This window comes from Panthera pardus, unplaced genomic scaffold, assembly GCF_024362965.1.
Source record: "Panthera pardus isolate Hobbes unplaced genomic scaffold, ASM2436296v1 HiC_scaffold_3, whole genome shotgun sequence".
In the NCBI taxonomy this organism is placed as follows: Eukaryota; Metazoa; Chordata; class Mammalia; order Carnivora; family Felidae; genus Panthera; species Panthera pardus.
This window is the reverse complement of record NW_026526876.1, coordinates 34,117,929-34,345,080: the sequence shown is the minus strand read 5'-3', so window position 1 is coordinate 34,345,080 and position 227,152 is coordinate 34,117,929. Positions and strand designations below refer to the sequence as shown.

The window sequence follows — 227,152 nt, the reverse complement described above, 5'->3', positions numbered from 1 at the left end:
AGCTTTCCAGCCTCATCTCCCACCCTAAGCCCAGGAAATTAACTTGGCATTCTCAGACACTCCATGGCTTTCCATCTGACTGACCTTCCTGAATCTTCCACCTGGAAAATTACACTTCTCTTTCAAAATATCCCCGATGTAATCTCTTCCAGGTAGGCTTGTCTGGGCCCGTTCCTCCAGCCCCACCCTCTGCAGAGGTGGGCACTTCCTCCTCAGACCTCCTAAACATTAGGATACAGCAAAAGAGCAGCACCCATCAGCAGAAATGTCACTAGCAAGTTGAAGGGGACAGAGGAGGAGCCAGCCCACAAAGGGTAGCTGGGCTTCCTGACCCGGGGTTTGAGACACCAGCTGCACATGCCTCTCTCAGCTGGGGAAGAGTCTCTAAACCATGTTCACAGTGCTGTCCTTGCCCTGGCACAAAATCCAGATCACACGGCCTGGTCACATGTCTGCCCACGTATTTACTTATTTGCTCAATTCCCACAATTATAACCAATCTCCCAATCACCCAGGTGTCTCCTCAGCCTAGCTCTGTTGGCACCAGAGGTTCAACAAACCTGCTGTCCCACTCCCCAGCCCCTTCAGCCTGAAAAACTTCCTTTAACAAACCTTGCAGTGAAGGTCTCCTGGCAACAAATATGCTCAATATTCATTCGTTTCCTGCTCGTTTGCAGTATTTCTTAGATCTACATTTCTATGTTGACAGCGGTAGGGGAGGTGGTTTTCTTGTACTTTAAAGATGTCGTTCCACTGTTTTCTGGCCTCCACTGTTTCTTATGAGCAGTCAGCCACCCCTAACATTGTGGTTCCCCTGTCTTTTGCCTCTGGTTTTGGTTTTTGTTTATTTGTTTTGAAATCATTTACAGAAAAATTACAAAATACTAAAGACTTCTCTCCAATCCTTCACCCGGTTTCCTCTAATGTCCACATCTTATTACCAAGTCCTAATTATCAGACGCAGGAAATTAACATAGACACAATAGTATTAACGAATCGAGATACAGTATTTGGATTTTGCCAATCTTCCCACTAAGGTCCTTTTTCCAGTCCAGGATCCAACGTGACATCTTCTCAGCCTATTTCTTTCCTCACCTTGACACTTTTGTGTCAATTGTTAGGCCAGTTATTTTACAGTATGTTTCCCGGTTTGGGATGGTCTGATGTTTTCTCATGATTGTATTGAGGGATTCTAGACAGAATACCACAGTAATGATGTACTCGTGGACACGTCATATCAGGTGGTACCTGATGACAGTATGTCTTGTTACTTACAATGTTAACCTCGGTCATTGGTTAACCTCGGTCAATGTTAACCACAATGTTAACCTCGGTCACATGGTTCAGGTGGTGTGTGCCAGACTTCTTCACCATAAAGTTACTGCTTTCCTTTTTGTAATTAATAAATGTTTTATGGAAAGACACTTCAATTCTATACAAATATGTTTTTGTTCATACTTTCAATAATTTTAGCACCTGTTAATGGTTCTTGACTGCTATCGGTCCCATGGTGTTTGATTAAGAGTGATCTCTACTTCCTTTTTTTCCTTTCACTGCTAGCAGTTGGAGTTCCACAATAAGGAAGAGTTGCCCCTTTTCTCTTATTTTAAAATTTCAATTATTGGGACGCCTGGGTGCTTCAGTCAGTCAAACGACCGACTTCGGCTCAGGTCATGATCTCACAGTTTGTGAGTTCGAGCTCCGCATTGGGCTTTGTGCTGACAGCTCAGAGCCTAAAGCCTGCTTTGGATTCTGTGTCTCTGTCTCTTTCTGCCCCTCTCCCACTCATGCTCTCTCTCTCTCTCAAAAATAAAGATGTTAAAAACATTTTAATAAATAAAATAAAATTTCAGTTATTTACTTATATCAGTATGAATTCGTGGATATTTATTTTATTCCACAAGTCATAATGCAGGGCCATCATTATTTTGTTGCTCAAACTGTCTCAGGATGGTCTCCAGTTGCTTTTAAGTTTTCTCTTTATCTTTGCTTTTTTTACCAGCTTGACTATAAGGCGAATAGGTGTTGTTTTCTTGGTATTTATCCTGCTTTGGGCTGATGAGTCTTTTGAATATGTAAGTGGCTTATTTTTCACCAAATATAGGAACTTTCTTAAAAATATTTTTTTTATTTTGAGAGAGAGAGACACAGAGCGTGTGCATGGGGGAGAAGGGTGGAGGGAGAGGGAGAGAGAATCCTAAGCAGGCTCCACTCTGTCAGCGCAGAGCCCGATGCAGGGCTCAATCTCACCAACCATGAGGTCATGACCTGAGCCAAAATTGAGAGTCTGATGCTTAACCAACTGAGCCACCCAGGCACTCCAATCACCAAATATAGGAACTTTTAAGCTATTATTTCTTCAAATATTTTTTCTGCTCGTTCTCTCTCCTTACCTTCTGAAATTCCAATTACACATATTTTAGATGTCATCTAAATATTTATAATTATTTATATAATTATAAATATTTAGATATTATCCCACAGACTACTGAGGCACTATTCTTTTTTTTTTTAATCCCTTTTTTCTTTTTGTTTTTCAGATTAGACTATTGATCTCTCTTTAAGTCTCTCAATTCTATATTTTGCAGTCTCTAATATGCCGCTAAGCCTATCCAGGGAATTTTTCAGACATTGTGTTTTTAAGTTCGAATAATTTCCCTTCACTTCTCTTTCATAGTTTCAGTTTCTCTGCTGAGATTCACCATATCTTCAGTTATTATATCTATGTTTCCTTTTATGTCCTTAAGCATGTTTATAATCCTTTAAAAATGCCTGTCTGCTCATTCTGACTCCTCTCAGGGACTGTTCTACTTGATTGCTTTTTTTAAAAACTGTGGGTCCCAATTTCCTGCTTCTTCAAATATATAGTAATATTAGACTGCATACTACACATTGTAGATGATTCATTTTAGAGTTTATGTGATCTTCCCTCGAAGAGCGTTGAGTGTCGTCCTATTAGGCATTTAAATTACTGGCAAATAATCTTGACGCAGTCAAGCTTGGTTTTATTCGTTTACAAGACTAGTCTTTTATATATATTTTTAATTTTGAGTCGTTTTTATTTTTGACTATAGAACACGGTCCTTACTCCTAAAGCGTGTAGACCTCCTGTATCATCTAGGGACCCAAGTTGTTCAGTGAGGTCTCTGCACTCCGACTGAGCTGAAACTCCAACGTCTCTAGGCGATGTGCAACTTCTGTTCAGCTCCCAGCTGCCTTCTGCTAAGACTTCCAGAACCTCACCGTGTACATGTGCTGCTTCTCCCTCATCCAAAGACCCCGGAGGACACCCATGCAGACTTCTGGGGGCGCCTCTCCAGTCAGCCACTTCCACTCTAAGAACCTTCCCCACAGATGACAGCCCCCTCAGCAGCCTCCAGCTCTAAGCTGTGCTCTTGGGTGAGACCGCCATGCACTTCTTAGGTTCACTTCCTCGCAATGCCATCCAGACAGTCCCCCCAAGCAGAAAGTGGGGCAGCCGTAGGGCTCACCGCACGTGTTTCCCTTCCCTTGGTGGTTTTAGTTCGGCGTCCAAAGCAGCTCCTCAAACATTTTGTCTAAATGTATTGTTTAACATGGGAGAGAGAGCCCCATACCACTTTGTCAGAGTCAGAAGCAGAAGTTCTGCGATTATGAGTTTTTTCACGCTCACCTCTCCATCGCTGCTGAACAATGAGCTCCTGGAGAGCGGGAACTGTAGTTCGTTATCTTTACATCGCCCAGTAGGACCTCAGCATGTAAGAGAATCTCTTCTATTTTTTTTTCTTACTTTCTTAGCAACTAATTTTAACTACTAATTACTTTCTACTAATTTCTTAACTAATTTTCATAAAATATTGGGGCGCCTGGGGGGCTCAGTCGGTTAAGCGCCCGACTTCGGCTCAGGTCATGATCTTGTGGTCCATGAGTTCCAGCCCCGCGTTGAGCTCTGTGCTGACAGCTCAGAACCTGGAGCCTGTTTCGGATTCTGTGTCCCCCCCCCCCCCACCTTCTCTCTCCACCCCTCCCCTGCTCGTGCTCTGTCTCTTAAAAATAAACAAATGTTAAAAATTTTAATTAAATAAATAAATAATGAAATAAAATATTAATTGAGCAACAATGGTGGACACAGAGCGTCCATTCTGCGGTCTTCTTGAGAGTCTGTGGATGGAGGGGAGGGGTGTTGAAGGCATGACATGTAGATCTTCTCCAAGACTTTTGCCCCTTTAAGAGGCAAAAATCATGTTATCTGGCCCCTTGCCTGACCATAGCTGAGCTGACACCAAACTAGGGATCCTTTACCTGTGGTCTCACCAGTTATCTGCCCCACTGGGGAAGCCCCACCCCTGTTCAGATCTTCATTGGAGGAACCAGGTTTTGGCCATTTCCTAGACCTCTTGCCTTAAAAGTCATGCTTGCCTTAAAAGTCATACTAGTTACGTGATCTTGAAAAAGTCCAAATCTTCTCTATAGTCATTTCCTGTATCTGTAAAAAATAACCCATCTGGTCCCTGCCCTTTTCCTCACCACCAATCCCACTCTAACTCTAACCCCCGCCCTTCAACACACACACATCGTTATGAGGTTCTATGAGACCATGGATGTGAAAGCCCTTTGGACTCTGAAAAGCACAGAGGAATATGTAATTATTATTGTTACTATTTGTGGAAAGACTGTAGATCTCTCAATGCAAATCCATTCCTGTAGTTAAGGAGACAAAGTGTGGAGTCGCAAATTGGCTCAGAATCTTCTCCTCCTACACATTTGGCAGAGGTCCTTCTGTCCATTGAGAAAAGGCTGACCTAGCTGTTCCTTTGGCCTGAAGGAAAATGGACTTTTTAGAGTCCAAAATGACTAAAACTGGTATAGCTTGGAATGTCTAGACTCCGGGGAGCTCTCTGAGAAAGTACTCCTAGATTTTATCAGGATAGTTGGGGAGAGAGGAGCTCAGCCTTGGCATTTTACATTCATTCCCTAGCACATATCAAGTACCTGCTATGTTCCAGGTCCTTCTCGAGATACAGTAGCAAAGAACACCAGGGGCCCGCCCTCCTGGGGCTTGAGCCCAGTTGGGCCCAAGACAATCAACTTCTGTCTTGGGGTGCATCCTCTCATGAACCAGGACTATCTCTGCTGAGAAAAAAAAAAGTGAGAGCCGAGGACTTTGCATCCCAGCTCAGCATACAAGGTACCACCTGGCCAAGACTCAAGGATTCAGGCTCTATGCCCATAGAAGGCATAGCGTAACTGCTTACACTCCATCTGAAACCAATTCAGGCCCTTTCCCCAACCAACCCTGAAGCCAGGGTAACACCATGTTCTGATAACAGAGCTGCTGCTTGGCTTCTGGCACCCAATTCCTGTTTTGTGTCTTTCTAAATCCCCAGTCATTGAGTCTCTGCTCCAGTGAATACAAGCTTGCAGCTGGGCTCCAGACACATGTCTTAGCCCTTTCAGGCTCTCCTTACTCCCCCTCTTTTTTTTTTTTGTAATTTTTTTTTTTAATGTTTATTTTATTTTTGAGACAGAGAGAAACAGAGCATGAACAGGGAAGGGTCAGAGAGAGAGGAAGACACAGAATCGGAAGCAGGCTCCAGGCTCTGAGCTCTCAGCACAGAGCCCGACGCGGGGCTTGAACTCACGGACTGCGAGATCATGACCTGAGCCAAAGTCGGTCGCTCAACCGACTGAGCCACTCAGGCGCCCCTCCTTACTCCCCCTCTTGAGAGAGAGTAATGTCAGGATTGAACTCACCATAGTCCGGTGGCCAGGATTCAAAAACTAGCTCTGCCATTTGTTAGTAACCTGGGGCAAGTTACTTAACTTCACTCGGCCTCAGTTTCCTCATCTGCAAGATGGGAGTTAGATGGGAAAAAAATTAACGTAAGACAGCACAGTCACTGGCATGTAGTAAGTAGTCAATAAATGTGAGTTAGCTTTTCCACCTTAGGATCAACTCATCTCTGCTGGATTCCTAGTCAAAATCCCCAGATTCTGCCTAGAAGTCAAGACACCCATCTGCTTCTTCATTGCTCCTATCGCTAGACCCCTGGGCAATGTTGGCCCAGTTAAGGTGGGAGGACATTATAGGCTATGGGTGAGGCTGTTGCTGGTCAAACTGAGCATCCTCTGACAGCTCCTAGGTCAGATTCCCTGCCCCTGTACCGATCCATGGGTGATCTTTGGCACATATACAATAGTACATTGCATATATACCCTCCTCTTTTTGTATACCTCCTTCTTTACAAATATTGATCATCTTCCTTAATCCTCATAATAACCGCATAATAACTTTTAACAGAGGCAGAAAGTAAGGCTTGGAGGGATAAAGAGGCAATTAGTAGCAGTAGTAGTCAAGGCACCCGGGTGGAAGGTAGTAAAGCTAGAACGAAGAACAGGTTGATCTGGGGTGCCTGGGTGGCTCAGTCGGTGGAGCATCTGACTTTGGCTCAGGTCATGATCTCACAGTTTGTGAGTTTGAGCCCCGCACTGGGCTCTGTGCTGACAGCTCAGAGCCTGGAGCCTGCTTTGAATCCTGTATCTCTCTCTCTTTCTGCCCCTCTCCCACTCATGCTCTGTCCTCTCTCTCTCTCTTTCTCTCTCTCTCTCTCTCAAAAATAAATGAATATTACAAAAAAAAAAAAAACAAAAACCGGTTGACCTGATTCTACAACCCATTGTCTCCCTCACACTAAGTGTGGGTACAGGATGGCAGACACCCCCAAATGTTTCAGGTGGGCATTGCCATGTTAATGGGAGAAATTCCTATTGGAATACAACATTCTCGCGCTGCCCACTTCTGAGATAAAACTGGGAAGTCTACAAAGAAACAGTTACCCGTAGGGTCTCTGCAGTCCAGGTCAAGCCCAGGAAGTCTACGCAAGGGAATTATGGCCCATGGAGGCACCCAAGGCCTTTTTCCACCAGAAAAGCCTTCTCCCTACCCTCCCACCCCCTAGGACTGCTCTATTTCCAGGTCCTGACCACTTCCTGTCTTGACAATTATAAGAAGTTCTCAGCCATGCCCGGCTGACTTCTGAGATACGGCAGCCACACCGGAAAAACCTGGGCACTAGACCAAGGTCTGGGCCGAACAGAGGGCCCCTGGGATTCAGCTTTTCCCTGAAAGGATGACAAAGAGGGGGATGATGGTGAGCTGGGAGTGTGATCAGCAGTATGGCTCACTTCCCCATGGCTCTTGTTGTTTCCAACCCAGTAAGACCTGCGGTCCTAGGCCCTGACCTGGAAGCCACGAGGCCTGAGGAACTGAGGAAGGTGTGGAAGGGGAGAGTCATGCCTCCTTCACCCTCACCAGGACCCCTGGCAGGAGAACACCTCCACTTCTCTGGCCCTCCCTCCCCCCACTCTCCTCTCCACTCCTCTTGCTCCATTCTCCTCCCCTCAGGGGCTCACACTTGTGACCACCCCAAGGGCCTTATTCCCCATCCCTCGCTAGTTTCTCCCAACCACCTTTCATCTGTCCTCCTGATCCTGTTTCTTTGGTCCTTCCCTAGGAGCTTGCACCCTCACCCCCAACCCTTAAATGCTCAGCGGAACTTGTACGTGATCAAATCTTCAACTGAAACCATCCTACTTTAATGAATGCCCTGTTCTTTCTGGAGCTTTCCTTTGCCCAGATCACAAAATGTGATGTTTCCTCTTGCCTCAGAACTGTTACTGGGCAATCCACTGAATAAGGCAAGATGACAGAGTGGTAACAACTTCATAGCCAACATTTATTAAGGGTTTATTTTGTTGTTGTTTTTCAAAGCTTATTTATTTTTGAGACAGAGAGAGACAGAGCACGAGCAGGGGTGGAGCAGAGAGAGAGGGAGACATAGAATCCAAAGGAGGTTCCAGGCTCCAAGCTGTCAGCACAGAGCCCGACGTAGCGCTCGAACCCACGAATCGTGAGACCATGACCTGAGCCGAAGTCGGACGCTTAACCAGCTGAGCCACCCGGGCGCCCCAATTGAGGGCAATTTTATTATGTCACAGCCACTGTGCTAAATGCTTCATACATGTTACCTTGTAAAATCCTCACAGAACCCCTCAGCGAGATGAGTATTGTTTTTATCCCCATTTCTCAGATGAGGACAATAAAGTACAGAAAGGAACAGTCCACTCGCCCAAGCTCATTCATTGATAAACCATAGTCCTCAGCGTCAAACCCTGGCATTCCAACTCCCAAGCCCAAACATTCAATTAACAAGCTACACCCAGGACCCTTCAATGCCTACGCCCGCCAAAAGTGGTTGATAATGGACATTTGGGACACTCTGGCAGGGACCATGGGTGCCCTTTGAGGCAAGAGGACAGAACTTTCAAAGTCCCTCAAAAACTAATTGGAGTGTGGCAACACATGGAGGACAAGCACATGACAAACTCGCCGAAGATTCAAGAAACGAGCTACGCGGGCTCTAAGCCGTAAGTCCCAGCCCTATCTATCTGCAGCAATTTTTAATTGTATTTCTTATCGAGATAGAAAAAAAAAAAAGGCAAATAAATGCTGGAGTGATTGTGTATCAGGACTACTCCTAACAAGTCCAAACCTGCAGGAAAAAAGAAATTTAGTAACCTATCCACCCAAGCAGCAGATCTTATCACACCAGTGACTCACTGCCTCTCCGACTCTGCCCTGGAATACTCTCTTCCTGTCCCATCTCCCCCACCCAGCAACCCTCAAATTCAGCTCAACCAGACGCCTCAGATGCTACAAAGAAAGGGACAGGGTCACCGGGGAGGTGTCCCCTCCTCTCACTTTCTCAACTGGAGCCCAGAGTAGCATTCCCCGGTTCCTTTGAGGTCTGCTCCCTGGGAAGGGTCTCTGGTCACTTCCTTATTCCAAATCACCTTGGTATTTTGGAGTTTGTAGCCTTGGTTTGTTTGTTTGTTTGTTTGTTTGTTTGTTTGTTTGTTTTAACCTGCTGGCAGGTTTGTATATGCAAAGCTGTGGGGTGAAGGACTCAGGGGTGGGGAAGGGGGATCCAAGGAAGGCAAGGAGACTATAGCTAGAAACTCAACCCAGGCTTAGGCAGTAAACGGATGCGGGTCTGATTCCTGAAGTTTCTGCTCGCTCTCTAAGTGCTCTTGTGATACTTAGTCTCTATCAGCCTCAGTTTCCTCATTTGTAGAATGGGGATAATCATGCCTGCCCCAGGAAGAGTACTGGAAAGAAGAAATGGGGCACCTGGGTGGCTCAGTCGGTTAAGCGTCTGACTCTTGATTTTGGCTCAGGTCAGGAGCTCATGGTTTGCGAGATCGAGCCCTGCCTCAGGGTCTGTGCAGACAGCACAGAGCCTCCTTGGGATTCTCTCTCTCTCTCTTTCTCTCTCTCTCTCTCTGTCTGACAGCTCACAGCCTGGAGCCTGCTTCAGATTCTGTGTCTCTGTCTCTCTCTGCCCCTCCTCCACGTGCACTCTGTCTCTCTCTCTCTCTCTCTCTCTCAAAAATAATTAAACTTTTTTAAAAAAAATCTTAATTAAAAAAAAACAACAGTAAATGAACATTGCATGGAAAGCACAGAAGAGAATTAGCACAGGATAGGTATGCAGTAAAGGCAATTGTATTCTAATGAACATTATTTCTTCTCCATTTGTTTGCAAGGTATTTTTATTATTTTGGTATATTTATTACTTTTATCATTATTTTATTATTCCCAAAAGAATAGTAGCTCTTGAGTGCACTTGCCATGGTGAGCACTGGGTGATATATGGAATTGTTGAATCAGTATCTTGTACACCTGAAACCAATATAACACCATATGATAACTATACTGGAATTAATTTTTTTTTTTTTTAAAGAAGAATTGTTCTTCCATTTTCCTTCTTTTGCTGGAGTTGTTCCCTCTTCCTAGAATATTCTTCTCCCCTATAGAGCTAATAGTTACTGAATCCTTCAAACAGTGACAGACAGTGTTTTAAGTGTTTTACATGTATTCATTCACTAATCCATCTCCTAATAACCAAATGAGGTCAGTACTACTGTTATCTCCATTTTGTAGATTGGGAAATTGAGGCTCAGAGAGGTTGAGAAACTTGCTGGAGGTCACACCGCTCCTGAGCATAGACCCATTGTGACCCTGAGACTATACTCTCTTTTTTTTTTTTTAATGTTTATTCATTTTTGAGAGGGAGAGCATGCGCAGGGGAGGGGCAGAGAGAGAGGGAGACAGAGGATCCGAAGCAGGCTCTGCGCTGACAGCCACATGCCCGATGCGGGGCTCGAACTCACAAACCATGAGATCATGACCTGAGCTGAAGTCGGACATTCAACCGACTGAGTGACCCAAGTGCTTGGGATCTACTCCCTTGAGATTCTACTCTTAACCCACTGCTCTACCGCTTCTGTGGGTGTGGATCAACCCCCCCCCCCCCACCTCTACTCTTTCAATGTCAGCTCCTCCTCCTCCAACGAGCTTTCTGTGATCTCCTAACTGGAAATAAGCCTGCTTTTCCCTCTCAAGCTCCCCCCCCCCCCCACTTCTTTGCGAGTATCAGTCTTACAAGCCTTTGTCTTCTGCTTGATGTTTTCGTGTTTGTGCACAAAACATGTCTTAGCTTACCCATCAGTCTCGATATTCCTTGAGGGCAAGGACCAGATTCTATTCAATTTCCTAAACAACAAAGTCCTGGCACCATGCCAGCTTTTTCAGTACAAGAGACTAGACCCTGGCAAACTGTCACAAAGACGAAATTCTAAGGCAAACGAAAAGTTGCAGTACCAGCAGTAAAACGCATGAAGTCGGTGTGGAATTCTTCACATTCCAACTGGTAACCGCGCTGTCAACGCTGGATGTTTAGCCCTGGCTTCTCCATAGCATGTAGGGCACAGAGGAGCTGAGTTCAGACAGTGAGCCTGGGTTGGGATGGAATGGGAGAAGGGGTGGTAGGGCCCAGGGGGCTACCTTTAAATCTCCTTTGAAGCCTGAGGGTCAGGAGGCTGAGGGAGCCCTGAGACCAGCCCAGCCAGATGTGCAGTTCCCGGTCCTCAAAGGCTGGGACCAAAGTCTCACGTGCCACAGAGAAAACTGAGACGCAGACAACCCCAAGCCCCTATCTCCACACTGACTGTGGCCCTTAGTTGCCAGAGGCACCAGATAAGATTCATATAAACACAGAATGACTAAGTTCTTGTAGAAATTGCACATACTGTCTTGGGGATGACCAAAAATTTATGAGATGGGATTCATCTCCATTTGACAATGGACTCTGTCTAAGAAAAATGAAACTGGTAGGAGAGTAGGCATGAGAATACTGACCACCAAGAAGACTCACATCCACAGGGAACCCACTGTCTGGAAGCCCAGAGGAGGCCATCGAATGTGATAAGGGAAGAGAAGTGACGGTAGAAATTCAACGAGCTCCAGCTGGGAGGGGGGCAGTGGTGCACACCCACGTGGGTCCAGCTTGGTAGGAACATTTAGTCAGCTCAAAGGGGGGCCACAGAGGAAGTGGAATTGCCTCTTTAAACCTAAGTGTGACTCAGGGATGTCTGGGAGAGAGGCAGAAGTGAAGAGAGTCCTTCGAGAAGGGGGTGAGCTATCTTAGAGGTCATGGTAGTCTGGAAGGAACTCTGGCCACACCAGATGCAATGTCAGAACAATGAGGGAAAAGATAAACAGAATCCCACAAAGACTGTGAAACAATGGTTATTAACCTTTTCTGGTTCTCTGACCCCTTTGAAAATATGATGAAAAGTATAAATCTTCTTGGAAAAAGAGCATGAATATGCCCACAAGGGCCTTTTATGGTTAAATCTCTGTTCCTAGTACCAGCGGAATGGATGGTATTCAAAAGCAAATCACAAACAACTAAATAAGGAAAAAGGTGGGGAAGGAGCTCCAAAGAGGCCGATGGAGCTGAGGAAAGAGGTTCTGAGGGTTCTTATCCGTAAAGGTGGAAGGAGGGGCAGCTGAGGGCTGATTGTGAACATAAACTTGGGGCATGGGGCTGTGAGCAATAAGGCCAAGAAGGCATAAGTCCTAAATGAGGAAATTTTTTTAATGTTAGAATCAATAAGAATATGATGTGCATATGTTCAGAGCAAGAAGAACGGGAAGAGTACAGTCCTTTGTGCTGGCAGTTTTGACCTCAATTACATCTTTTCTGTCCAGAAGATTAATTTCCAGACTCTAAAGTGTGCAAGTAGGGCGCCTGGGTGGCTCAGTCGGTTAAGCGTCCGACTTCGGCTCAGGTCATGATCTCGCCGTTTGTGAGTTCAAGCCTTGTGTTGGGCTCTGTGCTGACAGCTCAGAGCCTGGAGCCTGCCTTCAGATTCTGTGTCTCCCTCTCTCTACCCCTCCCCCACTCATGTCTGTCTCTCTCAAAAATAAACATTAAAAAAAAATTAAGTGTGCAAGTACACTGCTAAGAGAGAACTGAGCCCCAGATAGAACAAGTTAGAAAGCAACTGGCCACGTTAAATGGATTCAAGGATTTGGGCCTGGAACAAGCACCTGCTGGTAGGCCCTCAGCTGAGGAAAGAAGAAATGCCAACTTCTGTCATGGGGAATGTTCTTACATCTTTTCTGGGTTACTTTGGAAGACAAAGCCAGGACCATTTGATAGAAATCTCAGAAGTGTAAATATCAGATTCTTACTAAGAAGAATATTAGAGTTTCTCTCAAATGGAATGGGTTACCTTGAGAGGTGGCGAGTCCCACATCACGGTAAGTATTCGAGTGAACAATGGGTAGTCATGTTACACAGCTCTGATGGAAGGGTTTGAACTAGAGGTCTCTTCCCAGCCTGGAAGTCTATAATTCTGTGGTTCTACAAGGTTAGGGGAGAAAAGAAAGTACTTTCCCAGTTTACCTTTAGATTGTTTTTATATGTCTTCTCTACCTCTGAATTGGTGCACATCACTCCAGAGTGTGGTCCCTGCTCACCCCTCTATCTCTCTTCCATTCTGCTCGCCTCTCGTCCCATTCTCCAGTTCTTTTTCTCCCTGTCCTTTCATTCTTCCCTATTTCTTTTTACCAAGTCCTAAAAGACAGAGACTGGTTCTAGTTGGTGGAGATCCAAGCTTGCCACACCTCTTGGGAAACCCTCCCTGACTACATCTCCTCTGAGCTCCCACTGCTCTGTGGGATCCCAAGCCTCTCCTTTGATACATAGACTTATACTGCCTGGTGTCCTTTCTTCTATTTCGTCTTTTAACGTAGTTTAACTATTCACATGCAGGTTGTTTGTCCTCCAAGAGAGCTTAAACTCAAAACTTTGTTTTGTTTTGTTAATCTCCCAAAGCACCTACTACGGTGCACTCCATAGTTCTTCTGAGTGAATGCTTTCTACCACTGAAAGTTCTAGAACCACAATGACTATGAAAAGAGAGCAAATGGACTAAAACTGAATAGCAAGAAGTTTGTCGAGTTCTAAATGGTCAGTATCAGAAAGCTGCAAGGGATTAACGATGAGCTCATCATCCTCCTCATTTTGCAACCTGTGGGACTGAAGACGAGCACGGAAGCGACTTAGGAGCCGACTGGACGTGTCCGGGATAGTGTCCTCCCTTTGACCCCTCATTGCAAAATTTTGTGGGGTTACTGAAGCAAGCTGGCTAATAGTTGTGAGTCTTTGCAAGTGAATAAACCCCCCATTTTCCTGAAGGCATAGTGATGGACTGAGTGACTTCTTAGGGTTCCTTCCAGCCCAGCCTGAGAATTCCTCTTCCTCCGCTTCTCGGGTCCAGCTGTGCGATCACACCTGGGCGCCCAGCGGAAACATGCCGCTGCAATTCTGCCATCTAGCGGTGTGAGGCGGGTATTGCACCACTGGCAGTCTCCACCAACACACCTTCCACCTGAATGAAAGCCCTGGTAACCAAGGACGTTTTACAGACCGCCACCCAGGCACGTGATGTCACTACGCGAAATGCTGCTCTCGGGTGATTACACTCCACTGGAAGTCTCCAGGGTCTCCTCTAGCTCTGATATCTTGGGTTCCAACTTGACAGCTGTGTTAAGGAGACTAAATTGTGGCCATCGATAATTAGCACAGACCTCTGGCAGCGGGGAAAGCTGGGGGTGCGGGGCGGGGGGGGGCAGCCTGACTTGGGTCTTGAAGGGTGGGAATCATTTGCGCAGAAAGAAGAGCACGCATCAGGAGGGAGGAATGAGATGGATCAAGAGGACGTGGAGGCGAGGAGGGAGACGAGGAGGAGGAGGAGGAGGAGGAGGGAGACGGGGAGGAGGAGGGAGACGAGGAGAAGGAGGGAGATGAGGAGGAGGAGGAGGAGGAGGAGGGAGACGAGGAGGAGGAGAAGGAGGGAGACAGGGAGGAGGAGGAGGGAGACGAGGAGGAGGAGGAGGAGGAGGGAGACGAGGAGGAGGAGGAGGAGGAGGGAGATGAGGAGGAGGAGGAGGAGGAGGAGGGAGACGAGGAGGAGGAGGAGGAGGAGGGAGACGGGGAGGAAGAGGAGGGAGACGGGGAGGAGGAGGAGGAGGGAGACGAGGAGGAGGAGGGAGACGAGGAGGAGGAGGGAGACGAGGAGGAGGAGGGAGACAAGGAGGAGGAGGAGGGAGATGAGGAGGAGGAGGGAGACTAGGAGGAGGAGGAGGAGGAGGGAGACAAGGAGGAGGAGGAGGAGGGAGACGAGGAGGAGGAGGAGGAGGAAGGGGGGAGGAGGAGGAAGCAGAATGGGGGAGCTAACTGAGGGGAAAGAGGTCAGCTGGCCACAGCAAGTGGTGTCCCTAGGAGCATAGGGCCAAATAAAGGAAGAAACTGACAGAAAAGTTTGGGAGTGACCAGTAGCTTTTAGGGAGGTTTTGGAAGTCCTAATTGAGGAAGCAACTTGATGAAAATGGCGTTCTGGGAATATTAATATTATACCATGCTACAGCCTTCGACTGCAGCAGGGAAATTAAGAGACTAAAGAATAGAGCTTGTCATTCTCTGTCATGTCTTAAAAATCTTAACAGGGATAAGGACTCTTATCTCGCAGGCTGCTGTGAGAAAAAGTGAAGTGCTTAGCACAGCGCCCAGCACATAGTAGGTGTTCGCTAAGTTGATAATGCTCTTTATCGTCATCTCTCTGAAATTTGCCTGTGGCCTCAGCAGACCCCATTCCGTAATCACCTTGGCCCTAGTGACTGCCTTCCCCATTTTGTCTCCAGGGGGCAGGACAGGCTCTGGGCTTAGGAGCCAGGACGCACACAATGACCTTTGGACGGGCAGTGGTGAAGGGGCAGAGCAGGGGAGAGTGTAAGCAGGAACCTTCCCTAAATCTCCTCCCTGTGTCCTGCTTTGGTTCATCCCCTCTGATGGTGGGAACTTTCAGTGAAGCTGCCCATCCTCTCTGAGCTGGAGCAGGAAGCTTCCTCTGCAGCATCTGTCCGCAGGGCTCGGGTGGTGAGGAAGCTACACCAGGGTCTGTGTTTACTGTCCCAGGCGCTGGGAGATGGGAAGTCTGGGCTGTGGGCACATCCAGTCGCCTTCATCCTTCCACAAAAGCAGCTGTTCCGTGTGCCATCACTGGCCGTCACCCCACGGGGACGATGGCATTGCTAGCCCCAGGCCGGAGCCCTCCTCCCATCTGCACAGGATCTGGGATGGCCCTTCCCCCAACCTTCATTCGACCTCCTTGAAGGGCCACCCTCTTAGGTCAACAGTCGGCCCCCCCTCAGGGTGGTGGAAGGGACCACAGTGGGCTCAGTCCTATTCCTATAGAGTATATGGTCTGCTACAGAACTGAATTATGTTCCCAAATTCGGTTCCCAAATTGAATTCCCCAAATTCATATGTTGAAGCCCCAGCTTGCTACTCTCAGTGTGAAGGTATTTGGAGGTGGGGCCTTTGATAACCATGTTTGGGCAAAGTCACGATTGTAGAGCCCTCATATGGGGTTAGCCTCTGCCTCTCTTCTTCTCTCCCTCTCCTGCTCTCCCCACTTTTTCTCCTCTCTAGGGATACGACAGGAAGACAGGAAGAGAGTCCTCACCAACCCAAGCAGACTGGCATCCTGATCTCGGACTTCCAGCCCCCAGAACTGTGAAACATAAATGCCTTTTGTTTAAGCCCCCCTGGTCTGTGGCAATTGGTCACAGCAGCCCGAGCAGACGAAGACATGGCCCGGGTCATGGTTTGAAATCCTGGAAGTCAGTCCAAAGAAAAACTTGGAAATAGGTCGCCTTTCACCCACACCTCTTCCCTGGTGGGGCAAGTGCTGACTGGCATGTCAGGCCGGAGGGAGGCTGGGGAGGGAAGGGGTGACTAAGAGGACAGGGGTTTCTTCTGTCTTCGCGTGAACAAGCCCACCACCACAGAGGTCGTGCTGGTGCCCGAGGAGGCTCACCAAGTAGGAAATGCTTCCGGAGCTCCTCCCCCGGTAGAAGCGGTAGCTGAGCCAGAACAGCCATGTTAGACCATGAAGAGAGGTCACACACAGCGGGGCCATAAGGTACAAGGAGCCTGGGTCCGGAGGGCTTTGTGCAGAATGGCTGCCATCCCAGCCGTGGACGGCCAGCCTCTGGACTTCGACGGGAGGGAAAGATGCACTTTTGTTTCTTTTAAGCCACTTTTGGTCTTCGTGACTCACAGCCAAACACAAGCATAACTGCTACTGTGTTCCAAAAATGTTGGCTGTTCTCTGTCACGTGATTACAACCATTTAATGTCTGTCTTCCTGTTAGACTGTAGGCTCCATGAGGGCAGGGACCATGGCTGGGCAGTGAATCCCCAAGGCCCAAGCCAGTGCCATCCACACAGCAGGCACCCAGTGTCTATTGAAGGAGTTGGTAAAATCCCTGCTCGAGACCTTCTTTCTCCCTGGGGCTGAGCACCAGCCTTGGGGCATCTTTAAGGTCTCACTTCAAGCCCATCTCCCAAGGAAAATCTTCCCTGTCACACCTCACTTCCTTCTGGTTCCTCTTCTTACAGGCCTCTTGGAACTTACACCATAAGTTACAAGGATGAAGCCATCCTGCTGCTGTTACGCCACTGGGCAGTCATTTCCTGGTTAGTCCCTGGATGCTTCTGTCATTGCTGAACTGGACCATACGCTACTCTTTGGCAGGGAAAACACTTTCAGTTTTGTAATCATTGGGAGCCTTAGCCCCAGTTCCTTAGAAATGCATATAGTGAACAATAAACACTTCATGAAGAAAAGAAGGGAGGAAATCTGATGAGGCCCCAACGTGGAGGAAGAATGTCAGATTTCAAGTTGGGGAGGGTGATTTTCAAAAAGGAGAAATAAATAAGGTCAAAAAAGAGCAGTCAGAATGGGAGGGAGTAAACAAGAGTGAAAGACTCCCGAGAGCCTAACGTGAAAAAAAATTTCAAAGGCAGGTTGGTGTTGAAAATGGGGAAAAGATAGGATTCTGGGAAAGTGGGCTCGACTACTATTAGCTGTGACCTTGGATAAGTCACTTCACTTCAATTGATCCATTTCTTTTATTTTTACAATTAGGTCTGGCTAATAGCCTTTTTGCCTGGGCCAGGATGGTCCTCATTCCGTTTCTCTTAGTCTATTCAGGCAGCTATAACAAAAATACCATAGGGGGCCTGGGTGGCTCAGTCGGTTAAGCGTCCCTTGGTTTTGGCTCAGGTCATGATCTCACGGTTTGTGAGATCGAGCCCTGCATCAGGGCTCTCTCTCTCTTTCTCTGCTCCTCTGCCCCCCACCCCATGCTAACTCTTTCTTTCTCTCTCGAAATAAATAAATAAACTTAAAATACCACAGGCTGGATGGCTTGAGAACATTTATTTCCCATAATTCTGGAGGCTGAGAAGTCCAAGATCAAGGTACCAGCAAATTTTGTGTCATAGTGGCTGTCTTTTTGCTATGACATGGCAGAAGGGGCCAGGGAGCTCTCTGGGACCTTTTTTCTTAAAAAAAATTTTTTTTAATGTTTTATTTATTTTTGAGAGAGAGAGAGAGTGTGTGTGGGGCACAGAGAGAGGGAGACACAGAATCCGAAGCAGGCTCTAGGCTCTGAGCTGTCAGCACAGAGCCCGACACGGGGCTCGAACTCACGAACCGTGAGACCATGACCTGAGCCGAAGTCAGATGCTTAACTGACAGAGCCACCCAGGTGCCCCATGGGGCCTTTTTTCTAAGGGTACTACTCCCATCATGAGGGCTCCACCTCAAGACCTAATCACCTCTCAAGGCCCAACCTCCTAATACCTTGGGGGTTAGGGTTTAACATGTGAGTTCTGGGGGGGATACAGGCATTCAGTCTATAGCATTATTGGTTTCATGTTTCCCTCCACATGGGGAAGACTTTCAGTCTATCAGGCAAGGGCTGGGCATGAGAGGGAGAGAGACTTCAAGCATCAGGAGGAGTTTTAGGCTACAGAGTCCTGATTTTTTGAGTATGGATGGTTCCTTGTGGCCACATCCCTCCCTTGGCAATATGGCTACTAGTCACCTGCAGGGGCTAAGGAGGCAGAACATTATCTATCCTTCCCACACCAGCCACATCCCCATCCTGCATTCTGTTCCCTACCCGGGCCTTCTCATGTGTGACTCTTCCCAGGACCGTCGCTTCCACACTCCTGTTTCTCTGCCTTGTTCCTCACTCTATACAGAATTTAATACAAACTATCACTTTAAGAGGATAATTACAGTCAGATAATCTAGTTAGACCTCTCTTCTGCCATTCTTAGCTCTGTAACTTTGGGCAAGTTACTTAACTTCTCCAAGCCTTAGATGTCTTTCCTGCAAGATCGGGTTCCTCATTTGTGAAGCCTCCGGGCCTCAGGTTTTTCACTTAGAAAATAACAACAGTTCCAGCACGAGGGAACTGTAACCAGAGCTGTGTCCACATAAAGTGCGTGTCGCTGTGCGGGATATGCGGTGAGTTCTCAGTAAATGTTAACACCAGTTTTTCTGGGATATTGGTGCGGGCTGTTCAGCTGACTTCTGGAAATGGTTGTGAGAGGGAGTGGGTAGGGATGGGGGTGAGGATCGAGGGCCTGAAGGCCTAAATATTGTGAAATAGGTCCAGGGAAGGGCTTTCCGGCTTTCCGGCCAGTTCTCCCAACCTGGCAAGGAGCCCTCCTGGATCTGTGCCCACATTTAGTGCTGGCTAAATGTGCTGGACGTCAGAGCAGGAAGGAACTGAAAACACCATGTCACCTGACCCCCTCGTCCCACAGGTGAGGAAACTGAGGCTCAAAGGCGTGAAATGACTTATCTGGGGTCACGTGCTCATTAGTGGTAGACCTAGCATTGAGCCTGTTTCCTGATTTCTTTCCAGTGCAGCATGCCCCCCACTCAGTACTCCAGTGTAGACACACACAGAGCTTCCAAGGGCTGTGGGATATAGGCCAGGGTTTTTGGAAGGGCGCTCAATGCCCTGTGTCCAGGGTAAGGGAGGAAGCTTAAAGTGATAGGGGAGGCTCTGGTCAGTGCCTGGCATCATGGGATTCGCCCCAGCTTGTGGAGTTTATTTATAACCGACTTATCCAGGAACTATTTATAGAGCATCTCATAACAATAGCTACCTTTTATTGAGCACTTATCCTCAGGCAGGCACTATACTCTGTGTTTCATGTGCATTGTCTTATTTAGTCCTGCATAACATCCCTGTGTGGGGCGCTATTATTATCTTCACATGACAGCTGAGGAATCGAGGCATGGAGAGCTTCCGTGACTCGCCCTCGGAGCCAGCTAGTAAGAGGCAGTGCTGAAGAGTCTCTGCCAGTCTACTCCTGTGCTCTGTACTTTATTTAATGCATTGATGGTTGAGATCCTCTACATTGATTTCTGGGACTCACGTGCGGGTTGCATTTCTGTTTGAAAACTGCTGGTCTAGCAGGCATCCTACTCTACTGGCCCTCTTCCTAGCTATCAATCCACCAACAGGCGCTCACCCAGCATTTCCGGTACCTCAATTTTCCCCTTCTGTACAATGGGCTCTCTTAGGAGGGACCACCCGAGTTCATTTATGCTGGTTTAGCTCCGGAGTGCTGGGTAAACTCTAGGCTGTTGGGAGTTGGCAAAGCCTGGAGGACGCAGAGAGCCACATGGCTCTGACCACAGGGCCTCAGCTTGGGCTCTTGTCTTACAGGCCCTCCCTCTGGGCTCGCCCCGCTGTAACCTGAAAGAGAATCTGCTGAAGGATGACTGTGCGTTGGAGTCCATCGAGTTCCCCGTCAGTGAGGCCCGCATCTTAGAGGCCAGGCCCCTCAGCGACAAGGGCTCTGGAGACAGCTCCCAGATTACTCAAGTCAGCCCCCAGAGGATTGCGCTCCGGCTCCGGCCAGGTAGGGATGGGGCTCTTTCTGGGGAGAGATCCCGGACAGATGGGCACAGGGTACAAGGTGGAGGCCTGAACCTTGGGGATGTAGCTCACAATGGAAATGGGGTGGGAAGAGAAGGATGTTGGGGGTGGTATGGGCAGGAGAACAGAAGAAAATGAAAGGTATTGGGACTTCAAATCAGAAAGATCTGAGTTTGAATCTTGACTGCCCCATATATTAGCTATCTGACCTTGCGCAAGTTACTTAACTCTTCTAAGATAGTAGGAACTGGAAAAAATGTTTATTTCTTCTTTTCCCAATGCTTGTTTTACCTAACTTATAGCTTTGTGTTGAGGCTCCGATGAGATACAAAATGAGAAAGTAATCTGTAATTGTAAGCCCCCTTTCCAGGTAAGATTAGGGCAAAGGCATGGCAGCAGATAAAATAGGGGCAGGAGACTTTCGGGGGACAAGGATTAGGCTGAGACAGGCTTTTTGAAGCATTGATTTAGACTCTCCAATTACATCAAGAAGAATTTTACCAAATACCCTCTTCATGCAAGGCATGTGTTAGGTGCTAGGGGGTTCAGAGGAGGGTGGGACATAGTTCGTGCCTTTTACAGAGTTGAAAGTGTTGTGACTGCCAAAACCTCTGTGACCCTTGGGACCTAGAGGGTTAGACAGATGGGCATTTAGAAAGGGTGGAGAATTTTAGGTGGAAAAAAAAAAAGAGGTTAAAATAAGAGGATTGGGGTGCCTGGGTGGCTCAGTTGGTTAAGGATCCCACTCTTGATTTTGGCACAGCTCATGATCTCACGGTTGTGGGATCAAGCCCCGTGTTTGGCTCAGCGTGAAACATGGAGCCTGCTTGGGTCTCTCTCTCTCTCGCTCACTCTCTCTCTCTTTCTCTCTCCCTCTGCCCCTCCCCTGCTCATTCTCTAAATAAATAAATAAATTAATTAATTAATTAATTAATTAATTAAATAAGAGGATCAAGAATTGTAAGAGGAATAGAATTAGGGGGAGAAGAGAAAGGACCAGGGCTTTCCAGTCTGGTTTGATCAAGAAGTTACTCAATCCCAACTGTGTCCAAATCCACTTATTAAGTCTTAGAGCGGGAAAAGGAGAAAAACAAACATCCTCTTGCCTTCCAGATGATTCGAAGATTTTCTCCGTCCAAGTCCGGCAGGTGGAGGATTACCCTGTGGACATCTACTACTTGATGGACCTGTCTTACTCCATGAAGGATGATCTGTGGAGCATCCAGAACCTGGGCACCAAGCTGGCCTCCCAGACGCGCAAGATCACCAGTAACTTGCGGATTGGCTTTGGGGCTTTTGTGGACAAGCCTGTGTCACCGTACATGTATATCTCCCCACCAGAGGCCCTCAAAAACCCCTGCTATGAGTAAGTCCCTCTCCGAGAAGCCAGGGCAGCATCACTTGCCATTGTCTCAGGCAGGTGCAAGTCCTGTTGCCTGTTTCTAGCTCTGGGGTAGATTCGTTGGCTGCCGTCTGGCCAAATCCTGTCTGTTTTCTACCTTGGTCTTCCTGTCTGGCAAGTGAGCTGGCCTGTTGATCCGGAGCATTGTGGCAGTAGAATCCAAGGCTGTTTGGAGTGTAGTAACTGCCAAAATCTTTGTGACTCTTGGGAAGAGGATTAGACAGATGGGCATTTAGAAAGGGTGGAGAATTGGGGCACCTGGGTGGCTCAGTCGGTTGAGTGTCCGACTTTGGCTCAGGTCATGATCTCACAGTTTGTGGGTCTGAGTCCTGTGTCGGGCTCTGTGCTGATAGCTCAGGGCCTGGAGCCTGCTACGGATTCTGTGTCTCCCTCTCTCTCTGCCCCTCCCCGGCTCGCACTCTGTCTCTCTCTCTCTCTCTCTCAAAAATAAAACATTAAAAAAAATTCAAAAAAAAAAAAAAAAAGAAAAGAAAGGGTGGAGAATTTCCAGAAAGAAAACTCATCAGCTTCTTGGTCTTGTTACAAAGAAGTAGGAGACAAGAGAAAACGAGAGGGAAAGGAGATAAAAAAGTAGAGAGACATTTATGGATGAATAAATAGAGGAATTATAATTTCGGAAGGATTGATTCCATTGTCTCCTCATCATCAAGGTTATGCGTACTACAGAGTTAATATGCAAGGGGGATTAAGTCCTGGAGGAATATAAAAAGAGTGGAAATGATATTTACTGACCTCTCTAATAGTCTGAAAATTGATATGTGTGTTTCTGTTGACACTTTGGCTTATAACTGAATGGCTTATTTAATTGGTAAAGACCCTGAACATCCATGGAGTGTAATCATTTCAAAGGATGGTTACTGAGCCAGACAATGGATGAATTTACCTTTTTGTTTTCAGAGTTATACGAGGTACCCTTTTGACTTTCTGTCTGGGTTGTTAAGTTCCCCAGTAAAGATGTCAGCCATCAGTTAAACTGTTGGTTGGTTTAGTCTGCTGCAGATCTATCAATTTGTTGGTGGTTCACGGATATGAAGTTGTTGATGAGCTTTTGCTTTATTGTTGTGTCAGTGTTACCTTGGAGAGGTGTTAAGTCCAAGGTGATGGTAACAACTGGAGCCTCACTCTGATATAAGCGCTTTCCATGAGTCAACTCATGGAAGCCTCACAATAACTCTTAGGAGATATGACCTATCATTTTGACCCTCTCATTTTGACCTATCATATGACAGTCTCATGGCTAGTAAGTGGAGGAGCTGGGACTTGAACCCAGGCAGACTGGTTCCATAGCTCACTATCTTATCTTGGAGGCCAGCTGGAGGCAAAGCCACCATGATGACTTGGGTCATTAGAGGGGTTTGGAGTCTGAACAGTCTGGGTAGTGGCGGTTGTATGGAATCGGCCTGGGCCTTGTGCTACCCATGCTTGTCTCCCCCTTTCTCCCTCTTACTCCTCATGCAGCCTTTTCCAGTTAGGGTTTCTGCTTCAATTATCTCCCTCCCTCCACCAGTATGAAGAACACCTGCTTGCCTATGTTTGGCTACAAACATGTGCTGACACTAACTGACCAGGTGACCCGCTTCAATGAGGAAGTGAAGAAGCAGAGTGTGTCGCGGAACCGAGATGCCCCAGAGGGTGGCTTTGATGCCATCATGCAGGCTACAGTCTGTGATGTGAGTTTGGACGGCAGGGAGTGGCGGGTGTGGTTGGCGTAGATTAAAATGGGGAAGAAGGTGGTCCAACTGTGGGGGTTTCTGTGCGAAATAAGAGAGAGGAACAAAGAGTTTTGTATAGTATGAGCAGCACATTTCTCCTGTTATGCAGCCTTTGTTTGTATCGTTCCCTGGCCAGAGCAGACGTTTTTCTGAACCTCAGTGATCCCAGATGTTTTCTGGGAAGAGCATCTTCCCACCTTTTCTAGAAGGGTGTCAGAGTCAAGGCTGGATGAACCTTAGCAAAGCGGGCAGGTGTTCAGTTGGGATTTCTCTAGCCCAGCCCGGGCTCGTACTTGCCGGTGGCTTTCTAGATGGGCCATGTGATTATCACTGGAAAAGTTATATTTGGAGTTGAAGTAGGTGTCTTTCAGCTGCCTGAACTAATCAGCTGAGACTCTTTTCCTAAGAGACAGAAACCTTCAACTTGGAAAAGCTCTGGCTTGTGTTCTGAGGACTGGGACTGAGGCCCCTCTTCGAGACGACTTGTTCAGCCCTTCACGCGTGGAAGTCCTTGGATCTTTGTTTTCTACCAATGATGTGGCTTAAGTTGCTTTCTCTCTTTTGCTTTTTTTTTTTTTTTAACAGGAGAAGATTGGCTGGAGGAATGATGCCTCCCACTTGCTGGTGTTTACCACTGATGCCAAGACCCATATTGCGCTGGATGGAAGGCTGGCAGGCATTGTCCAGCCCAATGATGGGCAGTGCCACGTTGGCAGTGACAACCATTACTCTGCCTCCACTACCATGGTGAGATTCTTGGTACCACCTATGGTCCCAATTCACTCTGGCCAAGGCTGCCCTAACCCAGGCAGAGTCTTTGTGTGAATGTGGAAATGGCGGCACTTCCCCTGGGCAGGGTGCAAGGCTTGTTTCAGCCTGTCCTCCCGCTGCCCCCCATACCAACTGGACACCCTCACCCCCGGTACGGCCTGCACAGCCATTATAAGTGGTCCTGGCTGTGGCATTGTCGCCACCACCTCCCCTGCCTCCAGCAGCAGAAGCAACAGCAGCAGCAGCAGCATGGCATCCAGAATGGACCCAAAGGACTTTTGCAGGTCCAGCTGGGAAGCGGGCCTTCCTGTCTACTGTGCACAGATTAGCCTCTTCTTGGAATACCGCGCTCACTTGTGATTATTGGAAGAAGACAGAGGAAAAAGAGACAAAGATCATCTAAGTTACTTGGAAACCATGATTCAAAGTGCGTATTTTTGACTAATAGGAAGAATGTTTTATCAAAAGAAATAATAAATATGATATAAATGACAGATAACAGTTATGAGGCATTTCCTGTTCTAGTTTTATGTCTTTGGGTAGGTAATTCTTAGTTTTAAATACTTTGAGTATTTCCAAATTTGTAATTTCTCACCTTATTCTTAAGTTCTTCAATTATCTGGTAGTATCTGCTATAGTCATGATCAAGTCCACGGCAAGATCCAGGCCCGTATTTATCATACCAGCCCTTGATTTTTCTCTCTAGTTCGGCATTTGCCTCCTCCAGAGCTCGCACGTTTCCCAGGTAGGATGCCAAGCGGTCGTTAAGATTCTGCATGGTCACCTTCTCATTCCCGGACAGAAGTCCCCCTTCACTTCCAGCAAAGCCAGCACAAGCAGCGTTTCCAAGGACGCCACCAGCATGGTTCCCCCCAGGAACATTGCCCAGGCCCCCTCCCAAGGCACAGGAAAATCCACTTCCAGCCACAGAGCTGCCACATGCATTGCTGCCTGCAAAGCCTAAGCCTCCACTGGATGGTCTGACAGACCCAGCTCCAGACCATAAGCAAATATGCCTAGACCCACTAGAAAATCGGAGAGACATGATAGGATGAGAAACGTTCACCCTGTCTGGAAGAAGATAGGAGTAATTTCAAAGGAGGACAGAATATCATGTGCTGATGGTGTCTTTGGGCTTTTATACACAATTGTTGGGGTGTTTCTATTTGAGTTATGCATGCCAGAAGAGAAATGGCATCATTCAGATTAGCATGAAATTATGTATAATTAGGTAATTTTTTTTTTTTTTGTAAATTGATGTCTAACATCCCTGGCTGTTGCTTTGGGGTATTTTTTATCTTAAATATAACAGGGTTAGTTCTATATTAAGTTCATTATTTTAACTTCTAATTTTGGGTGAGTAATCCTTTACTTTCATCTAGGCCCTAGGAATATACCGTCATTATCTGGCACCAGATATCATAAAGTTTTAAAAGTTAAGTAAGATTGTGATAGGGTACCATCAGCTACAGTAGGGTCTTAATTACCAGGCAGATATATAAAGAGGTATTCAAAGGTATATAAAGAGGTATATATTAAGTAAAGGAACATATATTTCATCCCCCCATAGCAAAAAAAAAAAATTGTTATTAAAAATAATATGATCCTTGTAACTTCTCTGGTCTTACCATGATTATAGCACCTATTTATTACCTTGAACAATAACATAAATATTGACTGATTCCTTTATTTAATGCATAAATAGCTACTATATCTGGTGTTCAAAGCTGAATATAGAAATGAAGACATAATGGGAAGTAAATGCAGAGGTGTATGGGCACAGTCTTTAAGAAATGTATGGTCAGGATCAGGCAGAAGCTGGATTGTGTTTAACCTTCTGCGTCAAAGAGTTTGGAATGACTGGGGGTGTGTGGGGGGAGTGTGAGCAGGTCCAGCTGAGAGGGCAGGAGAGATGAGCAAGAAGTGACCTGAGAAGCCTCCTCTTGAGGCAGTGGACAGGAAGCTGGGGGTGAAGAAGGTGGAGAGGATAGGAAAAGGAGGGGTAGAAGGGATTTGGTTGGGCTGGACTGGTTCCAGGTTCTGTGGTGAAGACAGGTATAGAATTGTTTTGCCCCAGGACAGTTCTGTCTTCTGGAACTGTGTTGGCATAAGCGGTCTGAAGCCTGGTCATCTGGCACAGTGGCTGCCATTGGCATGGCATTTAAATGTATTTTCTGGGCAAAGTTGTGGGATTTGTTTAGAGCCGCAAAAGGCCTTAGATATTACCTAATTCAGCCCCTTTGTCAGATGAGGCCACTGAGACCCACAAATGTTAAACAATTTGTTCAGAGTCACCAGGCACATGCCAGGTGAAGGCTTGGTGCATGTTCTAGATAGCCTTGAGATTCTGGCACCATGAGCGTATTTTATTTTACTTATTTATTTTAATTTGCTTAATGTTCATTTTTGAGAGAGAGAGGAGGGGAGAGAGTGCATGTGCACGAGCCGGGGAGGGGCAGAGGGGGGGGGCGGACAGAGGATCCAAAGCGGGCTCTGCACTGACAGCAGCAAGGCCTGATGCTGGGCTTGAACTCATGAACTGCAAGATCATGACCTGAGCCGAAGCTGGATGCCTAACCAATTGAGCCACCCAGGTGCCCCTTATTGATTGATTTATTTTTAAAATATTTATTTGTTTATTTAGTGAGAGAGAGAGAGAGAGAGAACACATGCATACATGAGAAGTGAAGGGGCAGAGAGAGAGAGGGAGAGAGAGAATCCCAAGCAGGCTCCCCAGTGTCAGTGCAGAGCCGGGCATGGGGCTCTATCTCACTAACTGTGAGATCATGTGACCTGAGCTGAACTCAAGAGTCAAATGCGTAGCTGACTGAGGTACCCAGGTGCCCCATCATAAGTGTATTTTAGATACAAATAGTTTCTCTAAATTATCTATGCCCACGCAAATACCTATTTTACATATTGCCATCGATAGTCTTATCATGTTGTATTGTCAAATTATTCTTTTGAGTTATTGAATTATTGGAATTAAAATATTAAAGAATTAGAATATCAAAACATGAAGAATTGAAAATCTCTTCAGTGCCTAATTATTAACTGTAAATAATAATTAGACAAATTATTGGTGTAATGTGTATGTATCCTGCATATGTAAAAAAAATTCCAAAGGACTTTTTGTGACAAAAGAAGGAAAGAAGCTATTTTTTAAAAAAAGCTTAAGTTGAAGGGTGCCTGGGTGGCTCAGTCAGTTAAGCGTCTGACTTCGGCTCAGGTCGTAATCTCACGGTTTGCGTGTTGGAGCCCCGCATCCGGCTCAGAGCCTGGAATCTGCTTCAGATTCTGTGTCTCCCTCTCTCTCTGTCCCTCTCCCGCTCATGCTCTGTTTATCTCTCTCTCTTTCTCTCTCTCAAAAATAAACGTTAGAAAAAAACCTTTTTTAAGCTTAAGTGGAAATAACTCGTTTCCTTGGCGATCCCAAATTGTTCACCGCAATTGTCCCTGCCCTTCTATTTCCACCAGGGGGCAGCGCTCACCTGCAAATGGATGTAGTTCGGAGCAGAAGCCCCACTTCAGCCTGGGTCTCACATGCCTGCAGCTGGAAACTATTAGACCCCTGGTATGAAGCAACCTCAACGTTTATCTTCTCAAAGTTCCAGAGAACGATGAGTATAAAGACAAGATTTCCTTACATTTATATGGTGCTTTACAGCTTCCAGAGGGATTTCTTGTACATGATCTCATTTGATCCTTATAATGAATCTGGGAATTAAGAAAAGTGGTCTCCTTCCTCTGGTTTAAAGATGAGGAAACTGAGGACAGAGACTGTTCAAGGATACACAGCATGAAACATGGTGAGTCAGGTCAGAATGGGTCTTGTGATTCAGTGTGGTGGTCCTTTCATTAAATAGTTGTCCTAAAGTCAGACGAAAAAGTAACTCAGACGATGCCCAGATCTCTCTTTAAATGGAAAACATAAGCTGATTTCTTACAAAATTGTTTCAAGAATTTCTAGTTAATAGTAAAATGAAACTTCTGACTGTAGTCATGCTGCCTACCGGATGTCATTCATTCAGTTATGTTGTTGTTCATTCAAGAAGGATTTAATGAGCACCTACAATGTACAGGGCACTATATCGGTAGCAGGGCATCCAGAAGGAAGACAATAAGTGCCTCCCAAGCTTTATTGTGAAGAATGCTGCTGTGAACATGGCACACACAAATATCTCTTCAAGACCTTAATAGCAATTCTTTTGACTTTAGACCCAGAAGTGAAATTGCTGGATCATACGGTACTTTTGTTTTTAATGTTTTGAGGAGTCATCATTCTGGTTTCTGCAGCCCCTGTCCCATTTTTCATTTCCATCAGGAGGGCACAAAGGTTCCAGTTTCTCCACAACCTTGCCAACACTTGCTATTTTCTATTTTATTTTTTAAGTAGGCTCCAAGCCCAGTGCGGGGCTTTAATATGTTGCTGAGATCAAGAGTCAGATGCTTAACTGACTGAGCCACCCAGGTGCCCCCCTCCCTTTTCTTGATGGTAGCTTTCCTAATGGGTATGAAATGGTATCTCATGGTAGTTTTGATTTGCATTTTTCTAATGATTAGTGATGTTGGGCATCTTTTTATGTGTTTACTGGGCATACCCCATTTGCTTTTGTCTTTACAACTGCTTTCAATCTACAGAGATGCATTTTGGTGCCCTTTGGTTTTCTAAAGATTTATTTGTTTATGTATTTAAGTAATCTCTACACCCAACGTGGGACTTGGACTCATGACCCTGAGATCAAGAGGTGCATGCTCTACCAACTGAGCCAGCCAGGCGCCCCTGGTGCCATTTTGTTTTCTAGTCTTCCCCTCAAATTTCTTACTTTAGGAAACCTTACAGAGGCTCTATAGATCAAAACTTTAATGAGAGTTCCTCTTCCAAAAAGGTCATTAGCTTTGTCCTGGCTCTGCTAGCCTGTGAACCTGTATATTCATGCTTTTCAAGCATTTCTCCTGAGATAACATATTCTGAGTAGGAAAGGTTAATCAGAAACCTGGTATGTGATTTTTTCTTGGCTAAGATCCTGAAGGACAAAGCTATTTTCAGAACACTATTCAATTCTTCCCCCAGGTAATGCCCAATATTTGTACTAATTCACAATTATTCCCTTTCTAACTGCTGCTAGGCTGCAAAGATCTCTTATGCAGCATTGGGATTGTGAGATGATGTTTGTGTTTTTATTTAGAGACACTGAAAATCAATGTGACAACTCAAAGAGTTCTTCCTCCTTTGGCATGGCTTTCTGTGGGACAACCTGGTTCAAAAAGTATCTGTAAGAAATATCCTTGATACCTGGTTTCCAGGCTGGACTTATTTTTGTTGTGATAACTCGTTTCTCTTTGTCATTCAAAGACACAGCATGGGTCATTTGCATCATGATCAGGATGACCACGGCTGCAGCTTTTCGGGATGGTCAGCTATCTCAAACCTTTGGGACAATCATCTGGTCCTTCCTACTTACCTTCACAAACCTCTTGCTCTGTTTTATTGGACCTCAGGTTCACAGGACTAGATTAGTCCTAATCCTTTGTGACACACTCTTACCACTGTTCCTACTGTCTGGATTTTTGTTTTGCAGCCCTACGGCAGCAACCTGACCTTGATCTCTACCCCGTGGCAGACCACATTAATGATGGCCTACTCTAGTAACAATTTATTGTGATGCTCATGCCCATTTTTGGAGAAACTATTTAGCCAATAAGCATATTTCTCTGAGGATGAACAGAATGCTGTTTTGTTTTTTGCTTAATAAAATCCTCATTTATTTGGACTTATCTAATACATACTAGAAGCATGCATTATAAACACGTTTATATACTCTTTATATAAACAAAGGATAAAAGCAGATATATTGAAGAAACAGGATTAAAAATTTACAGCAGTTACCAAATTTCAGTAGTGTCTTTTTCAGTTGTTTTGGTAATATTTTGAAAATATTTTTCAAAATGTACAACATAGCAATTTGACCACTCAGTACTTATGCTGTGCTCACCACAAGTGTAGTAGCTCCCATCTGTCACCATGCCAGCCGTTACAATACCACTGACTATATTCCCTATGCTATATCTTTCATCCCTCTGATTTATTCATTCCACAACTGGAAGCCTGTATCTCCTATTCCCCTTCATTCAGTTTACACATCTCACCACTACCCTCCCCTCTGGCAACGATCGGTTTGTTCTCTGTATTTGTGGGTCTGTTTCTATTTTTGTTTGTTCATTTGTTTTGCTTTTTGGATTCCACATGTAAGTGAAATCATATGGTATTTCTGTCTAGCTTATTTCACTTAGCATAATATCCTCTAGGTCCATCAGTGCTGTTGCAAATAGCAAGATATCTCATCCTTTTTTATGGCTGAGTAATATTCCATTATATATAATGGAATGTGATATATATTTATTTATATATTTATATGTAAATATTTATATATAAAGTTCTATTCAAATTTACTTATAAATGTATTTATAATTTATTTATAAATATTTATTTTATATTTATTTAAATATATGTGATATATATCACATATACATATATATACACACATATATATGTACATACATATATGTATATACATATATATATGTGATATATATCACATCTTCTTTATCCATTTTTCTATCGATGGACACTTAGATTGCTTCTGTATCTGGGCTATTGTCAATGATGCTGCAATAAACATAATAAATGTAGGGGTGCCTGTATCTTTTCCAATTAGTGCTTTCATTTTCTTTGGGTAAATACCCAGTAGTGGAATTACTGGATCATATAATATTCCTATTTTTTAGTTTTTGTTACTGTTTTCCCCAGTGACTGCACCAATTTCATTCCGTGAACAGTGCACAAAGGTTCTTTTTTGCAACATCCTTGCCAACACTTGCTATTTCCTTTCTTCTTCATTTTAGCCATCCTGACAGGTATAAGGTGATATCTCACTACGGTTTTGACTTGTAGTTCCCTGACAATTAGTGATGTTGAGCATCTTTTCATGTGTCGGTTGGCCATTTGTATAATCTTCCTTGGAGAAATGTTTGTTCGTATCTTCTCCCACTTTTAACTGGATTGTGTGTGTTTTGAATTGTGTAAGTTCTTTATATATTTTGGACATTCACCCCTTATTAGATATATCATTTGAAAATATCTTCTCCCACTCAGTAGGCTGCTTTTTCATTTTGTTGATGGTTTGCTATGCAAAATAGAATACTGTTTTTTCAATGTCTATTCCATGGTGGTCGTTTTTTAAGGGCTTTAGAGGCATTAACCCATTTTATCCCCACAATCTCATATGAAGTAGTTATTGTCCCTATTATAGGGACAATTGTATTGGACAGATAAGAAAACTGAAATTCAGAAGGGTTGAAGTAACTTGTCCAAAACTTAACGTGATTGGTAAATGCCACTGACAGGATATGAAATCCAGGAACCATTGACTTTGGAATGCATGCTTAAACCCACAAATGACCTCTTTCCCTAATTCTCACTCTCCAGATGCCATGTAGATGGGATACTGGGTGGACCTTATTTAGTTAACCTTACACAAGCTATTTCCCCTATAAACCTGACCATAACTAAGTTACTTCTCCATGCCCTAGCAAAACCGAGCCATCATAGACATCAAGGTCATGGTGCAAAGCTTTAAGAGGCATGATGCAAACCTTCTGGAAAAGAAGCCAGCTTTTACTGTTTAGTATGATTCCACATGAATGCCAGAGTTGGCTCTGCTAGTCTTACTGGACACTGCCCTGCTTAAATAGCAGGACACTGTCACAACTTTAGAATTTGTAAGAATGTGTACAGGATTTTTTTAATAGCTGCATCATAAATCCATGTAAGAGTAGTGATCTGTACAGTTAGCAATAATTTTTTTTAACTATAAATATCAATGTCCTTGCTAAAATCAAACTTGTAAAGACTGTCTTTATTAAACTAGTCTGAGTTCCGTTGAGAAAGTTCTATTTTAATTTTTTTCCAGTTTTATTGATATAATTGACACACAGTACTGTTTAAGGTGTACATAATGACTTAACTATACAGTGAAATGAATACCACAGTTCACATCCACAAAGAAAGTGGTTCTTTACCAGAGATAAAGTAGTTACTTCATCAGAGAAAATGTAATATAAATAATTGTTTAAGAAGGTACTGGAAGACTAAACAGGTAAGAAGACAGGGACTACCATGATTTAGACCTTTCAGGAATGAAGGGTTACCCAACCAGATGAAGAACTCTGATCAGCTGAGATCTCTGCTTGGGGTGGGGGTTAGGCAGGTAGTGGTGGTAGGACTGGGTAGAAGAGACAAAGGTTAATAACAAACACAACTATCTCATAGTATCATGTTTATATTTGTGTCACTGAATAGAACACTTATTTCTTCAGAATTAGGAGAATGGCCATCTCAGATTATTAACAATACTCTAAGTCCTAGGCTCTGGGTTAACTGTTAGATATTTATTTTTTAAATTTAAGTTTATTTATTTGAGAGGCAGAGTGAGCAGGGGAAGGGCAGAAAGAATCCCAAGCAGCCTGTGGGTGGAGCCTGATGCAGGGCTCGAACTCAAGAACCCTGAGTTCATGACCTGAGCCAAAACCAAGAGTAGGACACTTAACCAACTGAGCCACCCAGGTGCCACGACTTTGTTAGATATTTTAAAAGGCAGTGTTTCTGAACAGCATTCAGTATAGACACAGTGGCAGCTCAGGGTCCTTACCCATCAATATCTCAGTTTTAGGGCTTTACAGTGTAGCATGTTGGGACTTCAACAGAAACTTAGGAGACAGGCTCCCAAGAAGGGACGCTGTACCCAGATAAAAAAGTAATGCCAACTTAAGTGGGGAGCTTCTGAAGTATGATAATATTTGGTGGTAGGTAGGTCATGGAGCCTTGACTATAGGGAAGTCCATCCATTTTGAAACAGGGCTTGTCATCAGTTTGAGTACAGAGGATAGGATTTATCCAGCAGGAGACCCAAGTAAATGACCTGGGGACCAGGGCTCTGGTCTTGGGGAAAACAAGCTCAAATCAGTAAGGATACAGAGACAGGCTGCTATTTGGTAGACCTGGGTATCTAGGAACCCATCAGGGAACACAAGGTAGTCTTAGGGACAAAGAATAAATATAGCCCTTAGTAAATTCATCTACTCCATATACTAGCAGAGTACTGTCAGCTGGGTTCTTAATGGCTGAAGAATATGACTGGGTTGACCCTACACCAGGTCTTTAGTACTTATCACGAGATGTGTTTGGTGAAGGCAGGGACCTAAAGTTGTTCCTTTGGTAAAATTGGCATTATCATGTCTTCTCCTGTTCATCTGACAGACACCAAATAATTTTGTTAGGGTGATATATTACTGGCCTGGTGAGTGGTAGATGATATCTCTTAAGGTGTATATATAGCAACTGGGCAGAAATGAATGGGAAGAAAATGAGGGAAGGTAAATGTGCGAAGCCAAGTAATCAGAAAATGTGAAATTTCCAATAACTTTATCCATGGAGACTTACTGGAGATATTTTAGAATTTTCAGGACTGAAATAATTCAAAGCCAGAGCACTGGGAGTTTCCCACCTATGGTATATCTTTAAGAAAGGGTAAGATTGGGTATCAGATTTCTGACTTAGTGAGATTATGGACATTGATCTAACACCCACAAGATTAAAAAATTTACTCAGGGAAATCATAATGATAATAATTCTGTCTTTAGAATTTCTGGACAAATGAACCTTCAAATGCTATAGTTCACTAATCTTTAAGGTTAAAAAAAAAATCACTTAATTTAAATAAGGACAATTCTGACCAAATTGGATAGCTTGCATCAGTAAGAAAGTTTATTGAAATTCATTAGTGAATGAGAATAGAAAGTTGTTTTTTTTTTTTTTTTTCCATTAAAGAACACTTTCTGGTAAAGTGAAAAGAAATACAGAAACCACAAAACACCTTTTAGACACCTTATTTTCAAGGAGTGAACCTATTTCCATAGACCATTAAGACTGAAGTGTTTTCTTGGCGCTTTTGTTTTTCATGCACCTGTACATAATGGTCTGTGTGAAGGGAGACTCTTTCCTCTTGATGCGGCTTAATAGTAGTGTTTCTTGGTTTCTGATTCAACCATTGATGAAAGGACTCTACCATCAGGTGCCACCTCTTCAATAATTGTCTTGATTACTCTGGTTTTGTTAGTATCTGTACATGAATCACAGGGGAAAAAAACAATTTAGACTAAATAATTTGTGGGGCTTCTTACTAATTAATCAAAATTTCTAAAAGAATAGTACACTTAATTAAAAAAAGAAAGAAAATCCTATTTTTTTGTTTGTTTTTTAGATCCGAATAGTATTTAAGCTACAGCATCTTGCACCAGGTTATTTTTCGTTCAAGATGGATGTCAAGAGTATAGTTTGCTAAAAAAAAAAAAAAAAAAAATCCAAGCGGAAATCTCTAAGATTTTAATTTTTTAGAAAGCTTTAAAAAGCAACAAAATCATCACGGAAATTTAAAACTAATTCTGATTACCCCAGCTAGTTTCTGCTGACCTTGGTCCCTTGGAAGAGGGTTCCCCGACGGACCCAGAAGACGAGGACTTGTGACCGCCGGAGCTGCCTCCACCGTAGCCGCCGCCGCTGGAACTGCCGCCGTGGCCACCGCCGCCGCCGGAGCTGCCGCCGCCGTAACCACCCCCGTGACTGCCGCCGGAGCTACCCCCGTGGCCGCTACCGCCGTGGCCGCCACCGCTGGAACTTCCGCCGCCGTAGCCGCCGCCGTAGCCGCCACCGCCGCCGGAACTTCCGCCGTAGCCACCGCCGGAACTTCCGCCGCCGCGCCCGCCGCCGTAGCCGCCGCCGCCGCCGGAACTACCGGGAGTGAGGGTTATGTTCGGTTAACTCTAACTTTGAAAAATGGTGGGTCGCCTTCTAGGTTATCGTTACTTTAAAAATAAGCAAAACGTGTTTCGAGAGGGGAAAAAAAAATACCTGTCGAATATGGATTCTCAGACCCACTAACGAACAGTTTTATATGCACACAACTTTCAGAATCAAATCCATGGGAAACTCAGGCTGTGGTTGCATACGCCTTTCTCTGTACTCTGCCTTCCCCCTTCTCCCTTTCGCCCATCCTCCAGCACTTTGGGTTTTGGAAAAGCCCGGCGATTTAGAACACTGAATAAGACCAACTGGGATAATTCTAAGATTTTTATAATTTACCTTCCTTCTCCTTCTAGTAGGCTGCGGTAGGTTTGAATTTCATTCTCCAGTCGGATCTTAATATCCAGGAGTTGTTGGTACTCAGCATTCTGGCACTCGGTTTCAGCTCGAATCTGTTGCAGTTGTTCCTCCAGAGAGGAGATCTGGGCCTGAATCTGGGAGAGCTGCATACAGTAGCGACCTTCTGTTTCTGCCAAGGAGGCTTCCAGGGATTGTTTCTGGAAAGAGAGAATGTACGGTGGCTTAGCGACTTCTTTGTTTAATAGAGTACAGTGAAGATTATTTAATAATTATTTAATGATAATTAATATTTAATCTTTAATAATAAGACATCAAATAGAAGAATAAAGGAAATGAATAGAATTTGTGTTTTATGTTTAATGGCAACATTTTAACTTCACGTTTAGAGCAGGGCCTCTAAGACTTTTCTCCCATTAACAAAGAGCTCCAATTTTATTTCTACTTTCGTACTCTTTCTTTTTTTCTTGTGGTGCATATTCTTATGTGAGTGTGAAACTTTGTGTGTTAAAGTTGAAGTTATTTCAAGAGAGAATTACAAACATACCAGGGCTAGTTGGGACTGTAGTTCGATTTCCAGACCTTGAACCGTGCGTCTCAATTCAGTAATCTCCGATTTGTGGCTGGACATTTGTTCGATGTTACTATTGATTTCCGTAGTGAGTTCTTTGCTCTAGAGTATTAACAACAGGGGAAAAGATGAGAAAATTCTGAAATGATAACCAAACGTCCGTTGGCCCCACTATGAAGGAAGACGAATTAACCTTTTCGTTGAACCAGGCTTCAGCGTCTTTGCGGTTTTGTTCAGCAAGTTGTTCATACTGGTTTCTCATGTTATTCAGAAGTTCAGTCAGATCGACACCTGGGGCAGCATTCATTTCTACATTTACATCACCAGTGGACACATTTTGAAGGTCTTTCATTTCCTGTTAGAGGAACAGAAAAATTTAATGATTGTATCATGACCACATGACCCCCCCCCCCCCCTTTTATTTTTGGCTGCGGGACGTATAACTTTTTGTATCACCTCTTCATGATTCTTCTTCAGGTAGGCCAGCTCTTCAGTCAGGCTCTCGATCTGCATCTCCAAGTCAGCCTTGGTCAGGGTCAGTTCATCCAGCACCCTGCGCAGGCCATTGATATCAGCCTCCACGCTCTGGCGCAGGGTGACCTCGTTCTCATACCTGAAACAAGCATGGTACAAATACTGGATGTAATTTACATATGGGAGATGTTCCTGGGCTGAGACTGTTTTAGAAGCGAATACAGAGTTGGCTTCATATGGCAACATTTATTGTGTACTAATTCATATGGGGATAGAGGGATATTAGTGGGTTAATGCAAAGAAGCTTAGCAGTTTACTTTAAAATGCATTTTCTTCTTTTAATATTGCCAAGAAGGTAATATTGAAATTGAAAAATTTTCGGACAGCTCCAATACTGTTTAACGTTGAATGAATTCAAGAAAATGTAAATGCTATTGTAGGTGTCCAAAGTCACTGTTAAAAACAACTCCTGTATTTGTTGTGACTGTGTTGTACCATGTTTACTTAGCTTACTTTAATCTGAAGTCATCAGCTGCCAGCCTGGCATTGTCGATCTGAAGCAGGATATTGGCATTATCGGTTGTCAGATTGAGGATCTGGAGGGAGAGGCAAAGAAATCAGATACAGATACGCCACTATAAAACCAGGTGGCATAGATAGATGAGCTGCATTTTTATGTTCTCTTACAAAATCCTGGGGGGATTTTTTTTATCTTAAATATAAAATATTGCAGGGCTACTCATATACTTAAATTTGAGTCATTTGTTCTCTTAAAGTTTCTATACATATCTACTTCTGTATCATCTTTTTCTGAAAACTAACTGCAGTTATATAGCTGTGTTCTTGCACAGCTCCCCTCTCCCCCGTCCCATTTTATACTGTGTGATTTCCATGTATTTCAGTGAACTTTTGACTGACTCATACCTTTTGGTTTAACTTGTTTTAAATATACATTCTAAATGAATACACTCTGGGCTGACACACAGTAGGTACAATTCACAAATCTCCCAGAGGCAAACAATATCCCATTTTCATACTGGAGAATTCATGTTACTTATAATATTGGTAATGGATTTTTTTTATTATCAATCTGAATACTGTCTTGTTCTGATTGATTTAATAATTCTTTCAGTTCCGATATTTGTAAATGACCTAGTATTTTAACTATGAACTCATACACTCATTAAAACATAAAAAAATTCTCAGTAATCCGTCATCTGATAAGGTATACAACACACATTGAAGATTTCAATGACCATATCCTCACAAATATTTACCTTTGAGGAGACTGGATTATTTTTGGAAGCGAGAAAGTAACCTAGGCAAACACAGTGAATAGCTACATTGTAGTTAATGTAAGAGTCACATATCTGAGTTACATGGATAAAAAATAGGCTTAAAGTTGGATTTTTAAGATGCACCTTACCTGATTTTTAAGATCATCGATGGTTTGGTAGTATTTGCTGTAGTCACGAGGTTCTCTCTGGCCTAAGCCGCCATGCTTTTCATACCACTCCTTGATTTTGCCTTCTAGCTCATAGTTTGATTCTTCCAGAGCCCGCACTTTGTCCAAGTAGGAAGCCAGGCGGTCATTCAGATTCTGCATGGTTACTTTTTCATTTCCAGAGAGAAGGCCACCATCTCCTCCAAATCCACCCCCAAAGCCTCCAAAGCTGCCTCCACTGAAGCCGCCACCACCAAAGCTGCCCCCTCCAAAGCTGCCTCCTCCATAGCCCCCACCAAAGCTGCTGCTTCCATAGCCTCCACCAAAGCCTCCTCCACCAAAGCCTCCTCCGCCAAAGCCTCCTCCTAATCCTCCATAGCCACCTGATGAGCCCCCAAAGCAGCCTCCACCAGAGCTCCCACGACTAAAAGAACCACCACTGAACCCCCCTGAGCTAAATCCTCCACCAATGGAGCCTTTGCTGCTTGAAATTCTGAAGGATGACCCTCCTCCTCCTCCTCCTCCCCCCCCACTGCGGGAGGAAGAGTACTGCTTGCTTGAGCTGTATCGAACAGACATGGTGATGCTGTTTAGCTCAGGGAGTGCTTGCTACCAAGGACAGTGACAAGCCTTTATACACCGAGAGGGTGTGTCCCACATGTGTTAGAGTTTGCTTACTTGCATGGTTTTCTTTTTGCCAATTTAGCATCTTTACTTATGATTGCATAAATTATCGTTGGTAATAACCAATTCCAATATGTATGGTTTTGAATTTGCCCTAAGAACAAACAGGAGTTTTGCTGTGTTGAAATTGAAAATGGGTGTAGTTCAGATGAGCTTATGTTTCATTATGCTTTTTTACCTTTTGAAGAATATTGAGCAACTTAAATCCAGTTTTTTCTCAGTACTAATTTAGTTACACAGAATGTTTGCAAAGTTTGGAAAAAGAATTTTAGCTACAAAATTATTGTTGAAGATTTTTCAAATCCATGTTTTAAATAGTTTTAATTAATTGGAAAAAAAAAGTAACAAAGTCATGCTCTAATGGGGATCTTGTAGAAAATTGTAAGCAAACCAAAAAGAAAAGAAAAAAATATGCTAAACGGTTTAATTAGTGTTCAAAAGATGCCACATATGAAAAATTAAAGCCATAAAAAAACCAAATTGGTAAGTGTGTGTGTGTGTGTGTGTGTGTGTGTGTAGTGTTTGTAGGGAATCTTATTTGGAGAATGAAAGCATAGTGGTACTTTGCTTAGAGAGTTGGAAGTGAGTAATGACTTAGGAATCTGCCAATTTAATGGTGCTATTCTTTTTAACCTTATATATATTTTTAAGTTTATTTTGAGAGCGAGAAAGCTCATATGAATGTGTGAGCGGGGGAGGGGCTGAGAGAGAGAGAGAGAGAGAGAGAGAGAGAGAGAGAATCCCAAGCAGGCTCCATGCTGTCAGCACGGAGCCCAACACAGGGCTCAATACCACAAACTGCAAGATCACGACCTGAGCTGAAACCATGAGCTGGACGCTTAACTGAGCCACCCAGGCACCCTTTCTTTTTAACCTAAAAAAAAAAAAAAAAAATCATGAAGTGATTCTGCATTTTATTGATTTTTAAATTCATCATAGTGAAGGCTGATTTGAAGACCATAATGCAGAAATTCTTAGCACAATATATGACAAACTAACCTCCATTACTTTCTTTACTCTAAATTTGATTGATCCCCAAAGGGAGAGCTTAGTTATGTTGTAATTGTGATTAAAAATTTGCTTACAGGAATATAAATCCAGATTAGAGAATGTTACTTGCTCCAAAAATTATGATCTGGACTGTGAACATATGTTTCCAAGCTAGATTCTGTTTCTCAAAAAAAAATTTTTTTTTCCTTGGATACACTGTGTATAGAATTTGGTGTAACAGTTTGTCTAGTGAAGTATTTAATTGGGACTTTAATACATGGTATAAAATTATTTTTCATCTACCCATAGGCTATGACAATGCTGTTGTTCAAAAATATATTCATGTGTATTACACACACACACACACATATTTTATAATTAAACAGTGCCATTTGTGATCCTGTGATTTTATAATCTGTGAAACAAGCTGCTGAAATAGGGATGGTGGTTATCTCTAGAGTATGAAAGAGGAAGTTGAAGCTGAGAGAGGTTATGATTTCACCTAACGAAATGAAATAGGTGGTAGAACTGAGATTAGAAACTTAGTGTTTTGATGCCTGACTTTTGGCTCTTTCCTACGCTACCATTGTGTCTATGTACTCTCTACTGTGGTTGGTCTGATAGAATCGAATGCCTCTCTTTCTCACCATAAACTTCTTCTCCACGTGGGAAAAAAACAAAACAAAACAAAAAGTCCTTGGAAGCATGAAAATGTTGAGATGATAGGGTATTTGGCACATGCTCTTGTTTTACGAATTGCTTTTTCCTATTAGATGTACAGCTGCACAGCCTATGAAAACTGTAGAAATAGTTTGTTTCTTCAGGGAAGGGGAATGTGGCTGGGAGTGTTAGTGTAGAGCTGATTGTCAGGGGTTACGGTTATTACCCAGCACGTTGTGGTTCCGCCAACTTGTTAGCACATGTAAGTGGGGCAGTAGCTAAAAGAAATAATGAAACCCAACCATGGGAATTGATCCTTGAGGAAGATAGCAGGCGGTAGAGGAAGGCTGTAAAAATCAGGATAGAGAAAACAAAAAACCATTCCAGTAAGTTCAGAGCGGATGTTGAAGCCTTGATATTAATGAAAGCGATTTGGAAAGAAACCATTTTAATTAAAGAGAGATTCTGGTAGATTTTACCTGCCATTATTATGAATTTTGGATCTTGATCTTACCAGTTTTGCTTCAGTATTAGCTTTTACTATTTTTTTTCACCCTGGTGGAGAAATATAAAATTTAAATCTATTTTCAGTTATTTAACCGGTGCAAGTGGTATGAAGAAATCTGTTACAATCATATTAAAGAATATGTGAAAGGAAACCTGTGCGTAAAAGTACACGGGGACAAATACATGTATAGAGACTCTTCTAATACCAACTATAATATTTAAACCACCTTTAACTAAATCTATTCTCGAAGGCTGATTATTAACCTGTATATTGTAGAAATTGATTTGTTTTTATTTGCACTGTCATTTGTTGAAATCCGCCTTTGGCATGAGTGACGTTACAGAGGTGCCATGTAATAATTCTATAGCTAAATGGGATGAAAATTTACAGACTGTCATTTCTAATCTTGGCACCGTATACACTTGATTGCCATAATCCACTGTAACTGTAATTTCGTTGTTTTCTATTTTTATTGTGTCTCTGTGGGGTGTTGATAGGTATTTAGAAGATAGATGAGTGAGATTCAGCTCTTGCCCTTAACGATTTTACTAATCCTTACAATCTAATTGAGGAGACAAAACAAACATTATCAACCTAAGCACCATATGAATGGTAAATGAAGTGAAAAGGAGGTGGGGTGGGGAAAAGGAGTTAACATTTCTAAACATCTACTATGTTCTAGATGGTTTAGTCTCCTGTAATCCTCCCCAATTTCTCTCTGATTGGTATTACATACCTCATTTTATAGCTGGAAAAAAAAAAAAAGTGAAGCTTTAGAAAGCTTTAGGAATTGCCCAGAGTAGCATAGGTAGTTTATGCTAGAGCCTGGTTTTGAATCAGCTTCAAAGATGATCCTGTTTTCATGACAGGATCTGTCGTGAAAGACTGTCGCTGTAAGGCTGATGAGCAAGGAGTCTTGTTGGAATAGGGTCATCTGACAAAGTTTCATGTGCCAGTGGAATTTAAGCTGAGTCTTGCAAAGGATGGGTAGGATTCTTCCATGCATGCAGCAGTAGAGAGAGGACCTTTCTGGGAAGTGGGGACTATGAAAATGCCAAACAGGTGGAGACTCTTAATGGGCCAGTTTGGCTAGATCAGATCATCTATATTTATTAATTTCTCTTAACAGATTTTATTTGGTACCTGCAATATTCCCTGGGGATACATAGGTGACTAAGACAAATCTGCCACTTAGGGAATTTGCACTGTACTTGGAGAGACAAGCAAACATACCCACAAGTTGGAGATTCTAATATAGGGTACTCTGGGCTACACTTGAGGCATGACCAGGGTGTTGAGGTAGTGCAGGGAGGGGTTCTAACAGTCTGGTGTGTGTGTGTGTGTGTGTGTGTGTGTGTGTGTGTGTGCGCGCGCGCGTGTGTGTGTGCGTGTGATGTGCATGAGGGCACAATGAAAGAAAAATGAAGTTTTGAGAAGTTTGTTTTAAGATAGGAATTTGAAGTAGTACCAGGATATTCACGTAAAAATGTCTTAGCACTTAGACTCCTAGGACTACAGTTCAGGAGGGAGATTAGAGCAGCAGATACATTCAAGATAGGTAAGATCCCTAAGGGAAGGAATTGAGAAAGAAATGAGTGAAGGTCTAAGCCTGAACTTTGAGGGATGGCCACTTTAGGGGCTGGGAAGAAGAGCTAGAGACTAGAGAATAATACTGAGAAGGAGGGCACTTATGATTTGGGAAAGAGGAAGAAGGAACTTGGAAGCCAAGGGAGGAGGGAACCCAGATAAGTAGGCTGGTCACCAGAAAGAGAGACCAAGGAGAAAGGAGATTGAAGAGAAACTTGATTTGGCAGTTAGGAACCACTGGCGTCCTTCCACAAGAGAGGTTTAGTGGAATTGTAGTAGGGTAATCTACAATATATACCCAATATTAGATTTGGCCACTTTGCTTACTGTATTTTGTTTTCATGTAGTCCAGTGTATTAATTTCCTCTTTAATTGCTTCTGGATTTGCAGTCATGGTTAAGGCGGGTATACACTATTCTCATGAGTTTAGTTTGGCTGGGGCTCTTGAAACATGTTGATTCAGCTTTGTTATCAACTTGACTTGTCGCACTGTTGGGATTTTTGGACCTTTCCTATTCCTTGTTTTTCTTCAAGTAAAATTCTCTTTTGAAGTTTCTATTTGAAAATTCTATTTGCAAGTTTCTTTCTCTGATTAATTGAGATACAATGAGTAATTTAAGTAGTTACAGAAAGAGGACTCTGGTAGTGCAGATTATGTCTCAAGATGGCAGGATTGATGAGCTAAATGTTTAGAGTTTTCCATTGTTTATCACAGAAAGTTTGAAAGTTAGACATATTTTGCTTGACTGGTCTGTGACTGTGTGCAAACTGCTGAATGTGCCTTTATGATTACCACCCACAGAGTCAAAGCCAAATAGAAAATTGTACAACTGTGTAGTGGATTTGGTACCCTCCTCCCAGATGACTGAGTATTTAGGCAATAATTAGTAATTAGCGAAGATATTCATAAGGCCCATGACTTCTCATTGCAAAACATCTAAAATTCAGTGCTTTAAAATCTGCAGACACTCCCATATCATGCAATTTTTCTGAAACTTCTGGGATTGCACTGTGATAGAAGCCACAAAAATGTGGAAATTACATGAAGGCTTTTCAGTTAATATAGCAGATGGTTAAGTGAGTGGGCTCTGGAGCCAGACTGCCAGGGTTACAGCCCACACCCCACCACTCACTGTGTGTTGTCTTGGTTTCCTCATTTCTTAATTGAAAAAAAATGTTTATTTATTTTTGAAGGAGAGACGGAGTGTCAGCGGGGGTGGGGCAGAGAGAGAGGGAGACACAGAATTGGAAGCAGGTGTCAGAAGCAGTCTCCAGGCTCTGGGCTGTCAGCACAGAGCCAACACAGGGCTCTAACTCACAAACTGTGAGGTCATGACCCGAGCCAAAGTCGGACGCTTAACTGACTGAGCCACCAAGATGCCCCACGGTTTCCTCATTTCTCAAAAAGGAATGATAATTTTGCTTACTCTGCAGTGTTGCAGCGGTAGTTGAATGAGTTAGTTAAATATTAAGCATTTAGAACAGTGCCTGACATACATGGAACAAGTGCTTAAGACATGTTTATTGGTGTTACTATTACTGTGATCAGTATCTCAGAGCCTAAGCCACTGTCTAACCCACAGTTGGCCGGAAAAATATGAGTGAAAGGATAAGGTTAGAGGATGGAAAATGGCTGGTGAGGAGGAGAAAATGGCAGGGGAGGAGGGTAGGCAAAGGAAAGATGTGCTTTACTGATAACTTTGTGATAAAGTTTGCCATCTGTTTTTCTCTAAATGATGTGTGGTTTTTTTTTTGAAGTTTATTTATTTTGAGAGAGAGAGAGAGAGTGTGTGTGTGCATGTGGTGGAGGGGCAGGGAAAGAGGTAGAGAGGATCCCAAGCAGGCTCTGCACTGTCAGCGGGGAGCCCGATGAGGGGCCCAAACTCACAAACCTGGGTGCTTAACTGACTAAGCCACCCAGGTGCCCCTGTGCTTTCATTTTTAATTTCATTCTTTTCTTTATCTCCTATATCCACCAAATCCCCAATTTTGTCACTTTTTTTTTTTTTTTTAAATCTTAGCTGATGTTTTTCTTTCTTTCTGTCTGGTCCCACTGCAACTGCCCTAATCCAGGCTTTCAGCACTTCTGTCACCAATGTTATATCACCAGCTTCTGAAGACATTTTCTTGGCTCAGTGCTATGTCACTTAAGATCTTTCCTGTTCACTGCTGCAGGATTAATGTTCTTGACAAAGTATTGTCATGACTTCATCAGTGTACTCAAGCACCTATTATGGATTTCTCTTGTGGATGGATTAAGTCTTCTCAACAGCTTTGCCTGACTCTGTCTGTTCATCTTCATGCTCCCTGCGGTGCATAAGGATGTTGGAGTGGAAGGAGAGCTGCATTCTCCTCATGAAGTAATTATGTGGCCTTGGGCAAGACACTCAGCCTCTCTGTGTCTCATTTTACTACCCTATAAAATATGGGTAATACTATAGGTTTCCCCTGCTGTTTGGAAGTAGAGTGTTCCTGTAAAGCAAAGAAGCAGTTATCATTAATTTATATGGAAAATTTTGAGCATCCCCAAGTCCTCAAAATAACTTCTTTTAGGCTTTTCTGATACCCTGGGACACATCTTGCTAACTGATGCACAGAATACATGGAGATAAAGCCCACACGCTCACAGACACAGTGGAAAGCTATGGCTGATAGACGCTGAGATGCTGAATGTAGTTCTCAGGGGAGGAGCTTGGTGGGGCCATTCTTGCTACCTCTATAATGGCTCACTGCAAGAAACGCTTGGTGCTGTTTTCGCTTTTTGCCTATTTTTCACAAAAGTGAAAATCTCTTTGGATTTTTTCCAGTTAATGAGAACAGGTACTAATGTAAGTCTTTTGTAAAAGCAAAATGGCATCAAGGTGAACTTCCAAAAAGCGGGGGATGCATGTACTCATAAATATTACAATATGTATAATCACAATCCAATGAAAAAATGTATTAGCATTTCCGTGAAAAATTCTTTAATGATCAGCAAGCCTTTTTTTTTTTTTTTTTTAATCCTGGCCAAGACATTATGCTTTATCCCTGAATTTAAGGCCTTTGTTGCTCTTGTTTTGAAATGTCCTTCTTTCACTTTGCTAGTTACTCAAATCATGCTACCTCAACTCGAAGCTCTGGCTTAAATGTCCTCTCCTTCATGAGGTTTCTCACCATTAATGTAAGTCACGTCTGTCTGTCTCTTTTAGTTCCTGTGTGGGTAATCTAGTGTTTTATAATACGCTGTGCTATCATTGTTCCCAGTGAGATGAGGCCTTTAAGTCCCTTTAGAGAAGGGAGGGTGCTGTATACCCAGTCTGTACCTGACAGATACTTACTGTTCTCTGAATGTTTTCGTATCACCTCAGTGCCTTTTCCTACTTTCTTTTCTTGCCTTTATTTTGTTCTCTAAAGTGTTTTTGGCAGTGGTGCAAGTTCAAAATTTAAATAAAGGCCAGTTGAAGACAACTAATTTCACTTTAAAGTAACTTATAATACTTTTAGATGTGAGAATGTTGCATAAGAATGATAAGAAATCTAATATTCTGCACAGGAGTTTTAAGGTATCTTAAAATATATAAAGATATATACCTTGGACTTTATATATATGCTTTATATATTTAAAAAAAAAACATTTTGGCCCTCACTTTTTCCGCTTCATGAAAGGTCCCCTTTTTGGTCTTGGATCTGTTGTGATGATCTTGATACTGGCAAACTCCCAAAATATATCTGTACTTCTAACACTTCAATCTGTTTATTAGGATAGTTGGCTATTTTAGTTGGTTTTCTAGTTAGAAAGCACATGAGTTTGGTGTAACTTAAGGATTAAATGTTATGTGACTTGGCCTTTATGTTTCGTTAGCATGTCATAGGTTTCTTCCTTTCGATTGAGTTGACTTCATTCTATGAAAACAATTACCTGCATTAGGAGGTGTGAAACTATGAATCACCTGCATTAGGAGGAGAATTTACTGATGTAGAGCAGAAAACAGAACGATAATATCCCTTTGAGTTTTCATAAAAAGTAGTAAAAGTGAAAGTACCAGCCAACCAGCCAAGCTCTACAAACTACACTCTTAAGATATTAAAACAACATTGTCAAAAATAGTGGCTGTTTTTTGCCCTTATTCCTAAATCCAAGAAAATTCCTTTAGGTCCAATTGTGGTTGTTAATCAAAATCGATCTCTCAAAGATGTGTGGTAATGGGAGAAAGTAATTTATGAAATCTTGTTAATTTTTACTTAGGGAATCTGGGCAGATCTAAAAAGAGTAGACAAAATTTTGATTTCCAAATGGTACATATAGAGGTTAAAGAATATAATAAAAGCGGCAATCCCCCACTCTAGTAATTTTAAATGAATATATATAATGTGCTTAAATTAAGAAAAAAATCTTACGAGTTAATCTCTTAATTTTATTGCTTAGAGATTTTTAAAATACTTTAAAGAATCAGCTTGTCAGTTTTATAACAAGTTGACAATAGCTCGGTGTCCAGATCACCTGTGTGTGTGTGTGTGTGTGTGTGTGTGTGTGTGTGTGTGGTGGGAATGGTAAGGAATAGATTGAAACAATTATTAAAATGAAACACATAATTGCAATGGAGAAAATTTACTGTAACCATTCTGTGGCCTCCCTCTACAAGGTTGATGTGAGATAATGCCCAAAGAACACTAATTTCTTGGATTAAATTTATTAAATAAATATGAAAGTAACCTTTGCAAAGTCAGTCCTCAGATAATTAGAGCTTATTGAGACTTATTCTGTGTTCCAGGGCCCGTGCCAAACACTTGACCTGAATTTTTGTCTCATCAAATCCTGACAGCAATTGTACAAGGTAGCTTTTATTTTAACTGAAAAATTAAGTAGCTTGCTCAAAATTGTTCAATAGAAGGACTCAGCTGGGATTTGGGTACAGATCTAGCTTGAGAACTTTTAACACGGTGAGTGAGCTAAAAGTCTCTGGAAGTGATCCAGAATTGTATTTTGCAGTCACGTGACTTAGAAAATGAACAAGAACATGAGGGGTTCTGTTTTCTTCCTCAGATCAGGTAAGCCTTTTTAAAAATCATTTCATTTGTGATGAAAAACAGACTGGGACATGAATTCTCCTGGAGGGGTCAGACTTGTAGGTTTTATCTGTACCCAGGCTAGACTGTGTCCTGACTTTCTGAGGGTCCTTCCTGCTTGGGTTTCTGGAGGTCCCTAAGTCTTGGGCGTGATGGTCCTCAGCTCCAGATCAGTCGTTAAAATAACAAATCGGAGCAATTAGCCACCATGCATAATTGCCACACTAATCCTTTTATTATGCTGGCTTTTCTAGACAGAGCTAAACCCTTTATGGAGATTAACTGCTTTTTGTAAGGTTTTTATTCTGAATCTTGAACAAATGGTGTATTATCTGAATTAATTTGATAGTAAACTGTGACTTGGAAGGGTTCTGTTGCTTTGGGATTTTCCAACTTTCATAACCCAAAAGCTACCAGAATTTTTGGTGTCTTACTAATATTTCCTGTGTTGATCATTTTGGTTAAAATGTGGAGTGAAGGTTAGACTTGTCTAGTCCGTAAGCTTAGATATAAATGAGTTCTCTAGTCCTAAAATTTAGATATAAAAAAGATACAACGTAAGATGTTGTGTTTTCTTTCCTTTTTTTTTTTTTTTTTTTTTTTTTTTTGACATTTGGAATATAAATGCTGCAATCTAAAAGTGATCTGGGGCTCCTGGGTGGCTCAGTGGGTTAGGGAACTGACTCTTGATATAAAAAAGATACAACGTAAGATGTTGTGTTTTCTTTCCTTTTTTTTTTTTTTTTTTTGACATTTGGAATATAAATGCTGCAATCTAAAAGTGATCTGGGGCTCCTGGGTGGCTCAGTGGGTTAGGGAACTGACTCTTGATTTCTCATGGGTTGTGAGATCAGCCCTGCCTTGGGCCCCCTGCTGAGAGCACAGAGTCTGCTTGGGATTCTGTCCCTCTCTCTTTGTCCCTCCCCCCACTTGCAGGTATGCACTCTCACCCAAATAAATAAATAAATAAATAAATAAGATCTAGTACAATGGGATAACTGTTGTAACAGTCACACTGACAGCCATCAAGTTGCTCTAAGCATAAGAATATTATGAATAGCAAGAACTTTCATCATTAACATTTATTTAACATTTACTCTGTGCCAGACGCTGTTAAGGGCTTTATGCACATTTTTCATGGAACAACCCTGTATGGCAGATACTATTCTTAAACCCTTTTTAAAGAAATGGAGGAGGAAACTGAAGCTTACAATGCTTGTGTGTCGGGCATAGGGTGGTACAGCTAATACACTGGTGTCTGAGCCAGAATTGAAACCAGCTCTGTCTTCTCTAGCTCCACCACCTTTGACACTCTTAACCACCACCTTTCACTGTCAGATGTTTAATTAAATGCTGCTTTGTGGTTTCAAAGACTGTCCCAGAAATGTAGATGACAGTGGTGAGTAGGGAACCATTTTGTTATAGCTAGTCTGTTTTAGGATAGGCTTACATTTCCTACTAACAAATGAGCTAAATGGAATTTTAAAAGGAAGCAGATTTGAAGAATATTCCTTTTTGTTTAGATGATTCAATATGTTCTTTTCACAGATGTTCTGCAAACACTTTGCAATATGGATATGTTTTGAGGGTAATGGATTTGAGTGGGTAGGAGTGGGTCAGTCACAATGGTAAATTATTTTATGACAAGTGCTATTTGGCCTGATATTTTAGGCTTGAGTACATACATGCTATCTTACTTAAAACTTAAAAATGTTTATTTGTTTTGAGAGACAGACAGAGAGAGAGAGAGAGAGAGAGAGAGAGAGAGAAAACAGGGGAGGGACAGAGAGAGAGGAAGAGAGAGAATTCCAAGCAGGCTCCATGCTGTCAGTGCGGAGCCTGATGAGGGGCTTGAACCCACAAACCATGAGATCATGACCTGAGCTGAAATCAAGAGTCAGATGCCCAACCGACTGAACCACCCAGGCCACCCCATACACACTGTCAGTTTAAGAACTGAGTGTTTAATCCATAAAGACTCTTAAGTACTGAGAACAAACTGAAGGTTGATGGGGGGTGGGAGAGAGGGGAAAATGGTTGATGGGCATTGAAGAGGGCACCTGTTGGGATGAGCACTGGGTGTTGTATGGAAACCAATTTGACAATAAATTATATTTAATATACATATAAAAAAGAACTGAGTGTTTAATAGAGGGCTAGGGTTTTAGTGGATTAATTAATCTCTTACCCAGACTTGCCATTCATTAGTTTATGGTACTTTTCAGTTTCATTCACTGGTCGAATCTCAGCCCAGGAGTTGTTCCTAGTCAACATCCTGGCTCTCCACTTGAGTCCTGATTTGTTGAACTTGAAATTCCAGATTGCTCATCATTTCTTGAATTTGTGAAAGTTGACCGTAGTAGTTGGTTACTTTCAGTTTCTGTCAAACTGAATCCAAAGGATTGTTCCTGAAGGGATAGAAAATAAGAGTGAAAGATGATTTATTAAAAATTGCAGTGGAGAAAAACAGAACATAGTTTGTAATTTTAAAGAAACCGTTCTTGGCACTGTGTCTTCCTCTCCCTGTTCCTTTATTGTTTAACCTTAAACAGAGTCGCTTTTAGTTTTTACAATGAACAGATGAGTCCTTAGAGACATAAAATAGTTTGAGAAATCTGTGACCAGTCTTGTAACTGTCATATGTGGATAACAATTTGGACTCTGAGAACAACACGTTGCAACATTCTTCATAGAGCTGGTTGGGCCTGAAGCTTTAATTCCAGCGTGTGGAGAGTTTGATGTGGCTCAGCCGGCTTATTCCTGTTGGTACTTGTCAGCAGAAGCCAATGCGTGCCCATTCAGTTCTTTGCTCTGAAGCCTTAGAGTGGAATAAAAGTACAAATACTTTGTACCAGCTAGGTATTCCATGATTTTTTTGGTGGCGATAGACTTACCTTTTCATAAACCAGGCCTCAGCCTTTCTTGGCTTTGTTCTGTGAACACCTTTTACTGCCTCCTCACCTGGCCCTGTAGGGCAGTCAGGTCCACTCCTGGGACATACACTTCAACACGAGGTACCTTAACACGTCTCCCTTCATTTACTGATCCAAAATCAAATAATTTGAAATGTCACAGGTTACTTGGTTTTTGCATCGGGGATATGATCATGCAAATAGATTAAAAAGATAAAACTGGAAATGTAGATTTTAGAAATCATTGTTAAGGTTTAAAAAAATTTCCATGAGATTACAAAATTACCAGTGTTACCAGATTTAGTAAATAAAAATACAGAATGCCCAAGTAAATGTAAATTTCAGATAAACAATGAATACTTTTTTAGAGTAAGTATGTCCCATTGCAGTATTTGGGATGTATTTATAATAAAATATTATTCACTGTTTATTTGATGGAGATTTAATTAATTTAATGGAGTGTCCATTTATTTTGTTTGGCAACCCGATTACACAAATATTCAGGACCAATGTAAGATAATATTTTTCTAAGATAATAATATTTTTATATTTTACAAAGTATCTTAATATAAGTGATTCATTTGATCTTTACTGTCACCCTGAGAGGAAAGTTTTGCTGGGAGGTGGAGAGAGGGGAGTTGTTATTTTATTTAAAAAAATTTTTTTTAATGTTTATTTATTATTGAGAGACAGAGAGAGACAGAGCATGAGCATGGGAGGGGCAGAGAGAGGGGGAGACACAGAATCTGAAGCAGGCTCCAGACTCTGAGCTGTTTGCACAGAGCCCGATGCGGGGCTCAAACTCGCAAACTGTGAGATCATGACCAGAGCCGAGATCATGATGCTTAACCAACTGAGCCACCTAGGCGCCCCTGTTGTTATTTTTTAACTAGCAAAAAATTGAGACTCAGAGAGTAACAACTCATCAAAGTCATGATGAACAAACAAAGCACAAACCTGAATCCAAGACTTTTAACTCTTAGGCCAGTGGTCTTCCTTAAAATTTTGAGACATTTACAGAATATTGAAAAAACACTGAGAATTAAGATCAGAAAGTTACAAATAATAATGTAAGAAATTCCATATTCCTACCACCTAGCATTGCTGACTCTTATTTTTCTTATTTGCTTCCAGTTGAGTGTGCTTTCTAGCACAATGCTTTATGATGCTGATCTTAGAAAGCATCATATTTAGTGAGGACCCCTCTCGTGACCCAGGCCCCTGTTGGCCTTCCTGAAATCAGAGGGCTAGGCAGAGGGAACAAGGTGTGAAGAATCTTATAGACACCTTGACTTTACAGTCTGTGTTATTTTACCTGTGTTTTATGAAATGGAATCTTCTAATGACACCCACCACTACCATATCTTCAAGTGCTGACATATTGAAGCTTTTGATTAACATTTCATGCAATTCCTAATTCTTCATGAGTCTCTCTCTGACCCCCCACCCTTGCCTCCTCCATGATTCTTTTGGAGGTGAGTCAGCTCCTCCATCAGGTTTCCATTTTCAACGCTATATCAGTCTTGTTTGGGGACAACCCATCCAAAACTTCTCAGGCTGATGCTATCCACCTCGACTCTCTGGTAATGGGAAACTCCATTGTGGTATGTGGACAAAGCACAATTAGAAGAACAAATACAACTTAGTAATGGAATTCTCCTCATCTAGTGGTACTAGAACATTCCACATAGTGGAGGGTAAAGAGCACAACTCTGGAGTAAAGACCAGCGTTCCCATTGCACGTTCACCACTTTTAGCTGTCACCTTGGGCAAATATTTTCTCTACACCTTAGTTTCCTCATTGTTAAAATAGGAATAGTGTGAGGATTAAGTGAACTGATGTGTGCAAAAGTGCTTAGCACAGGGCCTAGCGCATCCTCGGTGTTCAGGAAATGGTAGGTCCGGTGTTCCTGAAGTCTTAAAAGATTGAAAATCTACCTTCTGCTCTTTGACCAAGAAGGGAACCAAATTCTCACTTTCAAATGCAGTACTGGAGACCTTCTGCACTTTTGTAAAAATGAGTCTCTGACCCATGATTTGAGAGTCCTATGCCATCTGTTAGATTTCCAAGAGCTGGGAGTTTTCAGATAGGTAGCCTATTACTGTTATTTATTGTAATCTAAGTGTTTTAAAAGAGGTCATTATATTGGGCTATGTAATAATGTGAAAGAATTATATTGTAAATTTTGTGGTAATTGCTTGTTAAATGTAATTAATGTGAATGGGCAAAAATATTTTCTTAACAATCAGTCCTTTATGTGTTTTTTGGCTTAACTTGAGCTTGATGTCATCCATGGTAAGCCTGGAACTGTTGATCTGAAGCAGAGTGTTGACTTTTTCCAAAATAATATTGGGTTGACCTTTGAGAGAGGAAAAGGAACCATATCATTCAACAAAATATATAGAGTGTTAGGTCAAGATTATATGCATCATAGGTTTCAATAATTATAAGTGTATGCCATCATAACTATATTTGTCTAAAGTATATAAACAGTAAGTTCAAACCTTTCTAGAATTGTTATAGAACTTTTCAGCTAAATATATTTTCTTTTACAACTTCTGAAATAAAGAAAAATAAGTCAAATGCTCTTTCAAATGAGTGTCATCAGGAAATTTTATATTAATTTTTATGCACATTAGATATTTTTATTTATTTAATTTTTTAAATGTTTATTTTTGAGACAGAGATAGACAGAGTACAAGTAGGGGAGGGGCAGATAGAGAGGGAGACTGAATCTGAGCTGTCAGCACAGAGCCTGATGTTGGGCTCGAACTGGTGAACCGTGGGATCGTGACCTGAGCTGAAGGCTGACGCTTAACTGACTGAGCCACCCAGGTGCCCCCAGATATTTTTATGTTTAAATTAAATGCATTAATTTATGTGATATAATGTATGTTATCCAGGAAAGAAAAGTTATTTATACGTAAGACAACTTATCTGAGTTTTAAGGTCCTCAATGGTGGTGTAGTATTTGCTATAGTCTTGAGGTTGACCATCAATGTTCTTTTTTCCAAAATTCTCATACTATGTTTTTATTTTTAATTCAAGGTCAGCATTGGTGTTTTCCAGGTGATGCACCTTGTCAAGGTAGGAGATCATGCCCGTGGTTTAAATTCCACATGTTTTCCCTTGTGTTACTTGAAAGAAGGCCACCATCATCAGAGCTACCAGCATTTTACATGGCTCCCATTGGGTCCGGCACTCATGCTACTCTACCCTGTTCCAGCACCCAGCCTCCCAACCCCAACACCAGAAAGTACACCAGAAGGCCCCCTAACTGTGAACCCCCTACAATGCCATAGCTTCCCCTGAGGCCTTAACAGACCCATAGTCACTGTGGCTATGCTGTCAGAGCCCAGAGGAATAAGCCATTGTGTGCAAATGTAACAGAAGTCTGAGGTCAAAGTATAGCCTCAGTCAGTGCATTGTGGAGACCATCGTAGAGCTTTATGTTATGTAACACTATCACATTACATCATCTTTTATGAGCAGTTTTTAAAAAATATATAGTTTTTTGGGCGGTCAGCTTAATCTCTCTACCCCTTAGTTAAAGGTTTTTTTAATGTTTATTTACTTATTTTTGAGAGACAGAGACAGGGTGTGAGTGGGGGAGGGGCAGAGAGAGAGGGAGACCCAGAATCTGAAGCAGGCTCCAGGCTCTGAGCTGTCAGCACAGAGCCCGACACAGGGCTTGAACTCCTGAACCGTGAGATCATGACCTGAGCTGAAGTTGGACGCTTGCTAACCAACAGCCACCCAGGCGCCCCTCTACTCCTTAATTTAGAGATTGATGGGCCATATAGGTGCAAGTGGTGCCTCCCAGGGAGTTGGCTACATATGACAGGAAACTATGTGAGGGTGGGAAAAACAGATCATTTCATGACCCTGCGTTTTGAACCATGATGAATGGTCATTTTTTATTGAAACTCTGCAGGCATGCATCTCGCAGAAAAATCTTTGTTTCCCTCTGACCCTATATTTTCTATCATTCCCATGCTCTTGAGCCTAGCTCAGGTGTCTCTCTTTTTGGTGTAGCTTTGCAATCCAACTACCAGTCTCTTTCCAGGGAGTCTGTGTGGAGTAGTGTATATGCTTTGGAGTCAGACAGATGGGTGTTAGAGTTCTGGTTCACTGTTTTCCAGCCTGGATAAAAGTTACTTATCTTCTTTGAGTCTCAGTTTCCTCATCTGTACACCTTCCAGAAGATGTTGGGAAAGCAAATGAGAAACAAGTATTAGTGCCTGGTACACAGTAGTCACTCAATAAATGCTCGTTCTCTCCCTTACCCTCTTCTTCCCCCTGCTCCCTCACTTTAGTCCAGAGTGGTCTTTAAAACTCATAACCGTACTTCTGTCACACATTCACTTAAGCCATACTTACTGAATGCTCAAGTATGTGCCAGGGATGCTCATGGGACAGTTATGGGCCTTAGGTTTTTGACAGATACCATGCATGCCTCTGGATCTGAGTTCCTCCTAAGTCCAGCTTCTGAGCATGCATTGATTTTGGATATCCACACACATCTCGGACTGCTCATGGGGTTGTTGGTGTTCGTCATTGGTGTCTATACTCTCTTCCTTCTTCACCCTTCTCTGGGTTGAAATCTCTCTGCCCTTCATCGGAAGCCATGGGCTTTCTCGTCTTTTAACTCCCTTTTCCAAGGAAGAGATACGATAGTGTTCATTTACAAAAAGAGAAATAGAGCGCCCTATTTACCGTGCTGTTCCAGGTGCTCTAGCATATGCATTCTGAACTTGTTCTTCAATTGTGAAGGGAGAGATTGTTTCCCGTGATAGGAATTGCAGTTCTTGGTAAGGAGAAGAGAGGTTATTTTGGGCAGAAATCTGTTGAAAGCAGTTTCACACTTAAAAGGGCAGCCTTGAAGCAAACATGTGATTTAATCTGTCAGAATGTATGTGTGTGGAGTGGGGGGGGAGGGGTAGCCTGAAGAGAAGGCACAAACTTTCTTAGTTCTTACTCTATGCACAGAACTCTCCCTGCTTCCATGCCCATTTCTCAGAGTTCTGCTCCCATAGTCTGCTCTGAATTTCTGGAAGTCACCTCTCCTTCAGACTTTCTTGCTGGCACTTCTTTCCATATCTTCTTGTCCGTCCTCAGCATCCCAAATGTCTGCACGTGGCAGCCCTGTGCCACCCCACTCCCTTGTGCCATGATCTCCACCTCATTGCACTCTATCCCCAGAGTGCATGGGGATTGTTCGGCCTTCTCTGTGTCAGCGTCTCAGACCCTGAGGGCCCATGATTTTGTTACACTTACGTGCACTAAATGGAGGGGGTGGAAATGCACAGAAAGACAGAAGAATCTCAGCCTTCATCAGGGTGTCCAGAGTGGAACTGATTATTGGGAAGTTAGATTGAAGACAATTGCCTTTTTTTTTTTTTTTTTTTTTTTTTTTTTTTAGGATAATTGTCTCTTTAATGTTAGTATATATATTTCCGTAGCGGAGAGGGAGAGTTAACACTTGAACATATCAGGAAAACTGTCAACTGAAACACTACTGTAGCTACTTGAGAACTAATAAAATGGGAAAAGTGAACCTAGAAATTGTCTGTGTATATGTGGTAGTGATAATCGAATTTAGCAAACATGTACCGAGTGCCGACCCTACAAAGCCATTTGCCCCTCCAGATCCACTTGCCATCTTTCTCCTCCTGCTCTCCGGCTCCAGAAGGATTGCTGCCCCCTGGCATTCATTAGTTGGCATAGTGGGGACCCAATCAGTAAATGGGGGGAAGAGAGGGAGGAGAATGAGTTTGAGGTATTTATTTCCCTGGCCTCTACTGGTTGGGTGTGGCCTTTCATAAAAAGCCACAACTCCTTTCAAGGGGACCCTCTTTATAGGACTTTCTCTTTCTGAGTCACTTTCCTTTGTCTCTTTGGGTATGGGAGTAACCATAGCTACTGGTTTCTGTACGCTGTGTCCACACTTCTGCAAGTAGTCCTTGTATTAGCTTCTCCTCAGTTTTTCCCAATTTGCGTGTTCCAGCTCTTTCCTGCTCAGATTCTACTGATTGGTAAGGCTTATATAAAGTCCTTACCCTCCAGGAGATTAATGGGAAAGTGAATAATTGCAATACCATGAAATACATGCTTATCAAAGTATAGGCTCTTTGAAGGTAGAGACCATACATTATTCATGTTTCTTTCTTGACACTTAGCATAATGCTAGGTGGAGAGCAGAGCTTACTGGTATGGAGTGGGAGATGTATGCACACAGTGTGGGGAGTGGGGGATGGAGTTAGTATCTGTGCAGGAGGATCCAGGTGGGGCTCACAGTGTAGGCAGGCATGGCGATCAGAAACAGACTGGTCACATTAAGCGGGGGAATTCAATGCAAGAGTGTCAAGGGCTTCTAGAATCAAAGTAAACCGGGGTGCCTGGGTGGCTCAGTCAGTTAAGCCTCTGACTCTTGATTTCAGCTCAGGTTCTAATCTCACAGTTTGTGAGTTCAAGCCCTGCGTTAGGCTCTCTGCTGACGTGGAGCAGAGCCTGCTTGGGATTCTCTCTCTGCCCCTCCCCTGCTCACTGTTTCTCTCTCTCTCTCTCTTTCTCTCTTTCTCTCACAAGACAAATAAAAAAAAAATTACTGTAGAATCAAAGGAAAGCAGGGAACAGAGCTTGGAAGATAGGAACCGGGGTGCTTTGGAGGGCTAGTTTACGGAGGCCCCCACAAAAGTCACATTCAGTATGAGTGGGGCATCCTCACAGACAGCTCTTGGCTTTTAGTTTCTTTAAGGTCTGTTGATCCAGGTTTCACAGGACTGAAAACATTCCTGGATACACATTACGTTTGTTCTGTGGAAGCACTCTGGCTTCTTTCTTCCAGTCTTCCTCTTAGAAACCCTGCTTGATGCCCCAAGCAAGGTAGGAAGAAAGAGAAGTTCTCGGATAATAGAAGATGTTTTGGGACTGCAGAAACCGGCTCACCCCTGTCTTCCTCGCCTCCTCGCTAGATGAAAGGCAGGATAATGGGGGCAGTAGGTGGGAACAATACTTCGGTGAGTTACAAGGGTTAGCAGGAGTGAAGTAACAATGGAAGGTGAGTTCTTCTCCTGAAAAGCCAAGCCTGCCTCAGAGGTGGGGCTGCTTTTGCTGAATGTGAGAGAGGGTGTTTCCCCCATCTCTGGGGAGGACCAGAAGAACAAGTCCCTACCAAAGTTCCCATCACTGAATTTGGATCTCGGTTTTGCTGCCCACTTCCTCCTGGCAGCCGTCCCCCTCCAGCTGCTGTGTGTCCGCGCTCCCTAGCATGGTAGAGCCACACCCCAGCTTCCTTCGCCCTCCCTTGACGTGCTCCGTTCCCCTGTTTTGGCCTCCTTTGCTTCGAGGCTTTCAACCCTGCTGTGGGAATAGGTACCGGTCGGATAACCATCTGGTTAGTCTCATTCATCTAAGGTGTGACTTACTGACAAAGGTGGGTAGGAGTGGAGAGGCGTTCACCAAAACTATTTACATTAAAAAAATGTACCTTTTACCTAAGTGGAATTTCAGGCTTTGTAGTGACAAAAATTCTGCAGAAAGGACTTTTTTGTATTCTTTCAGTTAGTACAACTGACCGTTAGACCAGCTGAAGCAGAAAAGAAGGTAAAGAGGTTTTGTTTTGGTTTGTTTTGTTTTTTGCCTCTAGGCCTTTCCCTTCACCTTCTGTGGGGAAGGGTCAGGCACTTTGGCTCTGACTTCCCCATTTTTGTGCAAGTTATTCACTGAATATATACTATATACCAGAAGTATGGGGTTCTGAAATGCAAAGGTAAGTAAGATGTGGTCCTTGCTCTCAAAGAAACCATATCTTGGGAGGCAGAGGGCAGGGGATAAGACACAAATAATTACAAAATAGGATGATTTTAATAATACAGATTTATGTACAGCATATGAAGCACCAAGAAAGAGAAGCCAGTCCCCTGAGGATAGAGGGAGATGCCACTTGTAAAAAAATGAGTGGGGGGAGAATTTCAAGGTGGAGGGACGAGTGGGTACACAGGAGGTGTAAATATGCATGACCTATTTGAAGAACTGAAACGTTTGGTTTGGCTGGGGCATAAAGTTTGTATGAGTGATTTCCAAGAGATAAGATTGGAAATCAGTTGGGGAAGGGCCTTTAATACCATGCTAAGGAATTTGGACTTGGTCCCATAGTCAGGGGGTGGACCAACAAAGGTTGCTATGCAGGGGACGAACATGATCCTAATTTTAAGAACGATAACATTGTTGCCCGTGTACTAGATGGATCACAGGGAAACCGGAGGCAGGGAGAGGAGATAGGAGGATTTGCAAGAGTCTGGGGGGAGGGGAAGAGACATTGAGAGCTTCAAGAAAGTAGCAGTGGGGTGGAAAGAATGGGAAGATAGAAGATAGAAATGGTTGCATTTGATTATTGCTTAGTTTTGGGGTGAGGAAGGAGAAGGAGGGAGTGTCAAATGGCAGAAGGTTTCCAGTTTTGGACTTTGAGACGTGCCATTAGCTGATGTGGGAATGCAAAGGAGGAGCAGGTCTTGTGGGAAAGATAATGAGCTCAGGATGGGGAAGATTAGGGGTGAAGCGCCTGTCATCATCCAGGTACAGATACTTCAAGGGCAGTTGCAGTGTGGGTCTGGGATTCAGAAACTGTGGCTAGGTTTGGAAGTTATTGGCAAAAGAGCAGTCATGAAACTGGATGAGATTTCATAGAATCCGTAGAGATGAGGACCAAGGATAAAGCTTTGAGAAACTGTAATATTTTTTTTTAATTTTTTTTTTCAACGTTTTTTATTTATTTTTGGGACAGAGAGAGACAGAGCATGAACGGGGGAGGGGCAGAGAGAGAGGGAGACACAGAATCGGAAACAGGCTCCAGGCTCCGAGCCATCAGCCCAGAGCCTGACGCGGGGCTCGAACTCACGGACCGCGAGATCGTGACCTGGCTGAAGTCGGACGCTTAACCGACTGCGCCACCCAGGCGCCCCGAGAAACTGTAATATTTAAGGAGAAACAGAAGAGGTTGAAAGGTAACACTCAAAAAGGAGAGAACTAGAACACAGAAGTTTCAAGAAAGCCAAGGGAGAGGAGAATTTCAAGAAGGTGGAGTGGTCAACAACATAGAGGATTTCAGTAGTTCAGAGATGTCAAGTAGGATTAGGACTGCAAAGTCACTTTTCAATTTGGCTGTTTGGGATTCTGAAAAGACCATATAAGTACTGGGAAGTGAGTTCTCTCAAAGTTCCTAACTAAAATACATACATATTCTCAGTCTTTATAGTTTGTTTGTTTGTTTATTTTTGAGACAGAGAGAGATAGAGCATGAACAGGGGAGGGTCAGAGAGGGGGAGACACAGAATCCGAAACAGGCTCCAGGCTCTGAGCTGTCAGCACAGAGCCCGACGCGGGGCTCGAACTCACGGACCGCGGGATCATGACCTGAGCCGAAGTCAGCCGCTTAACCGACTGAGCCACCCAGGCGCCCCTATAGTTTGTTGATTATATAACATGACCATGTGCTGAAATTAAAGGAAAATGTTAATTTCCTTTAAAACAGAAATTAATAGAAGAATTGAGGAGAGTGCACAAAGCCAGGTAGCATCCATATTGGGGTGATAGTTGAAGCCATGAGAACAACTGAGTTTTTTTAAGGGAGAGAAGAGCAGAAGGTTAAGGCTGAATGGTGAGGAAACCCCAGGAAATCACAGCATGGATTGAAGCACAAATGATTCACCTGGTGGAGTTTCTAGAACCTCCCAAAGGTTTTTCCACGTCTTGAGTTTGAAAATCTCCAGGGAAAATGAGGGCTAGAACAATGTCCATGATATTGCCACAAGATCCTTAGAGATCTGAAAGCAAGGATTTCCTGGACAATTCAGGGCCCAGAGCCAGACTGCCCATCATTAGGGAAGAAAAGGTAGAGATGGAACAAAGCCATCTGTGTCTTGTATTGCTGCAGCATCCCGAGTGGGCATAGAAGACAAAAGAATGGTGAGGGAGGAAGCGAGGGTGGACTGAAGATTATTGGGTGTGGAATGCACTTGAAAACAGGAGCAAGTAGAATTTTGTAGCTCTTTAGGGCTTCTTGGAAAGCAAGAAAAGGAGAACGCTCAGGGAACCAAGAAGTGAAGTAACACTTAGGTATCTGGAAGGAACGAGTAGTCAGAAATAATAGTGATCCAGGGCACCTGGGTGGCTCAGTTGGTTAAGCGTCTGATTTGACTCTTGATTTCAGCTCAGGTCATGATCTCATGGTTCATGAGGGCAAGCCTCGTGTCAGGCTCTTTGATGTCAGTGCGGAGCCTGCTTGGGATCCTCTCTCTGTCCCTCTCTCTCTCTGCCCCTCCCTGTGTGCTCTCTCTCACGTGTGCTCTCTCTCTCTCTCTCTCTCAAAATAAATAAACTTTTTTAAAAAAGGAAATAATAGCGATCCTGTTGAATCACTGTATTGTACACCTGAAACTCATAGAACATTGTATGTTAACTCTACTGGAATTAAAATAAAACACTTAATGAAAGAAAGGAAGAAAGAATAGTGATCCAAGAAGGGGGTGCCTGGGTGGCTCAGTCGGTTGTGTCCAACTTTAGCTCAGTTCATGATCTCACGGTTTGTGAGTTTGAGCCCCACGTTGGGCTCTGTGCTGACAGGTCAGAGCCTGAAGCCTGCTTCGGATTCTGTGTCTCCCTCGCTCTCTGTCCTTTCCCCTTTCCCTGCTCACGCTCTGTCTCTCTCTCTCAAAAATAAACATTAAAAAAATTTGAAAAAGAAATAGTGATCCAAGACACAGGGCAGCCTCATTGGTATAGGAAATGACCTGTTGGATGATTAATTTAAACCTCATCACCAAGAACTTTTAAAGAACAGATCTGTGGTATCATTAAAAACATGACTGAAAAAATTCTATGTTTTAGAAGAGTCACTGTGGCCAATGTGCACAGAGCCTGGAAGGTATCATTCTCCTTTGTACTTTTAAAATGATAAGGCTTCATTCTTATGTACAGTGAACCAAGGGGTTGCCCTTTGATACTTGAAAGAGGTAGTCACAGCTGTAAATATGGATGTGACAGTGAAGTATCCCCATGAACTTGGGAGAAAAGGAAATATAGTTGCCTTCCTAACTGAACTAATAAAACCAAAATATATATTTCCCAGGGCCAACAACTGGGTAAGGAGTGTGGTCAGCAGGAAATATAAAAGGGGGATTCAAAGAAGGTTCTTTTGGCCTCATCTTAGGGAGAGCAGTGCTGAATTTGGGCACACAGTCAATACAGCCACTATAGGGGAGTTGCCTAATGAGTAGCAGAGATATCTTACCTGGCCTCAGTGAGATCCAGAGGAAATGTCCCTCAAGTCTTCTAGTAACTTCTTGAGTTCTGAGCTTACGCAGCAATTTCCTAATTCCTGTTTCACCCTGTCAAGTATACCTATAGCAGGAAAGTGAGTGTTCTGAAAGAGGCCTTGAACACCTGGAAAGACATGTTGCTTATTGTTGCCTAATTGTCTGGCATTCTAATCTGTACATTAGTATTGTGCGAATTCAGTTGTTGTAAGTCTTCATGAAATTCCACGTTACCTCTGACTATACTGGTGAAGTCCAGTTTCTGGACATGAAAGGCTGAAAGGAACAGATTCTGGACGACGGTAAGCTTTCCGTAGTTCTAATTTATATTTTTAAGGAAGCTCTTTGATAATCAGTCTTGCGGGTGGCCTCTGTCTGCCTCATTATGTATTCCTGAACCCTCCACTAGTGGTTTTAGGAATAATAGCAGGAAACATTACTTTCAACAGTTGGTAAAATAACATGGAGCTTGTATCCACTCAAGAATTTATGATGAAAAATAGAAAAAGGCTTAGGAAATGTGTAGATTAGAGATGATAGACACAAAATATTCTTGCTGCCGCTCTTCTGTCCTATAGCCATGGCAGACATTACTAATCGAAAACAACACTCCTTCCTGCTGAACCTGCACTGGCTTTGGAACTCTTATTAATGACCTTAATCCAAGAAGCCACAATCAGTCACCTAGATTGGATCCATGTGAGCTAAAACTCTCTGCCCTTTCTAGTTTAGATGAGCTCTTCAGCATTCTGGTCATCAAATTCCAGAATTCACCTGGAAAGGATCTAAGAGGTGGCTTAGTTTTTGAGTTTGACGTCATGGGGGAAAGCTAATATGTTGTCTGACCAGAAGTCTCTAGATACTCTGATGGAAATAATACCAGACTAGATAGATGGACAGGAATTATCAGAATGGAATTATCTAGACCACTGTCACATTCACCATCAAGGTGTCAACCAGGACAGAATTTGTGAGGGACCTTAGATGTTTTTCCCCAGAGTTCAAGTCCTCACTTTGCCTCTTACTGGGTGTGTGATGAGTTACTTAACATCTCTGGGCCTTAGCGTCCTCATCTGAGAAGTAACATACAATTTGCAAGTTTGAGACTGCCAATGTAGATGACATGTGCAAAGTGTCTTGCAAATGGAAGGTACTCAAAAATATTAGTTTCCTTCTTGCTTCTCTTGTTAATGATACTCAACACCAAGCAGAACTCCCTTAATCAAAGATCTCCCATCTGTACTCAAATGTTTCTAGTGAAGTGTAGCTCATTATCTCACCGGGCATTCCATTTCTGAGCTGCCCTAACTACTAAAAACTCTCTCATTATGTTGAGCTGAAGTCTGCCACAGAGAATATAGCTTGCCCTCTGCCAACATAGAGCTTACCTTTGGAGTCTCTTGGATATTTGAAGAGTGTTACTCTACCCTCCTAAATCTTTTATTTTCTAAGCTGAGTCGTCACCGTTCATTCAATTGCTCCTTGAAGGACATGGTTTTCATTTCCATTATCATCTAGGTTGCCATTACTTGAATCACTTCTAAATCTGTAGGACTGTTCAAACTTCTTCTGGTTTTTTTGGTGTCTAGTGTTAGTTAAAGGATTATTTTTTTAAGGAATGCATGCTAACTGTGTTTTATTCCATTGCATCAGTCTCCAGCATAATAGTGCTTCCAGAGATAGAATCCAGCACAGAATTTCTTGTTTTCCTATTAAATATAGAAATTATTTAAATTTAGTAATTAGTCATTAGTAATATAACACCCTCACCTCCCCCTGTCCCCCACCTGGGTTTCAAGATGGCTCAGGTATTGAGCATATTTGTACATATTTGTACAACATATTTGTAATGGAAACTTGTTTCACTTACATTTTGGGTTCACCCTCTTGGTGTGGGGCCAAGGTTTGTCACTTTAGACATTTCTGATTATGGTGTTGATTAGCTAGTTGGCTCCTAAGCTATAATTATCTTCCTCCTTCAGTTAAAATCACAATTCAGTATTACAACATGAGCTATTGCAAAACCTAATAATACGCATTGGATTTTTATTTCACTCGAAGCAGAATTTCCCTGACAATTCATATTTTTTCTTCTGGGTTGTTCAATTGTTAGGTGTTGCTGTTATAGCACTCCTGACTGGGACATTCTTCCTAACAAAAATTGATCAGTGGGCACTTTGCAGTATTGTTGACTTTGTTTTCCTATGGCCTCACTTCTGTAATATAGTGATTAAAATACACTGTATTATTATTCCCAGCTTAAATAATTTTGAGTGACTCATAAACTAGAGCCATACTTGTGTGACAGCATAATTGATGCCAAAATGAAAAATTCAGTCAACATATGTTTTATTTTAAACTGTGCCAAATGATGGGCTTGACTAATAGTTTTCATTGGATTTCAGCCAGTCTTTTCCCCTGAATTTTTCAATCATCTTGACAATGTATAAACTGAATGTGATGTTTCATTTTATTTTATTTTATTTTCTCTTATTTTATTTTCCTTTTTAAAGTTTATTTATTTTGAGAGAGAGCACGAGTGGGGGAGGGCAGTGAGAGAGGGAGAAAGAGAGAATCCTAAGCAGGCTCCATGCTGTCAGTGCAGAGCCTGATGTGGGGCTCAAACTCACAAACCATGAGATCATAACCTGAGCCGAAACCAAGAGTTGGACACTTAACCAACTGAGCCACCCAGGCGCCCCCTGAATGCGATGTTTCTAAACATCACTTCAACCAACATGTATTTGGTATACCTACATTCTGTGAGATGCTATATTAAGTGCTGGGAATGTATTTCTGGATGGCCAATAATACACGGCCCTGCCTTTGAACAGGAATCAGACACGCAAACTCATCTTCTATAAACAAAGCTCAGACCACCACGGTCAAAGAATATAGGGTTCTCAGAAGAAGGTCACTTAATCTTCTGGGAAAGCATTCCAAGAAAGCATTCCATGTTCTTTGGTTCTGTTCTGCCTACCCACTTCCATTTAACACCATACATTGAGATTTTATTTTTTTTCTCTTTTTTTAAAAAAAAATTTTTTTTTAACGTTTATTTATTTTTGAGACAGAGAGAGACAGAGCGTGAACAGGGGAGGGGCAGAGAGAGAGGGAGACACAGAATCTGAAACAGGCTCCAGGCTCTGAGCTGTCAGCACAGAGCCTGACGCGGGGCTCGAACTCACAGACCGTGAGATCATGACCTGAGCCGAAGTCGGACGCTTAACCGACTGAGCCACCCAGGCGCCCCAACATTGAGATTTTATATGTCCATCAAGTCTCTGCCCAAATGCTTTTTGTGCCGTAAGAGTGGCCCTGGTCCTCGTGCTCCAGCCCAATGTATTCTCTTCCTCCGCCAAACTTCTGTAGCACCTCATCTGCATTTTCTTTCTGGTCTAGGCAGGTGTCTTTATACCTCAAGGTAATGTTATTTGCATATATGTCTATGTTTGCTCACAGCTACTTCTGTAATGCCCAGTAAATATTTGATTGAGGGGAAAAAAATCTACTTTAGATAAAGCACCTTGATTAATGAAGGAGGAACACATTCTGTTTTGGTCTAGACTGCCGGGAGTATTAAGGTTTTAGTGTCAGTTTTTTCATGGAAAGCTAATCTATCTTCCATTAGTTGCTTTAAGTTAACTCAGTTTTGTATCCGTAGTGAATTGATTGCCTGTTTATAAAGCACACTCTACTGATGAATAAGAAGTCTGAGGCTACTTCTGTAAGTGAATTTTAATGGACACAGTTTTGTTTTGTTTTGTTTCAACTTATAAAGACTTCATAGAAACCGAGGTACTCTATTTTGTGAAAACAACTCCTGGGACTCTTTAGATATATGGGAAAAAGTCCTCAGGTTAATTTCCTTAAAAAAAAAAAAGCATTATTAATTAAAGGACTGCTTTATTGAAACTGAAGATCACTTTCTACTGAGTCATCAGATACTGTCTGTTGAGCAATATGATTGATATAAATAGGCCTTGTGAAATTACCAAGTGAGAATTTGTGCATTTTAGATAAAAAAGTTACGTTCCCACAAAGTGTCAAGTATCTTAAAGGTTCTCTGGAAATATTAATTTAATTCAACAAAATTCTCAATAAAATGCAAACAACATCTTAATGGTGTTTTAGTCCCTGATATCATAATTATTTAAGTAAGATTTAAGGAGTAAGTGAAATTCATTTATTTCCATGTGACTTACACATTTAAAAAAAAATAAAGCAACCAAAATGAATAGATTTAAGTTAAATCTATTCAAAGCATCCTATTATGTATGTATGTATGTATAATTAATACACAGTGTTCTCTTAGTTTCAGGTATACAATATAATGATTCAACAATTCTGTACATTTCTCAGTGCTCATCAAGATAATCCTCTTTATCTATTTCACCCATTATCCTATCCATCTCATCCCTCTGGGAACCACTAGATTATTCTCTGTATTTGAGTCTATTTTTTTGTTTGTCTCTTTTTTCTTTGTTTGCTTGTTTGTTTCTTAAATTCCAAATATGGGTGAAATCATACAGTATTTGTTTTTCTCTGGCAGACCTATTTCATTTAGCATTTATGCCCTCTACCCTCTAGGTCCATCCTAGAGGGGATGTTGCAGATTGCAAGATTCTTTTTTATGGCTGACTAATATTCCATCACACACACACACACACACACGCACACACACACACACACACACCACATCTTTGTGCATTCATCTGTTGATGGACACTGGATTGCTTCTGTATCCTGGCTATTGTAAATAATCCTGCAGAGCATCCTTTTAATGCCTCCTATGTGATGGACTCTGCTTAGCTGCTGTACATTGATAAATTTGGGTTTGTTTAGTCCGCCTTTCCAAAGATAAGTGCTGGAGAATTTTAGAGTTAATAAATAGAGTAAAATATGTTGAATGTTTCAATAAAGTAATAGAAGAAATATATCAACCCTTTTCAGTATTCATGCAACAAATGTTTATTGAGTACCTCTTATGTGGTAGCCCTATGCTAAGCCCTGGGGATATGACAATAATGTTGTTTCAGCTTTAATTGAGTAGTTTGGCACTGTACACAATTCCATGCACACAGATTCAGCAAATACTGATTTTTCTCCTATGCAGTGGGCTGTTTTATGTAGTGGGCTGGACACCAGGGCTATAGTGGAAGGCAAAACAATAGAGACCTTAGAGACTTTACAGTGGGAGAAGCAGGCATTAATTCAGTAGTTGTCGAAATTAATACATAAGAAGACTACAGTATACTATGAGAGTATGTAATGGGAGAACCTGATGTGATTGGTGGGGGGAGGGGGAGGGGAGAGACTAATCAAGATTTTTCAGGGGTGACCTCTGAATTCAAACCTGACAGGTGAGTAGGAGTTAGCCAGGCTGAAATGGAGAGGAAGCACATTCTAGGCAAAGAGGGAGAGCCTGTGGGAAGGAGCAGGGTGTAGAAAAGCTAAACTAGGCCAGTAAGGGAGGTGAAGTATAAAGGAAAGGCAGGGGGAGGCACACAATTTGAGAGAAGAGAAAGGGGGCCAGGCCAGACCTTGCTGGATTTTGGTCTTTATTCCAAGGACTATAGGAAGCCTAAGGGGTGTTAAGCAACTGGGTGATAGGGTGAGGTTTGTGTTTTCAAAACAGTCCCTCCCTAGCTGTGGCGGGGTGAACAGTGGAAGGAGGTGGAAGCAAGTGGAAGCTGTATGGTTTTTAGGCGAGGGGGCGATGGGCAGTGGCCTGGACGGGGTGGTGGTGGTGGTGGGGATGCAGGAAAGAAACTAGATCATAGATATTTAGGAGTAAAATGTCTGATACAGCTAGGATGTGCTCAGAATATTTGTTTAATGAATAAATAAACCGGTGGACTCAGGAGACACGGAGCTCAACCTAGTTAAGAAGTTACAACAGAAGGGGTTTTACACCAACACTGATGGGATAACTTCTCTTGGCTTGTTTAGGCAAAGTACATTTTGATGCAAATGTATAAATTCATTAAAATGACCCTTATTTAGTGATTCTTTTGTCTCAACCAAACATAAATGACCCACACGTATTCTGAACAGAGAAGTGACGATATAAAACGTTTGGACATATGTTTATATAGCAAGTGTTTTATGGTGCATATCATGTGTTTTTGGAACTTAGTTTTATGTGACTAGGTTTCCCGGATGCCAGACCTTTGTAAAATGCAGCCAAACAACCTCCATCTGGACAAATCGGGAAAGAATTGTGTAATCTGTCCCTTGAGCTTTGTGTCTGGGGAATTACAGTATTATATTGTCCTTTATCTCATCAGCGATGATTTCCTCTGTCATGCATCTTTTCACTGTGTACCCCGGAGGTGACAGATGATGATGATAATGATGACTAAAATGTTCATCGGGCTCCCCTCCCTGCTGAGACCTTCCTTCCCCTAGAGCAGTTCTCATCTTCCCACTGGTTAGCACTCAGTTCTTGCTCCTTCCAGCCCTACAAGCTGTCAAAACACCTTCCTGAGTCCCATAGGGGAAGGCGGTCTACCACTGAAGACTCCTCTGGGGAACTGAACCAGCTTCTCCCACCTTCCTCCCCGCCCTCCTCGGATGACTTTTCCTCACCCCCAGCCTCTGACCAGTGAGACCGGGGAAACTAGACTTCATTGTTCTGCTTTATCTGTAGCACTACTGATAATGAATCCTCTGTTAGTCTGGATCTAATTCTGTAGTCTTGGTTCCAGGATTATCTCTTGATTGGATGCTGATTGTATATGTTTGTTTGTTTTTTAAAAAACCATGATGAAAATTTACCTTATTATTTATCAGCCTACTCAGTTACTTATTAGATAAGATAGGGAAGTTTAACAGTAAACTTACCCTGTCCTTCCAGAATCAGCACATGAAGTTGTATAAAATGGGTGCCCAGTGAAAACATCTTGAAGTACCTTGGAGGTACTTTTATATAACGAAAATGTAATGTAAAATGTAATTAAATATTTAAAAGTATCCTAATTTAAAAAATATGCTGTGGTGCCTGGCTGGCTCAGTCAGTGGACTGTGCAAATCTTGATCTCGAGGTTGTGACTTAGAGCTTCATGTTGGGTGTAAAGATTACTTAAAAATACAGTCTTAAAAAATGCCCTGAAAATACCTTTTGAACAGTATGAGTTGCCCCTCTTAAAAACTTCAAAAACTCCTAAAAATGAATGAAGACGTAACATATCTTCCAAAAGGAATTGATGAAGCCTCCTCACACTTTTGTTAAATAATCAAATTTACTGTGTCTGGAGAAAGGACACTTGCCAATGAAAAATGACAACAACTTGTCTTATTCTATTTGCACCAATGCAACAAAGGAGAATAATGTATGAAACTATCATGTATTTATCTTCATGTATTTACATCCATAAAAGCTGTTTCTTTTTTTAAAATTAATTAATTAATTAATTATGTGCATACACATAAGTGGGGGAGGGGCAGAGAGTGAGGGAGGGAGAGAATCCCAAGCAGTCTCTGCCCTTTTAGGTGGAGACTGACGTGGTGCTTGATCTCGTGAACTGTGAGATCATGGCTTGAGCTGAAATCAAGAATCGATGTTTAGCTGACTAGGCCACCCAGGTGCCCCCAGAGCTGGTTATTTTCAGTAGAATATGTATAGACTTACATATAGTTGGTGCTGAATAAATACTGGATGAATGAATGTATACACAAATAAATGAATATGTGGTGTCTCACATACATAAATGTACCAGTTGATCATTGTTTAAAAAATGAAAAATTATACTTCAACCGGTTAAAAAAAAAGTTGTATTTGCAGCTCTGTTCATTTGAAATATGAAACTGCAGCTCTAATGACTTTTTTTAAAAAAAATCCCATGGTATTGACAAATAAATGAAATATTCCAAAATGGATATATTTTTCTCAGCAGAAACTTCTTGTATATATATAACTTTGGGACGCGCGTTCCAAGCTGACAACTAAAATGTATATAATCTGACTAGCCAGGTTCAGCCAGGGAAGCAGCATAGGATGAAGAGTCAGTTCGGACATTAATATTTTTCAGTTTGATTTTGAGTTTATGATACTAATGTTAAATGTTATTTAAATCTTAGATCTAGTCCCAAAACTTAAACATTCACTAGCCTATAAAAAGTCACTTTCTCAGCTATGTGAATAAATTTTCAGTTGATGTTTGAGTATGTTTTTAAAAGCTTGAGTAGTTCAGATTGTCTCTCTAGTTGTCTAAACTCTGAATAATTACTAGCTTTCTTCTTTATGCCTTAAGACAACTTGCCTCCTTACTGGTGGACTTTCTGGAAATTAATGCCATTTGTTATTTAAATAAGAATGTTTTCATTTATTAAGTTGATAGTTTGCCTTTTTTTTTCTTTTCTTTATCTCTTTTTTATGTTTTATTTATTTACTAAAAAAATGTTTTTAAGTTTATTTATTTTGAGAGGGAGAGAGAGAGAGCACAAGTGGGGGAGGGTCAGAGAGAAGTAGAGACAGAACCCCAAGCAGGCTCTGCAACCTCACTGCAGAGCCTGATGCAGGACTTGAACTCACGAACTGTGAGACCATGACCTGAGCTGAGATCAAGAGTTGGGTGCTTAACCAACTGCACCACCCGTGTGCCCCTCTCTCTTTTTTGAAAAGTAAACTTTCTAGTATCAAACATCCCTCAAGTGGCTTGAAAAGCAGTGTTAGTTTTTTAAAAGTTCAGTTCATGAGATTCCAGTAGGTGGCACTCTTACAAAGCCTAAAAGAATTGACTACTTTGGCAACCCAGGGTTGTTTTCTAGATGGTTCCCTTCTACTGTGACCTACTTGCAAACCTATTTGTTCTGGATAACTAAAAGTTATTGTTTTCCCTAATTATCAGAGTTATACATGCTCTTTGTTAAGCATTTTAAGAAATGTACATAAGAAAAAATATAATTGTCTTCTGAGTCCTTGGTAATTTCTAGAAGATAACCACTGTAACAATATGCATATATACATACAATATACTAATATATACATTAGTATATACAATACTTTCCAGATCTTTCTGTAGCCTATACATACAACAAAAGGATATAAAAAGTAAACATTTTAATTGGCGAAGTTTTAGATTTTAAAATGATCATGAACAATATGCTTTCTTTTGTTGTCTGATCTTGTACTTGGGTTTTGTCTTGTAAGCTATTTTCCCTTTATTTTCCTTAAAGACAGACCTCTCACTTCTGCAGTTCATTAATTGCTGAGTCCAAAAGGACCTTTTACATCTGTGTTGAATTAGGGCTTGTGGTCTTGTGAATGAGGGCTGGAATCTTGTGATAAGGATGCTGTGCTAATTGCACTTCTTAGCAGTGAGAATGGGGCAGAGTGAACTTAAATAATAAACCTAATGCACCCTTTGCCAACTGAAGACTGTAGAATATTCTGAAATATTACCAGAATAGGACTGCTATTTTGGACTTGATGACTATTCCATGAGATCCTAGCCATTGGCGCTTATGCGGGCAATTTTGTGATATCACTGATTTTTTTTTTCAGTAGCTTCCCCCCCCCCAATATAACTTTAAGTCCAGCTGACTTCCCCCAGAGTGAATAATCCAAGAGACCCAGCCAGAATTGAAATGCTTTTTGTGGCCTAGCCTTGGAAATCACACACGATCTTCATTGTTGGAGGGGACTGTACACAGGAACAGGAGTACCAGGAGGTGGGAATCATTGGGGCCATCTTGGAGGCTACTGCAAGAAGCAATCAATGCATTGAAGATTACTTTATTCTTTTAATGAGGTGTAATTGACACACAGTATTTACTCATTTCAAATACACAACATAATGATTCAATATTTGTGTATATTGTGAAATGACCACCACAGTAAGTCTATAGATAGCTATTTTAAAGCCACAGGATTAGTTAAGATCACCCAGGGAATGAGTGTAGAGAGAGAGGACAGAAAGATGTGGCCAGCATTCAGAGGTCACAAAGAAGAATCTGAGAAAAAAATGGCAAGTGAGGTATTGTCCATGGGAGCCCAGAGGAGAAAATGCTTTGAAAGGAAAGGAGTGCCGAAAAACTAAGATGGTAACTAGGAACAGCCCACTGGGTTTATCCTTGTGCAAAACTCCTTTCTCCTTTGAGTCTCACACAGTGCAGATGTAGTTATAAGGAAAACATGTTATTTGAAAGAGTAGTACTATTTGCAGCCACTGTTGTGTACCAGAAAAGGGATATCATCTATTACTTGGAGGCTGTGGACCTTGTTCAGGAAAAGACTTTGATCATTTCTTTGGGTCTAAAAGGTAAAGTTCTCCCAGGATGTGTTGTGGTGGGTGAGGGCTAGGCCGAGAGTGGAATTGCTATGCATAATATGGAGATAAATGGAGCACTGGAAACCACTAGCAAATATTAAAAGGAGTGTGACTTCAGAAAGCTGCATGCTGAAGCAGGTCAGCTATAATGGCATAATAACCTTCCGTGGGTTTTTGCACTCAGGGCTAGAATTCCTCCAGGCTTGCGTGACTCCTGCCTCTCCCTTCTCCCCATGACACTCCTTGTTCATCAGTTCCCCTGGTTGCTGTGCCCCATATGGGTTCCATACACTAAATAATAATAGAGTGCATGTATTGAGTACTTGTTAGGTGCCAGGGACTGCTTCTAGTGTTTTATGTATGTTACCTCATTTCATCTCCACAAAACCCACCCACTTCAATGATGGATGGGGAAACTAAGGCACACAGGGATTAGGTTACTTACTATGAAATGGCAGAGCCGGGATTTGAACCCAGTCTGGCTTCAGAGCCCAGGCTCTTAATCATTAAGTCCTGCTCTTATTTCCCTTTTAGGGTTTCGAATTTGGCAACCCAGATTGAACCCCCATCTACTCAGGCTTAAACTTTGGCCACCTGCTGCCACAACCCAGAACATGACACCTGTTATTGACTCATGGGTCTGATCCACCCCAATGAAAACCCCACCCTCGGCCTCAATGGCGCCAGATAGGAGAAGGGACGTCAAAGCAATGTTTGTTTACACCCTCGTGTTCTTTCACATGTGTTTCCTCTGTTTCCTTTTCCCCTTCTCTGCCTGGTTGATTTCTGTATGAAGCAATTAGTTGCCCCCTGACAAACTGTTCACTTCTTCGTCCATGTGTCCTTTGAACTTCTATCTGCCTTATCTCTCTGTATCACCATTTCTGGTAGAGGTGTATCTCTGCCCTCGATTGTGAGCTCATCCAGGCAAAGATCTTACCATATTCACCTTTGAGTCTCCAGTCTTGTACACTGTAAGGGTTCCATAAGTGTTTCTTGACTGAATGAAAGAAGGTCCTAGAAAAAGAATAGGACAACTGTTCTCCCCCATCATGGGTAATGTAATTTTGCTGTAACCTTGATTGGCTGATGTAAAAAGGACAGAACTTCTACACTTGATCTTAGCCAAAAGGCCGAGAAGCGATAAAAAGACAGAACTTCTAAAAGAATTGTTTTTTAAAAGTGCATTTATTTTGAGAGAAAGAGAACACGCATGTGGGTGCATGTGAATGGGGCAGGGGCAGAAAGTGAGAATCCCAGGCTGGCGCTGCACCAAGAATCTGTATGTATGTATGTATGTATGTATTTAGAGTGAGGGCACAAGTAGGGGAGGGGCCGAGAGAGGCAGAGGGAGAATCCCAAGCAGGCTCTGTACTGTCAGCACAGAGCCCGATATGGGGCTCGAACCCACCAACTGTGAGCTCATGATCTGAGCTGAGGTCAGATGCTTAACTGACTGAGCCACCCAGGCACCTCTCTAAAAGAATCTTCTTAACTTAATCTCCAACCTTGCCATCTTCATCTCAGTGTTTATCTACTTTACTGTTAGTATTTTACAAACCTCTCTCTATGCTCTTGACATTATTGTTGGAATAGAGAAGGTACACATTTCACATTATTACCATTCATCTTTTATTTATTAAAACCATACTACTTGATCAGAATCCTGTGATTAAAACATGTTCCTGGTCACCAGAAGAAAGTTTATGAAAAGACTACTGCAGGTCCAGAAAGATGTAAGGCAATTTTGGTTTGTTATAAAGACCAACGTGGCCATAGTGATTTGTAATTGAAGAGCAAAAAGGACTCATAGTGAATAGGGAATCCAAGGAAAATGGAACAGACAAAAGTAGAATTGAACTAATATAATATCTTACTCTGAAAGGGATAATTTCTGCTTGTAAATTTACTGTTCCTAAGGAATCAATCTTGGGGAAGATCTTATGAAATTTTATATTAGTTCTTCCTGAACTTGAGATGAGACCACTTCACCATTCACCACTTCCTGCACAATTGTCTTGATTTTCCGGGATTTGGTTGGATCTAAAGATAAAAATAGAATGAAGGGGGAGAAAGTTAGTGTTTCACATATTCATCCAAAATTGATTGTTGTTTGACTTAAGCTTTAAGTGAGATAGTGGCAGATACAATCCATTAAATTTAAACTTGTGAAAGTGACTTTTGCATTCTAAAACAATGCATGTTATTCAGTGAAAATGAAATGTATTCTGTATTGTCTTATGCACAAATGAAAATACTTTTCTTTTTAAACATTTAAAAAGTGGTTATGATGCTCATAATACCTCTTTGTAGAGTAGATTTTTCCCTTCCTGGGCTTGCCAAAAGTTTTATATAGTACAGACTGTGTATTTTTCTGCAGGAATGCATAAATATTTTTCCTTGGCTCAGAAATGCAAATATACTTTAAATTATTAATATTATTAATTATTAATAATAATTAATGTTAATATTAATTAATAATAATTATTAATATTATTAACTGCAATATTTAATGAGATCTTATAGTTTTAGTCATTAATAAGTGTGATTCTGACTTACTCTAAGTGATTCTTAGGGAATCTGCATACCTTTAGAGGAATCGATCGACTGTGTTTGAGATTTGGAGTCTGTCACATATAAACTTTCATCAAAACCGTCGCTGTAAAGAAAACAAGGGAGATGGTATCACATGATGCTTTCTGGGAGGAGGAGAAATAAAGAGTTTGCTGTTTAAGCTAAAAATGTGCATAAAACTAGTTTTCTAAATTTCTTGCAGTGATTGAATGTTGCACCCTGAGAGGAATCACTTAGTGCGTGGACCTTTATTTTCAAACCGTGCCTAAAATGGGCTCTCAAAGTGAAGCAAACTGGCTGCTCTCAGAAGTCAGATTTCCTGATTTACAGCCCCGGGCTCTTCCCACTATTCCAGGCTGCTGCTCCCTTTTGGAAAGTTCGCTGCAGTTGGTTGTGAGGTGACTCAGGTGGCTGTTATTTGATGTGTCATTCTTAGCATTGGGGCATTGATACCAGGTCTCTAATGGGTGACTTTTCTAGTGTTCCTTTGCAGTATGCCTCTTGTCTGTGGTGCCATTATTCATCCCAGCATTTTATAAAATTCAAGATAGCGGGTGACAGCACTTTGCAAAGTGTAGGACATTTACCAAATCCAAGGCATGTCATTAGGAGATGTGGTAAATTTCCATCAACCAGAGAACCCTGCCTTCTGTTGCCCAGAGCGCAGCAGGTGGCCGCTGTTGGTCAGCCACTAAACTCATTTCCAACCCATTTCAACCTGTCTATTCACCCTTGGGCCTCGCCGTCCAGCAGGCGGCGGTAGGTCTCGATCTCCAGCTCCAGGCGGGCCTTGGCGTTCAGCAGCCGCTGGTGGTCGGCGTTCTGGCGCTCGGCGTCGGCGCGCACCTGGAGCAGCTGCTCCTCCAGGCTGCCGATGAGCTGCTGCACCTGCGACAGCTGGCCACAGTAGTCGCCCTCCACTTCCGCCAGCGAGTCCTCCAGGGATTTCTTCTGCACGGTGGGAGGGAAATGGCACAGACAGAACGGTGGAGGGGACTGAAATGAGGAAGGCGGCCCGCCGGTGGCCTTCCTAGTGTGGATGGCACGTTTTCTTTGGAAGTCATGAAAAGATACTGCGCGGGCGCGCCCTACCGTGGCCAGCTGGGACTGGAGCTCGATCTCCAGGTTTTGAACTGCGCGCCTCAGGTCGGTGACCTCGCTCTTGCTGGACTGAAGCTGCTCCGTGTTGATGCTGATCTCCTTCCTTAGCTCCCCGCTCTGCCGAGGCAAACAGGGGTGAAGGGACGCGAGCGGGCGCTGTTCCCGCGCCTCTTTCCTGCAAGTGGGTCAAAGCCTTTTGTTTCTGTTCGTGGTACCTTTTCAACGAACCAGGCCTCCGCGTCCTTACGATTCTGCTCAGCGATGGCCTCGTACTGCGCCCTCATGTCGTTGAGGAGCCTGGTGAGGTCCAGCCCCGGAGCAGCGTCCATTTCCACGCTGACCTGCCCCGGGCCGCCTGCCAGGAAGGTTTGGAGCTCCTGGGCACAGAGAGTGAGAAAAAGAGGGGCACAGAGGCCCGTTGTGACTTTCGTGGGTCTCTTCCAACACAAAAGACACTAAACGTTTTATTTCATAACCGTGTTGCTGTACTGACATAATACAAAAATTAAACTTTTTTTAACCTAAAAATTCGTATTTTTCTTCTATTTTAAAAGAATTTAAGACATTTTCTTGGGTCCCTAAACTTACCATAGGCCCTAGGGGCTGTGCCTACCATAGAAAATGGATGAGTTGGCCCTGCCTCTTGGGGTTCCCGGGCCTTTACCAAGAAGAAGGGAGGGCCTGGTGGGAAAGGTATAGTGGGGTTCCAACCACAGCTGCCAGACGGGGGGCTGCAGAGAGTACAAGGGTTGCGCACTGTACCGCAGTCATTGATTTCCAGTAGAAAGTTATTTAGAAACCCATTGCCAGGGTCATGATTAATGTCTGTTTTGTACACCAGCTTTTGATATAGTGGCACACCAGAGTCCCATGGGAGTTTTACACTGGGCATAACCTGTTTCTCTAACATATAAAATATTATGTATTGTTTGTAGACTTTTGTTTTTGAACTTGAAAAGTACTATATATTTTTTTTAAAAATCACTAAATCAGGACAGTTAACATTCTGATTGTTCTTACCTAGTGATGCAAATGACAACATCAGAAAACACCTCTAATCCGTTAAACCTTCACTGAAACCACCACCAATCCCACCACCATACATAACACACATCCAGAAATTCAAAGCAAAGGGCCAATTTAACAGGGACATGATATAGCATCCATATTGGGTCTAACTGTAGGTTTGTAAATTTGAAATTGTAATTTGTGAATTCGGGAGAAAAAAAGCAGCTGAGAAAGCTGCCTTTTCAGCTGACCTCTTCATGATTCTTCTTCAGGTAGGCCAGCTCCTCCTTGAGGTTCTCGATCTGCATCTCCAGGTCGGCCCTGGCCAGGGTCAGCTCGTCCAGCACCCTGCGCAGGCCGTTGGTGTCGGCCTCCACACTCACCCGCAGGGCCAGCTCGTTCTCATACCTGAAAACCAAGTGCAAAACAGTTCCTGGAGTCCACACACCCATTTGACTAAGGCCCCTGCCATCATTTCAGGGCTGTCTTGTGCCCCTTGTGATTATTTAAAAGTGGCAGCATCGTGACGTATGACGTATGATGCTCTTTTTCCTTTTTAAGATTTTCCCTTCCTTTTTTTCATGGTAATTTACTGCTCAGTTGGAGAGAAGTGAAAAAATTATGAGGTGAGACTTTTCTGCCAGCAATGACCCTCAGTAGCACTGTGTCCCAGGGAACAGTTTCCCCTTTGGCTGGCCACCCCGGCTATAGACAGTAGTGGCCCCTCTCCAGGTGGGGTTTCTGATGGCATCCTAAAAGCAGTTGAAAATAAAATAATAGTCTTTTTGCTTAACTTTTATTCATGATTTAATTTAAAACACTGCTACTTCCTTACTAGCTTTTACCAAGACTTCAGAGGTTCAGGATCATCAGCACTGCCACATCCTGTGTGGGGATTTTATGGAGCAGGATGAGCATTAGTGTTTCTTCCTCAGGTCTGGGAGGGTGGAGTACGTGAAAGGAGGAGGGAATATCAAAATAGGTGTGTGGTTAATATTTTAGTGGTATGTGTCATCCGGAAAAAGACAATTTCACTTAACTTCTGGGCAAAAACATTATGAATTCATTTTGATGCATGGGAGATCGAGGTTTGGGACATCGGTGGTAATATCATATCCGTGTTATGAGCCAACAGCAAATTACCAGCATGGTGATCATAGCCCTAGGCTAAAGCACCTTATAATTAAGGATGTGTGAGGTGAATTGTGTCCGAATCTGATTACTTCCTAGAATGCCCAATGTGCATTTACCAAAACAACAAATGCGCAGAGCACGTGAACTGCAGAGGGGTAGAATGTTTGCCATCAATGAAGGCAGGAAAATAGGGACTAAGAAGAAATAATGAGACCTGTCAATTCTCATCAGTCTTTCATTTGTTCTACTCACTTCATTCTGAAGTCTTCGGCAGCCAGTCTCGCGTTGTCAATCTGCAGGATGAGCTGGGCATTTCCAATGGTGGCGGAAATGATCTGGCCAAAGAGGGGGAGACACACAAAATGAGGACGGAAAATACTAGTATTATGCAGGTATATTTTTGACAGAAAATTTTTAGGTGATGTTAACCTGCGATTTCATTACGAGTTTAAGGCAATTTAACTTTTTAAAAGAAAACATTTATAACATTTTATTTAAAAATCAAGAAACATGTTTTTGCAGAAAAGGTAGCAGAAGTACAATCACTTTATAATAAATGATAAAATGAAACTAAATATCCTGAGTTGAGAAATTGCTCCTAATACAGTCAAATTGAAAAACCTTAAGTTTTACATGTCTTATCACTGTAAAATATTGTAATAGTAAAAAAGAAACATCAAAAGGAATTCCCAAAGCCCCTTCGAAAACCATATTGTTACCTTATTCCTGAGGTCTTCGATCAATGGATAATATTTACTGTAATCACTCTGCGACCCGGGGTCTCCAGTCCCAGATCCTCGTGTTTCATACCATTCTCGAATTTTGTTTTCTAGCTCAGTATTAGCCTCTTCTAGAGCTCGAACCTTATCCAGGTAGGAGGCCAATCTGTCATTAAGATTTTGCATGGTTTCCTTTTCTGATCCAGAAAGAAGGCCTCCATCATTGCCAGAGAGAATGCCTCCAGGGCCACCTCCGGGGCTTCCTCCAAATCCAATTCCCAGGCCTCCAAAGCCACCTCCCAGGCCTCCAAAGCCACTTCCTAGGCTTCCAAAGCCACTTCCTAGGCTTCCAAAGCCACCTCCCAGGGCTCCAGAACCACCACCCAGGGCTCCCCCATAAGCACTGCCCAGTCCTCCTGCAAAGGAAATTCCAGAGCCACCACCAAAGCCAGAACTAGAACCAAACATGGAAGCAGAAGAAAAGCCTCCCCCATAGCTGTCTCCAAAGCCAAAGGTGCTCCCCCCATAGCCACTTCCAACGATGGAAGCGGACGTGCCCCTGGCTCTGCCCGATGTCCCACTCTGGGAAGATGGCCGCCGGGAGAGCCCAGAGGTGCGCACTGAGAGGGACATGGTGCTGCTGGAGAGATCCGCAGCCCGGAGAAGGGGGCTACAACCTGAGAGAAAGCAGTGTCAGCAAGGCAGAAAGGTTGGCCTTTTATAGGTCATGAAATGGGTGTTACAGTTGAAAAGTTCACTCTCCTCATTCAAAATATCGTGCTTCCCCCTTTTTTGACCAGCTCAACAAATGCATGATTTATGCATACTGAAAACTTATCGGTATAGAACTAATTGAATAATTGTGCCCATTATATATTTGTTATACAAAAAAGAAATCTGGGTGGAGTAGAGATAGGTTGTCAGAAGGAATTTTCCTCTTCCAACATATTCTATTGCTTGTATTCTCAGCACTGCCCGGTGTCTTAGGCACAGTGGGAAGGCAATGAGGGATTGTCAAATGGATAAACTAATCGTACATCGTCCTCAGCCTTGAGCTTCTTAAAGTTCTTCACTCATATTTCTGACTTGTTTCCTTTGGAAAACTAAATGTAAACCATGCAGTCATGATCTAGTCTATCTCCTAGTGGAATATAGATTCAGAAGCAGTTGTGAAACGCACTGGTGAGAGGTGGGGGAATAAATGCATTTTCCAGATTCATACAGGAATTTGAATTCTCAAGGATTTTTTTCTTAATTTTTTTAATGTTTAATTTCTGAGAGAGAGAGAGCAAGGAGCAGAGAGAGGGAGAGAGAGAGGGAGATGCAGAATCTGAAGCAGGCTCCAGGCTCTCAGCTGTCAGCACAGAGCCCCATGTGGGACTTGAACTCATGAACAGTGAGATCATGACCCGAGCTGAAGCTGGACACTTAACCAACTGAGCCAGGTGCCCTTGACTTCTCAAGGATTTTAAATCATCAGATTAGAATTAGGATGTCGCATGGTTTCTTTTTTTCTGATTCATAAAGGGGACCTTTTGAACATTGAAAAATACTATGTTTTGAGTAGAATATTAGAATATTCTCAACAGCTTTCCCTTTACATAAGAATTACCTTGTTAGTAAACTCTATGAAATCAGGAGCCTGATTTCACTGTCTGATTGTTCACTGCTCTACCCCCAGCATTGCTAATGTATCAAAATACAACTGATTTTTTGTGTATTAAAATTATATCAGTGCTCGCACCCTCAATCCCTGCCCCCTGCCCCGCCAAATATCCAGAAAATATGGACTCTAACTTCCTGGGAAGTGAGGCTCTTTTTTTTTTTTTTTTTTTTTTTTTTACATTTATTTATTTTTGAGAGACAGAGTGAGACAAAGTGAGAGCGGGGGAGGGGCAGAGAGAGAGGGAGACACAGTATCGGAAGCAGGCTTCAGGCTCTGAGCTGTCAGCACAGAGCCCGACGCGGGGCTCGAACCCACAGACCGTGAGATCGAAGCCGGACCTGAGCCGAAGTCGGACGCTCAACAGCCTGAGCCACCCAGGCACCCCGAAGTGAGGCTCTTTAAGTCTATGAATAGTCTTTTTTTTTTTTTAATTTTTAATGTTTATTTTTGAGAGAGAGAGACAGAGCATGAGCAGGGGAGGGGCAGGCAGAGAGAGAGGGAGACACAGAATCCGAAGCAGGCTCCAGACTCTGAGCTGCCAGCACAGAGCCCAATGTGGGGCTCGAACCCACAAAATGCGAGATCATGACCTGAGCAGAGGACGGCCGCTTAACCCACTGAGCTCTTGAGCTGGAGCCAGCAGTGCCCATTGGTGATACGGGGGCAAATGCAGAGGGTTTACCCCTGAAGCCCATGTCAGACCTCTATGGGGAATACTCACTGTCAATTCTGGCAAATGGAAGGACTGTGTGACCCTTCTTTTCGCTTTCCCAGGGACAGGAATGATGAACCCAGGGTGAAATCCAGTTACAACTTCCTTTTACCTTACGATGGAAGGGACACATGTGAAGAGATGTATTTCCCCTCCTCCTATACACATCACAAAGAGCAAGCCGGTGGGATTTCCAAATAAAGGGGTTTTAAGCAAGACATTTGCAGAAACTACATATTCTTACAATAAATATAGAAAAGATGCAGTGATCAAATGCAGACTCTGCTTGATGAGAGAGGCCATAATCCGTTGGTTTCATTTCTTGAGAAAATGGAAACGTGTTAAATGGAAATAACCAGGGGCCTCAGCCTCCTATGGAGATTGTTACCAAAGGTTCCTTTAATCTGTATTACAAGCACTTTGAATGAGATTGTCTTTGTTTGAATCGTTGATAGTGATAGTGGGCTTACTACCTTCTAGACAGTGGGCCAGGTAAACTTTTAACCTTTGTGGCAACCTCTTCAGTTGGATACTTTTGTCCCATTTTACAAGGGAGCAATCTGAGGGTCACGACGTCAAGTGACTTATTCAAGGCCACAGAGCCAGGAGGTGGCAAAGACAGGATTCAGGTTGCAGTGCGTTTTATAGACAACATAACCCTGCTTCTTATGGTGAAAACAGAAAAGACAGAGGGTCACTCAGAGCCGCCAGCCATGAGACTGGGTTTCTGCCCTGCACATCAACCAGGAGCTTTCACTCTTTTCTTTTCAAAAAAGCTTTCTCCTTGAATTTCATTTCTCATTGTACAGGCTGAGACCGAAAGAATGACACGAGACATGAAATCCTGCAAACGCGTGGGCAAATGTAGTTTTAGTTATTCTTTTGACATGTAACTGCATTGTCAGAGATCATATAAAGTACTAGTTCAACTTGCACTTCCTGCACAGGAGCTTGATGTTATGGTCATTAATTTTTGCTTATAAGCTGCTCCCCCCCCCAACCTGCCCCACCAAGGGTGAGTCCATTGTGATTGCCATAGAAATGAAAACAGGCTATTACTTGCTTACAGACTGGAGGGAATGTGCCAGATGCAGACTTGTAACTTAGTGATATCATCACGTGATATGGGAATATGATTAACTTGAATTCTTGAACTTGGAGCCGGTTTTGTCCTGACATGTATACTTTCCACCTCTAATGCCTATATGTAAATTTAAAATAATTGTGCTCAAGTATCTATACTTGCCTTTTCTGGGAAGCGAATCTTAGAAGTGAGTCTAGGGGAGAGAAAACAAATGTTTGAAGGGAAATTAAAAAATAAAAAGCACTAGCTAATACTTTAAGTTGGAGTTGTTATTTGAGACTGTCCCCAAGTCAGTAAGGGTGAGAGCACAGGGTGTCCACTGGTCATGTTTTGATTTTATGTCATTCGATGTCATTCTTTCTAGATGTTATAAGGCTCTTAGTAGGTGTAATCCCCCAAGTCCATCCTAGCTTCCCCTCTGGGGTTTCTCTCGCAGTGTGATGGGACCACTTCGGCACTGATGGTTTCGTATGAAGTCATGAAATTCCAATGCGTGATAAAGAGACCCATATTTAGGGACTACAGGTCTTCTCTGGATCTGTATGCCTGTCAGAAATAGGGTCATGCTGTTCCGTGTCCGAGCTGGTATAAGAAGTATAGATACGGAGATTAACACTTCACCTTCACACAGTAACTACTGGAAGAACCAGAGGTAGAGCCATCTGGTTCCACATGTATGTAGTGTTTCACTGCTTTCTTCGAAAGATTGTATGGAAGAAACTAGAGATTGACCCAAAGGCAAGGATTAGTTTTCATTTTTATGATAGGAAATTCAGTTAATAGTAATCCTAACTTTTGAACAAAGTATCATTATTGCCTAGGGCCGTGGGCAATAATTGTCATATTGATGATGGCTATGCCTAGTGAATTTCAATCCCCACCTCCTGTAGGGTTTTTACTAATCAGACTCAGTTTCAGTATTTGCATGTCAAAGTTACAGACTATTTTGGAATGTGTTTTGGTAGGAGAAAAAGAATTCACTGTTGTGTAATTAATTGCTTAGAAGGGTATCATGACTTCAGACAAACAGTCCTGAGGTTCAGTCTTGCTCCATGACTTGGTAACTGTAACTTTGGGAGACTGATTTCATATCTTCATATATAATCCTCATTCATAAAATGGGGATAATAGAATAAGGCCAACCCATATGAAATTGCTATTTTTTAAAGGTAAAAAATGATCACGTATTGGCAAGACCATATGATTCAACTTAATAACTTCTACTTCATGGTGTCAGTGTGAGGATTAAATGAGAAATGCATATAAAATGCCATGCACACCGCTTAGCTCATAGTAAGTGCTCAATAAATGGTAGATACTATTATCTGTAAGCAAATCACATTATTATTTTCAATATAATCACACTCAAAATCCTGTTTACTTACAAACTTATGTATCAAAATTTAAATCCAAGCTGTTCATTTACTACAATATGACGAGAGAGGGCAAAATGATTTTTCCTGTAAACATTTGCAAGGCAGTTACTGCTTCCTGAAATGCAAAATGGGTGAGAATACAGTATGTATCTTTTTGGGTCTGACTTCCCTCAGCATAGTGTTTTCAAGGTTCATCTCTTTGCACTGTGTATAAGTTGCCAAATAATATTCTGTTGTGGGACCTACTGCATTTTGTTTATCCATCGATCAGTTGATGGACATTTGAGTTGTTTCTACTTTGGGCTTATGGATAATGCTGCTACAAACATTTCTGTACAAAAGAACAAATTATTTGATTCCATTTATTTGAAATGTCCAGAGTAAGCAAATCCATAGAAATGGATTTGGTTGCCAGAACTGGGGGGAAGAGAAGTGGGGGGTGACTCCTACTGGGGTTTCTTTTCTTTTGTTTAATGTTTATTTTGAGAGATACACACAGAGAGAGGTAGAGAGAGAGGGAGAGAGAGAATCCAAAGCAGGCTCTGTGCTGAGGGGCTTGATCCCATGACCCTAAGATCATGACCTTAGCCAAAATGCAGAGTCTGACGCTTAATGAACTGTGCCACCAGGCACTTCTGGGGTTTCTTTTCTGAATGATGAAAATGTCCTAAAACTAGACAGTAATGATGGTTGCACAATCCTGTGAACATCCTGAAGACCACTGAATTGTGTGCTTTATGAGGATGAATTTTATGGTGTATGAATTTTATCTCATTAAGGCTATTATTTAAAAAAAATAGTGAGAAATATTTCATAACATACATTCACCCCATAAAGAAAGAGAACACCTGATGATTTATGCAGTTTTATCATAAGGAGAAGCATTCTGCCTTGAGAAGGTTTTCACTAATTTTGTGTTTAATCTACTCCCATTTCTTTTTTTTATTTATTTTTTTGTTTTTTATTTTAGAAACAGAAAGCATGAGTGGAGGAGATGGGCAGAGGGAGAGAGAAAGAGAAGGGAGAATTTTTTTTTTTAAGTTTTTATTTATTTTTGAGACAGAGACAGAGCATGAGCAGGGGAGGAGCAGAGAGAGAGGGAGACACAGAATCCGAAGCCGGCTCCAGGCTCCAAGCTATCATTACAGAGCCTGATGCGGGGCTTGAACTCATGGAGTGTGAGATCATGACCTGAGCCGAAGTCGGACGCCCAACCGACTGAGCCATCCAGGCGCCCCTAGAACAAGAGAATCTTAAGCAGGCTCTAGGTTCAGCACAGAGCCCAACCCAGGGCTTGAGGGCTTGATCCTAGGACCCTGGGATCGTGACATTAGCTGAAATCAAGAGTCTGATATTGACCTGTGCCCCTAATCTATTCCCATTTCAAGCCTGATGTGCTTCATTCTTATTCTGCTCAGCATTTGAAATCGGAGTCTGACTCTCAAATTATTCGAAGAGCTGAGTTGAGTTGTTTTTTTTTTTTTAAGTTTATGTATTTATTTTGTGTGTGTGTGAGAGAGTGAGAGAGAGAGAGAGAGAGAGAGAGAGAAGCAGTGGGGAGGGGCAGAGAGAGAGGGAGACAGAGGATCTGAAATGGGCTCTGTGCTGACAGCAGAGAGCCCCATTTGGGGCTCAAACTCATGAACCATGAGATGATGACCTGAGCTGAATTCGGACACTTAACTGACTTGTGCCACCCAGGTGCCCTGAGCTGAGGTGAATTTTAAAAGGCAATGAAGACAATGGAAAAGAAAGCAGATGTAACTCAAAGCTAGCAGGATTATACCAATATCAAAAATCCAATGAAATTAACCAAGAAATTGGCTCAATTAAGAATCCAGAGGCCCCCGAAAGGAGATTTTGTAATTCGGAAACAGGAAAGATTAGAGAGTGGTTTATTTGCAATTTGCAGGGACTCCTCTGCTCTGCAAAGTTTAGTATAATTCAAATGTGCTATAATTTTCAGGAACGTTAACAAATTGATATTAGGTGGTCTATAGCTTATACCCAATGTGTTTCATGGTAAAGATGGTGGTAATGAGGTTTTAAATGTCCTAGTGCTCACTGGGTTTTATTTTTGTAGGCACTTTGCAACTCCTCTGAATAAAACATCTATATTCAGTTATAGAGACTGATAAATGGGCTTTCCCCCGCTTCTGATCACTACAAATTTTTAATAGCGCTTTCTGATGGCCACTTTCTTGTAGGGAGCAAAAATTATGTCTACATGTCTTTAAAACCCTCAGCAGCATCTCCCGGCAACTGTTTACACATCTTCTTCCATCTCTTTGGTTTCACACGACACAACCTTGCCGTCCACCACTTCTTCCACAATCGTCTTAATCTTCCTTTTTCTCTTCACATCTGAATTTAGATTTAAGTATAAAATGTTAATTCAGGAACATGCCTCTGCTGACTTATAGTATTCAGTTCTAAACCATCATGGTTTTACATGTATTTTTTCCTAAAAAGAAAAGAAACCCATTCTTTTTCTTAAATAATCTTGTCAAATTTATAAATAAATGCTGAAAATGTCACTGTCTCCAAATTCACAAATTTTCTTCTCTCCCCACCCCAAAGAGAAAGATACAATATCGAATTAAGCCAAATGTACTTTTTCATCTTATTTTTTTTTCCCTTTCATGATCCCAGGATGTCTCAGAACGGTAATAGCTTGGGCCGAGAAAACTACCCTGTTGTGGGAGTATGACAAACTTCCCATGTTGGGGGTTTCTTTATATGACGTGCCTGATTTTTAGAATCCCTAGGGTAATATCTGCTGACTTGAAAACCGATCTCTCTTTACTTTTCACCAGTGGCATTTAATAAGTGGTAAGCTGCTGAGTGAGAATTCAGTCTTACAGGAAATGTGTGAAATTAGAACACTTACCTTTCTCCTCCAGGGTGCTCGGCAGATGCTCTATAGTTGTGTTTGTCTGTCTGTATTTTTTAAGAAAAGAAAAAGAGACAGGAAAAGGTGTTATCACCATTTTGAAAATGAAGCACTGTCCTGCCTTTTTTGTTTCAAAATAAAGTCTGCGTGATGTGTGTTTTAATGCTGTGTTTGCATTCCCCCCTTTACCATCTCTCTCTCTCTCTTTCTCTCTCTCTCTCTATCTATTTATCTATACAGATATCTCTATATCTCTATCTATCTATATATATACAGATATCTATCTATCTCTATCTCTCTCTATATATACAGATAGATAGATAGATAGCTCCAAAACTGACCTGTTTACCCTGTGCTAGAAGTTTTTGTAATAAAAATAACAAAATTACAGTGGAAGTTTAAATCTTGTGTTCTCTTACTGAGTTTCTTGGGTGTGGTAGTTGAAGACAGTTGCTATGGCAATACTGATGATTCTCAAACTGGTCTCAAACTCTGTTGTTCATTTCATGACCTCTCAATGAGGATTTTTAAAAGTTATTGTTGTGTTAAAATTTATTCAATTATGTATTAATCATAAAAATTAGCAAAGCATAATCTGTATCATCTACTGTAGAACCATCTTCTAAGTCGGTCCTACACATACTTAGTATTTGGAGGATGGGTGTACTTTTGGTATATTTTTGTTTTGTTGTTGGGGGCGCATGTGTAATTGCTTTTGTGCTAGGGATTGCATTGGTGCTGGGGAATGAGTGACAGTGTAATATGTAGACATTAAAATAGCACAGCATGTAGACACTGGCACATATCCCTTGATTCTAAGAGCCTTACGTGACATCTTCTCCTTCCAGAAGGCGGCGGTAAGTAGCAATTTCCTGCTCAAGCCGGGTCTTTATGTCAAGGAGGATATTGTACTCCTTGTTCTGGCGTTCTGTATCACTCCAAATCTGTGTCATTTGGACTTCTATGGAGTTCAGCAGTGCCTGGATGGTGGCCAATTGGCTACCATAACGAGCTCTGGTCTCCTCTAATGTACGCTCCAAAGATTCTTTCTATGAGCACAAGAAAAAGTGGATGTTTCTTAGTTGAAAACTTAAGAGGTGGCTCAATTTTAATTTAATTTGAGGAGAACTTCCACTGCTAGTCATTGTGGGCATGACTCTTATTTCTAGCTTTGTTTCCCCCTCTTTCCATCTAGGCGACCTCAGCCAGCTGCTAGGATCCCCAGTTCCTGGAGTCTTCTGTTCGTTTTTAGCCTTGCACTCACTGTTGTCTTACTGTGGTATGTTGTATTATTGTTCTCAACGTTTGCCTCCTCTCCCTGTGATTGTGGTGCCCCTCCAAGTGGAGGATTAGGTTTCCTCATCCCTGTTGACAGGAGGCTTGGTTGTGCGACTTTCTTTGGCTAATGCAATGCAGGTGAAGCTGACAAATGCCTTTTCTGAGAAGCTTTAGGAGCTATCACATGGTCTGGCCATTGCTTTTTTCTTTCTGCAACAACACTGGCATGCCCTGGCTAGGGTCTCCTCCTTTAGCCTTACCCCCACAGTGGAAATGCCATGGAGCAGAGCTGCAGCCAACCCATGATGGGGTAGTGTTGTTATTGTAAGACACCATGACAGGAGCTGACTGATTTGCTTAGCCTGAAATGTCTTTACCCCTATTGTTCAACTACACATTCATCTCACATTTTAAGATCTAGTTTAAAGGCCACTTTCTCTGTGATGTCTACTCAGGTAGACCTCCAGGTCTTCTTCCAGGTCTACTTGCCCCTCTGCATCCTTGCAGTACATTGCCCTTGTCCTTGATTTCTTTCTGTGTTTTAATTATAATCGGTGGTTTGGCCTGTTTCCCTGCCAGCCCTGCAAGGGTGAGGGGTTATTTCCTAGAGTTTTCTGCATCCCCAGAGTTCCTCACACAGGCACTTAGTAAGCATACACTACATTGAGAGTGTGAAGTTAGATGTGCTTTACCATACTGAGGTGGGACTGGAGTTCGATCTCTAGGTTCCGGTAGGTGTGTCTCAGCTCCTTTACTTGAGCCTCATTGTCTTTTATCTCTTGAGTGCTCCCTGTGACTTGTTGCTGCAGAAGTTGAGTCTAAAGTTCCAAAAATGAAAAAAAAAAAAAAAAGTGAGTAAGGAGAGAGAGAAAAGAAAGAACATGAGTTATCTTTTTTTTGAAGGAAAGCTTCTACATAGTTGCTTACTTACCCTTTGGAATTATGCTATTACCTGTGTCTCAAACTGTTCCTTGGCCTTCTGAAGGTTCTCCTGGACTATTGTTTCATACTTCTGCCTCAATTCATTCATGATGGTGCCAAGCTCCAGGCCTGGAGCAGCATCCACTTCTACACATACAGTATTGCCCAAATGTCTGCGTAGGCTGTCTACTTCCTACAAGAGTGAAAATCCTAATTATAGTCTGAGGCACGTTCTCAGATGAGGCTGGGCAGAAAGAGTAAGTCTTATGGGTTCTTTTATGGGGAATGAGTAAAAAAGAAAGAAAATAATTTAGGTAGGGCTTATTGTAGTGCGGGTACTGCTCTAAGTCATTGAACCCTGACAGCTCATACCCTTATTGTTGTCATCTTCTTACCAACTCCCCCCTCCTTATTATCGTTATTAGAGCCATTTCTATCATTCCCAACACTGCTTCTGAGCATGGCCTCACCTCCTGATGTTCTTTTTTGAGGAGATCCAGGTCTTTAGTCAGTTCTTTAACTTGAATCTCCAAGTCTGTTCTACTTAGGGATAGATCAGCCGAGACCTTATTCAGGCCTTGGATATCACTCTCCACTGTCAGGCGCATCTCCCTCTCAGCCTCATACCTGTGAATTAATTGGTATGCAGGGATAATTGAGTCCTCCAGAAGCCATTATAGAACAGATAGTCCTAATATAATGAGATATTTTTACGTGGTATGTGAGATCAATTTCAATACATTGTATCCTTTATACATATCAAAAATGTTCATGGGAACCCAGGAATCAGATAATTTGCTCCATAATATAATCTCTGTAATTTGGAGTGATTGGTAAAAAAAGCAATCCAAAATAACTCTTAAAAGTTCCTAAATTCTTGAATATATTTTTAAGGAAATAAAAAAAATATTTGCTTTAATTAATGTGTCAGCAAAAGATTCTCATTATTGATATTAAATAATGGTTAGATTTACTTAATGAATGCACATGATCAATTTATTATTTTTATTACTTTGTAAGCAGATGCATCCAAAGTGAGTTATCTTAAAAGTTCATGATTCTCTTCCAAAATCTTACCTACTCCATTTTTATTGAAGTAGCAAAACTTAAAAAAAATGATAATGCAGTGGAACACCCAGATATTGACTTGGTATAATTGGAATGAACAAACGTTTACTGCTTTAGTCTTCGGATTTGCTTTCCCATTTCCTCCTTTTGGATCCTTTGTAGCATTAAAATGCTACCCTTTTAAGCCACAAAGGAGTTTTTAGTACCAATGCATTGTACACATTCAGGATGAGAAAGCCCTAGTATAGGAGCCATTTATGAGGAATAGTTCTGATCACATGTAGTGTGATATGGCTGCAAGAGAGTGAACACGATCTGAGCTGCTTTAATCATAGTCCTACTTATTTGGTTGGTCAGACCCTATTGTAAAACACCAGCAGACTCAGAAGCATCAAAGGTCATCCCTGGAACTTGGGCTGTACATTTGCAGGCACTCCAAGAAGCATGGATGACTCACTTGGGGAATCACTGAGCATAGACAAATGTCTTGCTTCAGATAAGAGAAGGGCACCTATGCAGAAGGGGAGTTTTAAATTGCTTTGGTGTCACTCCAAAGGGCACAGTTAGGCTCAGTGGGTGAAAAGGTAGATGAAGGGTTACTAAAAAAGAATGTTCTAGCGACTAGAGCTAACCAGTGAAAAATATTAAGAATGTGGGAGAGGGAAGTCTAGCCCTGAGTGCTGGGCTGGACCAGATAACTTCTACCACCCTTCAAACTCCCAGATCCTGACATTACTTAAGGTAGCTCCTTTACCAACAAGAATGTGGAAAGCTGAATGTCATGAGGCACAGCTAAAAGGAATCCTTTTCCAGGAAGTTTTACCATGGTGCTAGAACCTACTTCAGCCTGAGGTCCTCAGCAGCTAGTTTGGCATTATCAATTTTCAGGACACAGTGAAAATTTTGCAGTTGTACACTTTTAATCTGGAAAATACATGAGAAAGAATGACATTTTCAACTGGAAAAAAGTTTCAAATGATTGAGTTTATCTTCAGATACAACCACTATTCTATCAAAGATGATGTTCCTTTCAACCATGAAAATAGGAAGGGCAATGATATGGGCATTTAACATAATCAAGTCATAAAATACAACTCTGGTCCCAGGGTTAGGTGAGCTTTCTTATGGTTTTACAAAAGGAAGAATTTCATTCAACTCGAACCATCAAACTTTATCAAGTGCCTTCCCCTTGATGTTGTTCCTGCTGAGAATATTCCTGTTAGCCTTTCTCACTTGGTGAACAACTTCTCCTCCATGTCTCACCTTCTACATCGTTGCCTCAAGGAAGTCTCAGAGATTTCTTCAAGGCAGAACTGGATGAATTGCCTGTGTTCTCACTGCCCTATAGGGCCCTCCTTGCTAGCATCTATCCCTCTGTGTGGATTAAGTCTTTGTGTCTGTTCCTCCAAATCACATTATGTGTCCATATTCCCCAATGCTCAGCATAGTGTCCAGCACTTAGTATCTACCAACTATTGGCTGAATGAATGGACACTTTGCTATGTGAGAGTTGTGTTGGGCACTGAAGCTGTCAGGATGGATAAGCCCTCGATCTTAAAAAAGGGGTTCCCGAATGGGTGCGTTCCCTAAGATATATATGGATCCAGGCTGCTTGTAGAAGATGTTACAATGGTCTGTGTCTTTCAGCAGATCCAGCTGCCTTTCTGTGTATACTGAGGCCACCAAGGAGGTGGCCTTTGCTATAAAGGAATATGAATGTTAAAATAGGAATGAAAGTGAAAGGGATTCTTTCCTCGATTAGATACGAATTTGAAAGCAGAGCAAGTGCTTGTGTCATAAGTGCCCTTCACTTTGGAGCAAAGTTCACTCCCTTTATCACACAGTTGATAAATAGAACTCCACCTTTCTCTGATAATGTGGGAGTAGGCTGTGATATAATTGCAACAAATTTGAGTTGGGGCAATAGAACATCTTATTGCTGTAGAAGCGGCTTCTGAACTGATGATGGGATTATTAAACAGGGCATTGAAAAATCTGGACCTCACGAATACCTACATCCCTTCCCCTTATTTCCACCCTGGGTCACTTCATCATTGAAATTTTTCATATGGTGTCTTAATACTAATATTACAAATTTACATAAATTAAAGGAGGAGCATCTCTACATTGACTGGGAATTCACAAGTTAATGGGAACTGGGTGAAAAAAAAGATTTATCATCACATAAAAATTTTAGCTCTTCTTAGAAAAACTTTTTACTATCCACTTAGCTGTGTCCTGGTAAACTGTGACAAAAATACAGATTACAAGACTGGAGGGTAACATTTCATATTTTCCATGTAACTATATTGTAAAAAGTTAACAAAGTATGATTTACAGTCATCCAGTTATGTAGTCAGCTATTCAACCACTAAGGGTAGATTATGGAATTCACCATTTTTATAGATATAGCATTTCAGCCTAATTTGCTTTCTGACATCTATTTGCACCCACCTAACATAGATGCCCCCTTGGTATACCGTGCAGCTCAGCAGTAGAGTGGAAAACAAAGGCATCATCCCTTACCTGGTTTTGCAGCTCTTTTATTTGTTGGTAATATGCACTGTCGTCCCTGATGCCGGGTGTGTTTGTTTCATACCACTGCTTGATCAGCAGTTCGAGTTTGGAGTTGGACTGCTCCAGGGAGTGTACTTTCTCCAGGTAGCTTGCTAGGCGGTCGTTTAGGTTCTGCATGGTCATCTTATCATTGCCAGCAAACACGTCTCCTCTGGTGAGATCACTCCCATAGCCCACCATGGGTCTGGAGGTCGAGATGCGGATGCCCTGGCCTCCAGCCCCCCCATAGACGCTGGGTGCCGCCCCAAAGTGCTGCATGCCTCCCTTCCCATACATGGAACCTCTCATGCTGAGTGCAGGACCTTGCAAGGAGGAACTCAGGTTTCTGTGGAAGCTTCTGCCGGTGAATTCCATTGGAGATGGTAGGAGGGAGCACCTGAAGCTTCAGGATGGCTGGAGCAGATTCTGCCTCTGGGTGGTGGATGAGCTGACCTTTTATACAGTTCGTAGGAAAGGAACACCTCCTCTGCTGACACCTCACCGCAGGACTCACACCGCTGTCCACCTTGCCTTGCTGTGTGTTTTCTTTTTCTCTTTGTACGGCAGTCTGTTCCATTTCATTCCAGAAACTACGCCTAGAGGCATTCCTTAGAGGCTTTTCTCAGAGGCGATTCCTTTTTTTTAAACAGAGACAACAAAAGGAAACCAGAAGATGTATTCTTTTAGCCCTTGCACCTGCCTTGGCAGATTTTTTTTTTAATCATAATACACACATAAAGAATATTTGCAAACCCTGTGAATAATTTAGATACCTAAAGAAACAGACATAGGTACATAATAGTAAGCTACACTGGTTTAAAAGAACAATGGTTTAAAAGAACAATGTTTTAAAATCTTTTTTAATTTATCATTTTCTTTTTGGTGAGAGCATTTAAGTTCTTCTTTTTCATAAATTCCAAGTATACAGTACAGTGTTATCAACTACGGTCACCATATTTTGCATTAGATCCTCAGACTTTATTCATCTAAAAGCTGAAAGTTTGTATTCTTTTACCTCTCCCTATTTTCCCAACCCCCCAGGACCTGGCAGCCCCTGTTTCTATGAGCTCGCCTTTTTTTTCTGTCCTTAAGATTCCACATATAATATTTGTCCTCTCTGTCTGGCTTATTTCACTTAACATAATGCCCCCAGGGTCCATCTATGTTGTTGCAGGGTTCCCTTCTTTTTCGTGACTGAATAATATTTCAGTGTGTGTGTGTGTGTGTGTGTGTGTGTGTGTGTGTGTGATCTTCTTTAGCCATTCATCTTTTTGTGAATCTTTTTAAGCTGTTTCTATATCTTGGCTGTTGTGAATAATGCTGCAATGAACATAGGAGATCAGATGCCTTTGAGATAGTGATTTTTATTTCCTTTGGATATATACCCAGAACTGGGATTGTTGGATCATATGGTAATTCTATATTTAATTTTTGAAGAACCTCCATATTAATTTCCATAGTGGCTGCACCACTTTACATTACCACCAACGGTGCACAGGGTTCCCTTTTCTCCACGTCCTCACCAGCGTTTTTGACGATGACAATTCTAACAGGTTGAGGTGATAGCTCATTGCGGCTTTGATTTGCATAAGAACAGTGGTTTATAGATATTGATAATCACTTTCAGAATCTCCATTTGATGCTTTTTTTGGCTTTTAGGTTTATCCCTATGTAGAGGTTATATTTTGTAAAATTATTAAAATGTTTTGTACAAACACAAAACCTCAAGTGTTTAAAACAGGAATGAAACGTTTATACATTTGGAGATGTAGCTTGGGGAAGTGAATTAAATGAATTTAGGTGAGTGGTGGATAGATGATTTTGAGTTTTTCCTTTTCCTAATTCTAATGTTCTAAGACTAGGTAAGTCGTTAAAAGTTTCCATCAATGCCTGGCTTTGGGTCTTGTTCCCTGAAAACAGAATAAAAAGCATAGTGCTTTGCACTTGACCTGGTACATGGAGGAGTCTCTCTCCCCTGTTACAAGGTCAGCTCAGCAGTCCCTATGAGACAGATTGCTTGCTCCATCCGTTCTGAAACTACATGTTCATTGCAGCTGCTCCCTCCTAGAATCTCTAATGGATTTGGGTGGCTCAAGTTTTCACGGAAGCCTGACCTTCTCACAGGTCCACAGACTGATAGCTTAAGTGGAGCCATTATATGTATAGACAGGTGTGTAGACAGGGGTGTAGACAGGGGTGTAGACAGGGTGTGTAGAGAGTTAAACCTACTTCATACTCTTTATGATATATATGATATATATGTGGATATCTCTTACTTATATTTTCATCCATTCATATATGCATCAGCCAATACTCACTGAGTGTTCACCACCAGTAACTGAACATGTACTAAGCAGACCTAGCTTTTTGTTACAAACCTTAAATTACTTTGTAACTAGCTGTCACAGCTAAAATCTTTAGTGAAAAACTTAAAAAAAATTTTTTTTAATGTTTACTTATTTTTGAGAGAGAGAGCGAGTGAGCGAGCATGAGTGGGGTAGGGGCAGAGAGAGAGGGAGACACGGAATCCAAAGCAAGCTCCAGGCTCTGAGCTGTCAGCACAGAGCCTCATGCGGGGCTTGAACTCACAGATCATGAGATCATGACCTGAGCTGAAGTTGGTGCTTAACCCACTGAGCCACCCAGGTGCCCCAAGAACTTTTTATGAACACATGAACTGTGTTCTTTTATGTGTATATATTCACAAAAGTAATGTGTAATGTGTCTTTTGTTGTTGCTTAACGGGGGAGAAGGAGATTGAGCAAAGTCACTGGAAAATTTTACTGTTTAAATTACACAAGTTTTGCAGTGTGTTAGTTTCAGCTAAGAGTTTAATACAATAACACATATGGTCAAGGCATGTAGAAGCGTTATTTAAATCAAGAGTTAGCTTTGTAAGAGTTGGGATATCAGTGCAGTTATTTAAACATGATAATTTTTGTTTTCTTCTTTGGCACAATTATTTCTTGCGGCTGCACCCAATTATGTTTAAGTGAAAGAGTTAAAATCTCATTAAAATCATTAACATCATTTTTTAATTTTTTGAGAAATGACTGTGTTATTCCACCAGTTTTGGCTAGTATTTGTAGGTTTTTTGAGATTTCAAATTTAAACTAAAATATGGTACTGTAGGGCTGTTATTATTTTAATTGAAGTATAATTAACATATGGTGTTATATTAGTTTCAGGTGTACATTATGATTCAACAAGTCTATAGTTATGGGTTCAGCCATCCAATCTAGAAAAATTCCTATTGTGAAGACTCCCACATGTTTGTGTCAGGGCAGGAGAATTTCTCAGCTCCTCTATCACATTGAGTTTTATGCTTTGGTAGATTATTATAACTTCTAATGTGATCACATGAAACCAGGCTGGTGTTTCATAGCAATTAATTTTTCTGAATTATATCTGAGGACTAGATATGGACCTTATAGACTCTTATTCATTAACAAGTCATTTAGAATTTAGAGCCACCGCTATTCCAAGCTGTTGGATGACAGCATCTATAAATAAATATTTATTAGATCCCAACTTATAGCTAATCAGTGGTGCATTTTGACCTCTGAGACAGACTCTGATGAGGATGTTAATGATTAATACTAAGTATGCCCAGTAATTTCGAGAGTTATTACAAGCACTGCAGTTTTCAGAGGATTTTCAACTTTCCCCCCCCAACATGGACAAGGTATTGCAGCCCCAATGCGAGACATATAGAATCTGGGGTGGGGGTTGGGCGGTGTGGGCGTTCTCTTGCCCAGATATCTTAGGATATATTGCTGTCATTGGTTGTGGAGGATGGCATATAGGAACTGTGGATGTTTGTAGGCAGTGTGGTTCTAGACACCATACAAAGTTAATTCAGAAAAAAATGATGGCCTCTGTGTTTAAAAACTGGTGTACTTGGGGCACCTGGGTGGCTCAGTCGGTTAAGCGTCCGACTTCAGCTCAGGTCACGATCTCGCGGTCCGTGAGTTCGAGCCCCGTGTCCGGCTCTGGGCTGATGGCTCAGAGCCTGGAGCCTGCTTCCGATTCTGTGTCTCCCTCTCTCTCTGCCCCTCCCCTGTTCATGCTCTGTCTCTCTCTGTCTCAAAAATAAATAAAAGTTAAAAAAAATAAATAAAAAATAAAAACTGGTGTACTTAATGAAATAGTTACAAGTGAAATGATATGGAAAGGAATAGAATATCTCCATATTAAAAAAAGAAATTATAATTGTTTCAGGCAAGCTATGCATGTAATATACAAAAGTAAATTCCAGGTTCGTTAAAGATGTAAAGTGAAAGGTAAAAGCTATAAAATGTTCAGATGAAAATATAGAATACGATCTCTAGGAATTAGGGTAAAGGAATATTTCTTAAACAAGACACAAAAAGTGCAAACTGTGATATTAACAATTTTTGTTCATTAAAGGATACCATAATTATAATGCAAAAAGCCCCAAACAGGGAGGGGATATTTATAATATATGTAAGTGACAGGGAATTAGTTTCCAGAATATGTTAAGAATACCTACAAATAAATAAGAAAGCAAAAACAACCGAGTGAGAAAGTCAGCAAAAACATGAATGGATGCACAGAAGAGGAAAGCCGATCGGCCCATTTCACACCTGCCAACTGGAATAAATTAGAAGGATGGACAAGGGGAATTCTTACCCACTAATAGTAGGTGTGTAAATAAGTACAATTACTTTGGAAAACAGTTATATATTATCTCAGAACCATGAGCATGCAAATACCTATCATCCAGTAACTCCATTCCTAGGTACGTATTCTAGAGAAACCCTTACACATATTTATCTGAAGTCAAGTACAAGAATATTCACAGAAGTATTGTTCATAATACTAACACACACACACACTCAAAACAACGCAAGTGTTCAACAGAATGAATAAATACGTTGACAGATATTCATACAATGGAATATGATGCAACAGTTCAAAATGGATAAACTAGGGGTGCCTGGGTGGCTCAGTGAGTTGAGTGTCCGACTCTTGATTTTGGTTCAGGTCATGATTCCAGGGTTGTGGAATTGAGCCCCACATTGAACTCTGTGTGGAGTCCACTTAAGATTCTCTCTCTCTCTCTCTCTCTCTCTCTCTCTCTCCCTTGGTCACGACTCTCTCCCTCTCTAAAGAAATGAAATGGATAAACTACATTCTTGACATGGATGAATCCAAAAGCATGTGTAGTGAGAGAAATGATACAAAATAATATATCCCAGTAAATTCAATTTATATAAATTACAAAAATAGACAAAACTAAATATTATATGATTAAGGGATATACATATAGATAGTTGGCAGATTGCACACAACAGTCACAGAATCCTCCTGAAGCTGTATACACACCCCTTTGCAAATCCTCTTAGAGTTTAAGGGGCATCTGGACCATCTCTATTTTTTTTGAGGCTCCTGATATATTGAACAAATGAAAACAATCCAGAATGAGGTAGTCAAAATTACCACGGTTAAAGTATTTTTATTGCCTACACAGTACCATTTTCAACACAAAGATATTGTAATATGTTTGTATCAATACAAGATTTATAAAAAACGCTTACTTATTTCATGCTTTGTAGGCTCTGTGATCTGGTGCTGGGACACTTTTGACTGACAAGGTGAATGTCTTCTTTCAATCCTGGAAGTGATCACTGAAACCATTTGAATTTAACCTCCAAAGTCTCTGAATGGGAAGCCATAGGCCGAATGGCCCTCTTCCTGCAATTGGCCCTGTGTCTGGATTATTTCACCAAAGTTTGATGTTATACCAAGGACGGCTGGTAGGTACTTCTTTTATATTAGCTTGACTAAGAGAGAGCCCAACCAAATTCCTCCCAAAACAGAATAATTTATCCCCAAGGCAATATAGTTTCTATTCTTAGAATGACAGGTAGGAGGGGTGCCTGTGTGGCTCAGTCAGTTGATTGTCTGATTCTTGATTCCAGCTCAAGTCATGATCCCAGGGTTGTGTGACTGAGCCCCACGTCAGGCTCTGCACTGAGTGTGGAGCCTGCTTAAGATTTTCTCTCTCTTCCTTTGCCCCTCTCCTCCCCATTCATGCTCTCTCTAAAAACTTTTTTAAAAATGACAGTTAACTTACTGACAATTTAAAAGTAACAGTTCCTGCTTCTAGCCATCAAAGGTTCATAAATGTCGAGGTCCATCTCAAAACACCTGCCTACCAATGCAAATGCAAAATTTCACTTTGAAAAATTCCTGGCACTTTTGTGGTCAAGCTCAATACATAGCTCTTTAAGATCTAACCCCTGCCTGCCTTTCCAGAGTCCCCTTCCTACCAGCCCTGTGCCACCAGCTCTACTCTTCAGGAACACAAGCCACTGGTACTCCTCCATGCCACACCTCTGTATGGATGTCATTTCTTCCAGGAAGAATCTTTGTACTCCCAAACTCTTTCCTTTCCAAGATGCCCAGCTATCTTGGTTTGCCTAAGACTGGGAGGTTTTCTGGGATGTCAGACTTTGAATGTTAAAATCAGGAAAGTTCCAGGCAAACTGGGACAGTTGGCCATCCTGTTCATTTCTTCCGTGCATGTCTCTCTGGGGTACACCTGTGCACACTCTGGTCCTGATTCCTTTGTTGAATGAATGGGTTTGGACGTGAGGAGTAGAAGGAGATAAGGATAACTCCCAGGGTTCTGACTTGGGTGACTGGGTAATGATAGTTTACTAAGGGAGGCCCTGGGACAGGGCTGGGAGAGGATCTGGGGAGGGGTTGTTGCAAAGGAGTATGTGATGTGTTCATTTGTAGACATGCCGAGTTTTAGTGTCTGTGCTATTAGATGCGCATGGAGAAGGCCTCTATGAAGGTGGCTGTAGAATATTCTGATCTGGCAGGAACTGAGCTGGAGGTGTATAATGAAGTAACAGGCGAGGTTTGCTCCACCTTGTTGGTTGGCACATTATCCCTCATATAAAAATTACCACCATAATTCTAGTCCACTTGGTCTTTTCAGAACCCCAGAGTCAAACCTCTGCACAGAGAGACCACAGGTGACAGGGAGGAGCCTCGCCTTGCATGGGCCTTGTCACTGCATTAAGGTTTTTTCCTTCTCTAGACTACTCTGCATTGCCACACAACTGAACATTTCATTCATTGCAATAAACTAAAAATGTAGTAGTTATGGTGCTTAAGTACAATTTGTGAAGGATCCAAAAAGTCTGGCCTAGACTTAGCAGCTAAATGGTAATAACCAATTAGCATTGGTTATGTGTCTGTGTGTGTGTGTGTGTGTGTGTGTGTATAACCAACATATATATATACATATATCGTTACTTTATTTTTTTATTCATTTATTTATTCATTCATTCAGTCATTCATTCAAGTTAGTTAACATACAGTGTAGTATTGGTTTCAGTAGTGGAACCCAGTGATTCATCTCTTACATATGACACCCAGTGCTCATCCTGAAACGTGCCCTCCTTAATACCCATCACCCATTTAACTCATCCCCACCCACCTCCCCTCCAGCAACCCCCAGTTTGTTCTCTGTATTTAAGAGTCTCTTATGGGTTGCCTCCCTCTCTGTTTTTATCTTATTTTTCCTTCCTTTCTCCTATGTTCATGTGTTGTGTTTCTTAAATTCCACATACGAGTTAAATCATGTGATATTTGTCTTTCTCTGACTTATTTCGCTTAGCATAATACATTCTAGTTCCATCCACATTGGTGCAAATGGCAAGATTTCATTCTTTTTGATTGCCGAGTAGACTATATTTTAAGGAAAGAAGTGATCCGTGGTTCAGTTTAATGGTGTCCTTTCATGTTATTTGAACAATCCAGACTTAGTATTTTTGAAAACAAGTAAGCAAGTGGCAGTTACTCACTGTGTGTTGTTTTTTGTGGTGCTTAATTTTCAATACAAAAAACCATAGCCTCTTGTATCTGGAGGAGACCTTGAAAATCATCTAGGCCATGTTTCTTCTCACTTGATGAACAGGACAGCTGGGGTGTTAATAGATTTATTGACTTGCTTATGGCAACAGTGCAAATATAGAAAGTTGGTCAACTTAATCCACATAATGTTTGCTCTCTATCTTGGTTTTCAGCAAGTTTGCCTGACCCAGGAAAGCTGTCTTGCAAACAGCACCCTGATAAAGAAATGAAACTCTCACTGATTAGATTACTGTTTAAAAGTCTAATATAAGTTATATGCCCCACACATAACGAGTTTCCACCCTGGAGCTAAAGACCTACTCTTCCTATATCTTCCTTCATTTGCTCCTACTAGCACAACGTTGAAATAGATGCTGTGAGATGTGGCAGTGATCACTGGCCCCAGGATGTTCCTCAAACAAGGCACGGTATATACAGATATAAGCAGATGAAGAGATGTATTATTAATTAGCCTTTCGGAACACAAACAGCATATGTGTTCACATTTCAGCTCCGTTGGGTGTGTCATTACTTTTTAATGTGTGCACATTTAAGTTAGAAAACCTGTACAAAGCAGATGAGTGATTAAAAGAGAAGTTCTCGATGCTGATATTGAAAATCTCTTGTAGGGAATAGGACAGAACTTGAGAAACAAAGGAGGGAGAGAGAGAGAGAAAGAGAGTGCATGAGAGCAAGAGAGGGAAACTGAGAGACAGTAAGCTTTTCAACATCTAATTTCAGAAGGAGGAGTTGTAAACAGATTTTAGGAAAATGCCTATAAAGATCAACATTTTGTGAACGAGGCAGTTGGCAAAGCCTGAATCAAAATTTTGACAGCTAGCTTTTAAAAAATGAAAAATAGGGGCACCTGGGTGGGTTAGTCTGTTAAGCGTCCAACTTCAGCTCAGGACATGATCTCATGGTTTGTGGGTTCAAACCCCACATCGGGCTCTGTGCTGACAGCTCAGAACCTGCAGCCTGCTTCTGATTCTGTGTCTCCCTGTCTCTCTGCCCCTCCCCGACTCTCTCTCTCTCTCTCTCTTTCTCTCTCAAAAATAAACATTAGAAAAAGAAAAAAAAGAAAAAAAGAAAAATAACCAGGTAAAATAAATCACATCATTTATTCTTTGTTGAATAAATGAATGGTGTGTCCAGTCTCCAGTTATGTTCATTGAGTGTAGTAAATACAACATTTGACTAGAAGTCAGGTTTTTAATTTCTAATTCAGATCCTTCCTCCTGCCCTGCCCCGCCCCCCACCACACAGACACAGACAGGGCCTTAACACTGTTAAAGTGGAAATACCAGACAGCGAAATTGGCTCTAGAAGCAACAATCAATTAGTTAGACACTGCTCTCAAGGAGTGCCTCTAGCAGAGGACATACTGACATGGATTTTAATTTTAACCTTTATTTTAATTTTTAATGTGGGTGGATAAGAAAGATGAGCAAGGGTGGGATATGAGAATAGAACACTGAGACCCAGACGGGCCCCGCAGATAAAGAACGGGTGAGTTCAGTCAGCCTTCAGGCTCTGGGGTCCAGGTTATGTATTATTTGTTGAGTTGGGATGCTAGCATATGATAAGGTAATAAATCCTTAGGTAATCCTGCTTGGGCATCAGAGGGTTAGGAGGAAAGAACCCCACTGTGAGGAGCCCCATTTAACCCAACTTAGAAAAGTGAAAGCAGAGAACCCCTATCGTTACAACAAGATTCACTAGTGCCAATAACCAGTGCAGAGAGCGGAGCCTTTGTGCAGTTTTGCGCTGTGTCCCTGCGCTGTGTTTCTAGCCATGTAACCAGAGGCTTTACACCTTTCTGGGGACGTCCTAGGTGTCAGCAGAGACTTGGTTTATTCATATTTTCTCCAAGAACGAGTTGCTACTCTTCAGCTCTCACCACGCTACTAACATTTTTGATGCCTCATGTTCCGCAAAGGCCTCCTGTTTTGGTGTTTTCTACTTTTTTTAAGCAATGGAAAACCAGGAAAAGCCTGGAGCAATTTCTCATGTGTTTGACACATATGTTGAGGGATACTTAATAATTGCTGCCCTGGGCAAAATATAGCAGGATTTTATGGCCAAGTCTCATGTTGATAGAGTGGACAGGCTGGTAGCTACACACACTTTTTCAAAATAAATGCATCTCTGTGAAATGAGCTGTCAGGAGGACCACAGGGCTTGGAAGCCTGGCGTAATTAAGGCGCAATATATTGGTTCTGAAGAACTGACATTAATGTTGACACATGAAGTTTCTGGGCAATTTGATCTATACCAATAATTCATTTTGTTCCCCGCTGCAGGACTCATTTTGTTCCTAAGTCATTTGAGGCTTTATTAAAGATTTACCTGGTGGCTTTTTAAAAGCACAGTATTTACTGTGCTGTGTGTGTTCAGTCACCAGTTATGTTTATTGAACGTAATAAGTATGACATTCGGCCAGAGGTCAGGTTTTTAACCTCGAATTCATCCCCGCTCCTACCCTGCCAGATTCATACTAACATAGGGCCGTATCATTGGCAAAATGGAGATACCAGACAGCAAAATTGGCCCTAGAAGCGATGATCAATTAGTCACAGATGAAAATGGAAACCAATTATTCTGGCCTGTCACGCTCTTATGGTAAAGCCACTGTTCTTGATCTGCTTTGTCACAATGATTACAATCATTTTGTCTCCTTCGTTTTGCATTTTAGTATTCCAGGAATTATCTCCCACATTCTTTTATTTTTATTTTTAATCTTTATTTATTTTTGACGAGAGAGAGACAGAGGGTGAGCGGGGATGGAACAGAGAGAGGGGGAGACACAGAATCGGAAGCAGGCTCCAGGCTCTGAGCTGTCAGCACAGAGCCCGATGCCGGGCTCAAACTCATGAACCGTGAGATTATGACGTGAGCCGAAGTCAGATGCTTGACCAACTAAGCCACCCAGGCACCCCTCCCACATTCTTAATGTGGGAACTTGAATGAAATCTTTTGGGAGAACTGTAAGAAATCTTTTAAGGACTTTGTCCTTTTTACAGTTCTGTCAAAGTGGATTCAGCAAGCACTTTGTATATTATTTCAAAGCTTTGGTATTTTACAATTGTGCTATGATTAATACATACGGGTGTTAATCCCAAAGGTAAAATTGCCATCATAAACTCTACTTTTTAGGATGAACCAGCTGTTTTGATGAGGAAAGAATAAAGTCATTAGGGGAAAAAAAATGGTTGCAAACCTGAAACTGAGAAATTCTAAATCCATCTTTCAAAGATCATCCTAAAACTTGTGCCTTCATCATAAAACAATTCATTGGTAATTGGTTTTGAGTTGGTCTTCCATTTTTTTCCTTGTAAGCCTATTTGCCCAGTGTTACTCTGATATGCTCCATATTGAAACTTGAAATGCAGTGTATGTGTGGACACACATACTGTATACAGTTCGTAAATGTGAACACACATGTGTTTGCAACGTTCCGCTATAAAGGAAATGTCAGATTTACATATTCCCTGAACTGGAAGAATAAAAGGTTGATGACAACTTTGTATTTTCTTAAGTATTGAGAAACATATACATTTATTTATTTATTAAAAGTTTATTTATTTATTTGAGAGAGCACAAGTTGCGGGGAGAGGTGCAGGGAGAGCAGGAGAGGGAGAGAATGCCAAGCAGGCTCTACACCATCAGCAGAACATGGGGCTCGAACTTATGAGCCATGAGATCATGACCTGAGCCAAAACCAAGAGTCAGACACTTAACTGACTGAGCCACCCAGGCGCCCTGAGAAAGTTATATGTTTGAAAAACAGACTCAGAAAAAGAATTAAAGAACATCTTTGTCTCGGTGTGGCTATTAAAAAGCAACTATTCAAAACCATCCAACATCACTTTTGCCTTTTTACTGCTCTGCGATCCAGAACCTGCTGCTGGTATTATAGATACCAAGGGTTGAAAGCACAGTGTTTGGAGATCTGGATTAGAATCCCATCTCTGCCGCTTACTTGCTGTGTGAACATGGGTAAGGTTCTTAACCTCTCTGAGCCTCACTTTCCTCATATGGAAAGTAAAGGATCGTTAATGGCGCCTAGCATGGCGCTGTTGTGGGGATTAAATGAGATGACGTTTTGGAGTGCCTGTCACAACACCTGCCACGTAGCAAAAGCACTCAGTGAGCTGTAGCTACTAGTAGCAACAGTGAGCCTAGTAGAGCTGTAGCGATTGTGAAGTTGGTGATGGAGATAAGGAAAGAGCCACCAACATTTACCACTCAGTACGCAGTAGGGCTAGTGGCATTGTCACTGATACTGATTGAGCCCGTGTGGCTAGTACCAGATAAGCTGAAGGACAACCTTCTGGATGAAAATGTAATTGAGAAAGCATGTAGTAAGTCTGAGATATATACATACAGTGAGTGACCCGTAAGTATTATAAGGGGGAGGAGCAACAAATGATTTACATAAAGCATCAACACATCAGATATTCATGTGCTGGGCACTGAGGATAGAAAGATGCAGAAGACAAGGTCCTGTCCTCAAGTCTGCTCCACTCTGGTGTGTGTGTGTGTGTGTGTGTGTGTGTGTGTGTGTGTGCACGTGCATGCGTGTGCATGTGCACAAATGCGTATGTTGGAGTGGAAGGAGCCAGAGCAGCAAACTTAGTGTGGTGAGAAGTTGAGGGATGAACTCAGCTATCAAGTTGTTCCCTCCTTGGATGGTGTCCAGGGCTAGTCTCATGTTCCCACCCCAGGGAGTTTATAATCAGATGGAGAGGATGGATAAGGGAAAGCTCCAGTGGCATTTCTCAAACAGTGCTATTCAACAGCAATGGTACATCTAAGTTAAAGTTTTCTAGGAGCTGCATTTAAAAAGGTAAAAAAGGGGCGCCTGGGTGGCTCAGTCAGTTAAGCGTCCGACTTCGGCTCAGGTCACGATCTCGTGGTCTGTGAGTTCGAGCCCCGCGTCGGGCTCTGTGCTGACTGCTCAGAGCCTGGAGCCTGTTTCAGATTCTGTGTCTCCCTCTCTCTCTGACCCTTCCCTGTTCATGCTCTGTCTTTCTCTGTCTCAAAAATAAATAAACGTTAAAAAAAAAATTAAAAAAATAAAAAGGTAAAAAAAAAAGATGGGATTAATTTTAATAAGATATTTTGTTCAAGCCAATATATCCAAAACACATAATCTATAAAATTATTAATGAGATACTTTGCCTTTTTTTTTTTTTTAACTGTCTTTGAAATGTGGTATTCACTTAAACTCACAGCACATCTCCATTTGGACAAGCACTCAGTAGGTCCATGAGGTTAATGGCTGCCTTACTGACAGTTCTAGACTTAGCTACTCAAAGTGTGGTCCTCAGTCTCATAGTATAGGTGTCCCCTACTCTTGGGGTCCCTTGCTCACCTGGGTCCCGTACTCACCTCCCTTCATTTTCACAAGATCCTTGGTGAATCACCAAAGCTTGAGATGCACTGCCTGGTGATTTGAAAAGCTGGTTATTTGAGATCACACACACCCTCACCTCTAATCATAACTGTGCTGTACATTTCCTTATCATAGTTTAGGTAAACCATCTTATCATAACCAGACCAAAGGTAGGGTTCATTTTAGCCCTTGTTGGAATTAGTGGCATCTCATTAGGTTTTTGTAAATCAGATGGTTGAGTTATTTTAGTGAAAAATGAAGGAAGGGTAGAGCCAAAGATGAGACAGGGACAACTTTTCATTCAACAATGACACTACCATTGTCATCATAGCTATTCTTTTTGGACATATGTTTTGAGAGGGAAAAAGAGGAGGAGAGAGAGTGAGAGGGTCTGGTTAGTTTCCTAACTCATGGGTTTTTCATTATGTCAGAGTCCTTCCCCCTGGGGTTGACTTCACTGGCACATGACCTTAGAAGGTCCTGGCCTTTGCTTTGATGCTCTGCAGTGTGGAAATTCTTAATAATTTTGAACAAGAGGTCCCAAATTTTCATTTTGCACTGGGCCCTGCAGATTTTGTACCTCGTTCTGTGCTCCTCTAAGTGTGTTCTTAACATTCACCTGCAACTGTAAGAGAGTAAATGGATTAGGTAGGGTTTGGGAGGAGCTAATGCTGTCTTTCACTTCCCCATTGCTACGATCTCTTTATAGCCTGAGAAATTAAAAAGAGATAATCCTGGCCTTGGGGGGAGTTGGGCTCAATGACGCATTAGACAATGGTGTTTTAAAACCAGTTTTCTGTGAAGGCTAAATGCTAGAATTGTATAACAAATACACCATTCACCACACGACAAAGGGGCAGTTCCTAAATCAACGTGTGTAAGCAGTCCCACCCTCCCCACCGTCTCCACCAGGTTTACTATAATCTACCCACACTGTTGGAACCATGTTCAGATACATCTGGGCAATGCCAGTGAGTCAGCTGGACCCATCCATGTTGAGGTTTTATATGGGAGAAAGTTAAATGTTCACTTGCTTCTATTTTGTCAGGATTTTAATAATGAAGTGTAATAAACAAAGTGTAAAAGCATATTGGTAGTTTTAGGGCTCAGACCTGAAATCAAGTGCTTGGAGACCTGCAAAAGCCCTTGAGTTTTAATACTAACCTGCTTGGTACAATTTGTAATGCCTTAAACTCAAAGTTTGGTCCCTGGATCCACAATGTTGGCCTCACCTGGGGCTGGTTAGACATGCAGATCTTGGGCCCCACCTCAGGCTGGCTGAATAATCTGCATTTTCAAAAGATCCTCAGGGGACTTATGTGCATTGGTAAGGTTAAGGAGTGCTGTAATCATGTACCCAACATCTGGTTATCTTGGTTGAGGGGTGGGGTAGCAAGAAAGAGACCTCCCAGAGAATTATGGGGAAGCAAGAGCTCTCAAAGAGTGGTCCCCAGGTGGCCGGCATCAGCATCACCTGGGCACTTGTTGCAAATACATATCCTCAGGCCCTTCCTGATCCTCTGAATCAAAGACCCTGGAGGTGGGAGCCCAGCGATCTGGGTCTTAAATCCTCCAGGTGATTCTGACACGCAAAGTTTGAGAACCACTGCTAGAAAGTAACGGTAGTGACGTAGAGAGACCTTTCAACTGATTGTACATTTTAGTTTTGAATGCTTTGTTTTTGTCAAGTGGAGTCCAGTGTAAAATCGGACAGTTTCGCAAGGCAACAGAGCAATTCTAACTTGGGAAGAAACCATCAGGCTCCGAGACTGATTTAATGGTTAGTTGAAATTTATTTTTATTTTCGAGGGAGATTTGAACAAGGAAAGTGGCTAGAAAGAAACTAAATCATTGAAAAAAATAAAGTGAACGAAATGACCTGGGATTAATGAGCCCAGGGGTGCGAAGAGCGAAAGGAAAAACAGTCGATCTCCATTTTATTTCTGTAAATAGTGAGAGGGCCTCATCATAAGGGCTCACCCAGAACAAGAAGAAGTTCTTTCTCTCTTGCCTCAGAGTGGCAGGCAGGGCCTTGTGTTCTTCATTCAGAACTTCTGGAGAATCTATTATGGTGGATCTGATGCTGTGACAGACCGTGGGGTCCAGAGATGACCAAGGACCTCCATGATGCCAAGGAGGCTGCAGTCTCATTGGGGAAGCTGATTAGTAGATCAGTAATTATAAATCACTGTAAGTTTCAAGAAGAGTTTGGGGGATGTCGGGTAGGGATTCCCAACTGAAACTGGATGAGAGAGAGTCATTGAAACTTCCCTGCAGGTGGTCTCATGCCAGTGCAGCGTTCAACCAGCCAGGCCACCAGGTGGAGGGACGTGGGGGATGGCCCATGCACCCTGCACGTGCAATAATGAATGACTTATGTCACATACCATAAATCTGAGTGTTCTACAAATGCTTCTTCAGTGCCCACCTGCTATGTGCGACATTGCTCTAGGCCATAGGGATGCTTCAGTGAGCAAAACAGACAAAAATTTCTGTTGCCGGAGCTTCATTCTAGCTAGAATTGTATCTAGAGAGATTGTATTATATCAATCAGTTGTGTTGATGCATTCAGTTGCATATTGTATCTAGAGGACTTCGGACAAAAATGATAAAAGCTAATGTTACGTAATTCTACCAGAAAGGTGGAGAAATGGGAACTGGGGTGTGGAGTGGTATCAGAATCCTGTCTTGTCATCTTCCACACCAGCAATTTAGGTTTTTAACGTCTTAAGTTGAATAATTAAGAAATAGCCGTAGAAGCATGTTCTTTAGCAATATGCAGGTTAATACCCGAAGAAATCGCTACAGGATCTTAAAGGGGAAGATTGAGGAGGACGAGGACCTGTTATTATTTAGCCTGAGTCTTGTAGAATATGTGATGTTCCAGGCATTGATTCATCCATTCACAAATGTTTATAGCCATATTAGAAGTGTGTGCCAGGCCCTGTTTGGGGGCATCTTGTAGAATTTGGAATCGGAGGCAGGGACTACCAGGAGAAGTCTGCAAGAGGATGACCTGTGCTTTGGGGGCCTGGGGTTGTTCTGGAGAGGGTGCACTTGTGTATGGAGTAGTTAGGACTGGCCTCACCATGAGTGGTACTTGAATGAAAATGGAAGTTTGGGGACGCCTGGGTGGCTCAGTCAGTTAAGTGTCTGACTTCGGCTCAGGTCATGATCTCACAGTCCATGAGTTTAAGCCCCTCATAGGGCTCTGTGCTGACAGCTGAGAGCCTGGAGCCTGCTTCAGATTCTGTGTCTCTTTCTCTCTCTGCTCCTCCTTCCCCACTCGCACTCTGTCTCTCTCTCTCAAAAATAAACATTAAAAAAAAAAAACTTAAAAAAAAAGAAAATGGGAGGTTTGGTGAGAGGGAAGAGCTGTGTAGAAGTCTGGGTCAGAGACCTCCCAATGTGGGTGGGGCAGTGGCCCCTTCACAACCTAAGCTGGTGCTGAGGTCTGGAAGGGAGACTGGCGGGAAAGGAGGGAGGCCAGAGGAAAATGGCTATGGTGTGCGGACCGCGTTGTCCTGCAAAGACTCTGGCTTTACCTCTCTGTAATAAGGGCAGCCACTGAACTTTGTTCGTGGAGTACTCCCCTGTGTCTTTAAAAAGAGACCTAGAGACCACACTTTGTAAATACTGATTTTAAATTAACAGAATAGACAATCTTTTTCTTTACAATCATTTGAGAAGGAAAGTAGTATCAGTTATAACACACACACACACACACACACACACACACACACACACACACCCCACACATCTGAATGCAAAGAAATGAAAGCTGAAGAACAAACTAGTGATGATAGTGATGATTCAGAGGGAGCCCCCTATCGCCTCCCTAAGGGGCTAGCAGCTTAGGACTCTGGTAACGCAGGCAGGGACTGGGTAACTGGAGTTGCCTTTCATTCATGCACCGACCCCACCCATCCATCCTTCCTTCCCCCATCTGATCATTAGAGATTCTGGGAGCCTAGTGTCATCCAGGTGCAAATGTGAGTAAACGTGTTCTCCCCTCGAGGATTCACAGTCCAGGCAAAGAGGCTAGATTAGGGCTTGCAGGTGAACGTGGGAGCACCTGGCGAAAGTGGCTCTTGGGCACAACATTGTACAGCAGACACCATCTGGCAGGGATGGTCTTCTCGTCACAGCAGATTGTTATTTGGTGCTGAAGGAGCTCTCATGTTCCTTAGAAAAATGCCTTTCTAGCCTGTTCACAGCCTTTGCCTTTATTCCATGATCACCAAACACTTTTCAGATACCTAATTTAGTTTGTGGGCACCTTGATCATGAGACAAGGCGCACTGGATAGTGGTAAAACACCGACACCACTTTTATTGGAAAAGAATAGGCGTTCTCTTGTTAATGGGGTTTATATGACTCCATTCCCTTAGCCCCTTATCAACCTTGAGTGAACTGATAAAATCAAATTTCTGAACCTTGAATTATGAGGACTGGATGTTTGCCAACAAACGTGTGTTGAATGGCTAAGTGTATAAAGTGCAGGGACTTTGGAACATTCCTCCAGAAATGTTCTGTCCGTCTTCCCCACCGTGAGTACAAATGTCCAAGTGTATGCCAATGGCCGCAGATGTGACACTGACAGCCACAGAAGGACACAGCACAATAATACCCAGCACTGTATCCCATGAAATGGGCTCTCTGAAGAAGGGGCCAAAATATCCCAAACATCAACACAGGGCTATGCAGAGATGTTAGGTGAGGTCTGGATACAGTGTCTAACGGAATAAATACAGAGTTGATAATTAATAAGTGAGCGAATGAGTGAATTGGTATGAGGAGTCCAATCTGTTTTAAAGAGGAAGACATTTCTTTGTGTTGTACTTTTCTTTAAAATCCTTCTTGTGTTCAGGGGCACCTGGGTGGCTTAGTCTGTTAGGCGTCTGACTTCGGCTCAGGTCATGATCTCACAGTTTGTGGGTTCGAGCCCCATGTCCGGCTCTGTGCTGACAGGTCAGAGCCTGGAGCCTGCTTCGGATTCTGTGACTCCCTCTCTCTCTGCCCCTACCCCACTCTTGCTCTGACTCTCTCTCAAAAATAAACAAACATTAAAAAAAAATCCTTCTTGTGTTTCTGGTGTCTACAACCAATTAAGTATTTTACTATGTTCCTTATTCAAATAAGGAATTTTGATTGCATGTTTCTGTAGGTAAATGAACATAGAAGAGAATCATTTCATGTTAGCTTTGTCATGGGAGAGAACATATCACCTGAAATGAAGAGACACACAGGATTTCATTCTCTGTTGCTGTGACCAAGTTTCTTTACTTTTCTGGAAATACTATCATTGAAGATAAAATGAATCATTTAGGCTCCAAAGTCTTTTTTTTTTTTAAATATTTTTAATGTTTATTTATTCTTGAGATAGAGACACAGAATGTGAGTGGGGGAGGGGCAGAGAGAGAGGGAGACGAAGAATCTGAAGCAGGCTCTGGGCTCTGAGCTGTCAGCACAGAGCCTGATGGGGAGCTCAAACCCACAAACCGTGAGATCACGACCTGAGCCAAACTCAGCCACCCAACCGACTGAGCCACTCATGCGCCCCTAGGCTCTGAGGTCTTTTTTTTTTTAATATGAAATTTATAGGCAAATTGGTTTCCATACAACACCCAGTTCTCATCCCAACAGGTGCCCTCCTCAATACCCATCACCCACCTTCCCCTCCCTCCCATCCCCCATCAACCCTCAGATTGTTCTCAGTTTTTAAAAATTTTTTTAATGTTTTTATTTATTTTTAAGACAGAGAGAGACAGAGCACGAGTGGGAGAGGGGCAGAGAGAGGGGGAGACACAGAATCCGAAACAGGCTCCAGGCTCTGAGCTGTCAGCACAGAGCCCGACGCAGGGCTCGAACTCACAGACCGTGAGATCATGACCTGAACTGAAGTCGGACGCTCAACCGACTGAGCCACCCAGGCGCCCCTGTTCTCAGTTTTTAAGAGTCTTTTATGGTTTGGCTCCCTCCCTCTCTAACCTTTTTTTTTTTTTTTTCCTTCCCCTCCGCCATGGTCTTCTGGTAAGTTTCTCAGGATCCACATAAGAGTGAACACATATGGTATCTTTCTCTGTATGACTTATTTCACTTAGCATAACATTCTCCAGTTCTATCCACATTGCTACAAAAGGCCAGATTTCATTCTTTCTCATTGCCACGTAGTATTCCATTGTATATATAAACCACAATTTCTTTATCCTTTCATCAGTTGATGGACATTTAGGCTCTTTCCATAATTTGGCTATTGTTGAAAGTGCTGCTGTGAACATTGGGGTACAAGTGCCCCTATGCATCAGCACTCCTGTATCCCTTGGGTAAATTCCTAGCAGTGCTATTGCTGGGTCACAGGGTAGATCTATTTTTAATTTTTTGAGGAACCTCCACACTGATTTCCAGAGTGGCTGCACCAGTTTACATTCCCACCAACAGTGCAAGAGGGTTCCCGTTTCTCCACATCCTCTCCAGCATCTATAGTCTCCTGATTTGTTCATTTTGGCCACTCTGACTGGCGTGAGGTGATATCTGAGTGTGGTTTTGATTTGTATTTCCCTGATGAAGAGCGACGTTGAGCATCTTTTCATGTGCCTGTTGGCCATCAGGATGTCTTCTTTAGAGAAGTGTCTATTCATGTTTTCTGCCCATTTCTTCACTGGATTATTTGCTTTTCGGGTGTGGAGTTTGGTGAGCTCTTTATAGATTTTGGATACTAGCTCTTTATCCGATATGTCATTCGCAAATATCTTTTCCCATTCCATTGGTTGCCTTTTAGTTTTGTTGATTGTTTCCTTTGCAGTGCAGGTTTTTATCTTCATGAGGTCCTCATAGTTCGTTTTTGCTTTTAATTCCCTTGCCTTTGGAGATGTATCAAATAAGAAATTTCTGCGGCTGAGGTCAGAGAGGTGTTTTCCTGCTTTCTCCTCTAGGGTTTTGATGGTTTCCTGTCTCACATTCTGGTCCTTTATCCATTTTGAATTTATTTTTGTGAGTGGTGTAAGAAAGTGGTCTAGTTTCATTCTTCTCCATGTTGCTGTCCAGTTCTCCCAACACCATTTGTTAAAGAGACTGTCTTTTTTCCGTTGGATATTCTTTCCTGCTTTGTCAAAGATTAGTTGGCCATACTTTTGTGGGTCTAGTTCTGGAGTCTCTATTCTATTCCATTGGTCTATGTGTCTGTTTTTGTGCCAATACCGTGCTGTCTTGATGATTACAGCTTTGTAGTAGAGGCTAAAGTCTTAGATTATGATGCTTCCCACTTTGGTCTTCTTCTTCAATATTAAAAAAAAAAAAAAAGAGAACTACAGGCCAATATCCCTAATGAATATGGATGCAAAAATTCTCAATAAGATACTAGCAAATCGAATTCAACAGCATATAAAAAGAATTATTCACAATGATCAAGTGGGATTCATTCCTGGGCTGCAGGGCTGGTTCAACATTTGCAAATCAATCAATGTGATACATCACATTAATAAAAGAAAAGAAAATAACCATATGATCCTGTCAATCGATGAAGAAAAAGCATTTGACAAAATTCAGCATCCTTTCTTAATAAAAACCCTCAAGAAAGTCAGGATAGAAAGAACATACTTAAACATCATAAAAGCCATTTATGAAAAGCCCATAACTAATATCATCCTCAATGGGGAAAAACTGAGAGCTTTCCCCCTGAGATCAGGAACACGACAGGGATGTCTACTCTCACTGCTGTTGTTTAACAGTGTTGGAAGTTCTAGAATCAGCAATCAGACAACAACAGGAAATCAAAGCCATCGAAATTGGCAAAGATGAAGTCAAGCCTTCACTTTTTGCAGATGACATGATATTATACATGGAAAACCCGATAGACTCCACCAAAAATCTACTAGAACTGATACATGAATTCAGCAATGTCGCAAGATACAAAATCAATGTACAGAAATCAGTTGCATTCTTATACACTAATAATGAAGCAGCAGAAAGACAAATAAAGAAACTGATCCCATTCACAGTTGCACCAAGAATCATAAAAAACCTAGGAATAAACCTAACCAAAGATGTAAAAGATCTGTATGCTGAAAACTATAGAAAGCTTATGAAGGAAATTGAAGAAGATATAAAGAAATGGAAAAACATTCTGTGCTCATGGATTGGAGGAATAAATATTGTTAAAATGTCAATACTACCCAAAGCTGTGTACACATTCAATGGAATCCCAATCAAAATTGCACCAGCATTCTTCTCGAAGCTAGAACAAGCAATCCTAAAATGTGTATGGAACCACAAAAGACCCCGAATAGCCAAAGTAATTTTGAAAAAGACCAAAGTGGGAGGCATCACAATCCAAGGTCTTAATTAAATTCCATGGTCTGACTTTAAAAGTATTTGTTTACCTCTTGCTCCCTCTGCTGGATGATAGGCTTTGTGCTTTGCTCTTATAATGACTTGTGTAGCTGTGGGATTTTCTTTTTTCTTTTGTACTTAAAAATTCCCAAGCTTATATGGAATTATAATTCAACTCGAGAGGTCCTTCAACTTAGTGGTTCCTGTCAGTGAGCGTCACATTGGAAATCTCCTGGGGGCTTGATATTATAGTCTAAGGATATCATTCAGGCTTTTACTGTGTTCAGTGTTTCTGTCCTGGAGGATGGCATTTGGCCACTGTGTTTTCGAATTCAAGAATTGTGTTTTTAACCTAGGGACCACTGCCTTAAATCATGGACATTTTAAGGAATGTATCAAAGTATTGGGCTAGGTCAGGGTATGGGCAACTCCTGTTTCTCCCGACTTGATCCTTCAAATAAGTCTACTTGGAACTTGCCTTCAAAGTCCTACCAAGTTTGGTGGCTCAGTCAGTTAAGCATCCAACTTCAGCTCAGGTCATGATCTCACTGTTCATGAGTTCGAGCCTCACAATGGGCTTGCTTCTGTCAGCGCAGAGCTGTTTCCCTCTCTCTCTCTGCGCCTCCCCTATTCTCTCTCTCAAAAATAAATAAATAAGGGGCCCCTGGTTGGCTTGGCTCAGTCAGTTAAGTGGCTGACTTCAGCTCAGGTCATGATCTCACGGCTCATGGGTTCGAGCCCCATGTCCCGCTCTGTGCTGACAGCTCAGAGCCCAGAGCCTGCTTTGGATTCTGTGTCTCCCTCTCTCTCTCTGCCCCTTCCCTGCTCACGTTCTGTCTCTCTCTCCTTCAAAAATAAATAAACATTAACAATTTTTGAACTAAAAATAAATAAAGAAAACATTAAAATATATATATGTATACGCACACACAAAGTTCTACCAAGTTCTTTTAAGAGTATTGTGTGACTGAGTTGCTGTCGTACTCCTTTCTTTTATTTTACTTCAGACTCTTCCCACAACTCTTATGGTTGTGGCTTTTGCAGCTTTTTGTGGCTCTTGCAGCTAACAGTGGGCCCTGAAAAATGGGCCTAGAGGAGTGATTATTATCTAGGTCACTGTGGTTTAGAAATCCAGATCCATATGGATTTTACTGCAAAATTCAGATGCATGAATGAGTCCATGTTCTAATTTGCTTGGTATTCAGACCTTGTAAATGTTCCCTCCCAGATTCTCCTTTTCAAATCAGAAGTCCCTGCCCTCGTAACCCTTGGTCTTTGGCATTGTCTGCATCTGTCCTGGCCCCAGTCCTCCACTGCGCCTGGGCTGCATGGCAGAATCACTACTGCAGTCCCACGGTCATGGTCAGTGGGGCTTTTACGTCCCCTGTTCTTGTAGAACCTCAGAGTGAGGCAATGGTGAGATCAGGATTTTAAAATCCTCTTCTTCCAGGGCAGCTGGGTGGCTCAGTCGGTTAAGCATCCGACTTAGGCTCAGGTCATGATCTCGCGGTTCGCAAGTTCCAACCCCGTGTCAGGCTCTGTGCTGACAGCTTGGACCCTGGAGCCTGTTTTGGATTCTGTGTCTCCCTCTCACTCTGCCCCTCCCTCGCTTGCACTCTGTCTCTCTCTTTCTCTCAAAAATAAATAAACACTAAAAAAAAATCCTCCTCTTCCCTGAAGCTCTTTTATTAGGACACTTGTGTTAAAAAGAGAGAACTAATTTTAAAAATACTTATCCATCATGTGGAGCAGAGTTGCCTAAGTGACAAGAAAGGTACTTTAAAATCCTAGCCTCTGTTTTCATTGGTTAGATGAATTCAGAGGCTTCCCTGGGGGAGAATCGTGAGGCCAGAAGGTCTACGTCCTGTATCCCCAGCCTCCAACCACTGTATCCGTAGGTGAGTAAGGGAAGCCTGCCCCCTAGCTTACACATTCAGACTCTCCTATGTATCTTTGTCAATTGTTGATGGAGTCGTTACATTCAACCTGAACCATGTGAAGTTGCTGGTTTTGTGAGTCAAACAAGTGGAATATTGGCAATTTCATATAGTTTGACCTATTTGGAACAAAACCCTCAGCCGGTACTTGATTTCAAGTAAGGGGTTAACTTCTTTGTTGTTAAAGGAGTTTGTATTCAATGGGCTGTTGTCGAAGGCTGTATTTTTATTTTTATATTTAGTGGAGAAGGAGACTTAAGGAAGAGAAGTGGAAATCTGGTGATTCCATTCTGATGGTTGTTTTTGCTACCACACATGTTATGCAAACTACTGAGATTTAAAGTTGCTACCATGCCTTGGGCATGAGTTGCGAATGTTTGGTATTCCTTTATTCCCTCATGGGGCTATGTGGAAATTGATTCTTGTCCAACCTGAGAGCCCTGATCAGAAAAAAGAATATCGAGTTCAGGCCTAAGTTGCCTCCCTGGTCAGCAGGGGGCACTCCTGCCCTTCATATCTAATAAAGGTTACCCTTTCCAAGACTCCAGGGGGAAACCCAAACTTATGAGTCACCATTATCTCCCTTCCCACTCTGTGCAAATAAGGCATTTTGCAAAGAACAACATAATTTATTGGTGAGCACAGTTGACCAGTCATCCTGGAAAACATTTGGGAAACTCTACAACTTTAAAAGTTAAAATATCCTTTTTTTTTTATTAAAATTTTTTTGCCCTGAGTATGAATTACCTGGGGGAAGAGCAGATACTTTTCAATCTTTCAAGTTATTACACCGGCCCTAAATTGTCCAGGTGTTCTTTAAATTAGCCGTGTTCATGTTTAGTACTTGGCAAGGGGTCAAGAGCCATCTCAACTGTCAGAAAGGTTCCCCCTTCACCTGGCAGAGATGATGTTATAGTTGGGCCTGTTTCTGCTGTAATTTCAACTCATTTCCTCCTAATGTCTGTAGACAAGGTTGGGAGATTTTTTTCTGCAAAGGCCAGATGGTCCATATCTTAAGCTTTATGGGCCAGAGAAACTCAGTTGTAACTATTCGGCTCCGCTGCCATAGCCCAAAGCCGCCACAGACAATGTGTAAACAAGTGGGTGTCTCTGTGTCCTAACGAAACTTTGTTTATAATTCGGCCAACCTGTAGACATCTAAAACACCAGTTAATATCTTCCACAGATCTGTTACTTTATGTTCTTTAGAAGTGTAGAATCTTTTCTAATTAACACGAGAATCATCAAATCTGAATGCCCACCGTCTGGTTCCACTCCTATGGAGATTGATACCTGGTCCTCCTTACAGCATTCCTGACCGGTGTCCCTGTGCCCCGCTTGCAAAGCTCAGGTTTTTCTGTTTTCCCTGTAAGAAAGGCAGCGCCCCAAAGAGCAGAGAGGGTGATGAAAGTCCACAGAAGTTTAAAAGGAGATAACGCAGCAATTTGGAAACTAGAGCTGCTGGATTTGTGAATTTTTCATCTTTTCATTCGCCACATCGTTTAATCCATATTTTAAAGGAAAGGTGCCACAGTATAAAATAACAGGTGCTGACTGGCCTGACGTATCCCAGGAAAATCTGGTTTCAGATTTTTCTAGGAGCTGATCCAAGAACATTTTTCTTTCTGCCTTTTGATCTGTTGAAAGATACACAAGATACTTGGATGCCTTGAGGACACAGATGCCAAGGTGGAAGTAAACTCTGTCAAGTTGTCTCGTGGAGGGAGCCAGCATTCAGAGAAGGGATCATTGTAGGGGAAGGAACTAGGACTTTTGTGTGCCTGATGGCAAACCCATCTTTGTACTTGGTGCATGGGTTCTGTCTCTTTCAAGTTTGAGTGGGTTTGGGGGAAACTGAGGTAACAGGATCGCTGCCCACAGTTTCAGTCCCTCTTCACCTCCTCTTAAAGTCCCCCTTCCCCTCCTTGCTTCTGATGGGGGTGTGGCTACATACCCCTCTCCCTTTCAGCAAAGAAACCTTCAGCTGGGGCCCCTGCAGAGCAAGCTAGAATGCTCCAAGTGCAGGAGAAGCTTTTACGTCAAGATGTTGAAGTTGCTTGGAGGCCCCAGAAACAAAGCTGGGAGGCAGGAAGTGAATCTCTGAGAGGCCCCCAAGCCTCCCCTGCTATGCACAGGAGTGCCTTCTCGAGATCCTTTGGATCCTGTGAGCATAGCAGAGCCACTTAGAAAGTTTTATTTCTAGAGGGTTATGGGAGTGGGCTCTGAATTCTCCCCCTTATGTGTTCCTGGTGGGTGAGGTGGGGAGGATCTAATTCTAAGCACTACCAGGAAGAAACTGGCAGAATGTATTTGGGTATCAAAGCCTTGAACTCAGCCTCTGACCCCACCCTCCGTGATTCCCCCACCTCAGGTGTCTGTGGGTCCCTCCCACCCAGCCTGCCCCATGTCTGGACCCCAGATGGGTGTCCAGTTTGCCTAGAGGTGCAGGCTCCCAGCTTCCTTCTGCCACTTTCCTGCAGGCACCTTTCTGGAGGCTGTGGTTTTAACCCTTTGCCTGCTGTAAAAATGGTTAGCAGGTCTGTGCTTGTCACTAGGGGCTTATTTCTACGTTCTGCTTCCTGTGAGGGAACAGGGAGCAGACTCTGGACATCTGCTATTCGAAGGCAGCCCTCGTGTGGTCTGACACAAAACTCAGTCCTGGTCACTCTGACCTCTGGCTGGCCCAGGAACATCTCCTCTCTTGTCTTTTTAGCCTTAGGTGCATCCATGCTAAAGGTGGGGGCAGAGGAGGAAGACTCCTGTAAACAGACTTCTTCTAGAACTTTCCAACCACCTAACATTGTAGAGGGAAGAGGAAGGGACAGTGAGAAATGGAATTACCCATGTCCCTACAACACGGCTCAGCCCCCTGATGAATGATTATATCATCCCATGCAGGAATGATCAAAGGTGCTACCTCCTTCCCAGAGCTGCCAGCCCACAGATGTGTAGCCTGTCCCAATTCAGCATTGTAGCAAGTATAGTTCCTAAACTTTTAGGTGACTATTATCCTTGTGTGTATGTTAGAACTTTCTTTGAATAACTAAAAGATAAATAAATTTAGATTTTCTGTAGCTTCCCCAAACACTTGAATTAATGAGTTTTCTTGAATGCCCTTTTTTGGTCTGCCAGCTGATTGTTGTTTTCAGAGGACACTAATGACAACCCAGACGTGATGGCTACAAAGCCCTACATTAAGGCAGTTTGCATTGCAAACCTGCCATTCAGGTAATGACTGCTGCCCTCTGGAAAAACAAGCTGGGCCTCACTAGGAGAAGGCCGTGTGGCAATGCCTCGATACTTGAGAAGGGTGTGAGACCAGTCATAGGAGTTGACTTGGTGGAGACGAGCAGAAGGGTCATGGATGACTTTATGAAGTTTTTGTTGAGTGTGGGAGAAAATTCAAGAGGGTGGAAAGAGCTTTACTGGAGAGATGTGCTTTCTTTTTGTCTCTCAGCTCAAATCAATTTCCTTATCATTACACCAGCAAAGGTGTAATTATTATGGCTGCCTACTATGATTATGGGTGACAGGAAGTACAGTTGGGCAAAGGGACAGTTTTGTGTATTTTCATTTCCTTCTCAGAAGCTCTGACTGAACTTCCTTGTTTTGTCTTCCTAACAGTGGCTGGCTTCGGTGTAGACATGTGTTGGAAGCTTCATAAATACTTCCCGATTGGTTCTTAATTCCAACTCATGTGAATTTCTTGAAAACAAAGAGTGATAAAATCAATACCCAAGATGAAAGTAACCAGTTCAAGCTGGTGTGGAATGAGACATAATTTCACAGAGTTATTACTGTTTTTCTGAGAACTTCAGCCGTTATTTGGTCCACTCAGTAAAGAAATGGTCCTTGGGGAAAATTGAGGAAGAATTTTGTAAGTGAATACTCATTCGTAAATAGTAGCATACTTTTTAGTGCTGTGTTAGTAGCACGATAGACAACCTCCGACAGGCATTTTCATCCTCTCCAGTGAGTCTGGTTAGTGGTGAACTTTTCATGTCATGCGCTAATGCAATGAGGCCAGGAATAATTGGGGACAAAGTGATTGATCTCCTTGGTTTCCTGACTTCATTCCGTTTTCCACTCTTGACCAGAACCAAAAAACACTTTCTTTCAAGGCTGTACTTAATCAGTGAGTACTCTTGCCAGCTTCACTTGCTTTGAGCAAGACAATGCTAATCAGATTCTAATGATACCACCTTTCCTACTGTATTTTTCATCCAGTTCAGTCTATGTTAAATCTATTGAGATTGGCTTGTGGATAAGGCATTCAGTCTAGGGGATTTATCAAAATGGCTGATGGGTTGAACTCATCTTTCTACTCAAAGTGTGGCCCATGGATCAGCAGCCTCAGCATCATCTGGGAGCTTGTTAGAAATGCAGAATCTTGGACCCCCAACCTAGATGTACTAGAAACCCAGAATCTGCAATTTTAACAAGATTGCCAGGTTTATGTATTTTACATTTATTATATTTTTTATATAACATGTCATACATACATATAAGTATATATATAGACATTAAGATTTGAAAAGCACCGATATACATATAAGTCTTAGGATTAGAGGTTGACCCCAAACTGCTGCTTCCTAGAATGTGGGAAACAAACAAACAAACAAACAAACAAAGATGTTTTTGTGATAACACTGTAGATAAAATTTTTCCAGTTGATGATTCTGGAACATATGGTTCATCCATCATTACTATCTTTGTCCTCTTTCTTGTTCTCTTAGTGTGTGGGAGAGATAACTTTGATAGAAACTAGGAGTGAATGTAAGATCTAACTGGACAGACTAAGGGCTGAGGTCCTCTAGTTTTGGAACTTGCTAAGCTCTCCCCTGGTGTTGACCTCTGTGCACAGAGGGTTGAACGCTTTGAGGTCTGGGTAGTGGGAAGGTAGCTTTTAGTCATAAAAGTCTGTCCCTCCCTAGACCTGAGTGTGTATTTCTGACTCCTTTGTATTATTCTAGTACAATGTACATTTTCAGATTTCTCATCCCCGGAGTCTCATCTCAGATAAAAACCATCAGCAAGAGTTCATCAAAATGTGTTGCCTGTGTTTAGGTTTTTTTATAACTCTTTGGTGACCATGTTTTGACTTTGTGTGGTACAATAAAAAGAGTAAGTACACTGGGTACAAATTCTGGTTCCACCATTTTTAGCTCTATGACCACAGTTCAGTTAATCCATTTGAGCCCCAATTTCATCAGTCCAAAATGAGGATAATAATGCCTTGCAGGGTTGTGACAAATGAAATTGTGAATGCAAAGGTCAGTCAAGAATAGTTGTTACTGTTAAAATTTCCTCTAGTATATGTGTGTATGTATGTCACATGCGTGAGTTTATGTTGTGTATGCAGACTTAAAAATTGGTATAAACTGACATATTGTTTTTATTCGGTGACTCATAATTTTATTAGATGGCTTCTATTTTAAATTTCAAAGAGAAGTTTTGGTGCATAGGGCAGTCCCTGTAAATGCACACACACAAACACACACACACACAGTTCTTCAGTAAAACTCCTAAGTCTGTTCAGGTCAGATCATGGAGTATGTCAGAGACACTGTCATCTTTCCTTTTTGCATGACCTCACTGCAAATATATTTTAGAAACTCTCTAATCCTCTTCAGAAAGCAGGTGACGTATAGATGTTGTAATAGAATAAATGAGATGGGGAATGAGTCACCCACATGGGAATGAGCTCAGTCATGTAGTAAGTTAGAGAAACCAACATTGTTATGATACACAAAAAGCCAACAAAACACTTTAGAGGGTATATATAAACACCCCAAATAATATAGAATTATATATTGAAATGAGCATAGCATTGTGAAGAAACATGCCTAGAATGAATGGACAGTTATTTAAGGGCCTTAATGACTTAAAAACTTAAACGTTAGAACTAAGAGCTACCTAATAATCATGCCCATCTTAGTCTGTAAAAGGCCTTATAATTTCTAGATGAAGGAGAATATTGCTCACCTACATGGAACACAGATCGCTTTTCAGTGAAACTCTTGATCTGTGTGATACTTACTGTGAGCATATTTATAGAGAAGTTGTTAATGTCCCTGGAATGAGGAACTTAAAGACAGAGTCAAAAGGAATCAAAACTTAAAGATAAGAAGGAGGAGAATTTACCTGGGTATCCCAGCATGCTCTCATGAAGAGCAGGGGACGTCCCTCCTTTTTGAGTTGGAGTTACACTGCTTGGTCCCCATTTGTGAAGAGGCAGAGAGCTATGAACCTACATACATGGGCAATGGCTTTATTTTCTGCTGCCTTAGAAGAGTGAGGACCTTGGCTTTTCTCTTGGATGCTTTGGTGCTTCATCTATGGTTACTGGACCAGTACTGCCATAGAGATCCATTTCAGTGTTAAAATGGCTAAAATCCTGGTTGAAAGGTTTGGTGGGAGGCTAATGGACTAAACTTATATCAGCTATTGTCACTGAGCAACATGTGCGTGTGTGTGTGTGGAGGGGGGGCAGGGACAGAGAGAGAGAGGGAGAGAGAGAGAATCCCAAGCAGGTTCCACACTGTCAGCACAGAGCCCAATGCGTGACTCAGTCTCACGAACTGTGAGGTCATGACCTGAGCTGAAATCAAGGAGAGTAAGATACTTAACCAACTGAGCCACCCAAGTGCCCTGCAGATAATAGACTCTTATTTTAAATACTCTGTTTCATTGTCCATTGTCACATGAAAAAGTACTCCAGAACTTACTGGAACTTACTGGTTTAAAACAACAACCATTTTATTTGTTCATAATTGTATAGGTCAGAATTTCAGATTCAGAATATTGGGGATGGCTTATCTCGGCTCCATAATGTCTGGGGCCTCAGGCTAGTTGGCTTGAATGGGCAGGAACTATCTGGAATGGCCGGGAACTAGCTGGAATGGCTGGAGCAGAGTCACACATCTAGGACTTTAGTTATGGCTCTTGTCTGGGTTCCTCAGTTTTTCTTCATGTGGTCTCTCTGTGAGGCTAGCTTAGACTTCCCCACAGCGTGGTAGTCTCAGGGTAAATGAGCTTCTTATATGGTAGCCGGCTTCCTATAGGGAACATTCTAAGAAGACATAAGCTCCAATGTGTAAGCATTCATTAAATGCCTGCTTGTGTCATGCTTGCTGATGTTTCATTGGACAGATCAAGTCACATTGTCAAGTTCAAAGTAGATGTGGGAAAGACTATGGAAAGGCCTGAGTCCTGGTGATGTGGGTTCATTGGGCCATCGGTATCTACTAGCTACTCAGAAAATAATACTATTATTTAGTATCCATTTTCTACTGTGAATGACTAAATCACTATTGCTTAATGTCCATAAGATGCATTTTTGGAATTATGTTATTTTTATCCCAAAGAAATGGTATGCCAAATTATTTGATACAAGGTAAACATTAAAAAAAATCTTCATGCTACATAAAATCTGCATTAAATAATTTAGTTAAGACCATTTGTAAAGAATATAAAAATATCCAACCTTTAGTTCCTATCTCAGGCTTACTTTTTTCTTGTGATTATTGGCATTTTTACAAATTGGTCCCATCTTAAAAGCTCATACCTTAATTATTTTGGCTTTTTAATAGTTCACACATTTAGAATTAATATCATTATTATTATTATTTTAATTAAAAAAAATTTACTTATTTTTTGAGAGAGAGAGAGACAGAGACAGAGACAGAGTGTGAGTGGGGGAGGAATAGAGAGAGAGGGAGACACAGACTCTGAAGCAGCCTCCAGCTCTGAGCTATCAGCACAGAGACCAGCGTGGGGCTCAAACCCACAAATCGTGAGATCATGACTAGAGCTGAAGTTGGACGCTTAACTGACAGAGCCACCCAGGCTCCTCTAGAATTCTTATTTTTAATTTGCTATGTGTTTAAAAAATTGTGTGATGCTTTTTTTCAATTCTGAAATTTCCATATGTCAGGGATGCTACATATAGGTAGCAATGAGATCTGAGTCCCAGGAGGGCTAGGTTAATTTTTCTAGACTTTGGCTTCCTCAGCTCTTTAACAAGAAGGTTCAATCAATTGATTGCTGCTTTCTTCTAATGCTGCTATTTTTTTATTTAAACTCTGTGTGATGCCTGATTCACTATTAGAGTAATGTAAAATGTGCTTTTGGGAAATACTAAAACAATCTGATGTTTCCTTAAGGAAAGATTTACTTAGGTGATCCTGAAATTAAGTTTTTTCGTCACTTGGCTTAGAGATATTTTCCCCACAAATCTCTTGTCTGCATGTGTTACTATTTTGCTTTGCTATGAAAAAAGGTAAAAGGTAAAGGGAAGAAAGAGGCTAAAATAACACAGCCAATTTTCATCATAGAAGCTCATTACAGGAGCCTAACACTTTGGTAAAATATTTGATTAAGCAACTGAAAGGGATTTTACTAAGATTAGGTGGAAGTAAGTTTCCAGAGTTTGTGTGTGTGTGTGTGTGTGTGTGTGTTTCCTGGAAGGAAATCCTCCAATCTGGTAAAATGAAACTCTATTCACAAGCATTTGGGAATGACATGGAAGAGGCTCTTAGTTTTCTAGTAGTTGTCATTAATTCTTAGGAGAGTATGACACAATTAGCATATGGGGAACATACAAACAAATACAGAAGTACTCACCTGAATCTCCCAAAGCAGCAGGTTCTCAAACTTGGCTGAATGTTGTAATTACGTGGGGATCTTTCAAATATATGGGTGCCTGGGTCCCAACCTTTAAAAACCATGTTTTAATTGATCCATGATGTGGCCTTGGCATTAGCATTTTTAAATCTCCCCAGGAGATCCTGAAATGCAGCCAAGTTTCAGAACCTTGGCCCTCAAGAAACTTTCTTGGATCTCTTTCTCTTACCGTGTTTTCCTACAGTAATTCAAGTCCTTGCCCCCTGCTCAGGCTTATGACCTCTCCCCCAACATACAATTGCTACATTCCTCAATAATGAATTTTTATGAAGTTTAGTTCTCAGTTTCACACATTATTAACAGGTGGGTGTATGAAAGCATTAATTGAAAAACACACAGTAAAGGCATGTATTTGATTGGATGGACACATATTAAATGGATCTATCCACTCAACCATGTTATGGCACTCTTGGGAAATATGTTGCCATAAATATTAAATTCCAAAGTAATATTTTGTATCTCTCTGGGTTAGTCAACTGTTTGTTTAATTGGGTCTTGGGTAATGGAATAGTTGCTATTTACTCAAAGTGTTCCTGTAACAAAAACAATATAACTTATTATCAACTCCTTTATGTGCATTGGGTGTGTGTTGGCCAAAACCAAATCCAAATGAAAACTTCTGTGGTTAGTTACTCACCAAACATGCAGGCACTAATCAATTTGTAATGGTACTTTGAAATATTTTGGGGCTGATTTAGATGTGGGGAAGAGGTTATTCTATGTTGTCTAGCATGCAATTGTCTCTTTATTCAGGCAAATGGTTTAATTTCTCTGTTTGTCTCTAGTTAGTGAAATAGAGATGGTATGGCCTAAAAAAAATTCAAATGTTGAAGTCCTAACCCCCACAGATGAGGGTTTTAGGAGGTGAGGCATTTGGGAGTTGCCTAAGTCATGAGGGTGGAACTCTCATGAATGGCTTTAAGCTTCTTACAAAAGATACCCTACAGAACTCCCTGGCCTCTTCTACCATTTGAGGACACAAGCTATGAACCAGGAAGAGGGTCTTCATCAGGACACAACCCTGCTGGTACCTTGATTTTGAACTCCCAAGTCATCAGAACTGTGAGAAATAAATTTCTGTTGTTTGTAAGCCATCCAGTCTGTGTATACTTATAGCTACTTGAATGGACTAAGGCAAGAGCAATGATTTCTTTATTAGTAGGGTACCCAGCCACCCCCAATTGAGGGGTTTCCTGGGCAAACTGGGATAAATTTGTCACCTTAATTGATACAGTAAAAATTAATAAGACTTTAAGGATATTTTAACCTCTTGAATGAAAAATTATTCATATGTCTTGATTTCCTGTTACCAAATCATATATAAATTAGGAGAGTAAATGGAAGATTAGTGATTATTTTCTGAGCCTCGTGTTGTAACTTTCCCTTCAGCTTGTCATATTTTTTTAATATTCTTCAAGAGATTTTGCTAACAGTACTCAAACTTCACCTTGAGAAAAAATATATACTTAATGCATATATATATATGTATACATATATATATATACATATATATATATATATACATATATATGTATATATATATATATATATATAATGCATACTTTGAGAAAGAGATAATAATGTCTAAAATTGCAGAGTGTTTTGGTGCTAAAATGGAAAAAAAAATCATTTTTAGGTCTGTCTTGACAGTCTAGTACCCTATTAACATATGAATAGTACCCTATTTCATAGTAAAATGAAATCGAAAAAGAGAAGTAATAAAGTCTAATATGAGTCCATTCTTGTCCCCCAAACATCGAATGTCTCCACAGACAAATACTATGCAAAGAAAACTCATTGACAGTCTTAGTGTGCCGGTTATTTTTGAGATTCTTTGATGTAATCACATAGTAAAGATAAATTTATATTTTTACTTCAGAGAATTAACAATAAACATTTTTGTAATAATGTGATCATCCCAGGTTCCTCTTATCTAATTTCAGATTGTTAGGGGTCGGTTTTCCATTATTTGGACATTAAGAATAAGAAACACCAATTATTGCTTAAAGGGAAGACCAGTTCAGTTTTAACAGATGCCTCGTTCAGGAAACATCAAAAGCAATCCTTTCCAAGAAAGTATTAAAACAGAGAAAAAAACATATGGGGCATTGCCAATGTGGTAGATGACAGTGGAACTACTTCATACCACTTTTAGTTTAACAAGTGTTAACTTTGGTTAACAGTCGAGAGAGCTAGATTTAGACCAGCAACAATCCAGTGAGTGTTTGAGTAAAATGCCTTTATTGTTCTGGGTCTCAGTTTATTTGTCTGTTAAAGGGGAGAGTTTGACTAGCCTGTGCTTGTGATCCCTTAAATTGTGAATATCCTGGAATTGTTAATTCCATGGACAGCATTCCGGTAACACCTTAGCAGATATATGGATTTCTGCCTTCCTTTTCTCCAGCACTGCTCCTCTGTACCAGTCTTGGAACAATGGCTCACACTGCTACAATTTGAGAAAAAAAAGCATCTTTTTGAGAGGACAGAGGGGCATAGTCTTTGTGCATCAGCCCATACTCCACCTCAACATAATAGTCTGGACCCTAACATTTGTATTTCAGATCTTAGACAAGTCATTGCCCCTTTTAGGGTCTTAGTGGCTGTTTGTAATGAGGATTTTTTTTTCTGAATTCCCTTTTCTTTTTTTTAAATATATTTTTTAGGGGCGCCTGGGTTGCTCAGTTGGTTAAGCGTCCGACTTCAGCTCAGGTCATGATCTTGTGGTCCGTGAGTTCGAGCCCCGCGTCGGGCTCTGTGCTGACAGCTCAGAGCCTGGAGCCTGTTTCGGATTCTGTGTCTCCCTCTCTCTCTGACCCTCCCTGTTCATGCGGTGCCTCTCTCTGTCTCAAAAATAAATAAACATTAAAAAAAATTAAATATATTTTTTAAAGTTTTTATTTATTTATTTTTGAGAGAGAGAGAAACAGTGGGGGAAGAGCAGAGAGAGAAGGGGACAGAGGATCTGCAGCGGGCTCTGTGTGGACAGCAGAGAGCTCTACCAGGGGTTGAATGCATGAACCGATGAGATCGTGACCTGGGCAGAAGGCAGATGCTTAATGGACTGAGCCACCCAGGTGCCCCTGACTTCCCTTTTCTAGCTTTAACTTTCTTTTAGGCCCTTAAGGTTATGTAGGTATGCCTGTATGTGAGACAGAATACTGTTTGGTCATCTTACATTCTCAGCGAGGCTTTCTTAGGCCTCCCTTTCTCTGTTTTCCCCCTTCTGCTGGCAGAGGTGTGGAGAGCCTCATGAGCCACATCTTTCCCTTGGTTGCATATCTGCAAGGTAACAATTCTGCCCAGTGTTTGGCTGCTGCAGACATGTTCAAAGCATTAAGCTCCCTTTCTTTCATGGACAATGCCCAGAGAATCCCTTGTTAGGATGAGACATTGATATAACAATGACATAAATATGATGTGACATAAACAAAGACATGATGCACCAGGTGTAAAGTTTTATTGGCTACAAAACAGATACACAGTGATGGCAATCTGAAGACTGTAGTAGTAAAGTAGAGCTTTATGCTCATGAACTCATACTGTGATTCAGAAAGTGCAGCAGTATATTAAGTGCAGCAGTATATTGTTATGGAATGTCTGGTGACATTGTTCCAGAGGGGGGAAAAAGTTTCTGAGATTGAAAACTCCAAGGATACCTCTTAGGACTCACCCATCATGTCTGGGCAAAGATTTCTATTGGGGAAAAGTAGCCCTTACAATAGGCAGAAACGTTTTTTGGCTTTATGCCTACTTTTGGATCTCATTCACTTGAGAAAGAATTATTCTTCCGTTGATGCTCTCCTGTGTGATGGCCTTGATCTTTGGAGCTGCAGATGCTGAAGGGAAAAGGCAATGAAGAGGTCACTATCATGCTCCTGCCACCATCTGAAATACTTATTTTTATTTCCCTGCTCTTAGTACCTGAAACTTCTCCATCCCTTCCAACATAATCCCTGAGCAATATGGCAGGTTCTGCTAGGGGGAAGAGATCTCACCAAGGAAAGTTTTTCATTTCACCCTCCAGGAAACAAGGGTGTGTGAATAGTGTCATCTTCTAGGGGCCAAGACCTTCATCCTAGGCATGACTGATACAGAATCTAGTCCCTGACTACACATCCTGGAGGAGGTCTTCCTGCTTTTGTTCCACTTGTACCACAGATTCTATGAGCTAACAGCGCATTAAATGCCATTCTGAGCACCTCATTTAAAGATCTAGAAAGCATGAGGGATGGATGAGAAGCCAGGGCTGTTTATCATGCCCACTGTTTTCAAAGTTATGATTTATTTGAATATGTGCTTTGTTGACACGGCAGGAAACTGATTCTAGACCAAAGGGAAGACTTGAAATTAATAGAGACGTGGGGAGACCTTTGTTAAAAATCAAACCTCTCCAACAGTAGATTGTGCCACTCCATCAAGTAATGAGTTCCCTGTCCCTGGACATGGTAAGGAGAGGCTGAAGGACCATCTGTCAATGTCTTGCAAAGAGGTAGCAGTTACACAAGCTGCCCATGATGGTGCCCAGAACCCTGACTCTCTGAATCTCTAATACCTTAGAACACTTTTACCACAAACTGATCAGAAAAGTGCTGCTCGTCCCAGATGGGGGCTTCTTAGAACTTTTCTGTGAGATGTTACAGGCAATCTGAGAAAATAGGGTTCCCAGGTCAAAGATATTTGGCAACACCGAGTTAAGCCAAGTAAAACTTTTGTTGTTTCTTTCTCTTTCCTGTTTTCTTCCCCACAGCAGTATCTGTTCCATGTTTAACTTACTGAAATGCATGGCTGTTCATTAAGAGGATAGTGGTATATGGTATTCCCAACCATTTCTGTCCATGGAACACATCTTTCATAATATGCAACAAGTTTCACGGAACACTAGTGTTCAACAGAATATAGTTTGGGAAATTATGTGAAATCATTTTCTCTTAATTTCCTAGGAGTTTAGTAAACAGACTCCATAACTTAACAGAGATGTAATAATGTGAATGATCATTGCTATCTACTTTATTGCTGGCAGAGACCTTGCGTATATATTATTAAAGACAATACTGACAGATCCCTGTTTTCCTGTTATCTACTTTAAGTTCATTCAAAAATTCCTGGACATTTGGGAGTAAAATAAAAATTGAACACAAGATATTTGGGAGTACAGTAAAGATTATGATTACTAGGGAATTAATAAACGTGCTGATTAATTTTTAAAAAGAAAATTCAAATGATGAAAAGACTTTTTTTTTACCTTTCACACTTGACTTTGATTCTTCCATTGTCCTATAAAAATGATAAGAGTTACGGCTCATTTTAGCGTTAGCAACAATCATAAAAACTCCTCAAGGTGAACTAACTTCCTTTGCCTGCCTATAAATTCATAGCTCTTTAATGAGGATAATTGTCCAAGCTCTGTAGTCTCAAGGTCATGAGTTCATGGGCAAACCTTCCTGGATCCAGAAGAAAGTGAGTATGGCCTCACATGGACCCTAGGGTCAAGACAAGTCTATCAAACCACCTCCATCATTTCAGTTGGCTGCAGGATTTGCCTCGACGGAGATCCTTTCCAGGGTCTGGGTTTGAAGCTTAGAACTGTTTTTCAGACTGTTCAAGATTTGGTCTATGTATTTTTATTTATTTTATTTTTTGGAGTTTACTTAAGCAATCTCTGTACCCAGAGTAGGGCTCGAACTTATGACCCCGAGATCAAGAGCCACATGCTTTACCGACAGAGCCAGCTGGGCCCCCCTATTTATGTATTTAAAAAATTTTCTGGGACTCCTGGGTGGCTCAGTTAGTTAAGTGTCCAACTCTTGATTTCGGCTCAGGTCATGATCTCACAGTTCATGAGTTCAAGCCCTGTGTTGGACTCTGTGCTGACATTGTAGAATCTGCTTGGGATTCTCTCTCTCCCTCTCTCTCTCTGTCCCTCCCCTATTCGTGCTCTCTCTCTCTCTCTCAAAATTAATAAATAAACATTAAAAAAATTTCTCATCCTTTCTCTTGGGTCATAGAATATATGTGCCCTTTTTTTTCTGAACAATTATTGTCATTTCCTAAATTGGTTGGAAATACTGGATTGAAGAATCTAGACTTCTCAATCTCTTATGAATCTTTTCCTGCTGTCAGGTTAAAATATTCCACCAACCTTCCTTTTTTTTTTTTTTCCAGAACCAAAATTGTATACATTTCCAGTGGGAAACACTATAGTCAAGCCTTCCTAGTTGTTTCTTTTTTTTCTTTCTAAGTTTATTTATTTTGAGAGTAAGAGCGAGAGAGACAGAGAGAGGGAGGGACAGAGAGAGAGGAAGAGAGAATCCCAAGTGGACTCTGCAGTCAGCACAGAGCCCCACGAGGGGCTCGATCTCATGAACCATGAGATCATGATCTGAGCCAAAATCATGAGTCAGATGCTTAGCTTACTGAGCCACCCAGTTTGCCCCCTTAGTTTCTTTCTAGAGATCTTAATATATTAATTTTAACGATGGACCTTAAATCTTAGTGTCTTGGGAGTAATAGCTGATTGATTGACATATGCTACTTAAATACAACCTGATGTTAAATATCCAGAAGAAATTCATCACAAACCTTTCTTTCTCTGGAGTGATGCTCGCTAACAGGCATAACAGGTATGAGGTATATGAATGCATACACAGAAACTCAGTGCCCTTTTCGTCCTCCTCCCCAGCTGGCCTTTGCCTTACCCCTCGCTCTCTCCCTCCAGGAGCTGGTGGTAGGTGGCGATTTCCTTCTCCAGGTGGGTCTTGATGCCCAGGAGGACCTTGTATTCATTGTTCTGCCGCTCCAGGTCATGGCGTAGCTGTGTCAGTTCATCCTCATAGTGGGAGATGACGTATTGCATGTCCCGGAGCTGGCAGGAGTACTGGGACTGGGTCTCTGACAGCATGTTCTCTAAAGCAGATTTCTGAAAGAGGAAACGAGGTTTCTTGTACTAACTGACCGATGGCTTGATAGATTGAACAATGTGTGCTGGTTGAGTAGTTACAACACACCGACCACTCTGTTAGGTGTCTTGGTGGCTGCCGGGGGTGCAAAGGTGGGCAGCTGGCTGACTCCAGGGTTGGGGCTTGGGCAGTGAGGAGTGGACTAGAGTCAGGACTTCTGAAGCCCATTTTATGGGCATTTCTTTGTGTCAGGGAGCTCTTGGCAACTTTGCCGCATTCCTGTAGCATTTACTGTATGTGCTGCTCTTTCGCGATTGAGCATATGCCCATTTTATCTCTGGCCTAATATAAACCTCCTGGGGAAATAGCAACTGGGACCCCTGTCTCTTTGTGTCTTCAGAGAAGGGTTTCAAGTAGGGGTGCCAGATAAAATAGGGGGCACCTCGTTATATTTGAATTTCAGACGAGCGACGAGTAATTTTTTAGTACATGTATATCCTAAAAATTGCCTCAATATTGCATGGGATATACTTACACTAAAAAAAACCAAAACTGTGCTGCGTATCCAAAATTCAAATTTTTTGTTTTTATTTTTGGGAGAGTGCAAGTCAGGGAGGGGCAGAGAGAGGGGGACAGAGGATCCGAAGAGGGCTCTGCGCTGACAGGCTGACAGCAGTGAGCTGCGTGTGGAGCTTGAACTCATGAACTGCGAGATCATGACCTGAGCTAAAGCTGGACACTCAACCAACCGACTGAGCCACCCAGGTGCCCCCTAAATTCAAATTTAATGGGATGTCCTGTATTTTAATTTTGGTCAGTCTGGCAACCATAGTCCCAAGCCATGCTTATTGATGATGACAATGGTAACAGGTTGTCATTTTTGAGGAAATTTTAAAAGCTGCACATTGAAGTTGCTGCTCTAGGATACAGAGAACTGACTTAAATCCCTGCTCTGTTTGGATTTACCACCCGCTTTTCTGGAGCGCAGAACTTTAATCTTCAGGAGAAATCCCTGACTCTGCTGGATGCTCTCACTTTATCACAGCTGCTAACTTTCAGGGGGCCCCTTCATGCCGCCTGCTCTGCTCCTCTCCCTCTCCTGTTCTCCCAAAGGGCTGCTGCCTTCCCTCTCCTGTCTCTCAGCCCAGGGCCTCACTTCCTATGTTGTTACGGAAATGAAAGCCGTCAGGAGAGGATTCCCACAGGCTCCCACCATTATTTCCACCCACGTGTATCTGCTTCCAGGTTCTCAGTGCCCCCCTGGTACCAGGTTCTCACTCCCCTCCTGGTACCTGGCACGAGCTGTCTGCTCTCCAGTCATTTCAGCCGTTGCCCGCTGTCTTGCATCACCTGTATTTTCCTCTCTACTGGCTTCTTCCCATCTGTCAAATAGAGTAATTTCTCCCATCTTAAAATTGTTCTCTTGACTCCTTATCTGCCTTCAGCTGTCATCCGATTTCTCTGCTCCCCTTCACCTATAGCAAAGCTCCTTGAAGAATTGTCCGTATCTGCTGTTCTAAATTCCTCTTGACCTCCCTCTGAGGGTGAAGGCTGCGCAGTCTGACTCCACTGTTACCCCAGTGGCCTCCCCTTCCCTTCCCTCCTCTTTTCTCCTTTTTTCTTCCCTTTGTTCATTTACTACAGCCACATTGGCTTCCGTACTGATCCTCCAACCCGACCCACGCACCTGTACATCATGGCTTTCGCAGTTACTGTTCTCTCCCCCTGGAGCCCCCTCTCTATTGCCACATGATGCGCCTTCTTACCACTTCAGCTGTCGCCTTAACAGTGAAACCTTTCCTGAGCACCTTGTTTAAAATGGCAGTCCTGCACTCCAGAATGCCTGACCTCGCCCTGCCATGCTTTATTTATTGGCAGCACTTTTTGCCATCTCACATACTACATATTTTGATGATCTGTGCCTTTATTGACTGTCATCCCCACTAGAGTGTCAACTCCCTTATTGTAGAATCCTCAGCACTCGAACAGTAGCAGATGGTAGAATGAATGAAAATGGATATAAATGTTTTGCTGACCTCACAGGGTTGTTGCGAAATACTGCATGTCTAAATGTTTTGAAAACTATAAAACACTGTAATTATTTCTTTGCTCATTATTATCACCTTGACAGTGTACATTTTAAATGTCTGTTTACCGTCACTTATTCCTAAAACATAACAGTAATTTACCATGTGCATCTGCAACAGAATAAACCAGTGATTTCTCCTCAAGACCAAGGGCAGAGTAGCCCTTGGAAATGATATTGATGAATGATCAGAAGATTTGGATAGGCTACAAAGGTAATCAAATGATAGATTTTATTTAATGAATCTTGAGTGCTTGTGATGCTTCATACAAAGCATTTTACTAAAAACCATGAAAATTCTAGAAATGATTTATATATAAGAATTTATAGTTCACTGGGTGATAAGACATATACATAATGAACAGAGTGGTACTTCGGAGTGAGCCAGGCCTGGATTTGCCACCAATTCATTTTGGCACCAGGATTTCTTTTTACTGGGGTTTCAGGGGGCGGCCTGGTTGCCGAGTGGGGAGAGCGCTGGTAGAGATTATGAGGGCCTCCTAGACTCCCGCACCTGCCCCCAAATACCAGGTGGCTTCACCACTGGCCACTTACTATCTATGTGACCTTGGCCAATTTACTTAACTGTTTGGAACTTTTGTTTTCTCATCTCTAAAATGAGAACACAAAGACCTGCCTGGAAAGGTTAATGTGAGGTTTGATGACAGTTAACATAATGAACCCCCTGACGTACCATGTGGCACATTGTGGACACGGCGGTAAATGATAGCTCTCATTATCATGCTCATCATGAGCAATTTGGATGGAAAGTGGGAAGTGAGAGATGTCCCAAGGGAGTTGGGGAGATGAGCCCAGGAGAGAGGTCACGAGAGGTTCTGTCGAAGAGGCGGGACCTGACCCAGGATTTTCCTCAGACTCACCCTGTGGCACTGCGCCTGCAGGTCAATCTCCAGGGCCTGGAAAGTGCGCTTCAGCTCATGGATGTCACTTTGGCTACTTGGCACAGCTGCTGGACTGGCCACTTCTTGCGCCATGGCTGCTGACTGCGAGACCAAGCAAAGGGCAGAGGCATTGGCATTGGGACCACATGGAAATGGAACCTTTGGGAAGTCTGAGCCCCTTTTCTTTACCTGCTCTTTATACCAAGTGTCCAACTCTTGATGCTTCTTCTTTATTATAAACTCATATTCCTGTCTCATATCCTCCAGGATCTTAATTAGATCCTCTCCTGGAGTTGCATCCACCTTCACATTGACCTTGAAGTCATTTGGCACATGACGTTCTATCATTTCCTGTTTAATAACAGGAAAAAAAAAATGAATCGGCTGTGAGAATCAGAAGGCCAGAAGTGTGTTGATTGGCAGCAGTTAACAGATCTTTTAAAAATTCAGCTTATGTGGTTGTTATTCTTTTATTGGTTTGGTTTGGCTTCTTAGGTATTATTTGTTGATGACAAAACATATATTCTTTTTTCTATTATAACTCCATAAAATAAAAAATAACACTAGATAGGTAATCAAATGGCCTCTGTGATTACTGACTTAATCCCTGGTTGAAAATGTTTCGCAAAGAATTGTGCTTCTGTAGCACATAAAATACTCTTCAGCACACATTCGTAGGTGAAATGATGGCACAATTCAACAGTTGAACATTTCAGTTTGTAGACTACTGCTTTGGGGAAGCAGTTTAGCAACCCAAAGCCAAAAGGTATAAAGACTTTTAACGTCTTGGCCACGTATTATGATTCCATAGGGTTGACACCCATAGGATATCATGAAAACCAAGAAACCGTAGGAAACGTTTAATTAAGTCATTGTCTCACCAGCTCTTCATAATTGAGGCCCTTTGATGTTCATAAGCAATTTTGTTTGCCTAAAACGGGGATTGCTTTCCTCATATTGCATCAGAGTCTCAGGGGCTTTAGATGGAATGCAACCTCTTCAAAGTTAGTTACATGGTTCTGGAAATTAAGATTCTTCGTTTTTGTCACTAGTTTTATTTACCTTGGTCAGTGGCAGATTCTCTTCATTCTACTGTCCCCCAATTTGCTGTACGTTGGGTCAATGAAGGAAGTTCAACCTCACGCATTTATTCTTACGGTATCATACTAACAAACAAGTCTGGATAATCATTGTATATTAGCAAAATTATTGGCTGATTTATCATCAGTTGTGATTTTATTTTGGCTATTGGATCTGACACTGCATAGACAACCTTGAAGCTGGAAAAATTAGATGTTTCTATTCTAGGACTAGCATTCAGATGGTAGGTTTTTCTGTGGCTATTAAGTCATCTGAACGTGCAGATTAAGAGCTGTGCTGGTTACCAGGGGCTCCTAGGGAGTCCTACCTGCTCATGGCGCTTCTTCATGAGAATGAGCTCTTTCCTCATCCCCTCAACCTCCTGTTCCAGATCTGTTGTGACAATGGTCAGATCATCCAAGGTCTTTCGGAGACCTTCAACTTCAATTTCCAAATCTTTCTTAAAGGAGTGTTCATTTTCGTACCTTTGGTTGGAAGGAAGAGAAGAATACACCTGTCGTTGGAAGGCCGCGGCTTTGTAAGGATTCACCTTCATTTAGAGGTGAATCTCTTATCCCTCATATGTCTGTTTCATGCAGGTTTTTCTGTGATGGTGACTCAATGTTTGTTTGTTTATTTGTTTTTTAATTAGAGAAGATGAAATAATAAACAGCCATATACCCATCAATTAGATTTAGTAACTCTTAACAATTTGCTTCGTCTATACTCTATTTTGTATTTTAACCTAAACTATAGGCATTATGACATTTCACCTCTAAATACTTAGGAATACATTTAAAAAAATTTTTTTAATGTTTATTTCTGAGAGAGAGAGAGAGCACGAGTCGGGGAGGAACAGAGAGAGAGGTAGACACAGAACCCGAAGCAGGCTCCAGGCTCTGAGCTGTCAGCACAGAGCCCAACATGGGGCTCGAACACATGAACCATGAGATCATGACCTAAGTCAAAGTCAGATGCTTAACTGACTGAGCCCACAGGTGTCCCAGGAATACATCTTTTTAAAACAAGAATTTTCATTAAGAATGAAGCTAAATGTTATCTAAGTGATGAGCAGACTCTTAACTATGGAGAACACGTTGATGGTCACCAGAGGGGATTGGGGTGGGGGATGGGGGAAATAGGTGATGGGGATTAAGGAAGACACCTGTTGTGATGAGCACTGGGTGATGTATGGAAGTATTGAATCACTACATTGTACACCCAAAACTAATGTAAAGCTGTATGTTAACTATACTGGAATTAAAATAAGAGAAAAAAATGAAAACAAAAGTTTTCTAAATAAGCATAACATTATCACACCCAGAGCTAATAATAGCTCTTTAACATCATCTGATTCTTGGTTCATATTCAAATTTCCCCATGCCCAAAAGTGTATTTTATATCTAGTTTGTTTAAAGTAGGGTCCATTTAAGTATTTGTTATTATGCCTTTTTAATTCTCCTTTAAAGATATTACACGTGGCTAATGGCGAGATAAGTTAATTCCTTTAGAAAACAAAAACAAGATGAACCCCCAAAACAAAACAAAACAAAACAAAACAAAACAAAACAAAAACAGCAAATGACAATTCCCCACAATACAGTGAAGAAGGAACTTACTTGAGGCCGAAGTCATCCACTGCCATCCTGGCATTGTCAATGAGAAGAGTGATCTGAGCGTTGGTCTGCTTGCCATCCATGATCTGGAAAACATGCATCAAGAGTCTTTTAAGTCAGGGGCTCCTGGGTGGCTCGGTTGGTTAAGCATCTGGCTCTTGATTTCAGCTCCGGTCATGATTTCACAGTTCATGAGTTTGAGTCTCACACAGAGCCTGCTTGGGATTCTCTCTCCCTCTCTCTCTGCCCCTCCCCTGCTCACTCTGTCTCTCTCTCTCTCTCTCAAAATAAATTAAAAAAAAAAAGAGCCTTTTAAATCAGATACCTCCCATGGGAGAGGTGCGTTTCCACCCTGTACTTTCTGGGTATATGATTTGTTAGCATAGATGATTTCTTTTTCTGGCATTGGAACAACAAATAACTAAATCAATAAATACTGAACACTTATGAGGTACAAAACATCAGAATGATTTTAAAGTAAGAATATGGCCCGCAGCCCCTTCGCTGTCTTTTTTTACACTGAGTTTGAGAGGCTAAAATTGAGGCCGCTGTTGGAAAAATGACATTGGAAAGGGAAGAAGAGTCACTTCAAAATGCCTTCTAACTTGCTAGTGCTGCAAACATACCTTTGGTGTTTTGTTTCAGCTCATCCACATCTGAAGATGTTAAAAGAGGTTTAAGTTCCAATCCTGCCTTATTGTGAATATTAGGTTGGCTCCCTTAAAGTGCATTAGTTATTTTAGATGAACATAATTCTTCCTCGTGGTAGCATTCATGTTTCAGATCACTGAGCGAAGTACCAAAATTATCACTGGTATATGTTTGTCAAACTAATTTTAAATGAATTTTGTAATAGTCATCACATGCCACAATTATTTTCTGTCCAAAGTGGTGATAGCCATGCCCATAACTTTTAGGTATGCGTACGTGTTTGTAAGCTCTTCTATGATGAGAATGCCCCAATTGTATCTATTAAAATATTGAGTGAAATAACTTTTTAGCAGCTTAATAAACTTCAGCTGTGTTAAGGCCTCTATTTAAGACTTTCACTAGATGTTCATACACTTTTTAACATTAAATAAAAACTGCTGTTGAAAGTTCCTACCCGAGCAGTTGTGTGTACGTGTATGATTTGTAAACTCTTCTAGGTAGTGGTGACTAGGGGAGTATTGCACATTTGATGTATGTCACCATCTTTAGGAAAATTGAGGAGACGATGTCTCAATGTCAAAAGTATAATACTACTTTTGTACCAAGTATTGTGCTGAACTAGGAACTGGACGTTTTCTTTTAACTTCCTATTACTCACCATTGGCATGAACTCAGGCCAGTCACACTGTCCCTTGGGTTTCAGTTTCATTGTCTGTTAAATAAGGAGTTTGCACTAGAACCAGTTGACCTTAGAGGTCCTAGCTCTAAACTTCTGTGATGTAGTTGGAGACAGAAAATTCTGTGACATTCCCATCGTATTTAAACAGATAATTCCTTTATTTAGAAAAGATTTCCTTAGGATAAAGTCATACCTCAATACAAAGACACCTTTTAAAAATCTGATCCTATTCAAAGCTCCACTGGTTGCTTGGAATTTGGCATCATGAATGCACAATAGCAAGATTCAGAGGTGGTGATAACACTCCTGAGTCTAGAACTCAAAAAGCAGGGTCTGGGGTCCCACCCTATCACCTGCTAGCTGAGTGAGCTTGCCAAGTATCAGTTTCTTCATCCATAAAATGGCAATAATAATCATAGTAGCCACTTTATCAAAGAGTTATGAGGATTAGATTGGAAGCGATTAAATAAAATGTCATGACGTACTTAGCATATTCTGGGCATACTGTAGACACTGAAAAATTAGTTGAAACTAAATTAATTTAGAAAAATTTAAAGTGTTTAATTTTTTTTTTTATGAAAGAGCTTTTGAGAAGACATCCAGATGGCCAATAGACACACGAAAAAATGCTCTACATCACTCATCATCAGGGAAACGCAAATCAAAACCACAATAAGATAATAATACCTCACACCAGTCAGAATTGGCTAGCATCAGAAAGACAAGATATAATAAGTGTTGGAGCGGATGTGGGGAAAAGGGAACCTTCGTGCACTGTGAGTGGGAATGTAAATTAGTACAGACACAGTGGAAAACAGTATGGAGGTTCCTCAAAAATTAGAAATAGAAATGCCGTATGACCCAGTAATTCCACTTCTGGATATTTACCTGAAAAAAATAAAACAAAAAAAACACTAACTTGAAAAGATGTATGCACCTCTGTGTTCATTGCAGCATTATTTATAATAGCCGAGAACAAACGTAAGTGTCCATCAATAGATGAATGGATATAGAAGATGTGCTAGATATATACAATGGAATGCTACTAAACAATAAAAAGAATGATATCCTCTGTGATGACATGGGTGGACCTAGAGGATATATGCTAGGTGAAATAAGTCAGACAGAAAAATACCATAGAAATAAGGAAGAAGTCAAATACCGTATGATTTCACTTACATAGGGAATCTAAAAGACAATAAATAAAGAAATAAAGAATACACTTGATCTTAGCCAAAAGGCCGAGAAGCGATAAGAAATAAAGAATAAAGAAAACAAACAGAAATGGACTCGTAAATGCAGGGAACCAACTGGTGGTTTCCAGAGGAGGGGCGGAGGGGAGTGGGTGAAGTAGGCAAATGGGATTAAGAGATACAAACTTCCAGTTGTAAAATAAATAAGTCATGGGGATGAAAAGTACAGCATAAGGAATATAGTTAAAGAGGAAAGAAAGAAAGAAAAAAGTTGGCACTTTCGTAACTAGAGCCAATGTCTGTGCTGGATAAAGGCCAGGTTCTGTATGTTTTGAGATGCATCCCCAAAGTTCTGTTGTTTGTGGCGGGAGATAGCCAGGCTCCTGCCCAACTTCTTTCTTCCAGTGGATTCCAAGTGGTACTCTGACTACTTCCTTTGCTCCAAAAAAGGATTCTGTAGATATTTCCTGGTCTCCCCTCTGTAAGTGCTGCTTAGGGACTCTCATACCAATCAATGCTTTTCCTTCCAGGCTCTTTACTCCTTGTGCTATGCTATCTAAGCTCATAGGAAATGAGAAGAGGCTCCATCCACAAGGGCCTGGGGACCCTGGTTACTGAGGTGACAGGATCATCAGAGACATCCAGAGAAACCAAACACTATTCCCCGCCATGGAATCAGAAAATCCAAAATGCTGTCTGGGGGCTTATTTGGCTTTTCTGGGTTAAACTGATGCTTTATCTGTTGCAACCCCCACATCAAGAGTCTGATTCCCCCAGCCAGCATCCTTCTCAGAGTACATGAATGGTAACTTCTGAAGTGCACTTGATCTAGAGCTTGCTTGTTTATTTATTTGTTTGTTTGTTTGTTTAAATGTATTTATTTAAATTCAAGTTAGTTAACATACAGTGTAGTATTGGTTTCAGGAGTTGAACCCAGTGATTCATCGCTTACATATGAAACCCAGTGCTCATCTCAGCAAGTGCTCTCCTCAATGCCCATCCCCCATTGAGCCCACCCCTCACCCCTCACCCAACACCCGTCCAGCAACCCTCAGTTTGTTCTCTGTATTTAAGAGTCTCTTATGGTTTGCCTCCCTCTCCGTTTTTATCTTATTTTTCCTTCCATAGAGCACATTTAAATATCAAAAACACTTCCCCAGTTCAGGCTTACTTGATGCAATTTTATGATACAGCCACTCTTTCTGAGACATCCTTCACGGTGATGAATGGATGATGAGGACAGATTGAGAAATAATATGTGAAGCGTGGGTTTTGCATTGTGTGTTGTAGTTAATCACCTGGATCCTCCCCCAAGGCTCTGAGTTCATTCTTTTAAGAGGATCTAGTCGGTGTATTAATACAGCATTGCTGCTCCAGGGTGTGTAATCTCATCCCAGGAAGAGGAAAATAGAATTTTTGATTGTAAACCACAGTACCAAATAGAGTACTATTGAGAGCCTTTCTAAAATACACATATCCTTATGGCTATATCTGACTCGGTGTTTCAAGAGGGTTGGATTAATTTTTGAGTTCATTTTTAAAATACTTTTTTAAAAAATTGTTTTTAGTGTTTATGTTTGAGAGAGAGAGAGACAGAGCACAAGTGGGGGAGGGGCAGAGAGGGAGAGAGGCACAGAACCTGAAGCAGGCTCCAGGCTCTGAGCTGTCAGCACAGAGCCTGACACAGGGATTGAACTCACGAGTGGTAAGGTCATGACCTGAGCTGAAGTCAGATGCTTAACCGACTGAGCCACCCAGGCACCTCTGAAAGACTTTTTGAGTAACATTTAAGACCCCTGAGGTGGGGACGGGAAGAGTACCATATCTATTTCATCAAGGCCTGGGAAGGGGTCAGCCCCTGGTTGTTGTGGGTTGTTGTATCTTTGGGTCTCTCTTTTCTCGCCTGCAATCAGGGGAGATTGGGACAGATAGAACAACCTCAACGTCAAAGAGTTGTTTTCTTCAAACATGAAAAAAAAACAACTGAAGTAAGAAATCCAGAAAAGAGTGGAATTCAAACCTGAATTTAATTTGTAACCCAGAACCCAGGATCCTGGGCCACCCGGAGAGTGGGCAAGCCACCTGCTCCTTTTCTCAATCCTGTTCCAAAGAATTTGGGCAACCACGCAGTCTCAGTCTCCTCATCTATAAATTGGGGGTGAAAATGCCTGCTTCACAAAATGAGATAATGTTTATGAAATGTGTTGTATGATTAACAATGCCATTGTAATGCATTATCTTTATTAACAAGCAGTACCATTTTTGTATTACATAGGCAAGGTGAGCACCATGCTGTATGGAAACTGTGAGGCCATTAGAAACAGATCTGGGTTAGAATTCGACCTCTGCCTCTCGCTGGTGGCTTTTCGTATCTGCTTCACTACTCTGAGCCTCAGTCTTTTTACAGCGTCATTGTAAGAATTGAATCAGGTACTATCGAATGTTTCCATCAGGGCAGAGAGCTCTCAGATAGTGCTGATACGTGTATGAAAATATCCAACACGGCGGCTGGCAAATAATAAGCACTCAATACGTGTTTTCCTCCCTCTTTCCTGTTCCCTCCTCCTCTCTACAATCAGTGAATTATTTGACTAGGTCTGACCTCACATTTCTTTTGGGAGTTATGTTCTCAACTGTCCATTTGCAAAAATCTTCTATATTCTCCATTCTAAAACCAAAGCAGCTTTTATTAGTTAAAAAAAATATATGATGAGGTTTGTTGAGTCACCTTGTTTTTTTTCTAAAGACAACCATGTACTATATAGTTAAGGTAATTACACAGTCAGTTATTAGGTTGATTATTCAATAATTAGGGTTCATTATGAGGACAGATTTATATTATCTTGATTGGTCTTTCTTACATTCAAGTAAGGATGACCAAAGGTTGAAAAATAGCACTGAATAATATTGGAAACCTTGATGCCCTTTCTAGGATGTGCTAAATTATGATCTTTTGGGGAATTTTCTGGGACTGCTTTACATAAGAGGGAAGTTATATAGCTTTAAAAAATTATCTTATGGGATACCTGGGTGGCTCAATCGGTTAAATGTCTGACTGTTGGTTTCAGTTCAGGTCATGATCTCACGGTTTTGTGGGTTTGAGCCCTATGTCGGGCTCTGTGCTGGCAGTGCGGAGCCTGCTTGGGATTCTCCCTCTCTCCCCCTCTCTCTGCCCCTCCCACACTTGTGCTCTCTCTGTCTCTCTCTCAAAAAAAAAAAAAAAAAAAAACAAAAAACACTTAAAATCTTATGAGGTAACTGGATTCCCTCTACTTCTAACCAATGTTATGAGACATCCCAGAAGGTATAAGCCTAGCTTTTTATTTAAAAAAAAAATTTTTTTTTTAACATTTATTTATTTTTGAGAGAGAGAGAGACAGAGCATGAACGGGGGAGGGTCAGAGAGAGGGAGACACAGAATCTGAAACAGGCTCCAGGCTCTGAGCTGTCAGCACAGAGCCCGACGCGGGGCTCGAACTCACGGACCACGAGATCATGACCTGAGCCGAAGTCAGATGCCCAACCGACTGAGCCACCCAGGTGCCCCAAGCCTAGCTTTTTAAATGTCTGATTGAATTTTTTTTTAAAGAAGTCTCCATTACCCATCCTACTGTAAGATTCCAAAAATTATGCTCATTTTATTCTTTTTTTTTTCCTTTCCAATAGACATATTTTTATTATGAATATAATAAAAATAAATTAATTGGGTAAATTAATTATTCTTATTTTTCAAGCAATATGCCCTTTTCAGAACTGTAAGCAATAAGGACTCAGAGCTTTTAGCAGCTCACAAGAGGAAATATCCAGGGATGTCAGAATAATGTACCGGCTAGTGGAGTGACGGCTTTTAGGTGTGATCTCCAAAATAACGTAACTCAGCTTTTCTTTCTGTGGGTCATCACTCTGTCACCAGGACTTTTGTGGTGGAACAGAACTGTTGTAGTGAGAAAGTAAATGCTGTCCTGTGCCTTGTGCACTGAGCGTGAAGGTTGAATACCAGCCCTTATCATTACTATAACATTGCTGGATCATAACTGATACTGGACAGTAGCTGGTTGCCTTTTGGCATTTTTTTGGATTCTCTGCATAATTTGTGTATAGAAGATGAAATATACAGAACAGAGTTTCCCGGGTCCAAAAGGGATAGTAAGAAAATATCCTCAAATACCTTTGTTCACAATGACTTTAAGCTGTTTTGCCATATTCCTGGAAATTGTCTTTTGTACCTATTTCTCCTCCCACGGCTCTCTGGAAACGCAGCCCCTCTCGAGTTCCAGGGTCACCCAGGATCTTACCTGCTCCTGCAGGTGGCTGATGTTTTCCTCATACTGGGAGTAATTTTGCTTACTGCCAGGATCTCTCTGCTCATGCCATTTCAGGATGCGACTCTCGAGCTGCTCGTTGGCCTCCTCCAGGGCACGTACCTTCTCCAGGTAGGAGGCCAGGCGGTCATTGAGGTTCTGCATCATCTCCTTCCCATTCCTGCCTGGGAGGGAATTGCCTCTTCTGGATCCCCAAGACCCTCCAGGAGGCAGGCAGCTTGGCGAGCTGAAGGAAAGGGAGACGCGGACGCCCCCGGCACCCCCGTGGACACTGGGAGCCCGAGGGAAGCTCCCCAGCTGGCCCCAGCTGCCTCCTGTGCCATGGAAGGAGCCTGAGAGGGTCTGGCTAAAGTTGTGGCTGGAGATCATGGTCCCATCTGTGTTTGGTGCAGGGCCGGGCTCTGCTCCGCTCCCTGGCGCTGCAGAACTGAGCCGCCCCAGACTGCTCCGGATGGTTTTATGCCCTTTGCTGTGGGAGTTCCCTTCTCTGACAACTGTACCAACAAGATCGTATCATTGTGCAACATGTGTTTCCTCTTGGTCAATCCCGAAATGCCCCTGGGCCTTCACACACATTGTTGTTGTTTAGAGCCACATCAATATACCAGTTTGCTTCTCCCTTCCAGTTGTAACCCAGAGGTGTGGCCCACAACATTAGGTGGGTACTAGTCTCAGGTGTTTTTCTAACCTTTCCGTGGAATTTTTCTATTGTCCACTTATCTGAAAACGGTCAGACTGAAGTCTACAAAAAGGTTATTTGGTGTAGTATAGATTTCCTTTTAAAAAGGAGACATTAATCACACTGACACACATGCCCTCTCCGCCAGCCCCAAGTAAACAAACCCCACCTCTAAAGCGAGGGTGGGAGAGACTCCCAAGGGAAGAGCCAGATCAGAATCTCAGGTCCTAGAATGAAAATACTCGTGCTGAGGAAATGGAGAATGTTCTGAATATCTGATGCCTTTGTGGCAGTCACTGTTTGATGGAAAGTAATTTCAAAGGATCATTCTTAAGAACAAACCGTCAATTATAATTAATGAATGAATGACCGAGCCTTCCGCTCCCAGGGTGCCTTTCATCCCCAGCACACCTCAAATCCAAACAACCGGGCCTACACCGGACTTCCTTGGCCCCTGGGAGAAATGCAGCCTTTGTTAACTGGCCAGCAGCCGTGTCCCAGCTGAGCCCTGAAAAGCCTGGGTTCCGTGTGTCCGTGACCTGCAGGGGGGATGGAGGAAAACAGGAAATATGCCAGGGGTTGTCTAATGTGCTTGATGAATCTTATGCTTCGTCTGCCAAGGTAAAGGTTAAGAATGAATAAAGAGATAGTCTGGGGGCGGGGAGCCATGTGCTAATTGCTAGCAATTTAAAAGGGACTTTGAAATAAAATGGCAACATTGGAAGGGACTTTAGTGTAGCTCCATCCAAACCACTGACTTGCAGATGAAGAAAACTGAGGCCGGGGTGTGGCAGAGGATAGATCGTGGGTTAGTGGCAAAGCCAGGGTGGGATTCTTTCCACCACATAGCAGTGTCATCCTTGAGTTGAATCTTGACAGAGTCCCATCGTCATGGTGATAATGGGACTTCCCAGTTTACACAGCGCTTTGGTGGTGTTTATTTAACTCGAGCAACAGCTCTTGATGTAGCCACACAAGGGTTATTGTCCCCATTTTACAGATAAAGAATCAGGGGCTCATGGAGGTCAGTGATTGAGAGCTGATTTGCATGTGCAATGTATTGCACGTGCACATGAATTTGTGGGTGTCACTGCCTTGGTCTGCGCTTGGATACTCACTGCCTTACTGCCTGTAACAGCTCCCCTGACTTCCAGACGTAGTTCGAGGGTTATCTTTTTCCACAATTGTTTTCTGAATTTTCCTGCACGGGTTGGGTGCCCCACCCATGAAGAAACCACCTCTTCTGGTCTTAAGATCTTCCAGAGGGGCAGAGAGTTTAGGATCCCCGCCCCACTGTGGAAGCCGGGAGCCCCTGCTCGGGCCCAGCCACCTCCCTGACTCCACCCCGTTCTTCACTCATCAGGTAACTCTGCACTCCTCTGGGACTGCAGGCTTCTCGAAAGCTGGGATTATGTCTTCCATCTTTCAAGCACCGGAGTCTGGCTTCTAGGCATTTCATAAATGTGTGTTAGCTCAGTGATGAACTTTTTAGAGTTAGGATTTTAATTCTGGTCTTCTGATGTCATCACCTCCTGCCCCTTTTGGGAGTGTGAGTTGTAAAACCAGATAGTAGGAAGAAGCCTCTCCCAGGGGTGAGAGTCGTAAAGGCAACCTCATTCCTAAATACTAATAAAATTACCTAAAGTACACTAGCTCTGCTTGTCCACTCTGGCAACAAAACCTTGCAAAATTCCTCTGGAATTTCCAAGACTAAAGGAAAGTGGCACCTGGGTGGCTCAGGGGTTAAGCATCTGACTTCGGTTCAGGTCATGATCTCACGGTTCATGGATCTGAGCCCTGAGTCAGGCTCTGTGCTGACAGCTTAGAGCCTGGAGCCTGCTTCTGATTCTGTATCTCCTTCTCTCTCTCTCTGCCCCTCCCCTGCTCACACTCTGTCTCTGTCTCTCCCTGTCTCTCACAATAAATAAACAGTAAAAAAAAAAAAAAAAGACTAAAAGAAAGCCTTGGGGGTGCTTAGAGAGAGTGCTCTTTTAAAGTGTTCTATGGTCACTAACGTCTGAACACAAGAAAGAGACAAAAGGGAGATGAGATAAAAATAGAGCAAATGAGGAACTTGTTTGAATGTGTGGTGGTGAGCAGTGTTCTGATGGACCTGGGTGATGCCTGATCATCTGTTTTGACTCAAGGTTCAGGTCAGCTCTGGATTGTGTTCACATGGACCCAGCCTCACAGAGGAGAACATCCATCTGTAGGTTGTGCAAGAGCCAGGCTGCACACCGCCTCCTGAAACTCCCTCTCAGTGGTTGGTGATGGGAATGATCCTTTTTCCGTACTTTGTAGGCATGTCTGAAGTGGCAGTGACCTCTTAGCCCCGTGGATTTCGCCCATGCGTCATTTTACACCAGTGTGTGGGAGTTGGGATTTATGGGAGTTAACCTCGAGCAAAATACTTCTGGTGTTGTAGCAGGACCAGGGTAGGGAAAAAATTGGTGGTGCCATTTGAGAAGACTGGAGAGAAGTCATCTCTTCTAGAACCATCGTGTGAAGATTTTCCTTATAACTTCCAATCTGTGGTGCTCCATTGGATTTTAAAAGAAATGGTGGATTTTTAAAAATTATTGGTTGGTTGCCTGTTTGGTAAAAATGATACATGCTTAGTATAAAAAATTTTGAAGTAATACAAGAAAGTATAAGAAAAAATTTTTTTAGAAACTGCCTAATTCTACCACACAGTCAGCCATTGGTAAATTGGTGAATATTATTTCAGATACTCTCTATCTGTGTATATTGGTAGACCTATGGATGGCAAGAATAACTTTAGGAAAATGAGCCCATACAATTTATTCTATTTTAGAAGAGTTTACTTTAAAAAATTTAGTTAACAAATAAGAAGCTGAAATGGATTCACTTTAGTTACATGTTTTCTATCGGATTTTTAGACTTTCATCATATTCTTTTAATTTTACAATTTTTAAGGAGAGTAAAATGACCTGTAAATTTGTGGAATCACAGAGCTGGAAAGAAGGGCAAGAATAGATTTTTTTTTTTTTTTTTTTTTTGCAGCTTTCTGATTTTAGGTATGTCAACTGCAAATTGCTGCACTTATTTTTAAGCTATTTTTTTTTTTTAATTTATTTTTGGGACAGAGAGAGACAGAGCATGAAAGGGGGAGGGGCAGAGAGAGAGGGAGACACAGAATCGGAAACAGGCTCCAGGCTCTGAGCCATCAGCCCAGAGCCCGACGCGGGGCTCGAACTCACGGACCGCGAGATCGTGACCTGGCTGAAGTCGGAGGCTTAACCGACTGCGCCACCCAGGCGCCCCTTAAGCTATTTTTTTTTAAAGAACTCAAGGGATAAAGGCTAATTGCCTTCTTTTTTTTTTTTTTTTTTTAATTTTTTTTTTCAACGTTTTTTATTTATTTTTGGGACAGAGAGAGACAGAGCATGAACGGGGGAGGGGCAGAGAGAGAGGGAGACACAGAATCGGAAACAAAATTGCCTTCTTTTTTAAAAAAAAAATATTTTTTTTGAGAGAGAGAGCAAGAGTGGGGAATGCATATACTGCACATTAAGCGACTGCCTAGTTACCCCAGCACATAATTGTAAGGACGCTTAAAGGCCCAGGCTCTGGCTAACTCACCTTTAAGTCGTGAATACTGTTTCCAGTTTCCAGAAGGCTGTGGCAGGCCCTCCATAAGAGTTTGTTAACCTTGGTCTTGGGAAGAAGATAGAGCAATAGTGGATTGGGTGGAATAGACTACGTGAGATACAAATGAGAAGAAAAAGGAAGGTGATGGTGGCCAGGTGTGGTTAGAAAACATGAGCTCTCCCATGGAATCGATCCTTAAGGGACTCTCATGGTTGAGAGGGAACAAGAGGTCCCAGGTCATGGCGTCAGAAAGAATGGCCGCCAAGGAAAGACAAATCCTGTAGAGTTTTCCCAGTAAAATCAGATTTTACTGATTGCCTCCCCATGGTATTTTTTAACATGTTTCCCTGACCCCTATATTCCTTGTAAGATAGTAGTTGGATCTGAAGGCTTCATGAGATTCCTGTCTGACATTTTTGGCAAGAATACTTCCTAGGGAGTGTTGTGTTCTCCTCTTGTTCATGCTGTAACAAAATATCTTTGGCCTTGCTTGACCATCGATGCTTAAGCTCGTGCAGCTTCTGTATTCCAGGTGAGTATTTCCCCAAGAGAAAAAATGAGACCGTGCCTCCTTTCAGACTGAGAGTTTTTCACGTGGAACTCAGTGGACAGGCTTCAGGAAGTTAGTAAAATCTCTGAAACGGTGCAGAATTGTCTTTGCATATTCGTATGTTCACTATTCTGAGAGGAAGTTAAGCTTTCATTAGCTTGTCAAGGAGCATATGAATAGAAAAAGTCAGAATCCAGTGGTGTAAAGCTCTAAAGGCTCATTCTTTCCTTGGCCTTTAGTTACCAGTAAGATGTGTAGGATTTTCACGTGTAATAGCAATGCAACAGTGGACTTCGAAATGAACCACGTGTATCGCCTCTGTCATACCCATCACTTTATAGACAGGAAACTAAAGAAGGTAGGTACTTTGGGCAAGGGCCCATGGCCAGTTAATGGCAGGGCTAGGACTAACAGAAGGATTCCATGATATTGTTGCAGAGCTCCTGATTCTCTCTACTTTATTATTATTTTTTATTTTTTAATGTTTATTTTTGAGAGAGAGAGCGAGCACATGAGAGCAGGGGAGGGACAGAGAGAGACATGGACAGAGGGTCCAAAGCAGGCTCTGTGCCTGATGCAGGGCTCAAACCTATGAACCATGAGATCATGACCTGAAGTAGGATGCTCAACTGACTGAGCCACCCAGGTGTCCTACTTTATTATTATTTTTTAAAACCATAAAGATGATGCTTCAGATTCACTGAATTTTTTGCAGTTGTGGGATGTTGATAGATGCACGTGTTCATTTACAAACAGCAAGGTATGGTTAAAATGTTTCTGTTCCTTTTTTCTTCTACCCTTAAAACTATGCATTTTGCCTCTGATTCCACTGCTGGTTAAACTCCATAGCCACAAATAATTAGGGTTAAATTCCTCTAATTTAATTCACTTAATTATTTATTTTACTGAGAGTTTACTTTAGAAGTGCTCTGGACTAGACTGATAAGACACAGTTCCTGCCTTCAAACATCCTTCATGGATCGGGAGTTTGGGGTTTGGTTTTGTTTTATTTTTTGCAAAGCCAGTACTCTGCCAGTGACACAGCCTGTTATGTGAGGATCTGTTTTGGGGTGCTTAGGAGCAGTTACTGATCTTTATTTACCCATTTATACGTTGAACTCAAAGTTGCCAGATCTCAGGGAGCCGTGGTAGGTTAGCATTATCACCACCAGAGAAAGCCACATGTACCTGGTTGTCAGGATCTTTTCACCTGATAGCAATGAAGCCATCCTCATTTGAGTGACACATTTGTCACTGAGTACCTCATTGTGGAGCTTGGGGAGAATGGGTCGGCCTATCCCATGATACTGGGAGGTGAGTCTCATATATCATCACCGTCACCTTCAAAAAAGGAGGCCCATCCCCTCCCTGTTCCCAGTTTCCTTTAACAGCTGCCACCAAATCTTTCTGAGAAGGGAAGAGATGTTCCAGCCAGATAGCTTCTTTGAGAGGAGTGCCAGGGCAATCCGGTTTAAGCCTGGCTTTAGAAAGATCCCCAAGTCCTTTTACACTACCTCTGGCATGCCACCAGCTCTGTTGAGGTGATTTTTGTTCATTTGAGGCTCCAGAAGACAAACAGATCCCGTAGTGGGTGGGGAGCACTAGTGCAAGACTGAAATGGTTTCATCTCTTCTTTTTTCTCCTTTTTATCATCTTAATCTGCCCAACTTGATAGGTCAACAAATCCCTTATACAAAGGTTGTTGTCACTGATAATCCTTGAATTAACCTGAACATTAGCTTCAGTGCTCTTGGGACGTTCCTTTCTTCTGCCATTTAAGGAGACATTTCGAGTAAGTGCAGTGTTGGTTTGCTGAGACATCATCTCACGCAGTTTGCTGAAGTCTGTCCTGGTAGCTTTTACCTTGAGTCCAGGGTGGTTCGTGTTATGGCCGGGTCAGCGTATGGAGGGCTGTGGGAAGGTCCTTGCCCTCCAGAATTCTTTTCCACTTGATAGTTGTTGGTGTCTGAAATCCAACCACTTATTTGTTTGGCTCGCCAAAATGTTGCTTCCTATTAAAAAAATACTGGGGGGCACCTGGGTGGCTCAGTCGGTTAAGTGGCCGACTTTGGCTCAGGTCACTATCTCTCGGTTCATGAGTTCAAGCCCTGAGTCGGGCTCTGTGCTGACAGCTCAGAGCCGGGAACCTGCTTCAGATTCTGTGTCTCCCTCTCTCTCTCTGCACCCCCCCCTTAAAAATAAACATTAAAAAAATTCCTAATGTATTCATTTTTTTATTCATTTATCCATTCATTCATCCATTCCTTCAACAAATATTTATTGAATACCTACTCTAAGTGATGGCACAGAGAGAGCAACAGAGGATGATGGGATAAAGCTGGGGATACACACAGGAAGTCCCAGACTTCCTGAGTATTTTGATCTTAAACATCAGAGTTTTCTTTTTTTTTTTAATTTTATCGAGAGAATTAAAAAATTTTTTTTAATGTTTATTTATTTTTGAGACAGAGAGAGATAGAGCATGAGTGGGGAGGGGCAGAGAGAGAGGGAGACACAGAATCTGAAGCAGGCTCCAGGCTCCAAGCTGTCAGCACAGAGCCCGACACAGGGCTCGAACTCATGGACTGCAAGATCATGACCTGAGCTGAAGTCGGATGCTCAACTGACTGAGCCACCCAGGTGCCCCAAATGTCAGAATTTTCTACAGAAAGATTTTAAACAGGGGAGTGCCGTGCCATGATTGCATTTGTGCTGTGAAAAGATAACCCTGGCTGCCTTGCAGAAAATGCATGAGAGCACAAGTAAGCGTGTGGGGGGCAGCTGGGAGGCTCCTGCACCTACCCAGAAGAGTGATGATGGTGGTTCACTTATTATTTTTTGTAGGAGAATGATTTGGTGAAATATGCAAGGATATTTGAAGAGTAGTATAGCGTTAATTAGATTTTCTGCCATGACAAAGACGTCGGGGCACCTGGGTGGTTCAGTTGGTTAAGCATCTGATTTTGGCTCAGGTCAGGATCTCACAGTTAGTGAGTTTGAGCCTCACATCGGGCTCTCTGCTGTCAGCATGGAGCCTGCTTCAGATCTTGTCTCCCTCTCTCTGCCCCTTCTGCACTTGCACTCTCTCTCAAAACAAACAAACAAAAACATTAAAACAAAGAAAAAGAAGATGTAATAAAATTCAACTTATTATTTATTGTCATGGCATCCATAGTATATATGTGCTACATTGATCTTTTCTACAGGCTTATATCATAAACACAGTGTTGAGTATGCTGTCTTAGTACATGTTTGATACACATTCTAATCGGTCTGCTTTTAGACAGGAATTAGACTAATTGTATAGTTGGCTAAAAGGATTCTTTTTTCAAGGCTCTTAACCTGTTTTATGGACAAGTAACTACTTGGGTGGACTCTCCCTTACAGATGAAAGAATTTACACAGTAAAAGGAGATAGACTTGCCCGAGGTTGTCCAGTGTTGGTGGCACCAGGCCCCTGGAGCCCATCCCCTTCTTAACCACTGGCTTCAAATTTCATGCTTGTATTTACTGTGACTTCCTCTGTGTTTACAGTATCTTTGCAGATTTATTTCTAGGTTGCTCCTTTTTATGTTTGTGGGTGACGTTCTCCTTACCTATTTTCCTGCTTGTCTTTGGTTTGGGAAAACTGGATTTATTCTTCCCCCACTCTCTCCTTTCTTTTGGTTAGGAATGATTGCTTTTTCTATGCTTCTTGTTTCAGAGAATTCCCTGCCCCCTTTAAAAATTATCCTGATGATTCTGTATCTTTCTTTCCCTTTTTCTTTTTTTTTTTTTTTCTTTCTTTCTTTCTTTCTTTCTTTCTTTCCTTCTTTCTTTCTTTATCTTTTTAAAGTTTTTAATGTTTGCTTATTTTTTGAGAGAGAGATAGAATGTGAGCCAGGGAGGAGCAGAGAGAGGGGGAGACACAGAATCTGAAGCAGGCTTCAGGCTCTGAGCTGTCAGCACAGAGCCTGACACGAGACTTGAACCCATGAACCGTGAGATCATGACCTGAAGCGAAGTTGGTTGCTTAACCAACTGAGCCACCCAGGCGCCCCAATGCTGTATCTTTCTTATGTCTTTGTTACAGTTTGGATTAGTGGAAGGGGCTTTGGCTTGGGGGTTAAACACACTGGGCAATCTTAACCTCTTGGTCTCAATTTTCTTATCATTAAAATGGGACTAACAATCCTCCTGTAATTAATAGGGCTGTTGCTGGGAGTGAATGAATTAATGTACATACATAAGCTGTATAATCTCTATGTAACATACATACATGAACTATGTAATTTATATGCAATGCACATACAGAAACGATGTAATCTGCATGCTATGTACACACACATACTATGCTATCTGTGTGCAGCCTCCATAGATGAGCTATGTAATTGTCATGTAATATATGTATATGACCTGTGTAATCTGTAAACTTCAGTGCATAGTTGAGGGTAGAGAGAAGTGATGATTGTAAACACTACTTGTCTGCCCTTCAGCCACGATCCCACAGGTCTTGAGACAGAGGAGACCAATGAAGTTGTCAGGAGGTCACAAGGGCTACATAAAAAAGCCTAGCCTAATAGGCATACCTCTGTCCCCTGATGAACTCAGAAATAAACGTTAATTGCAAGAGTTGACGTTTTATAGGCACAGTCCATGTAAAGGTCAGTCTACATTTATGCTGATGAATGTTCTAGTTACTAGCTTTAAGTTCAGATTTTGATTCTGCCATCTGCTGCCCAACCCCTCAGGCCTCAATTTCCTCAAATGTGAACTGAGATTAATACTCACCTTGATGGATAAGGGGTTATTGTGGGAATTAAATTAGATAATTCATGCATTGCACATAAAATGTGCTCAGTGGTGCTATTACTAAAGTATGTGTGTGTGTGTGTGTGTGTGTGTGTGTGTGTGTGTGTGTGTATGTGTGTGTGTATGTATTAGAATAGTCTATTTTGGTCAAGTAAAATAAGCTGATATCATTCTATGCTCTGGCTTTGGCTATAGTTTGCTGGGAAGTTATATATATATTTTTAATAGATTGCTTTAAACTTGTAAATTTATTTTAGTATCCTTGGTGTCTTAAATTCTTCCTTTTCAGGGCACCTGGGTGGCTCAGTTGGTTAGATGTCTGACTTCGGCTCAGGTCATGATCTCATGGTTAGTGGGTTCAAGCCCTGCATCAGGCTCTGTGCTGACAGCTCAGAGCCTGGAGCCTGCTTCAGATTCTGTGTCTGCCTCTCTCTCTGCTCCTGCCCTGCTTGCACTCTGTCTCTCTCTCTCTCTCTCTCTCAAAAATGAGTAAACATTAAAAAAATATTAAAAAAATAAGTTCTCACTTTTCAATATATTATATCCCAATTTCTTTGTTTGGTATATTTTATTCTTACTCCTACTATGTTATCTGTTTACAGATATTTATATTTTAGGATATATGCTATTTCCACTCTGAGGAAGTTACCAGAGGATTCTGTATATTATATTGTGTTATAATAACTGGGGTTTAAAGTAGCATGAAGCACAGTGAACCCATCTTCTAGTTCTTCCCTAAGAAGGCTTGAATTTGTCCTATTTCCTTTGAGCAAGTGAAAAACATCCCCAAACACCTTTTGCTAGATCTCACTCCCATTCTTTCCTTCCATCTCTGCCTTCCTCATTCCCCACCTGGACCATGACCCTTTCTCTTTCCCCCTTTGTTCACTCCACTGTCTCCCAGAGTGAGAGGAGAGGTCGGGGAGAGTGGCCAGATTGGCCAGGAGGGACAGTATCATTCCAGCTAGTTGTCCTTTTTCTTTCATACTGAAATCATAACAGTCAATTAGGAAATAAATTTTTGCAAAATATATGTTGGATAAAAAAAGAGGCAGTGTTGCATGATGGTTAAAAGTGCAGGGTCTGAAGTCACACAGTTCTGGGTTTGAATCCTGGCTCTGACGCTAACTATCCATGCGACTCTGGTAAGTTATGAATGTCTCTTGCCTGAGGTTCCTCAAAAATGAGTGGGTGTGCAGGAAATGCACACAGAGAACATGAACACTTTGTCTGGCACATTGAGAAGTACTCAGCAAATGTTAATTGTTGTTATTGTTGCTATAAAAAGGTGACCCCCGGAAGGCTATGGAGCATGTTTACATCTTCAAACCATTAGTTAAGCTAGAAGCCTGAATATATACTATCTTAACATCACTTGTGTTGCCTGAGGCTTGAAGCACAACACGGAAACTTGATTCGTTCATGGATTTAAACACTCAGGACGTTGTTACCGTATGCATCAAGTTCTACTCTGGGTGTTGGTGTTTTATGGAGGTAATATATGAGACCTCTCTCTCTCTGCTTTCCCTTTGGTTTAGATGTAGGAGAGTGTGGCAGGCAGAATAACACCCTCCCCCCACCCCCAGTATGTTCGTCTCCTAATACCTAGAACCCTATGACTCTGTTATGCTACATGGCAAAGGGGAGTTAACGTTGTAGACAGAGTTAAGGTTGCTAATAAGCTGGCCTTAAAGTGGGGAGATTATCTTGAAATATTCAGGTGGGGCTGTGTCTTTACAGGTGGAAGAGGGAGGTAGAAGAGAGTCAGCATTGGGGAAGGAATGTGGTAAAGGCAGAGCCTGAGCGATGAAGTTGCTGGCTTCGAAGGCAGGAGGGAGACACACGCCAAGGAATGTGGGAGGCTGGAAGAGACAAGGAAACAGGTTGTCCTCTAGGACCTTCAGTGAAGAACAGGGTTCTGCCAACAGCTTGTTTTAGCTCAGTGGGGCCGTGTCAGACTTCTGAAATAAGGTAATAAATTTGTGTTGTTTTGAGCCAATTTGTGCTCATTTGTTACAGTGGGAATAGCAGATTAATATAGCAAGTGTGTGTGTGTGTGTGTGTGAGCGAGAGAGAGAGAGAGAGAGAGAAAGAGAGAGAGAGAAAGAGAAAGAGAGAGAGAAATACAAATAGGAACTCTAGTGACGGATTTTTGCCAAAGATTAAATTGAAGGTGAGTAGAACATTTAACATGTCATTTATAAAACATATATTTTCCCGTGTATCATATGGATTTGTACTTATTGGCACAATAGCCAAGATGGTTGTGGTGACTCTATTTCACGAACTCTGCATTATCCAACTTACAGGCGGATTTTTACTTTGCAAGTTGATTTCTATTATACATCTCACAAAATTAAAAGAATTGAAACCACATCTCTGCTGAAACACTTCACAAATGATTTTTATTGAAAAGCATAAAACTACAAAAAATCAGGGCTTCTCTTGAAGAGCCAGGGCATACATGGGTACCAAAATTGGGATGGATGTGAATATCTGTTCTTCATTTGCAACCCAAGGCTGTCTCCCCTCCGATCCCCTCCTCCGGCCATAGCCCCTGAACTCCTGTGTGGACCTTCTCTCGGATAGAGTACCTGAACCACAGGTTTGTGTATCACTAATCGCTGTTTACTGTGTTGGCTTCGTGTCATTAATACGAGGGGGTGGTGCTGTAGCTGGGGCGCTGGACACGATGCCTGTGACCCACTCCCACTGAACATTCTGTTCTGTTTGGGGGCGCTGCGAATGACCTCTTCTTGGCTCATCTCCCTCTGCGGCCACACAAGCATGCCTATTTACCTCTTTCTTCCCTTCTTATTTTGTCTGTGTCTCCCGGTGCCTCCCCCGAATTTGCCAAACATAGCATCTTCTCCTTTTACTAAACCTAGATCTAAACCTCATCTAAACCTAGTACATTTGATTTCACTTCTGATTACTACCCCCCCCCAACAATTTGTAGCCTGTGTTAAAAGGGACTCAGGGGGGGACTTTTGATATCCTATCCTGTCACCCTATATCCTGTTAATCTTAGGGTCACAAACAGAAAGTCCCCTGTGGCTTCTGCAACCCATGATTGATGTTGAAGCTACGGCTCATCTGTGGGAAATATGAATAGCTGGCAGCCATCATTTCAACCTTGAGCCCACCCTGACTAGGAACAAGGTTAGAAATGAGATCTACAGTTTCCTGATGCTTCTCTAAATCAAGACCTCTTGGTTTTATGTCCGGTAGAGCTGAGCCATTCCATGCCAGACCTCAAACAGGAAACTTCCCATGAACTCAACCACCTAACCACTGTGTGTAGAATGAGATGAGACGGGAATGCCATCCGGTCAGGCTGCCTGGTCTCTGAGGCAGAGCTTCATGGGGTGACACTCCCTTTGTCTTAGACTCTTCTTAGGCTGGTAAGTTCAGAAGCATCATTTTGTTAGTGCACCAGAACCAAAGAGATTCTCAGGAGCCGACTCACAGTAACCTAATTCCTAGGTGCCAGATGAATGAGCCAGAATGCAAACTTTTTAATTTAACATCAAGAGATGGTCTGTTCTGCAAGCATGAAATTCCCATCTGCAAACTGGAGCACCTTCTGTGTTGTGTCTGGGTATTAGAGAAACCAGGCTGTGATATGGAATTTGGTTGGTAAAAAATGGGGCCAGAAGAGAAATGTGGGATCTTAAGGCCTGAGGAACGTGCCCCGACTGTCCATTGCACTAATGTGGTCGAGTGCAGCCTTACTCCTTCCTGGATTGGGCTGGATGCAAACTCTGTCAAGTTGCTTTTAGGACTCGCCTTCTTCAGAACTCCATGACAAATATTTCTTTAACTATTTGTGTCTTTGATTGGGCTACGGATATATTGTCAGATTTGAATGATTTAAAACCAGGGTATTTGGAGTGTGGAAGACATGAATCTGTTCCGATTTTAACTTGACCGTTATGCTGAGCATAACATCAGCATAGTGCTGAGCAAGTTGGTTAACTTCTGTAAGCCCCGATTTTGTGAAGTGTGGATAATAATAGCATCGTGAGGTTGTTGTGAGGACTGAGTGAGGTAACTCAGGTGAAGCACTTAGCACAACGTCGGGCATAATATTCAACCGATGTTTAGTTGGCTGAAAGAAGCCTTACTCTTTCTCCTTGTTGACTGTAGGACATGTTATGAATTCTGCACGTATCTCAGCACTTTATGTGTTGGTTGTTCTCGGTTAACTGTGACAGGTTTTGTTGGAGCCCCCCTGCTGCTTTCTCTGTTGAGTCCATTACCGAACCCAGGGAACATCGGGACCAACAGAGATAAGGGCAACAGGATCTGTTCTCAGAGAAGGACCCCAGTCCTGTGTGGTCTCCCCTGTCATTTCTGATCTCCACAAAAGTGATTCTGCTTATAAGGCTGTTCTCCCTCCGCCTCCTGGGCCACCTTCTTCCTGTTGGCTGCCACAGAGTGAGAAGGTTGATATAGTATGGGGAGATCCTTTCCAACTGAGTACCAGAACATTCCAGAAAATAGAAGAGTTGGACCCGCATGTGGTAATCATTTCACTATGTAGATGTATATCAAAATGTTTTCAGTAGATACAATTTTTACTTAAAATTTTTTTAAATGTTTATTTATTTTTGAGAGAGAGAGAGCATGAGTGAGGGAGGGAGAGAGAGGGAGACAGAGAATCCAAAGCAGGTTCTAGGCTCTGAGCTGTCAGCACAGAGCCCGACTTGGGGCTTGAACCCACTGACTGTGAGATCATTACCTGAGCCAAAGTCGGATGCTTAACCGACTGAGCCATGCAGGCACCCCTCCAATTTTTACTTAAAAAATAGATAGACTCAGGTCATGATCTTGCATTTCGTGGGTTCGAGCCCCGCGTTGGGCTCTGTGCTGACAGCTCAGAGCCTGAAGCCTGCTTCAGGTTCTGTGTCTCCCTCTCTCTCTCTCTCTTTCAAAATTAAATAAACGTTAAAAAAAATTTTTTTAAGTAAATAGTAAAATAAAAAAAGAAAGATTCCATCCTTAATCTGGTGCTTTCTTTAAGTTGTCAGGATGGCTTTGCTTGACAATGTCACTGTCAGCTCCAGTGAAATATTTCATTAGCCCGAGTGTGGTGGTTTTGCCAGTTGAATGTAGGTGTCTTAAAGCAGGATGGTGAAATCATACTCCCCACGTTATTGGGTGCCAGGCATGCTTAAGAGCTTTGCATGCATTCATTAATGCGGTCATCTCAACCCTAGGAGGTAGACGCTATTAATAGCCCCAGTTTAAAGATGAGGAAGTGGAGATACATAGGTTAAGTAACTTGCCCAAGGTCTCACAGTAGGTGGCAGGGCTGAGAATCAGACCCAACTGGTCTGGGGTCAGGCATCTGTTCTAAATCAACATGTGATTCTGCTTCTGGACCTGAAATGGCAGTGTTCTCTTTCAGCTTTTTCTAATGGCTTAGTAGGGACCACTTGTTCTGAATTTTTACCCCGGTCTCCTTTTCTCCCTCAAGTTACAGAGTTCTCTTAAATGGGCTATAATTTTTATGTGCCTTCTACTGTGAGACTTCTCTCTGCACCCACAAAACTATGCCAGGGATCAGGGAAGGTGGTCTTTTGGATGGTGGCAGCAATGGAGGAGGGCACAGTTATTTTCATCTGATGGGTCAGCGGTACATGAGCTGACAAACATGTGCAGAGAGACCTTTCTATCCTTACATACAAGTTGGAGATAGGCAGCTCTTTATAACCAACAATGTGGATTTGGAGAAATTCAGCCCGAAGTGTGGTCTCTGTAGGTCTTCTGGTTTAGTAGAGTTATGTTGCTCGTCTCAGGGCCACAGATATCAAGTAGGTAGGTCCAGTTCTCTCCAGAATAAATCTTAAGTACCTGCTGGACCCACTGGGCCACCACAATGAGCTATAAAGCAGAGGGTTTTGCCCCTGGCTTAGAAACAAAGGCCTTTTTGATTTTTTTTCTCTTTATAGAAGGACACAAAGAAGGGAGCCACAAACCTGCCTTCTTTCTAAGAAATAGTAAGATAAGGGGCACCTGGGTGGATCAGTTGGTTGAGTGTCCAGCTTTGGTTCCAGTCATGATCTCGCTGTCTGTGAGTTCAAGCCCCGCGCTGGGCTTTGTGCTGACAGCTCGGAGCCTGGAGCCTGCTTCAGATTCTGTGTCTCCCTGTCTCTCTGCCCCTCCTCCACTCATGCTCGCTCGCGCGCTCTCTCTCTCTCTCTCTCTCTGCCAAAAGTAAATAAATACTAAAAAAAATTTAGAAATAGTAAGATAAACTTTAATCTCAGGTATTTTCTTCAGGTATACCAGTATGTCCATCTTGATTCTTATGTTGTTCCAGATAGAGAGGGAGGAGAGAGAGGGAGGGAGGGAAGAGGGGAGGGGAGACAGTGGAGGTGAGCCATGGGGAGGGGTGGGAGCAGCAGGAAAGCATGTTCAGAAACTTTGCTGCTGGTGACACCTTAACTGGAATATTTAGAAACATCGGCATATTACATATTTTCTTATGTGTATATAAGGGGTGGCCTGGGGCTTAAAAGCATCATCTAAGAAAACCCTCCAAATATAATGCTCAACCTGAAATGATCATTTGACTACATAAACATTTTCAATGTTGCCAAATAGGGTTGGTTGTTCCCATTTGAACTGGGTGCGTGGGTTGTTCCCACGAAGCTTGTGAATCATTCATGAACACACCAGATCCTTCAAGCTAGCCAACCAGCCAGAGGATTCATTTCCTATAAAGGCATTTGATTACAGTGTTGAAACAGTGCATTCCAGGCTTGCTCGCACTGATTCTAACCATGGCATTATGTCATGGACGCCGGTCGCCTCAGCGTAGAAATTCTTCCTAGTACGGATGGGTGCTCTTCCCTTCTCTTCTGGGACACTTCCCATTTCTCCTGAATTTTAATCTCTTCCTCCCTCCTGTTTGGAGGTGGCATTTGCTTTTAAAATGCTTTGTATTATCAGAACGTTCGTTAAAAAAAATTTTTTTTAATGCTTTATTTTTGAGAGAGACAGAGAGACAGAGCACGAGCAGGGGAGGGGCAGAGAGAGAGAGGGAGACACAGAATCCGAAGCAGGCTCCAATCTCCCTACACCTCCCATGTTTAGAAATAAGATTATGGATCACCAAATGGGTTTTGATACTCTTTCCCTTTCCAACACAGGCTCTAGCAAACAAAAAGCCATTTTGCTCTTTGGAGTCTATCCTTTGTAAGACTGTGTCTTACCAGGACTTTATAAGACTTCTAGAAAAAGGAAACTGGCATTATAATTGCCTTACAGGACTGGGATCCACCTCAGAGTTCTGAGTTTCACATATCTCTAATTCAGCCTAGTTTCTAACATTGGGAGTGTGGTACATGGGATACTTTGCTCTGAGTAGGAGGAAGAGATCCTATTTTTAGGATAGATTGAGAAGGGCATTGCTATATCAGCTCAAGGTTAGCCTGAGTCCAGCAAGGTTCCTAAACCCTGCATCCTGTTGGAATCAAAACTCAGAGCAGATTGAGCAACTCTGACTTCTCACCAACTGACTTCCCAGTTAGTGTCGCATGTACCTATGGGGTCCACTGGGGACCATCACTGAACCAGACACAAAGGAAGAAGGTATTTTGGAAGGAAATGACAAATGCCTGGTTTTCAATTGGGGGACAAAACCTCCCTTCTGCATGGCCTTGTACAGCTTATAGGACCCCTTCACCATTATTATTCCACTTAGTCCTTCTAGCACTGCAGGGCCCAAGTTGTTCTGGCCCTTTTACTCAAGGTCATACACATAGACTGGGGTGAGACTCTCTCCTAGGTCTTCGGAGTCCAAGCCCCATGCTCGTCCCACATTTCCCTCCTGCAGTCTGAGATGGAATGCAGTGAAGTGCTACCAGGGGTAATCTGGGCGTTCAGATGAGAGGGAAGTTATTGATGGGAAAGAGATCACTGGGAGTTCTGCATTCCACTCGCTTAGTGTAAGTTGCTACTTGTCTGGAGGAAGTGACTGCTGAGCCCAGAGTTAAACAATACTTTTGTCTTTGTCGTGGGCGCCAGCCATCAAGTGATATCTGATACAAACCCTAAGACTTCAAAAATGATTTATGCCGTAGAATTGCAGGCTTGATCACAGGAAGACTTTGTTCTGTTCTTTTTTTTTTTTTTTTTTTAATCCCTGAAAGCTGAGCACTATTAAAATTACAAAATCATGACTGGATCACTAAATTGACAGGGAAAGAATTTTGACGTGTGATAATGACACAATTAAGTCTAGGGCTGTAGTTCAAAGCAAAGCTTATATAAAAATAACATTTGCTTAGTGCTCTTCAGTGTACCAAGTAGCATGCCATAAACAATTTCCTTTGATCTACGCTACAAACCTGTCAAGTAGCCATGGTCCTCCTTTAACAAATAAGGAAATTAAATTTGAAAGAGGTTAGATGCTTTGCCCTGGGTCTTAAGTGGCAAGTTTAGGATGTCAGGTCTTTTGACTCCACATTCTGTATTTGGTTTGTCGTTATTTACTAAATCTTCTGGAAACATCGAATAATTTTTGTAGGGATGGACTGAAACCCTCTGGGACCTCCTGTGAGAAGTTTTGGTAATGGCGGGTACATAAATGGTATCTTCTCACTGTGTTGTCCTTGCAAGCAGCAATCATTCAATAACCAAAGTTATTGTGCAAAGTTGGTGGTATTAAGTCCACTTCTCTTTGATGGATGGATTGCAGGAGGAATCTAAGCTATTTTTTCATGAGCACCAGTCACAGGGAGAGGCAAGAACAGGGTTATGATGGGAGAGTTCCAGCTCCCTGTCCCTTGTTAAACAGTCGGAACCAACTCCCATTCCCTAAAGAATGGAAAGAGAAATAGCAAACATTTAATGAAAGGATCCACGTTATTCCTTCAAAATGCTCTAGATTCACTCTCCACAACCCTTCCTGAATCTTGATGAAAATATTTGGAGAAGCCTAATGGTTACAAAGTTTTGGAGAACACAGACATCTTCAAAAACACCTTGTGGAACTGAAGTATGCGAGCAGGGATAACAGCAGAGTTCAACAGGATTTGGACTCACGACTATCTATCTATTCAAGGAAACTGAACACTAAAGATCTTTCCCCCATTCAGGCTGTTCCCATATAAGGGTTCTTTCTTTGGCCAAGGAAGGATTTTAGAAGGGAAGTTCACAGCTTTTCACCTTCATGGCCGAAACAATCCTAGAACTTGTCTGACTGGCTCTAATGAGGAATGTAAGTAAACAAGACCTGAGTAAACAAAAGAGAAATCTGCCCATCACCTGTGGAGTCAAGTAATGTAGGGCACCTTCCTGGGCACTTATAAACCAATGCCTGTCTCTCAGAGAAATGGGTAATGTGCTTCCAAAGAAATGACACAGATTATCATGTTGACATTGCTTTGGATGCACATTACCCGTTTCTCTGAGAGACAGGCATTGACATTGCAGAGGCTTAGGAAAGGGTCAGAATAAAAGATACTCTGTCTAGCAAGGCGGGCCCACTGTGTTTGTTATTAAGAAACTAAGTACCTTAAGGGACTGGGGACTTTTTAAGCCTTTTTGGTAGGAGCAAGTATTGGCCTCTCTTTCATGAATGAGGGTCATTTTCATCACCTTGGGTTGTTAGGCTTTGGCAATTCTGGGGATGAAGCAAGGCTGCACGTGCTCGTGAGAAGAAATGACTTTGCCATCCCTAATCTCCTGCGTGATGGTGCAGATTTTAACCAGTATTTGGGGCAGTACTCTGCAGGTACAGCAGAGCTCATGTGATCCGAGGGAGGCTGAGGATGATGTATTGTAAGCCGGGGCTGTGCATTCCATGGCGCTGGCCTTACTGGAAGGCTCACATGTGGTGACACACGGGTTACAGGGAAGCCTAGAAGAAACAGAATTTTGCCTGTGATTGAGGGAAGGTAAGGATGGTTGTGGAGAACAACAGCGGTGGGTAATGTTTCAACATGGTGTCACTCAAAACAAGTATTTCCAAATGCTTATTTGTTCGTTTTGTTCTATCATTGGTGGAAGAAAAAGAATCAGACCAGATGCATGGTAAAGCAGCATCTTAGGCTTAGAAGCGTTAGATTCTGTAAGCTGCCATTGTGGACAATACCACAGCACTGTGGAAGAACACCACTCCAGGGGTTCAAGACCCGGGTGCAATCTAGCTTGTCATTTACCAGCTGGTGACCTAAGATAAGTCAAGGAACCCTCCTGAGCTTTAGTTTTTCATCCAGAACGGGTATAATGGGAGCTGCGCTTACAGGATTGACAGGATAACAGTGATAAGGGACAGGTTGAGAGGCTTATTATCTGAAGAAAGAAAGTTAATCAGGTGTTTTTCTTATCAGATGGCCTGAAACCCATCTATGGAAGAGTCTTTCATGCTTTATTGGGCAGCTTCTAGGTGCCTTCTGGGTGTATTTAAATGAAATTTTACACAATTGGAATCGGGACCAGTTAACAGAACTCTTTTTAAGAAGCATCATCTCTTTTGGATGATTCCAGGCACTTTGGTACGTCGGAGCTCCTCAGAGGGACTAGCTTTTGTTAACATTGTGCTAGTGTCATGTGGACATGCCAGTTATAAGAACTCTGTGAGCAGCGTCCACTGATTATTTGGGGGAAGGAAGTCTCCGTAACGGTTCTAACTAAGTCTGCATCTGGGGCATTAGTGTGGACTGAGTTGCTTCAAAGAGCTTGTGCTCTAGGCCCGTCCCTTATGGGTTGGTTAGCTTATCATTGAAAAACATTACAATTTCCATTAAAAAAAAAAAAAGATGCTGAAATACACACATCTACATGCTGCTCTTGGCATCAAGGACAAGAGGCTGGAGATGGGCATTTCAGCCTGAACAGAATGTTCCTCCAAAAGGAGCAGGGTCGCCCTACTCAATTTCATGAAAGTTCATCTAGTGGGGGAAAATCTGTAAGTCACCAGGAATGTTTGAATGTTTGGGGAAACCATTGTTTTCCCTTGTACTTTTTAAAACCCAACATACAAGGAATTAACCTGGTGCGCTGGCTCTTCAAAATGACTCCGCTCAGCTAAGACCGCAAATTTGGACTAGGTTACAATTGTAGGTCTCCAAACAGCACAGCTTGAGATCATGTACCTAAAGTTCCCACCACTGGCAAGAAGATCAAAGCACATGCCCCCTATTGCCTAGAGGCAGTACACACATGTGTGTCAGCATATTTTCTCATAGTTGTTTTTATTTTACTTACTCGACATCCGAACTCTCCAGAAGGCTGCGGTATGTGGCAATCTCACACTCCAGCTGGGACTTGACATCCAGCAGAATCTCATATTCTTGGTTCTGTCTTTCTAGGGCACACCTGATCTCTGCCAGCTGAGCCTCCATATTATCAATCAGACACTGGATCTGGGCCAGTAAGGCCGTGTAGCGGGCCTCTGTCTCCGCCAGGATGCATTCCTGGGAATCTCTCTACCATGGAGGAAGAAATTAAGATTTGTAATGATGATTCATTGGAGCCTGGTCTCTTGTGAACTGTATCATTTAAAAAAAATTTTTTTTGTGACAGGTACTAATGAATCTCCAAGCCCTCTTATTACTTCTTAACCAAAGAAATCCCAAATCAAAATGATCTACTCTGCTAAAGCTTGCTTCCTTTTATCCTCTTTATTGATTTTTGCTTTCCTTAAAGTACTCACTTCTCTTTCTTTTTCTTAATCACCTATCATACGACACTCTCCTACCTATGAGACAAACCAACAAACAAAAACGTCCAGCTTTAAAAACCTGTTACCGTGGCACTTCATTCTGAGAATATTTTTACCTTAAAGAAGAAGTTAGCAGCATTAAGCCATGAACAATTCCTTCACTTGCAGGGCACCTGGGTGGCTCAATTGATTAAGTGCCTGCTTCTTGATTTCAGCTCAGGTCATGATCTCATGGCCCTGGGATGGAGCCCGGCATCATGTCCCACGCTGAGCATGGAGCCTGCATGGGATTCACTTTCTCCCTCTCTCTTTGCCCCTCTCTTGCTTGTGCTCTCTCTCAAAATTAACATTAAAAAAAAAACCCACAAAACAATTCCCTCACTGGATCCCTTCCTTTATATGTAAAACATGAGAGTTGAAACTTTGGTGATTACAATTCTTTCCTGATCCATCATCCTGTAAGTCCATGGATAATGCAATTTTAGGTTAGAATAACCTGTTATTTACATGGTTTTCCCAGTTTTCAGAGATGAGAAAACAGGTTCAAGAGGTTAAGTGAATTGCCCATGGTCACATGACTAGCTGGTGACAAATCTAGCTTTGGGGCAAGGTCTTCCAAATACCCTTCACATCAGAGCATTTAAATAATTCCCTACTTCACAGAGGCAGTACAATGGAAGCAGAAGTGGTTCCAGCTCTGGAACTGAATTCTGGCTCAGGCTCATCTCTTTTGTGACTTTTAACAAGTTACTTAATGCCTCAGGATCTCAGTGTCTCCATTCCTAAAATAGGCAAGGTGGCACTCACCTTGGATTTGGCATGGGAAAATCAGTTTATCTCCCTGAGCCTTATCTATAAAATTGGCTTAATAATTATGCCACCTCCCTTATAAGACTATTTTATAAATTTGATAGTTTAGAAAAATGTTTTGCATGTAATACAATGCTCTTGTAGTGTTTCCCAAAGTGTACTCCATGGATCCTTATTGCCATGAGATGCTCTTAAAAAAGGGGGTCCACAGTCAATTAAGTTTTGGAATGCTGAATGCCATGTATCTCCTTGGAGATCCATAGTGTATATTAGCTTATTAAAGGTCTGCAGGAAGTTACCCTGTTTAACCTTTGTTTACTCCAGCATTTCCCAGGCTTATCTGACCACAAGCCCTTTCTTGGCCATAGACTCTTTAACAAACAGAGGAACCTTTGTTCTGAGGGACACAATTTGGGAAACATTGCAACATGCAGGTGTCAGGGGCGATTGCCATCACTGCTGTGTTAGGCTTGGTCAGTTTCCTGGGTACCATTCGGTGCTGGGCCTGCAGTTCAATCTCTAGAGCATTCATGGTGCGTCTCAGCTCAGTGATGTCCTTCAGGCAGAACTGCTGCTGTTGAGAGCTGGTCACCACCTGCTGGTTCAGCCCCTCCATCTGAAACACAGTCAAAGACCATGCATATTATGAAGGAAACATGACTTTGATGGAAGGGTGCCTGGAAATGCAGGGTCAGCTATTCGGTTTTGACTTTTCTACCCTCCTCACCTGTGTGTTGAACCACTGTTCCACTTCTCTGCGGTTTGTCTCCATGATGGACTCATACTGACATCTCATTTCTTGTAGAACCCGGTTTAGATCGACAGAAGGGGCAGCGGTCACTTCAATGTTGAGTCTGTCCCCAAGCTGGCTCTGTAAGGAATTGATGTCCTATGGAAAGAAAAAGAATGTGAAGTCACTTGGTGACCATGTGACACCCTTGTGTTCTTGTTTGTCTAACAGCAATAATTTAGCTTAATGGTATCTGAATGTAGCTCACAATAAAGGAATAGATGATTTATAGGTACTATTGAGAGGCTATAAAATAACCTAAGACTATTTCAAATGTGACTCTGTGTTCAAGTATGTGGAACATTAGAAGGAATTAATTAGCAAGATCAGAGTCTTAAGGAATTTAGATCATTTCCCAGGATGGGTAATGGTGAAGCAGCATGGAGGTGGAGTTTATAATAAGAGACCAGAGTCTCTATGATGCCAATATGGGCTTTTGCCAATAGGGACTTACAGCAATAGAGGCAGAAATCAGTGCAGGGATGCCTACAAAAAGATGGGAAACCTGCGGGGGGTTTTCCCCCCTAAATTGGGTTGTTCCCTTGTCTGGAAGATCTGGAGGGGGGAGTGGAGGCTTCAGATTGTGTTCTAGGCAGTGGATTGGAAACCCATCGGACCAATGGTAGTGGCAGTAGATATTCTTGGGCTGAAAAACAGAATAGTATCTACTCTTTGGGGACACCTTTTGTCAAGTTCAACTCAAAGGAATGGATGCTATTTTTAGAGGCTTAGCTTGTAATGACTCTCTTGGTTTTTCTCTTACCTCTTCATGGTTGTTTTTAAGGCTGAGGAGCTCTTCCTTCAGAGACTGGACTCGTGCCTCCAGGTCAGCCTTGGCGAGGCTCAGGGCATTCAGGATCCGCTGTAGGCCGTTGGCATCTGCCTCCACTCCCTGGCGTAGGGACACCTCAGCTTCGTACCTGCAAAAATGAGACACAAAAAGAAAGGCATTAAAATGCAGATGGTGTAAATCGAGCCAAGCAGAAGTCCCTTCCACATTTTCCTTTGGGCCTCTCATTTATTATATTTCTGTTGTGGGCTTGATTCTCTTTAGAGGTGAGACCATTTGATAAACATCACGGCTTAACCACTGTTCCCTTAATCGCTTTGCCAGCGTGAGGCCACATTGCTGTTCTTTGAGATGAGGGAATTTTTCCTCCTCCTGCCCCTGGAGGCAATGCAGGAGAATTGGAGAGTGCAATGGATTAGGAATTAGAAAACTTGCGTCCAACATTTTAGCTGTGTCTTGCCCTAGGTGTATGTCTTTGGGTATAACAGAGCCCCATGCAACCACAGTTTTCTGGGAATTGATTTCCTATGGAAATCAATCAATCACCTTTAAACAAGGTGATTGCATATTAGCAGCCCTACCTGTTTTCCTGAATTACTGTGCAGGTAGTCAGATGGGTTCATAAACTACAGGTAGTGTATACATGTGAGTGGTTATTAATCTTTGTCATTTACTGGATATGAAGGTCTTTTCTGGGCTGGTGCTGACATGGTATGGGGCAGGAAGGTTAGCAGATTTGGGGATACGCTTCTTGGGAGTGTGTCGCATCAGATGCAGGGTAAATTCTGTCGTGAATGACAGTGCTGGATGGGCTTACTTGGCTCTCAAGTCATCAGCAGCCAGTTTGGTGTTGTCAATTTGTGAGACCAGTCTGGAATTCTCAGCCTTGGTACACAAGATCTAGAATTAAGAAATTGTACACACAAATGAGACAAACACCAGGATCTTCTTTAAAAACCAAGGGCTTGTGTGTGTGGCGATTAAGGGGGTGGGGGTGGGGGCCGTTAGGCTTTCCATTGCTATGCTTAGGAAGCTTTGGGTGGGGGGCTTTGGAAGGTCAAATTTTTTTTGTTATTTTCCTAAAAAATCAGCAGAAACTACTCCAATAAAAACCTTGCATATGTTTTCCTGGCAAAATATAAAATCCATCCTCAATTTGCATCCTCTGGAATGTAGCCACCATGCAGGCAAGGACTTTTTAGCTCACTGTTATTTTCCCAGAGCCCAGAGCAATGTCTGGTGTTTGTTGGGGGTGCTCAGTAAACACTTTTTGAACAAACAAAGTGGAGTAAATCTGGCATGTGTAGCTGCAGTACATCACTCTGATCAGGAAACAGGTTTGATGTTGCAAGAAACCGTGGAAACAATTTGGAGGTGATGAAATGAGCACAAGAGGGGAAAAGAGTGGTAATGGTAGTACACTGGATAAAAAGTAAACTGTTTAGGCACTTCTTAAAACAAAATACTTTTTCTCAGGTCCCTGTTTTTGTTCCTAATTTTTGTTAAAGAAATGGCAGCAATTGGGGCGCCTGGGTGGCTCAGTCGGTTAAGCATCCGACTTCGGCTCAGGTGATGATCTCGCGGTTCATGGGTTTGAGCCCCGCGTTGGGTTCTGTGCTGACAGCTCAGAGCCTGGAGCCTGCTTCGGATTCTGTGTCTCCCTCTCTCTCTCTGCCCCTCCCCTGCTTACACTCTGTCTATCTCTCTCTCAGAAATAAATAAACATTAAAAAGTTAAAAAAGACAAAGAAAAAGAGAAAGAAAGAGAAAGAAAGAAAGAAAGAAAGAAAGAAAGAAAGAAAGAAAGAAAGAAAGAAAGAAAGAAAGAAAGAAAGGAAAGAAATGGCAGCAATAGGTTGTTAACACATTTGGGACCGAAGCTATCTGGTTATAACAGCAGAACCTATCTCTGGAAGATGAGTAAGTATACAACTCTGAATATTGCCTCCAGATGACAATTTCATTCAAGAGATTTTCTTATTCTACAAAATATTTTTTTTCCAACATAAAATGAACTACAAATATTAAGGTTTAGCACATGGCTATTGCTTGGAGAGTGTCATTACACAACTTGATTATACACATTCCTAAGAATCTTACCTTCTGCTGGAGCTCCTCAATGGTAGCATAGTAGGACCTGTAGTCAGGACATACGACACAAAGCTCTTTGTTACACTCCTTCTGGATTTTGCACTCCAGTTCAGTGTTCTCTTGTTCCAAGATCCGCACCTTCTCCAGGTAGTTAGCAAGGCGCTCGTTCAAAATTTGCATGGTCTCTTTCTCTTTACTGTTGATACCTTCACCACACCAGTCGCAGTCATCCAGAGGGGAACAGGCACCGAAGTTGTTAATCAAGCAGATGGGTGTGAGATAAAAGCAAGGAGTAGGGTGGCAGCTGTTGGCTTTGAGACCACCATATTGGCAGCTGGTGTTGGGAAAGATGGTCCTAAAATTTGTAATCCTAGAGCATCTTTGGTGCGGCGTGGAAGAAGAAATAGTTGTTGTACAGCTTTTGGTATCCATGGTGTGTACCCAGTTTTGGTTTATTTCAAAATCTGTGGTCCAGATCGAAAGCTCAAGCAACCTCGACTAAGTCTGAATTCCAAGCTCCTTGACTATTTCCTCTTTGAAGTGCTTATATAGCCTTTGCTGTAGGTGGGGTCATGGCTGGAAGGATGTTTTCCTTTCTACTGTTTATATCAAATCCCATAGGAACATCTCATTAGTCTGCTTTTTACTTGCCTGAGAAGAGTTACTTGTCTCATAAAAATGTGCATTTAGGCTGTTACTAAGTTATTACCCATCACAACCACTACCTGTCATTGGATACAGAGCTTCACATGAAATCTTCAAAAGGAAATGCCATCACAGTTCTACCAGCATCCATTATTAAGCAAGTGTGAGTATATGAAGTTCATTAAATCCTTGTTGACCTCTCCACCTGGCCTAAAGCTTGATCAGGAATGAGTTCATCCTTCTTTTCCTTTCTTCTCTAGAAAAGGGAAACTATTAATATCTAATAATTATTGGTGAACTCAGAAATCAGTATTTTATTTTGTTCTGCCCAACTGATTTTCCATTTTCATTGTTCAGACGTTGTGAGTATGGGTTAAAATGTGAGTTTTAAATAAGACCCTTTTTAAAGATGATTGCTAGATTCCTGTTTCAGCTTGCCAGGTAGGGTTGGATTGCTAACAATAAATTTCCTGAAAAAGAAGCTGGTTACCTTTTGGTTTTCCAAAACCCACGTTTTATGACATTTTTTTGTGCTCAGTGTTTGCTTGTGGAATTACATTAGCTAACAATTTGTCTTGGGGTTGGTTTATATTTGCTGTTTAAACATGATCTGTTGAAAGGTGTGTGTTTTTCATTCTCAGGAATACTTTCTCAGTGTTTTCTTAAGAAAGTTATTTTTGGGGTGCCTAGGTGGCTCATTTGGTTGAGCGTCCGACTCTCTTGATTTAGGCTCAGGTGATGATCCCGGAGTCGTGGGATTGAGCCCTGCATCAGGGTTAGGATTTTCTTTCTCTCTCCCTCTCTCTCTCTCTCCCTCCCTCTCTCTCTCTCTCTCTCTGTCCTCCTCTTTCCCCTCTCTCCTGCTCGTGCTCTCTCTCTCTCTCAAATAAAAATTTAAAAAAAGAAAGAAACTTATTTGTTCCTGTTCCTTTATGGAGGCTCTAGGAGGGAACAATTATCTTGCCTTTTCTAGCTTCTAGAGGCTGCACAGGCTCCTTAGCTCCTGGTCTCTTTCTGTCTTCAAAGCCAGCAGTGGGGAGTCTTTCTCATGCGGCTTCACTCTGACACTGACTCTTCTGCTTCCCTCTTCCACCCTTAAGGCCCTTGTGATTATATTGGGCCCACTCATATCATCTAGGATAATCTTCCTATTTTAAGGTCAGCTGCTTAGTGGCCTTACTTCCCCTTTGTCATGTAGCCTAACATATTCAAGAGTTGAGGGTTAGGATATGAACATCTTTGGGGCCGCATTATTCTGCATATCACATAAGGTAAGGAAAAAACATTAATTTACAATAGTGCCACCAAATATAAAACGCACAGGAATAAATTTAGTTAGAAAGGTAGACTACATGAATAAAATATTAAAATACATTGAAGGACAGAAAACTAGAATAAATGGAAAGAAAAATCATGTTCTTGGACTGAAATACTATATCCATCACTATAAAAATGTCAATTATCTCCACATTAATTTAACTTAGATCCCACTAAACTTATTGAGATCCTCCCAATCTCAAAAATGTGATTTTTTTTAACCAGGCAAGATAATTCTGAAGTTTTATGAGAAAAGTTAATCAAATTTGAATAGCCAGGAAACTTCTATAAGAGGAAGCCCCAGAGAGACTCGTTCTTCCTATTTTAAAGACTCACTAATCAAAATACTATAGTATTGATGCATGAATAGTCAGACAGATCAATAGAATAGAATAAGAGGTCTAAAATAGACTTCCAAACAGACTGGAATTTAGTGTATGATAAATGTGACATTTAAAACTAGTGGGGGAAAGATAGACTATCATATGTAGTTTGGGGACAATTCTGTATCACTTGAGGTAGAAGGCAGGGCAGGAAATGTTGGGATAATGACTCATCCTTCCTAGTAAGACATATTGCAAATTAATCAAAGATTCAAATGTGAAAAATGAAATCATAATTGTGCTAAAAATATGAGAATTCTTTTTATAAAGTTGAAGACAGAAGGCCTTTCTAATAATGACCGAAATAAAGAAACCATAAAAACTTATAAATCTGACAACATCAGATAACTTTTACATTGGTACAAAACACAACCTATAAAATTGGAAGACAGATGACAAACTGGGAAGGTATATTTGCAATAACGCCATAGACAGTGACCAGAAAGAAAATACAACAGGCACTTAATTTACAAAGAACCTTAGAAAAAATGCTCAATGTCACTCATAAAGAAGAAATGTAAATTTAAACTACACTGAGATTTTATTTTATCTTTCTCCCTATCATACTGAAAAAAAAAAATCACAGTTTGGTAACAAATGTACTGTATACAGCCTCTCATTTATTGCTGGTGTGAGTATAAATTCATACAAGTTACTATACTGCTACTGTAATCAGACAGTGTGATATTGGCATAAGGGTTGGCAAGTGGATCAGTGAAATAGAATAAAGATTCTAGAAATAGTCTCACATACATATGGTCACTTGATTTTTGACAATGTTTCCGAAGTAAGTCCATGAGAAAAGGATAGCCTTTTCAATAAATGTTGCCGATCAATTAGATAATTGCATACAGCAGAGATCGATACATCTTGAGCTTTACCTCACACTCTATATAAAAATTAATTCAAGATGGATTAAATAATTAAATGTGAAGGTTACAGGTATGGAACTTTTAGAAGGCAACATGGAAGAAGATCTTCATAACCTTGTTCAGACAAAGACTTCTAGCACGTGGAGAGCACTAAACATAAAACAATGAATTTGACTTCATCATAGTTAAAGTCTTTTACTGACCAAAATATACCACTAAGAAAGAGAAAGGGCAAGCCACTGGCTGGGTGAAAATATCCACTTGGGATATAAAGGACCTTCCTTTTGACACAGCAGTATCATGACTAGTTCTATGCCCGAGAGAAATGAGTGCATATGTACACAAAAAGACTTGCATAAAAATGCTTCTAGCAGTTTTATTCTTAATGGCACCAAAATGGAAACAAGCCAAATGTTCACAAACAACACAATGGATCAACAGACTGTGGTATATTCATAGAATAGGTTAGTAACTTGACAACAAAAAGAATGAACTATTGGTATTCACAATGACATGGATGAACTTCAAAAACATGTCAACCTGGGTCGTCTGGGTGGCTCAGTTGGTTAAGTGTCTGACTTCAGCTCAGGTCATGATCTCGTGGTTCATGGGTTTGAGCCCCGTGTCAGGCTCTGAGCTGTCAGCAGGGAGCGTGCTTCAGATTCTGTGTCTCCCTCTCTCTCTGCCCCTCCCCCACTCGTTCTCTCTCTCTCTCTCTCTCTCTCTCTCTCTCTCTTCTGCGCTCTCTCTCTCTCAAAAATAATAAACATTAAAAATATATGTATCAACCTGAAGAATTTAGGCACAAAAGGGTACAAACAGTATGATTACATTTATATTAACTTTAAGAACAGGCCAAACTCTTCTACAGTGTCAGGTATCAGAATAGTGGTTGTCTCCTCATGAGGGAGGTGAGCTGACTGGGAAGGAGCATGAAGGAACTCTCAAGGTCGATATTTCACATCTCGATGTTCTAGTCTATGTCTCGATCTGGATGATTACATGACTGTGTATGGTTTTCAAGTTTCATGGAACTACATGCTTTCCACCATTGATACGTTTTCTTGTATGAAAATGAAATCCCAGTGAAGTGTGGTTAACATAGAAAGTTAAGATTTGATAGAGCTGTGTAGCTCTATGAATGCTTTCTACTTTATTCATGTACTTGAATTACAAATGGGTCATTTGTAATTTCACTTGTGAAAAATGGAAGTCATAAATGTGCTAAGAGAAAGCATAAGAGAATTCTTTTACAAATGAAGAGTGGAGGAGGGCCTTTATAACGGTGACTCAAAATAAAGAAACCACAAAAAAATGGACAAATTTTGCTTCACAAAATAGCAGCATTTGAAATAGTAATAATTTTAAAAAACATGTAAAAAGGACTGGAAGGAAAGATATCTAAATGTTAAGAGTGGACTTCTTTGCATTTTATAATTATTGATGAGAGTTATTTTCTTCTTTATGTTTTTGTACACATCCCACAAATTGGCTGTATCACTTTCAGAATCAGAAGAAGAGTTTGACATGGGGCACCTGGGTGGCTCAGTCGGCTAAGCGTTGACTCTTGATTTCGGCTCAGGTCATAATCTCACCGTTTGTGAGTTCGAGCCCCCAGTCGGGCTCTTCACGGGCAGCCCAGAGCTTGTTTGGGATTCTTTCTCTCCCTCCCTCTCTCTTTGCCCCTCCCCTGTTCGCACATGCTCTCTCTCTCTCTCTCTCAAGATAGATAAATAAACATTAATTTTTTTTAAAAAAAGAGTTAGACAACTATTTTTGTTATATCTTTGTTTTTGTACTCTTTTCTCCATCTTATCACTTCTCTTCTTGTGTATCTCAACCAGTGATTTTCCTTCGTTACATGGCTGACTGCTTTATTTGTGCTCTGGAGCTGATTTCTCTTTGTTTCCTTCAGGACCACATTTCATCAATTATGTACCCTTTTCTTGCATCTTGCACATCTTCTTTACTACTTGACCAATTTACCTTTCCCTGTAAGCATGTTTGTTACAGATCTTAATATTGTCTAACTCCTAGCTATGTAGCCACTTTGGCTTTGAAGGCAGTGTCTTTCCTTCATTACCCATTTTTTTGAGACAGCAGTGGGTATCTATCTGTTACCATCATTTTGCTACCACCAGCTCATTTGTTGACTTTGCGAAATCTGGCTAACCTATAAGCATGATATGATGTAGCCTATCTTGAAGACCCTCTTTGTCTGCCTTAACATAACACCATTTTCCGGTGCAGAAATACCCAGCGCTTCCTAAGAGCAAAGTACAAATTCTTCATTGCCAGGCAATCAAGACTTACCATAGTCTTGATCCAGCTGACTGTACTTCACATCCCATGACTCCCGTACCCCCTGCATACACTCTAACCAAACTGTATTCCTTGCCATGCTCCAAGCTCTCCTTGCTTTGTTTCTCCAGGGCGTATTTATTGTTGAGGTTCCCTCCATTTTTCTCCATCTAGGTGTTTCAAGGCTGCTCTGGGAGAGAATCCAGGGCTCACCCATATTTGATTCTCCTCTCCTTGGGGGCACATAGGAAGCTTACTCTTTCCTGTCCCCTTGCAGTTAGGAAAGGTGTAACCAGGGCTTTAATCTTTAGTTCAAGAGACCGGGGAGGCAGCATGTTCCAGATGCTGGAAGAGCAAGTCTGAGAGTGATAGAGAGGAGTTCCCTTCACAGCATTGTCCTGGCTGGAGCCTTCTGGGAAAGGGGCAGTGCAGGGGAGAGGAAGGGTGGGCTTTAGGTCCAGCCTGAGATAAGTAGCTGAGATATAGGGAGGGAATATGGCCTCTGTGGGGCCAGCAAGGAACCCATGAATTGTAAATACTAAATAGATACAATGAGGAGCCTGTGTCCTCAAGTCATGAATGCTTCTTGCATTTAGAGCAGGCAAATTTTGAGGCCATTGTTTTGCCTGAGTGTCCTCATGGTGGGCTGTACTCAGAACCTAGAATGCAAAGTTTTGTGCTGGTTCTTACAGATGACTGATGCATTATATTTTATTTTATATTTTTATTATTTAAAAAATATTTTTTAATGTTTATTTTTGAGAGAGAGAGAAAGACAGTACATGAATGGGGGAGGGGCAGAGAGAGAGGGAGACACAGAATTTGAAACAGACTCCAGGCTCTGAGCTGTCAGCACAGAGCACGATTCGGGGCTCGAGCTCACAAACTACGAGATCATAACCTGAGCTGAAGTCAGACGCTTAACCGACTGAGCCACCCAGGCACTCCATGATACGTTATATTTTAGATTTTACTTTTTATGCAACACTAGGTGCTAAAAATACAGGCATCTTATTTAGTGCATTATTAAAGCTATGAAGATGTTGCATTATTAACTAAAATTAGGATTCTACTAGATTTTACCGAGAAAGGCCTTACTGTTTTATCCAAAAGTACAGTGGCCATTTTTCAGTGTTTGACAACCCAGGGGAATGCCTACTGCATATGCCCACATGGAAAAAGATGGAATTCCTACAGTTTGGAGGAAGGCTTTTTTTTAAGTTCATTTATCCTGAGAGACACAGAGACAGCATGAGTGGGGGAGGGGCAGGGAGGGAGGGAGACCGAGAATCCCAAGCAGGCTCTGCGCTGTCAGCGCAGAGCCTGCCTCCGGGCTCAAACTCATGAAACCATGAGATTATGTTATGACCTGAACTGAAACCAGGAGTCAGATGCTTAACAGACTGAGCCACTGAGGTGCCCCTAGAGGAAGGCTTCTGAGGGCTGTTTTGGGATGTCACAGTTTTCAGTGATGGAAATCTTTGCTCTTTGTGCATAATTCACTCTTAATGTGTCTATTTATCATCATCATTAGCAATTACTTTGTTGTGGGGTGTTTGGTTAACTATAGAGCGCACAGTGATCCAGATTTGTATCAATGATAATTTTGGTCTATACTTTTCCAATAACCAGATTTAAACACATATTTTTTGCCATGCAAATATAAATCTATTACACTACTGCAAAGTAGACATAATTTAATGCCCCTAGGATTTTAGAAGTTTTTATCATTGTTGGGAAGTAGAAAGGAAAGACCATTTGGCCAGTGAAAGTGTACTATGGTAAAAAAAAAAAAAAAAAAAAAGAAGCTGGAGTCCTCCCACCCTAACACCATTTAGAACAGGCAGGCTAACCCAAGAAGAGGTCAGATCTAGAATTAGCCTATGTCTTTAACATAATATTTAGTGCAATACTATGCCAAAACTAAAAACAGTTATGAAAGGCTAAAAGTAACATGAGAGTCCCCAAAGCGGTTATTCTATCTTAAGGATATTTTCCTACTTCAGTTCCACTTTGATTTTGCATTAAGCCAAACTGGAAATATTTTTAACTCAGAAAATAAAAATAGATTAGTGAATCCATACAAAATGTTATAGATCGAGAGAAGGTAGTCACGTGCATTTTTCTGAGAGAAAATTGGTTATAGCTCATTGGGAATTATTACAGATGCTGAATATTTGCTTTGCCATAATCTTGACCAAGGCAGAGAAGAAACCGTGGGAAAGTCTGAGGTTGGGTGGATGGCAGAGATTGATACGGTGGAAACTTCTGGGTTAAAAGCTACTATGTGTTTTTTAAAAGAACATTTGCATTTTGAAACAATTACAGACCCATAGGAAGTTGCAAAGATGGTGCAGAGAAGTCCCATGTATCTAGCTTTCTCCTGTGGTTATAGTGGTTATATCTTTCTCAGCAATTGTAAAGTCAAGAAGTTGACATGGATACAATGTGTGTGTATATATATATATATATATCATATATATATGTCATATATATATCATGTATATATGTCATATATATATATCATCATATATATATATGACATGGATACAATGTGTATATATATATATACATATACATATACACAATGTATGTGTGTGTGTATGATATATGTATATGTATATATATATACACACAATGTGTGTGTATGATGCGTATATTTCTTTCACATATGTAGATTCATGTAACTACCTCAGCATTCATGATACACAACTCAAGATATGCACCATAAAGATCTCCTTCATGCTGTATTTGTTTTATGTGTAATTTCTAGGGTTTTTAGCCAAACTTAGGAAGAGGAACAAGGAAATGTACATCTATTTCATCTTCTGGAAGTGGAGTTCTCTGTTTTGCTTTTTTATTTATTTACTAAAAAAATTTTTTTAATGTTTATTTATCTTTGAGAGAGAGAGAGAGAGAGAGAGCACGCGCAAGTGGGGTAGGGGCAGGAAGAGAAGGAGACACAGAATCTGAAGCAGGCTCTAGGCTCTGAGCTGTACTGAGCCATCCGGGCGCCCCTCTGTTTTGCTTTTTAAATGTATGTGAATAATTCTTCTTTTTTTTTTTTAATTTTAATGTTTATTTATTTTTGAGAGAGAGAGAGACAGAGTGCAAGAAGGGGAGGAGCAGAAAGAAAGGGAGACACAGAATCCGAAGCAGGCTCCAGGATCTGAGCTGTCAGCACAGAGCCTGACGCGGGGCTCGAACTCATGAACAGTGAGATCATGACCTGAGCCGAAGTCGGACGCTCCACCGACTGAGCCACCCAGGCACCCCTGTGAATAATTATTCTTATACCCCAGTGTTCAATAACAGACCTATGTACCTTATGGTATTTTATGCAGCTGCTAACATAATGGTCACAAGACAATCTTATATGTTTATTAGGATTGAAAATGCTTACATGACATAGTAAAAAAATACGTTACTCAACTATGTGCATATGTAAATATGATTACCACTATATGGAAAAACCTATTGTAAGAAAGAAAACTGTAAGTTCCCAAAATACTGAGAATGGATATTTCGGGTGTGGAATTATAACTGTTTTTTTTCCCCTTTTGTGTGCCAAATTGAAAAAAAAAAATGGAATCTTCAACTTTTGTAATTACAAATAAAATAAAATTTATTCCTAAATTTCCAACTGTCTTCCAAGATATATGACATTTTGCATTGATTAGTTAATCTGTTTGTATTTGAGGAGTTAAAAAACTATTTTCAGCTTTGGTTTGTGCAAAATCAAACTGTCGGCATGGGTTTAGGCAATTACCTTGGCATCACATGGTTATTACATCTGCAGTAATAAGCCACAAAGTTTATATTTACCATGCTAAAAAAAATGAAACACATTTTATTTGGAGATTAGCAAGAAAGCTTTATAGACTCCTAGAATATCACAAATAAGCTGGCAGGAGAGGAAATGATAAAGCAGAAATGTACTGAGGATGTTTAGAGGACAAGTTCAGGATAGGAACCCTTTTTTAAAATTTTATTTGAGAGAGAGAGAGAGAGAGAGAGAGAGAGAGAGTATTAGCAAGAGGGGAAGTGGGGCAGAGGGAGAAAGAGAGAATCTCAAGCAGGCTCCACGCTCAGTGCAGAGAGATTGACTTGGGCTCAATCCCACGACCCTGGGATCATGACCTGAGCCAAAACCAAGAGTGGGACACTCAACCGACTGAGCCACCCAGGCTCCCCAGGATGGAAAACCCTTCTTGACTTTCAAGTTTGGATGTCTCTGACTGAAGCCCCCATCTCCTTTCCAGGACACTGCTGGCTTTGAAGCCTCCATCCGCCGCGCTGGGGGTTTAGCATTCACACACAGCAGTTTTCGAGCGTGCATATCACATACGTGGAGTATGGCTCACAAGTGTTGTCTGACGTGCTTGTGGTAGAACATGGGTGACAGGGAAGCCTGTGGAGAAATTTGAACTAAGTTCAACAGGGGAAAGCTGGATAACATTTCAACTCAGAAAAGATCGTGCCCAAATCTGCCACTCTTTGAACGCTCTTTGCAGAATAACATTTGACTTAAGCCTATTTTATGCCTGGACCCAGCATTGTCGCTTCATGCCCATTGCAGCGGTGCCAGCTCAATACAACCATATGTATTTACTTCACTTTGCAAATGTCCTCTTATGCATTTGGTGGGAGGCAGGAGCCAAGGGAGATCTCCAGCATGGAATTTTATGTGTGATACTTATTCTGCTTTAGAACTTAGAATACTTTGTGAACACTTCTAATATCGTGTGATTAGCCTCAGTCATGGTTGTTTTTTTGTTTGTTTGGTTTTTTTTTTTTACTCTTGTAAGGAGATCCTTTAACACATTAGAGAGGTTTGACCTTGGGCAGATCTTGGGGAAACAGGATTCTCCTACAAGAGCCTCTTTGTGACTTGGGGGATTTTGAGAATAAACGTGTGGAACTTGCCTGCTGTCCTCACTCTCAAGGAGACCCCGGTACGTGTTGATCTCACACTCCAGCCGGGCCTTTGTGTCCAGCAACACCTCGTACTCCTGGTTCTGCCGCTCCAGGTCACAGCGGATCTCCGCCAGCTGGTTCTCCACGTTATCGATCAGGCACTGCATCTGGGCCAGCTGCGCGCTGTACTGGTCCTCAGTCTCCGCCACAGTGCATTCCAGAGATTCTGTCTGCAGAAGAAGTGTCCTCAGGAGGGCTGTATAACATAATCCCTGGGATCGGAGTGCCTGTTTCCAAAGCCTTGCTCTACCCTAGTGTAGCCTAGTGACATTCTGAAAATTACTTAGCTTCTCTGAGCCTTAGTTTTATTCTATAACAAGTGGGCAATGCAAAGTACCTATCTCCTAGGAGGGTTGTGAGGATTAAATGAGTGATATGTGTAAAGGATTTTGAAGAGTTCCTGAAAAAAAAAAAAAAACTTTAAAAGCTAGGTAAGAGTTATTACTAACACCACCAAGCCCGCTGCAACCTTCAGTATACTGAAGTTGGGTATCGACTTGAGGCAGGAGGAGCCATATAGTGAGAGTTAAGAGGCTCTGGGATTGAACCAGCTGGATCCAGCTTCCACTTTTGCCTCTTAAAAACCGCATGATCCCTGCAACTTAATCTGAATCTCAGTCTTCCTCATCTGTATAACGGGCTTAGTAAAGGGATTTATCCCATAAAGTAAGGCTCTCGCAAGATGAATGCACAGCTGTCATTCACCTAGTCTCCATAGGGCCTAACGTGGCATGGACAGGGGTGTTTGACTGGAACTGGCTAGTGTTATCTTCAGTGCACGGTATCCTCGTTGCTTGGTGGGGGTCGGGGGGAGGGGTTCAGTGAAGGGTCCAGTTGAGATGTAGATCCTGGGAAAGTTTAGGATAGTGGTAGAATGCAGAGTTTGAATACCATTGTTTTTTTATGATGGTGAGCTTGGAAACCTGGCCCAAATCAAAAGAGCTTCAGGGGCGCCTGGGTGGCTCAGTCGGTTGAGTGACCGACTTCGGCTCAGGTCACAATCTCACGGTTTGTGAGTTCGAGCCCCGCATCGGGCTCTGTGCTGACAGCTCAGAGCCTGGAGCCTGCTTCCGATTCTGTGTCTCCCTCTCTCTCTGCCCCTCCCCCACTCATTCTCTGTCTCTCTCTGTCTCAGAAATAAATAAACATTAAAAAAAGATTAAAAAAAAAAAGAGCTTCAAAACCCACTGGAATGCTCGAGTGCCTTTGGCTCAGAGGTTCTGTTCTCATTCTGCTCCTGCTCTTCCCCTCTCTCCCTGTCTCTGGAAGGTGCTGCAGGATCACACTCAAGCCTAGGGACGGTCAGGGCATCCCGTTGGGACAGTACAAGCTGTTGACCTATCGCTTCTGCCTCTAGCTCGGTAAACAGCAGTATTTAGGAAAGGCAAGGAAATATACTCCTTGCACGTTGGAAATGGAGACTTTCTGCCACATGAACTGTGGGGCTCTCTCCTCGGGGTTTGGAAGAGGGGATGGCATCTCGGGGCCTGACTCCTCAGTATGTGAGTGGCATACCAGGCTTTGCTGTGCTTGGAGCTCAATTTCCAGAGCGTTGGCTGTGCGTTTCAGTTCCAGGATCTCTGTCTGGCAGTCCTGCAGCTGCTCCGTGCTGCACAGCTGCTGCTGATTCAGCTCCTCTGTCTGAAACACAGGTGTGATCAGAGGACCCAAGTAAGACAGACATCTGGAAGCCTGTCACCTTCCTGCTCCAGGAGCTGACCTGAACAGCGAACCATTCTTCCACGTCTCTGCGGTTGTTGGCGAGCACCGTTTCATACTGACAGCGCATCTCATCCAGGACCCTGTTGAGGTCGACGGTGGGGGCAGTGTCCAGCTCCACGCTGAGTCGGTCACCCAGCTGTCCGCGAAGCAAGTTGACCTCCTGAATGGGGGAATGGAGTCAAGAGTGTGACAGGGTGGGTGGGGGGGGGGGAGGGGGATTCACTTTGACATCCCAAGGGCGTCGTATTTCTGTTTTGGGGGATAAGTGAGTAAAAGTGTAAAAAATCTAGAGGGATTTAGATTCAGTTGCTTGGGTTGCAATCTCTTTTCGTAGCTCAGTGTCTGCATCTGCAAATGGGTATAATAATTTTACCTTTCCCAGAGACTTATTGTGAGAGATACGAGTTAATGTTTATAGAAAGCACTTATGAAAGCCCTTGGCACATAGGAAGGTCTCAATAAATGCTATTATTATCATCAACCAATGCTCAAAGGGGAAATATACTATATTACATCTTTCAGCTTTTCACCTTTTAGCCTCATTGATGTGAGATAATCAGATACTTCATATTTTATGATTTTAAAAAGTTTATAGGTACAGAATATTTTAAAAATTTGGCCCAAATATTGCATAAGATGTTATCCCCTTTTTGAAATGGCCTTCACACCCTGTGTTTATCGATAATCCAGATTTTCAAACCTTATAGGTTAGAGTTAGGTGAGCCATAAATCCTCCAAGGAAGGCTGTTTGTGGGAGTTACCCCCTCCAGACAGCAATGACAGGTGGCCAGTTTGGTTCATCCATGTGGCACTGGCCAGGGCCATTTCACATGTACATCCAGAGACATGACATGCTGCCATGATCAGGCCCAACAGCATTAGTGCCCTGAGTACTTTTGTTCCAGCATGAGCGGTATCTGCCCAAGTTCGATTTAGGTACACAGCACGGACTGTATCAGTCTGACTTTGTCCCTTCTACATTTGTTCAGCATTTTTGCCACTTTCCTCACCTCTTCGTGGTTTTTCTTAAGGCAAAGGAGATCGTCCTTCAGAGACTCCACGTGGGCCTCCAGATCGGCTTTGCACAGAGTCAACTCACCCAGGATCCCACGCAGGCCGCCAATGTCCGTCTCCAGCAGCTGGCGAAGAGACAGTTCAGACTCGTACCTTTCACGGCAAAAGAGATACAGCCAATGCTTACTTGGCTGGAGACAGTGCTGGGGATGCTGGGGGGTGACAAGAGGACTCAAGGAAGCCACATCCCAAATAATAAATGTGAGTTTTGTGAGCATTCTTAGCTTTAAAAAAGCTTATAGAGAGAATATTTGTGGTGTGTGCACACGCACATGTGTGTGTGTGAGAGACAGAGAGAGCGAGAGAGAGAGTGAGAGAGAGGCAGTCATAAGTTACTCTCAAGTTCATTCAACTTACTTTGACCTAAAGTCATCGGCAGCCAGTTTGCAGTTGTCAAGCTGAACAGCAAGTCTAGAATTCTCTGCCTTTGTGCACAAGATCTGGGAAGGAAGGTCGTTATATGTAATAGATGGCCCTTTGAAAGAAACCTAAATATCTATTCATTTAACAACTATGCCATTATTTATCTTTTAAAAGTCTTTATAAGAAAGTATAAAATAGCTTTCAGCCTACTTCTCTTATTAGCCATGTCACTTCATGAAGAGACAAGCAGGACCAATTTATAAAAGAAATAGATAAAAAAGGTTAGTTTTTCAATGGCCTAAGACATTTTGCAATATTCCTTGACAGTTGAACTCTGATTTTTCTCCATAAGTGGTTTGTATTATGACTCTATCCCCACTCCATGAAAATAAAAATTCATCTGTAAGAAAATGATTCCTAGGGTGAAATTATGTGATTAAAATGATGACATTTCAATATCTATGTTAAAACATAAATATAAACATCCAGTGTTGCATACAGAATTAACTTTGGGTGTAACACAGTTTTTCCTTACTCTCTGGACGATGAAGGTAAAAGTCTGGACATGAGAGAGCTTATTATGGCCGTCAGGGATTACTGGCATCCCCAGGGCTAATGCTGACGTTTCCTGATTTCGGCCCACCACCCTTTCCTCTGGGTCACATTACCTCCTGAAAAGTCCCCTTTCCCTGGGGGGACTTCCATAGAACAGCCTCTTTTAGTATAAAGATGGAGCGAATCCCAGATTGGAAGGGTGGAACATTAGGGCAATGAGACACCAGACCTTTTGCTGGAGATCTTCAATGGTGTCGAAGTAAGACTGGTAATCGGGGCACACCAGGGGGACCTCCCCTTCACACTGTTCTCGGATCCTGCACTCCAGCTCCGCGTTCATCTCCTCCAGGCCTCGCACCTTCTCCAGGTAGTTGGCGAGTCTGTCGTTCAGGAACTGCATCGTCTCCTTCTCGTTGCTGTTGAACATCCCATCCTCACACCAAGCACCGCTCCCCACCAAGCACGGAATGTGACCATTCCCAGCCAAGTAGCACGGTGTGACACAGCCGGTTGCCAAGCGAGACCCAGAAAGGAAGCTAGGGGTCTGACCTCTGGAGGTGGCTTGGGCGCTGGGGAGGTGAGTGGTTTCCATGGAACAGGGTGAAGCGAACACACAGTCGGAAGCTGTGGCACAGGATTCAGAGGAGCAGCACGTAGGGGAGCAGTCCGAAGTCATCCTATCGAGCGAAGAACTGAGACTAGTTGCAAAACTCCGGCTGACTGGCTGCCGAGGTCTCCTTCCCTCCTGAGACTTTTATACAGTCCCCCAAATGGGTATTTATGGAACAGACCGGATGTTTTCTTTATCACTGTTGGTGGCAGTTGTCATATGAACACTCATCAGGGTTGTTTGTTTGCTGAGGAAGAGTTTTATGCTTCATAAAAGAGGCATAACTTCAGGTTACTAAAAAAGGACACTGTTTCCATATGCCAATAGGATAAAATGCTTGGTCCAGAATAAAATCTTCTTAGGAAGCGCTGTCCGTTTGGCAGACTTTGGAAAGATGGAGAAAATGTGGCCCCTCGGTAATTATAGGTACAACTCATTACAAATAACGAAAACAATATTCCCACACATTTTGATCCTGGGCACTGGAAATTGTTTATGTATCCTCTTAAAATTCATATTACATCTCATTAAATGCCATTTATTTGTTTGTGCCACCATCATAAAAATGTTCCCTGTAGTTAGCAGTCTTTTCAATGCTTTTTATGGCCTTGCTGTGCTCAGATGGTGGAGGGGTGAGGTGTGTACTGGGTTTAAAGTGTGTGTGTGTGTGTGTGTGTGTGTGTGTGTGTGTGTGTGAACCATGTCTACCTGTGTACACATTGAAAAGTCACTTTATGTAACAGATGGGTACGATCTGTGCCCTCCAGGCCAAAAGACAAATTGGTTATCAAGATCTGGAGTTGTGATCTATGATTTCTGGAAATTTCCTTGCTTTCTCCACATTTCCTATGCCTAATTTTTATTTATTTAAAAAAATTTTTAAATATTTATTTTTGAGAGAGAGAGACAGAATGTGAGTGGGGGAGGGGGAGAGGGAAGGAGACACAGAATTGGAAGCAGACTCTAGGCTCTGAGCTGTCAGCAGAGCCCGATGTGGGGCTCAAACTCACGAGTCTCGAGATCATAACCTGAGCCGAAGTCGGACGCCCAACTGACTGAGCCACCCAGGTGTCCCTCCTATGACTCATTTTTAGATGAGAGATATACTTTTTTTTACCTGTATCTATAATAAGAGTGAAATAAAATCTCTAAGTTACAATCTTTTAATCTCTTAGGAAACTAAACCCTCATTGGTTACACTTCAGAATAGGGGCAAGGGAGCTACAGAAGGTTTACTTCTGAGATGGAATCTGTTTTCTCTTATTTCCTTTCTTTTTTTTTTTTTTAGTTTTTAACTTTTATTTATTTCTGAGAGACAGAGACAGAGTATGAGTGGGGGAGGGGCAGAGAGAGCGAGGGAGACACAGAATCTGAAGCAGGCTCCAGGCTCTGAGCTGTCAGCACAGAACCCAACACAGGGCTCCAACTCATGAGTCTCGAGATCATGACATGAGCCAAAGTCAGTCACTTAGCCAACTGAGCCACCCAGGCGCCCCTTATTTACTTATTTTTTAAGGTCACAATTTCATAAAAATTTAAAATACTGGAACAGAGGAATAAAATTTTATAATGTGAGTTCCAGATCAGTGGTTCCATTGGGTGAAACCCCTGCTGCAATACCGGATGGATAGGGGTTTGAGATTTTTTGGATTCTGTCTTGAATTTCATCTCCGTTACGGAGCATAATCTCTTTCACTTTGCTTGGTGTAATTGTGGCATTTATTTCATTTTCAAAGGTGTGCAGAGCAAATTGCCTCCAGAATCGTTAAGATTTTCATAGGAAAAAACCCCACTGTCCTGACAAAGTGAAAATTTTCATGATCCAAAATAAACTTAATTTTTTTTTCTAACTGTGAACACTAGGTAGCTGATAATGGAAAGACCAAAACCAAAAACAAACCAAGAGATCTTAAATAGATGGATTTAAATAGTGTCTTAGGATATATTATTCTCCCATCGAAGTACTAACCAGTCACGACCTTGCTTAGCTTCTGAGATCAGATAAGATGGGACACCTTCAAGGTGATATGGTCATGGACTGTTAGGGTTTATTATTCATTGAGCAGAGTTGGGTTTGATTTTAGGGATTCTCTTTACATTTCAACACTTAATGCTAAACGTTCTTAGAGTGCTGATGGCATGATGATGCTGTTCTGCAGAGGACATGAGCAGGGATTCAAAAACATATTTGAAAAATACAGATCTCTGAAGGAAAATTCTGATTTCCACAGTAACCTAATGAGTCAAAGGAAAAATGTCTTTGAAGAGAACCCATGTCTTGGTTGTCTGTCATTGGTTTCAGTTAATTAAAATGCAGCAATGTGCCTTTCTTTTAAAGTAACTGCAGGGGGGTGCCCTGGGTGGCTCAGCTGGTTAAGTGTCCAACTCTTGATTTCAGCTCAGGTCATGATTTCACCATTCATGAGTTTGAGCCCCACATCGGGCTCTGTGCTGACCACACAGAACCTGCTTGGGATTCTCACTCTCTGCGTCTTTCTCTGCCCCTCCCCTGCTCATGCTCTCTCTCTCTCTCTCTCTCTCTCTCTGTCTCTCTCTCTCTCAAATAAACTTGAAAAAATAAAGTAACTGCAAGTAAAAATAAGTTTATATTGACCTAGTTTCTATTTGTAAAATGTTGATTTCTGGTTATGGGATATATATATATAGAGAGAGAGAGAGAGAGAGACAGAGACAGAGAAAGAGAGAGAGAGACAGAGAGAGAGAGAGACAGAGAGAGAGAGAGAGAGAGACAGAGAGAGAGAGAGAGAGAGAGCACAAACATGCAGGACTATTTATTTGGGGCTTGATTAATTAGATACTGTTGTATGACAATCAATAGCCTTAGTTCCCATCTTAGAATATTGGAATTGCCCAGAATTCATTTTTATGGCATATCATCCTCAAAAGAAGGGAACATTGGGAATAGAGAAAAATAAACAGATGCCATTAAAGGTCATGATACAATGGCATCATTGTTTCTTCTTGTAATATGACCTTACCTCAGAACATCCACTTAACTGCTGCCACACTTGCTGATGTAAAATACAGATCTATTTTTTTGTCAGTCTCCACCTCTGAAATCCAAACTTCCTGCCTTGACAAATACGACCCCTTTCACTCTGGTGCCAATTTACCCTTCTAGGCTAATTTCCTGATAATTTGTCTCACAAACCCCAAACTGCAACCTTCCTTCAAGCTTTGTAGGTGGTGTTTCCTTGGTCTACTGTTCTTCTGTACCCCGCCCCCCACGAACCCACATGTTAAGACAGATGAAGTGCCACTCAACTGCCTCATGTTGAGATGGGGCTTTTCCCACAGCATTTGCACATACCTCCACTGTCACATGTGTTACATCCCTTTTAAAGGTTTCAGTATTTTTATGTTTCTTGGTCTTTTTTCCCTTTTTGGAAAATGTCTCTTTTTTGAATATATATTTTTTAATGTTTATTTTATTTTGTAGAGAGAGAGAGAGAGAGAGAGGGAGAGGGAGAGAGAGAGAGAGAGCAAGCACTAGTGGGGGAGGAATAGAGAGAGAGGGAGACGGAGAATCCAAAGCTGTCAGCACAAAGCCCAACCTGGGGCTTGAACCCACAGAACACCGTGAGATCATGACCTGAGCCGAAGTCAGATGCTCAACTGACTGAGCCATCCAGGCACCCCAGAAAATGTCTCTTTTAAGATAGGTATATCTTATTTGTCTTCTTCTTATCCTCAGCACTTGGGACATAATGTAATAGGCCTTCAGTAAATGTTTGCTAAAAATATAAGCCTTTGGCTCAGTAGAGGTTTCTGTTTTGACACATAATTGCTTACAAAACAATTGAAAGCTAAAGGGCAAGGAAGGTTAGCAGAGGACAAAGAGCAATGTCCTGGTGGTCATAATGGTTACGTTTTATTCCAGTTCCAGTGTTGTTACTAACTAGCTGTATTGTCTTCATCTAGACCTGTAACTCCTTTGAGTCTTAGTCCTTGCTGTAGGGAAAAATAGTAACCCGTCACTTCTTTTTTTTTTTTTTTTTTTTTTTTTTTAATGTTTTAATCTATTTTTGAGACAAAGAGAGACAGAGCATGAGCAGGGGAGGGGCAGAAAGAGGGAGACACAGAATCCGAAGCAGGCTCCAGGCTCTGAGCTGTCAGCACAGAGCCTAACGCGGGGCTCGAACTCACCGACTGTGAGATCATGACCTGAGCCGAAGTCGGACACCCAACCGACTGAGCCACCCAGGCACTCCTGTAACGTGTCACTTCTACATGGAATTGTCAAGGCATAAACAACCTGCATATCTTTCACTTTATAAAAGTAGTAAAATTTAATGGCAGTGTAAGGTCTCCAGCTGATCCATCTTGGTCCCCAATAACTCCATAATTGTTAAGTACCTATTCTTTTTGTTCCTCCAAATTTTTTTCAGTTGAGATGAAATTTATATATATTGAAATGCAGTTTTGGCAAACACATGTACCTATGTAACCCTCACCCCAGTCAAGATATCTGACATTTCCAGGATACCAGAATGTTTCCGTGTGTCATTTTTCACTCAGTGCCCACCTCCCAAAGGGAAACAACGCTCTGATTCCTTTTACCAGAGATTGGTATTCACTATTCGTGGGTTTCATAAGTAAAATCACAGGGTGCATTCTTTTTGTATCTGGTTTCTTTGGCTCAACATCATAGTTTTTATTTCATCCCTGTTGTCACGTGTACCAGAAGTACAGTATTTTATTTTTTTAAAGTTGCTGAGGAGTATTTCATTGTATGAATATGCTGCAATGTGTCCTTTCTCCTTTGGACAAAAATTTGGAGTATTTCTTACTTGGGGCTGTCATGAATAAAACTCCCATAGATATTCTTGTATATATATTTTTGTGGATATATATTTCATTTCTTTTGGGTAAATATTTAGGAGAATCATTGTGTCATGGAATAGAAGTAGAGCTTCAAAATGTATTTACTTAGTATTTTTGTTTATATTATAAAGTGGTTTATTATTTAATTTAATTTAATTTTTTTATTTTAGAGAGAGAACACAGCAGGGGAAAGGGAGGGGGGAGAGAGAGAGAGAGAGAGAGAGAGAGAGAGAGAGAATCCCAAGCAGGCTCCATGCTCAGTGTGGAATCCAACACAGGGCTTGATCTCACAACTGTGAGATCACAACCGGAGCCGAAATCAAGAGTCAGACGCTTAACTGACTGAGACACCAGGCACCCCGATTTATTTATTTTTAAAGTTCAATTTATTTAAACTAAAGAACCAAAACAAAACAGTTCACCCATTTTTTTCTACTTCCCACCTCCCTACCTTTGGGAACGAATCTGTTCTCCATAACTATGAACTTGGTTTTATTTATTTATTTGTTTTTGATTCCACACATGACAGAGCATATGGTATTTGTCTTTCTCCATCTGATTTTTTTTTTACTTAGCGTAATGTCCTCGAAGTTCATCCATGTTACTACAATGGGAAGATTTCATTCTTTTCTTATGGCTGAATAATATGCCATATATATAGGTTGTTTCTATTTCTTGGCTATTGTAAATAACGCTGCAATTAACATGGGAGTGCATATATCTTTTTGAGTTGATGTTTTCATTTTCTTCAGACAAATACACAGAAGTGGAATTGCTGATAGTTCTATTTTTAATTTTTTGGGGGGAACTTCCATAGTGTTTTCCAATTTACACCATTTTACATTCTCATCAAAAGTGCATGAGGGTTCCCTTTTCTCCACATCTTACCACCACTTGTTATTTCTTATCTTTTTGATACCTGCCATTTTGATTGATGTGAGATGGCATCTCATTGTGGTATTGATTTGCATCTCCCAGATGATTAATGATGTAAACATCTTTTCATGTACCTATTGTCCTTTTGTATGTCTTCTTTGGAAAAATATCTATTCAGATATTCTGCCCGTTTTTTTTTTAAATTGGATTGTGTCTTTGCCATTGAGCTGTATGAATTCTTTATACATTTTGGACATTTGCCCTTATCAGATATATGATTTGTAAATATTGTCTCCCATTCAGTAGATTGCCCTTTCATTTTGTTGCTGATTTCCTTTGCTGTGCAGAAGCTTTTTGGTTTGATGTGGTCCCACTTGTTTGCTTTTGTTCCTTTTGCTGTGGGGATCAGATTTAAAAGAAATCATAGTCAAGACCTATATCCAGGAGCTTACTGCCTATGTTTTCTTCTAGGAGTTTTGTGGTTTCAGATCTTATGTTCCAGTCTTTAATCCACTTTGTTTTATCTTATTCTTTCATTTGGAAGATATTCCTCTGTTTCTTCATCTTGCTCAACTCTCTGTGTTGGTTTCTATACAGTAGACGAAAGAATCACCTCTCCCAGTCTTGAAGGAGTGGCCTCATGTAGGAGCTGGACCCTGTTATTCAGCCCTGCCCGGGCTCTCGATTGTGTCTCCAACCTCTGTGCTTGTCCAAGTAGCCTATTATATTTTTAATAGCTCCCAGCAGTTGAGGATGTGCCAAGACCTGTCAGTGCCCCAAAGGGGAGGGCCTTAGCATCTAGATTCAGGCTGACTGGAACCAGACTCTTAGGCATTAGCTCTTTAAAGTATGCAAATAAATACAGTCCTATGGGACTGTAAGCATAAGCCCCTCTGCCCACCAAAGCCAGGTGATCTGGATGTTTCCTCTGGGTAGCGGTCACAAAAATAGGGGCTACAGATGAGTGTATAAACCCTTTTCTGGGTCATACCACTAAGCCAAAGCAAGACAGAGGCAAACACCAAGATGGTGTTCATAGGCTATATTCCTTGAGAGCTGCTCAGCACTAAATGTGTGACCAGCCTGGAGCCTTGCCCTCAGGCTGACGCTCCAGGATAAGCAAGCAGCCTCCTCTTCACAGAAAGACTTGGGGGTGTGCATTGTCTACGCAGTGCCCTTGGGGTGGCAACCTGCTGAGCAACATCTCCCCAGCTGCCACAGTCATGTGGGATGCAGGAACCCAACACCTCCCCCACAGCCGGGCAATCAAAGGATGTCCCTTGGACAGCAGCTACAGAAACAGGAAGGCACCAGGCAAAAACCAGGGCACCAGACGTGTTCCCTTTCAGGAGACATTGGTGCTCTGAAGTGCAGCAGAGGGTGAGGGTGAAGACAGTGCCCACCCTCTGAGGCATTGAAAGGGCGGGCCTACGCCGGCTGACTCCATCTTGTTCTGTGTTCTCCACCTTGAGTGACTATGTCACCGACATGACCCCTTTTCCGGGAAATTCACAGAAACCTCAGACTGCGCCTCCTCCCCTTGAGTAACCTCCCGCTCACCCGTTCAAACTTTCTGATCAAAACACGCCCAGCGACCTGTGTAACAGGACTCCGACCCTTCCCCAGCCAATCGGCTGAGGCCACAGCCATTACCTCACCAACTGCCCCTAGACCCCTATAAAACCTTTGTGCTTTTGAAACTCGCTCTCTCCCTGGTATCTCACCGCTGCGTCGGTGCAGGTAGGGGATTGAGCTCGAGCTAGCTCAAATAAAGGTTCTTTTGCTTTTGCATCGGACTCGGCTCCCTAGTGGTCTTTGGGGATCACGAATTCTGGGCATAACATTTGGGGGCTCGGCCCGGGATCCCCAAGACCCCTGAGGGACCCCCGACCCGGAGAGCCTGACTGGCCACGGTTAGTGTCTGTCTGTTTGTTCTGTCTTTTCTGTGTGAGCTCACTTCTGGAGTTCTGGTAGTGCCTGACGCGGTCTAAGTGGACGCACTGGAGGACCACGGGCCGGGAGTTTCGGAAGACGTTCCGATTCTCCCTTCTGGAGGGACGTGGAATCCCCTCAAAGGTCTGAGACGAGGCGGGTCGCTCCCGCTGGTCGGCGTGAGGCCGTCGTCTTTGGAGGGACGTGGAATCCCCTCATCGGTTTTGGAGGGACGTGGAATCCCTCAATCAGTTTTGCTTCCATGGAGTTGGAAGATTTTCTAGGGGCCCTCTGTTTGTCTGTTTTTGTGTTTCTCTGTTTTGTTCTGTGGACTTACTGGACGGACATTATGGGACAGACTCAGACTACTCCTCTAAGTATTATGATTGATCACTTTAAGGATGTGAGGGGAAGAGCTAACAACCTCAGTGTGGAAGTCGGAAAGGGTCGGTGGCAGTTTTTTTGTTCTAGCGAGTGGCCAACTTTCAATGTCGGATGGCCACCAGAGGGGACCTTTGACCTCCCTACCATCCACCGAGTCAGGAGTATCATCTCTCAGCCTAAGACGGGCCATCTTGATCAGCTCCCTTACATTATCACTTGGCAGGACCTTGTAGAAGACCCACCCTCTTGGCTTAAGCCCTTCCTAGCCCCGCTCCCTCCAGAGCCAAAACCCATTCTTGCTTTGCAGGGGACAAAGAAGAAGAAAAGTCTTATCCAGCCTTCAGCACCCCTCTACCCTGTCTTACAGTGGGGTACTGAAGAAGAATTAATTTTTCCTCCCTCGTATAACCCCTCTAGGATGCTGGAAGAACACCATCCTCCCCCTCCGGGGGAGGCAGACGCTGTTCCGAGAGCCGGAGGCGGAAACGCTCCAGTGGGAAGCCCGCCCTTCACCAGACAAAGGGCTCAGAGGGAGCAATCTGCCTCCGCCGCCGACTCCACTATTCTGCCCCTGCGAGCCACCGGACCCCCAGACGCGGAGGGGAACCAGCCCCATCACTATTGCCCTTTCGCCACTAGTGACCTCTACAATTGGAAAGTTCAGAATCCTAAGTTTTCCGAGAAACCGGCAGGGCTTATTGATTTATTAGACTCTGTTCTTTTTACCCATCAGCCCACGTGGGACGATTGCCAGCAGCTTTTGCAGGTCCTGTTCACGACTGAAAAAAGAGAAAGAATCGTCAACGAGGCCCGAAAACTAGTTCCGGGCACAGACGGGAATCCCACCACCAACCAGGCTCAGATAGATGCCTCCTTCCCCTTAACTCGGCCCCAGTGGGATTTCAACACGGCAGAAGGTAAGGAGAGGCTCCGGGTCTACCGCCAGACTCTAATGGGGGGTCTCCGAATGGCTGCTAGAAAGCCAACCAATTTGGCCAACGTAGGAAATGTACAACAGGGAAAAGATGAATCTCCGGCTGCCTTTTTAGAACGGATCATGGAGGCATTCCGTACCTATACCCCCATGGATCCAGAGGCTCCGGAAAGCAAGGCAGCTGTTATCATGGCCTTTGTAAACCAATCGGCCATAGACATTAGGAGAAAATTACAGAAAATAGATAGACTAGGAGAAAAAAGTCTGCAGGACTTACTGGTGGTAGCCGAAAAGGTATATAATAACCGGGAGCTTCCTGAGGACAAGCAGGCTCGCGCCATGGCGGCTGCCAGCAGTAAGCAGACTCGAGACCTGGCCAGAATACTACTAGCTACCACTGCTGACTCCCCTGAGGAACGAGACCGCCGTCTCCGGCAGCTGGCAGACGATGCAAGAAAAGGTAAAAGAACCACCAAGGGGGGAAGCAGAGGCTGCAGAAGGATCAGTGCGCATACTGCAAGGAGATAGGGCATTGGGCCCGAGATTGTCTGAAAAGGGCCGGCGGGAAAGGAAGCAAGACTGATCGAGTAAAAGTCCTAGAGCTAGATGAACTAAGTGATTAGGGGAGTCGGGGTTCGGACCCTCTCCCCGAACCCAGGGTAACTCTTAAAGTGGAGGGGACCCCTGTTGACTTCCTTGTCGACACCGGAGCACAACATTCGGTCCTCTGCACCCCACAAGGAAAACTAGCCAGCAAGAAGTCCTGGGTACAAGGGGCAACTGGTATGAGCCAGTATTCATGGACTACCCGAAGAACAGTAGATTTGGGAACGGGCCAGGTATCCCACTCCTTTATGGTAATACCAGAATGCCCCTACCCGCTGTTAGGACGGGACTTACTGACCAAGATTGGAGCTCAGATAACTTTCAGACAAGGGGGGCCTCAGGTCACCGATGGCAAGGGCCACCCCATCCAGGTACTGACCATGAAACTGGAGGATGAATACCTCCTCCACCAGGAGGCGTTCCCGAGAGAGGATAATATAGACAGATGGCTACAAGAATTCCCCTCGGTTTGGGCAGAGACTGGGGGGGGGATGGGACTAGCCGCTCATAGGACCCCAGTCCTGGTAGAGCTCAAGCCAGGAGAGAGTCCGGTAAGGATCAAACAATACCCCATGTCACAGGAGGCCCGGAAGGGGATCCAGCCACACATCCGGAGACTACGAAGCCTAGGGGTACTAGTTCCTTGCCAGTCTGCCTGGAACACCCCCTTACTGCCGGTCAAAAAGCCTCGCACAAATGACTACCGACCGGTACAAGACCTCCGGGAAGTAAATAAGAGTGTCGCGGACATACACCCAACTGTTCCCAACCCATATACTCTCTTGAGCTCCTTGGCGCCCTCCAGGGTCTGGTATACTGTACTAGATTTAAAGGACGCCTTCTTCAGTCTGCCGCTGGCACCCCAGAGCCAACCCTTGTTCGCCTTCGAGTGGCATGATCCGGAGGAGGGCTACAGTGGGCAACTCACCTGGACACGGCTACCTCAGGGATTCAAAAATTCACCCACCATCTTCGACGAGGCACTACACGAGGACCTGGGTGAGTACAGAAGGGAGCACCCTGGCCTCACCCTCCTACAGTACGTAGATGACATCCTGATTGCTGCCGACACGGCCAAAGACTGTGAGCGAGGGACCCAGGACCTGCTGGCTACCCTGGGGGCTTTAGGGTACCGGGCATCCACGAAGAAGGCTCAGATATGCAGGGAGAGGGTAAGTTACCTGGGATATATCCTAGAGGGCGGACAGCGGCGGTTGTCAGATGCCAGAAAAGAAACTGTCCTAAAGATCCCTACTCCCACCTCCCGAAGAGAAGTGAGGGAATTCTTCCTAGGATCAGCCGGCTACTGCCGCCTCTGGGTTCCAGGTTTTGCTGAGATCGCCAGGCCCCTATATGAAGCTACCAAAGAGGGGAAAACATTTAAATGGACTGAAAAAGGAGAAATTGCCTTTAATCGGTTAAAAAAGGCCCTCCTAAGTGCCCCAGCCCTGGGCCTACCAGACATTACGAAACCCTTCCACCTCTTTGTAGACGAACATAAGGGAATAGCAAAAGGGGTTCTAACTCAAGCCTTAGGCCCCTGGAACCGCCCAGTGGCTTACCTGTCTAAGAAACTAGACCCAGTGGCTGCCGGCTGGCCGCCATGCCTAAGAATTATTGCGGCGACAGCACTCCTAGTCAAGGATGCAGACAAACTGACCCTAGGACAGGAGATCTGGATCACGACCCCACACGCCATTGAAGGGGTCCTGAAACAGCCTCCTGATAGATGGATGAGCAATACACGTATGACTCATTACCAGAGCCTCCTACTCAACCCTCCACGAGTGCGGTTCCACCCCAGTGCAGCCCTCAATCCTGCAACCCTGCTGCCCGACCCTGACCTAGGTGCTCCACTACATGACTGTGCGGGAATCCTGGAACAAGTACATGGATTCCGGATGGACCTGACCGACCGGCCCCTCCCCGATGCCGAGGCTACTTGGTTCACTGATGGCAGCAGCTTTGTGCGAGATGGACACAGGTATGCGGGTGCAGCGGTGGTCACCGAAACGGACACCGTATGGGCGGAGGCTCTACCCTCCGGAACGTCAGCCCAGCGAGCAGAGCTCATAGCCCTCACCAAGGCGCTGATGCTGGGAGCTGGAAAACGGCTTAACATCTACACAGACAGCCGTTATGCATTTGCCACAGCTCATATTCATGGGGCAATTTATCAGGAGAGGGGGTTACTGACGGCAGAAGGACGGACTATAAAAAATAAGCAGGAGATACTTAACCTGCTTACGGCCTTATGGCTTCCTGACAAGCTAGCCATTATCCACTGCCAAGGGCACCAAAAAGCTGATAACCCAGTAGCTAGAGGTAATCGAAAGGCTGACCAGGCAGCCAAGGCAGTAGCCCTTACTCCAGTCCCCACCATGACCATACAACTACTGGACCCGGGAGACCCAGTTTTACCAGACCAGCCCAAATACTCCCAGGAGGAGTTACAGCGGATCAAGAAACTCCCCATGGCCCAGGAGACAAAGGGATGGTGGTATACACCTAACAAGGAGCTCGTGCTGCCAGACCGGCTCGGAGTCTCAATATTAGAGCACATGCATCGGTCTACTCACATGGGGGCCCGAAAATTAAAAGACTTAACCCGACATGCCGGAATCAAGATTCACCAACAGGACACCAAAATAGAGCAAGTTGTATCTGCCTGCAAGACCTGCCAACTCACCAACGCGAAAGCCACATCAAATAAAAAAGGAACCAGGCTCAGAGGCACCAGACCGGGAGCCCAATGGGAAGTCGACTTCACTGAAGTCAAACCAGGAAAGTATGGTTATAAATATCTTTTAGTATTTACAGACACCTTCTCTGGCTGGGTGGAGGCATACCCAACCAAGCATGAAACGGCTCAGACGGTGGCTAAGAAGCTACTAGAAGACATCTTACCCAGGTATGGTAGGATCAGACAATGGACCAGCTTTTATCTCTCAGGTAACACAAGCAGTAGCCAAGGCGGTGGGGGCAAACTGGAAATTACATTGTGCTTATAGGCCCCAGAGCTCAGGACAGGTAGAAAGAATGAATAGAACCCTAAAAGAGACCCTTACCAAATTAACCATGGAGACTGGCGGGGACTGGGTGACTCTCCTACCGTACGCCCTTTACCGGGTTAGAAACACTCCTTACACTCTGGGTTTTACTCCCTACGAGATCATGTTTGGCAGGCCACCCCCTGTTATTCCCAGCCTTCGAGCTGAACTTATTGCTGAGTTTAAAGATCAAGAACTTTTTCTTTCCTTGAGCAGGCTCCAGAGGGCGCACGAGGACATTTGGCCGCGCCTCTGTGCCATCTACGAGGCTGGCCCGACCCCGACACCTCATCAGTACAAGCCGGGAGACTGGGTCTATGTCAAGAGGCACCACCGAGAGACTCTCGAGCCGCGCTGGAAGGGACCCTACATTGTAGTGCTGACAACCCCCACCGCTCTCAAAGTAGACCTGGGTCCATCACACCCACGTTCGGCCAGCGGACCCCTCCTCGATCCGGAAGGACTTCGTCACACGATGGGCCATCAGTCGGGACCAACACAACCCGCTCAAGCTCATGCTCAAGCTACAGCGCATTCGACCCACCTAATATTGGTAACTCTGTTAACTCTGCTTGTCATTGCTCATGCTACCGGGAGTCCCCACACCCCCCAAAACATCACCTGGCAGATCATAGATACCAGCTCAGGGACAATACTTAATTAGACCTCCCAGAGCCACCCCAGGGACACATGCTTCCCAGAACTTAGCGTAAACCTCCAAACTCTGTTCCCCTTGTCACCATAAATGCAGCCGGTCCCATGATTGGGTCCGTAAGTTACATGACAAGGGGGGAATGAAAGGGCGGGCCTACGCCGGCTGACTCCATCTTGTTCTGTGTTCTCCACCTTGAGTGACTATGTCCCCGACATGACCCCTTTTCCGGGAAATTCACAGAAACCTCAGACTGCGCCTCCTCCCCTTGAGTAACCTCCCGCTCACCCGTTCAAACTTTCTGATCAAAACACGCCCAGCGACCTGTGTAACAGGACTCCGACCCTTCCCCAGCCAATCGGCTGAGGCCACAGCCATTACCTCACCAACTGCCCCTAGACCCCTATAAAACCTTTGTGCTTTTGAAACTCGCTCTCTCCCTGGTATCTCACCGCTGCGTCGGTGCAGGTAGGGGATTGAGCTCGAGCTAGCTCAAATAAAGGTTCTTTTGCTTTTGCATCGGACTCGGCTCCCTAGTGGTCTTTGGGGATCACGAATTCTGGGCATAACAGCATCTAGACAGGATCACAGGTGTGCGTTTCATTAGAAGCCTCAGGCACAGCCATGATGATCAGCTATTAGGCCTCTTCACAGAAAGACCAAGCTCCTGGGTATGAACTCTTTCTGCTTTGTTTACAGCCCCGTGGGACACATGAGCGTTAGCCGCACTGGCTACACCAGGTGTCCTCTGGTAGCAGTCACAAAAATCGGGGTGCCAGACAGAGGTCTGAGCTCCTTCCTGGGTGACACGGATTATTACACTCCCACGGGACCAGGAACACAAATTCCCCTGGCCTCCAGAACCAGGCGATCAAAAGGCGTCCTCTAGAGGGCAGCGGCTGCAAAAACCCAGGCACCAGGTCAGTGTAAAGGCTCCCTTTGGGGAGATGCTCCTGCTCTGGAGCATGCGCGGAGGAGAGCGCCAAGATGGCGCCAGCAGCTTCGGCTCGGTGCCGCCCCGCAAGGGTGTTGGGTGTGTGTGGCAGGTCCTCGTGCCTGCCCCTCTGCCGCCCACGCTTCACTGTAAGCAGGTGAGCCCCCTTCGTTTGAAGTTTGAGCACTGTGTCAGCGCCGTTGGTTTTCGAGATTCGGTGTTTTGCAGGCTTCGTCGTTCAAGCGCGTGTCGGAACACTGGGATGCGTGAGGTGGGGGTGGAGCGCGCCACTACTGAGGCAGAGGCTCCGGGTTTTGAGTTCCCGCCTGGTTGCCGGTGGCTCCCAGGCTGGCGTTGATGGCAAGGTTGTGTCCCCGCCTCTCCTACCTGCCTCGGTGGCCTTGTGCCTCACCTTCAGGTTTTTGTAAGAAGTTATTCCGAATGTCGCTGTAGGCCGGTTTTCTGTGGGTAGAGGGGAGTTCGGGAGCTGCCCAGTCACCATCTGGGTTTTTTTGTTTGTTTGTTTCTTTGTTGTGTTTTGTTTTGTTTGTTTGTTTTTATTGAGAGAGAGCGAGCAAGACCATGCAGGAGCAAGGGAGGGGCAGGGGGGAGAGAGAGGGAGAACCCCGGGCAGGCTCCATGCCCAGCACAGAGCCTGACGTGGGGCTCCATATCAGGACTGTGAGGTCACGACCTGAGCGGAAATCCAGACTCTGTCGCTTAACTGACTGAGCCACCCAGGCGCCCCTCAGCCACCGTCTTGAACCAAAGCTTGAAAGTGAACTTTCGTATGACACTTTTTAATCAACGTTGTTTATCCAAAAGTGTTTTCATTTTCCTTCAATTTTGAAGGTGGTTTTTGCAAACTATAGAACTCTGGGTTACTTTTTTTTTTTTTTTTAATTTCCAGGACGTTGAAAATGAGATTTGATTGTCCTCTGACGTCCATTTTATCTGAATAGAAGTCTGACAGTCTTTTTCTCTTTGCTGTCCTCTGTTGAATGTGTATTTACTCTCATTTCTTTTAAGATATTCTATTTGATTTTTTTTTAAGTTAATTGATTTGTCGAGAGAGAGAGAGAGAGAGAGAGAGAGAGAATCCCAAGCAGGCTCTGTGCTCACAGCCTGTGAGCCTGGGCTGTGAGCACAGAGCCTCACGGCAGGGCTCCATCCCACAAACCAGGAGATCATGACCTGAGCTGAGATCAAGAGTTGGAGGCTTATCCGACTGAGCCACCCAGGTGCTGCCCTATTAATCTTTTTTATTACATCAGTTTGATTATGATATATCTAGGTGGTGTGTGTGTGTATGTGTGTGTGTGTGTGTGTGTGTGTATGTATGTATGTAGGTTGTGTTACCTGCTTGGGATTTGTAGGTTAATAAAATATATCACTAAATTCAGACAGTTTTCAGCCTTTGTCTATCCCAGTTTTCTACCTCAGTTTCCTATCACTGTGGAACTTCTGTTTCATAATTGTTGGGTCACTTGGTACTGTCCAACAGGAGGCTGCTCAGGTTCTGTTCATTTTTTTTTTCAATCCCTTTTTTTCTCTGTTTTAGTGTTGATAATTTTGATCTATTTTGACATTATTTTAAGTTATCTTAATGCACTGACCTCACTTCTAGTTGGCAGTTTCCAATCTGATATTAAGCCCATCTATTGAATTCTTTATTTCAGATGGTACTCTGTAGTTCTAGAATTTTTATTTGCATCTCTGTAATTTAAATCATTAAAATTAAAATTTAGTTTGTTATTATTAAATAAAAATTAAAAATTTGCTTTTCTGTTGAGTTTCTTCATCTTGTTCACTTAAAAGTTTTTTTAATGTTTGTTTATTTTTGAGAGAGAGAGAGAGAGAGAGAGAGAGCAAGTGCAGGATGAGCAGAGAGAGAGGAAGACACAGAATCTGAAACAGGCTGCAGGCTCTGAGCTGTCAGCACAGAGCCTGATGTGGGGCTCGAACTCACAAATTTTGAGATCATGACCTGAACTGAAGTCACATGACTAACCGACTGAGCCACCCGGGCGCCCCATCTTCTTCACTTTTTTCCTTTCACATTGTGTTCATCTTTCCCTATGTCCATGAAAATACTTATAATAACTGTTATAAAATTTTTGTCTGTGGATTCTAACATCTGTGTTATCTATGGACCTGTTTTTATTGGCTGCTTTTTCTCTTTATTATGGATGACGTTTTCCTGTTTCTTCACGTGTCTGACAATTTTTAATTGTATGTTGTTCATTCTGGATGATGTATTTTAGGAAGTCTTGATATGTTGTAGAGTGCTGAGTGTTGAGTTTTGTTCTGACAGGAAGTTAAATCACTGGAAGATCCTCTTAATCCTCTAAGCCTTGGTTTTAGACTTTTTGAGAGAAAGTATGATTTGGTGTGTTCTTTACTCAAGGTTGTACTTTTTACTCTTTTGGTGTGTCCTTCTGGAACATCAGTTGAGTGCCAGAGGTACTCGGAGAGCTTTGTCATCTCTAGGTGTACTGGAATTTCAGTGTCTGTTAGAATTGACTGAATTTTGGTATCTCCATTCAGCTTTTTATCCCCCAGCAGCCACTCTGTTAGCCTCATGAAATTTCATCCTGTATGCATTCAACCAAGCTCTCTGCAAGTACTTGATAACTTTTACATAGACTTCTGCACCTTCCCTTATATATATTCTTCCTCTCTAGAACACTGTTGTACAAATTCCAGCCATCTAAACTCTAGTTAGATATGCCACCTGGGACTCAAACTTGACATATCTAGAGCAGAATATAGTATTTCCTTTTCAAATTCTCTCTTCCTTCTCTGTTCCCATGCTCAGATCGTGACATAATGCCACTGCCTAATCTCTCTGACAGCCTCTTCTCTTCCATATCCCTTTGACCACCCGCTTCAGTTTGTCTTTGACTATGTCTTTTTCCTGTTTGTGACCATGGCAGCAATCTTAATTTCTTAATTGTTCTCAATTTTATGGTATCACAGCACTTTACTAACACTACTAATAGAGCACTTAATATTTTTATTACAATACAGTGCCTTGCTTCAATTAATAATTGTTAATTGCATGAAGGAATGAATGGGTATTGTGTTTGCATGTGCTTGACCTACTAGGCAGTCTGCTCATTTTGAGCAGGGACAATAAAATCCAAGGCACATCATTAGGTATTTAAAGATGTTTACTGAATGAATAATGACATTATGAGGTTACTAATTTTTTTTAACATAAACAGATCAGGTCCCCTGGAGTTGATATGTTATATCTTCATATCATGTTCAGTATTTCCCAATATACCTTAAACCATTTTTGGGGAGGACAAGTCAGGGAAAGTCTATTTGCAAGTGTGCTGATATGGGGGACCATTGCGTATGTGAGGCCATTTAGTTTTTTTAAAACAACAAGAACAATGAAAGCAAGAAATATTTGTACTGTCACCATGTTTAATTTTGCAGATTGTTCTTAGTTTTTCTTAAAATGCTGACTTTTGGAGTTAAGAAGTACATTAATGAATTAATAAGAATAAACAAAAGTAATTGTAGACATTTGTGCTATGCCAGAGATGTAAAATTTATTAGTGTGATCATGAAGAAGCTCCTCCGTTTCGAGAAAGATACCACCCAGCACTGGAAACAGAATTCCCGAAGCACCCAAAGAAAGAGAAACTTTAGTATGGAGGAGATGAAAAACTTTGGGAAACCTGTAGCATCCACCTGTTCACATTGCCCTGGGTCACTGATATCTACCATATGGCTATCAAAAGTCTCTTGATTTCTTTTTGAGGGAGAGTTGTCAGTGATAACATCATCCTTGTTCCAACTTGGAAAGCAGAGTCAGTTAGTTGCAGGTAACGAGACAGGTGAACACGAAAGCTTCTGGGTTGACTCTTTCAGCATCAGGCATGGAGCAAAGCAGCCATCGCTCAGCAGCAGCTTGAGATGCAGGGCTCACAGCTGGGCTGGGTATAGGTTGTGAGGTTGATGGTCTCCAGGCACGGGGTGGGCTGGCAGGAGTTGAGCAGGAAGCAGGTGGGCACACAGGGCTGGGGAATGTGGCAGGGTGGGGGGCAGTTGTCACAGCAGGTTGGCTCCAGTAACCAAGTCGTGTGTGGGCAGGTGCTGGGCAGGCAGACTCCGCACCGGCAGCATCTGTCAGAGGAGCAGATGGTGGTGGCGGGGCCGGTGGGGACGCTGCAGCAGCAGGGGACACAGCAAGCCATGGCGCTGGGAATCTGTGTTTTTAATTGATTTGGTTGTAACTATAGATGAAACTTCTGAGTTGTGACTGTCTCTCCTTTCTTTGAGGCCCTTATATACCCTTCCCAGTGGGTGTTGGTCCAACCAGAAGGCTTCTTTCCTGGTTCTTGTTTATATTAGTGTACCCATTATCCTTTGATTGGTTTGACATTTAGATGCTTGTAAAGAGTCTGTATTCTCCTAATTAACATTTATTTGAGTTCCTTGCTAAATCGGCACTGATTACTCTTGCTATTTGTGACTGGAACACAAGCTTTATGACGTGTCACCAAAAACTTCTGCTATTATAATTCTGACACCGGCCTTGCTGGGAAATATTGCGTGATACTACACCTGTAGTATGTAGGTCTTATCTCTGGTGCTAGTCTAGTGTTCATTCTCTTTACCTTTATCTGTATCAGTTGTTCTGATGATGTTTTAAAAAGTTGAACTTAAGTTTAGTAACTTTTTTTTTTTTTTTGCTTTGGGACTTTTAAAAAAATTACATAATTTTTTGTTGAGATGTAACTAGCACATAACATTGTGTTAGTTAAGTTTTGGGACTTTTGAAGATCAAACTTACATTAATATGAAGAAATATGCTATTGAGAAATATGGGCAGACTTTTAAAAAACACCTATTATTTCATTTTTGACTATACATATTTTATATTTATTTAAAAATTTGGACAGAATAGTAAAGTATAAAGAAAAGTCACTCATAATCTTATCATCAAGAGAAATTCTGTATTCATACTTGTGTATATCCCTCTAGTCATTTTTTTAAATGTTTTTATTTATTTTTGAGACAGAGAGAGACAGAGCATGAGCAGGGGAGGGGCAGAGAGAGAGGGAGACACAGAATCTGAAGCAGGCTCCAGGCTCTGAGCTGTCAGCACAGAGCTGGACGTGGGGCTCAAACTCACGGACTGTGAGATCATGACCTGAGCTGAAGTCGGACGCTTAACTGACTGAGCCACCCAGGCGCCCCTAGTCATTTTTTTTAATACATTTGTTTATCACTTTAGTACTGGAATCATTTTACCTATGGTTCTATAACTTGCCTTTTTTCTTAAACATACATATTTTCATTATCTTGTATTCTTAAATATATTTGATAATGTTATTTAAAATTTTTTTTAATGTTTATTCTTAAAGAGAGAGAGAGAGAGAGAGAGAGAGAGAGACAGAGCATGAGCGAGGGAGGGGCAGAGCGAGAGAGGGACACAGAATCTGAAGCAGGCTCCAGGCTCTGAACTGTCAGCACAGAGCCCAATGCGGGGCTCGAACTCATAAACTGTGAGATCGTGACTTGAGCTGAAGTTGGATGCTTAACCGACTGAGCCAGCCAGGTGCCCGATAATGTTATTTTTAATATTTCCTAGCATTCATTATATAATTATACTTCAAAGTTACTTAAAATTTTTACATTATTAATCATTTGGGTTATTTTCAAGATGATAATTGTGGCAATAGTTAACAACTGTGGACCACATTAGGAGTCAGAATAGCTCTTTACTGGATCCAGTCCTTCTCATTGCCTTCCTTGTTATGCCAGATCATTCATTTTTTTAAAACCTTGTCTTTCTCCTCTTCAAAGTAAGGATCATAATATCTATATTCTTCCATTCAGAAGATTTTTGTCCATAGACAATCATAAAGTGCTATACAGAGATAAATTATTATCATCATTATCCAAGTAAGTTGCAGATCAGACAAACTCAAGGTAAGGAATAGGGGAAAGAAGCAGTCTAAAGAAGAAAAAAAATAGCTGCAGAAAAGTAAAAGAGCAACCTTACAGGAAGTAGCAAACATTTATCTGAAGGTTCACACCTACAGTTAGAGAAAACAGCTGGGATAGAAATTAATAAACTTCAAATTTTAACAAAGTTCTCTATGGCTCTGCTTGGAAGAAAGGATTTGCAATCTCTTTTGGTATCCCTGGACTTCACCCAGATTTATCTTTGAGTGAATACCTGCCAGATTTCTCACTCTTTTACTGAGGGCTGATTTATATTTTCAGTATTTTTAAAATTTTGTTTTAAAACTTTTTTTTAAAGTTTATTTATTTATTTATTTATTTATTTAGAGCATGTGTGCTAGGGAGGGGCAGAGACAGAGGGAGAGAGAGAATCCCAAGCAGGCTCCACACTGTCAGTGCAGAGCCCGATGTGGGGCTTGATCTCACAAGCCATGAGGTCATGACCTGAGCGAAACCAAGAATTGGGTCCTTAACCAACTGAGCCACCCCGGCACCCTTATATTTTCAGTATTTTAAAAATAATTTAATAAACATATATCCAGCAGTTCCCATGTGCCAAACACTGTGGTAAATGTTGGATATAAGAGAGTGAACAAAATAGACATCATTCTTGGTCTCATGGAACTTGGAGTCTGATGGAAGGCTTATTGTGAATATATTATTATAAGCTACTGTTATTGTATGTTATGATAGGAAGGGCTCTAAAATCATAAAAATTATAAGCAAAAGGAAATTATTTTGACGTTTTAAGAAAAACATTGCAGAGAGGTTTGCAGTTTCTCACAGAAGTTCATGACAAAAAGAAGAGTGTTGTCTTACTTAGAATGCAATACTACTTTAAGTCAAGCTTATGATGATAAAGAAATTGGTACTGTTCTGTGTAGAATGTTACGTTTCCATAATTATAAATAAGATTTAAAGTTATAAATTAGAAACTTATAAAATAAAAAGTTTATGATAAACTCATCTCTTTTATTGAAAAGACGTATAGTACTTTAATAAAATTTCTTTTCTTTGCCAATGGTCTAAGTGACCTGGGAATAACTATCCTTTATTTGTAAATTATGACTGTGAATCCTAGAGAGGTGAGCTAATTTGCCTTAGACGGTCTGGTGACTGACTTGTTAAAAGACTAAATATAGGACTTAATTGAGATTGAGCTACCTTTTTTGTGGTTTAAGTTTAGTATGTGTCAGAGATACTAAACATTCTATTTTTAGAAATAAAGGGTACCCTTTTCCTTTGAGCGAATGCAGGAAAAACATGGTTATTCTTGATTAGATAGATTTTCAAATTGCTGAAAGTCTACACACATACACACACACACACACACTTGCCCAGTTTTAATTATACCGTCTATAATCATAGGGGGTGTGGGGAAGGAAAAATTTTTCTACCCTTGACGGTCCTTCAACTGACCGAAGAATTAGAGTTAAATGAGACAGATTAACAGGAAAAAACACCAAAGTTTATTATGTGCACACAGAAGCCCAATAATGGAATTGAGACCTAAAGAAATGACAAGGCAAGCAGTTTTTATACTTTTTAGACAAAGAGACAATATATGAGGAATTGATAGGTCAAAGAAAACTTAACTTTGGGAGCTTCAAATAGTAAGGAATTGTAAACAGACTTAGGGCTGTGGTAGTAAATTAGTAAAAGGTAGCAAGGTTTCTTTATACAGCCTTCTCAGCTCTAAATTTCCTCTCTGGTGATAATAAGGATGTCTCTTTACCTCATTGTGCAGGGAGGGTACCTTTCCCATGAGAAATTTATTCCCTGCTTTCTCATGGACAGAGGAGGGTCTGAATGTGCTTGCATAGGCTGTTTCTTAAGTAATTTTTAGTTACAATAATCAGTATGCCAAGGTGGTGTTATGCCCAGAATTCGTGATCCCCAAAGACCACTAGGGAGCCGAGTCCGATGCAAAAGCAAAGAGACTTTATTCGAGCTAGCTCGAGCTCAATCCCCTACCTGCACTGACGCAGCGGTGAGATACCAGGGAAAGAGAGTGAATTTCAAAAGGACAAAGGTTTTATTGGGGCCTAGGGGCAGTTGGTGAGGTAATGGCTATGGCCTCAGCCGATTGGCTGGGGAAGGGTCCTGGGGAAGGGTCCGAGTCCTGTTAGGCAGGTGGGGGGGGGTTACTCAAGGGGAGGAGGTGTGGTCAAGGTGAAGGACACAGAACAAGATGGAGTCGGCTGGCATAGGCCCGCCCTTTCATTCCCCCCTTGTCATGTAGCTTAGGGACCCAATCATGGGACCGGCTGCATTTATGGTGACAAGGGGAACAGAGTTTGGAGGTTTACGCAAAGTTCTGGGAACCAAGTGTCCCTGGGGTGGCTCTGGGACGTCTGATTAAGTATTGTCCCCGAGCTGGTGTCTGTGATCTGCCAGGTGATGTTTTGGGGGGCGTGGGGACTCCCGGCAGCATGAGCAATGACAAGCAGAGTTAACAGAGTTACCAATATTAGGTAGGTCGAATGCGCTATAGCTTGAGCTTGAGTGGGTTGTGTTGGTCCTGACTGATGGCCCATCGCGTGACAATGTCCTTCCGGATCGAGGAGGGGTCTGCTGGCTGAGCGTGGGTGTGATGGACCCAGGTCGCGATGCCGTCTACCTTGGGAGCGGTGGGGGTTGTCAACACCACGATGTAGGGTCCCTTCCAGCGCGGCTTGAGAGTCTCTCGGTGGTGCCTCTTGATGTAGACCCAGTCTCCCGGCCTGTACTGATGAGGTGTCGGGATCGGGTCAGCCTCGTAGATGGCACGGAGGCACGGCCAAATGTCCTCGTGCGCCCTCTGGAGCCTGCTCAAGGAAAGAAAAAGTTCTTGATCTTTAAACTCAGCAATAAGTTCAGCTCGAAGGCTGGGAATAACAGGGGGTGGCCTGCCAAACATGATCTCGTAGGGAGTAAAACCCAGAGTGTAAGGAGTGTTTCTAACCCGGTAAAGGGCGTACGGTAGGAGAGTCACCCAGTCCCCGCCAGTCTCCATGGTTAATTTGGTAAGGGTCTCTTTTAGGGTTTTATTCATTCTTTCTACCTGTCCTGAGCTCTGGGGCCCATAAGCACAATGTAATTTCCAGTTTGCCCCCACCGCCTTGGCTACTGCCTGTGTTACCTGCGAGATAAAAGCTGGTCCATTGTCTGATCCTATCATGGCAGGAAAACCATACCTGGGTAAGATGTCTTCTAGTAGCTTCTTAGCCACCGTCTGAGCCGTTTCATGCTTGGTTGGGTATGCCTCCACCCAGCCAGAGAAGGTGTCTGTAAATACCAGGTCCTCGTGTAGTGCCTCGTTGAAGATGGTGGGTGAATTTTTGAATCCCTATAGCCGTGTCCAGGTGAGTTGCCCACTGTAGCCCTCCTCCGGATCATGCCACTCAAAGGCGAACAAGGGTTGGCTCTGGGGTGCCAGCGGCAGACTGAAGAAGGCGTCCTTTAAATCTAGTACAGTATACCAGACCCTGGAGGGCGCCAAGGAGCTCAAGAGAGTATATGGGTTGGGAACAGTTGGGTGTATGTCCGCGACACTCTTATTTACTTCCCGGAGGTCTTGTACCGGTCGGTAGTCATTTGTGTGAGGCTTTTTGACCGGCAGTAAGGGGATGTTCCAGGCAGACTGGCAAGGAACTAGTACCCCTAGGCTTCGTAGTCTCCGGATGTGTGGCTGGATCCCCTTCCGGGCCTCCTGAGACATGGGGTATTGTTTGATCCTTACCGGACTCTCTCCTGGCTTGAGCTCTACCAGGACTGGGGTCCTATGAGCGGCTAGTCCCATCCCCCCTGTCTCTGCCCAAACTGAGGGGAATTCTTGTAGCCATCTGTCTATATTATCCTCTCTCGGGAACGCCTCCTGGTGGAGGAGGTATTCATCCTCCAGTTTCATGGTCAGGACCTGGATGGGGTGGCCCTTGCCATCGGTGACCTGAGGCCCCCCTTGTCTGAAAGTTATCTGAGCTCCAATCTTGGTCAGTAAGTCCTGTCCTAACAGCGGGTAGGGGCATTCTGGTATTACCATAAAGGAGTGGGATACCCGGCCCATTCCCAAATCTACTGTTCTTCGGGTAGTCCATGAATACTGGCTTATACCAGTTGCCCCTTGTACCCAGGACTTCTTGTTGGCTAGTTTTCCTTGTGGGGTACAGAGGACCAAATGTTGTGCTCCGGTGTCGACAAGGAAGTCAACAGGGGTCCCCTCCACTTTAAGAGTTACCCTGGGTTCGGGGAGAGGGTCCGAACCCCGACTCCCCTAATCACTTAGTTCATCTAGCTCTAGGACTTTTACTCGATCAGTCTTGCTTCCCTTCCCGCCTGCCCTTTTTGGACAATCTCGGGCCCAATGCCCTATCTCCTTGCAGTATGCGCACTGATCCTTCTGCAGCCTCTGCTTCCCCCCTTGGTGGTTCCTTTACCTTTTCTTGCGTCGTCTGCCAGCTGCCGGATACGGCGGTCTCGTTCCTCGGGGAAGTCAGCAGTGGTAGCTAGTAGTATTCTGGCCAGGTCTCGAGTCTGCTTACTGCTGGCAGCCGCCATAGCGCGAGCCTGCTTGTCCTCAGGAGGCTCCAGTTATTATATACCTTTTCGGCTACCACCAGTAAGTCCTGCAGACTTTTTTCTCCTAGTCTATCTATTTTTTGTAATTTTCTCCTAATGTCTATGGCCGATTGGTTTACAAAGGCCATGATAACAGCTGCCTTGCTTTCCGGAGCCTCTGGATCCATGGGGGTATAGGTACGGAATGCCTCCATGGTCCGTTCTAAAAAGGCAGCCGGAGATTCATCTTTTCCCTGTTGTACATTTCCTACCTTGGCCAAATTGGTTGGCTTTCTAGCAGCCATTCGGAGACCCCCCATTAGAGTCTGGCGGTAGATCCGGAGCCTCTCCTTACCTTCTGCCGTGTTGAAATCCCACTGGGGCCGAGTTAAGGGGAAGGAGGCATCTATCTGAGCCTGGTTGGTGGTGGGATTCCCGTCTGTGCCCGGAACTAGTTTTCGGGCCCCACTGAGGATTCTTTCTCTTTCTTCAGTAGTGAACAGGACCTGCAAAAGCTGCTGGCAATCATCCCACGTGGGCTGATGGGTAAAAAGAACAGAGTCTAATAAATCAATAAGCCCTGCCGGTTTCTCGGAAAACTTAGGATTCTGAGCTTTCCAATTGTAGAGGTCACTAGTGGCAAAAGGCCAATAGTGATGGGGCTGGTTCCCCTCCGCGTCTGGGGGTCCGGTGGCTCGCAGGGGCAGAATAGTGGAGTCGGTGGCGGAGGCGGATTGCTCCCTCTGAGCCCTTTGTCTGGTAAAGGGCGGGCTTGCCCCTGGAGCGTTTCTGCCTCCCGCTCTCGGAACAGTGTCTGCCTCCCCCGGAGTGGGAGGATGGTGTTCTTCCGGCATCCTAGAGGGGTTATACGGGGGAGGAAAAATTAATTCTTCATCAGTACCCCCCTGTAGGATAGGGTAGAGGGGTGCTGAAGGCTGGGTAAGACTTTTCCTCTTCTCTGTCTCCTGCAAAGCAAGAATGGGTTTTGGCTCCGGAGGGAGCAGGGTTAGGAAGGGCTTAAGCCAAGAGGGTGGGTCTTCTACAAGGTCCTGCCAAGTGATAATGTAAGGGAGCTGATCAAGATGGCCCGTCTTAGGCTGAGAGATGATACTCCTGACTCGGTGGATGGTAGGGAGGTCGAAGGTCCCCTCTGGTGGCCATCCGACATTGAAAGTTGGCCACTCGCTAGAACAAAAAAACTGCAACCGACCCTTTCGGACTTCCACACTGAGGTTGTTAGCTCTTCCCCTCACATCCTTAAAGTGATCAATCATAATACTTAGAGGAGTAGTCTGAGTCTGTCCCATAACGTCCGTCCAGTAAGTCCACAGAACAAAACAGAGAAACACAAAAACAGACAAACAGAGGGCCCCTAGAAAGTCTTCCAAATCCATGGAAGCAAAACTGAGAGCTAGCTTAGACATTTGAGGGGATTCCACGTCCCTCCAAAACCGATGAGGGGATTCCACGTCCCTCCAAAGACGACGGCCTCACGCCGACCAGTGGGAGCAACCCGCCTCGTCTCAGACCTTTGAGGGGATTCCACGTCCCTCCAGAAGGGAGAATCGGAACGTCTTCTGAAACTCCCGGCCCGTGGTCCTCCAGTGCGTCCACTTAGACCACGTCGGGCACTACCAGAATTCCAGAAATGAGCTCACACAGAAAAGACAGAACAAACGGACAGACACTAACCGTGGCCAGTCAGGCTCTCCAGGTCGGGGGTCCCTCAGGGGTCTTGGGGATCCCGGACGAGCCCCCAAATGTTATGCCCAGAATTCGTGATCCCCAAAGACCACTAGGGAGCCGAGTCCGATGCAAAGGCAAAGAGACTTTATTCGAGCTAGCTCGAGGTCAATCCCCTACCTGCACCGACGCAGCGGTGAGATACCAGGGAAAGAGAGCGAATTTCAAAAGGACAAAGGTTTTATTGGGGCCTAGGGGCAGTTGGTGAGGTAATGGCTATGGCCTCAGCCGATTGGCTGGGGAAGGGTCCTGGGGAAGGGTCCGAGTCCTGTTAGGCAGGTGGGGGGGGGGGTTACTCAAGGGGAGGAGGTGTGGTCAAGGTGAAGGACACAGAACAAGATGGAGTCGGCCGGCGTAGGTCCGCCCTTTCAGTGGCACATTTTGGGGTGGCTTGCCCTTGACCCCTACAGGGCTGTCTGTGATAGTGAAGATATAAACTAAAGGTTGATAATAAAAAGAAACAAAATATGATTGTTAGTTTCTTGCTTCAGAACTTTTTGCTTGGAGGTTTCAGGCTTGAAACCCTTTGCTTAAGGAGCCCCAACCTCAGAAGTCTTTGTATTTCTTCTCTCCTCATCCTCTCCTCCTCTTCTCCCCATCTTCAGTGCTTTCAATTCATGATGAGTTAGTAAGGTGCTGTTCTGTCTGGAGCAGCCACTCCCCACCTCTCCTGCCTGGTCATCTTTTAACACTTAGCCTGGATAGCTTGGTGGCTTTCCATACCTATCCCTCACCCTGACGCTGAATCACCAAATCTGGGTTTTAGTTACTCTTTCTGTGTGCTTGCATGCTGTGCTGCTCACATCTCAGTCACAGCAGGAACCACATGGCATCATAAATATACCCATCCGCCATATGTAGGCCACATGTATTGTGATTACAGTAACTTGTCTGTTTCCCTCACCAGATCTGAGAGAAACTTGAGAGCACTCAAGGTAATAACATTTCTTTTATCTTTACATCCTTAGCATGGGTATGATGCCTGGCACAAGGGAAGCACTCATGAAATATTGGCCAAATGAATGAGTGAATGAACGAAATCACTTGTTGGCAGTATTCTAGGTTGTGCCCCATGTACCCCATGGCTGCTAAATTCTGTTCATTTAAACCACTGATGAGCCTATAAGATCCTGTGAGCAATCTCATTCTTGAGGGACTGACACACACACTAAGGGTATTTAGAAACATGTTTATTTATTTAAAAATGTTTTTTTAAATGTTTGTTTATTTTTTGAGAGAGAGAGCATGAGCAGGGGAGGAGCAGAGGAAGAGGGAGAGAGAGAGAATCCCAAGCAGGCTCCACACTGTCAGCCTGGACCCGGATGCAGGGCTCAAACCCACAAACTGTGAGATCATGACCTGAGCTGAAGTTGGATGCTCAACTGACTGAGCCACCCAGTGCCCCTAGAAACTTGTATATTTATAGGCACTTGCTGCTTCCCTTCCCTGCCTTTTTCTTTTTCACAAATATTCTTTTAGTTTTAGATCAGTACTTTTCAGATTTTGACTTGTGCCTTTATATATTAATGATACTTATATACATTATACATGCATCATACATACATACATCGTAATATGTGTTGTATATGTATTCTATGTGTGTTATCTTTCTAAGGCAGGGCAAAGGATAATCTGCTTAAGATAAAATGAAGTAGGCTGGTAAAAAGAAGTATAGTTAAGTCATAGATTAAATCATGTTTAATCAAGTTTTTAGCTCCAGTTCTCAGCCCATTTCCTAAAGAGTTTTGGCATTCTGTTGATGGTGGCCAGTAGAAATATATTCCTAGTGCCCTGCTACTGGAGTTGACCACTTAAGTTTTCTCTAAGGGAAATGAAGTTGAAATTGATAGGCCTACTAAGTGACTCGGTCTTAGAACTGAATACCTGCCACTTTTAATCTGTGAGCCACTAGATCCTTTTCTGTTAAAATTGGATGTGATGATTTTGCTAAAGATTCTTACATTTTATATTTCTCTTGCATGTTGTAAGTTGAGGCCATAACTGTCAGTTCAGCTTCTGGTCCTTAGAGTTGGAGGCTCTGTGATATGGCAGAAAGAATAGGGCTTTAAAATCAGACATACGAGGAGCTGAATTCTGGCTTTCTTACTAAGTAACTTTGAGAATGTTGAGTAACTCTTACAGCTTCATTTTTCTCATCTATTAGCGATGTTTTAAGGATTGTGTGAGTTAATAATGTGATTTCCTCAGCAAAACGTAGGTTAAGTAAATGTTGGCTCACTTCAAATTGCATTTGTCTGAGGAAAAGAGGAGAATGGAAAAGCTAACCAGTTTGAAGTTAGCAGCCTAGAAGCTAGCTAGTTCCAGTCATTCTTTTAGAAGATTGTTCTGTTTTTTTTTTTGTTAAATAAAATAATCATCTTATCTTTACCTTTTTTTTTTTAAATTAAGGAAATATACCAAAAACTCTAACATAAACAAGCAACATATCTTGCCAGAGAAATAAAGTTTATTGGAAAACCCATCAAGAATTTTTTTTTTTTACTCTGAAAATATCCACTATAAGAAATGGGATCCAAGAAGCAACATGACCAAGAAAATATAGTCTGGGTTCTTACAGATTTCAATAGAATTTCAATAATAGATGATGTTCACCTGCCCAAATGAACCAAATGGTTATTCAGGCAAATAACCATAAAGAAATTCTTGATTTTCTTTCCATTAAAATCAAAGGTAGGTTTTCCATGTCTGGGCCATCTGGTCTGCCTCAACATCATGATCAACTACTGAGGCAAATGAATACTGAGTAGACAGCTTCTGAGTTCTTCATTGTCAGGCACAGAGCAAAGCAGCCATCGCTCAGCAGCAGCTTGAGATGCAGGGCTCACAGCTGGGCTGGGTATAGGTTGTGAGGTTGATGGTCTCCAGGCACGGGGTGGGCTGGCAGGAGTTGAGCAGGAAGCAGGTGGGCACACAGGGCTGGGGAATGTGGCAGGGTGGGGGGCAGTTGTCACAGCAGGTTGGCTCCAGTAACCAAGTCGTGTGTGGGCAGGTGCTGGGCAGGCAGACTCCGCACCGGCAGCATCTGTCAGAGGAGCAGATGGTGGTGGCGGGGCCGGTGGGGACGCTGCAGCAGCAGGGGACACAGCAAGCCATGGCGCTGGGAATCTGGTTTGCTTTTGGTTTCTTGGAAAGATGAGGTTTCTGAGATACAAATGTCTCCTCTTGCTTTGGGGCTCTTATATATGGTCCTCAGTGGGTGTTGGTCCAACCAGAAGGCTTCCTGTCATTTTTGTTTATCCCACCCCTCTTCACTAAGATTCTCTAATCAGTTTGGTATTTACTTGTCCATTAAGAGTCGTGCCCTTACTAAGATACATCATGTTTTTGACTCATTGACTTGTCACTTTTGTCATAAGATGATTGCATTTTATCTTCACAGGGTCTTGGAATGCCAAACCTTACATGAAATATGGATAATCAGTCTGAGTGACTGAATTCAGCTATAGTTTCAGAGGCTGTATTCTTTTCCTTGTTTTTCTCCCCCTTAATTTAAAATAATATGCATAACATACAATTTTTAATTACTAATACCAGAACATACAACTCAAATGGTTAATTGGACCATTTTCTCAGTGAAGTCAACAAGGACATGACACTTATAGATGAATGTTGCATATGACGATATGAATCTCAGACATAGTTACCTTGTTTATTGAGGATAGAATTCAGGTTCTATTGAGCAAGCAGGGTGACAGCCAAAATGGAATACGATGAAACCCCTTTTCATTATTTTTAATCTATAATGAGTCTTAAAAGGTTGTATTATTCTATGTTTTTTTTTAAAAACGGTCTTTATTCTCAAAGCTATGCCAATCTTGTAGTGAGTTAAAATGTAAATTCACTGGGAAGAAAGATCCACCCAGCTGCTGGCTTTTTTGAAAAAAGTTTTTAATGTTTATTTATTTTTTAGAGAGAGAGAGAGACAGACAGACAGAATGTGAGTGGGGGAGGGGAAGAGAGAGAGGGAGACACCCCATCTGAAGCAGGCTCCAGGCTCTGAGCTGTCAGCACAGAGTCTGATGCAGGGCTCAAACTCAGGAACCCTGAGATCATGACCTGAGCCAAAGTCAGCCTTTTAACCAGCTGAGCCACCCAGGCGCCCCCCAGCTGCTGAGTTTTGTTAAATGTACCATTAAAAGAAATCACCTCATCTTCATTCATTTTCAAACTAATGCTTCATTTAAAATAAGTTGAACCAAGAACAAAAAGGAGAAGTCATAAGATTTATAAAACAACAGTGGGTTCTGGGAGGGTATCTGATCTGATGTGGTTTAGAACTATAGGAGTCCTTATTTTCACTGATTTATTCCCTACTCTGCATGATTATTTGTTTTCATATCTTGGGTCTTCAATTAGGTTGTAAATTCCTTTGAGGGATGCCTTATACAACATTCTTCACCTCGGTTGGCCTTGATCTGCTGTACTGTAGGATGGCAGGTGAGGAAGTTGGACTGAATAATTATCTCTAGTGTGTAATATCCTGATTCCAGCATCTTCACATACTTCCTTCCCCTTGATCAGCACAAAACTATTCAGCCAGTAGAATCTAAATTATGTAATTCGTTGGATGGCAAATTGTTGTTGAGTAAACACGAAGGACAGATTCTTTCCTGGGGTGTTTCTGAAGGGACATGACTGAAAACCAACTTGGCCTGTTTAGTAGAGAAGAAACCTGGCTGAAGCAAATCAGTGGGAAATACTCATTGGGAAATGAATACTCAGTGGGAAATGTCATTGGTAAATAAGCCTCATGCATTTTATGAGAAGAAGAACCTGTTAGTGAAGTTGGCTTGGTTTTGCTTAAATATGGATATGTATCACAAAGCATATCAAGTGAAAATGAAGGTTAGCGCCTCCAAGGCACTTTACATCTCTCTGGGTGTGGCCACACTGTTCCTTGCAGTGTCCTTCCCCGATTCTGTACTTCTCAAATCCTGCTCATTCCTCAAGCATCAACTCCAGTATCTCCTTCGCGTGAACCTTTAGGTGGTTCTTCTAGATGTTTTCATCCTTTGCTTTCACAAAGTGTGTCTCCTATCTCTTCATTTAGACCTCATTTCAGTCTGTTATGTATTATGGTTCATCATTTATTTGTCTTCCTCACTCCAGTGTGCAAACTCTGAAAAAGTGGGGATTGTGTCTTCATCTTCTTAGTCTCTGTCAAGCACCTAGGTGAGTGCCTGGAACACAGTAGGCGCTTGATAAATGTGTATGGAATTGGGTTAAATTACAGATTAGAAGGAAAAAAAAAACCTATTTATTTATTTTTAGAATTACCTCTTATAATAACAATTGACATAAGCAGAGCGATTTCATCTGTGAAGTGCTTTACAGATGTCGAAACAGTTTTACATTCAGAGCTTCACCTAAACGAGTAATGAAAAAAATGTGGCTCAGCTCAGTCTTTGGGGTCTCTTCAGTGAGTATGTTGATGTTTCTCAGAATCTTTATTTTTAAAAAATTTTTATTTTTATTTTTAGAGAGAGAGAGAGAAAAAATGCTCACGCACGTGCACGTTAGGGGTAGGGTCAGAGGGACAGAGAGAGAGGTTTTTTTTTTAAATTTTTAATGTTTATTTATTTTGAGAGGGAGACAGAAAGTGAATGGGGGAGGGCAGAGAGAGAGGGAGACACAGAACCTGAAGCAGGCTCCAGGCTCTGCACAGAGTCCGATGCAGGGCTGGAACTCATGAACCATGAGAACGTGACCTGAGCTGAAGTTGACGCTTAACCAACTGAGCCACTCAGGTGCCCCAAGAGAGAGAGAATCTTAAGCAAGTTCCATGCTGAGCATGGGGCCCGATGAAGGGCTCAATCCCACAACCCTGGGATCATGACCTGAGTTGAAATCAAAAGTCAGATGCTTAACCGACTGAGCCACCTGGGTGTGCCTCTCAGAATCTTCAAAAGAAGGTGTGTGAGGTAGTTACTTAAAGAGGCAGGGAAAACATTAAAATTAAAAGTAGGTGCTGACCTTGGAATTGAAAATGACTTTAAGCTTAGAGCTTAATATGTTTTACTATTTAGGCAATTTTTGTCAGGTGTTTACATATCCTTGTGAGGCCTTCTTTTGCCTATGAGATTTATGTTGATGTCATCAGTTAGTATAATTCTGCTGGACATATTTATAGGTTTATCATGTGCACACGTGTCAAGAGTTGTTTGGCAATTATATCACTGAGACAGCACATGGTTTGGGGCACAGTGGTGTTTGTTTATTTTTAAAGTGAGGAGGTCCATGACAGCATTTACTCAACTTCTCACTGGAAACCATCATTCAGAACATTGAACGATTCTGCTAAGCTGAAGGCACAGGCTCAGAACATTTTCTTCCAGAGCTGCTGCTTTTTTTTTTTTTTTAATGTTTATTTATTTTTGAGAGACAGAGAGAGACAGCGTGAATGGGGGAGGAGCAGCAAGAGAGGGAGATACAGAATCTGAAGCAGGCTCCAGGCTCCGAGCTGTCAACACAGAGCCTGATGTGGGGCTTGAACTCATGAACCGTGAGATCATGACCTGAGCTGAAGTTGGAAGCTCAACCAAGAGCCACCCTCTTCCAGAGCTTCTAATTAAAGACCATTTGCTGAGCGTCTCTTAAGGACTGTGATGGTCCATCAGGGTGACGTGGCCAGGCTCTTGGAAATCTCTTTGGCTAGCAGCGCGGTGCTCCACACTCACAGGGCTGGACACAGGTTGTGACAGAGATCCCACTCAGGTTTGGAGCAGGGTGGCCCCTGCCGAGCAGCCAACATGATGGCACGTAGGAGTCAGGCACACAGCAGGGTGGGGGGCAGGTGTCACAGCAGGTGGGCTGAAGGAGGCTGATGGCGTGTGGGCAGGTGCTGGGCAGGCCGACTCCGACTCCGCAGCATTTGTCAGAGGAGCAGGTGGTGGTGGCGGGGCCGGTGGGGACGCTGCTGCGGCAGCCTTGGAGACAAGACTCACAGCCAGACATTTTGGTGCAAAGGAAGATCTTGTACAAAGCTGTGTTCTCTGAGTCTTTTATATCCACCAGAAGCCTCAGGGAACACGGCTTCTGTCCACCAGAATGTTTCCCTGTTGTTGTTTGTATAAGCCCATACAAATAACTCACTGACTTATTTACCAGATGCGAGAGGAGCTCTCCTTCAGTTTTATTTGGTTGTGTTGCGACATTCAAACGTGCTTTCTGTTGCAGTTTCAAAGTGGTACCAGCATAGGCTCTCCACTTAACTCCATCACTGGTAAATACTTCAGGGTCTCTTCTGCATTTCCTCTTTTTTACCGACCAGAATTTGTCCTTACAAATGATCACTGCTGAGTGTAAAGAATCAAGAGTGATTTCTCTGAGAAGTAAGAAATGATCCTTCTCAAAATGTGTGATCTGGATGTATTTGTGAAGTCAAAACCTGTGGTGGGACTTTTTCCCTACCAGAGTCACCTTGCTATCTTTTCGAGGATGTGAAGATGTAAATGAATACCGAAGATAGAAAACATGATCTTGACTGGGAAGTTCAGAGGCTGCTAGATGTTTTCTGTACCGATCTGCTGCATTGTCTATGTATGCAATTATGTATAAACATTTAAATAAGCTCTCAGTTTTACAGAGGACATTGGCTTTTTTAACCAGAAGCCTGAACATGTTAAAACATAGGTTCATAAGACTATGTATGGTCTGAAAAATGAGCTTGCATCTCTTTGCAAAACAGCATGAAAAGTTCTTTCTTTTCAGAATGACCAAACTGCTGACCTGCCTATTTCATTTTTCAGTAGTCACCTTTTACCATTTTTAAAATTCCTTCCACTTTAATTCAGTGATAGTGTTAACATGTCATGGCCAAAGCTAGTACATAACTACAGTAAAGGATACTGGTCAGCAAATCCATTCATTATAAGCCAAATATTTATTCAGTCTCTAATATAGTCTGAAGAGTGTGGTAGAGTCTGAAGAGTGTCGAGCCTGGGTGGCTTAGTTGGTTGAGTGTCTGACTTCAGCTCAGGTCATGATATCACAATCTGTGGGTTCAAGCCCCGCGTCGGGCTCTGGGCTGACAGCTCAGAGCCCAGAGCCTCCTTCGGATTCTGTGTCTCCCTCTCTGTCTCTCTGCCCCTCCCTCGCTCTCTCTCTCTCAATAAATAAATAAACATTAAAAAAAAAGAGTGTGGTAGAGATAGAAAAAGAGAAGGCATGGTGCCTGTCCTCCAGGAGTGCTTGGTCTAATGGAAAAGGTTAGAAATCCCTTTGCGTATGATTTAAATGATGTACAATTAAATTACAAGACTAGTAATGGGAGGAGTTCTGGAGTTAGGTTTGAATCCCTTATAAGGTACATGTTGTGAGACCTAGATCAAGTGATTTGAGCTTTGGTTTTCGACCACAAATTTCGGTTTTCAACCACAGAAATATTCACCTGCTGTAGTCTTATTGCAAGCACTGAATAAAAATTAAATGAGAATTGCTTATGCAAATCATTCAGCCTTGTGTGTGGCGTGGTAGAGTTCTCTCATCAGTGAAGTTTCTCCCTTGGGTGCTGTTAGAACGCCCACAAGAGGAAATACAGCGTAGAGGCTTAGTGATCAGAGACGCCTGCCTGGAGGGTTTGGAGTAAATTGTTTTGACCAGACAAAGCTTAGAAAAGAGGTAAGTGCCTTTGCGCAAGGAAAACAGTGACTTCTGTAGCACTGTTCTGGCCCTGTGCTCTGTCCCTGCCCCGGGTAGGGGTGGCCACGCCTCTTGTGCTTTGATTGCACCCCTTCACTACCCATAAAACTTGGCTGCAGTTTTTGTACACATGTTGGTTCTTAACTAGAATGTACTCTCCTTCAAAGCAGAGGCAATGTCTTATTTTTCTTGGTTTCTGCAGTGCCTAACCCTGGGGCCTGGATCATGGAAGAGAGTCTCGGGACTGGAACACATAGAATGAAATGTTTGAGGAAGAAAGGTTGGAAAACAATGACAGCTAGCATTTATAAAAATGCTTCTGTGTCAAGTTTTGTCAGGAAAACAAGCAAACAAGAAAACCTCACAAAAAGTGTTTCAACAGAGAGCATTTGAGGGCGGGGGCTTGGTTAAATAGGTATTGGAGGACTGAAAAAGCCAAAAAGGAAAACTGAGGTAACAAACACAAGAAACAGGCTACCAGCCTTTAGGCCTGGGAACAGAGAGAAGAGGTTGGGGGTGACGACTCAGGTGCGTGGGAGAGTGGGCCTGCAGAGCTGGGTGCAGACCCCAGGGGTTGCCCAGCCGGTGCTCAGAGGAGGGGTCCCAGGGGGCCTTCGTGGGTGGGGGGCCGGAGTCACCCGCTGGTGCTGGTGTTCCTGAGGAGGTGCCATGATGCTGTTTTTGGAGCCTGGAAAGAAGCTGGAGACTAGAATCCACTGTAGCTGCCGACAAAGGACTGTTGCTGGGGCCACAAGACCCTCTCTTCCTCAGGCCTTGTAGGCTCCTTCCAGCGCCCTCTATTGGTGGAATCTACTAGAAAATCAGGTGAGGGATGTAAGAGTCCTCACCCCAGTATCACAGAGTATAAAAAGATGTTCCTAGAGGTTGACAGTAGGTACACACTGTTCTAAGGGCTGCACGTGTTTTAATTAATTTAATCTTCCCTACAGTTTTAGGAGATGTATACTTTTTTAAAACTTGTTTTTAAATTAAAATACAGGTAACACATAGTGTTACATTAGTTTTCAGGCATACAACATAGTGATTTGACAAATCTGTGCTTAAGGCTGTGCTCACCACAGTGTAGTCCCCACTTGTCACCGTACAACGCTATTACAACACCATTGACTATATTCCCTGTGCTGTACCTCCCATCCCCATGTGAACCGGAAGCCTGTACCTCCCACCCCCTTCACCCCTTTTGTCTACCCCCCACCCCCTCCGCTCTGGAAATCACCACTTCTCTGTATTTATGGATCTGTTTCTGGTACATACTTTTTAGAAATTAGCTTTTTATTTTTGAATAAGTTTAGATCCACAGAAAGTTTGCAAAGACTGTACAGCATTCCTATCTACCCCTCACTCAATTTCCCTGAATGGTAGTATCTTTACAACATCATTGTGCATTTGTCACAACTAGGAAGCCAACATTGGTAACTTGCTGTTAATTAAATTTCAGACATTATTCAGATATCACTAGTGTTTTTTCCACTAACGTCCTTTTTCTGTTCCAGGATCCAGTCTGAGATCCCACATTACATTTAGTCTTCACACCCCCTTAGTTCCCTCTGGCCGGTGACAGTTTTCTCTCAGCCTTTTGTAGTTTTTCACAACCTGAACTGTACTGCTTAGGTAGGGTAAGAGGTAATTTTAATCTTTTTATTTTTTTTAAGTAAAAGAATTTTTTTTTTTTTTACATCTTATGTATTTTTTTATTTTTTATTTTTTTAAATTATTTTTTTTAAATTTTTTTCAACATTTATTTATTTTTGAGACAGAGAGAGACAGAGCATGAACAGGGGAGGGGCAGAGAGAGAGGAAGACACAGAATTAGAAGCAGGCTCCAGGCTCTGAGCCATCAGCCCAGAGCCCGATGCGGGGCTCCAACTCACGGACCACGAGATCGTGACCTGAGCTGAAGTCAGACACTTAACCGACTGAGCCACCCAGGCGCCCCAACATCTTATGTATTTTTGAGAGAGAGAGAGCACAAGTGGGGGAGAGGCAGAGAAAGAGGGAGACACAGAATCCGAAGCAAGCTCCAGGCTCTGAGCTGTCAGCAAACTGTCAGATCATGACCTGAGCTGAAGTCAGATGCCTAACAAACTGAGCCACCCAGGGGCCCAGAGCTAGTTTTAATCTTATTTGATGGTTGAGGAGCCTGAGGCAGGGAGAAGTTAGATGACATGACCAAGGACACCTAACTAGTAAGTGATAGAGGTACGATTTAAAGCAAGACAGTCTGGTTGCAGAGACTCCTGTCTTGACTGTCATAGAGGGGGCATTGCTCTGATAAGAGTGGAGGCCTCACATTGTCCCAAGATTAGTAGCAGGTAAGATTTGGTAGAAAAGACTATATCAGGTTATTGAGGGTCTCGACAGCCACACTGAAGAGTTTAGCCTTGATTCAGTAAAAAACAACAACAACCAAAAAACAACTTGAGTTTCCCAGAGTTTTGAGCAATTCAATTTAACCAATATTTATAGAGAGATAGAAGCCTGGTCTGACAGGGATAGTTTGGATGAAGGGAGAGGCACAGGATTATTGAGCCAAGATTAACTAGGAGGCTGTGATCAGGGGTCTGGTGATCAGTGTCTAAATTAGGCCACCGTCAGTGAGGATGGAAAGGAAGGCCTGTAGGCCAGCAACAATTTGAAAGAAAAATGAAATGACTTGGTTTTCGGTTCTATTATCAAGGATGAAAAATTATTACCTTTACAGGTAGGTTTTCACCATGAACTAGGTTACTGAAACCTGAAAATGTGTTATGTTGCCAAACGTTCTGCATTTCAATGCAAGGTTAATGACCCAGTCAATACTCCTCCCCACCACCTGCTGAGGTTGCTAATCAGTATTTACAGTCTGACTTAAAAAAAAGATGATTTGTTTTCACTTTAGAAACATAAACATTTTTTTCTAGACTTACTGTAGACACTCATTTTGTCTTCAACTATAATCACCCCAGAGAAAGCTGAGTTACTACACACAACCAAATACACAGTGTAGAGAGATAGTAGACAGTGTACTGTTAAGAGGCATATACTTTCTTCTGATAAAGAGAGCCACATGCAATCATATTTCTCTTGGACATACTGCTGTCTGCAAAGGAGGTGTGTGCTTTGGTGTAGCGGGAAGAGAAGTGACTTTTAGATTCGGGCAGTTTCAGGATTAATCCCTCCCTCTGTCACTTACTATTTGTGCAACTTTTGTAAGTCCCTTCCGCGGTTTGTTTTCTCTCCTGTAAAGTGGAGACAATGAAGGTAGCTACCTGTCAGTGTTTTTTCTTAGAAATGAATGAAATAGTGTGCGTGAAGCACATATTAGAATGGCCAGTAGATATTCACCAAATGTTAGTTCTTAGGAGTAAAAACAGCAAAAGTGGTAAGGTGGGATGGGGTTGGTTAGTGGCATGGAGTACTTGTTACTTTCTTCTGGATAACCTAGAACCATAGACAAGCTGGAAGTGTCTTTAGAGTGTGTCTGGTCAGCCAGCCCATTTTACTGATTTAAGACCTGAGACCCACAGAGCTCAAGTGACTGGCTCTGGGCCACAGAGGCAGCTCAAGTGCAGAGCCACACATCTCCTGGGTTATATCTGGGGCTTTTTAACTAGTGCCAAGGGTCTTTGAATGCCTGAAGATCCACAGTGGTAGTACTAGGACACTCACAGTTATTTCCAGTATTAAAAATTAAGTCTAAATATTTATCCCTTACAATCATGTATAAAAACCTTAAGCTTTGATTTTGACTAAAAAAGAGGTAACTTGGTTATTTTAAACCTAAAATTCTCTCTGATGCATATAAATGTATTTATGAACAAACATGAATTATTATGTTAAAAAGTTACATGGGAAAAGTAATGTTTTTCAAGAAATAAAAGGATGTCTTTTGGTGAGAAAGCTGGAAACCATCATGTGGCAGTAATGGTGAGCATCTCTCACCATCCAGAGTGCAGCTGTTGACATGTTAGGTCATTTGACTCTCACAACAATCCTGAGACATAAACAGGGACAAGAGTATTATTTCTGCTGTGACAACAAGGAAACTGAGGCAGAGAGGGAAGTAAATGGCTCAAAGGCCCAAGGCAAGTCCAAGAATATATACGAGATTGCACTTTGGGTACTTTCTGTAAAAACCTTACGTGCTTGGATTTTTCCAGGACAACAGCGAGATGAATTAATACATGATATGGTCATCATATAAGTTTTGTTCTAAGAGGAACAGAATTGTGTGCCTATTTCTGGTGGATGGAGAATACTGCACTTCAGCCTGATATTTTCAGTTTATTTCAATGCCATGATATAATATGTCACTTAGGCTAGTAAACTTCTAAAGATAATTCTGACTAATGTAAACCAATTCTCACTTGAGGGAGCAAGGAATACCCAATAAATGCTAGTATTTTTTCAGAATTGATTTTTCTAGAAGACAGCATATATCAAAATGAATATATATTCCTTCCCAGATTGCATTGCATGTTGAGCTTAGAATTTCACCAGTGATGAGTTAAGGAGTCAGAATTATTTCTACATGACAGCAAAGTGACCAATTTGTTTAGTCAGTTAAGGAAGAAAGAAAAATCAATTTCAGGGACAATGGAAATTAAAATAAATAAAACATTTAAAAAATATTACATTAATCTTCAGTTTCCAGTGTAGGGCTTGGTATAGTGAGTGGCTTGTCTTCAAAAAACACCTATTGAGTAAAATGACCTAGTGAATTTTTTACTTTTCAGCGTGTCACAAAGAGCCAGTATCTAATTATTCAGTGATTCTACCACACGTGCTCTCCTTCTGCTGGTGTAAATCGTGGATATGTTGATCTGCTGTTCAGGTTCAGCTAGGCATTCCACTTCCCCTAAGAGGAAACATGAGAGTAAATCATCACAAGGCCATATTTGCTAAGCCAGAATAAAGTTTATTAAGGAATAGTCAAAATGGTTATTTCTCAAAGAGCAGTGAAATAGCCTAAAAGACAGGGAGAAGGTCTCCCAACTTCACTCAAAGGAGGAGAGGATTAAGAAGTTGGGCACATTCATGAAAACATGGCCCAGGGACTTGGGATTGATTGAGCCTGATGTAGGTGGTAGCGGGTGTTGAAGACCAGGTGACGAGCAGCACATCACCGAACCTGTGCAGAGACGCGGCGGCTTAGCAGGGCTCGCAGGGATTCTGACAGCCAGGCTGAACGTAGGTTGTCAGGTTGATCCCACTCATTCCGGGAGTTGGGTGGCAAGAATTGAGCAGCCAGCAAGTTGGCACGTAGGTGTCGGGCTCACAACAGGGTGGGGGGCAGGTGTCACAGCAGATGGGCTGAAGGAGGCTGATGTCATGGGGGCAGGTGCTGGGCAGGCAGACTCCGCACCGGCAGCATTTGTCAGAGGAGCAGATGGTGGTGGCGGGGCCGGTGGGGACGCTGCAGCAGCAGGGGACACAGCAAGCCATGGTGTTAGGAGTTGGGTTTTTGTTGGGTTGAGAAGAGAAGTCTGTTGGTGTCTCGATGCTTCTCTCTTCTGCCCTGGCTCTTATATATCCACCTCGCCAGGGCGTCAGCCTATTACCAGGAGTTTTTTTCCCCATGTTTCAGTTTATAGCTATCTCCATTAAAACCATCTAATTACTTATGTGTTTATTACCAAAGACACACTCTTTACCTCATAAAAGGGGATTAGATTGTTTTGTTGTCAAATTAGGACTCTTCACGTTGGCTCTTTGTCACCTTAAGGACATTTCATTTCTGTCTTCAAAGGTGCCGAGTCATTATCTTCTAATCATTACCCGTCATTAGTGACGGCCTGGTATGCCAGGTATCTGCAAATCATCCCCACATTTTTTTGTCTACTTTTCAGATGAAGAGATAACTAGGCATTTTGATTGCTATTCTACTAGCAACCAAAAATTCTATGTGATAATTTAGGTCTTCTGGCTGAAAAAGTGCTAAAAATTTTAGATTTATTCTTTGTGGCTCCAAAAAGCTGAATTAGGATGAACGGATGGGATCTATAGAGGAGATTCTGATTGTGTGTAATGAAACACTTTCTTAGCTGTAAAAATCATTTGCTTTCTGTTCCCTCCATGTGTGCAATGAACGATAACTTGTTAGGGGCAGGCAAATGGGAGTCAGGACCTGCACAGTGATAGTGACAAATGTCCTTTAAAACTCCATCCAACAATGTTACGAATTAAGATTATTCGTGACCTAAAGAACAGTTGTATGGGGCCATTTAGAGACCAAACAGTGCAGTATTTCCCAGAATGAGTTCCATGAACACCTATTCCAAGGAACATTAAAAGGTTCTCTGGTAAACACATTTGGGAAATAGAATTCGTTGGTGGACCTTTCAGAACCTTTAATATGCTGAAGTGCTCTGTGACTTTCCAATAAAGAGATATCATATGTATTTTTCTCCAAACTTACTTGACTGTAGAGTCATTTTGTTTGTTAGTTTCCACAGGTTAGCTTTGTAGATTAGTGTTCTATGGAGCATACTAGGGGAGATTTCTGAGTTACGTTTAAACTACTAAACTCCTAATGATGGAATTATTTAAATAAATAAAGGCATAAAACTTACTCTGATGCTTTAGCATTGCTTTAGAGTAGGAAAATATTAAACTAGTAAACATTTGGAAATACTTTACTTTGAAAGTCTTAAAGAATGTATGTATTTTCTTGACCCATCTTCATATAAAATGTCTCAGGCTCTAAAAAATAAGTAGAAAATTATACAACATCAAGGAGTCAGGAGCCAAAATCAACAAGCTGATGGGTTCAAAAGATGCTTAACATTAAAACTGCTTTCATTTTAGCCACCTTCTCACTACTAGAATGATTTTGTGCTTTGGGATCCCTCTGCTAGAATTTTGCCTGTTGTCCACATTACTTCCATAGATCTCTGTTAGTTCAGTCAAACTCTCATTGGTTATATCCCTACTGCAAGTCAGACATTATGCAAAAAAGAAGTAAATAGGTGCCTGCCCTTGAGGAGGTTGTAGAGAAGAGACACGAAGTCAACTGGCAAAAGACAGCACAGGGTTTTACATTCAGGTTTTCTAGGTGAGATGTAGGAGTTTAGAAGTAGGTTTATCTGGAAGATTCAGAAAGTACTTCACGAAAAGGGAACAATTGCATGGGTAGCGAAACATGATTAGGAGCTTAGCAGGTAGAAAGGAACATGAAGGGAATTTCAGCAAGCAAAGCAAGGAAATAAAATTTCATGGGATGGAATCCCATGCATTCATGGGATGGCAAAAGTGTCGATTGGGAGAATCACAAAGCCCAGACTCCAGACCCTCTTACTGGAGGCTGTGGAGGAAAAGAGTGGGAGACAAGTTGGAACAGGTGGGTTAGAGCCACAATAGGAAGAATTTGCACTGTACTTAGTATGCCACACTCAGGATTTTGAACTTCATCTTCTTGGCAATGGACACTAATTAAAGGTTTTGGAACAGATACGTGAAATGATTGGATTTGTATTTAGAAAGAGGACTAGTTTTTGAGTGGAGGCTCAGCAGCATCACCACTTACTAAGTATTAGGCCTTGTGCTGGGTGCTTTATATGTGTTATACAATTCTCACCACAAGCTTGTGATGTATGCAGGGTTGCTATCCCTGCCATTTTACAGATGAGGAGGCTGAGGCATAGACAGGCTAAGTAACTAGTGAGTAAGTAATGGAGCTGGTTCGCAAAGCCAAGCATTCTGGCTCCAGATTCTGTGTTCTTAGCCACTATACCATATTCCTTCTTCCTAGGGAGGGTGTTGTTGAAGACAACCCTTAAGACGACTTGGTGTAAGATTGGTGGGGAGGATGGGATCAGATTATTGAAGGTCTTGAGACCATTAAAA

At 42.5% G+C, this 227,152-nt stretch overlaps 12 protein-coding genes and 1 long non-coding RNA gene across 18 annotated transcripts; 3 read left to right on the top strand and 10 right to left on the bottom strand.

The window, feature by feature from the left end:
• The first annotated feature begins 3,632 nt into the window (after positions 1 to 3,632).
• On the top strand, positions 3,633 to 24,471 carry LOC109261628 (integrin beta-3-like). The gene is made up of 7 exons (XM_053892223.1): positions 3,633 to 3,737; positions 11,750 to 11,870; positions 13,672 to 13,742; positions 19,994 to 20,189; positions 21,320 to 21,572; positions 23,137 to 23,299; positions 23,927 to 24,471. The coding sequence occupies exons 1-7, from the start codon at positions 3,633 to 3,635 to the stop codon at positions 24,164 to 24,166; spliced, it is 1,149 nt and encodes a 382-aa protein (XP_053748198.1). The 3' UTR covers positions 24,167 to 24,471.
• Positions 24,472 to 33,916: 9,445 nt separating this feature from the next.
• KRT10 (keratin 10) lies at positions 33,917 to 38,445 on the bottom strand. Of its 3 annotated transcripts, none has more exons than XM_053893468.1 (8): positions 37,802 to 38,445; positions 36,889 to 36,971; positions 36,358 to 36,514; positions 36,095 to 36,256; positions 35,878 to 36,003; positions 35,313 to 35,530; positions 34,624 to 34,961; positions 33,917 to 34,293 (listed from the first exon to the last, which is right to left on the bottom strand). In XM_053893468.1, the coding sequence occupies exons 1-8, from the start codon at positions 38,396 to 38,398 to the stop codon at positions 34,187 to 34,189; spliced, it is 1,788 nt and encodes a 595-aa protein (XP_053749443.1). In that variant the 5' UTR covers positions 38,399 to 38,445; the 3' UTR covers positions 33,917 to 34,186. The 3 variants fall into 3 exon arrangements, with proteins under 3 accessions (XP_053749443.1, XP_053749444.1, XP_053749445.1); XM_053893469.1 differs by having other exon boundaries at positions 34,624 to 34,892; XM_053893470.1 differs by having other exon boundaries at positions 34,109 to 34,293; positions 34,644 to 34,961.
• On the top strand, positions 34,937 to 183,415 carry LOC109260928 (uncharacterized). Of its 4 annotated transcripts, XR_002077195.2 has the most exons (7): positions 34,937 to 35,009; positions 53,256 to 53,294; positions 97,466 to 97,666; positions 102,270 to 102,401; positions 103,678 to 103,778; positions 181,495 to 181,758; positions 182,596 to 183,415. It is a non-coding gene; the product is annotated as an uncharacterized LOC109260928 (long non-coding RNA). The 4 variants fall into 4 exon arrangements; XR_002077197.2 differs by lacking the exon at positions 102,270 to 102,401; XR_002077198.2 differs by lacking the exon at positions 103,678 to 103,778.
• On the bottom strand, positions 73,405 to 78,998 carry KRT12 (keratin 12). Its single transcript, XM_019439392.2, has 8 exons — positions 78,333 to 78,998; positions 77,866 to 77,948; positions 76,731 to 76,887; positions 75,687 to 75,848; positions 75,463 to 75,588; positions 75,101 to 75,321; positions 74,385 to 74,455; positions 73,405 to 73,839 (listed from the first exon to the last, which is right to left on the bottom strand). Exons 1-8 carry the CDS (start codon positions 78,963 to 78,965, stop codon positions 73,748 to 73,750), a joined length of 1,545 nt encoding a protein of 514 aa, XP_019294937.1. The 5' UTR covers positions 78,966 to 78,998; the 3' UTR covers positions 73,405 to 73,747.
• KRT20 (keratin 20) lies at positions 85,043 to 92,287 on the bottom strand. Its single transcript, XM_019439395.2, has 8 exons — positions 91,857 to 92,287; positions 90,172 to 90,254; positions 88,733 to 88,889; positions 88,294 to 88,455; positions 88,034 to 88,159; positions 86,892 to 87,112; positions 86,061 to 86,110; positions 85,043 to 85,534 (listed from the first exon to the last, which is right to left on the bottom strand). The coding sequence occupies exons 1-8, from the start codon at positions 92,259 to 92,261 to the stop codon at positions 85,437 to 85,439; spliced, it is 1,302 nt and encodes a 433-aa protein (XP_019294940.1). The 5' UTR covers positions 92,262 to 92,287; the 3' UTR covers positions 85,043 to 85,436.
• KRT23 (keratin 23) lies at positions 127,566 to 144,000 on the bottom strand. Its single transcript, XM_019439397.2, has 8 exons — positions 143,529 to 144,000; positions 136,714 to 136,796; positions 135,423 to 135,579; positions 134,204 to 134,365; positions 133,994 to 134,116; positions 130,826 to 131,046; positions 129,373 to 129,404; positions 127,566 to 127,966 (listed from the first exon to the last, which is right to left on the bottom strand). The coding sequence occupies exons 1-8, from the start codon at positions 143,922 to 143,924 to the stop codon at positions 127,878 to 127,880; spliced, it is 1,263 nt and encodes a 420-aa protein (XP_019294942.1). The 5' UTR covers positions 143,925 to 144,000; the 3' UTR covers positions 127,566 to 127,877.
• KRT39 (keratin 39) lies at positions 159,475 to 170,063 on the bottom strand. The gene is made up of 8 exons (XM_019439393.2): positions 169,357 to 170,063; positions 168,075 to 168,157; positions 167,231 to 167,387; positions 166,405 to 166,566; positions 166,168 to 166,293; positions 164,411 to 164,631; positions 162,800 to 163,061; positions 159,475 to 162,016 (listed from the first exon to the last, which is right to left on the bottom strand). Exons 1-7 carry the CDS (start codon positions 169,777 to 169,779, stop codon positions 162,809 to 162,811), a joined length of 1,425 nt encoding a protein of 474 aa, XP_019294938.2. The 5' UTR covers positions 169,780 to 170,063; the 3' UTR covers positions 159,475 to 162,016; positions 162,800 to 162,808.
• Positions 178,680 to 184,322, bottom strand: KRT40 (keratin 40). Its single transcript, XM_019439396.2, has 7 exons — positions 183,786 to 184,322; positions 182,996 to 183,078; positions 182,575 to 182,731; positions 181,563 to 181,724; positions 181,358 to 181,483; positions 179,792 to 180,012; positions 178,680 to 179,276 (listed from the first exon to the last, which is right to left on the bottom strand). Exons 1-7 carry the CDS (start codon positions 184,230 to 184,232, stop codon positions 179,177 to 179,179), a joined length of 1,296 nt encoding a protein of 431 aa, XP_019294941.2. The 5' UTR covers positions 184,233 to 184,322; the 3' UTR covers positions 178,680 to 179,176.
• Positions 184,323 to 192,081: 7,759 nt separating this feature from the next.
• LOC128774151 (uncharacterized) lies at positions 192,082 to 198,737 on the top strand. The gene is given in 5 exon segments (XM_053892222.1): positions 192,082 to 193,599; positions 193,602 to 194,915; positions 196,371 to 196,654; positions 197,010 to 197,167; positions 198,307 to 198,737. Coding segments are annotated over 5 exon segments (3,705 nt in total).
• Positions 198,738 to 201,916: 3,179 nt separating this feature from the next.
• Positions 201,917 to 202,662, bottom strand: LOC109260925 (keratin-associated protein 3-3). Its single transcript, XM_019439424.2, has one exon. The coding sequence runs from the start codon at positions 202,588 to 202,590 to the stop codon at positions 202,294 to 202,296; it is 297 nt and encodes a 98-aa protein (XP_019294969.1). The 5' UTR covers positions 202,591 to 202,662; the 3' UTR covers positions 201,917 to 202,293.
• Positions 202,663 to 207,704: 5,042 nt separating this feature from the next.
• Positions 207,705 to 210,587, bottom strand: LOC128774314 (uncharacterized). The gene is made up of 2 exons (XM_053893472.1): positions 209,259 to 210,587; positions 207,705 to 207,834 (listed from the first exon to the last, which is right to left on the bottom strand). The coding sequence occupies exons 1-2, from the start codon at positions 210,325 to 210,327 to the stop codon at positions 207,815 to 207,817; spliced, it is 1,089 nt and encodes a 362-aa protein (XP_053749447.1). The 5' UTR covers positions 210,328 to 210,587; the 3' UTR covers positions 207,705 to 207,814.
• A 2,508-nt stretch (positions 210,588 to 213,095) lies between these two features.
• Positions 213,096 to 213,829, bottom strand: LOC109260926 (keratin-associated protein 3-3). Its single transcript, XM_019439425.2, has one exon. The coding sequence runs from the start codon at positions 213,758 to 213,760 to the stop codon at positions 213,464 to 213,466; it is 297 nt and encodes a 98-aa protein (XP_019294970.1). The 5' UTR covers positions 213,761 to 213,829; the 3' UTR covers positions 213,096 to 213,463.
• A 10,375-nt stretch (positions 213,830 to 224,204) lies between these two features.
• LOC109260921 (keratin-associated protein 3-1) lies at positions 224,205 to 224,827 on the bottom strand. The gene has a single exon (XM_019439419.2). The coding sequence runs from the start codon at positions 224,750 to 224,752 to the stop codon at positions 224,459 to 224,461; it is 294 nt and encodes a 97-aa protein (XP_019294964.1). The 5' UTR covers positions 224,753 to 224,827; the 3' UTR covers positions 224,205 to 224,458.
• Positions 224,828 to 227,152: the final 2,325 nt, after the last annotated feature.

Excerpts from the sequence above, each read along its gene's own strand:
- LOC128774314 (XM_053893472.1), bottom strand. The coding sequence starts at position 210,327 with ATGTCTAAGCTAGCTCTCAGTTTTGCTTCCATGGATTTGGAAGACTTT. Across the intron at positions 207,835-209,258 it reads GGATTTCAACACGGCAGAAG|GGTCTGGTATACTGTACTAG; the intron begins GTAAGGAGAGGC and ends GGCGCCCTCCAG.
- KRT10 (XM_053893468.1), bottom strand. The coding sequence starts at position 38,398 with ATGTCTGTTCGATACAGCTCAAGCAAGCAGTACTCTTCCTCCCGCAGT. Across the intron at positions 36,972-37,801 it reads TCGATGATCTTAAAAATCAG|ATCCTCAATCTGACAACCGA; the intron begins GTAAGGTGCATC and ends CTCTCCCTCCAG. Across the intron at positions 34,294-34,623 it reads GTCAGCAGAAACTAGCTGGG|ATACTAACAAAACCAGAGTA; the intron begins GTAATCAGAATT and ends ATTCATGTACAG.
- LOC109260926 (XM_019439425.2), bottom strand. The coding sequence starts at position 213,760 with ATGGCTTGCTGTGTCCCCTGCTGCTGCAGCGTCCCCACCGGCCCCGCC.
- LOC109260921 (XM_019439419.2), bottom strand. The coding sequence starts at position 224,752 with ATGGCTTGCTGTGTCCCCTGCTGCTGCAGCGTCCCCACCGGCCCCGCC.
- KRT20 (XM_019439395.2), bottom strand. The coding sequence starts at position 92,261 with ATGGAATTCACCGGCAGAAGCTTCCACAGAAACCTGAGTTCCTCCTTG. Across the intron at positions 90,255-91,856 it reads TAAAAGAGCTGCAAAACCAG|ATTAAAAGTGTACAACTGCA; the intron begins GTAAGGGATGAT and ends TGTATTTTCCAG. Across the intron at positions 86,111-86,891 it reads CTGGAAGGAGAAGATGTCAC|ACAGACAAACACAACTATAG; the intron begins GTAAGGCTCTTA and ends TAAAAAATACAG.
- KRT23 (XM_019439397.2), bottom strand. The coding sequence starts at position 143,924 with ATGATCTCCAGCCACAACTTTAGCCAGACCCTCTCAGGCTCCTTCCAT. Across the intron at positions 134,366-135,422 it reads TGAAGAAGCGCCATGAGCAG|GAAATGATAGAACGTCATGT; the intron begins GTAGGACTCCCT and ends GTTATTAAACAG. Across the intron at positions 131,047-133,993 it reads TGCAGGCGCAGTGCCACAGG|AAATCTGCTTTAGAGAACAT; the intron begins GTGAGTCTGAGG and ends TTCCTCTTTCAG.
- LOC109261628 (XM_053892223.1), top strand. The coding sequence starts at position 3,633 with ATGAGTTTTTTCACGCTCACCTCTCCATCGCTGCTGAACAATGAGCTC. Across the intron at positions 13,743-19,993 it reads CATCTAGCGGTGTGAGGCGG|GCCCTCCCTCTGGGCTCGCC; the intron begins GTATTGCACCAC and ends CTTGTCTTACAG. Across the intron at positions 20,190-21,319 it reads TGCGCTCCGGCTCCGGCCAG|ATGATTCGAAGATTTTCTCC; the intron begins GTAGGGATGGGG and ends CTTGCCTTCCAG.
- KRT12 (XM_019439392.2), bottom strand. The coding sequence starts at position 78,965 with ATGTCCCTCTCAGTGCGCACCTCTGGGCTCTCCCGGCGGCCATCTTCC. Across the intron at positions 77,949-78,332 it reads TCGAAGACCTCAGGAATAAG|ATCATTTCCGCCACCATTGG; the intron begins GTAACAATATGG and ends CTCTTTGGCCAG. Across the intron at positions 76,888-77,865 it reads GCCGAAGACTTCAGAATGAA|GTATGAGAACGAGCTGGCCC; the intron begins GTGAGTAGAACA and ends CTTGGTTTTCAG.
- KRT40 (XM_019439396.2), bottom strand. The coding sequence starts at position 184,232 with ATGACTTCGGACTGCTCCCCTACGTGCTGCTCCTCTGAATCCTGTGCC. Across the intron at positions 181,484-181,562 it reads AAGAATGGTTCGCTGTTCAG|ACAGAGGAGCTGAATCAGCA; the intron begins GTCAGCTCCTGG and ends CCTGTGTTTCAG. Across the intron at positions 179,277-179,791 it reads CTTGAGAGTGAGGACAGCAG|GCTTCCCTGTCACCCATGTT; the intron begins GCAAGTTCCACA and ends ATTTCTCCACAG.
- KRT39 (XM_019439393.2), bottom strand. The coding sequence starts at position 169,779 with ATGGATACCAAAAGCTGTACAACAACTATTTCTTCTTCCACGCCGCAC. Across the intron at positions 168,158-169,356 it reads TTGAGGAGCTCCAGCAGAAG|ATCTTGTGTACCAAGGCTGA; the intron begins GTAAGATTCTTA and ends TCTTAATTCTAG. Across the intron at positions 163,062-164,410 it reads CTGGAGAGTTCGGATGTCGA|GCTTCCCTGTAACCCGTGTG; the intron begins GTAAGTAAAATA and ends TGTTTCTTCTAG.
- LOC109260925 (XM_019439424.2), bottom strand. The coding sequence starts at position 202,590 with ATGGCTTGCTGTGTCCCCTGCTGCTGCAGCGTCCCCACCGGCCCCGCC.